We start from the raw sequence: 288,358 nt of genomic DNA on the forward strand, positions 1-288,358 counted from the left end.
CCTATTGGGTTTATTTAATGGTTAAATGATTCCCTTTTCTCTGTAATAATAAAACAGTACCTGTACTTGATCCCAACTAAGATATAATTACCCCTTATTGGGGGCAGAACAGCCCTATTGGGTTTATTTCATGGTTAAATGATTCCCTTTTCTCTGTAATAATAAAACAGTACCTGTACTTGATCCCAACTAAGATATAATTACCCCTTATTGGGGGCAGAACAGTCCTATTGGGTTTATTTAATGGTTAAATGATTCCCTTTTCTCTGTAATAATAAAACAGCACCTGTACTTGATCCCAACTAACATATACTTGGATGCCAAACAATCCTATTGGGTTTATGGAATGTTTAAATGACTTTTTAGTAGACTTAAAGTATGGAGATCCAAATTATGGAAAGACCTCTTATCTGAGCTTCCATGGGGAGGTTATACAATGAGAGGGAACAGGGATAGGAAGGGACCCTTATCTTATTATGAGAAGCTTCTCTTTGATACCGGCGCTTATCTTATGGGATAAATGAACTTTGAAAACAAAACCATCCCCCCAGACTGAATGCCTGAACTCTGCTGACTTACTCCAATCAGCGCTGCTATAGGGAGCCGTGTCTTTATCCTCCCATATTGCTTTTATTACCTTAATTAACTTGTCACAGGAATATATTGAACCAGCCAAGCTTCTCCTTCGTGCTCCCCCTGTCTCCTCGCTCTGAGACACCCAGGGAGAGTCAGGCAGATAGTGTTGGGCCACGGACATGCAACTACGAGATAGTTATCTGTGCATTATTGGATTAGATATTGTATTGTATAGATATATATCCACATTAAAAAAAAAAAAAAAAACTATATATATATATAGGTCTGGGATTGGTTTGGTCAACAATGTCACAATATCCATCACAAAATAGGTACAAAGCTCCATGTAACTGCCACCAATGCACTTACTGAAGTCTTTGCACCCACAAAATAGCACAGAATTGCAACTACAAGTGTTGCATATAGAAGGGAGAGCACATTGGTGGGATATGGGTACCCCCACTATACACCCACTGTTACTAGAGCTTGTTAAGGATGTGCCAGGGGATGAAGTACAGGGCTCCCGGCTCCCTTGACCCATCAGAGTAGTGATTTGCACCCTATGTAGAAGTAGCGGTGCGGCACCGGGCACAGCTGGCTTACTGGCACCCTATGGAACTCCAGCATTTGTGCCGTGCCCATGGTAAATGAGCCCCAAATGCATTATAAAACTTAAGGCGATTTATACATAAGGAAAGCTAATTGGGCCCAGTTGCAGCGACGCTGTTTTTGATTAATTTTTGATTAATGTCAAACAAGGATGTAGTGGGTCCCACTAGTGATGGGCGAAATGTTTCACCAGGCATGGATTTGCGGCGAATTTCTGCGTTTCGCCATTGGTGGATTGTTTTGCGAAACGGATGAAAAAATTTGCTGCGGAAAAATTTGCCATGCGTCCAAAAATTGTCGCCCACATCAAAAGAATAGTCGCGTGCGTCAAAATAATAGCCGCGTGACAAAAGAATAGCCGCGCAACAAAAGAATAGCCGTGGGCAACAAAAGAATAGCCGGGGGCGACAAAAGAATAGCCGTGCGACAAAAGAATAGCTGCGAACGACAATTTTTTTTGACGTGCAACATTTTCGCCGTTTCGCGAATTTTTCGGGGAAGCAAAACGGGACAGATTCGCTCATCACCAGGTCCCACAGCAAAATCATATTAGGGCCCCATAAACCATAGAGACAAATACTGTATATATAGGAATTAGTCAGACCCTCACTGGGCACTGCATACTAACTAGGTCTCTAGCCAGATATTGGCCCTGCTGCCTTTATTCTACGCTATTTATTTCTGTAGCACCATAACTGCACGCAGTGCTTTAGGGGTACAGTATATATAAAGTAGAATAAATGTATACATTTACTTATGCATTATTCTGTCTAATTTATATATGATTGAAATTGGCACTTTAGAAGTTCGTCATTAGATGGATACAGGTGAACGATAAAAGGGGCAGCATGTCATAGAATTAGCAGCTTTTTAGTTGGTCTACATTTTTTATAGGTTTTATTTACATTATTTGTCTCTTTATTTGTCTTTCTGGGTATCCCATGGGGGGATGCTGACCCTGGCAGCTAAAAAATCAAAGCTGGGGGTAGGCTAGTGGGACACCAGGAAAAAAGCTGGTGGACCCTGACCATCGTGTTGAACCAGGGCTACTCCTGTGCAACTGTGCCCCCCTCCCAATCCTGCTACAGGGGAGTTAAAGGTACACAGGGTGGGGGGTTGGTGGTGTCGGGTTTGACGTTAGGAGGAGCTTGTGACTGAGGTGGGGGTCCCTGAGGTGCCAGTCCCAGCGGGCCCCAGACATCCCAGGCCAACACTGACAGAACATGGCTGTGAATGTGTCTGACATTGAGATAAGTTCATTACCAACTGGAATCTTTCTTTATCCAGATATTGATTAGACTTGGCATTTAGTTGCTCCATATCATTGCTTATATATTGCTACTTCCAGACAAGACAATGAAGGCCTTTGCGTGTAGCCAATGGCCAATGAGCAGCCCATCCAGCTGCCAAACAACCAGCTCTGAACCCGTGCACCCATTGTAACCAGGCGGCATTGCCGGTGCAGAGACTAAATCTGTATATGAGCCTATTAACGCAGCACACACAATATTATATATATTACATTCCCTCTTGCCATGTAAACCTTAATATAATCTCGAAATGATAAAACCCATTAGTCCCTAATAAGAGAATTTGCATTTCATCATTAGCGCTCCTTATCATGGCGGGAATAATTATGAAAGCACTGGCAGAATTAAAGTTGGAAAATAAAAAAAAGCGAGTTTATTTCCCTCTATAATGAAATTGGGTAAGTGTTCTTGGCCTGTCAGTTTCTTTCTTTATGGGATTCTGCCAACAGAATATTTTCCTTTATCCGCGGGATTGCTTTTTAATCATCGGCAGGCAGCTATATCTAACATCAGAGATGCAACCTGGCCGCCCACTCCCAATTTGCTGTCGATTGCGTTCGGCCTGGACCAGATCCCCCAGATTCCCTGGATAAAGCTGCAGGGATTTAAACATGAAATATTCCCAGCCATGAAGCCTGAGCGCAGAAAGTCACAGCGGGGAAGCGATAAAAATACGTTAACTGTAAAATCAAACCTCTATGACCAGTTGTTGTTGTGTGACAGTAGGTGCCCAAGGAAAGGGATTGTGGGCTCTGTGCTCCTCCAGCGGCTCATCCTTTCCAATAAATGTAATTCAATTTGCGCTCAGAGCCCATGTCCCCCCCCTCGCCCACCGCACACAAACAGACCCTTTATAGCCATTAAATGGAAGAGATGCACAGCTGAAAATGATGCTGTTTATTGTAAGGCCGGCAGTAAGCCTTCCCCTGACATAAGCGCATTGTGCCCTCCTGGAACTAGAGGGAGGCCTGGGAGATATCTACAGTAGTTCACACAATTTTTAGGTGCAAGTGCCCCTTTGGGGGCCCAACATATGGTCAGGGAACCCCCATAACTCAGGTTATAAATGTGTGAAAATAATGTTATCTACCATTTACTTACAGTTTCAAGAATATGTTGGGTGAGTGCTCAACCAATTTCTCACCCCATTGTCCTTCAAGATAGGCTTCCAGGAATATTTAGGAGGAGATATAAAGATATATAGAGGTATCTGTTATCCAAAATGCTCGAGACCAAGGGTATTCCGGATAAGGCATCTTTCCATAATTTGGATCTCCATACCTTAAGTCTACTAAACAAACAATAAAACATTAATTAAACCCAATAGGATTGTTTTGCATCCAATAAGGATTATTTATATCTTAGTTGGGATCAAGTACAGGTACTGTTTTATTATTACAGAGAAAAGGGAATCATTTAACCATGAAATAAACCCAATAGGATTGTTTTGCCCCCAATAAGGATTAATTATATCTTAGTTGGGATCAAGTACAGGTACTGTTTTATTATTACAGAGAAAAGGGAATCATTTAACCATTAAATAAACCCAATAGGGCTGTTCTGCCCCCAATAAGGGGTAATTATATCTTAGTTGGGATCAAGTACAGGTACTGTTTTATTATTACAGAGAAAAGGGAATCATTTAACCATTAAATAAACCCAATAGGGCTGTTCTGCCCCCAATAAGGGGTAATTATATCTTAGTTGGGATCAAGTACAGGTACTGTTTTATTATTACAGAGAAAAGGGAATCATTTAACCATTAAATAAACCCAATAGGACTGTTCTGCCCCCAATAAGGGGTAATTATATCTTAGTTGGGATCAAGTACAGGTACTGTTTTATTATTACAGAGAAAAGGGAATCATTTAACCATTAAATAAACCCAATAGGGCTGTTCTGCCCCAATAAGGGGTAATTATATCTTAGTTGGGATCAAGTACAGGTACTGTTTTATTATTACAGAGAAAAGGGAATCATTTAACCATTAAATAAACCCAATAGGGCTGTTCTGCCCCAATAAGGGGTAATTATATCTTAGTTGGGATCAAGTACAGGTACTATTTTATTATTACAGAGAAAAGGGAATCATTTAACCATTAAATAAACCCAATAGGGCTGTTCTGCCCCAATAAGGGGTAATTATATCTTAGTTGGGATCAAGTACAAGGTACTGTTTTATTATTAGAGAGAAAAGGGAATCATTTAACCATTAAATAAACCCAATAGGACTGTTCTGCCCCCAATAAGGGGTAATTATATCTTAGTTGGGATCAAGTACAGGTACTGTTTTATTATTACAGAGAAAAGGGAATCATTTAACCATTAAATAAACCCAATAGGGCTGTTCTGCCCCAATAAGGGGTAATTATATCTTAGTTGGGATCAAGTACAAGGTACTGTTTTATTATTAGAGAGAAAAGGGAATCATTTAACCATTAAATAAACCCAATAGGACTGTTCTGCCCCCAATAAGGGGTAATTATATCTTAGTTGGGATCAAGTACAGGTACTGTTTTATTATTACAGAGAAAAGGGAATCATTTAACCATTAAATAAACCCAATAGGCTTGTTTTGCCTCCAATAAGGGGTAATTATATCTTAGTTGGGATCAAGTACAGGTACTGTTTTATTATTTCAGAGAAAAAGGAATCAGTTTTAAAAATCTTAATTATTTGATTAAAATGGAAGCTATGGGAGACGGGCTTTCCGTAATTCGGAGCTTTCTGGATAATGGGTTTCCGGATAAGGGATCCCATACCTGTATAGGATAATAGACACACACTCTGAAGCAAATCACAGATATATTGTTCATTGCTAAATCCATTTTGGTCCACATGGTGACCTTCCTCAGACCATGAAATGCCAAGTTCTCTGGATAAGGTGATGTACAAGATGTCTGCGATTATCTAAAACTACTTTAGCGTGTGTGCATTTGTTATTCCATATATGTTTATTAATTGCTTTTGGCTGCATAAACCTATAAACATTCTGCACTCAGTTTGGGGCAATGGTCTAGGTGGTACCAAGGTATCTAGGAGGACAGACATTCTCCCCAAAGTGGCCTTCAAGCTGGGCTTCATGGGTGCTGCTCTGGTCCCTCAGGGACTATTGGATTAGGGCATGGCCAGGCCTGTTTGTACACAACAAGAAGGTGCTGTGATTGCATTTATCTGGGTACAACCAACCCTGTAATTATCGATAGCAACTAGATTTTTAACCATTTAAAAACTCACAGAGCCAACAACAACTTGAACCGCAACAACCTTGGGCATTTATGGTATAGTACAAACATATAAATGAAGCTCTATTGCCCCTTGTGCTTCCAGTGACCTGTATTTGCACGTGGAGCAAAGCCTCATGGGTCAAAAATGTCTGCCCCCACAACCAGCCTGTTACTTATTCTGCCGGCGGCTACTTTACCTACTGTACCTACTGTTATTGCCCTTGTTTCTAATGCTGTTCTTTCTGCTCCTCTATCGCTCTCTGGTCAGTCGGTGCCCCCTATCCTCTGCCCCCTGGTAAGTCCCCCTGATGCCGACTCCTCTGTACCATGTCACAATCATATCTGTAACTCCTAGGATACCCCACCAGTAGGGGTGCTATAGTCTCATCTACCCAGCCCCAGTTATTCCAATGCAGAATCTACAAGACTGGGTCATAGGTTGAAGTCCAACTGGGAGTGTCCAAGAGCCGATATACATAAATATAATAAATATAATAAATATTATTTTCCCAGTGCAGTAGCAGAACTTGATTATACTGTTGCTTTTCTGTGCATTGATAACGATCATTCTGGGCTCTATAGCAACACGGGGAATTTGCACACTAATAAACAGACTGAATTGTTATAGCAATGATTAGTATCTATACCTTCTTAATTAGCCTGCGCTACTGGGTAATGAATCCCATCCTCCCCATGCACAGAAAATGAATCTTGCCCCCCCTACTCCTGAGTATAAAGGAGCTAAGTTTGCCCAACAGACCCAGTTGCAGAGGCTTAGTGGCTACAAGGCTATGGGGCTATGAGGCTATGTGGCTACGAGGCTACGGGGCTATGAGGCTATGGGGCTATGGGGCTATGTGGCTACGAGGCTACGGGGCTTTGAGTCTATGGGGCTACGGGGCTATGGGGCTACGAGGCTACGGGGCTATGAGGCTATGGGGCTATGAGGCTATGTGGCTACGAGGCTACGGGGCTATGAGGCTATGGGGCTATGGGGCTATGTGGCTACGAGGCTACGGGGCTATGAGGCTATGGGGCTATGGGGCTATGTGGCTACGAGGCTACGGGGCTTTGAGTCTATGGGGCTACGGGGCTATGGGGCTACGAGGCTACGGGGCTATGAGGCTATGGGGCTATGTGGCTACGAGGCTACGGGGCTATGAGGCTATGGGGCTATGTGGCTACGAGGCTACGGGGCTATGAGGCTATGGAGATATGGGGCTACGAGGCTACGGGGCTATGAGGCTATGGGGCGATGGGGCTATGGGGCTACGGGGCTATGGGGCTATGTGGCTACGGGGCTTTGAATCTATGGGGCTACGGGGCATGTCCTATTTCGTTGGAGGAGGATTTAGGGAAAGAATATCAAGAAACATTTTTTTGGGAATCATCAAAAATTAATGTCATAATTATAAAATTGTATTAATTAACTGTGGCTACTAAAGTGCTGTCTTGTATAAAAAGGGGCATTGACTCAAGGGATAAGAACATAATTTTGCCCCTTTATAGGTCCCTGGTAAGGCCTCACCTTGAGTATGCGGTGCAGTTTTGGGCTCCAGTCCTTAAGAAGGATATTAATGAGCTGGAGAGAGTGCAGAGACGTGCAACTAAACTGGTAAAGGGGATGGAAGGGTTAAACTATGAGGTGAGACTGTCAGGGTTGGGGTTGTTTTCTCTGGAAAAGAGGCGCTTGCGAGGGGACATGATTACTCTGTACAAGTACATTAGAGGGGATTATAGGCAGTTGGGGGATGTTCTTTTTTCCCATAAAAACAATCAGCGCACCAGAGGTCACCCCTTTAGATTAGAGGAACGGAGCTTCCATTTGAAGCAGCGTAGGTGGTTTTTCACGGTGAGGGCAGTGAGGTTATGGAATGCCCTTCCTAGTGATGTGGTAATGGCAGATTCTGTTAATGCCTATAAGAGGGGCCTGGATGAGTTCTTGAACAATCAGAATATCCAAGGCTATTGTGATACTAATATCTACAGTTAGTACTAGTGGTTGTATATATAGTTTATGTATGTGAGTGTATAGATTGGTAGGTATGGGTTGTGTGTGCTGGGTTTACTTGGATGGGTTGAACTTGATGGACACTGGTCTTTTTTCAACCCTATGTAACTATGTAACTGGATTTCATTTACACTGCCCTATTCCTTTTCCTACCTTATACCCAGACAGGGCAAGGGGGGAGCAGTAACACACAAAGGGCTGAACTCCTACTCATTCTGTACATTCTCCCCTGTAGGTCTCTGTATATCTGTATGTTTGTAGGACATTTCCCTCACCCTGTTATTGGCTTTTAACTTACCCACCCCCATGTCCTTTCCCTCACAAGGCAGCATCTCTCTATAGACCATACTGAATGTCTAGCTAAGTTTCTGACGCAGAATTCACACCGCTGCGTTCCCTATGGCCAAATGATTGAATTAAAATGGCGGGTATAGGCACTATCGGTTCGGAGACCTCATCAAAGCGATACCCAATCTGGTCCCCTATCCAACAGAAAAATTAAACCTGACCAATCAAGATCTGGCAACTTTCAGGCCAGATATCAGTCAGGCAGGCCCGTCGTAGGTGCCCATACACGGTGAGATAAGCTGCTGAATCGGTCTGAAGGACCAATATCGGCAGCTGAAGTAGTGTATGGCCACCTGTAGCCACCAGAGAGCCTGTCCCTCTATGGCATCATGTCTCATGTCGTCTGACAGCAGCGCAGGTTCAAAAACATCTCTTTAACGTCAGGCTGGGTTAGGCTCTAGGGAACGTGGGGGCCTAGTTCCATCACTGGAGAAGGGGTAGCTTAGAGCCAGGAGTGGGGTGGGAAGGAAATTCCAACACATAGAACCCAATTTAATGGTGCACTCATGTTCCCCAACGTGGCACACACATTACCCCCACCCTGTTTGTACCTCGCACCCCCTGCTCTCCCACCAACCCTCTCCCCTCTGGCTTGCAGTCTGACAGGCAGTGCTGAGACTCTGGGTGCAGGAGATTTTGACAACTGATTGAATCTCCCACGTAGTCACCAAGGCATACATGGCTCAGGGAATCCTGCCGCCCTAGGCCTGGGCCCTTGTTGCCTTCCCATCTGAGCCTGCCCATATTTCCCCCTTCCCAGGCTAACATATCGAGATAAAGGCAACAACTCCACAGTAGTTATAAAATACATAAAACCTCAATAAAACTGGAGATATTGATTGGACCATTAATTACCCAGCACTAATTAAAGTGGATAAAGAAAGGGAAAATCAATTGTTTCAGTGTTGGGATGATAGTATTCCCTTAATAACCCATGTAACACCTTCTATTGTTCTTAAAGAGAATTCCAGGGCACTATCTGCTGGGAGTTTGTATGTTCTCCCCTTTTTTTTAGTGGGTTTCTTGTGCTTATTCTGTGGTTAATTGGCTTCTGTCCATACTGACCATATTGTATGTGAATGTGACAGGGACCTTACTATATAGAATTATATTGAACTTCATGTGCCTGAGGGTTGTGCATCTATTTCTTGTGGTCGTGGGGCCCACAAATGAACTTTTTCCCAGGGCTCGTCGGTACTATAAAGCCCTATCTAGGTGAGTCCATTTGCTAATACTTACCCTATGTGGACAGTTCCATTTCCTTTCTGTAGAAGCAAAGGTCATATCTGACTTCAGCCAGGATCAGAGATAGGATCAATTACCCTTTACCTGAAAACTCAGTAACGTTTCCTTTGTGGCTGCTTACTGCCACTGATTTGGAGCAATGACCGTCTGAGTGATTAATATGGCGGCTACAAAACAACGCAACTGCACATATTGCAATATGGGGCTCATTATATTGTAGGAGATCCCTTTAGCCCTTGGCGCTACCTTCTAACTGTATCTATTCGAGGGCATTACAGGGGCGGCTCGGCAGGGAGGGGCAAGTATAGAGTCGATCAAGCTTAGGCATAAGAAGCCCACTTGATTATCTGACCATAATTAAGTGCTACTATCACTGTATCTACATTTGGGCACAATGTGAAATGTTGTTTGCTTTTTGCCCCAGTGAAATTCCCTGGTTGCACCCTGGGATCCTAGAACTGAGTGCAAAGAGCCGTTCTGCACTCTCTATGTAGCGCTACCTGCATTCAGCAGAACTGTACAGAACTACATTGCACTTTCTGTGCTACAGGGACACGCAGTGGTGGAACTATAACTACAGTTGGGCCCAGGGAGTCCATGGAGACCAAGATCTTCTAGGCCACCGTTCCGCCAATTTATCAGTGAGAGGAGATCTCATTTCTCTTCACCTAGGTCCACGAGTTTTCTTTTAACCAATTTTGTAGGTGGTTTATAATGGTTTTTGCCATTTCAGACTGGATAAAAAATTGTAGGTGCAGTATCTCCAGCCTGCGGCCCCCCAGCTGTTGCTATTCTGAGGCTCCAGGCCTCTACAGAGATAATGTGAATCCTAAGGATTCCAATTTATGTATCAGGTGAGAGTGCGGATTCTCCTAGGTGAGAATTTGTTCTTCCTCCCCAATTAGATTTACATACATCCTGACCTGCAATAAGAATAATTAGTCATTACAAAGGACGGCACAACCCTGTCCCACAGAGCAGGGGATTTGCGCAGCAGGGTTCCGACACAGAACCTCGCAGCCTAGTCTACATAAAATGTGAGCGTACAGTGGGGGACTGGGTTTTTATGAAAGGGTTAATGACCTTGCTGGGTCCCTGCTGTGCCTTTCATGCATGTTACCTTTCCCGCTCTCATTATGCCAGCCTATTTCAGTAGGAGAGGTGGCTGTAAGAGTCAGCCTGAGCCTGAGGGTGGAACCAGCAGTGCTTGTGTAGCTGGCGCCTCTGCTTATCCCAACTGGCAGGTAGCGAGGCAGGCGGCACTCTCTGGGGACCTTTCTGTGTATAGGCAACAACAAAGCAGCCTATTTTCAACAGACCTGTGAGCGTTAACTCATACCTGGCCAGTGGAAATCCATTGTTAGGGGGTTGGACATGTATTTTCATAGGAAAATGAACTGCTTGACGCCTCTAAATTGCTCCCCCCAGTTGCTTCCAGTGAGCCTCTACCAGATGATGTGCCTCAAAGTGGAACATTAATTATACTGGTGCAAATATCAATGTGCTTCCAGCTCTCTAGGCTCCCATCTAATCCAAAGGCCACACACTCCATAACGTCCCTCTGCTCCCCACAGCAGGTTGGTTGGGCTCCACACTGTTCCTCACCTGCCAGCTGCTTTATTGTGAACCCGTGTGTGTGTCGTCCTTGTCGACAGAACCGTTCCCTTTATAACTGTAATTGGGCCAGGAATAGAAACAAGCAGCACAGCTATGTCACAACAACACACACAGCCAATGCCTGGATCATGGCAAGGAGTATGGGATAAATGAACTGTATTGTAAAATGCTATTGTCAAAAGACAAGAAAAAAGGGAAAGGCTTTAAGCACATTCACTAAAGTACTAAGTGTAAAATCTTGGAGCTATTGCCGCGTTTTATCTATAATAAAATGTATTTTACCAATACAAACTTTACACCAGATTCTAGAGAAGTAAACAAATCAGAAGGTTAGTGAACTGAGCACATTTGGGAGCAACTCGTGCCCAATATACAGGGATGCAGATGTTTAATAGAACAATGTACCGAGGGAGGCCTGTTCTTTTAAGCTAGAATAAGCTGGGGTAAGGTATAGGGCCTCCTGGTGCCATAGCCTCTCACACAATCCAATCAGGGACCAGCAAATAGTAAAATGGAAATGAATGAGCACTATAGTCTACGACAGTGGCCCCAAACTGTGAGCTGGCTGTGCTTGGTGGGTCCAGAACTCTGTGTAGGGGGGCTGAGATGTTATGTTGAAATATACGGGCAACTCGTCATGGAACTAGGACTAAAATAGCACTGTTTTGATAGATCTGTCACATTGTTATGAGCTAAAAGAGGCCCTGAACAAATATGGGACCTGAACTGAATAAGTCCAACAACGACTGGTGAAGAGCATTCAAGGAATGTTAAACAAGTTCCCATCCAATAGCTCCTTCTGCTTGTTCCCCCCCCCAGCTATCAATCTCCAGAATGAATATGTAGAACCTTTTAAAAAGTATTAGCACAACTGTGGCCAAGCATTGTCTCCTAACCTTGTGTGAAATACTGACCAATTAAAGCTCTAGAAACCCATATATGTTGTGTGACCATACAAGGATATACAAGGGAATATAATTTCTCAGTATCACCAGCCAAACATTCTACATTTTATGACAACTGGGCCCCTAGAACGTACTGTTTAGTTAGTCGGAATGAGATTTTATGTTCATTGGGGCAACCAGAAAGGCAACTTTGATGTACAGGAACATAATTGAGCAGGTAATAAGGTTTCTTTTGCTTAATAACCAACGCCAATATGTTTTCCCTGTGAATATTGAGTATGAGCCAGCCCCTAGCCATGCTCTTGACCTGTGACAGAAAGAGAGTTGAGTTTCTCAAGCAAATCCATATTCCTTGCATGGAGGGCAGGATTCAATCCTGGTAATTACAATTAGCCCCACAGCATGTGAAGCACCACTGGCTCGGGGATGGAATGTGGAACATTTGTAATCGACCATCTAGCTTGCAGAACCTGGAACAACCCTGTCATCTTAACGTGTTGGCATCTTTGTCCAGACTTCTACCAAAGCCTTTTAAAGAGACAGATTGCTCTGTGTGGTCTCAGCAATTTGATGAGCAGAAGGCCTGGCCATGGCTGTAATGCTGGCCATACATGCACCAATAACATTTTGGTATGTGTCTGCTGCCAAACCAGTATCTATAGTAGGGATCCCTGTTTTTTTCTCAGGTAAAAAGTGTTGGGGAGCCACATAAGCATGAAAAAAGTTCTTTGGGGATGCCAAATAAAAGCTCTGATTGGCTATTTGGTAGTCCCATGGAGACTGCTGGCCTGCAGGAAACTCTGCTTGGTGTAAAACTTGCCTCCAAGTCAGAAATGTAAATATGGCATCTACTTTGAGGCCACTGGGAGCCACCAACACATAGGGGGTGGTAAGCAATATGTTGCCCCGGAGCCACTGGTTGGGGGACCACTGATCTACAGTATGTACCATGAATAGTCAGTCAGTTTATTGATTGTGCTGGTTTGAAAACGTCTTTGGTCGAGGGGTAAATGAAAAGAAGCAAAGATGCACCTTCGCATGTCTTTCTTTGCATTTTAATGATTAAGAACAATAAAAAAGTGTCAAAAAATACACTGCTCTGAATAAAACACAGGCACTGACCTGCTTGAAGTTACTCTGAATGTTGCTACCTCTGAGAAAAGTGATACTACTTCTGAATGTAAAACTGCTAATATCATGAAAAGTGTGTGTGTGGGGTATATGTACAATTATTTGGAATACCTGTGCCAAATATTCTCTTGCTGTTGTCAATTTCTGCCCATATACCAGGTTACTGAAATACCTAAGAACTGAGCGTGAATGGCAGCTAAAGCGCGAGAAAGGCTGCACGGTTGTGCAGGAGCTGCCAAATTAAAGATAATCTCAGTGTCCAGTTCTTAGCCGTAAGGCACTATCTGGCTGCCAAGTGTTCCGACCAGATAAAACATAGGCTAATAGAATTAACGTTGCCACCATGGAGACCAGAGATATTCTACAGCAGCATGGGCTAATGAAATGATCTCTCTATATTCAGCCATCCAATAAGGAGAGAACCAGAAGAGCAAATGGGAAGGAGTAAAAGAAGCCACAGACAAGTTTTATTTAGCAAAAATGTTGTTTAATCTCTTTGTGATGCGAGGAATTTATTTACAAGTACTAAATCTGAGCAACGTTAAAATAGCCAGAGGATATTTACAGACCATGGCTCGGCGGAGCTTCAAGTCAACCACAAATCAGACTTTGCCGTAGGCCAGAACACTCTGGGAATTTGCTCTGGTTGTTCCAATCACATCATGGTGACAGTATAAGGGATAAACATAGAGGAGGCCATCCCAGCTACCACTAGAAATACCTGTATGAGCATGGGGCCAAGCTTGCCAGCTGGCATAGAGGTTCCAAAATAACCACATTTGTGGCAGAATGTACCAAATTGAGAGAAAGGGGTGTGCTTAACCGAGAATGCCCGAGGGGACTGCAATACACAACAATGGAAGAATTCAGCCCCATTTATATTTTGGGGGGAGGGTGTTGTAACACTTCTCTCTGATTTCATTGGGAAGTCAACAGGTATAGTGGATCATTATGAATGAACAGCAGTCAATGAAACATATAACCAAATACACCAGGGCACTACTGGTTAAACTGTCCATATGTCGGCCCACCTTTGCTTGTGTGATATTAATAGCATTTGATAAAAAAAAAAACAGTATGAATTGTGATTTAGGCAACCACAGGATGTTACTTGAGTTTTCTGGGTCCCCATCTTTAAATGGCGGTGCTTAGGCATAACTACATCAGCACAGACTTGGGGGCCCTGTTCAGGAAGGGGACTGGTAAGCTTGGGTACAAACCCATGGGCATCTGGCAGTGTCTCTCACATGCAATGTATTCTATGGAGCTAAAGAGCAAAGCCCCACACAGCCTGATTGGTCCCATTAAGACATGTGACCCTTTGTATCAACAGGAATGAGCAACGGCTGACAGTACACATTAGCCTTTAGCCGGATAACTTCATGGCAGAGACTGGAAATCACTTCTGTGGAAGGTAATGAGCTGCGGTGTCTAAGCAAGAATGTTCTGGATAGGGTTTTGGACCTTTAAGTACTTTTAATCATTAACTAAAATACTACACTGGCAAAAGGGAAAGTATCCCTCCAGCAGTGACACAGAAGATGAAGACCATCGACGAATTATATAGAGAAATAATCTCTCTAAGGCCTTCACATTCGGAAATTAAACTTCATTCATTATAGATTGCACCGATCTGAATTCCACTGCCGGGCACAGTTGCTGTCCCCTCTGGCAGGAAAATGTGATGTTCCCACTGCATGAATGAAGGTGCTAAGTCTGATAATACTTGGATAAAGGTATAGGGGGGAATCCAGGTTCTTTTATTTGCCCTTCTATGAAAGACTCTGCCCTCCAAACACCAGCAATGCACACTGAATCTAGAATGTTCCAGCAGCTAACATTAAGATTTGGGGGTAACAGATGTAATGTTACGGCCAAAGGATCGCTATGGCCAAAGGATCGCTATGGCCAAAGGATCGCTATGGCCAAAGGATCGCTATGGCCAAAGGATCGCTATGGCCAAAGGATCGCTATGGCCAAAGGATCGCTATGGCCAAAGGATGCCTCAACTGCTAATGGGTCACGGTTATGCTATGACCAACATGGGCAGCTAAGAAATGGCTTAAACGTTTGCTATTGCACAATAATAAAAGCATCTAAAATGTCTGGCCATTAAAATGCTAATTTCATTGCTGATGAAAAACTAGGATTTATCAATTAATCAAACTAAAAAAAAAAACCCTTTCTCCTCCTCCATCAACACTTTATCCATTCCCTCAAATCAGCTGTCACTCCACTGTTTAACAGTCTATGCGAATTATCTATTGTTCCATAATAAATTAAAAGAGATCAAGAGGTCATCCCTACACCAGTGGTTTGTTCCATCTTTATCAATACTGCGCCATCATTAAGACTGGAGACAGCAGAGGGGCTCAAACTGCTATTGGCCAAGACTCTGCTATTGGCCAAGACTCTTGGCGAGTGAGCGGCTGATGGTGGGCATTCTAGTCTGACAAATGGAGGAGTGTTTGGGCTTCACTGCCTTTGTGGCTTTTGGAACTCTGCCATGGCAAAGCATTGTGGGATTACTATGCCTTCCCAAAGCAAAATCATACATGTACATTTGTGTAAAGAGGTGAATGTGAATGTGCTTCCGTCATGTAGCGTTATTCTGGAGGAAACAAAACATATCCAATATTCATCTGAAATCAAACACAATTCATTCCAAAATAAAAAACAGAATGGGGGGTGGATGGGTTTCCTAAGAAACTTGAAATGTAACTTTTCTTTCCAGGTTTCCATGGTAGTTCCTGTGACCGCTCCATAGCCGAGGGTGGTCCGCCCCTTTCCGGAACATCTCCCTCCCCCATGTTTCACAATTAGAGTTTCTTCTTTATTCATTATTTTTTTCCCCATTTTTATTCACTAAAACGACATTCAAAGGAAACATGGCACAGAACGAAATCTAGAAAAATATCAAAGCTTCTGGAACAGTTTATCCTTCCTGTAGGAGCATCTGTGGAGTGGTTTTTTCGATTGTGGTTTTCCAGAAACACAAAAACACCTTTTTTTGCCTTTTTCATCTCATTTTATGATTTCTTGTTTTTTTTTTTTTTCTTGTTTTTTTTTTAATTTCTTTAAAAACCCAAGATTTTCAGTAAATTGTGCAAATGTAGCATTAACACTAGTGGCTGAAAGCCAAAGAGAGAGGTCGTTTAGGGTTTGAGAGTAGCCCGGGGGGATTTTTGGGGGGAGACGGGATGAGAGGAAACCAGTCTTCCTTAGTAATCCATGGATGTTACGTGGCCAGGCGTACTGTCTCGTCCCTGGAACGTTCAAGCAGCTCCCATTGTTTTAAATCTATATTTTTAATTTGTATTGAAATTTGAGTCCCTTAAAACTGTTTATTTTATAAAGGTTTCTAAGTCATTCTTTGAAATGTTTTCTAAAGTCTTTATATGTATATATTTATATATATACACACACACGCACACGTTTATTTTGTTCGTTCTCTCATGGAAGTTCCAAACGAGTTTCTGCAGCCGGCGGTTTCCGTCGCCACAAGGGCTCGCGGTCAGTCTGCAGGGTTCCCTCTGTCTTGGTTGCCATCGGGAGGGGGGACCAAGTCACGCAGAGACTTTGGACTTCAACTACTCTGCGCCATTGTGTCGATGACCTGTTCCAGTTTACTTCGTAGCCGCTGCCTCCTTGCTTGTTCGTCTTTTTCCAACGCAGTTAGAATCTGCAAAAAAAGGTGAGAAATGTACTTAATATGTGATTTAATATCTTTCTGTCACTCCATTATGATGGAGAGCTACGAATAAAACTATATCTCCCTTTATAGAAGCATCGCTGATGAGGACACCTAAACCTGTCTCAATTTTATAGACCAAGTGGCCACACATTTTTAAATTCAAGTTCATCAATGAACAGTATGCAACAGACTGCGGGTCTGGTCCCTGTAATGGGGAGCAGAGCAAGGGCTTCAGGGTCCATTCTTAAGGCAGTTAGGGACACATTTGGAGAGTCATGGAAGACCATCTAGAACAGGGGTGTCAAACTCAATCATATAAGGGGGCCAAAATCTAAAACACAGGCTAAGTCTTGGGCCAAATTTTTTATTAATATACTTAGTAAGATACTAAGGGGTATATTTATCACAATGTGTAAAAAGTGGAGTAAGACATTTCCAGTGATGTTGCTCATAGCAGCCAATAGATGCTTTGTTACTGTTGAAATCTGATTACTGATTGGATGCCTTGGGCAACATCACTGGTAATGCTTCACTCCACTTTTTACACAGCATGATAAATATACCCCTTAGTCTTAGTTACTATGTGAGGAAAATGGAAACTGATCAGGCTGGATGGTCAGACACACTCTCCAAGGGCCACATAAAACAGCCAGGTGGGCCGGATTTGGCCCCCGGGCCTTGTGTTTGACATATATGATCTAGAAGGTCAGTTAAGGAAGATTTGGGGTGAACAATTATTTCATGTGAGATAAATCAATAAAAGTCTGAATGGTTGATAAAGCAATGTTTCCTTATATAGTAATCTAAGGATCATGACACACGGGGAGATTAGTCCGGCCATGACAAATCTCTGTTGTCGCAGGCGACTAATCTCCCCACAATGCCATCCCACCGGCTAGAACGTAAATCGCCGGTGGGATGGCATATGTAGCGCCGCTATTTCCTCTCAAGGCAAATTTGGCAAATCGCGGTGCTGCAAATGCCATTCCACCGGCGATTTACATTCTAGCCGGTAGGATGGCATTGTGGGGAGATTAGTCGCCCGCGACAACGGAGATTTGTCATGGCGCGACTAAACTCCCCGTGTGTCATGGCCCTAATGGGACACTGGTCAAATGATGGGTCCCAAATGGGGACCTTGAACCAAAGTGAAGAAGCCCTAGTGATGAAACACATCATTGACTACAAAACAAACAACTTTACATGTAAAATTATCAGTCAGTCCAAGAAAGTATTGTCCCATTTTCACATAAAATACCCAACATGGGCAAACAGTTCTGAGATTTCGGCAGAAAACATGCACAAGCCCAGATTCCCATTTGTGCCATCAGGTTTAATCAGTGTTTTAAAATGAACTGGCATTTTTCCAATAAGGTGACACTTAAAGATAATGCGCCAGTTATAGGGGAAAAGGAAGTGGCAGTCTGTTCTCTCAAACAGTACTGAATAGAAACAACTGATATTATTTTTGGTCATAATTTGCATTGCAATTTTCCATTCGAACTGAACTATTTCAGAGAAGAGTTACCACTTCCTCCCACGGGGGTAACTAGGGAAAGTACCTGCTGTGACTATACACTTAATATGGCCACATCACGCATAGGAATCCTGTATGGAATAAATCACATCTTATTTCTGACACCAACTCAACCCCAATGACAACCTATCTCCTGCGTTAATTTGCATGGATATTCACCCCCCCCCCCCTTGCTTTGACATTTCACTGCTGCTATAGCTTGTGCTCATTAGTATCCAGTTAATTGTTAATACAATTACTATCATCTTAATAAGAGAGAGAGCTCTGTGCTTGTTTATGAGCTAAATATAAAGCCGAGCGTTTCTCAGAGCTCCTGCGCGGGGGATATAGAATGGATGTACAGAACAATAAACAGTAATATATCGTGGCTGACAGTCAGTAGATCTCGCCCGGCACTTACCTCGTCTCTGTATTTTGTGATATAAGAGTAAATCTCATGCAGGGCACTCATGCTGTTGAACTGGCTCAGGTGTAATCGGGATTGTTCGGCAAGGTACGCGCTCATATCCTGGTCGCTAATAACCGACATTTTGGCAATATCTGCGTAATACCTGCAAGTGGGAAATACTATCATGAGATACACACAGTAGTAGGGCAAAAGCCTTAGGCTGACGGAATGTGATGGTGTAACTCAAACCTCCTGAAGAGCTACAGGTTGCACATCCCTGACTAATACAAAACGTGTAACAACTGTTATACAAAATAATGAGTGATTTGGGCTATCCTTCAAGAATATTTTCTGGACACAGGGCCCTATCTGGTGCTGCAAATGCCTTTTTACCCTTCACTACTAATAACATGCCAATGCACTAGTTTTAGTTATGGTTAATGGCCCACCCAAACCCAAATATATAGACCAGATATAGAGCCGGGCCAAGACATAAGGGCACCCAAGGTAAGCCCTTCCCCCCCGTCCTGGCAACTCTTCCATCAAGCTCTCGTAAGCTTTCCAACTCTTTCCCCACCCCCAATAACCGCTCCACAACTTCCTTCCACCCCCTGCTTAGCACCTCAGCTTGTTTCTATCTTCCGCTGCCCCCATGACATTCTGATCATCAGGGTAGGAGTTATAGGCAGGCATGTGTCTAGTGTCTAGTATTCTAGCCCCCCACCCACTGTTACACATTAGGCATGTGAGTATGGCTCAGCAAGGATCCTACCCACGTGCCTCTGCTGCCTACCCCTAGTCCCAGTCCTGACTAGATTAAAATGAGCACCGGACTCCTACATTCTCCTACAATAAATACACTAGCAGCCAAGTGCACTACAGCACATATGTGCTACAATTATTTGTTGGAAACCATTGGGGACCCAGATGCAGCCACTCACCTCTCCACCCAACTCTTGTAATTGGGTATGTCCTTGGCATACAGCAGCTTGTTACTTGGGGAGTCCTTGCCCAGCTTATGTTCTGACGTGGAACAGGAATCCATGAACGTCTGGGCTACCACAGAAAGGCAGGCGTCCGTGATGCTGTTCTTATGAATGTCGAACACGAACTGTGGATTTTTAATGACGTTCACCCAGAATCTCAGTGGCAAACTAGAAACAAAGAGTGAGAGAGTAAAGTCACACATGAACTAGCAGATAATTATCCATAGATTTGCTCTAATTAGCCTAAGGAACAGTGTTGCACTGCATGAAAGAAAAGATAATACGAGTATTAACTATGCTCACAAGTGTTGCATTCATCTCAGCGCTTCTATGGAGAGATGTGCACAAAGCTAACGATTGCCTGTTGATATCTATGGGATCATTTGCCAGTTACAGGGGTACAGATATCAAAATAAGCCATTGCTTTGCCTCAAACCAATGAACCTGCCTCTAATTCTACATATTTACTACTTTACTTCATGCGTGTATCCTGGCACAAATGGATTATCTCCTTCCTTCCTGTCACGTGACTCTAGTGCTATTTTAACCTAAACAGGGTCGGGGGTCATCAATCCCTTTGTTCTTTTCTATCCCAACACTGCAGCTTGATCATACACATGAACATCAACGGTACATAGAATATTAAATGACAATTACTGCATATTATAACATTATCCTTTTACTTTCTCATCACCCCTAGGTGCTTCAGGGTTGTAAATCCATAATTAGCGAGTTAGGTGTTAGAAGCATCGTTGCCTGATTTTCTGTTACATAGCTAGAATTTTATACTTGGGAGGAAGCGTAGTCAAATATATTCCTATATGCAACTATAGGTGTGTTCTACATGGGCTCAACTGATGTCAGGGCGGAGTCAGAAGTGTGGGGTATAATCTAAGAGGGGGATGCTGGGAGTTGTTGTCCCTCTGTTTTATATCTATCCCATGCAATGAGTGCCTCACTCTGTTTATAGGCCCTAAACACAGTTTCCAAGTCAGACAGACAGAATCTGTGTGTTCCGCAAAGCATGAAGGGAAGCGTTAATGGGTCATTGGCATGCTGAGGGAGCTGGAACATGTAGTCTAGAACACAATAGCATGCAAAAAATTACATTGTAGAATGTTTTGGCCAATGGCACATCCAACAGCTAAAGCAGGTATGTTGCACAGGATTTACACACAGGCCTGATCACTGAACCGTCCTATAGCCACAGCACTGGTAGAGATCACAGGCTGTCATACATATTCTGAAAAAGTACCGAAACACCAGCTTTAATCATGATCTTCAGCATTGTTCTTTAAACTGCTTTACTGGATTATCCTTGTGGTTGTGCTTTTATTATTAAGAAGGAATGAAGTTCCCATGGTACTGTATGAAATCCCAGGTAACGTTCTCGTGGTAGTAAATCTTGATGGGACATCACTGCTCAAACTAGACCCCACATTGGTAAAGTCTGGGAACCCCCGCTGGAAAGCTTTCATGTGAGCAAGAGAAGCTGCATTCTGAAAGTGGCCAAACACTGGCAGATTTAAGCTGCTGACTGGGGTCCTCTAAGCTGGCCATACACGCACCGATAATATCGTACGAAACCTCGTTTCGTACGATATTCGGTGCGTGTATGGCAAGTCGGCGAGTTGATCGATATCGCAGGAGGCTGCTGATATTGGTCGACTCGCCAATCGGCCAGGTTAAATGATTTTGATCGGGTGCCATAGAAGGCGCCTGAGCAAAATCTGTCTTCAGAGCTGAGAGAAATCCTATTGATTTCTACCTCCTTATCTGCCGTTTCAGCCCTGAAGGTTAGTGGCGGATCTGACAATCTTTAGTGCGACCGATGGTCGCACAAAAGATTGCAGATCGCCACATGTGTGGCCACCTTTAGACGGATTCAGCAGCTTATTTGCCAGTGTATGGGGCCCTCTGAAGGGCCTCCCTGACCAACATCTGCCCAAAAATCACCCACCTTATCTGTTCCTGGTTTGAATTTTACATGCTGGTTCTGTAGATAAACATAAGCACAGACTCTGTGCATGTTCACGGATTGTTCTATCTCCGTACGGCAGTGGGGATTAAGCTTGTGTGTGTGCATTCCCAAGGTTTCCCTGCTAATTGCCTGCACTTACTCAACCATAAAAAAGCAATTTGTCTATCATATTAGAAATGTCATACATGTGAAAGCTTCCCTGGCTGGACCAGTCACAACACCGTACGTATGCAATCCCTTGGCTGGACAAATGGAGATGAGGGTGCCCACTGGAGAATAAGGGAGATTGACAGAGGAAGAGCACCTGGCACAGTAGCTCAGAATCCCACAATGACTTTCAAGTGACCTTCCCCCATACGCACACGTGCAATTTATACTGGTATGAGAGGATAATTAGAAGGTTTGAGCCAAGAATATTAACGAGGGTAGTGTCACTGGGCAATCAAGAGGGGCAATAAGAGGTGACATTCCAGTACAAAGCCTGCATGTGTCTAATTGTGGGAAGAAGAAAGAGACGTGTGAAATTGTCATTCTGTATTATATCAGTCTTCCCATTTATTTTTATTGTTTTACTTTGTATTTATCTATTATTATCTTATTAACACCCTGTTTGTATTAATGTATTCTACTGTACAGTGCTGTGTACATAAGTAGCACTTTATAAATAAAGATATACATACATACATACATAACCACTGTCAGTCCATAGCAATGAAGAACAGGGCCAGGAGGAAGTAGGTGTGCGTCTGTCTAAGTGCTTATGTCTGTGTAATAATAATAGAAGTGGTGGCAACCTCGGCACTAGGCACAGTATGCTGCAAGGTGGGCTCACCAGTTACTTTTCCATGTGTGGCGCACATCGTAGTCGGTGATCTGATGCTTGTCCGCCTGCTCGTCCAGGAAATCAAACATGTATTTAATAGCGAGCGGGAGCGCGCTTCCACGGTGTGCCGTGCTGAAGATTGTCTCAAACAGATCATCCACAAACTTCTGGAGAGTTCCCTGAAAAAGGGAGAAAGGAATGTGTTAAGCAGGGTACAAAGGGGACTCACAATGGGAAGCCCTTGGCAGAAGACTTCAGACTATTTTTTACTTGATGGCTCAGACTGAGAGCCTCTGGCTTGCAGGGACCATTCCCAGGGACCTCTGCTTTCTAGAGAATCAATGCACTGTCCAGTATGGGAACAGAAGGGCTGTAAGTTCAGAATCCATCACTTTAACACAGAACAAAGCTCGGAGGGGTTGAATGGCTCTACCAACATAAATAGGTGTTGGGTAAGGGGTTACTGTGGGCCAAAGGCAGACTATCATGGCTTCCTCTGCATTTCATGTTGAATGTTTAGAAGAGCCATATACAAACCATAGTGATCCAAAATCAGTGGCCAGCTGCATGTCCATAGGCCTGTGGGCTGATTGGCTGGATACTGTATGAGATCAGTCAGGGTATGGCCACCTTAAGGCTCAGGAAGCGTTTTCATCATAAGGAAAGTGCACTTTAAGGATCTAAATCCCACTTCCTACACTTCAGCTCAACTTGCTGCCATTTTTTTTAGTGATATCAGCATGATTCTTACCGTTGAAAGTAAAGTCAGTATATTGGTTTGAACATTTTGCAGAAATTGGGGCTTTATAGAAAAAAAAGATGTTCATTTGTGTCAGAATCCATCGATCCTCAGTACCCCCCTCAGATTGTCTTTTGCTGATGCCAGGAAGCAGCTAAATTGCTACACCAATCATTGCCGTACAAAAGCCGCCATGGGAAATATACTCTGCGCTACAAGACAGCAGCAAGGGGCATTTCTGCATTGTCATCAGCAAAAAAGTCAACATTTGCCCTCCAGCTGTTCTCCTGCTTTGTTTGGCAAGGCTATAGGGAGCGCTGGACTGTTTCTCTAGGCATAAGGTCAGTTTACATGGACTATATAACCCCTTCCTAAGGGGTAAGTTTGTCTTTTGGTTGAAAAAGTAGCTGGATAAAATCACAGCTATGCTGTAGTCGGAGTTACTTTTTAAAATGACTTGCATTCTTTCCCCTTATATTATATGTTAAATACTGTCTGGTTGCAGAGTTAATGACCCTATGGCTATGTTTTTCATATGATTTGTTTTTATCTTTATATGCAATACCTTTCCTATGCATAATCTATATTTAATCTGTCCATCCTAGCCACTACTAGAGAAAGACAAGAGAGAGAAAAGTATAGAAAAGGAAGAGGTAAGAGAGACAATTGTCCCTTTGTTACCCAATATACTGGCCTTATAGTGGCCTACAAGTCCTTCAAGTTTTGTGACAGGGTTTGGCCAAGCACTTTTTGATGTAGGTTGATTGGGTTTCACCAGAATGCTGGAAACTCAACACTAACTACTCACCTTTGTAGCCAAGAGGCGAGTCAGGTAGATCTCAGACACCATCTTGCTACCTCTATCGCCCTCCCGCTGATCTAGGTGGTCATGGTTTTTCACCAGGTGCCAGAGTTTGGTTCCACTCTCCAGGTCAGGGGTGATCATAGGGGTGCGGGACCTCAGGCTGTCTGGGCTTGATGCGGTCCGTAGCATACTCTCTGATGTGATAATAAAAAAAAAGTCATTATTATAATTGTTTCTTTCAGAACAACCAGTAACACACATCTGAACTTTTCCAACAAGCTATTTAAATACACTCTAACCACAAAAATATTCTGTATAGTTTGTGGTAATTTAATAAATGTTGCAAAGTTTGCAGCTGGTCTAAACCACAGCAACCAATCAGCAGCTTGCATTTATTATTTAAAAACAATAATTGCATGGGGTTGCTGTAGGATACTAGACCTGGTGCAAACATTGCGACTTTTATTATTTTACCATTCACTCTCGGAACAGGCTGTGAGCAATCTCAACAAAGCCAAGTAAACATGGCCATAGATGGCCCAATAAAAGCTGACAAGTTGGCCCCTTCGGACTGAGTTGGCAGCTTATTAGTCCATGTATGGGACCTTCCAGTCTGACTGACCGATACCTGGCCAAAAATCTGCCTGCTGATGTTGTCCTCTCCCGACAGGTCTCCGTAGGCCCACAGTATGATGATCCAACTGGTGGCCTAGGGGCAAACGAATGGATTAGCCTGATTTGACCCAGTGTGTAGGTGTGAAATTAGGCAGCTCTACTCGTTTGGGAAACTTGCAAAACAAATGAATCTTTAGGGTAATGGCACATGGAGCGGTGTGTTGTCCACGTGAACACGAAAATATGTTTTCATCCCACTAAAATATTGTATTCTTTGCAGCATACTTGCTTTACTGTTCAAAAACACGAAAAAGTGATCATTTTCAAGCAATAAAGACTGCATGCCGACAAGGATAAAGACATTCCAATATTTGGGCCTTATGTCAGTGTGCAATTATCCTTAGGTGTGTGGCTAGCTTAATGCCTTAAAAAGTTGGGCAGTCTCCACTATGGCTCAGAAGAGAAAAAAATTCCCTTACAGCAAACAGAAAACTACTGCAAAAACTGGGGAAAAAACAAAGTACATGTGGTTCCAACCCCAAGAGCTTACTATGAAAGCATACTTCAATACATAGTCATAAACTGCCCACAAAGTGACTGTGCCAGGCAAGTGGGCTCCATGCTAGACAGAATGCTTTCAAATGCCATTTTCCTGTTTGCTCGTCACATTTGCTGCCTTCAAAGCCCCTTTTTCTTCCAAAGCGCCAGATGTATTTAATGAACGTTTCCCAAAAGCTTTCAGCGAATAATGTTTCATTTCTAAGCGTTTTATTTTCTCTCTCTAAGCGACACCTACAATGCAAATTGAAAAGCTGTAGGCAGAGGCTTGTTACGTGGCTGACATTTCAAAGCCAATTACGTGTGATAATTAATTTTAGCATCACTATCGGTTTACTTTGATTGGAGAGAGGGCTTGCTGCTTTAATTAGATGGTAAAAGGAGAATATTTGTTTGACCTCCAGATATTGCTGTGTATTAGAATCTAAACAAAGAGCAGCAGCTAAAAGCTGCTCTGCTAACCTTCCCAGAGGTCCCTGCACTCTTCTGCTCACCAATGGGTGCTGTTCGTATTGCACAAGGTAAAAAATGCCCAGAGGCACAATCACAGGGAGAAAAGTCAAGGGCAGAGAAATGCCAAGTGGGGAGAGCAGAGCAAAACACTGACAAACAGATGGACGAGTTAGATAGAATAGAGAGGAAGGGAGAGAAATGAACGGGGAAGAACACATGCAAGGGACTCACCGTATCTGCTCAGGGACTTTGTAAACGTCGATGAGTTTGAGATGTTGTAGGCAGAGTTCTGTTTGGGTACCAGTGCCACTGAAGATCCGTCTGTCACCTACATAACATAGTACCATATATTAAGATATTAGTCCTGAAAAAGTTACAGCCTCGGCCTAACCACTAATGCACCATAGGTACACCCACTACTGCAGTAATCATTCCACCACTCACTGTGACATTTGTGCTAGAACAATGGCACGGCAGACAATCGCCACCTCAGCCTCCGCAATCGTTCATATTCATTCAGACATATTTATCAACACGCTGCATTCTAATGGCCCTGACTGCTTTGATACTTTCTGCTGACTACCATACCTGATAATGCGCCAATGTGTTCAGTCGTTTCCAGTCATTGTCTATCTTGGTCGTCACATCCTCATCTTGCAGTATAATGCGTGCCATCCTACCCTGACGCCATTCTGAGGAAAGAGCACAACAAACAATTGAACTGTATACTCATAGCAGTGGAGGCTGCAGCATGTATAGTTACATATAGTACGCAACTGTAAATGAGGATATAAGAAATGGCTGGCCAGACAGCTAGAACTAAGTACGGAGAAGGCTTTTTTGAGCCTGTGGAAAAGGTGGCCATGATGTTGTGAAGAGATGAAGGCACAATGAAGATAGAGAGTTTAAGAGTGTCGATGAGCAAGGCAAAGCGTGACAATAGTTTACTACAGCATGACCATAAGCTCTTACCCAGGTCCATGTCTCCTGCCTTGGGTCGCTGGGAGTATGGAACGCCTTTATACACAGCATCAAGCAGTTTCTCCTTCACTTGGGTTATGGTGTCACAGTTCAGCACCTTGACAGGGATTTCAGGGGCATTCTCATTCTCAGGGTTCACACAGTTTAGGGTCTGTGAAAAAATAGTGCAAGCGTGATATATTTGTCTAAAAAAATATAGAAATACAAAAAACAAAAAAAAATCTGCACATTCCATTGCACAGCCTTTCCCACCAAGCCAACTTCTAAGCAAGATAGTTACTCGCTGGTCATCATATCACTCTCAGGCTTTTTTGCTTGATATAACAATGTAGTGACACAATGTACCATGGCGGGTCATGCAATGTCACAGCCATTTGTATGAGATAGCAGAAGGAGTGTTTATCCACATCTCTGCCTTACAATAATCCCAACCCAACAAAGGCAAAAGCAACCCAGATAGTCTCAGGTTGGGGGGCATTGATTAAATGGTTTGAAGAATCCAGCCAAAGATGCACTCTCAGAGGGCAAACCCCTGCACAAAAGAGAAGGGTGAGAGCGGAAGGGGTGGCGTCTGAACTTACTTGAGGCGAGCGGCAACATGATTCATCGCTCAGCCCAACGTCATCAGCACAAGGATTCTTCAATCCATTACATGGACAAGGCAGATTAGTACGAGACACAAGAGAGAGAAAGAGAGAGAGAGAGAGGAAGGGATTGGGGGAGAGAGAGAAAAAGACCAATGTAAAACAACCAGCTCTCTACTTAACACCACATGGCTTGGGGTAGGGGGAGGCAACAATATCCAGAAGCAAACACAATTAATGGAATTCCATTCATGGAATTAAGCACGGCAGCTCAGCTTTGTTAAATGCAACATGTTATGTAATGCACATTTGGATGCGCCAACTCTTCAGGTGCGGTTTAAGTGGTTATCCACTTATGTTAATGGATCAATCACAGCCACGCTGAGAAACAGCTCGGATTCACTTCCCAGCCATGATCATGGAAACAAACAAACCAGGCAACATCTTCTGACAGTGAAACATGCCTGTGCCCGTGACAGGGTAATAACAGGAGTTGTGAAACAGTGATACATGGCACGGAAATGTATGGTGCTAGCATGGCGGGATGGATATATTCAGCGTCAATGGGGATTGCTGCGTGTCAGGGCACATACGGCAGCTCCATGGGTTTCAGATACTATTAAATAAGGAAAACGTTACTTTAATGGACGGAAGCCATAGCTTTCTAGCCAAAATAGGAATGATTTCTACCCCGCTTTTGGGAAGTGAGATTTAAAATAGAAGATGATTCAGACAATCTTTTTAATTCATAAATGAGAAAGCCAGGAGAACTGGCACCGGTTAAAGATATGCTACAGCATTTAATTAAGCCAAGTCATTTTGTGTGAAAGGATGCCACGGCCCAGCATTAAGTACAGAAAAGAATAAGTAGGCACAGGGGCTTGATTCCCAGAAAAATCCCTCTTCTGAGGCAACTTCCCAGAATCCTGCAGTGTTCTCAAACCTTGAGGGCAAATTTGGGAATTCTTATGAGGGACACTGTACCCAATTCAGGAATATGTTTGAGAGTTGGATTTTTAAAGGATCTGGACTTTGGTCAAGTCTTGAGTCCGTGGCCAAAACCAAGCCACACCCTAAATGTGCATTTAAGGCACTAGACCGCTGAGGTGGGGACAATTTTAGGGTGGACTTTAAATAAGCGAACCGTAATTTGGTATTGAGTTTATGGAGGATTCATTATTGGGCTGAATTGAGTAATTACAGATTTGCTGCATCCCGTTAATTTAGGACAAATTTTGGGTTAGAAAAGAGCACTTTTATAGCCTAGTTTATGTGGTGGTTCAACTGGCGGGAAATCCAGCTTTCTAAATGTGACCATTTGGTTGGCTTTTCCAATGAAAAATTTGTATCTGAGTGGGACACTAGTGCCACTGACATTGCATGGCCTAAGAAACTGCATCTGCTGCCGTTTACCCAAGTCAAATGTCATCTATGATCACGTGACCCTGTGCATTTCATCAGCGTCAAGCAGCAGCAAAGCACATATATAAAAGCTAATGGATGTATGCTGTAATACAGCAGTGATGCACAGGAAGCTCCCCATCCAAGGACACCATGATTGTCAATAAGTCTTCATTTTAGAAGTCATCATTCTTTACCAAGGCCAGGCTGATCTTTAGCTGCACAGATCAGATCTTTGGATTGACTGGAACTACGGAATCAATGGCAAATACCAATTGAAGGCTGCTTTTCCCAACACATTCAGTATAATTTTGGCCCACACGCTGACCAGTACTTTGCCAGCATTATCAGCCTATGTCAAAGATATATTTATCACCAAGTTGAACAAAATATGGCAGCTAATCTGGCTGAGATACAACATACCCATCTTATAAGTATATTGCTGTATATGAAACCATGCCATGTAGGTTTGCATAGCTTTGAGCCCATTTTTATTGCATGTGTTGCTGAGAAAAAAGGCAATCTTCTTCGCCTACCCACTCTGTTACTTTTCTTTATTGATTACTAAATGCCTCGTTATTGTGACCAATAGAAAATCCTTCCTGAGGAATGCATATTGATTGGGAGCCTTCCACTGCTTGTCTGTGTACTCAGTCATAAAATATGTCTAGAAGCAGCGCCATAAAACAAGGCCAGGCTACTGGGTTTGACAGAGAGAAGTAGATAAAAGCCACATGATAAACAGGACAGGGGTTTATAAATGGAAGTATAAACTGCAACTGTAGCAAACAGCCATTTCCCTGCACTGCTTTTCTCACGATTGTACAGTGGCGATTTTAATACAACGCTGCTCTTCAGCACCCCAGTAATTATGGGTTGGTGGGATGAACTAATCTTCCAGAAATGGGTTAATTCATCTGATATCCTGCATTGTGGCATTAGTAAAATTTGGAGCACAGCTGTATGAGCAAGAGGTGACTTCCATTACCCGTGGGCTGGGATTAGCCCATCTGTACTGAGTTGCTGGCAAGAGTATGCATGATCAGAATATGGCAGCCCCCGCCCCGTGTAACAGCTGGGAAGTAGAACTTCGTGAACTTACCAGTGTCTTGTAGTCGATCTGCTGACGGATCAGCTTGTCCTCACTCAGCGAGTAGCGGGCCTCTCCTGTGATGGCATCAATAGGTCCTTTCTCCATCTGTTGCTTGATGGCACAGTACAGCATGAAGAGCGGCTCACCGGCACATTCCTGCAATAAGGCAAGGGAGACATTGATATAAAGGTGCTGTCACTGGACTTGAATGATTTAAACAGATTTGTATGAATCGGGAGAGCAAAGTAGCATTGATATAAACTGCACCTCCTTGGGCGCAACTAGGGTGATCATATCCTTAAAACTATGAGATGCAATAATGATCTCACATATCTAGAACGTTGGTCTTGAGACTTGGACCACAGAGGGGTCTTGAACCCTACAGTGTACTTTTGCTACAAATACAGAATAAATGCTTTAAATCCATAGGGGGCACCTGTCATGTTAAAACATCCCCGACCCAAGGTAAGTGCCTGCTGCAACACAAGACACATGGGGGTCATTAATCAACAACGGGCAAATTTGCCTGTGGGCATTAAACCATGGCAATGAATCAATTTGTTCCATTCATTCTTCTACCTGCAGCTGGCTGAAAAAAAAACCCAATCACTGATTGGTAGTTATGTCTTACTGCCCACGGGTAAATCTGCCCAGTGTTGATAAATGAGCCCTATTGAGTCTTTCGATTCCCAATGTACATTAAGCAAAAATCTTCAATGGTTTTAAAGTTATTTGCAACTTTTTGAAAGCAAAATGTAAATCTAAGAAACTTTCTAATAAACCAGTTAAAAAATATTCCATGGTTTTAAACAACGTAACTGAATTTATATTGGGAAGTTACTTTTGTAATTATGCCAAAAACAGTTTTTGGGTTAAAGTCCCCCTATAGCTGCTAATAAATTGCAAGGAAACGTTTAAAGTCGGCTAACCGCAATGCTGGCACAGAACGGGTCCTGCTTGCCAGTCTCGTTAAAGAAGAGTTCAGATGACACAATTCATGTACAAAGCTAAAAATACAAGCGGGCACCTCCTGCACCCGGGTGTCCCTGCTCTGCTATTCATTGGTGCAAAAGTGCAAATGCTTTCCTGTCACCATATGCTGTTAGCATCTCGTTAGCATCTGCAGTAATTAAAGAGACAGCTGCTAACGAGCAGGAGCGGGCATGCATCATCCCCAGACCTTCCGACAACGTGGTTGTCTTTGAAATTATGGTTCATTTGCAAACTTAGCTTCATTAATTCGGCTTGGGGAAGGCGAGGAGCACGATCTGAGAGGGAGCGGCCTGCGCTTGGTCAAGCTATGGATTATTAATGGCTTCTGGAGAAGAAGACAGCGGGATTTGGGTAGGAGGCTTGTAAGCGTATGGCAGGGAATGCAAAATAAAGCTTTGCTGTAGGGCTTGAATTTATTAAAAGCAACGCTGGAATTCTGCTGCCCCCAACTTGAAAAGAAGATATTACATGAACCTGTAGCATGCCAGATTACAACTCCCAGCATCCCCCCACCCCTGACTTTGTGTGTCAGCAATACAAAACACTCTGGAAGACTCCTGAACTTTATTGCTCCCTAACTCAAAGAGGAAAGGCACTCCGAGTTTGCACAATAATGGAAACCATGAACAACTTTTTCAACGGTTACAATTTATTTAGCACTGCATTGGCCCCCACTGCAGATTTTTAGTGAAAGGGAAAGCACTACAGGTAAAATAAGAGGAAAATCTAGATCAGGGGTCCCCAACCTTTCTTACTTGTGAGCCACAGTCAAATGTAAAAAGACTTGGGGAGCAACACAAGCACCATAAAAGTTCATGGAGGAGCCAAATAAGGGCTGTGATTGGCTATTAGGCAGCCTCTATGCACACTATCAGCTTACAGGGGCTTTATTTGGTAGGAAATCTTGTTTTTATTCAACCAAAACTTGCCCCCAAGTCAGGAATTAAAAAATAACTCCCTGGTTTGGGGGCACTGAGAGCAACATCCAAGGGGTTGGGGAGCAACATATTTCCCCCGAGCCACTGGTTGGAGATCACTGAACTAGATGGTATACAGTACATCACTGCTGTCCAACTGGTTCTGTAATGTGGGAACATAATACTACAAATTCTACAGCCAGAGTTTAATAATTTGATGTCATATAAAGAGGGGGAGTGCTATGTGGGCACAAAACGCGTAGGGCTGTTTGAGACATACATTTTTACATTTTACATCAATACGTGGCACTGTGGATTTCCTTGAGTGCCTGGAAGCCTTCTATTGTTTAAATTCCTGATGGTGTTTCCATTGCCAAAGCTCAGGGTCTGATGCACCTGGACCACTTATAGGATTTGGTGAGCTGATCTACAATGGTTACTAGTGGCGCCCTCTTCCTTTTGTTGTTAAGAAGGGCAGCCTGGGGGCCATAAAGAGACTTTTGTAGGGCCAATAAACCCCTAGTTGGACAGACCTGCTATTACATAAGCTTGTTTGTTCTTTTAGCTTATTCACCTTGTGCCTTAGCTACACCCTAATCCAGGCATGTTAACCATATGAACTAAACTAAAACCTCTCAGCCATAAAGTTTTATTACATTAAAACACAAACAATATTGTATAAAAAAAAGAGACCACTTTTATGGCTCAGCTCTGCGTTCCACACAAAATACTCTAAATTAAGCTTCATTTTTTTTAAAATATAATACTCCATTGAAAAGAAGAGAGCCGAGTGAGAGGGAAATGCTGAATGTCCTGCTGTGCTGGGTTCCGCACAGATACTATCTTGGCCAACGTTCCCTCAGCAGATGTGCTTGCTCCAGCACCCAGTGCTATACTTAGAGCTGCAAATGGAACTAAACCCGAGAAAATCTGGCTCTGACTTCTCTCCGTACGAGCAGAGTGTAAGAATCAAGCAGAGACACTTTGTGCTTATCAAGCGGAAAGCTGCAAATATGCGCAGAGCATTATTGACTAGATTTAGCTCATCAGGCAACTAATACTCTGCGTTTTTCAACACGTCAGATGACTTTTTCCCTTTGCTCGGGATGTCTCATTAGGCTTCTGATAAATAGGAGCCCAGAATTTGCCTTACGGAGGATGATGCATTCTGCTTCAGCTTTCAAACCTTCAGGTGCCCTGAGGCTCTCTACCCTATTGGGCAGCTCAAAACAGAAGATAAAAGTGCACCAGTGCCATGTTTGGGAACCATGGGCTCCTTCTCAAGGTCTCTTGATTCTTTTTGTATTATCTGATATCTTATTGGATGACAGTGACGGAACATTCAGGAACAGCAAAGCGGGATGCCTTGCAACCTTATGCTGTAATGTGCTGCCTATACAATTTATGTAACTGAATCCCCAAAACTGCAAGGAACATTATGAGGTTTCTTTTAGGCTTGGAAAGTCTAGACATGCCTCAATTTAGTCATTTCATCTACTCCACCCAGTAGTTCCCAAACAGCTGGGCTCTAAAGTAGTGTGAGATGAGAATGGGTGGGTCTGAATAAGTACAAAATTATACTTTCCCACACAAAATTGTTTGTGTGCACTACTCCTCCTACAAATGCCAAATACCCCAGTTTGAACCCCAACTGTTGTAAGATTGTCAAATTAACACATCAGACTCAGTTAGTAATAATGGGCAAATTTGCACCTGGGCAGGAACCCACAGTAACCAATCAGTGATTAGCTTTGTTTAGTCACTTGCAGAAAGACATATGAAAGCAAAATGCAATGGTAGCCATGGGTTACCACACTAGTGTGAATTTGCTCAATGATAGTGAAATGCCTAATGCAGACTGACTTACCCAAAGCCAAGTGGTGGAAAACTGGCACCTTAAGGGTCACAATTAATAGACAGAGAGTCCTTTCTTTGATATATTGCACATCCGCAGGAATACTTTGTTCCAGAAATGGCAAACAACAAGTTTAATCAGCTAGCGGAGCTCTGAAACTTATGTTTTTATAAAATGCACCTCCTTGTTTACATGGAATAGTATAGCAACAGGTGGCCGTACAAAGGTGGAACAGGTGGGCGATACACACACATATGTATATACACATATATGCACTATATATAGATATATATCACAGAATTAACTGTACAGATTTAGATCCATATATTGGATAGACTTACTAATAAGTGAGAACTGGACCTCATGGGCAATTTAGATATCTAGGTGCACTGCTCTTTATACAACCCTAATTAACTTCCCAACTGCTCTTTATACAACCCTAGTCAGCTTATTTATACCATACCATAGATAACCAGATAAAGGTTATTTAATCATACTTCTAAAATATTTGATTATTTCTGCTATGGCATATAATAGCACAGAGGGAAGATTTAAGCCATGCTAAGGCGAACTATGGTACTGCTTTGGCCACATAGCCCACTGCAAGAACCTCTGGTAGGCCAGTCCAACCCAGTACAGTTATAAGCCCACCCATAGAAAGCATTTAACTGGCAGCCTCCTGAAACAAAAATGTCACCCACCTCCCCTGGTAGTAGTGCTGGAGAAGTAAAGAGCTCTCCACTAAGCATTCATCTTTAATAAATAGGCAGTTTTGGTTTCTACTGATAAGATACTGTAAGCAGTTTGAATAGCTCAGGGAGCATTATTAAATCTCTAGCCTGCAATGTTACGGAAGGGGATTTGTACTTTAACATCCTAGAGAGCTGTAGGTTACCCAGGGATGCTATAAAGTGTACAGTAGCTCAAAGGGATTTAGTACCCTCTGAGGCATTGATCCCCAACCAGTGGCTCGGGGGCAACATTTTGCTCACCAACCCCTTGGGGGCAAGTTTTGGTTGAATAAAAACAAGATTTCCTACCAAATAAAGCCCCCTGTAAGCTGATAGTGTGCATGGAGGCTGCCTAATAGCCAATCTTAGCCCTTATTTGGCTCCTCCATGAATCATATCATACTTGTGTAGCTCCCCAAGTCTTTTTACATTTGACTGTGGTTCGCGAGTGAAAAATGGTTGGGAATCCCTGCTCTAAGGTGAGTAATAGAGTGGCTTTCTAAGTAAATAACAAATAGATAAAAGAAAAACATTTCTCAAAGTGAGCAGCCATTTTTTTTACCGCAAACACTCCCGTCACCCACAGCGACAAAGGGTGGAGACAGCTTAGTCTCTCACTACTCACCTTTAAGAACTTGTAGAGGAGAAATGTGAACCAGTTCGTCAGCATCTTCTCAGCCACAGACTCTGTCCTGGAAGAGAGAAGAGATTAAATGGGCTGAAGTAACACTATTGCTGAAACATAAGGACAGTGGTTCTTTATATACACAATCACCGGAACATGGGGACAGCAATTCTTTATGCTGGACTAATCCTACTATTGGATATGGGGCAGTGGTTCCTTATGCTGAAGTAACACTGTCACTAGAACAATTGAACAAGTTTTGGTATCAAACATGTAGGGCCAATGACCTTATAAGTCCAGTGGACTCACATGTTCTTTATCTCTGAGGGAAGAGACTGTGAGCTCTTCAGTCTGCCATTCTGACATTCAGTGATTATCTCACAAGCGGCTCAGTGCAAAAAAAAAAAAGCAATTATAATAATCAACAAGCCACCCTGAGGCATCTCATTGATCTCTATAAAAATTACATTCCATCTTGCAGCATGAAATAGCCCCAGGGAGCCTCAAAAACAGCAGCCCGCAGTTTGGTAATAGAAAGGCAAGATCTAGACATCAAAGCAGAGATCACTTTCACCAGTCAGAAAATGCTCTAATGAGCTGTATTCATGAGCTATTAAATGGAACCGGTTAGGAGAAGTAAGATCGCAAAGCTTAATTGCATCACTCCTTGGGGGCCGCTGGTGCCGAACAGGTTAACCAGCAAACTGAAACTCCACACCCCCACCCGTACTCTCGCTCTGGAGTCTTTGATTTCATCTGTTCAAACTTTTAAATTGAGAGATAACTCCAAGAATAACATGGCTATAGACTTATGATAATAACCCTCAACCTGTAGCGCTGATCTTCCTCTATCAGAATCCCCCAAATCCTCCCAGTCAGAATTCAGCCAATTTGGAACCTAACGCTTTCCAGAAGCTCCATCAACGTGAATAAACACCAATATGGACATGACTGTTTGAAAAGCCATTACTAAACAGTTAATCAAACCAAACATTATCTTGCAATAGCCAAGATTAGCAATGGCAGCCAGTGAGATGTTCCACTGCCTCTTCCTTCTTTCACTAAAGGCATGATAACAGTTTCTACACATTAATATTTTCTCTATCCTTATTTTAGCAATAGAGATGTTACATAAGTCGACTTTGTAAGTCTTTGTCTACTAACTATCAGCCAATCACATACCAGCTAAGTCTCCATTGGGAATATTATGCTCCTATTGTGCCACTGAAGACTTTCCTGCCAACAATTTCATGTTCAGAACATCCTTCGATTTGTATTTTAAGGGCTTTATCCTACAATTTCAGGCTGAATGCTAGTTTCAGATCGTTGCATTTAAACATACGACCGATATTCGAACGTTGGTCGGAAGAAGACTAAAATCTGAACTTGAATGGCTGCCTTTACTGGTGTTGAGCCTTGCAGCTCTGGGATCCTGGGTTTGATTCCTATCAGAGACACTATCTACAAGGCATTGTAGTTTCTTCCAGGTTCCCCCCCACACTACACTAGGTTTCCTATCTCCTGGTGAATTTGAGTATGTAACTGTGGTAGGGACCTTAGCAGAAAAGAGAATTACCCCATGTACCGTTGCCCATTCACATACAATCTAAATGAACTGGTGCTAAAATATTTAATAGACTAAAATATGTCGTATATACACCTTTCCAAGTGATAAATGCTTGATCTCCAAGTAGACTGGCAGGGCATGGGTGATTACCACTGGGAATCATGGAAGGCAATTAGAAATATTTTGGCCCATTGCCCTAAAGTCAATACAAGGTGTCAATGTTTCAGAGAGAAAAGGTAAGAATCAGATAGTTTTAAATTGCAAACAGTCTTCTGGGGTAGAACAAGGAAGGTTTTTGCCCTGGGCCTATAGTATCAGGGGGGTCCCTGTAGAGCAAAACCATTAATAAAGGAACAAAGGACATATACAGAGATACAACTGTTCCATATTCAGCTGTTGTTGGAATGCAACTGCCAGACTGAATTATAAAATGTTTTCTTGTAGGCCTCTGCTGCTCAGGGGCCCCCACATCTCCAGCTCCGTCTGTATATTAGCAAGCACAGAGGCTGTGCGCTAGTGGCGGGCTGCTCCTACACTGGAAGGAGATGACACAGATAGGTAAAAAGAAAGCAATAAATAAGCATTAAGAGCTTCATTTACAGCCAAATCCGACGGTCACACAGCCTTGAAGTGCAATTTATGTCACCAGCCGTGATCAATACAAAGAGGATGGCGAGATATTGAATTAATGAAGATAATGTATTTTTTAGCAGAACCTCTGCTTTTGCATTCGGAAATCGATGTGATTGTGTTTAATTCTTCTTTCAGAGCTGGCTCTGTGTGGGGATTGATTTTTGCCTCTCTCCCCTTTTTAATCATCTTCCCACGAGCGGAGTCTTGTAGGCAAATGCTGGGATGCGGTATCAGACAAGCAACAGACAGTCAGTGGCATCTGGGGTTTCTTCAAAACACGAGGCTGGAATTGCTCTGGTGTGCTCAAGGTATGGTGTGTTGTAAGATGGCATGCATTCAATCCAACTGGCCATAAAGCCTGGACTGATAGGCCCTGGTACACAGAGACCCACACAGGCCAAATAATGTATATGCCATCTTATAGAAGCCCCTCTGTCATTTGCCAGTATCCACAGATTGCCAGTCCAGGAATGTTAAGCACAGATCTCTGATTTAATGAATGTTCTAGGTCAGGGGTAGGGAACCTTGGCTCTCCAGCTGTGATAAAACTACAAATCCCAGCAAGCATTTTCCTTAATTAACCATGACTGTGGCTGTCAGACTCCTGCAATGCATTGTGGGACTGGTAGTTCCATAACAGCTGGAGAGCCAAGGTTCCCTACCCCTGTTCTAGGTGCATGCTGTCAACCCATGTGCTGCATTTAGGGTGCTTGTGCCAACAAACAAAGCCACATGGAGGACAGCACAACCTGATTCAAAGCCAGTAGGGCTTTATGCCATTCATGCTGACCATGATACTTAACTCCAAGGAGCATGTATGTTCACCCATGGACTGTTTAGGTTCCCTCCAAGTACTCCGTTTTCCTTCCACACTCCAAAAACACACAGGTAGGATACATGGGATCCTAATAAAACTAACCAGGGACTGTTTAGGTTCCCTCCAAGTATTCCGCTTTCCTTCAATGTTCAAAAAACACACAAGTAGGATACATGGGATTCTAATAAAACTGACCCAGGGACTGTTTAGGTTCCCTCCAAGTACTACGCTTTCCTTCTACGTTCCGAAAACACACAAGAAGAAGAAGAATACATGGTATCCTAATAAAACTGACCCTAGTGTGTCTCTGTAATAGGGACCTTAGATTGCAAGCTTAACTGGGGCAGAGACTGATGGGAATTGTAAACTATTTTATAACTAAAGGCTTCTCATCTGCCAATGTATTGTGAGCCCACCAATGTGGGTCATGGCCACCTGTTGGCTCTATGGCAGGAATATGTTGACAGAGAAATTCTTGTCACTGGTCATACTATTTGCTATTAACATCAATGGCAAACACCTGTCAATGGTGTCAACAGGTAGATTTCACCCAAACCCAGACTGGCATAATTATGGCATCCCTAGGATTCCTTATTGTAACAACATTAGACACTCTGGTTTATTTTCACAATTAACCCTACGTAACAAATACTAGTGGGTTTAACTAAGAACTAAAGACAGCAGTCCATAACACTTGTTTAGAACGGGAAAAAAAGGACTGAACTACAGACTTGAACCTTTACTGTTTATCCATCCCTATTAACACAACATAGCATGGTTCTGTTGGAAATGTGATAAATTCAATTAGTCTATGAAATTACATAATTTAGGATATCAGAGACCAAACAAAGGCAGATGTAGACCCCTCGGATCCCAGGTCTAATAGCAGGCCTTCAGATGCCGAGAAAAAGTCAGGGCCAAACAGGGAAATGGTAAGAAAGAACTGGGTCATCAGCCTTAAAGTTCCCCTCGGGACTAACTTTTCAGTATGAGGTAGACACGGATATTCTAAGATAATCTGCAATTGGTTTTCATTTTTTATAATTTGTGGTTTCTCAGGTTTTTTGTTCAGCAGCTCTCCAGTATGGAATTTCAGCAGCTACTTATATGCTAGGGTCTTTTTACCTTAGAAACCAGGCAGTGGTTTAAATGGGAGACTTGACTTTGAAAAGGAAGGGGCCTAAACGGAAAGATACAGAATAAATAGTAACAATAAAATTGTGATGGGGTCACTCACCCCCATTCGAAAGATGGAAGAGATGTAGAAGAGAAAGGCAAATAATTCAAAAACAAAATAAATAATAAAAACCAATTGCAAAGATGGTAGGTGTGGGTCATTCAATAACATATTAAAATTAACTTAAAGGTAAATTACTCCTTTATATATCAACTAGTTGACTAATTACACTGCCAATACAATATACCTATTTGCTTAATCCTCTAAATTAAGACAGTCATATGTTCAATATCCTTGTATCCCAGTGGCTAAAGCCACACAGGGCTGTTTGTATAAATGTAGGTGAAGTAGTAGCCTTGTGTGGCAGCAGCCCAATTCCCCACCTTATAAAGTAGCTCCCTTAAATAAAGTCCATGGGTACAAAATGTTAAAGCACCATTACATCCCCTCGGAGGGAAAAACATTATACATATTTAAATGTTATGAAATAAACCCTAAATATAACCTTATATATTTCTAAAACTAACTCAGAAGCCAAAAACCATTTGCATTTTAAACCTTATCTCCATGGCCAGTGGGTTTCATGTGCTACTATGGAAACGGAGCTGTATGAAGGTAAATGGAAGCCCATGCATAATGTAAGTTAAGAGAAATGGTTAGGGGGCCAATGATAAGGACCCCATTTTGCAATGTGCATAGTGAAGGAAAGAGAGGGAGAATCCGCACCTCCTCAGCAGCAGCTTGGGGTGGTTTTTGCTTTCAAGATTCTTCTCAATGAGGTCGGAGAGAAGCTGCTTGAGAACCCCGGTGGCATATTCCATCTCCCCCTGCAACGCCGTCATGATGAGTGAAGCCACGTTCCCCCTGTCTCTCATAGAGAAGCTTCTCTGGGCCTCCAGTGTGCGAATGAAGGTGAGCAGGAAGTGCTTCTTGGTGAGGAGCTGCCCAAACAGCGTCAGGGACTTCTCAACATTGGCTTGTACCTAAGAGTAGGAAAAAACAAAGATATGTAATTCTGCCCCAAACTGAATAAAAGTGCTACCCAAATAAAAAAGATTTAGTCACAAGTCTGTTTTGTGGCTCGTTAACAGTGTGACTATACCGTATCATGGCAAGGTGGTGAAAGAATGCAGCTTCCGCAGCTTAAAAATCAAGTGCCTGGTCATACAATGGATTCAAATATATATTTAATTTGTATGTAATAAATTGATTAAAACCAAATTATTCCACAAAATGCTAATGCCGCTATAGCACCAGCGGTCAGTCTCCTTGGTTAAACATATTTACAGAACGGGTTATCTAAGCAATTAGGTGCGCAGGATTCAATTACGCCACTCTCAAGTGTCTATTACTAATAGAGATGCACAAGCACATCTCCCTCCAGCTCTTGTGCTGTGAGTCTGGATACTGTGTGTGTGGGTGGCTCAACTGGATTGGCTTTATAGCCAGCAAAGTAAGGGTTGTGCGGGGCTTCAAACAGCATGATATTGGTGCCGTGTCACCGGAGATTCTAGTACAGGTATGGGATCTATTATCTCTATTAGCTCCTTAACGAAAATGTACAGGCCCACGGAAGTATTGAAGGGGGTTCTGTGCCGCCATCTTGCTTCGAGTCCCTATGGCCCACACTGCTGCCCTGGTTGTTGCACAGGCTTGTCCTGCAGGGACCCAGTGGTGTAACTAGATACTGGGCCCCACAGCAATTTCATTTTAGGGCCGCAAAACATCAGTACATTGGCTCATTCTATTAGATATATAAGAAATTGCTAATTAATTAGGGTCTAACTGGGACCCCTACAATCCTGAGCCTACAGGGTGTTCTGCCTCTGTAGTTACACAACTGAATAAAACCCCAGACTGGTGCATTTTTTAGTGAAGAGTAGCACAGGATCCAAGAGTATGTTTATATTCAATGGTAGTTGTCTACCAAGTTTCCACGCCCCGCCCCCCTCCAGTGATTAAACCTTTACTTGCCCTTTAAATAGGCAGAGCTGTATGACAGAGTGTAATGGGTTTCTGGATAACAGGTCCCATACCAGCAATTGCAGAGTACAGGGAGTTAGTATGCAAACATAAGAAGGGAAAATAGCCACCCCTGGGAAGAGACATGATGTCCATATGCGGCCAATAAGGGCCAAGGTTTTCAGAGGCCTATGGGAGTTGTATTTCCCAAACAGCTAGATACAAAGGTATATAATCATCACCAGCAATATCATTTTTGCCCCTTGCTCTGCCAGCAGTTACAGCCCTACAACCCAACAATCCTACTACCACCTCTTCAGGCTGTTACTGGTTTCCTAGTATACACAAGATGTAGAAATGAACTGCTATTCCCATAGAGCTCAGTGTGTATGAGGTTGGATCTTATCCCCAGACCATGTGTGATAACCTCACAGGCCGCATATTTGGAATTACTTGTGGGGGGGCATTATGTTTCCACTGCATTACAACACTATTATTTAATCAGCGGCACCTCAGCCCTATAAAACAGACAGTGGTCGCTGCCCCATCTGCCATAGATCAGAGTCAGTACAGAGTTAAGGCCGTGACTTCCCCCCCGCTGTCTCGGACTTTATATTTCACATTCTGTCACGTAGAAAAAGCCATAGGAAAAATATAGGGAGACCACGCTGAGTGCCAGTGGGCTGTATTTTTCAAGAGCGGCGGAAAAATCTGCGGCACAAAGGTTATTGTGCATCTCTATTGAGTGTCGGCATTTAGTATTTGCAGCGCACCTTCTCACCATCCATTCACTCGGGAGTCTGATTAATGCAACTGTTATGCAAAACCATCAGGTTCCTCGTGGCTCAAGGGTTCTCAACCTTCTAAATAAAATGTACAAAGACCCTGGCAGCTGGGAAATTAATCACTGGAGTATTCATAATATATTCATTGGATATTAAAGCCGGGATTCTCAAAGTGGCTTTTGTAGGGCGCAAATTGCACATAAAAGCCACTCCTGCGGGGTTCAGGAGACGGCGGTTTCTAAAAAGGCGCACCTCCAGCGCACCGGCACCGGGGCAAGCATTCAACAGGCTCTGATTGCCTTTGTGAGGTACAGAGTAGCTGAAGTGGGTATCCAGAGTCATAATACCATAGTTTAACTCTTCCTTCTCTGTTGCTGTGCTGCATGATCTCGGCAATGGAGAGGGGTTAAACAGACCGACCTGTTTCAAGGTACGATTCATCTTTTTAAGGTATAATATGCATGGAATAAAGTTCTGCTGGGGGTTTGCTGAAAAAGCAAAGGAATATCTATAAGATATTGCACAAGGTGGGCTAAGGATCTCACCAATGATAACTTAAGGTCCCCATACACCTTCAGATCCGCTCGCATGGCAATGTCGCCAAGCGAGCGGATTTTCTCCCGATATCCCCCACCTATGGGTGGGCGATATCGGGAGAATCCATTCTAATTCGATCCCCAGGGCCAAACGATCAAATTATAACGACGGGTATCGGCAAAGTCGGTTCGGGGACCGCATCAACGAGCCAATGCTGTCCCGGATCCAACTTGATTTTTTAACCTGCCCGATCAATATCTGGACGATTTCAGGCCAGTTATCAGTCGGGCAGGCCAGATGGTAGTGTCCACATACGGCCCGATTAGCTGCCGAATTGGTCTAAGGGACCAATATAGGCAGCTAGAATCAGCCCAGTTAGACAACCTAATTTTGATTGGATGACTGATGCAGCTCACAATTGGCCAGACAGGGCTGAATAAAGGGGCAATCTACTCCCTAGAAGATTAAACCAATGGGCACACAAAAATAAAGAAATATGTTATCCTTATTAATCATACTTTGCAGCTTCCAGCAATAGAGGAAAGAGAAACAGGTAGCTGTTACCAGTTAATCTTCCTGTATAATGAACTCTTCCTTATCTGTAGGCCTGGTACAAATATACAAATTCAGAGCAGGATTGGACCAGGCAGGGGGAAAGGGGGGGGGGGGAAGGTCACAGCCCTGGTGGGCCCCTGCACAGCCCAGTCTGACCCTGGTTCAAGGAAAGGGGGGCTTGTTTACACAGAGCTCAATAACACTGTTTCAAAAAACTCTACTGATTACAAAAAAAGAGGGAGTGGGAGGTAGTAAAGGTACAAACTGATTACTGAGTGCTTCATAGTGCCAAAAAATATAAAATACATAGAAAAAAAAAAACACATTTGCAAGACCTGATTTCTCTCTAGTAGTTAAGTGGTTAAGCCAAAAAGATATAATAATAAAAGAGCCATTTATACAGTTAATCAGTCAGTTTTCACGGCTATCCATGACAGCTAATCTTGCAGTGATCCCGATTAAAAAGACATAAAAATGCGAAAACAATTTAATTAGTCTTGGAACTGCTGTAATGGATTGCTTTTGTGACATTTCCCTGCTTCTTACTTTTAGGATCCGTGGCAATATAGAAAAAAAAATCCTTCTAAAGATAATGATTTTGGGTAATGGTTTAATGGCACGGAGCAGAAATGTGTAACTCGTGGCCCTGTAGCAGGGATGGTCTCCTAGAAACGCTCTACAGACTACAGCTGTTTGGTGCTGGGAGGTGAAAGTTTGCCAAAAGGTAAAACTCAGAAGTTACCACTCCTACAGTTTATTGCATATTTGTATTTTATAGTGTTTTTTGTATGCAGCATCCCTTCCCAGAGGCTATTATCCCCATTGTTACTATAGGCACCATCTCTCCCTACTATACCTACTATCCCACAGCCACAGTCCCTTCCCAGAGGCTATTATCCCCCCACTGCTACTATAGGCACCATCTCTCCCTACTATACCTGCTATCCCACAGCCCCAGTCCCTTCCCAGAGGCTATTATCCCCCCACTGCTACTATAGGCACCATCTCTCCCTACTATACCTTCTATCCCACAGCCACAGTCCCTTCCCAGAGGCTATTATCTCCCCACTGCTACTATAGGCACCATCTCTCCCTACTATACCTGCTATCCCACAGCCCCAGTCCCTTCCCAGAGGCTATTATCCCCCCACTGCTACTATAGGCACCATATCTCCCTACTATACCTGCTATCCCACAGCCCCAGTCCCTTCCCAGAGGCTATTATCCCCCCACTGCTACTATAGGCACCATCTCTCCCTACTATACCTGCTATCCCACAGCCCCAGTCCCTTCCCAGAGGCTATTATCCCCCCACTGCTACTATAGGCACCATCTCTCCCTACTATACCTGCTATCCCACAGCCACAGTCCCTTCCCAGAGGCTATTATCCCCCCACTGCTACTATAGGCACCATATCTCCCTACTATACCTGCTATCCCACAGCCCCAGTCCCTTCCCAGAGGCTATTATCCCCCCACTGCTACTATAGGCACCATCTCTCCCTACTATACCTGCTATCCCACAGCCACAGTCCCTTCCCAGAGGCTATTATCCCCCCCACTGCTACTATAGGCACCATCTCTCCCTACTATACCCGCTATCCCACAGCCACAGTCCCTTCCCAGAGGCTATTATCCCCCCACTGCTACTATAGGCACCATATCTCCCTACTATACCTGCTATCCCACAGCCCCAGTCCCTTCCCAGAGGCTATTATCCCCACTGCTACTATAGGCACCATCTCTCCCTACTATACCTGCTATCCCACAGCCCCAGTCCCTTCCCAGAGGCTATTATCCCCCCACTGCTACTATAGGCACCATCTCTCCCTACTATACCTGCTATCCCACAGCCACAGTCCCTTCCCAGAGGCTATTATCCCCCCACTGCTACTATAGGCACCATCTCTCCCTACTATACCTGCTATCCCACAGCCCCAGTCCCTTCCCAGAGGCTATTATCCCACTGCTACTATAGGCACCATCTCTCCCTACTATACCTGCTATCCCACAGCCCCAGTCCCTTCCCAGAGGCTATTATCCCCCCACTGCTACTATAGGCACCATCTCTCCCTACTATACCTGCTATCCCACAGCCCCAGTCCCTTCCCAGAGGCTATTATCCCCCCACTGCTACTATAGGCACCATCTCTCCCTACTACACCTGCTATCCCACAGCCACAGTCCCTTCCCAGAGGCCATTATCCCCCCACTGCTACTATAGGCACCATCTCTCCCTACTATACCTGCTATCCCACAGTCACAGTCCCTTCCCAGAGGCTATTATCCCCCCACTGCTACTATAGGCACCATCTCTCCCTACTATACCTGATATCCCACAGCCACAGTCCCTTCCCAGAGGCTATTATCCCCCCCACTGCTACTATAGGCACCATCTCTCCCTACTATACCTGCTATCCCACAGCCCCAGTCCCTTCCCAGAGGCTATTATCCCCCCACTGCTACTATAGGCACCATCTCTCCCTACTATACCTGCTATCCCACAGCCACAGTCCCTTCCCAGAGGCTATTATCCCCCCACTGCTACTATAGGCACCATCTCTCCCTACTATACCTGCTATCCCACAGCCCCATTCCCTTCCCAGAGGCTATTATCCCCCCACTGCTACTATAGGCACCATCTCTCCCTACTATACCTGCTATCCCACAGCCCCAGTCCCTTCCCAGAGGCTATTATCCCCCCACTGCTACTATAGGCACCATCTCTCCCTACTATACCTGCTATCCCACAGCCCCAGTCCCTTCCCAGAGGCTATTATCCCCCCACTGCTACTATAGGCACCATCTCTCCCTACTACACCTGCTATCCCACAGCCACAGTCCCTTCCCAGAGGCCATTATCCCCCCACTGCTACTATAGGCACCATCTCTCCCTACTATACCTGCTATCCCACAGCCCCAGTCCCTTCCCAGAGGCTATTATCCCCCCACTGCTACTATAGGCACCATCTCTCCCTACTATACCTGCTATCCCACAGCCCCAGTCCCTTCCCAGAGGCTATTATCCCCCCACTGCTACTATAGGCACCATCTCTCCCTACTATACCTGCTATCCCACAGCCCCAGTCCCTTCCCAGAGGCTATTATCTCCCCCACTGCTACTATAGGCACCATCTCTCCCTACTATACCTGCTATCCCACAGCCACAGTCCCTTCCCAGAGGCTATTATCCCCCCACTGCTACTATAGGCACCATCTCTCCCTACTATACCTGCTATCCCACAGCCACAGTCCCTTCCCAGAGGCCATTATCCCCCCACTGCTACTATAGGCACCATTTCTCCTTTAAACATGTGAGAATGTTACTGTACAGTGTTGCTTGGCAAAGCTATCTTGAGGTGACTTGCTGATGACGGTGAAAAAAAATAGAAACCTCACCATAGTTTAGAAGAGCTTTTTATGAAATAATAAGTTGTGGGAAATGCAAAGGTTACTGAAATGTTGGTGCACAGAAGGATTTATTGCCAATAAAAAGCTTTTAAACTGACATGTGGAATGCTGGATCTCTTGACATGATGGGGTGAAATGAAGGAAGTGACATTTATGGAGAAAGAATAGTAGCAAGCCTATAGCAATAAAACTCAGCACCACTATGTTGCTGCCCTATCTTTGACCGAATAGAAGCCCAATAGAAAAATGCAAAAGAAAGTCACTGTACATGCAGCATTGGCATGCAAACTCTCGCTCTATACATACAGCAGGACACACATACTACACTCATTTTATATATAGAATAAGCAACGATTATATTTTATTCAAAACTAAAATGCTATAAAATGCAAACTCCATCTGGTAAAATTTAAAACTTGTCCATTTATTTTCCACTGAAGTACTACAGTTACAGGGTAAATGCTACTATACAGTTAAAGGGTAATACTAATACAGTTAACGGGTAAATATTACTATATCAGAAGCCTCGGGGGAGCTATGAATTCACTTTAGAAAAGTGCAACAACACTCATTTTACAAAATCAAGTAAATTGGGCGCTATATATATATATATATATATATATATATTCCCCAGCACATGGGGCAGCCAACAGAAAGACACAATACAATAAAGGAAGGGGTAGGACTTACAGCTTATTTTATTGTCCGGCATTAAAACCAATGTTTGGACAGCTAGTAAACATATCGAACAATAAAACAAGTCCAGAAAATGTAAAGCGCTTAATTGCCTCTCTTTATTGGAAACCCTATTAATGTAGCTGAGCTGAAGTGCTGTTTTAAAGAGTATGAATGGCGTTTCATGAAGAAATGATTTTCTGCTTCTGGGTGGGGGCCTGGGGGCATTGCTATTAGAATATGACCTTTAACAGCAATAAGGACAGTAAAAACATTTATTCACCCTTGTCGTTTAACACCCAAGGGCTAAACCATAAAGTGCTCCCATTGCCCTAGTGTAGGTATCAATAGACCAACGGCATTAAAGCTCCACATTTCCAATGGATTTCCAATAGCCTCAGTGACAAAAACACGCACGCATGAAATGTATTGAACATCACTGTGCATCTAACTTTTTGGCCCACATTTGGACCTCTAATTAAGTATTTACACACATTCACAACTAAATACATCAGGTCTGGACTAGTAATCAAAATAGGCCCTGGCATTTGAAGAACTCGAGAGGCCCACCAGCCCAACTAAACAGTTAATGTCTATGGCATCTTACAGCAGTCTCTCTGTCATTTGTATGTATGTATGTATGTATGTATGTATGTATGTATAACTTTATTTATAAAGCGCTACTTATGTACGCAGCGCTGTACAGTAGAATACATTAATATAAAGAGGGGTATTAAAATAGATAAATACAAAGTATATCAATAAGCACAAATAAATACAAGATACAGTTGCAATAAGTTAAGAGTCAAAGACACAAGAGGATGGAGGTCCCTGCCCCGGAGAGCTTACAATCTATATTTGCCAAAACCCACAGACTACCAGTCTGGGCTTGATATACATATATATATATATATATATATATATATAAATTATATAATAAATATATATATATATATATATATATATATATATATATATATATATATATATATATATATATATATATATATATATATATATATATATATATATATATATATATATATATACACATACATACACAAACTAAGGGGCAGATTTATCAAAATGTAAATTTAGAGCTTAATACATGAAAACGCTCCCATGTTCTACTCATTCCTATTTCAGAAGTGTATTTATCAATGGGTGAAAGTTAGAGTTCTGCATTTGATAAATACTCCTCTGAAAATCCCATAGGAATGAATAGAACGTGGGTGGGTTTTCAGGTATTAAGCTCTAAACTCACATTTTAATAAATCTGCCACTAAGTACTTTGAACTCCATTATGTGAGCTTCTTATGGTGCTTCATTCCGTACGTGCTACCAATGTTTGGATCCAGCCCAAGCAGGAGGTGGATGTTTTGGTGGCGTTTATGGAATAAGGCACCTTACAGAAACAGATATTAGAGTGCAGACTGGCTTTACTATAAGTATTGTTTATTCCAGGCACATTCCTTCTCTGGTCTGTTTATCTAAGAGTGGGAGCTGCCATATTACTTGCTTCTGCTTTGACACTTTCCATAAAGCTGGCCATACACATTCAGATTTTAGTCTTCTTCCGATGAACTTATGGATATAGATCGTATGTTAAAATGCAACAATCAAACTAGAGATGCACCAAATCCACTATTTTCCTATTTTGCATAGGCAAATGAATATAAGGAAGGGTTAAAACTAACATTTAGACTGAAATTGTTCGGCCATGTTAAACTGAATCTATTCACGTCCCATTTGTTTCCATTCTATGGAGAATGCCTGCGCAGCAGCAAGCAGTATAGCCTCTCCCTCCTATATAAATGTAAACGTGCATAGGAGGAATGTTCTACACACATTAAGCCTACATATTTAAGGTTAAATAAACCTTACTTCCTAAAAGGGCATGCTTCTCCTTGAAACAACCCGGGGACTTTAGCAAAATAAACGGACAATTACTGTGTTATTGTTAGCTTTGCGTTACAGCAAACTCATTAACAATTAAGACTTAGCGGCGTACGGCGAGCTCGGGCTTTAAGAGGACGTATCACAAAGCCGCGGCTGAGATGAGATATTATCCCTTTTGAGATTTTGAATTTCAGCATTTATTTGTTTTCTCTACAATAGAAGTGTAATGAGAAGAATATTTCAGCCAAATACCCAATTTAGCCTTGTGCGTTCTTTTCATTTCGAGCCGCTTCCCAGCTCCCTGGAATTAACAAGCCACGTGTGCAGGATTCTCAGGGCTGCTTTCAGGGGGGCAATGGCTGTTGCCGCTTCCCCTGGGGGAGGCTGATATTTAGGGACAATTCAGAAAACAGGGGTTTGTAGTAACCCATAGCAACCAATCAAAATCAGGCTTTCATTAGTCTTACTGCAGTTGCTATGGGTTACAACTCCGCAGCAATTACTCCCATTCTGTGAATTCACATTCAAGATAAAGTGCAGGAGCGGCAACCTTACCTCCATTTCCTTCAGAACAGGATGATCCTCGATTCCGGGGAAAAGGACTCGCATGGCGTATGTACGGTAATCCAGGAAAGGGATTCCAGCCCCATCGAGGTCGTTGGTCAGCTCATGGATGTCAGTCTGCAGCTCAGCGAAGGCTGAAAAAATAGATTTAAAAAAAAATTAGAGATTGGCTAAAGCAGGGATGTTCAATGTGTAGCCTTTATGTGATGCACGGTGGCTTTGCAGTTAGTATTGCTGCACTGAGGGTTCTACGTTCAGTTATATATATATATATATATTTTATATATTATTTTCTTTATAGTGCGTGCCATTGGCTGATGCCATATTGAAACACTGCCATTTTAAGTACTCGAGTCAAGCATCTCCCTTTGGCTTGTATAATGTACATATACATGCCGTCTTACACCAGCCAATGAATGGACAGTGCTGTGTCTTTCAATCCAACACTTCTTCCTGTTAGAGTTAGAACCTGCATGATTTCCTGTCAGGTGACAAGTGAGTAAAACACTAACATCCCAAAATGGCGGCTCAAGGTAAAAAAATATCAAAAGCTTATTGACTGATAAGTATGTGCCTGTTTAATCAAAATCTTGAATAAGTGACTTATTAGGATATACATTACCCATTGGTTGAGTTTCTATTCAGAATTTACATTCCTTTCAAAGGGAAAGTATCAGTGTCCCACTTTCTTATATATTGTCAGTTTTACTTTCATAACACTATTCTACTACTACGTAGCAAGCTGCCGCTGCCCTGATAGTGAAGTATCCAAAGCCACCAATGAAACAGTGACCTCTGCTGGCTACATTTTAATAGAAATGGTGGAAAGCTTGAAAATAAAAATTGCTCATTTATATCAGTGGTCTGTTTGCCTCTGTAAGTGACAATATGTATGTGACAATCCACTCAAGAGCCACGTGGATCTAGAGCCTGCATTACTCCAGCCTGGTAAGTGATGGTCATGTCAAGCCCTCCATTTCTACAGAAGGACTCGGGGACTGTATGAAAAGGCCCGGTGCTGTGCTGTCTGGGGGAAGAGTGCCTCTTATACATGCACTTCACACACTATTTGGAATGAACACGTTTGATGGCTCACGTTACTGATGAGACAATATCGTCAGATGCTTTCGGCACCTCCCGGCTCGCCTGTATTACCTGCAGATTTAAATCTCCTGCCTGTTATTGCAGCCAAATAAGCATTTTGCCTGATACCTCGATAATCCGAAGCGCTGATAACAGATAAGAGGGAGCAGGATCCCTCTCGCCTGCTAATAACATAATCCTGAAAAATAAGCTTCCGGCGGTAGGATAGCAGCCGGCTGGTGGGGGCTGGAATCCTGCACACACCGTGGCTTCACAAAACCCAGCAAGGCTATTATAGATCCCAGCTCGGATTGATACATTCTGTTTATTTAGCCAGGCTACCAGATTATATCTCCTACACAAGAACAGTTGCATTTAAAAAGGAGGCTCGTCGGCTTGTGAAAAAGAGGTGAATGCAGTGAATGAACATTTGACCCCCTTTTGCACAAGGTCCCACTTAGGGGAGAAGGCTAGGTTAAATGACTCTTTATATTCTTCCATTGCTCCACTGGTCACCAAAACAATGTAGCAGAAGCAAAGCCAGATTTCTAATGTGGGTGCCTCTAGGCTGTCCACCTCACCTCTACTCCCCATTGTTTGTCCCTACTGATAGCCAGAGCACCCAAATAACTGTCAAAATTCTCCAGTGAGGCCCAGTCCCTGGGTGCTGATGGAAATGAATGAACCAGTGTGAATGCAGCGGCGGCTGGGCAGCATGGCACCCCTAAAACCACACTGACCCTAGGCCCGGGCCTTTGTGGTACTCCCACAAGCCCAGAGCATGGTTAACAGATCTAAAAGAGAACTGTGACTAGGACACCGTATCCTGTACAGTACATCCTTATGCTTAGTGATGCAATTTGTATCATGTGAATCACTGAAACTTATGTATTTTAACAAATAATGTACCTGCTGTTGTAAAATATGAAGTCATCTAAGGCCTTGTGCCTGTGTATGCTCTTGGAACTCCTCTCTGGCTTATAATATCCTTATATTTTACAACAGGGGGTACATTATTCACTATATATTAAAGGAGGGCTGGAAACCTATTTGTATTTTGTTGACCAGGGGCTATATAGGTACAGGATTTGTTATCTCGAAACCCAGTATTCAGAAAGCTCAGAATTACGGGAAGGCCATCTCCAATAGACTCCATTTTAATCAAATAATTCAGAATTTAGAAAATGATATTCTTTTTCACTGCAATAATAAAACAGTACCTTGTACTTGATTCCATCTGAGATATAATTAATCCTTAATGGAATTAAAACAATCCTATTGGGTTTATTTAATGTTTAATGATTTTTAGTAGACTTAAAGCAGTGATCCCCAACCAGTGGCTCACCAACGCCTTCAATGTTGCTCCCAGTGGTGCTCATTTTTGAATTTCTGACATGGACGCAGGAAGGATACAGACCATGTGTACTGCTAAACAGAGCCTCCATTAGTATGCCAGCCCACATTGGGCTACTAATTAAACAATCTGAGTCCTTATTGGTCACCTACTAGGAAAGTTTTTCTGCTTGTGTTGCTCCCCTTCTTTTTTTCATGACTACAAAGGCTGAGGATCCCTGACTTAAGGTATTGAGTTCAAGTTACAGAAAGACCCCTTCACGGAAAACCTTGGGTCTCGAGCATTCTGGATAACAGATCTGATACCCGTATGACATGGGTTGATCTGGACAAGGTAGAAAAACCAGGACTGCTCAAGTGGAGATCAGTGGGGAGTGTGGGGGTCTGGGATGACCCATGCCGATTCCCATGCTAAGAAGTGAGGGGTTTCACTGACGTCACAATCAGTGGCAATTAAAACATTCTGTTTGACACTGCCCTAAGAGAGCCTGATGCACAGTGAGTGCTGATAGGCTGGCGCTGAGGTCCTTCTATCACCACTTTGCCAGGTAGACACTTTACCTACAGGAAGGTTACTCTAATCCAATTTACAACACGTACTTACTATCCCCTAAATCATAATCATAAACAACTGAAAATACCCTAATACAAAAAAAAAATATGAAACCTAATAAAATTTGTGTCCATTTCTCATATTAATTAATTTCGAGCAACGGCACCGTATAATCTAAAACGCCAAATGTTTTATCATTCTGCCCTTTTCCAACTATTTTTTTTTTTTTTTAATAAAAAAGGGAAACAGCAAGTTAGGATTAATTAACTTTAAACAAATGTTTAGCATCTCCAGTGACAATTCTGTATGATGTGCACGGCTGTTATCTTCTAATTAATCGTCTAGTAAAAGCAGCAAAGCAAGGTACCGCGCGCCATTTCAAAGGCCACCATTTCCCTCTCAGCTGGAATGGAGTTTGTTTGCTGTATAACGATGCTGCCCTAACTAGGCAAACAGCATCAAAGTAACGGCGGGCTTAAAAGAGCCACAGTCGCACAGAAAAAGGAAAAGTTCATTTAATTAGTTGCAGTCGGACTCATGTCTTGTCACTGGTGCTGGAGAGAGAAGCCATATCTGAATTAGCTAGTGCCAATGGCGCACAGACATTTCTCCACCTGTCATTTAGATCAAAGCTGTCCAACTGGCTAGATGTGAGCCCTACCAGGCATTTTTATGGGCCCCAGAGTTCTCAGAGCCCCACTGACCTCTATGAATGACTTCATCCCCTTATTACAATCTGGACCTCTAAACATGTTATATAGAATATAACTGGCCCACTTCTATAGGGAATCAGCTGGGCAACACTGGTTCAGATGGAAGGAATAGCAAAATATGAATGGGAAAAACCACCTGTCATGGCTTGTAATGCACGGCTTTCAGGCCAAACATGTACATTTGCACGTTTTAGGGGTGAAAAATGACTTCTTTGCCAGTGACTGGCAGTTCCTGTTCATCTAACTGACAAGCGGCACAGACGCGCATGGAGCTTTTCTCTGCTCAGGGCTGAAGCATATTAGAAAAGAAGGTTGTGTGTGCCATTGGTCTAAGACTAATGCCACATAAAGAATTCACTGCTGCTGAGGTTATTATTTAATTTTTTTTATGCCGGTGGGCAACTGCTGAATTCAGCCCATGCAGACTGCCAGTGACTTCAATGGCAACCGTCTATCAGTCCACATGGCATACGCGGCACTGCGATTTCCCGAAATCGCAGAACTTTCCTCTCAAGGCAACTTCTGCGATTTTGGGGAAATCGCGGCACCATGTATGCCCGGCGACTAATCTCCCCGTGTGCCACAGGCCTTAAGGAGGAGTCCATTATGCAGAGGATCATCTGTGCGCTGCACCAGTAATTTTATAACCTACCTTGCAAGGACCAAACATGGAGGGAGCTTCAGTTTCCCTGTTTATCTCAAGCAATAACACAAACCAGAACTTTTTTGTGACAAAAACAGTCAGAAAGCAAGTTCAGCACAAGCCCTATCCATTGCACTCATTTTGAACAAGGGGGTATCCTGCCCCTTTAAAATGGCTTTGAATAAGATAAAGCAGTAGATGGGTCAGATGGGATTAGAGTCTATACAATTTATAATTATGTTAACTCTGTTTCTCTTAGACAATAATAGAGGGACAGTGTAAGCACTGAACATTTCTATTTATGCACCCAGTTTTAGATGGGGTTGGAATATTATTTATAGGCTGCTACAGAATAGCACTCCTAGTGGTAAGAGTGGGCTATATTCTAGCCGTGAGATTTGCATTCACCTAGTTCAATCTATACTGTCCTGATATACAACTTTCCTCCCTAATCAGTAATCTCCTTTATCAAGAGTCCTGTTGTGCCTGTGCCGCTGCCGGATAAACGCAGGTAATCGGTGACTAGAAGCACCAGTTGATGCCTGGGACATAGATCCGAGCAAGGAATTCAATTAAAATAATGCAGTGGAGCCGTAGAGGGAAGAGAGGAACTGTCAGATGCTTGGGAAGGGTGGGGGGACAGAGACAGCAGGAGAGGGGGCAGCAGGCAAGCAGAGATATCTTATCTGTACATGGAGCAACTCAAAGGCTTAGAATGGGTACACATACTATGCTGCTTAATTAAAAGCCTATGCTTTTATCTGGCATCAGTAGAATATTGCAGATCATCTCGCCAGCAGCTCCTTGTCATTCTATCTATGGTTCTCACTAAATATATATATATATATATATATATATATATATATATATATATATACATACATACAGCAGATTTATTTTTTTTAATCTGCTTTGTGGTGCCAGCTCCGTTCCCCACCTCTGGGCTGGCTACAGTTGGCAGGGTTATGACCCCACGTTCTGGTAACAGGAATAATGGGCAATTAGGCTCTCTGTACGCAACTTCACAGGCTTTGCCGTCCCAGTTTTCTACGTCCTTTCTCCACATAATGAGATACCCTAGGTTTGTGAAAGTGTGCTGTTCTTCACCAGGCGCGCTGTGGCCCACCGGTGCCTCCAAGGAGGGCAGACAAGCAAAAGACAAATGAAACGGAGCAATCTTTTTAACTCAAACTTTTACTGAATCATATTCTGAGTGAATTCCTGGAGGAACAGCTCCTCTTTCTTGGATGAAGGTACAGCATATGCCAGGTAGGGGCACTGCTGATGTTGACCTCCAGTAAATGCTAGACTGTAATGCAGGTCTTCTGGTTTGTTGTAAAATTGCTCTCAGCAAAAAACATGACAAGCCCAGATTCTATTTGCAGAGTAGGCAATACTATTACTACAAAATGTTTGGGGCAGAAAGATTAAGACATATTTTGAACCCTATTTGCCCTACTAATTTAACAATAGTAGGTGCCAGGGTCCAACCTACCTTCTTTGCACTCCAGTGCCACACGGGACTCCAGATTGTCCATTTGCAGCTGCAACCGTTTCAGGGTACGGTCAGCATCCCGCGATTTCCTCTTGTAGGCAATAAGCACAATGATTATAATGAGCAAGAGCAAACCACCTCCTCCTCCAATTCCAATGATGGCAGGCAAGGTCAGCAGGCTGTCCGAGTAAATCTGCAGTGTGCCCGGTGAGTACTCAAACCCTCCGGCTTTAATCTGAGACATAAGGGATGAGTGCCTGGTTAGGGTATATGCCACAGATACACACAAGATACATGTAAACTGGGTAAGTACTTGGGGTCAGCAACCTAAGACCCTCCCTGGCTAAACTAGGTTTATCCAAATGTTTGACCTTAGGGCCAATATCTGAATCATGACGCTTTCGTGGATGGGCAGAGTCTGCACCAATCAGCCAATCAATACTCTTCTTCTGAGTGCCCCTATCCAATACAATAAGCTCCAGCTAGGAACAAGGTACTATGGGTAGGACTAGGACAAACACTGTTTGCCTGCCTGGGATGGACAAATAGCCTATGTAGTATCATAGCTAGTGTCATGGAAAGGTTTACAGTGATAAGTTGCACCAAACTATATCAACATGGAGTCTTTTCTTCTTTGATATCTGATATTAAGCCCTGGCTTAATTGGTCAACATCTGCGCAAACAGCAACTGTAGAAGACCCTACAGGGCACATATAGAGTCTTTCATACAGAGTTTATGATGCTTTTGTGGTACAGTTGTGTTATAAATACAACTAAATTTACAGGCATGAAGGACAGAAAGGTTGATGTTTCTGCAGACAGGAATGTGTAGACATAGTTCCTTTTTCAGTTATTCCTATTTCTGTATGGCATTTTTAAACAATGTAGAATTTATTGCACATATATCAAAACTGCTCCCCCTATGCCTTTAAGAACATTATTATAATGACAAACAGTGATATATAGGCAGTCTATGCCACACTTACAGTGACTTTGTGCTGTCCAGTAAGGTTCGGAGACTCGCACAGGAGCTGGGTCTCAGAGACAGTAAGGGCACACGGTGTGTCACCAATCAACACTGTATAATTAAGCCTGAAGTTCCCTGGGGCTGCTGGAATGAGATTCCGACCCTACAAAGAAGAGAGAGAAACACTAAGCGGCTTTGATTTATACCTTCAGTACAGATCAAGGTGTAGCTTGGGAGTAGCAAGGCTAGTAGAAATCCATGCCCTGGTTCCTTCATTAATATATAAAAAGCTCCTGCTAACCTTGATTATAAGAGGAGAGCTAGGCTTCAGCTCAAGGTTTCCAGATGCCGTCAGTGGCTCAAACACAGGATCTGGGTAATACAGAAAGCTGGTAGTGTTCACAATAAGGAGGGCCAGAACGTTGTCCATTATGAAACCTATCTCATCAGGACGGTCCCCATTCTCTGGCGGGCTCCTCAAGGGATTCTCAACGGAGGGAGCCAAGCACACCATGGTGGTGTCATTGTACACAGTGCAGTTCTAGAAAGGAAGACATGATGGCATGAGTGTCACTGAAGAATAAGCAAACAAAAACCTCCAAGTTCATTAATTATAATGAATAATCGCCAGTCTTAGGCAGATATCTCTGGTTAAACTAGTTTCTGTGTGGGCAGGGTAGCAAGAAAGGCTTGCCGCAATACAATAAAAAGCCAGTGTGATTGGTACATAGCAGTGCTGGCAGGGTCCCCATTACTTTCCTACTCTTGCACAGAAGCAGCTCCTGACTTGCTATTGTAAGGCTGATGAAATGCACAGCAGACTGGGTGTTTATATGAGATTAAAGGATGCTGCCCACTGCCAGTTAAGAGCAAGACACAGCTTCACGTAGGAATGAAGCCAAAGTTTTGCCATCTCACTGTGCAGAAAGTAGTTTCCTTAAGTTGTGAGCTTGGTTGTAACTAGGAGTGTACACTAATGTTCACTAAGAACCCTTTTACATAACTGCCATATTTACAATAAGGCCAGTTAGGGTCAACATACTATACCCCCTTGAACTGTAAAATAAATGGGTATACATTGAACATACAGATTATATACAAAATGGCCACTGATAAACTGGCACTAGATGGAAAAAGGACCCTGCCAAAAGATCTCACAACCAATGCCATGTTTCAACCAATCACCAAGAGCAGCAGAACCAACTTAACTTGCTCTGATACTCACATTTTCTCTCTCTGCATCTCCATATTTTGCTCTTATTTTGGGTTCTTTAATAGTTGCCAGATTCAGCCCAGTTACTATGAGAGGGGTTCCCCCGCTAAAAAAAGAACAAGAACAGGGATGGTTAGTCAGATTAAACAGATATATCCACTGGCCTTTCGGTATTATCAGCACAATATGGTCCAACAGTATTAACATCTGCCCTGCAGGCCGAAAGGGCCAGTCACACCTCCCATTAATTACTTTCATACCTCCAAATATATGAAAGTGATTAAAACAGTATGCACAACTTAGTTCTGGCCAGCTAGTAATACCTATTAGTACCAGGGGCAGACATGTAGCCTGTATGAATTTAAGGGCAAACGGTTGAACAGTTCATACAAATACATTTTGTTTTGTTTGGTTGATTTAAACTGCCCTAACACTGGCCAATAAAAGCTGCCTATTCAGCCCCTTCAGACCTATCCAATAGCTTATTGGCTTACATATTGGGGCATCCTGAATTATGATTGCATCATTTGCCCAGGGATCAAAGACTGGATCAACATTCTTTCATCCTTTTGGCCAGAGAATATTTATTAAATGGGCACTAATATACTATATTTTGCAATCAGAACACTTTACCATTCCCAGTATACACGTAATTTAGGAGAAAGCTAAGGAAGCAAAGGAAGAAGCAGGAAAGGCAAAACAAAGAAAGGACAAAATGAGGCCTACACATCTGCAGTTGCATCACTTAACAAGAAGCATCAGGATTAGGATGGTTTTTACCTGGCGATGCTCCACTCTGGTTCTATCTTTTGCACGGTTGGATCTTCGGTGTAATTGTAATGCACTTCAGAGTTGTACAGTGTGGCGCGGTTGATGTGGATTTGTATTTCGGCTTTACCCGTGCTTGGTCCCTGCGGAGTCTTACAGCGGATCTCTTTCGCAGTACGCCTGCCAGAAAAGAAAAAAAATATATATGAAATTCAAATCAGACTGCTTAGGATTTCTTACACTTTGTAGAAATAGAAAAAAAAAACATTAACATTTCACTGACCGACCAAGCGTGGAAAAAAACATGCGCTGAATGATTGGAGACAAGCTCTGGAACCAGTAAGCAACCATTACTATGACTGGGCTAACACATTACGCAGGGTTTACAGAGAATGGGCAATCTTATCAGTCCCTGCCTCACTGGAGCTTACACTCTAATTTTCCTATTGCAGAACCACACACTTCACTCTCATCAGAAGACGATTATGTTTTGATCTGCGGGAAGAAAATCCATAGGCAGCACCCTGCTTAGAAACAAAGCCAGAAACCCAATGAGGCTGCAATGCTAACTAGTGCCACTAGAGGCAGACATGAAAAATAATGTTACCTGGTAGCAACCAATTAGATACCTTATATTTTAATAAAAGTATGACTGGGGGGAGGGGGTATATATATGGGGCTGTCTAATTAAAGGGGAAAAATACTAAACAATAAATAAAAGAAAGACAAGAATGGGTTATATGGAAGTTAATGGCTTCTTTTTTGTTTTTGTCCCTCTGTGTTTATGCATGGGTGGCAGCTGCTATATAAACCTACATCACTGCAACTCCCAGCATACAACCTATAGCTGGAGGCTGTCAGGGCAATGCCAAGGTTGCAGGTTGTTCTATACAATGTCCCTTTAAATGGGCAACAGCCTTCCTGCATTGAGCCTGAGCTATTGTGCCACTTCAGGTCGATCAAGCTGAAATCAGAGGATGCCACAAAGATAGACTGACCAACAGATAATGGGAGGCAGTTGATACAGGCCGAGGTCTCTGCATTCGGCTGACAGGAAGGGTGCCACGGAGCCATGCCTGTGTCAGATGGCACTTTCTATTAAGCAGCTGGGGAATGCCGAATAAAATAACAGCGGGGGAAGAAAAAAAAAAAAGCGGCGCTGAAGCAACACTCTGTATCACACACTCACCCTGCAAACAGCAGCTATTAGCGCTGATAACCGGCAATTACCACAGGAAAATATTTAAAGACCCGCTCTATTATCATTCGTAATCTAGAAATTATGCACTTGAAATCCTATGGAAGGAAGGCACAGGGAAGTAGAAAAGCCAAGCCTGCGGATTGGAAAGATGAAGCCTTTGGGGGCTCACAGTGCAAAGATTTAACCACCCATTTGCTGGCCAAAGATAAGGCAATGGAGGGACAGTCATTCGGAATATGAGGGAGAATTACACACTGCTATGTTTGGTAGCACCCCCAATATTCTGATCATTAGTTTGGCTTTATTTGTTATGCCTCAGTCACAGGAGTCAAGGAAGGGATGCTATGTGCACTTCACTATAGCTGGAGGATCACAAGGTTCCCCTTCCTATCTTAAAAGGAAAATACACTCATATTATATAATTACTTTCCTATACTGTAGGGAAAAATATGGGCAGAGGTCATGCTGCTGTGCAAGCCTTGGGAATCATGGGAGTTGCTGCACTAGTTCTCCTGGGAAATAAAACTCAGAGCTCCTCTATAGAATCCAATGAGAAAGTGCCTCAGTATGGCAGCTTTCATGTCAATAAACCAAGGTATATACAGAATGGATCACCTGTGCACATATTTTACTATATATTAAGGCAAATATATAGAAAACAGAACATGAAAAACTATTTTCACCTAGAATTGGAGGTAACTTGTCCTCTTCTTGCTGTGATACACATATTTCCCCTCAAGAAAGCCTTATTTTTCTAACTACTGCATTAGAAGAAGGTTTCAGGACATGGAAGGTGTAAGAAGCCCCCCATCATAGGCATAGCGCAAGCATATTTACCATGAAAACATGCAGGGACGACCCCCAATATCCACGGAAACATCACTGCCGGAATTCAGATAGCTTCCTTCGATGGAAATCCAGGTGCCACCAGACAAAGGACCACGGGAAGGTGTGACCCGATTAAAAGAGGGTACCTGGAAAAAAACCCCATAAAACCGGTTATGATTATGCTCTGACTGTGTAGCTTTGTAGAAATTACATTGTTTTTTCTATTTCTACTCAGTGCTTGATCTCCAAATGGACTATTATCATCACTGACTCCTGAAGGCCCAAATCCATTATCTAATGCCTTGTTTCTTAACCTGGAGACCCCTGATGAGGAACTGCAACTCGCAGAAGGCCTGGATGTTTAATTATATATGGAAGGGTGCTAGGGACTGTAGTCAAGCAAAATCTGAGCACATAAGGTTAAAAACCAGTGATTTGATGGCAGCTTGTATTAGCCCTACAGGCTGACACTTAAGACCTGAAGATCTCAAGAGTCTTTGCTTTAGAACCTTTTGATGGCTTTAACCTTTGTAACCCTCCCCTCACATCTATCTGCAGAAATAACAAACCAAGTTTCATCTTTCTTAAAGCCTACAAACAGCTAATAGGGAAATTCCAATAAACTCCTGTGACTTACCACAAAGGTGAATGACTTTGGAGAAATAGCCCTGTAGTCTTGAGAGCAGTCTTTTACACAGACCTCCACTTGCGCCTCATGGACACGCATCTTTCCTGCATCCTTAATCTCACAGACAATCCTAGGGTAGGGCAGAAATGTTAGCTTATAGAAAGAACAGTAGCCTGAAATAAGCAACATTGGGGCAGTTTAAGGGCAATTACCATCTATGTGGGACACAGCACAACAGAGAAGTAGCAAGGTAAGACACACAGACTTACTGCTCAGCACTGATGTACTCGTTCTCAATAGGGACACACATGACATGCCCAACTCTCACTCCAAAGCGAATGTCTTCGAACCTCAAGCCCAGATTTTCCCCTGTGATAGTAAGTAGGGTTCCCCCCTGCTTGGGGCCCGTTTCTGGAAACAGCTGTAAGACAGAATATTATGTTTAAAGACTTTAAACAGTGTTGGCTTATACTTCTATAGAGCAATGGGTATAGGACCTATTATCCAGAATGCTCGAGATCTGAGATTTTCCTGATTAAAAAATCTTTCCATAATTCGGATCACCATGCTTTAAATCTACTAAAGAAAAATCATTTAAACAGTAAATAAACCCAACTGGATGGTTTTGCCATTAGTGTTAATTAATATCAAGTCCAGGTATGGAACCTGTTATCCAGAATGTTTGGGACCCAGGGTTTTTAAGAGGGGTCTTTCCATAATTTGGATCACAATACTTTAGGAAAAACGATACTTAACAGACAGATCTTTATATCATTAAGTGACCAATTAAAGAAACGTACCAAACTGGAATATATATATATATCAGTAAATATTGCCCTTTTACATCCTTTTCCTTGAGCCGCCATTTAGTGATGGGCTGTGTGCTCCCTCAGAGATCAGCTGACAGGAAATAATGCAGCTCTGACTGTAACAGGAAGTAGTGTGGGAGCAAAAGGCAGAACTCTGACCATTCATTGGCTGATGGGGCCTAGCATGTATGTGTGCCTTGGCTTGTTTGTGTGCACTGTGACTCCTATGATCCCAGGGGGCGGCCCTTAGTAATAAAAATGGCAATTTTTTACTTTTTTACTATATTTTTATGAAAATAGTTTATTTATATGAAGCAGGGCTTTAGGTATGGGCTGTTTTATGCTAAATATTTTTACACAGACCTATATTATAAGTTTACATAAAACCTCTTTTAACATTAATTAAACCCAATAGTACTGTTTTTCCTCCAATAGGGATCAAGTTGGGATCAAGTACAAGGTACTGTTTTATTACTACAGACAAAAGGGAAATCAGTTGTTTTTTTTTAAAAAACTATTTCATTGAAATGGAGTCTATGAGATGGCCTTCCCCTAATTTGGAGCTTTCTGGACAACGGATCACATACCTGTACAAGGTACTGTTTTATTATTACCAAGAAAAAGAAAATTGTTTGAAAAATTCTAATTATTTGCTTAAATGGAGAGATTCTTTTGTGCCCAATATGTTGCCCAGTGCTAAGTACCTCTACCTGTTAACCTTACCTTAAGTAAGTTCTGGTTCTTTTTCTTTTAAAGTAAAAAAGAGCTAAAAGGCAATAAAAGTACACAAAAGTATTGTGCTTGGGATTGAGTGTCCTTTGTGTTGGCGCAGAGGCAGTTACAGAGTGGCAACGCTCCTGCTGAGCGCTCTTTCTTACTGCAGGCTGCTGTGTTTGGTACGTTAATGTACGCAGGCAGGGGGCTCTTTGTAAAACCATGAACATTCCTGTTGCGTTTGAACAGCAAAGTGAAAGTGAGTCGTTAAAACCCGGGAACCCAGGAGAAATGGCGACTACGCTACAAACAGCAACCCAAGTGGATCCATGAATATTTTATTCGCAGGGAATTGTACAAGTGATGTGCGTGTCGGGAGGGGGAGCAGAATTTGGGAATGAGGCTAACTTGTTCATAAATATAAATACAGGTATAGGACCCATTATCCAGAATGCTTGGGACCAAGGGTCTTTCCGTAATTTGGATCTCAATACCTTAAGTCTACTAAAAAATCAATAAAACATTAATTAAACCCAATAGGATTGTTTTGCATCCAATAAGGATTATATATATCTTAGTTGGAATCAATTACAACATTCTGTTTTATTTCTACATAGAAAAAGGAAATCAGTTTTAAAATTCTGAATTATTTGATTAAAATGGAGTCTATGGGAGACGGGCATTCTGTAATTCGGAGCTTTCTGGATAACGGGTTTCCGGATAAGGGGTCCGATACCTGTACAAACAACCGACATTATGGGGTGGGGAGAGAATGAGAAACTGTGAAAGCGGCGGGCTGAAGGAAAAACAAGGCCTATTGTCAGAGTAAATGGAGGCACAACTGGGGGATATTTATGATATTTTTTTCTCATATGGGACTCACTTCAAACCACAGACATTAGTTTGTCTGCTGCAGAGACCCCACTATACCAAGGCAAAGATTTGACCCTCTCACTACACAAACTTGTAGTGCTCATGGGGAAGCATGAATAGAGCTGTAAAGGGGTAGCTCACTTTTAAATTAACTTTTAGTATGATGTAGACAAGGGGTCCCCAACGTTTCTTACTTGTGAGCCACAGTCAAATGTAAAAAGACTTGGGGAGCAACACATGCACCATAAAAGTTCATGGAGGAGCCAAATAAGGGCTGTGATTGGCTATTAGGCAGCCTCTATGCACACTATCAGCTTACAGGGGCTTTATTTGGTAGGAAATCTTATTTTTATTCAACCAAAACTTGCCCCTGGTTTGGGGGCACTGAGAGCAACATCCAAGGGGTTGGTAAACAACAGCTTGCCCCCGAGCCACTGGTTGGGGATCACTGATGTAGAGAGTGATATTCTGAGACAAAACCTATTATTTTTTAATTTTAGCAGCTATCTGGTTGCTAGGGTCCAAATTACCATAACAGCCAAGGAGTGGTGAGAGTAAAACATTGGCAGATGAATAGGAGGGGCTTGAACAAAAGATAAGTAATAACATATAACAATAACACTTGTAGCTTCACAGAGCAACAGCTTTTTTGGCTTCTGGGGTCAGCGACCCCCATTAAAAAGCTGGAAATTGTAGAAATCCAAAAAATAGGAAAAAAGCTTCAGCAGGTTTACTGCAAAACATTTATTGTGGGTAGTGGTAACACAACATGTTTCGGGTCAATACCCTTTATCAAGTGTACACTTGATAAAGGGTTATTGAACCGAAACATGTACAGAGTACAGCACAGAGCAACAACTAGGAGCTAAAGCTTTTTTTCGCAAGTATTTTATACAAAGTTCACCAATCATTTTTTATTTTTAAAAAGCTGGAAATATTTGGAAGAAAGCAGCTTTAAAAACTTGAAAAAAAAAAAATGAAGACCAGTTAAAAAAAGTTGCTAACAATTGCTCATTCTTTAGCATACTAAAAGTTGAAGGTGAACTACCTATTGTAACTATAATGATCAAATCTGATAACTGATGGGCTGCAGTGCAGGATCTGTTTTTTGGAACTGTTCAATGGATAAATGAGCACCTGGGATATTTGCAGAAGCCAGTGCAAGGTCACAAAGGTGCAAAATAAGTGAGAGGTTTAGGTGACTGACCAGATCCCAAAGAGCAGGTAACCAGGAGGGACTTGAATGTTTTGAGTGCAGAGATATAAAGATAAAATGCAACCGGCTGCCCCTAGATACACCTCTCCTTTTCTCTTTGGTTGGAGGACCTGGCTGCTGGAAGGGGAGGCTGAAGCCTGATGAGATACATTTAGCAAGATTATTTCCAATAAGCAGGACAGGTGCCGTGTGACAAAGGCAGCATTATGACTGATGAGCAGAGGTGAGGTGGCCCTGCAACACCAATAACAAGCTAATTACGGGCAATTTCACACCAGATTTTGCTTGCCTCCAGAGCGGCCCATCACTCGTCACACACCTGCAGGCACTAAATGGAATTAATGTGTCCCCGTGCCGGCTGCAGAATCTCATTCTCTGGAATTATGGGTCTCGTTACTGATTTGCCGTTGGGAGCAGGAAGGAGGAAGGGCGATTTATGAGTGGCCTGCTTTAATTATCTCCCACTTTATCCTTTTCACTTTCCAGGGAGCACCGAAGAGCAGAACTCACCCACCGCTGCCGTCACGGAGGAACGGTCAAACAGCACTTTCTCTGCCTCACAAAAGCCTTGTCTCTAAAGATATGTGGCCTAAATAAGCACAGCGCATCTATCCAAATGCCGTCCTCAATACATAAACGATGACTAGTCAGTGCCCACAATACTCCAAATAGGCCCATCAACCTACAAACAGAATGTCCTACCTGCCAAGGTCACATAAACCTACGATTATTCTGTAGAGTTGATTCAGAAAAGACTGAAGAAGTTTAAGGTGGACAGTGCCCCTTTATATAGGGCTCTATCGACTCTGCCAGTGAGAACTCAGCAGTAAGGACAGCCATGGGGAACCTTGCAATACCCCTGAGAAAAGCTCAACATCCAGCAAAAGATATTACTATTGAAAGTACTCTTACATCAAACCACAAGTTACTGAGAGATTGATTGATATTTCTTTGGAACGTGTCTCAGAAAGGTTTTTACTATTAAAATACGAAGCCATTGGTAAAGTCCCTTTCCACTGTGGACTTTAAAAACAACTAACTGAAGAGAATACCATTCCATTAACAGAATTCTATTAATAATAAAGGTTATAAGGGCAACTTGAACTGTGCATTAGTGTCCATTTAAACAAACACTGGTGAAGCAGTGAAATAAGAGATTATAGATTGGTCTGTGGCGAATATGAACTATGCACTCTACGAGAACAAATGAAATGTGAGATGAGAAGGAATATGGGGCTTATAAAGGCCCTGATTCTTACAGTATAACCCAAAACAAGAAGGCTTACAAATGAACTTGTTTCAGTTCAATGCTCTCCATATATAAGTCTGCTTCCTTCCCTCTCTCCACTAATTGGTTTCACAGGGGGATTTTTAAATAAAACAACAAACACTGCAGGGAGGGGGTGGCATCAGCTATGTATAAGCAAGAGGAGAGGAATAAGGATCATAGGCAGTAGGTGGGATTGATTTGAGAAGAATTTGGCAAAGTCAGGGATCTAGGATAGAATGTGTCTCTCTCTCCTTTGCTCTATCCTTTAAATGTGCCTAATACTAAGGCAAGAAACATCTTGCAGATCCACAGCCAAGCATTAAGAACTTCAGTATAATGGTCAGAATAGTTTTCCCCCCCTATTCTCTTACTTTTTTCCTCACGTGAAACAACAGAAGTGCTTATCTTAGTATCTTGACTCACGGAAGTGCCTATTTAACTTTACTTTCTTTACTATCTTGACTTATATGCTAACTATATTGTACTCCCTGTCTATGCTACCCTCTTGCTCTGAATTGTGCTATTCCAGGTATGAGTCTTGCTCACCTTGGTGATCTTTGGGTCAGTGCAGCGACTATTGACGGTACTGGCATGCATCCAAGGGTTTTCATAGGCAGGACAATTCTGGCGCAGAGTGCACTTCTTCTCGCTCACGCACCATCCACACTCAAAGCGCTGGTCAGATTTAAGGCAAAGTCCGCAGCTCTCTCTCAGGGCCGAGCACTTGTACAGATGAGCTGCAGGGGAAAATACAGTAGTCAACAGAATGCTTCCAGCTTAATAATTCAATACTATGATAGAGTGGTAACTCATTAAAGGTGGGTGGGCAAGAAACATTCAGGCTTATTTTATTGTATATCTTTAATCATCTAGCTGATGGAAAATCATGGCAGCTCTGCTATAAATCAAAAACATCTAAAGTCACTTGCTTTGACATCTGGGCAATGCTCAAACATCGCAGTCAGCTGGATATTTGTGGAACTGTGTCGGCCTCTACAATTCAGGAGGGCCACCAAGTCATCAGTTGATCAGTCCAGGATTTGGGGGTCCCATACATACACATATGACCACAAAGTCTGGCAAGATGAAAAATCTCTGCATGTGGTCCACTAAGAAGGTTTTATGGTTGATAGCTTACCCAAGTATTCCACAAATGTCTTAAATAAAATACAGGATGACACAAGTTGACCAGTTAAGATTAATAAAATAATTATACTAATTTTTCCACGAGAGACTTACCTTGAATGTTTTGGGGGTTGTCTATGACAAAGTGTCCATTCCAGACCACAGATAAGTTCACAGGTAGGTCACTGATGTCATTGCCTTCATAGTTATACTGCAAGACAAAACACACAGGGGGCATAAATACAAAAGCTACAGCTGTGCTGAGGCTTGACGGGGCCTGAATGGCACAATAAATTCTATTTATTCTCTATAGGAAAAAAATGATTGTGAAAGGACCAACACACAACTCTTTACACAGTGCTGGGATTGGGGAATATGGGAACACAGGCACAACGAGATCAGGAAAGGAAGCATGACTGGGTGCAGGGGTATTTGGAGATAACAAAGCTGGTGTTGTCCCAAAAGATTCCAAGTTACATCACTTATCCAGCCATTGTGTGCTACTAGACTCAGCAGAGGATGCTGGGAAGTGAAGATCCCAAAATGGAAGTTGCTTGTATGACACTCCTGCCACAGCATCCCTGCATCAGCTCATATAGTTTTACTTTAACCATTTACCTTTAAAATAATGCATAATAGATAACTTTACCCCTACCTACGAGACCTGCCGGCTGCTTGATATACACAGGGAAGCAAGATGAATTCACCTCCAGGCAATGAATGCAGATCAGGACTCTGGAGAAGGTTCTGTTTATTAAACTTTTTCACAAAATAGCTACTGAAGCCCTCTTCATATAACCTATAACAGTGCAAGACTGGCAAAGAGAGACCATTCAGACTCGTGAAGAGGTTAGAAGGGGTAGTGGTGGGATTAGCATCTGAAGAGTGGCGCACAGTCTTAAGTGAAATTGGCATTTTCAATTTGTTCTGTGACAGGTCTCATTTGAGACCCTCGCATCTTCTGAATGCCCTTCGGCCTGCAGCTGTCCATAAAGTTAATGTGCATCCTCATACTTTACCCCTGCCCCCTACCAATAAAATTGTATCCATCATCACAAAGATCAGTGAAAGAGTTAAGCAGAGCTTTCATCCTCTAGGCTCTCCCCCAGGGCTCTTATTCCATGCTATTTCCAAACAGCTTAGGGAGCAGATCTGCTGAGCAGGCAGCATTGGAGAAGAAACCATACCTGATCTATCGGGTATCTGCTCTCCTGGGGCCTAATCACCATCAGTAGACCAGGGGATGTCATGTTCAGATTCCATAATGAAAAAAAAATGCTACTTTCTATGTAAAATGTGAAGGTTGTTGGTGGTTCTGTGTAACCAAACCTCCTTTCCCCTTAGTGGTACCGATTTAAATGGGCATAGACAAGCAGGAAAGGTAAGCCAGAAGCCCACATCGTGTAGGAAGGCACATTATTAATATTCAGCTTTCAGCTATCATTGAGTGTGGTTGTATTTCAAGCAACAGCTAAAGGGCCACACTAATGCTACCATCTTGCTCTGTTATGCACTATTCCTACAGACAATTGCTACTGTACAGGGGCTGCACTCTAAACAAGGCCCAGAGCAGTTGCCTTTATTTACAAACAGTTAATACTTCACGAATAAAGATGCAGATAAAGTATAACAACCAATGCATCAAGCAGCAGAAAAAGAATTGGGTTGTCACTGTGTTAAGCTACGACTGAATTGAATATACCACAAGCACGGGCCTTCTAGGAATGCACAGATGTCTTTAGCAAAATGTAATAAGAGCAAAAGAAAAGGGACCAGGTCAAATGATTGCTTCCACCTTTCAACACCAGTCTGCGGTGTGGGGGAAAAGATGGACTTGGTATTTTTATCAAGACAAGAAAAACAGAGGCACATCATAATTTCGGGATAACAATGTCGTCAGTTACGTTCAGAAACGCTGGGCAGGGCGGAAGGTCACAGACAATCCTGGAGCAGAGTCTTCCCCCCCAACATAGGCTGTGTTAGCAAATGAGATTACATCCCGCCCGACAAGAACCCCCGGGATTGCCCTATCTAACAGATTAACGTGGGTGGATTAACACAGAAGATACAGAGACTGGAGAGCGTTGAAGGCTTGTGAGCAGGCTAGAATGGGAGAAGCTTCACTTGTACAAAGTCTCAATACAGCCAATTACAACTAACTAAAATAATGAAGTCATCCTATCGTTTGAAAGATTGTATTTATGTATAATGTACAACAGCCATGAATATTCTGTAAGGGATATCCTTATAAATGGCGCTTAGTGATGTCATTTCTGTCACGTGACAGAAATAATGCACCCACTACTTTAAAATATGAGGACATTAGAGGCCTTCAGTCTCGTACCTTTATATAGTCAAGAAAAACCCCTAAAATATCCTTATATTTTACAATAGGGGGATACATTATTTACTATATAAACTTTAGAAACTCTTGTTAGCAGGGCCCTCTGATCCTGTTTATATTCTATGTTGTTTGTCAATTTATTGACTGTTATAATAATGCAAAGAGCCGCTGAAGGAAAAAAAGAAAGTTGTAACCGATTCCCTTTGATACACATTTTCCCAGTTCAATACATGCTTTCCCTTCTTTTTTTTGCAGTTACAATTTTTTTTTTCTTCAGTGCATTTGACAAGTTCCCAGTTGCTTATACTGGCACCTAAGGATGATGGGAATTTCAATTTAACACCAGCTACTGCTGATTTACTCCAGCTTTTGTCACATGACAAACTGAGCAAAAAGGAGGGAAACCGTGTAAGGAAAGCTGGGGGCAGAAGGTCATCAATGTGAGGGAATTTCCAGTGATTAGAATGACAGAGCAAGTGTTATGGTGGCTCTCTATATGTCCCTCATTACACACACGCTGCTGCAGGGAAGCCGAGGCCTGTCAGGGCTCACTCCCCTCACTGTAGCGCCGCACATCTGCTTCCCAGGCATGATGACATCATGAGGGACCACAATGCCAAGCGGCCGTCAGTCACCTCTTTATACTGCCTTATATTTCTCCAATTCTCTCCTAATCACATTCTCACTCCCAACCAGGCCTCACAACATGGTTTAAACTGTGGAGGGAGGCCATTGACACATTTTGCAAAGTAAAACTGAAATGTACCATATCACTATGACTGTACAGCCACCAAGTCAGGGGTCAAATTAGGCTCACTGCAATGTCTGACCCTTGGGCCAATGATAAGGTTTCATGGAGGCCTATTCATACCTTCCACAGCTGCCAGTATAGAGATAAGCAGACTTTGCACTCACAAACATGGACGGCTGGCAGTCACATAAACACAATATCTGGAAATATAAAAGCCCACTCATGTAGTCAGCGAGAGCACTGGCAAAAGACCAAGTTGTAATCTACGCTATTACTTTAATTCCTCTTCCACCAGAGAAAGAATGAAATCATTGTGTAATAGAGACAGAACATTCATTCCTTCAATGCAGTAATCTGGATTTTGGTTGCAAATCCCAACAGTCTCTGCTGACAATCTCACATTCAAGTTTTATTCAGCCCGAGAACCATAAATCCGCATTGTAAAACTTAATACACGCGCTCTCGCATGCACACACTTCCGTCAGAGGCATATGGCTAAATATCAATTCAGATTTTATGTAGGGAGAGAAATAAGTCTATGGAGCCGGCCGGGAGGCACAAAGCTCGACGCTGGAAATGAATGTCTCACAGATCCGTGCACATTCTAGTGATTCCCTCACTCTCGACGCTGAGTATTGATTTATATGCAGATGTGCGGTCTCTAATGGAGGAGGATGTGGATAATTTGGTACTTTGCAGGAAGCTTTGAATGTTCCTCTGTTGGTTCCAGAGTCTTGAAGGGGAAATAAGCAAGGACTACCATCCCAGGCTGCCATTCTGCAGATGGGAGCCTAGGATTTACACCTACAAGTATCACCTAAATGCAGGCCAGGGGTTTCAGAAAGTTGCTGTTACAGTGGCAACTTGCTATATTCAGCCATAAATCCTTATTCTACAAGCCACCCCAAGTCCAGGATCTCAAGCTGGGAACTTTCAACTTCAGTGAATCTTTCCAGGGATGTCAGGCTGAGAACTGGGCCTCAAAGAACCAGAAAGAAAACCTAAGGGATTCTTCCAAACAGTGATAAGCCTGGAAAAATATGAAGATATTAACCAATATCTAAATGCAGACCTGCGCCTGGATAACTAGCCCAATGGACATTACAAGCACTAGAAGTGTGTGGGTGACTGCAAACAATCAAGAAAGGGGTATTAAGCTCTTTAATGCCAAAGGGGCCAGCACCAATCCACTGGCAGCAACGCAGCTCAGAGGCTTTGAATACAACATTGAGTACATTATCTATTTGTGGAGAACAACACACTGCTGGAGGCATATAAAGTAGGTTAAAAGCTCCAGGGATAATGCATTAGAAGTGCAAACTTGACATTGCATTGATTGGTCTTTATTACACAATCAAAATGGTTATTGTCCATTAGAGACAGAGGCACTGCCAGAACCCCCCCCACCCCCAGGAACGCCCTTGGATTATTATGCATTTACTGGGTCAGAATCTGGTGTTCTCCATATTATATATATATATATATATATATATATATATATATATATATATATATATATATATATTTATACATACAGGTTATCATGATCCTTCTTTGTTCCACCCTGCAGCCCCCCGCTGATACCGCTGGGCGGCCAGACTGATTAATACTAATTAATACCTGCCCTAACCATTGTTGGGGGCCCATTCTCTGCACCTGTATACTCTAATTAATGAACACTCCTTTAATAACTTGGCAAGCAGTACGCCTAGCGACCAGATGGCAGTTGAAATGCTACGTTTTTAGAAGAGAAAAAGCTGCAAACTGTTTCAACATGACACAGTCCACAATAAGTAGAATTTTTTGTTTCCCAGGGGGCATCATCAAAATGGGGTAAATTCCGGGAAAATGGAAAATCCTGGAAAAAAAACCCAAAAACATTTTGCCTATATGGGACTGTGAAAAAATGGTGTCAATTCCCTGGGAAACTGTAAATAGGGGTTTGACTGTATTGTTCAGTAACAAATAACGAAAGTAATGAAAGAGGTCATTATCCCTAACTTAACACAGGGGCTCCAGGATAGGGTAAAAGTTACAAGTGGACCTACATTTGTGTATAATAAATGTTGGCCAATTGGGTCAGGGATGTCCAGACTACAGCTGTTGTTCTACTGCAGCTCCCTGGAAGGCATAACCATGTCTATGCATTAGGGGCCCCACCAGGTCTGGACTGGGATTCAAAATAGGCCCTGGCATTTCAAGTACACAGAGGCCTACAAAGCCCCCCACCAGCCCAATAAATAGTGACTGTCTGTGGCATCTTACAGCAGCCCCTTTGGCATTTGCCAGAATCCACAAATTGCCAGTCTGGGCCTGCAGAAAGGGACGCTGGGAGATGCAATAGGTAACAACAAGGTTGTATAAAGCAGAAGCACTGCACCAGCAGGCTTTTTGTCAGATTAACAGGCAGTTGCACTTTGCCCCAAAGGAGGGCAGCAAAGCACAGATGAGGTTGAGCTAAGCCTGAAAGCGTTCTAGTCAGGCATCCTAAGGTCTCCCAGCTGCTGTTGTGCACAAAAAGTGCAGGAGTCACGCTGCAGCCATGTTTTCTAAAGAAAGAAAAATGCAAGCACATATTACACAGACCCCTGGAATCAAGGCAAAAGAACAAAGCTCGGTCTCCTAACACCCCCACCCCCTGCAGATACGGCAGTTGTGGCCTATTTTTTCGGCAACTGATGACCTCAGCTCCTTGCCAGCACTTTGGGGCCAGCAGTAACGTAAACAGTGTCTCTGCGGAGCCCGGCTGCAATTCATCATCATTTTATCTGCACAAATTTAATTGGATCCTATCAAATCCTCCTGATTCTCCCTGCACACTTTTAAACGTGTCTGAGAGCAAGATAAATGCGACAGCGAATAGCGAAGGTGAAAGTAAAAGGGGAAGGTGGGGGGTTTGAGGAAGGGAATAACAAACTCGAGATGAAATGTTGCGGGTTGTATTTAAAGGGTAAAATGGAAAATAAAAAGGAAAAACAAAAGCTTTGCGAGACTGCTGCAGAGAAATGGAATGTACTTTATTGGAATCTCCCATATCCTTTGGCAAGTGGATGGTACAGGAAGAGCTATGGCTGTCAAGGGGTCAAAAGAAAATATTGTTCCTTCTCCCCCACCGAGTTTAGAACTTGAGTGGCCATAACACCTTATGGTTCAGCAGCCAAGGTGGGGACAAGCTGAAGGGCAGCTATGGGGCAAGACCAGGATGGTAAAGGATGTACTAAAGCCACACACATACGCTCAACAGGGGCACAAATAAAGGTGGCACTAGCCAAGGTGCCCAAGTGATCAGCCCACAGGCCAGACAGACAGATGCTGTAAGATATAGCCAAATTCTACTGCTCCAGTCCTTCAAGCCATCAGCTCAAAAGACCAAATCAAATAGAAAGTGAAGAGCTGCGACTCCATTCAATTCCCCATCTGCGAACTTACAATGCACCCACCAGCAAGGTGAATGGTAGATAAAATATTCAGTTTGGACAACTTGGGGGACAATTTTGTTGGACATACCTTTCCCTTTGTTTTCTCTTGTGTCCAAGAAGGTGTCACTGGCTGCCAAGTCTGAAAGGAACACCCTTTTCTCTTAGGTACAGGTATCCTTACCACTGTTGCCTGGGGCCTACAGCACTTATGGACCACCCCTTCAGGTATTAGCTAAAGCTTAGAATAATTATGTATATGGGTAGCCATACAGGGGCAGATTTCAGCTGCCATGCATGGGGCACTCCAACTGCCCTACCTGAGCCTGTGGGTTGACCTTGCCAAGCAAGCTTATTTCTTTCTCTCCAAGAGGGATCCATTTTTCTTGAGTTATTTGCTGCTGGCCCCAACATGCTGGGGCTCTGCTCTAATGTTTCTAATGAAATACACCAGCCTCCCCACTGAATGTAGTGACATTTAAAGCCATACGGTTCTGTAATTAAGTCTTTATACACAAGGGATGTGCAACATGAAGCCCACCAGCTGTTGTTAAGTTGCAGATTGGACAACCCCCCCCCCCCTTCCTTACAGTAAACAAGTTCCATTTGTGTCCATTGATATACAAGTATTAGAGGGATGTTGCAATGATGCAGCACTTTTTTGGCAGCTGAAGAGTTTATGGGTGGGTGGCAACTCAGGGGCACTTTATAAAACAGCCCCAGAAGAGTAAAGAAGAAAAGCAGGGAGTGAGTGCAGAGTAGCATCCACAGAGCACTCAGAAGGGAAAAGCAGCAGGCGGCCTGGAACAACATCCGTCCCCAGAGACACCTTGTCCATCAATACATTAGATCTGTATTTTCTTGGCTGGAGAGCTTTGCAAACACAATTAATCTACTGAGGTTTGGCGACGTGAACTCGTTTCATAGATTTCACGCTCCCATTGACTCAGCTTCTGTGCTCTCCTGCACTCAGCATGGAATCTCCCAGGGACACGACTAACCTGCTTCATTTTTAAGGCACAAGGCCGGCAAACGCATACATAAAGCTCTTGCACACTGATCAGCAAGTTCCCCCAGCAGACACACAAGGTTGTATACAGTCTCAACAATGCATAAGCAGCAATAACCAACACCAACAAGCAAGCACAACAATATTTATTTTTTAGGGGCCCTTCCAGGCCGCAATTGGGGTTTAATATAGGCATTTCAGAGAAGCCCAAACAGCCCCCCACCAGCCCAATAAATAGTGATGGTCTATGGCATCTTATAGCAGCCCCCCTGGCATCTGCCAGAACCCACAGATTGGCAGTTCGGGCCTTGCTCCCTCATTGGGACTGATCAGAGAAGGAGCTGAGGATGTAGTGGAATGCCCATAAAGCAAACCCTCCCACATGAAGCATTTAATTTGGCTCAGAGGAATAACTTACCGAAGTGTTCTGGCACTGGATGCTTGTACTGTTGAAGCGCAAGGCAGTGACCCGGGTCACGCTCCCAGGGATGTGGAAAATACACTCGTAGTTGCGCTGGCCAGACTGGGGTTGTGGGAGGTTCTTGGCAGTCAGTGTGATGGGCTTCACTACCCCAACAGGGATGTAGATCTGGGTGGAAGGTAGAATCTGCGGGCAGTCCTGCAACACAATAAAAGATATCAAACCATGAGTCCAACGGCTCTAGATAAACGCAAGGTCTGCCTGTCCAGGATACCCATCACACAAGCATCCCGGAGAAGAAATTTGTCCAGTATCAGCAATACCAAGTCTACATAAGAGAAAACAAATTGCAATTAAAAAAGAAAGTCATTGTCACTACTTCTGTCATTACCCCAGTGATCCCCAACCAGTGGCTATAGGGCAACATGTTGCTCCCCAACCCCTCCCAGTGGCCTCAAAGCAGGTAGTTATTTTTGAATTCCTGACTTGGAGGCAAGTTTTGGCTGCATAAAAAAACATGAGTACTGCCAAAGAGTCTCCTGTAGGTTGCCAGTCCATATAGGGGCTACCAAATAGTCAATCACAGCTCATATTTGGAATTTTTCATGCTGGTGATGCTCCTCAACTCTTTACTTTTATGGAAATGCACATGGAACTACTAGTAGCAGCTACTTGTTGTGGCTACAAAAATAGACAATGCTCATTTACTGATAATTGTGTGTTTTAGTAGAAGCGATTCTCAATAATATCTATGGCAGTGTACTTTCTGGCGTTTAGTAGCTGTCGCAAGTAGCTTCTACTAAGTAGCTCCATATGGCTTCACCCTTAAATGTGGCTCAGGGGTAAAAAGGGTTGGGGACCCCTCCATTAGCCTTTGGGTCAGAATCAGACCTTAAAGAGCCTTGTTGCGTGCAATGGCACATAAGTGACACCTAGCTGCTGTGAGTGCAGACAGCTTGGCTAGATACAAAAATGATCCTTTCCAGAATCGGTGCTGAATTTGTGCACTGATTTCCTGGTATATCTGCCCCTTTGTATAAAACCTGTACAAAAAAAATCCTTTTAAATCTCAATAGTGCAAGAGCCTTATCTTAAAGTGTTTATGAGAGAGGGAGTGAATTGCTCATGTTTGTCTAGCTCATCAATCCAATTGCATGGGAGGTTCTGAATAAGCCCATTTGTTGTCTTAATGACATGGCTTCAAACTAATCTGGCTTCCTAGATTAGCAAATACACATCTCTGTACATTAACATTTAATGCAGCTGTTTATGGTTCATTGCAAGGTATATTATGGCCACAAGAGCACCATTAATCTAAGAAGGGGATGGGATAGGTTGCAGTCTGCACTACACAAATACAGTAAATATATAGTGGAACGGAAACCTCTCAGGGAAGCAGGACATGAGAGGGACACGTGCATTTACAGTGTTTCTAGCAGAGGAATTACTTTTATAATGAAAGCACAATTTCTATTTATTAACCCTGAATAGGCGGGATAACAGGAAAAAACATAGCCTAATTGGATTGCCTTTCTGAATATGACTTGGAGCTGCCATACTGCTATCAGTGTAAACCAGGAGGGATTTGTTTGGTTTAAAATACAGAAATTGTGCACTTAGCTACTAGGCTACTACATCTCGTTAAGCTCATCTGTCAATCACAGGCAAGCATGCAGCAGCAGCGGAATATAGAGCGGCAACATCACTCACTGCCCCGGGGCTTGGGGACAGCATGGCGACCTCCCCAGCCACTGCACTTGTATCCTTAGTCAATTATAATTTCACGCAAAAGCCCCTATTAAATGCAAGCTGGGCATTCCTGCACAAAGCAAATTAGTGGCCTTCATGTCCGACAACTAAGGTTATTCCCTGTAGTGGATCTGCTCACATTGCAGAGCGAGAGCTATGCCTCAGCTGAGAATAGCAATTTGGCAGCACCAATTACATAAATAAGTATAATATTTACATTCCACAAACAAAAAAGGATCAAATAATCTGACTTTTACGGTGAAGGCCTTTTTCTGACTTCTCTAAAGCAACTTTGCTTGCATATTCTGTCTTATAGTAAAACTCCATTGTTCACTTTCTTCCAATAGTTCTTAAGTCCTTACAAAAGTCCCTTATCTATGTAATTGCTCTTCTACATCAAATCCACATGGGGTGCAGTCTGAGCTAGGCAGCTGCACATTAATCACGCAATGAAATTCCAGGACCACATTTATGCAGTATTGCAAGCTTAATCTGGATACATATTTTAGCCAAGACCACACCTCTGATCAATGAAGGAAGTTATAATTAACCAAAGGTAATGAAGTCATTTATTATAAAGCTGACCACAGGATGCTGGCTGTGTCCCCAAACCCAATGTGAGTGTATGTAATTACAGAGATAGGAAATAACCAATGGGAAAATAAAGTTCTCCCAAGTTTGTATGAAGTGGCTTCTTTAGCTGTGGTCTGCTTGGTGTTTGGATAATTAGGGTTTTAAATCTCAATCTCAGCAGCCTGATTCCTAAATGTGCATCTTATTAATAAATGATGCCTATCAAAGCATCTCTATTATGAAGATGCATTAAGATGGGATGGGTTAGTAAGATAAGCACGGGAAAGGGATGAGCCGGAAATCAGGCACAAAGAGGAGCCGCAGGGTCCAACAAAAAGCCTCCGCTGGCATTGGGCTACAACACCAGGCACACAGCAAGGTGAAGATGTGGTGGCGTTAGTGGGAATTCCTTGCTCTGCAGGGCTATTGATTCTAAATCGATAATAGCCAACAACATAAGCAGACAAAGGACAAGACAATCCAGGTCTATATATGTCCATACTTCAAGATATACAATGGGACAATCCATGGCTACTGATTTAGGTCTACAACAGTTAATCCAATAAGATAGGCATAGGTCAGTCTGATCCATGGCTATTCGGTTCCAAGTCTATACCAGCCAATAACATACGATTAGAAGACATATGGCTATTGCTTCCAAGTCTATACCAGCCAATACCTTCCAATAAGGAAGGGCTCTTGAAGAACATTTTTTGTGAGGGACACCATCACTTTAAAAATACAGTAAAGTAGTACTTTATTTTTTTGTGGTATTATTCCACAAAACTGTTATTTGACTTGCTAATGAACACCTAGGAAGCCAAAATGCTGCAGCCTAAAGAAAATCTGGTCCTGACTATGACAACCCAATGGGTTTTAATAACGTTCAAATTAGTCAGGAGCTTTATAGTTTCCAAACAGAGTGCCTAGGTCTCTCTGCATTCCCCTGCCATAGTTCCCTTCAGGTCAGATTCAGACCTTAAGAAGTCTATGTAGGCAGCCTTGCTGAGAGGGTTCGAAGTCAACTTTGCAGCAATGCCATATTGCATTACTATATTTGCTGCTGTTGGATTTCTCCACATCCTCCACCTAGTGGCAAAAAGCAGAATGCATTCATATTGACAACTGATGTGCTTAATGTAAAAAAAATGAATACAAATATAAAGGAAATATAATTTAGTTTGTTTTCCCTTATATCCCTAATTGGCTGGTTAGTTTCACAGACCCTAAAGCCACATTCACCTGTCCCATCCATCAGCACAGACAGGGAGCGTGTCAGTGGGCGCGCATGTCACTCAGCGCTCGCACACGTGCAGATATTATATTTATTCTAAAGGCCTGAGCATGTGGCGGAGCGTCTCCCTTCGCCCATATGTTTATGTTATAATCGTGTGCATACTCGCTGGATACCAGCACGTAGCGGTGTGGATTTCATCAAGCTGTCATTCACGGGAAAAGTATATAAAAAAAAAATGAAGTTTGCACATTTTCTTTTTTTCTAAGCCCAATATGTTCAAAATATGTGAAAATAATTTAGTCCGGCCAAATGCAGGAATTTTTTCTTCAAAACAAACTTTTTGCAGTTTATGCAGTGTTACGTATCAGTTAGAAACAAACCAAAATTCTATAATACGCTGCAAAAATGAACAGCTGTGCATACTGTGGCCCCTCCAGCTGCTTCTTGCACTACAATTCCCAGCATCCCTGGGAGGTACAATTACAGCTGCAGGGCCATATTCCAGACCGAGGTGAAACCCATTCAGGTCGCTGGCCCACAGGCACTGCTTTGGTTGGGAAATACCCAAGCAGTATATTCAACTCTATAAAAGCCTTTCTCGGCCTGGCAAACAGCTAGAGAGCAGGCCTTTGTGGTGAGCACAATCACAAACAGTATAAGAGAGTGAGGGTGGGGTGGGAAAATATAGAAATACACACACAGCTGACAATGAAAAACACATTTTCCCTCAGGGCCCTTCCAAGCAGCAGAGATACAGTCTGATGCAACGCGCAGCCCCGTATTGCTGCCTATGCCCAATGCAAGGGCCCCGAGAGGGGCAGGCCATCGGCCTAAGTATGGGGGAGGACTGCTCAAGGGTAGCTAATTACATGTTTTCATGAACCGGAGACTTGAAAGCAACAAAACTGCAACATGTCAGGGGGGAGTGTGCCTTCCCAGGGGCCAGCTATTTCAGACAGGGCCGTGTGTGTGCAGCGGTTAACTACTTCCCTGCTACAAGACTTGGTGCCATACTGGGAGCCACCCCTTCAAAGCAGAAATTATTATTATTGTTGTTGTTATTATATCTGACCTACTTTTAATTTTATCAGGAAAGAAGAAGGAGGGTGCCTAATACACAGGTTTGTTATTATGGTTAAGTGGGTGCTGTGTTGCTAATATAAATGAGACACCAGCGGTCTCTGGCCTTCACTTGTGCCCCATGGTTGGCTCCATTCCATCTAAATGCCAGCTGTGCTAGATGCAGGTTGGATATGGCAGGTCCCTACCCATTAATATTCTCCCTGATAGACGGGAACATAAATCTAGCTCATTGCAAACACCAAATAAACAATGGAAATGCAGTCTGAACGGCAGCAAAGTGGCACCTGCGGGACCCGCTCTGGGGAGCCGTGGAGGAATGAGCCATCACCAGCAGTTATTAAGTGGGCTACAATTCACATGCCTAATTAACCAACTCCCTGCAAGAGGAAGAAAGAGTGAAAGAGTGTCTGTCTCATGGAGGCTCACTGGTACTTTAATGACTCTTGGGGAATATAAATGGGCCCAACATTCGCTGCCCTTTCACTTGCGCATTTTCTTTTCTACCACAGAAGATGCATATGGGGGGGGGGGGTATCAATTTGCACTAATCAGGATACTGCTGTTCTACCGCCATTCTATTTCACTCTTCTATTACATGAGACATTCAGAACAGGCGTTAACTGGCAGTGTTGAGTTGTTTGGAAGAAGTATAACTCTTTTGTTGGCATGGAAAGACATGATGGCCGTTCTTGCTATGAGCGGCCATAAATGCAGTTCAGATCTGATGAGTGGAGGATCACAACATTATTATACTCATATAACACATGCATGGTAAGCCCAAATTAAGCTTAGAGGGCACAACTAGCAGTTACAGACCCCAAAACCTTCCCGGTAAAGCTTCTAGCCCAAAGGTGGTCAGTGGTACAGCTGACATGGCGCCAAGATTGTGTCCTTGTGTTCAGTTAATGCCCTGTTGTTTGAGAGCACAGAAGAACACCATGTGGTAGCCACACCTTTCTCCAGCCATGTAAACTCTAAACTGGGGTACATATAATAGACTAGGGTTAGGCAGATTACTCTGTAGCAGTTCATTTTATAGCAGGGAAATCGCCAAATGGCAATTAGTCAGGCCACCCTCACAAATCAGTGTCAGTGGTTTTGGCTGTGAACATCTTCCCATTGACTCAAACATGGAAGATGCAAAGGTCATTATATGTCAAGATCATTCATTTTCCATTGCCTCACTAACCAAAAGGGAAGCATGATGAGAAACACGACAAGCACCAGGGAAGAACCTTTGTCCCTACCTATGATCCTACTCTCTCCAGAAATCCATGCAAGAAGATGTAAGCTTGCTACCCACCACAGAAAGCTATAGCCGCTCGAGTATCCACAGGGCAGTAGAAACAGGGTTTAGAGGACCAAGAGGGGTCCCCCTAAACCTATAAGTGGAGGCAATAATCTTGTACAGACAAACCTGTCCATTTTCCCAGATACAGTGTATGTCAGGTTTAGGAGGAGTTCATTATACAGAGGGCTTTTAGTGAACTAGTAAGTTACCATCTTCGACAGTTCAGAAGAACCAAGGGAAACCAGCTGATTTATGGTTTAGTGTAAGAAAAAACAAAAACCACACGTATTTCTTAATTAAATCAAAAGCACCACATATTTCTCAAGTCGTATTCATTGAGCTCAATAATAGTGTATAGTGGCCCTTTTACACTCCCTAAATGTTAAGTTTAATCATATCCTGCCAATACAGGAATACCCTCCCTGGTTAATACAGTATTGGTCACAAGTCCGCATTCTAATACAGAAAGAGAGCCTCATCCTGAAAGTATGTGGGGCTGTCCAAAACAGGAAACACCTGGGTAGAACTTGCCCCCCCCCCCACGCGTACAAGGTCTAGCGAGCGGTGAACCGGAGATTTCCAGTGCTTGGAAGCAGGGTATTTAATACATGAGCAAGCCTGCATGGCGCTCTCTTCTAGGAATCAATCGGATCCAAGGAAAATGTTGAGCTCTTTTTTTCTTACTAGGCCAAGGCGTAGAGAAACCACTAGTTTTATGGCTCGCTGGCAGCCAGGAAAATGTTATGCATCATGCACTCCAAACACTTAGCCCTAACTATAATAATATAAAGATGTTTCCCTTTTGTCTCTTCCAATTTCTCTGGCCCGGCACATCCTTGCCGACCTCCTCTGACCCTGCCATGCTGTCAGCATTATCCCCTCTATGGATGATTCTTGTTGCCCTCAATCATGGCTCTTCTGACCTTCCACTGTTACTATGCGTTATATCAGCTTAACTAGGCTGCGGGATTGTTGCCAACTGGCCTTGGTGTCCCATAGGTTCTGTCCATAGGAAGTAGCATATACTGGGTCCTAAGTAAAACCTTTTTTGGGGCCCCAAACTACGCAAGTTGTATAATGATAACACTAAAAGACTGGGTGCATCTGTCAGGCCACCCACTTTAAACCTATGCCCCCCGCCCTGCTAAGTTTGTGGTTTCTGTTTATATGCCCACACCACAAGGCCACGGGGGCTTCCTGCACAGCCGAGTAATATTTATGGTGTGTTAGTGAGTTTTCCCACACTCTGTTTACTATTTTCCTCTTGGCAGTACCCAATTATAAGCGTTTGGACCCTCCATTAAAGATGGCTTTAGTTGAATAGCTATTACAATGATTAACCTTCTAAAGCAGATTCCTATTTGAACTTAGAACTTAAAAATATTAACATGCAGAGTTGTATAGTTATGGTTTGTGACACTGCTCTATGGCAATGAAATGGTTCATGCACAAACATTCCTTAGCCCAAAATAGCAAAGGGTCAAGCTCCCAACTTCCTGGGCCGGGCCAGCAATACGGACTTGGCAGGAGTGCTTGACCACGTGTTTCCTCCCGTGCAGCTGTTTAGGTTATGGAATTCTGTTTGGGTTTCTACTAAACAGTGACTGACATTGCCCTTACAGTATGACTTACTGAGAGTATCCCTCCCACGGAGACATAACCCTTCCTTAGTCAGCCAACACCAAACCAACTCCCCAGACACCCGCCACATCTTGTTTTATGTTCCTTCTCACATACATCCCTATGTAACGCACAAACAGCTGTGAGGAGCTGTAGGTAATGCCATATATGTAGGCCATTTGGCACTGCAAGTTATTCTGCTAAATGAATATGCAGATCCACTTCCCTTCTGCTGCATCCGTGATAGTCAGATATGGAAAGAGTATAAATAGTTGCCTAGATATTATGAAAAGGTTAAAAAGAAATCAAGTTATAAATGGCTCGGTGAGGGAGCAATGCAACATGGCAGTGTGATTTATTTGCAAGATAATTTATGTAAGCAAGTGAGGAAGCTGTTGGAGAATGTGGAAGCATGAGGAATTAATATAAAATAGGCAAGGGTGTTATAGCAAATCTGCAAAGAAATAAAATAGCAAGTAGTCGAGTAATAGTGGGAAAAGAGGGCATGGCCGAGCACAAGAGCACAAGAGGAGCAAGAGGGCACGGCCAAGCACACAAGGAGCCAGAGGGCACGGTCGAGCACACGAGGAGCCAGAGGGCACGGCCGAGCTCAAGAGGTAGAGCCAGAGGGCACGGTCGAGCTCAAAAGGAAGAGCCAGAGGGCACGGCCGAGCTCAAGAGGAAGAGCCAGAGGGCACGGCCGAGCTCAAGAGGAGGAGCCAGAGGGCACGGCCGAGCTCAAGAGGAAGAGCCAGAGGGCAGGGCCGAGCTCAAGAGGAAGAGCCAGAGGGCACGGCCGAGCTCAAGAGGAGGAGCCAGAGGGCACGGCCGAGCTCAAGAGGAAGAGCTAGAGGGCACGGCCGAGCTCAAGAGGAGGAGCCAGAGGGCACGGCCGAGCTCAAGAGGAAGAGCCAGAGGGCAGGGCCGAGCTCAAGAGGAAGAGCCAGAGGGCACGGCTGAGCTCAAGAGGAGGAGCCAGAGGGCACGGCCGAGCTCAAGAGGAAGAGCTAGAGGGCACGGCTGAGCTCAAGAGGAGGAGCCAGAGGGCACAGCCGAGCTCAAGAGGAAGAGCCAGAGGGCACGGCCGAGTTGAAGAGGAGGAGTCAGAGGGCACGGCCGAGCTCAAGAGGAAGAGCCAGAGGGCAGGGCCGAGCTCAAGAGGAAGAGCCAGAGGGCACGGCTGAGCTCAAGAGGAGGAGCCAGAGGGCATGGCCGAGCTCAAGAGGAAGAGCCAGAGGGCACGGCCGAGCTCAAGAGGAAGAGCCAGAGGGCACGGCCGAGCTGAAGAGGAGGAGTCAGAGGGCACAACCGAGCTCAAGAGGAGGAGCCAGAGGGCACGGCCGAGCTCAGGAGGAGTTTCCAGAGGGCACGGCCAAGCTCAGGAGGAGGAGCCAGAAGGCACAGCCAAGCTCAACAGGAGCCAGAGCAAAGGCCGAGCAGTCAATAGGAAGGAGTGCCCTGTAAGCTGTGTAGATGAGGGTCTAGATATTTTGGGGTATGAAGAAGATGCAGAACACCATGATGGATAAACAAACCACAAAGTATTAAACAATGCACACACTCACTGGCATTGGCTGCCGTATTCACAACAACATCAAAATGAAGGAACAAATTGAGCAACAAAAATAGCAGCTAACTCTACGTAAATCCTTTTCAAGCACTGCTAGGAATCATTTATCCAGCTCTAAAGATGATAAGCAGTAGGGAGAGAAGAGCAAATGCTCATGAAAGGAGAGTCTGTTCATGGTGAAACGTAACATATAGGAACAGTCTTTTTATTTGCCCAATCACTTGCCACGTGGCAGAAAAATGGCTGGCATTTCCTCACACCCCTCACTACGGGGAGAGTAGTCACATTATCTGAAAATTTATCCCCCAGCCTTTCTGAGTACAATAAAAATAGATATGAAAAATGCAGCCTGAAAAATAAGTCTGCAAATGGAAAGGCGGAAACCAATCAGGAGCTTGGAATATTGTACAATTACTCAGAGGCGCCTGGCTACATGCAAATGCCGCAATGGTTTACTGACTGTCAGGCTTCCCCATAAATATCCCTCAAAGTTCTACCCCGACACTGACACGGCATTGCAGTCATTGGCATTCGCATCCAGTTCAAGGACGTATATGTGAAATCAAGACTTTTGCAATTAGATGTCATTTTGGGGACCGAACCCACAATCTTGCTGATTTCATTTCGTGCAGCAGATAACAGATGTGAAAAGATGCAATCAACGGGTCGCAAATGATAGGAATCCATAATGAAACCCAAGCTGCTGAAGTATTTGCTACTTTCATAGATGTGTGACCCACTTTATATTCCCTGGCACACATGGGTCACTTATTAAGCCCTGCCCACTGAATTGGATCCATACTGTACCGGGCCAGTACTTAATACAGTTTTTATTGGCCTCAGCCAATCTCATGTAACTGCCATGTCCAAGATTCTGACATCACCAGGGTTGCTGTAAAGCCTAGACCTTACCATCCATGTGATATCTATAGATGTATCCTTACGACAATTAACTCAACCTTGGCCGGTACTACTTGTGTGGGCCCCAGCTGCTTCTAAACTACAACTCCCAGCTGATACTGTAGGAATGTCAACATAAACCAGACCTATGCCTGTTTCTGTCAATCTGAAGCTGCCAGTGCCGACCAGACAGTCTTTCCTCTAACTCTGTATACATATTAAAACATCTTTGTTTACGCCTTGCATTGTTTTACAGGGGGATGTGACTGCATGAATGCCAAACAAGGCTCCCTGTCATTAGCCGCTTAAGCCCATCAAATAACCTGTGACTTAATGTGGAAAGCAGTTCCCAAGCTCAGTTCCAAGGTCTGTCATTGGGCAGAGAATCCTTTCAGCACTATGCAGTATTACAGAATAATACTGCTCTATTCTTCTTCTCCTAATTGAGTTTAAACAATAATCCAACATAGTATGGATCCTCAGCGAATCAATATCCTAATATAAAGCACAAGAGTCTCTTCATTCAGCAGTTCTCTATGGTTAAATGTAAGGATATTAGAAGCCAGCAAGATGTGCCATATCATATAATGGCAGGGGGGTTGCCGTAGGAGTAACATTATTTCTTATAATACCCATCTATATGAGTCATGTGACGAGCACTTAGAACTATCAATGTCCCATCTCACCACTATATTAAGTTGCAGTCCCTGGCATTGGGGTATTCCAGAAATGCCGTTTTTGGCTTGTGGTGTAATATGGAGGCAGCCATTGTCGATACTGGATAAGGAAGAACAATTGTTGGCTCTTCAGGTGAATGGAAGACTGGAAAGTTCGTATACGTTGAGATTTAATTGAAAATATTAATGGAGCATGTTTTTACCCTGTTACTATGTAATGTTCATGAGCATCTAGAATACTAGTATATACTATTTCTATAACAATATCCCTTCTATCTAATAACTACATTCAACTGAGCCTTGGAGTTCAATTAGTTAATCCCTTGAGGACTAGCAAAATGACTGTGGGAGCCACTGCAGCCCCTTATGGGCCCCAAGGGGACAACACAGAAAGAACTTTAAAGGTAATATTAAAAATACACATTTTGCACCAGGGCCTTTGGGACTATAGCTGCACCACCGCCCGCGCTTCTCCGCCCAAACGTATCATGGTTTAAACAATTATTGGCAGCAGCAAAGTCAGCTTCCTGACCCCAAACTGGATCAACTGAAGTCGAGTGACCTCATCCTGCATCCTCCAAATCCCACAATTCCCTGCACATGTGATGTCAATAAGGAAAGGAACATCACAGTGGAATGCATTGTGGGTTATATAGTCCCTGCATGCTGTCTGTAAGCTGAGGATACGTTGTTACAATTTGTAACATCAATGTTTTAGTCCCTCTTCCCCTGCCAGGATTTCAAATGATGCAGAAAGAGAAGAACTGCTTTCCAGCTGGATTTCAGCATATAAAATGGTATTTATGCATACTTTTTAAAGGAACAGATTACAGTGATAGGTATATTAGGGGTTTCTGAGTTATGTGGGGCTATTCAGTAAAATCCAGGGAAGGAGGTTTAAAAAAACAAGCCTGGGGGAGGCACATGATGATTTATCTTGCTGGAGCTGAGAAGAACCGGAAGCCTGTATACTATTGATTTTATTTTTAGAGTGTACCTATTAACAAAAAGCCCTTCTCTCTTTTACCTTGTGTGAGCAGGAGGCTGACATGCACCAAGAAAAGAAGAGGGAAAAACTGAAATAAGGTTGGATATCACAGGTTTTTGAACTGGTGATTCAGGTGTAATTGCAGTTTTGTTCTGGACAAAGTAGTCAGTCAGCGGGTTTAGTTAATGTGCAACTCTCTGCATAAATAAATTGCCTATGCCCTGGAAAACCTTACTGATCTATACATGATATCTGTATTTATCATCTTTAGTGGTACCTGTCGTGCTGTACAATGAAAAGTGAGTTCTATCTGCAAAGCAGACGTGCACGGGTCAAGGGGGGGTTTAAAACCATGGCCTTGATAAGTTATACAATATCGATAACGATGTCTGGTCAGATGAGAACCACAGTGGGTTGAGGATGTGGTCCTAAAAGGTCTGCTGGGCCCCTATCCAATTAATGATCAGATCAGCCCTAGTTGTAATACCCATACATTTGGAAAGTCTGCCAAACAACAGGATGTTTTATGGTATAGAGATCTTAAAATCCAATATAAAAGATTGGATAGAAACCCAACGAGCACAAGCTCCGTAGCTTGGGTTCTAATGATTTAGAAGAGAAAAAGCCAAGTTACGGTCGGTTAGATGCTGAAATATAACTCCAGCATGTTATGGTGAGTAGGAAAACGTAAGTGCAAAGAAAAAATGACTATTGAGCGATGGGGGAATAGTAATACATAGGAGGACTTCCTGAAACAAGAGTAAGGAGCAGTAGAGATAACAAGAGTAAGGAGCAGTAGAGATAACAAGAGTAAGGAGCAGTAGAGATAGGAGAGGCATAAAAAGGTCAAACAAGGAGGAGATACAAACACAAGGGATGGAACCAGAGCTCAACACAAGCCGCAGAGGGAGACATAATGTAACAAAGAACAAGAAACTTGATTCTGACACCACTCCCCTCCAGAAATCTATTTTTCCTTTCATATAAGTCACCTCCCAATGAACTCAACCTTAATATTCAAGTAACCTTCACATAAGGGGCCAGCCATGTAATCCGCTTAGATCAGGCTTTTTATTAAACTATGATTCATATGTAACTACAAGCGGTACAGACGCCTGCAAGGGAAACGGAGGAACTATCCAAGCATTGGTGCCAGAGACTTTACTGCACCCCACTGGAATCTTGCACTGTATCAATTCTTCTATTGGTCTAACAGCTAGCGGGGGGAGTAGTTAATGGAAGTGTTGCAAATAGGAACAGCAGGTATTGGAAGACTGCAGGCAGGGCATTAGCAGGAACAACACTCTAAAGTTGCCCATACACGTTAAGATTCGCTCGCTTGGCAAGAGACCTACGGGTGGGCAATATCGAGGAGCGTGTAGGCTAATTTGTTCGTTTGGCCCTGGAGCCAAACGATCTAAAGTTGCCCATGCATGTTAAGATTCGCTTGCTTGGCCCTGGGGTCAAACGATCGAATTATATTTGCAGCAATGGGGCAGTCGGTTCGGGGACCGCATCAATTTTCTAATCTGCCCAATCGAGATTGGCAGGCCCGTCGGTAGTGCCCATACACGGGCCGATTAGCTGCCGAATCGGTCTAAGGGACCCATATCAGCAGCTAGAATCAGTCCGTTTATGGGGACCTTAAAGCAACTGTGCAGATAGATGGCATAAACCCATACAATCCTAGGTATTCCCTCTTAATAAATACAATTCTGCAGAACAAAAATTATAAACGCATAGTGACCCTTATAGTAAGGAATATATTGTCTTTATATTTTCTATGAGGAATTCATGAGTGTACACCATAAAAATCATGACAGTAACCCAAGTAAGCTTTATTTCTCCTTTAAAACAAAAAAAAAATGCACCACCTAAATCGAGGCATCTGTTAGGCTACTGGATAAGGGGCACTGTTCTGCTGAAGACTATACTTTAATCCTTTTATTTACAGATGTGTGTCTCAAGGCGGACCAGTGAGCTCCTTCCATTCTAACTCCCACCTAATCTCCAGCTTGCTGAATCCTTTATTGCCAACACATTTGGCCATCTGCGGGCGCTGGAAGAGCTTGTCAGGGAGACGAGCAGAATAATGGCAGCGAAAACTACCAGGAAATATTTTTTGCGGATTGGTTCTGGACACATCATTAATCACTGCAGAATTGCAGCCTCTTTCCCCGGCGGTTCAGAAGGTCCTTTCCATGCAATGCATAGATAACAGCAAGACGTCTGAGGCTAGCGGCTGGGGTCTGCAGGTATTTCAAATGCAGAGATGCTTTCTAGCGTAGCCCTGTTAACCCGATCGACCCCAGAAAATCCTGCCATCAAAAATGATTATGTGCTTTCCAGTGGTTTTATTTGTTTCAAGCTACAAAATGCTCTTCTCGCCTCCAAGATCCAAGTGTTCCATTTATATCATACGTGGAAACGGAAGGGTGAGCCAACAGAGGAGCCCGCTACCCCTTGAGCTCCACGGGCAAGAGGGTTAAGAATGTCTAGTAGCCATGGACAGCTGTGCATCTCATCCAACCCTTCTATCCTGTAGATGTCAGTCAGAAACCACCCCAGGACACAGCTGACCTATCTATCAGCATGGGAGAAACAAGCGAAATGGGGAATGAAGTCGGAAAACAGCCTAGTGGTTTTTATCATTTGGATGTCATGTGCTCGTCTAATTTCCTCAAATAAAACCAACTCGCACTGCCCTTAAAATGAAATCAAAGCTAAGCCTTTTAATGCAATGCAGGCACTTCAACCGCAGATGGAGAATGACTAAATCACGCTGTCTCTTATATAACAGCACTGAAATAACCTTTCATTACTTGGGGGTTTTTTATTTAACCGTACTTGAGAAAACAGGCAAAACTCAGATATAACTTTGTGGAGTCTGGCCCTCAAGAAAGAGCTTGGGACTAACTATGGGATAAAATATAGGAAATATATCATTTATATTCCCCCATATAATGTATATTGCCCACTGACCACAAAAAAGTAGTTCCACAAAGCACCTTCAGCTCAGGTGCTTCTCTGGCCTCTCACACCAAGCATGGCCGCCTTTGTATCATTCGCCTACACAGAACCCTGCGGCGAGACAGACTTGTGATTCCTCAACAGCTCCCGCCCCATGTGGAACAATTCATCCAAGAGGCTTTTCAGTTGTCTCGTTTCTGACACAGATCACTAAGCAGGCGTGGGGCTTGCTGGTATATTAGTATTTTAGAAACAAAAACCAATAGTAGTACAGGTATCTGACCCCTTATCCGGAAACCCGTTATCCAGAAAGCTCCGAATTACGGAATGCCCGTCTCCCATAGACTCCATTTTAATCAAATAATTCAGAATTTTAAAACTGATTTCCTTTTTCTATGTAGAAATAAAACAGAACCTTTTAATTGATCCCAACTAAGATATAATTAATCCTTATTGGATGCAAAACAATCCTATTGGGTTTATTTAATGTTTTATTGATTTTTTAGTAGACTTAAGGTATGGAGATCCAAATTACGGAAAGACCCCTTATCAGGAATACCCTTGGTCCCGAGCATTCTGGATAATGGGTCCCATACCTGTACTTCCCCAAATTTGTGGGTTTGTTTCTATTTTTTCCTCAGTGCCATTTATAGCATAGGCCTTTACCTTTTCTTAGCTCAGTGGGATGGGCAGCACCTTCCTGCACCTGCATAGCAGGTAAGTTAAAGGGGAACTCCACCCAAACACAACTTAAGCTTTTTGAAAAGTAATCATTTTTAAGCAACTTTGCAATATACATCAATGAAAGAATATGCAGCCTTTTCATGATTTTTAATGTAATAATATGGTTTGGAACAGTTCCCTAAGCCCCGCCCCCTGTTCCCCTGCTGATCTGGCTGACTACTTTGGGACTCAAATAAAATGTAACAGTAGTCGACTGTCCTCAGCCTTCAGCCTGCATCCTCCCAATCCCACAATTCCCTGCACACGTGATGCCAATAAGGAAAGGAACATCACAGTGCAGTGCTGGTTGTAGGTAGTTCAAGTGCTCAGCCTGTCAGACCAGATTCATCGATCCTCCAAAAGCACAAAATACATAGATGAGGAGAGCACCAATTGCAGGATTCCTGCTTATAAAAAGGCTTTGTTTTCGACTACAAAAACAACATGTTTTGGGCTCCTTCAAACCCTTTTTCAAGTGTTTATCACAGTGCAATGCATTGTGGGTTATGTAGTTCCTGCATGCTGTCTGTAAGCTGTGGAGAAGTTGTTAAAATTTGTAACGTCGATGTTTAAGTCCCTCCTCCCCTGCCAGGATTTTAAATGATGCAGAAAGAGAAGAACTGTTCCACAGCTGGATTTTAGCATTTAAAAACCGCATTTATCCTTTTTGAAGGAACGGAAAATAGTAATATGTATCTTAAGGGGTTCTGAGTTCTGTGGGGCTCTTTAACAAATTTTGATTTGGAAGTAAGAGTTCCCCTTTAATACTCGGTGTTGCGAGAACCAATCCCTACTGAGTCTTGCTGAGGGGGCTCATTGGGGTAGCTTAGCACTGATAAATTTCGTGTTGTAAAACAAAATGATCTGGTCTGTCAAAGAAAAAAAAAATCACACTACATCATATTTATGCTTGTATACGCTTCTCTTTACTTTATATAACGCACAAGAGTGATGAATATCCTATACAGTGATGTCATTTCTGTCACATGACTCACTGAAACTTGTGTATAATAACAAATAACCCTGTTATAAAATATGTGGATGTCAGACGTTACCTCAGAGTTCTATGACTTGTATGAATGTTCTTGTATATGGCCATGGTATTCCTTGGTGACTTAGTATTCATATATATTTAATATAGGAGCTACATTATTTCCTATATAAACAACGCCGACAGTGTCAGTTATGGGCCACTGGGACAACTGCAGCACTTAAAGGGGTGGAACGATTTAAAATGAACTTATAATATGATGCAGACCAGGAAAACCAGTGGCTTGTGAAATGATATTGACAATGTATAGAAAAGAACATTTGGAAACAATCTGAGAGCTGAAGCATTTCAAGTGGAAAGCAAGGATCTTTGTGATGCTCAATGGCAGGCCGCTTACCTCCGACATGTTAACTCGGCCCTCTTGAAAGGAGCAGTCGGCTGCATTGTGGGTACACACGTGTCTGTATTTGCACCAGTGGCAGGGGAAGGATCCGTTTACACAGGAGAGGCATCTGTGAGAACAAAACACAAAGGTTCTGCATGAAATCATGGATTAAGCTAATGTGGCTTTTAGCAAACAAACACATAAAAGAGATAAGACAAAGAAATTCCACCACAGCAATGTATTAACAAAGATCGGGGCCAAAACGCGTTAAACAAGTCTCTTTTAAAAAGTGTCCCCTGAACTAGAAAAAGATAGACTTTGTTTATTACAGTACAAGTATGGAACTTGTTATCCTGGGGGTTTTCTGGATCAAATTGGATCTCCATAGCTTTAATCTATTAAATTAAAATTTAAACATTAAATAAACCCAATAGAATTGTTTTGCCTCCAATAAGGATTAATAATATCTTAGTTGGGATCAAGTACAAGGTACTGTTTTATTATTACAGAGAAAAGGGAATCATTTAACCATTAAATAAACCCAATAGGGCTGTTCTGCCCCAATAAGGGGTAATTATATCTTAGTTGGGATCAAGTACAAGGTACTGTTTTATTATTACAGAGAAAAGGAAATCATTTAACCATTAAATAAACCCAATAGGGCTGTTCTGCCCCCAATAAGGGGTAATTATATCTTAGTTGGGATCAAGTACAGGCACTGTTTTATTATTACAGAGAAAAGGGAATCATTTAACCATTAAATAAACCCAATAGGGCTGTTCTGCCCCCAATAAGGGGTAATTATATCTTAGTTGGAATCAAGTACAAGCTACTGTTTTATTATTACAAGTGTCGGACTGGGACCCCAGTGGCTCACAAAAAACCTTAGACCATAGGCCCACTCTCTAAACTATTTTTCCTCTTTGCTCCCATTCAGAAATAGGGAATGACCATGAAGCAGACCAAATGGTCGGGAGCAAAAGGGCCCACTGACCCCTGGGCCTACTGGGAGTTTTCTTGGTATCCTGATGGGCCAGTCCTACACTGATTATTACAGTGAAAGAGGAAAAACAATACAATTATTCGATTAAAATGGAGTCTGTGGGTGATGGCCTTTCCATATTCTGAGCTTTTTGGATAACGGTTCCTTTATTATGGATTGCATTAAACCCTTTTCTGCAAAGAGGCTCCCATATAAAGCTTTATTTTGAAATAAGAGTAATTATTAGACTGGACATACAAGGCTAGTGCCTGCGGATAAATGCCTGCCTACGCTGGCATCAGCATTCTTCCTTGCCTACATCTGTAACCACTGCATGGACCTGGGTGCTGGCAAAAGATGGTGGATTTTGGCTCAAAAATGGATACTCACACATTTCTGCAACAAAATCCGCCAGCTGTGCCGACACAATGGTTACGGGTGCAGGCAAGGAAGGAGGTGAATGCCTAATTCACAGCCTGTGTTTCTTCCACAGGCCCAGAATCTGCCACGTGTGGCACTAGCCTTAATGTCAGTAACCATCACGGCACACGTTAGCAAGACAACGCTGTTCAGCATCTCACTGAAATCTTATTTATTAACTTGATAAACAGTTTTTAATGCAGAAAAAAAAAACTTGTCCTGCTTAATGAACAAGAGGCCCCACTGCCAGAAACTCCGCATTAATTCAAAGCCATTGAAATGAAAATTATAAACACATAAAGGTTGAGACATTTACATTTTGCTGAGCACGCGGCCCGCTCGTTGGCTCACAATAAAGAGAGTGTTAATCTCTTTGCTTTACTCCCATTATCTGCCACAAACGGGTTTCTAATAATTCTGCTCAATGAGTTTTACTCTTCCTGGAGATTTCATCATGTAAAGGAATCAAAGAAATAAAAATACAGTGCTCCGCCACCACAAAAAAGGGGGAGAAAGTATTGTGCTCTTGAAGGAGAATTATAGGAAATGCAGGAAAACAAAGTCCTCTAAGGGGGAAAATGCTGTTTAAATTCCAGCCATTTGTCATCTAAACAAGGCTTACTGTTTCAAATGAAATCAGCGAAGGAGCAAAATAAAGAATAACGGGCACTTCTCTGGGATGGTATATGGTTCCCAGATATCTACAATGTGGTCTCTCAATTAGCTTCCATTATTTCTACTCTAATAGGAAAAAAATAGTTTCCCTGGCTGTCACTTGTCTCCAAAGCAGCTGAATGGGTACTTACACTTAAAGGGCCCCTGCACCTGTGCTACATTTATCCCTCCTTACAGGTTATGACAAAACCCAGGGAGTTGGCCCTGCCATTTATGGCCCATTCGGCACGGCAGCCTTAACCCCCATCCCCCCCCCAATGAAGCCACATCACACCTCTTTGCAGTTTAGTGATTCCACATTCTGGCTTTGTGTTATGGGATATAATAACAATAGATGACTAAAGCAGGCCATATATTGCATGATCTGGGTTTGGCAAGGTTTTAACAGATCTCTCAGTGGAGGACCAAACTAGCCAGATGCCCTAGGCAACTGGTCCCCTCTCCCCCTACAAGCGTGCATGCATCATGGGCAACTGGTCCCTCGGCTGAGGTGTTCAGCCGAAACGTCAGTTCGTCTACTCTCTCTCTCTCTATATATATATATATACTGTTAAGCAATATACCAGCACACCTATGATGCTGTACTACACTACAAGTAACGTCAGAGGTTTATATAAGGACACCCCAACCCCTCAGATATTTTGCCTTTTAACTTCACTAAACTCCCCGCCGCCTCTCCTTTAGCATTTGAAAACGTAGATGTCATTAGTCATTTTAATAGAAGCGGATATAATTTTATTTACACTAGAGACTCCTTAAATGAACGGCGCTGACATTTGGTAAATGCGTGCATTTAACGAATACGTTGTAGCTATTAGGCAAAGTAAATGGAGAGTTAATAAGGAGATGCATTTACAGCCAAGGATATTTCAGCGCCAGGCGGAAACCTACGGATGCTCAGTGGAGCTGACAAAGCGAAGGCGACAAGATAACCTTTAAATAAAGGAGCACGGAACCGTGGGATGCAAAAAACTTTAAAAGGCAGAAATTTCAAAGGATTCTGGGTCTAAAAAAAAAAAACACAGTTCAGTCTTTATTATTGGACTAAACTGCAGTCTAAACTGATGTTTAATAAATCTGTTCCATATACAGGTTAAGCCCATTTCCTTAAGGATTTTGGGATAAAATGGCTTACTAGTGAGCCCCTCAGTTTCAAAAATGTTCTTCCTGCGGCAGACAAATCTCCCCTGGGGTATAGCAGCTGTGCCAGAAAAACTTCTCGGTTCTACAGGACTAGGAAAGTGCCTATATGACAAATTTGCCATCAGACTTACATTTCAACTGTGGCTCCATGTATGAGCCTGGCACTCACAGCAGGAGTGAATTGTTTGCTGCAGGAAAACATGAAGCTGAGGCAGATTGCTAGCCAAACAATAATTATCTAAAATAAAAAAAATAAAAAAAAAACACTACAAAATACAGAATATTTTTTAAATATACCATAAACGCTAATTACAGTAAGGGTTACCCAGTCTACGTACACAGTAGTTGCCAAACTTATGGTTGGGATGACACTTTTCTGAATAACTTTTGCCAGCCAGTGGGGGGGCGGGAACAATAAGGCACAGGCTGCTGGGCTGTTATGTAAAATGGGCAGGGCCATGAAGGGTTACGGAGCAATTCAGGATGAAAAAAAAAAGCTTAGGTTTGGGGCGCTTTCGGTGCTTTTCCTAATGGTATTACAAATTTACGAGCAACTACATTGCCAGTAATTTTGCAATATCAGCCCTTGCCTTGGCAGGCGTTTTATCGGCTAGGCTGGTAAAATACCATCCAGGCGGCAACCCCAGGCCCTAGGATCTGGTGGTGTATGGCCAGTTTAAAGATGCCCATACACGTAAAAATTTGCTCGCCTGGCGAGGTCGCCAAGCGAGCGGATCTTCACCCGATATCCCCACCTACAGGTGGGTTATACTGGGGAAAATGTAGGCTGATTCGATCAAATTATAACGACGGCAATGGGGTAGTCGGTTCAGGGACCGCATCAACAAGCCGATGTGGTCCCCGATCCAACTGAATCTTTAAACCTGCCCGATCGATATCTGGACAATTTCAGGCCGTTTCTGCCCCTACACGAATCTGTCCAAGGGACCGATATCAGCAGCTACAATCGGCCTGTGTATGGGGACCTTAAGAGTGTTGGGAATGCTACTGATTGACTGCTATCTCTCACAGAGCGAGAAACCCACAAGCAGCCCTTTCTTAACTAATGTTTGAAACACTGAAAAAGGGTAATTACCAGAACGTTTTAAAAGCTGCAAAAGGGTAATTAAGTATGCTTGGGCTGTGCAAATGATCTGAAGAATAAACAGTCAGCAATGAAAAGGGTGACATTTCATCGGATCTGTAGTCCTGGTGAGCAGTGGCACCTTCACAAATAATGGTGAAACCAAGGGCAGGCAGGACACAAGTTCACCGGCACAGGGGATCGCTCGGAACTTTCAGGTTTCTACATAATGAGCTGTTAAGTTTAATTTGTAAATAGTGCTCCTTAATAAAGCAACAGACTCTTGGTGTCAATTAGCATGCATGGCTAGTAACAATAATAGGCAATTAGCTCGCTATCTCAAGGTCATATTCATTTATCTGCTAGGTAATGGAGCACCTCACCCATGCACGAGACCCAAAATTTTCATCAGCGGATGAGACGGAGAAATTTTTGCCTGCTTCAGATGTTGTCAAATAAGAACACCCAGCGTCGAACCGACACCATCTTAGGACAAAGGCCACCCATCCTTTCTGTATTAATGATCCCTAGATGATGGTTGGCAAAGAGCTCCAACATGATTGTTTATAACTACAATTCCCAGAATCTCCTCATACTCAACAATATTGCTCAGATAAAGAGATGTTTGAACTGTCCTTGAGTTAAACAAACGAACCATAAAAGGGCAAAAAGATAATTACTACATGACTGTTCCTGTTCAGGCTTATCAAGCATGTGTAATGCAGACCCTGCTGCCTCAGCACATTTCGGCTGAATATTTCAGACTGCTTGATAGATTATATCATTTGATACAACCAGTCTCATAATAGAAATCAATGCAAGATCAGTTTCTGGGCTGGAAGGCCTTGGATATCTGGAATACCAATGTGGCCACAGAGAAATCATCTGTGGGATAGCAGGTATAGTAGGGAGAGATGGTGCCTATAGTAGCAGTAGGCGGATAATAGCCTCTGGGAAGGGATTGGGGCTGTGGGATAGCAGGTATTGTAGGGAGAGATGGTGCCTATAGTAGCAGTAGGCGGATAATAGCCTCTGGGAAGGGACTGGGGCTGTGGGATAGCAGGTATTGTAGGGAGAGATGGTGCCTATAGTAGCAGTAGGCGGATAATAGCCTCTGGGAAGGGACTGGGGCTGTGGGATAGCAGGTATAGTAGGGAAAGATGGTGCCTATAGTAGCAGGGGGGGATAATAGCCTCTGGGAAGGGACTGTGGCTGTGGGATAGCAGGTATAGTAGGGAGAGATGGTGCCTATAGTAGCAGTGGGGGGATAATAGCCTCTGGGAAGGGACTGGGGCTGTGGGATAGCAGGTATAGTAGGGAGAGATGGCGCCTATAGTAGCAGTGGGAGGATATTAGCCTCTGGGAAGGGACTGTGTAGGTGAAATGCTGGGCATACCAAGCAGAGATAGCTACTTTACATCAGTTTCTACATCAGTCAGTAGTCATTGTTTCCAAGAGATGAAGGCTGAAAACCTAGGCACCAAGGGTCTACCAAAATCCCAAACTAGGAAGTATAATTACATTTTACAATAAGTACAAGGCAGCTTTCTCATTTCAAGTGATTAAAGTATATTTGAATTGGGGCAACCTCAGCTTCCAACCATCTAATGGAACACATATCATTACTATCTGATATAGCTGATGTAAATGAGGACCAAAACATGTTGATCTTACCATCTATGTAGCTTAGTACAGCAAAAGCAGCTTGAATAGATCATGTTGCATCTGTAACAACCCACAGAGACGTTTGGGCTTATGCTAATTATTAGTCATAGCATGATTTTCCTTGCGTTTGTGACCCCTAAACTTTGACCCCATTCACTCAGCAGGATTTAACCATTTTCCTCAAACAAAAACCCCTCTATATTCTGCCCAGAGCCTGTACTGTATTCCTTCCAAGGGACTAAGCCGCTGGGTAATTAGTCTTCTGGAGCTATTTAAATACAGAGACACGCACATCAGAGCAAAGTGTCTGAAGTCACTCTTGGAAATGTTCTTAGTGAGAACTAAACACAACAACAAGACTGAAAGTAGCAAAGCCCCCAGAATAACTGGCGTAATACACATCCGCCTTAAGTTTTAATAAAGCACTGAAATCATGAAGAATTCTTTAAAAATGTGCACATAAAAGAAAAATTATGATCTATGAAATTCTTTAGATATGATATTATTACTAAGTTTTACATTTATTTTACTTTTAATTTGCTGTCAATAAGCCTAAGTAACAATGTTTTTGTTGACTGTACCGTACTGGATATCACATGGTTCCAGCTCTTTGAAACAAAAAGACCAGATAATGTCCACTTGACTAGACATGACTAGGCTATCCCCACTTGACTAGACATGACTAGGCTATCTCCACTTGACTAGACATGACTAGGCTATCCCCACTTGACTAGACATGACTAGGCTATCCCCACTTGACTAGACATGACTAGGCTATCCCCACTTGACTAGACATGACTAGGCTATCCCCACTTGACTAGACATGACTAGGCTATCCCCACTTGACTAGACATGACTAGGCTATCCCCACTTGACTAGACATGACTAGGCTATCTCCACTTGACTAGACATGACTAGGCTATCCCCACTTGACTAGACATGACTAGGCTATCCCCACTTGACTAGACATGACTAGGCTATCTCCACTTGACTAGACATGACTAGGCTATCCCCACTTGACTAGACATGACTAGGCTATCCCCACTTGACTAGACATGACTAGGCTATCTCCACTTGACTAGACATGACTAGGCTATCCCCACTTGACTAGGCATGACTAGGCTATCCCCACTTGACTAGGCATGACTAGGCTATCTCCACTTGACTAGACATGACTAGGCTATCCTCACTTGACCAAACAAACTATTGCTCTGTGAGGCTACAATTTTATTGTTACTTTTTATTACTTATCTTTCCAATTAGGCCCTCCTTTATTCAGATTCCTCTTACTCTGTCTGGTCTGATGTTAAACTGGACCCCAGCAACCTGATGTCTGCCAAAATTACAAACTAGAGAGCTGGTAAACAAAAATCTAAATCATTCAAAAAATGTAGATAATTAAAAATGAAGACCAACTGTCTCAGAATAGCACTCTACATTAGTGATCCTCAACCAGTGCCTCGGGGGCAACATCTTGGATGTTGCTCCCAGTGCCCCAAAACCAGGTAGTTAATTTTGAATTCCTGACTTGGGGGCAAGTTTTGGTTGAATAAAAACAAGATTTCCTACCAAATAAAGCCCCTGTAAGCTGATAGGGTGCATAGAGGCTGCCTAATAGCCAATCACAGCCCTTATTTGGCTCCTCCATGAACTTTTATGGTGCTTGTGTTGCTCCCCAAGTCTTTTCACATTTGAGTGTGGCTCACGAGTAAGAAAGGTTGGGGATCCCTGGGCTACATCATACTAAACGTTTATTTATGATGAACAACCCCTGAAACTGATGCCGCAGTGATCTAAAGGTATCTCACTACAAATCTAACTATGGAATAGAACCAGCACACTTCTGCTTTCACCAAGAAATTCATCCTACTATTTAGCAGGATTAACAATATAAAAACAAAACAAAAAATAACAGTTATCACTTAAATAAAAGCTATTCTGAAAGCTTGGGCAGCAATTCAACATGAAATAGAAAACTACATTACACTTTGAGAGTAAACTCAATACAGTAAAGAACACCTTTAAAGAAACTTCCCCTTCCACTTCCCACTAATGGCTTGTGATGGTTAGCGCCGAGACCACAGCTTCTAAAAAATCAGAAATGAAAACAAGACTAAAACAAGCAAATAAAATAATGAGTTCCTGACAGGTAGTTCAGCTGCTGCTGGTTAGAGATTTCTGAAAAATAAAGCCAAAATTCCCACAATACGAGTCTGTAGCTTGCCCACCATGTATTTACTACTACAACCCCAATATAACCACAGTTTGCATCTGTGATGCATTGATCGGATATATTACTATGACCCAGGGCAATAGTGCATGAACTTATAGGACAGGTGGTAAGTACAGGGCTCCACTGCGGCCTGCATCGGCTGCCAACCTGTCAGAATGATATGGGGATATAAAAGGATGGGAGTGAAGGAGGTGCCTATATGTCCCGCCTCTCATGAATACAGTGGTGCTATGGCGACTGTGCTCTGAGAACTGCAACAATTCACTTAAGGTCCCATAAGTGACCTTCTCGCCAAGCGAGCAGATCTTCACCCGATATCCCCACCTATGGGTGGGCGATATCGGGGAACGTGTAGGCTAATTCCCTGGCCCTGGGGCCAAACGATCGAATAATAACGACGGGTATAGGCCGATGCGTCCCTGATCCGACTAGATTTTTTAGCCTGCCCAATCGATATCTGGCCGATTTTAGGCCAGATATCGGTTGGACAGGCCCGTCGGTAGTGCCCATACACGGCCGATTAGCTGCCGAATCGGTCTAAGGGGCCGATATCGGCAGTTAGAATCGGCCCGTGTATGGGGACCTTTAGGCTTATAGGCATGGTATAAAGTGCAAAAAGAAAATTATCCACTGTGTTTTTTTTATCCACTTGGTTTTTCAGTTTGTAAATGACCCTTACTGTTCCTTCTTCACATTAAAAATTTAACCAGTATAAGGGTTAATGGCACAATGGATGTTGGTGGCAATAAATCTTCACTACCGAGGGTGAAAAAAGACGTGCCGTTCCCGTTCCACAGCTACAACTGGAATCACTGGGGGTAAAACACAGCATGAAGTTGCCCAAAGCTTCCTGGCAAACGTCAGGCTACTTCGGCGATTTCAATGTTCGCTGGTGGGAAAGGATTTGCAGGAGATCAGTCGCCCATGGTAGAGAAGATTTATCGCGTGCCACTAATCTCCTAGTGTGTCATTGCCCTTTAAGGAAGCATTAGTTAGTAAGTTGCTTTCATAATATACCTTACAGGTCCATGCTGTTAAAGGGGAACTCTGGCTTCTGAATCAAAATTAGTTAAAGAGCCCCACACAACACTGAAACCCTAATCACTGTAATCTGTCCTTTCAAAATTTAAAAAGTATGAATAAATACCATTTTTATATGCTGAAATCCAGCTGCTAAACAGTTCTTCTCTTGCTGCATCATTTGAAACCTCGGCAGGGGAGGAGGGACTAAAACACATGTTACAAATTGTAACTTCTCCACTTTGCACTGTGATGTTCCTTTCCTCATTGGCATAACGTGTGCAGGGAATTGTGGGATTGGGAGGATGCAGACTGAAGGCAGGCTGGGGACAGGCGACTACTGTTTTTACATTTATTTTGAAACATTTTATTTGAGTCACAAAGTAGTCAGCCAGATCAGCAGGGGAACAGGGGGCGGGGCTTAGGGAACTGTTCCAAATCATATTATTAGATTAAAAAATCATGAAAAGACTGCATATTTTTTAATTGATGAATGTTGCAAAGTAACGTGAAATTATGCTTACTTTTCAAAAACCTTTAAGTTGTGTTTGGGTGGAGTTCCCCTTTAATATAAGGCAAACAAGTTCTGCTGCCTGTCCTCAACAGGAGTTTACTTGTTTGGTTTGAGTGAGCACATTACTAAATAATATCTGAACATAAATAAAAATAATAACGACAGACGGCAGAACAGATTTCTTAAAGCACCACTACGCTATAAGGCGCGTCTATTGAAGGGCTGCTGTCTATTTCATTAAAACATCAGAGAAAAAGAAACCCACCAAAGCAATGGCACAGTATGAAACTTCGTAAACAGCCGGAGAATATTTAAGAACAGAATATGCATTACAGACTGCATTTTAAATTCAAGGAATCTTTTCCCATTCCCCATCAGAGTTAAGGTCCCCGTACACTATAAGAACTGCTCGCTTGGCGATGTTGCCAAGCGAGCGGATCTTTACCCGATATCCCCACCTACAGGTGGGCGATATCGGGTAGGAAGTTGCTTTAAAAAAAAATAATCCGATCGTTTGGCCCTGAGGCCAAACGATCGGATTACATTTGCGGCCATGGGCAGTCGGTTCGGGAACCGCATCAACGAGCCGATCCGACCGGATTTTCTAACCTGGCCGATCGATATCTAGCCAATTTCAGGCCAGATATCGGTCGGCCAGGCCGCTCGTTTCTGCCCATACACGGGCCGATTAGCTGCCGAATCGGTCCAAGGGACCCATATCGGCAGCTTCTATTGGCCCGTGTATGGGGGCCTTTAGACTTTTAATATGTCAAGGTAGGACACTCTCCATGGAGTGGCGTTCGGAAGCTCGCGGTTCCCCTTCGAGGTACACATCCAGCCGCCGCCGTCATTCCAAAGCCATTAAATATAAATCTGTACTATGCAGAAAGATACAAAAAAAAGGGGGATATATATACACACACAACAACACTGAGGAAATATTTAATTAAGCGGCTCTTGCAAAGCAGCAAAGGAAAAAAAAATTCATTTCCATGTCGTCTTTGTAGGCTCTTTTCCCTCTCGCTTCAAAATGAGAAGCCGTTAGCTTTACCTACAAACATGTTAATTGGCCTGCTCCTTATGCAGATTTATGCAGTTTGATTTCAGCAACGGATATTAATTTAAAGATTGCACAGAGCCGTCATTCTCTGGTGGGTTTGGGAGTTGAGGGGGAAAGAGATAATCCTCTGTGCAGCCCCTTAAAGATTTGATGTTTGGGTGAACCTTCAACCGCTAAATACTCATTAGAGGAGAGCAACTGTGTCATTTGGAATCCCATGAATCCCCAGTTTCCAAAGCCGGCAATGGCTGCAAAGTAATCTCCCGGTGGCCCAAATGTGTCTTTTACTGCTTTAATGAGGCCACTTTGCAACTTCTGGAAACAGGCGGCCAGATCTTACTTAAAAAAACAAAAACTGAGAAGTTCAATGAATTCTGAACTATTTGAAAAACACAAACACACTACATTGAGAAGAATATAAATCGCTTATTGCTCCGAATCATTATAAGACCCTTTCTCGAGCGATTTTACAAAGAAAGCATCGTCATTCAAAACTATTGGAATGGCTGAAAGTAAAACCCACTGAGCGGGAAGTGGCTGCCATTTCCCCATTGCACTGAATGTCATTTCTAATTGTGGGAGGGGAATATGACACCTGGATTTGTGGGAAATGGAAACGCTCCGTTGTTGAAATCTCTAGTAATCGCTTGTTAGGAAAAGACGAGACGCTGGAACTCACTTTTTAAAAATCTTCACGTGGGACATTAGCCTAAAGGCCTTCAATTCAACTGTATCTGATAAATAGCATGAAGGCCAAGTCAAGGTTCATGGGATGAATGGATGAAGAACGTACAATCAGCAACATACAATTGACTGAAAGTGTAGTTGCAGCTCCACCTCACTCCTCCATTTGCCAATGTGCCACCAATGGAACGGATTTCCAAACCTGCCCAATTCCCAAACTGACCAACAGCATTAGGGTGGCCACACATGTGGTGATCTGACGATGTTTCGTGCGACCATCGGTCATACGAAACATCGTCAGATCCGCCACACACCGTCAGGGCTGAAACAGCAGATAAAGAGGTAGAAACAATAGGATTTCTACCTCCTTCTGCCGATTCAGCCCTGACGGCAGATTTTGGTCAGGCGCCTTCTATGGCGCCCGATCAAAATTTTCTAACCTGGCCGATCGGCGAGTCGATCGATATCAGCAGCTTCCTGCGATATCGGTCGACTCGCCGACATGCCATACACGCACTGAATATCGTACAAAACGAGGTTTCGTGCGATAGTATTGGTGCGTGTATGACCAGCTTAAGACACAAGTAATTGTAGAAAACATCATTATATACAGTTTCATTTATGTGTGGGTGTACGGCCACCTCTATTTTCTTACATTTAAACCTATTATTCATTCAACGGTGCATATTGGCCTGGTTTTAAATACATAAGATGCCCTTATATATGAAACACCTCTATCAATCATACAAGGTTGGCTAATCTGAGGAGACCAGAACAGGATCAATGCTGTCCAATCAAAACAAATCTACAAGAACATTATCCTTGTTTTAGGTCTGACACAAAGGCTTATTTATCTCTAGCTCACAATGCAGATAAAATGACAAGATGGTTTCAGGCATGAAGGATGAAAACCAGACTGCAAGTTGAGCAGTGGCCAAGCAGCCGAAGAGAGAACCGAGTTCAGCACACTTTATAAAGTCCCTTGGGGCCCACACATATAGGGACAGATCTCCTACAGGCCTGATTAAAGGAAGATGGAACGCTGTTTCTATTTTACATAAGCAATATAGGTTCCATCAAACACAAACACTACCCAACAAAAACACCCTGCTGGATGCCACAGAACAGATATGCCTGCAGCTAGCATTTCCTTTAACAAGAATCATCTAAAGCAAGGAAAGTTTCCATTAGCAAAGCCCTTAATAAAGGGGCCACTCACTGGAAAGGAAAATGACACACAGAATGTAAGCGTTTGTGGAGCAACAGATGACGGTGCACGCATACAGAGGATTCTGCCCTGGAGCTGGCTTAGTGGTACATTCCATTACTCCATAAATGAGCTTTGTGGTTAAAGGGGAAATTAAGCCCCCCAGTTACAGGGTTCAATGAAAAAAAATTAATTGAAAAGTCTATGGCAGGACATCTGTTGTGAACTACAATTCCCACTATCCACCAATGCTGGTAGTTATAGTTTATAGCAGCTGGCAAGCTATGAAATATAGAAAATGGTTCTCTAGTGAACCCAACATTTTTTCTACTGAAGTTTGTGGCCAAGAATAAATTATAAACACATGACCCAAAAAAACATGCACGAACACCTCACTTTCCAAATATCTGAGATATTCAATCTTTCCCATCTCTGGTTTAGATTTAAACAAAAACATTTTGCCGTTACTCATTCTAGAATCCTAAGGGGCGATATGAACATACGTGCCCTGGGCGCTCATCAGGAAGCAGCATGAATACATCTGTTGCTTTGCTGCTTCACTTGAAAATCTGTTACTTGAGTGGAGATATTAGTTCCACCTTAAATTGGCATTACTTTTGCATTAATATTAGCTTTCAGCCATACACCTCTTTTATTCCACCACCTTAGCCCAAAGCAACTTCATTTCAATCAATCTGATCAGCACACTTCTAAATCCATCCTTACATTACACAGTAACACAACTCAGAACACACACGTCGCTAGAAATTCCAACAGGATTGGTACGAGCTTGAAGAGTTTCTCTAAAGGCAAAACATACCCAAGGTAAAGACTACTACACAGTCACAACATCTGAGCATTTTATTAAGTAGTGATATACATTACGCTCACTATCCTTGCTCTAAGGTAGGGGTCTCCATTACTTTTATTTGCCATGCTTCACCCAATTGAAACATGCACGAAGTATACTTCTCCTTAACCTCAGAGGAGACATATGGTTCATTGCCTATATCAGGGATCTCCAAACTTTCTTACTCGTGAGCCACAGTCAAATGTAAAAGACTTGGGGAGCAACACAAGCACCATAAAAGTTCATGGAGGAGCCAAATAAGGGCTAAGATTGGCTATTAGGCAGCCTCTATGCACACCATCAGCTTACAGGGGCTTTATTTGGTAGGAAATCTTGTTTTTATTCAACCAAAACTTGCCCCCAAGTCAGGAATTCAAAAATAACTCCCTGTTTTGGATGTTTGAGAGCAACATCCAAGGGGTTGGGTGAGCAACATGTTGCCCCTGAGCCACTGGTTGGGGATCATTGGTCTATGTTATGCTGTAGATAAGTTGATATGGGTTCTCCTCTCTTTAACAGTTTTAAATAAGGTCAACCTTACATACAGTTAAGGTGGCCATACACAGGCAGATTTAAGCTGCCGATTCAGAACCTTTAGACCAATTCAGCAGCTTATCTGTCCATGTATGAGGACCCCTGACTGGAAAACCCAAACAATATCTGCCCAAATATCATCCATATATCAATCGGCCAGGTTCGATTTTCCCATTGGACTGGGAACCGCATCAGCTCATTGATGCAGTCCTTGATCTGACAGCTCCTATTCTCATTGTTGTAATCCGAAAGTTTGGCCCGGTGGGCATATTGGGGACAGAGCCTTATGTTTGGCAAAATTGCCAAACAAGTGGATCTTATAGTTTATGGCTGACAAGTGTGTTGCAATAAGGGCCATTAGCTTAAAAACAGACAAAGAAAAGAGATAAAAAAAATTAAGAAGATTAGGAAAGAAGACTTACGACTGATGGACACTGCAGTTGTAGAAGACAAAATCCACGCTAGCAAACTTCTTTCCAGTTTCTTTGGATTTAAGGTAGAGTTTCAAAACCCTCTTGTCACCTGAAACCAATGCAAATAAGAAAAGGCATGATATTAGAATGGCTTCTGCTAAATCAATAAGCCCATTTTATATATATATATATATATATATATATATATATATACATACATACATACATACATACATACATACATACAATGTTAGCCGTCATGTTTTACCTTCAAAAGCACTGTGACTGCCACACACACCCTAACAAGCTACTAAAAACTGCCCAATGTACCATTGTCTTACATCTGGAAGGGGGTATGTCAACTGGACTTAAATCAGCCTGATATTCTTGCAGCTTCTCTTGGCTTTTTTTCTAGTGTGAAGAAATAGAAGCTACACTGGTATCTTCCCCAACTTCAGTTTGTCATTTTTATAAACATTCCCAATGCCAATGAGGATATCGAGAGGCATGTGAAGTTGACAAACCACAGACACGAGTTTGGAGCACTGTTTTTGGATAACTGCAAGCAAAAACACAATCTTTCCAGATGTGAGGTACTATAGCCTTTTGTTTTGTTTAACAGCCTTATTATTAAACTGCAGAAGACGTTTACAATACTCGGAATACTAAAAGTTTTAGGCACAGTGTGTGTTTGTCATAAAACACTCAATGTGCATTTGATACAAGACTACCTGCAAGTCTGGAGAAGTTTCGTGGGAACAGAGCCAGACTTTTCTCTATTAGAGATCCATGGGGCTCCATTATCAATCCTAGAGAAGCACCCAAAGGCTTAACTTTAGACTGCACTACACCAATCCCTACCATAGGGGTTTCCAAACATTTAATTGACAAGCAGAAACAAGTGCACTGTGGAAGATGCAACACAATGACCACAGGCCTACAGGTCCCTCTCCTGAAGCATTAGCCCTACACTGTCCCCACTTTGCAATCAATAATTGCCAATACAAATTTAATTTGGGGTCAATGTGTTTTTTCACTCTATACTACCATACGCAAAGTATTGGAGCGAAATGGTTAGAGTGAACTTAACAGAAAGACTTCGTTTGATACATGTTGGAAAAACAGTGAAGGCTTCTATTCGCAAACAAAAGGCAGTTCTTAAAAAATCGGATTTAAAAGGAAAGCACATAAGAGCTGAGTAGGCGTTTTCTGCCAGACTGGGGTCCTTTGTTGTGCAAGTGAAGCAGCTATTTATGAAGTTGGAATTAAGGCAGCAAATAGATCTGTCCCTTCTGTCCCTTGGCTTAGAGGCGCTGACGCCTGTGGTTACTCACACACTGTATCATGTGCAAGATCTGACCCTGTCCCGATGGTGTGGCTTCCCACTGAAACTTCTCTGCCTTCCAGCCCTTAGGAGAGCTGACTATTTGCAATGAGCAGCAAACTCTTTCCAAATAAAGGACAGCCATGTATTGTGCCACAGCACCCCGCTGTCCTTTCATATGGGGAAAGGTTAATCAAGACATTTATATGTGATATTTTAATCACTCGAGGAATAGAGACTGCTCAGTGAAATTCCTGGGAAAACAAACAAAAACAGCACTTGTTCATACATAGCAAAGTGGAGACATAATGAAAAAGTATTTTCTTGCATGTGGAAATTGTCTGTTAAGAGATTTCTATTAATGACAAGGTATAAGGTTAACATAAATATTGAGGAGAGGTATTTTGGAGGTTGTATTTTAGAAAATACCACTACAATACCTGCTATCCCACAGCCCCAGTCCCTTCCCAGAGGCTATTATCCCCCCACTGCTACTATAGGCACCATCTCTCCCTACTATACCTGCTATCCCACAGCCACAGTCCCTTCCCAGAGGCTATTATCCCACTGCTACTATAGGCACCATCTCTCCCTACTATACCTGCTATCCCACAGCCCCAGTCCCTTCCCAGAGGCTATTATCCCCCACTGCTACTATAGGCACCATCTCTCCCTACTATACCTGTTATCCCACAGCCCCAGTCCCTTCCCAGAGGCTATTATCCCACTGCTACTATAGGCACCATCTCTCCCTACTATACCTGCTATCCCACAGCCCCAGTCCCTTCCCAGAGGCTATTATCCCCCCCACTGCTACTATAGGCACCATCTCTCCCTACTATACCTGTTATCCCACAGCCCCAGTCCCTTCCCAGAGGCTATTATCCCCCCCACTGCTACTATAGGCACCATCTCTCCCTACTATACCTGCTATCCCACAGCCACAGTCCCTTCCCAGAGGCTATTATCCCACTGCTACTATAGGCACCATCTCTCCCTACTATACCTGCTATCCCACAGCCCCAGTCCCTTCCCAGAGGCTATTATCCCCCCACTGCTACTATAGGCACCATCTCTCCCTACTATACCTGCTATCCCACAGCCCCAGTCCCTTCCCAGAGGCTATTATCCCACTGCTACTATAGGCACCATCTCTCCCTACTATACCTGCTATCCCACAGCCCCAGTCCCTTCCCAGAGGCTATTATCCCACTGCTACTATAGGCACCATCTCTCCCTACAATACCTGCTATCCCACAGCCCCAGTCCCTTCCCAGAGGCTATTATCCCACTGCTACTTTAGGCACCATCTCTCCCTACTATACCTGTTATCCCACAGCCACAGTCCCTTCCCAGAGGCTATTATCCCCCCACTGCTACTATAGGCACCATCTCTCCCTACTATACCTGCTATCCCACAGCCCCAGTCCCTTCCCAGAGGCTATTATCCCCCACTGCTACTATAGGCACCATCTCTCCCTACTATACCTGTTATCCCACAGCCCCAGTCCCTTCGCAGAGGTTATTATCCCCCCACTGCTACTATAGGCACCATCTCTCCCTACTATACCTGTTATCCCACAGCCCCAGTCCCTTCCCAGAGGCTATTATCCCCCCCACTGCTACTATAGGCACCATCTCTCCCTACTATACCTGCTATCCCACAGCCCCTTCCCAGAGGCTATTATCCCACTGCTACTATAGGCACCATCTCTCCCTACTATACCTGTTATCCCACAGCCCCAGTCCCTTCCCAGAGGCTATTATCCCCCCACTGCTACTATAGGCACCATCTCTCCCTACTATACCTGCTATCCCACAGCCCCAGTCCCTTCCCAGAGGCCATTATCCCCCCACTGCTACTATAGGCACCATCTCTCCCTACTATACCTGCTATCCCACAGCCCCAGCCCCTTCCCAGAGGCTATTATCCCCCCACTGCTACTATAGGCACCATCTCTCCCTACTATACCTGCTATCCCACAGCCCCAGTCCCTTCCCAGAGGCTATTATCCCCCCACTGCTACTACAGGCACCATCTCTCCCTACTATACCTGCTATCCCACAGCCACAGTCCCTTCCCAGAGGCTATTATCCCCCCACTGCTACTATAGGCACCATCTCTCCCTACTATACCTGCTATCCCACAGCCCCAGTCCCTTCCCAGAGGCTATTATCCCCCCACTGCTACTATAGGCACCATCTCTCCCTACTATACCTGCTATCGCACAGCCACAGTCCATTCCCAGAGGCTATTTTCTATTATATGTATTGTGATATATATTATATCTATTATACTTGCTAACCACCAGCCAGGGGCACTGGCAAGAACTTACCATGGCCTCTTGTGATAGGAATAACATCTTTGGTGGAGGGGGATGTACAGTAGATTTTTCCATCCAGTATACGTCCTTCCATCTCTGTAAAATCCTCAAAGGAGCAGTTCACCCCAGCAGACAGGTCAGGGACATTCCAGGCTTGTAAAACCATCTGTACAGATTTGAGGCATGTTAACAAAATAAATCAGGAGAGGGCGCTACCAACAGACAGGGACATCAGGCAAACAAGTTGAGCTGCATACACAGAAAATTCCAAGGGTATTTAGGACTTTCATGGGAACAGGGTGAGGTACTGTTTGGATAATAAAGAAATCAGATAGCATGATGGAGAGAGAAAAGGAAAAAAGCAACATAGCGTGAGGTCAACTGGGTCACCCTCTTACCATGTTGTCTTTTACATCAAGGGGATATCATTCCATTTATATGTATATTGCCTCTAGGATAGTTGGAGCTAGAATATATATATTTTTTTTTCTTGCAAAAGTATAACACAGACTTTGCTGGGATTATACAGGATTTAAAGAACACTGGAGGCACCCTATTTATTAGTTATTATAAGCCCCACGCATAGATGCTTTTTACATTTTGTATATAGAAATATTTATATGACCTGAAGTTATAATAAAATGTTAAATACTGTAATATACCTGCAGAAAAAAAACAAAGTGCTTTGAAATGTCAGCAAAAAAAAAATGTCATATCTAGAGCAGCGATCCCCAACCAGTGGCTCAGGGGCAACATGTTCCTTCGCACCCCTTGGATGTTGCTCCCAGTGGCCTCAAAGTAGGTGCTCATTTTTGAATTTCTGGTTTGGAGGCATAAAGACCATGTGTCCTGCCAAAAAGAGCCTTCTGTAGTCTTCCAGTTCACATTGGGCTTCTAAATAACCAATCACTGCCACTACTGGTCATCCCCTAGAAACTGTTTTCATGCTGGCACTGGTCCCCAATTTTTTTTTTATTTAAATGTTGGTCACAGATAAAAACATCTGGGGTCCCCTGAGCTCGAGTCAACTTTCCAAAGCATGCATTGAGCAGGCAACAAGGACTACACTTTCACCACCCATCCCTTTTAGACTACAGCTTGGAGTTGCAGGTATTACATGTTGTGCCCTAAAAATTGGAAGTTCTTCAGCTTATGGTGCAGTTCTTCAGTTTCATGTTCTCTTGCTGTTACTGAACATTAACTCCTAGAACCCAACCACAACCAGCAACAGCTGGAGAACCACAGAACACACAGACAGTGAACAGAAACCACCTGGCACCCACTAAGAAGCCATACAAGAATGAAAGAAGTTCTTTGGGGATGTCAAATAAGGCATGTGATTCGCTATTTGGTAGACCCATGGGGACTGATGGCCTGCAGGGGGCTAAACAGGAGTAAACTTATGTCTCTGTGCTTCCAAAACTTGCATCCAAGGCAGAAATGTAAAAATGGGCACCGGCTTTGAGACAACTGGGAGCAACATCAAAGGGGGTGGTGAGCAACATGTATGTTGCTCACGAATCTCTGATTGGGGATCATTGAATAAGGTGCCTACAAGAACACCAGCTCAGTAACACCAGATAGGTTCATGACAACAGAAATAACTATGACTACTCATTCACTATGGCAAAAACGTGTAGCCCAACATCAAGGGGAAAACAGTTATGGTTTTGTAGTTTAGCCTCTCTCACTTACCGGAACTTCAGACACTGTGACAGAGATATTCCTGGGGTGCACTGTGAGCTGGACACACTGCCGCTGGTCAGAAGTGAACCTGTGAAGTTCATCTGCTCGCTCGCATTTATCTTTTCTCGAACACCTACAAAAAGAGAGTGAGACTTAATATATCTAACAGAATAATGGATGAGCAGGGAGCTTTATGCACCCAAAACAACTTCTCTCCCATTCCAACACCAATCATTAAGAACAAACGCTGATGTGACTGGCACAGTCTACTTTTTAACATTACAGGCAGCCAATCCCTATCCTAGGCAGCAGTAGACGAGTATGGCCAACTGTGGATAAGCTGCAGACACATTTCAAAGCTTTTCAAAAGCAGTAACTATTTGAATTCCTAAATCTGTCAGAAATAGAAGTTCTCTGCAGCGTCTCTGTTCTCAAACAAAAAGTCAATACTTTCCCTTTGAAAGATTCTGTGTACTGCTCAGAGAGGAATTATTGGTGGTGTGGGGTAGGAAAAAAGGACATTTTTGGGAAATTGGGACAATTTTAGGGTATGTTAAATGTGAAAATGCAAAAGAAAAAGTAATGATAGATTTTAAATCTTTTGTCATGACGTGCAGGGTTTTTTAGTGCTAAGAACTTGGCTCCGCTGTGCAGCTTCACATGGTTAAAGGATGAACTGACAAGTTCAGAGAAAACAAGGGCAAGTAAAGCTTCCATGGGCGAGCGCTTTCACTTAATTTTGCCTTTCGGGACAGGGATTTAAGAAGGTGAGTGGTCCGTGTAAGAGAAGCAGTGCTCTCAGCGGGAGCTTTGACAGCTCAGAGAACCGACTGGAAAGAGAATGGCAAAATCTGTTCAGCAGACTGACAGACCTCCTGTCTCAAAGCATCCGGCATCATGCATTCATGGAGGATGGAACATCCATTCTCTGCCAGACTGGCCGCTTGCTGGTAAGCTTGGCAGCTTGATACCACAGGGGATCGAAAGCAGAATGGATGGCAAACCTATGCAGACCTCATTCATAGCCTGGCATTAACACTTGCACAAAAAGCTTTCAAGAAAATACACTCCACTAACAACCAGTCTGTGCATTGAGACTGGGCAATAGGACATGTACCGGAAATGTTTATAGGCTCCATACCTTCTCTGAGATAGGTTCATTATCTCCAAGGCCAGTTTAACAATAACAGAGAAGGGCCCTTCAGCCAAAAGACATAAGCCAAGGAGGCAAAGGACCTAATCAATCTTATTAATAAGTAAAATTTGCTTTTGCACTGATATCAATGTAAATGCAGGCCAAACGTGCTTTTGTACACATCTCCTTTAATAAACATACAAAAAAAATGCCGGGTCCTTTATAACGGAGGACTGTGAAACCATTAAACCAGCCAGGATTTTACCACCAGTGGTTAGTACACTATGCACTAGGGGACGAGTATCCCTATTCTCTGACAGAAGTTTGGAACTTGATACAACGAAGATCAGATGAAATATGGAAAATGAAAATGGATCATGTATCCAACTGACACACTTCCTTTAAAGCTATTCTATTACCTCATGAGACATATTGATCAGAGGGTGGAGAGAGAATACACCACATACCCATAGAAATAAACTGAAGTTAGGAAAATTTTGTTGGTTCATAAATATATCCATTTTCTAAAAAAAATTCTTATGTTCCCTTATAAAGCCTTGGATTAGCTTTCTTATGCTGTTAAGCAAGGTTCTCAAGGGCATTTAGAGACAGAAGCACGCAGAGAACTGAAACTCTAGGGACCTCATTAATTGCAAATGGAAGCCCCAAGAGTGGGTCTGCAACTGTTCCCAGAATTCTAGGTTGGGGTTTTCCTGGAGCTCATCCCATTGCTGTCAATAAGAAGTGTCCTATTAAAGGTAAATGTTGTATGTTAATGGGGTGCCATCATGAATTATCCAGACACAGGTACATTCTGGTATCATCAGTAAAAGTCAGAGACAAAGCCACCTCAGATCTGCAAAGACCAATGAGAAGTAGACTAAGGAGTAACACTCTGGAAATATGCTATAGAACAGTGGTTCTCAACCTTCCTAATGCCATGACTCTTTAATTCAGTTCCTCATGTTGTGGTGACCCCCAACCATAAAATTATTCCAAAGACCATCGGAAATAAGTGTTTTCCGATGGTCTTAGGCGACCCCTGTGAAAGGCTTGTTCGACCCCCAAAGGGGTCCCGACCCACAGGTTGAGAACCGCTGCTATAGAATTAATTCAATTGTGTTACTTATGGCGGGGTTTGCACTTTTCTCAGTCCCACTCAGTTTATACTCAAGAGATTGGAAGAACATCCCCAGTTACACAGGGAACTGGTATTCTGCTAGCACACAAGGTATCTCTGCCGCACCTGGGCCTGCATTAATGCTTACAGTTCACCTCTCCTGGGGCACGTGCCTTGAGCACAGAAGCTCAGGAGAGCTCGGAGTACTGAATTATGTGCTATTTTAGTATTACAGTAAGAGGGGCTGACACCGGTGGCAGGGCAAAGAGCAACATCTCTATCCTGAGGGAGAAATGAGAATACTCACATGTTGTGAAGCACACACCATCCACAGTGAGGGTCCCTAGAGCCAAGGCAGGCATCGCAAGTTTCATATTGCTCACAACTCTCCACCGGCACACGGGTAACCTGAGGAGGATAAAAAGAAGAGGTGCTTAGTTAAAAAGTATCAGATATCAACTGTATAGGGTGATTCTACCAAACTGGGAGACTCACACAAACAATTAGCTGTTGCCAAACCATGGCTGCTTCCAACTATTTATGGCTGCAACATAGAATAACCTAGGCCACTGGTTCCCAAAATACCAGACTGGTCCTCTAGAAGGGCCTGGAGTAATAACAGTATGGTGGGTTTAGCCTAAAGGATAATTGGGTATAAATAGACTATTTGCTCTGCCAGATATTTCATATGAAAAGTAATTTGCTGTACTAGACATTGCTGTAACAATGACAGAATGGCAGATACACCAATGGTGAACTATATCTTTAACCTTGATATGAATCAAGGTGGGCCTGATCATAGGTTAGATCTCCAAGGTGGAAACCAAAAACAGACAGACAGCCACTAAGTTAGGCCTATATGTTTAACCTTACATTTATACAAAAACAATTGGAATGTCAACCCTACTAGCAAGAGGTGGTTTCTACCCCTTATGTTCTGCACTACATACAAGAAGATCTGTGGCTAAACCTAATAACTTGGGGATTATTTACTTATTTCCACAATACCCTTAAACTGCTGCACTGGCTATACAGACGGAAGTATTGATACAGCCATATCAGCATGACAGTGTCACTGAGCTGGAGAGTGTGGCTTAGCATAAAGATCAACCTCAGATAGAGTATAATCTAACAATGACAGGAAATCAGACCACAAACCAGACAGAAAGAGGTTATGGCTACTGTGTTTCAAGCCGCAATTTAATAAGGACACGGTCATGACACAATGATGTCAGCCTAAGCCTGCTTCCATCGATTTGCCTGCAGCTGAGCTGGCCAGCCAATATGTGGGTCAGAAACACACTGATCCATCACAGAGCATGCTCCCGAAATATTATGTCACCCTCTAACAGACTTCAATGATGGAAACAGACCCAGGCAGTGCAACACAATGCAGAATGCTGTGAAGATCAAGACTACTTGCTTCTAGAATTGATCTACTTAGTTCTAGGATTACATGGGGGATTGATTTCTCGTAACTATGGTTTTCTTTAGGGCATGTGTGGAAATTCTCGTCGTTAGCAATGAAATTTACCCATTGTCCAACTGTTTACAGGACCAAGTGTTAGGGCCAGTTACTAGGCCGCGAGAGCCGTTTTAGATGCCCTATTATTAAGGTCCCCATACAAGGGACGATAGTAGCTGCCGGTATCAGTCACTTGGACCGATTCGGCAGCTTATTGGCCCGTGTAGGGGCAGAAACGAGGGGCCTGCCCAACCGATATCTGGCCTGAAACTGGCGAGATATCGATCAGCCAGGTTAGAAAATTCAGTCAGATCAGGGACTGCATCGGCTCGTTGATGTGATCCCCGAACAGACTGCCCCATTGCCGCCAATATAATTTTGATTGTTTGGCCCCAGGGACAAACGATCAAATTGTAGCCTACACACTGCCTGATATCGCCCACCCGTAGGTGGGGATATCGGGTGAAGATTCGCTCAGTTGGTGATCTCGCCAAGCGAGCGAATGTCAACGTGTATGGGGACCTTTAATGTAACAGCATAGCAATCATGATAAGTTTGCCATAGGATGATAGATAATAAAAAGACACTGTAATGGTCAGCCAAGAGAGATCTCTCCAAGCTACCAAATGCTTCTGTATTCTGTGCTTGCCTAATAAAGCTTGCTTTTCTGATTAAATAATTGCTGAGGCTCTGCTGGAATTATCTGGGGAACCCACCACGAGGTACAGGACCGAACACAAGCAGGCAGTTTTCCTAGTGTCCTAGATGATATAGCATGAAACAGGCGTTTTTATTGATGGGCAAATCGTTTCAGGAGAAGCTTAACATGTATAGCCAGCATTAGTATCGGGTATAGAAAGAGTTACTTGTTTAATTGTTTTCGCTTTGCGGACGTTCTACAGAAAGTTATTGACCCAGCAGAGGTGGAAAAGTCCATGTCCTGTTATAAAACAAAGGACAGCATGTAACATGGCTCATCGCCAGCCCTTCTATATATGTGTGCATTATCCTCTCTTGTAGCCCGTGTCACTGCCCCTGTTAACTAATGACCAGCCGTGTAAGCACATATTCACCCTGCAATCTTTCTGCTAGAGTGTGAGAATTCCACAGTCTCAGCCCTAAATATTCACATCTAATGTAGCAAAAATGAATGTATTAGTCCCTTAACTACAGAACAACATGCAGAACCGTGTCACAATAAACCACAGCCTGACGATCAAATGGAAAGGATCCGCTAGGAGGAACCTCAGAGAGTAATGAACTGCTACTGAACTTAAACCCCGCATATCTAAACAAACAGCAACGCATAGTTCTCACTCAACTGAGGGGCACTATCCAATAAAACCATAAAAAAAACATAAAAAATCCCAGTGTTAATTCCAAAGCAAAACCTAACAATCACATAACCCAAGTCACGGCAAAGAGTCTAAATATAAATAATAACTGTATTGGTTGTGTTGATGCTAACCAAAAAAAAATGCCAGAACTCTAAACTAAATTGTGAGCATTTCACTAATTAAAATCAGTTTGTCCCCTTAAGGTCCCCATACACGGGCCAATTATAGCTGCGGTTATTGGTCCCTTGGACTGATTCAGCAGCTTATCGGCCCGTGTAGGGGAAGAACCAAGGGGCCTGGCCGACCGATATCTGGCCTGAAATTGGCCAGATATCGATCGGCCAGGTTAGAAAATCCAGTCGGATCGGGGACCGCATTGGCTCGTTGATGCGGTCCCTGAACCAACTGCCCCATTGCCGCGTGCCTACATGCCTCCCCGATATCGCCCACCCGTAGGTGGGGATATCGGGTGTATGGCCAGCTTTAGATTCACCTAAATGCCTAGGGTGAGAATTGGGGCGAAGACTTTACTTTCTTTCCTAGGTATCCTTGGAACTGTGGCTGAATAACCAATATTTAACTATAGCTGAAACTAACGATCACCCAACAATCCCCATTAGGGTTAATGAGGCCTAAAATTAAATACAGTCTTTAGCTGGGATATGGACAAATCTAAAATCAGAGGGAGATTGTTTTCTTTCTAACAAGATATGAAATAGTTTTTGTTGAAAAACTCCCAGGATTCTCAGCCAGCTGTTCCAATTTCCAGAGTACAAAGGCTGGAGGACTGCCAATGGCATTCTTACTTGCCTCAATAGTTTGCACATGCTTTGTATTGACAAACTGCCCTTTTTTCTGGCTTAAAATCAGTAAATAACTCTCCTGGACTGGTTTATACAGCTAGAATTAGGTCTCATCCAGCAACCGACTGAAACTGAGATACTTAGGCAACGCGTTTCGAACATCAGAGTTCTGCTCCGCACTCACAGCCTGATCAGCAACACACGCTGATTACATTTGCATGGAGACTAGCAAATTTCGGAAAAGATGCTCCATGTTACGTACTGAATATCCCATCATGCTCTGATCAGAAGGGTGGGTGCTTACCATTCCAGCTGCAGGCATATCTATATCAAAAAAAGAATAAAAAGGGGGCCCACGCAGCATGTAATTCAGACTTAACAACATTTCATAAACCCCCCTCGGCTTGACTGGGAAGCTGATATTTAACTTTTAGTATGTCGTGCTAAATGATCCAGCATTGTGCTGGCTGGACCTTAAAGACTGCATGTGGTATTTGCAGTCTTGGCTGGAGTGGAGCTGACTATTGCAACATCATTTCAATGGTAACTGTAATAGGAACCAACAGGGCAAGGAATGGCGAAGGACAGAGATATTGCTCTCAATTAGATCATTTTCAAATGACTGAATATGTATTATTAATGTATATTGGAAAACGTCCGATATAGTAGCTGAATGAATAGTGAATAGTAGCTCAACATACATTAAGAGGAACAGGAATACATTATTCTACATCGTATCGGCCAGACTGCTTGCAGCACCTCCATCATGTGATGCCTTCACTTGAATTGTAGAAAGGTGGAAATCCCAATTAGGAAGTTAGACATGTGATTGAGACGTAATAATGAAAGTAATTATTAAAAACAGTAGCGTCACAGGAACAGGAAACAAAAAAATAATTCGCCCATTAGGAAAGAGCTGGTAACCAACAAAATCAGTCCTTTAAAATTGTCTTGCCCAAAATATTTCAAGTTGCCCCATAGTCATAGAAAAAGATTCACCAGCCTTGTATAATAAAGATGTATTTGAAACTTGCCCTACAGCATAAGAAACTACCCGAAAGACTAGTGATTTACAACATTGCTTCTGAAAAAAAATATGGTGAAAGAAGCAGAAATTGTGGTAAACATGCACTTTCATTGTGTCCAACTATGCTTTGTCTGTGATATCTTTATAGAGGGCTGAGATGGTACAGGTATAGTAGGGAAAGATGGTGCCTATAGTAGCAGTGGGGATAATAGCCTCTGGGAAGGGACTGTGGCTGTGGGATAGCAGGTATAGTAGGGAGAGATGGTGCCTATAGTAGCAGTGGGATAATAGCCCCTGGGAAGGGACTGGGGCTGTGGGATAGCAGGTATAGTAGGGAGAGATGGTGCCTATAGTAGCAGTGGGGGGATAATAGCCTCTGGGAAGGGACTGTGGCTGTGGGATAGCAGGTATAGTAGGGAGAGATGGTGCCTATAGTAGCAGTGGGGGGATAATAGCCTCTGGGAAGGGACTGTGGCTGTGGGATAGCAGGTATAGTAGGGAGAGATGGTGCCTATAGTAGCAGTGGGGGGATAATAGCCTCTGGGAAGGGACTGGGGCTGTGGGATAGCAGGTATAGTAGGGAGAGATGGTGCCTATAGTAGCAGTGGGATAATAGCCTCTGGGAAGGGACTGGGGCTGTGGGATAGCGGATATAGTAGGGAGAGATGGTGCCTATAGTAGCAGTGGGGGGATAATAGCCTCTGGAAAGGGACTGTGGCTGTGGGATAGCAGGTATAGTAGGGAGAGATGGTGCCTATAGTAGCAGTGGGGGGATAATAGCCTCTGGGAAGGGACTGTGGCTGTGGGATAGCAGGTATAGTAGGGAGAGATGGTGCCTATAGTAGCAGTGGGGATAATAGCCTCTGGGAAGGGACTGTGGCTGTGGGATAGCAGGTATAGTAGGGAGAGATGGTGCCTATAGTAGCAGTGGGGGGATAATAGCCTCTGGGAAGGGACTGTGCCTGTGGGATAGCAGGTATAGTAGGGAGAGATGGTGCCTATAGTAGCAGTAGGGGGATAATAGACTCTGGGAAGGAACTGGGGCTGTGGTATAGCAGGTATAGTAGGGAGAGATGGTGCCTATAGTAGCAGTGGGATAATAGCCTCTGGGAAGGGACTGTGGCTGTGGGATAGCAGGTATAGTAGGGAGAGATGGTGCCTATAGTAGCAGTGGGATAATAGCCTCTGGGAAGGAACTGTGGCACTTTAGGATAGTAGGGTAAAATGATGCCTATTGTGGAAGTGTGGAAAACATTTGGGAAGGAACTGCCCAGCTTGAAGGTCTTCGAAACTGGCCATATGATTAAATAAATGCGTTCTTAAGGCTGCAATGCTTGTAATCGTGACCCTAAAGACATACAGTTACCCCTTTCTGATAGAAACCATGCAGAGAAAACATTGTTTCCTTGAATCTGTGGTTTATTTTCACTTTCCTAAATCCCAGGGAGTAAAAGGTTGAGCACCAGATGCTTTCATGTGAGATCCGAAAGTTAATGGTATTTATGAAATGTATTAATATTCGCCTGCAGGCTAGAAGGTAATTAAATTCCACATGGCATTAGTTGAGAACTTGTTAGCTGGCTCTTTGAAAGTTATTGGCTGAAATCACCAGTACTCCAGGCATCTATTAGAATTAAGGCCAGGCGCGCTCCACACACATTCACACAAAGATCTGCGGCACTGCTATGAGTTAAGAATTTTGCCTGGTGACCAAACAATACACTGAGGAAAGCTCCTTAATTAGAAACGTACAGCTCAACTAATTCTTTGGGGAGAAAGAAAGAAACCTGGAAAGTTATTCTTGAATTCGGCCACGGGCAGCGATGAATTATACGGGAATTGTTAACTTGTTATGGAAGGTTAGGCCAGAATATCCTTGTGTCTTCTTTGTGAAAAATTAAAGATGTTCTATAAAAGGCCCAACAGATTACCAGGGCATTAGAAGGACTATTTAACGAAGCATGAGATACACGGAAATAGAACACGCAGCTGGACTCCAAACATTACTAGATACAGCAACTTCAATGCATCAGTGGTCCACAAACTAGGCTAGATAATCTATCATCTGAAGGACACCTTCCCGAGCCACCTGTCTCCGGTCCCTGGGACATCACCTGTAAACTCCATGCTTTCCCCGATTATTGATACAGAAAGAACTGGATGGAGACAGTGAATGCTTCTCTTTGAACAATAAAGCTCCTGCTGTGTCATGACCTAGTCATTAAATGGAAAAGAAGCTCCAAAAACAAACGAGGTTATCGTGCCCAAAGTTATGTGTTCAAGAGGTGAATTAGCCCTTTGGGCAATGGAGAAGACATTCATGCATTAATGGCTTCTAAGGGAATAGAAGGACTAGGTTAATTTAAAAGGGCAGCCTTACCTTCACAGAGAAATACAAAACATTATCGTTTTTATCTTTAGTTAAAAAAAAAAAAAAAAAAAAAAGACTTTCAAAGTGAAGCCTTGCTTTTTATCTAAAAGGTCTTTTAATGACCTTAAACATCCATAATTATTCCAAACAATCCCTAGCTAAGCAAATTAAAAGCTGCACATCCCACATAATAAAAAATGAAACATACCTTACATGTTTATTAGGGGCAATGGAATTAATATTATAAATAAAATGGTTTTCTAAATACGTGGAGTTTTTTTTTTTTGTTTGTTTTTTAACAGTTTACCCAACAATATTTGAGTCCATAGACAGCCATCCAATTACAACCATATATTATGAGAAGAAAGAATAATAATGGAATGGCTTTTTTTGCTGCATGAATCAGGCCAGAGTGCCCCTACCATATAAATAATGGGCATTGTTACTTTAATTGTGTTTATTCCAACTTCAATAGCCAAAGCTTTCATTCTTGCACTGTCAGATCAGCCTTCATTTTGGGGAAGGCTTGCAAATCCGTTGAGACTTGGGTAGCCTCCATGCATGTCTAGGTTTTGCCCCTCTCTGTGGAAGAGCTGTAAGAATGTATCAGTCACTTTTATTGAAAAGCACAACCCTAACAGGCATTTTGGCAAAAATTAATTGGTGAGATAATATCAGGGCTGTGGAGTCGGAGTCGAGGAGTCTGAGTCGGAGGCAATTTTGGGTACCTGGAGTCGGAAAAAAATGAACCGACTCCGACTCCTACTAAATTTAAATGGGAATAAAAAAAAAAAAATAAAGCAAGTTTAAATGTCCCAATTAACAGTCAAAATTACTTCTCTGCTATAAGAATAAAGCCCAATGCACGCAGTGCATAAACGAATATGTTGAGCGACCATGAAGCATGCTTTTCATTGACTGTATGAATGTATAAAATACATTAGTCGAAGTCGTGGAGTCGGAAGTATCAGAAACTGAGGAGTCGGAGAATTTATCTACCAACTCCACAGTCATGGATACTATTGAAAACTACTCAGAGTGGGAGGAAACACACATTAAGGCAGTTTATCCAGCTTGAGGCCGGCAGGCTGTTTATGGCTCTCCAATTTTTATTGCCCCCAGCAGGCCCAAGATTTCTATAGACCTCCTTCATTATTCTTTTATAATTATCTAGTCCCCAAATGTGAAATAGTGAAAAATGCACCAAAGCATGGAAAGTCTTGATATAGGCTCCAAAAGCAAGCAGCCGGAAACCCAAAGCAGTCAGTAAGGGCCAAAGCCTGAAGAACATAAGGTGAGATCTGGGGTGGATGCTTATGTACTGCCTTGGATATAGTTGGAAATAGCTAAGTGACAGCTACAACAATTGGGGCCTGGGCAAAAGTTGGACCATAAATGGTCATGTTCTCAAAAGGCTAAAAAGTGCAAATGAACATGGAATTAAGGGTCAGTTGGCCAGTGGTGTAGCACAATCTATAGCTGCATGTTTATTCCTTTCACTCACCTGAAACTAGATTTCCATCTCTCCCCTGGCTACAGCTAGGCATAACAGCCTCTTTACAACTAGAAGAAGGATAGACACTGATATTCCCAGCGCAACATTTTACTTTAGCTGACAAACCAATGCTCATTGGAGGGATGCATGATCTGACTGTACCCACACAGAAATATGACAGACAAGAGGAAGGAATGAGAAGAATGTCAGCAATGCCTGCACTACCAATAAAAGCTGGTTCACTGCTGGTCTTCCTCCAAGAACTCTCCATCACAATCCAACACTCTTGGTCACCTTCCAAGCAGCTCTCCAAGGAAGATAAGGAATTTCAGAAGAGTTTATTTGCAAGATTAAGATCGATTCACTAGCTGGAGGATTTCTTTTTTTTTTTTTTTTTTCTCTAGTTCACATAAACAAGGATAAGATGGGAAACGCTGAAAGGTATTCATGTCAAGAAACATTTGTGAGAGAGACATCATACGCTTACACTACTCATTATACTGATTGTGCCATAAGACTTTACGCAACATCATGTCTGAAGGGAAGGACATAAAGGTTATTCCCAATCAACGCTCTGAGTGCCAAAGGGGTATTACAAGACACTGCAGATGGTTAAGATATGGACAACTCCCCATGATGATTTCAACTGTATATTAAAAGTGTACAGTGTCTATGGTTTGTATGTTCACACTAAGGTCGTATTTTAGGGTTCTGTGAGAACATTTCTCTTTGTAACTCAGCCATATTCAGATAATCAAGCTATGGTTGTAACAGGAACATTTACACAACATTGCCATTATCTATCCATACATCCCAACATTCCATTCTTCCACATTCAATTTGATTTCTTTGTCGGATATTACTGTTCTGTTTGGACTGTTTGTAAGCCAGATTGCTCAAAAACAACCAGATCAGCTAACTTAGGGTTAGCTAAGTGGTCCCAAACTAGTGGCTCTTGAGCAACGTTTTGCCCACCAACCCTTTTGCCTCATTAGCCTAAATGTTCTTGGAGGCAAAAAAAAAAATACATGTCTACCAAATGCTAATCACAGTGCTTATTTGGCAACCTACAGGAGGTTTTCTCATGCTTCTGTGGATCCCCAACACTTTTTAGATTTGAATGTGGCTCTCAGGTTAAAAAAAAAGGTTAAAGACCATATGGTCCCTGGTTGACCACATTGAAGAGACCATCACAGAAGTGTATTTTTTTCACAGATGTGTGTATTATTTTTTTTCTATATTTATTTGAGCTCCAATGTGACAATCAGTGGATAAGCTAGTCACATGTATGCTGGGCTACACAGTACAGTAGTGATTGTTTGAAGGTGGACTCTACAGCAAACATATATATGTTGACTTATAGCTTGATCACATTGTTTAACCAGTCAGAAAGCAAAACCAGTTTTTTTTTTATTTGGGTCAATTCTCAGATGAGAGAAAGGCAACCACAGCGTATGTACCATAAAGCCATTCAGAGTAGAATTAGAGAACTCAATTGACTGCACTCAGCTAGCTAGAAATTGTGCATTCGTTGAAAAGATGTATTACATTCTGTACACTAAAACCAAATAGTGCACAGTCTAGTCTATGAGCGAAGAAATTATTGCATCACGTGCCGATGGCCCCGGTGGGTATTTAGCTTAAGACCGGTGTTTGTTCGAGTAAGCTCTATAATGGATGCAAGGGCTTTTCTAAAATGCCAGCGATAAAGTATCAGCCCAATAAGAAGAGCTTCCACTGTACATGCATGCAAATGCCTGTATATTTTATAATCGTGTTTATATCCCCATTGGCTCCTTAGATTATTGAATTTGTTTATTACAGACAGCATTTCATTTTATGGCGATCAAACCCCAAGCCGCATCCATGAGATGCTCTACTCAGCGCTTACAATGCACTAAGTAGTAAAAGGAGAGAGTTTAAGAAATCTGTACACTTGGATCAATACCACTTCCAGCAGGCAATCCTATTTTCTGATTCCACAGGGAACCCTGCGAGATGAAAGTATATCCAATACCCCCCACCACCCTCTGTATGCGATGCTACAAGACACCTAACAACACCATGGCAAAAGCAGGAGGGTTACAAGCACTTTATTAATTGCTCCTCTATATTTGATTAAAATCCTTCATCCTGGCACAGGCCTTCCAGCTCACTTACAACTGTGCATTTAATTACTTTCTCCTCTGCAGTGATAACTGTAACCCGGCAAAATATTTCACTTTATTAACACAGGGTCTTTGTCACCAAGATATGGGAGGGTTATCTATGGCAGAAACTAGACAAAATGGGGAAAGAATTATAGAATAAAATCTGTTGGCCATTCGTACCATTAATATATTATTATACCTAGGCTGAAAACATAGGCGAGCTCAACAAGGTCAGCTTTACAAAGACCATGATGGAGATGGCTGTTCAAGAGGCATTACAGGATCCTCTGATCAGAACCTGCAGGAGGGGTTTTACATCAGGTATGAAATGCTTTCCCTGCCATCACGCTTCACCCTTTGCTCCCTCCAGGCCTGAGAAGGAGATGATGGATAGAAATCTTTGTGCAGGGGCGGAACAGATCGGAAAAGCTGTCACACTCCAGTGCAGAACAAGGCCCTAGAAATCTATACTGCTCTGTGACCCCCTCCAATGTATCATGTCCCATCAAGGCAAAGTATTGAAGTCAAGAAACACCAGCCACCCTCCCACCATCAGTAACACATGGCCCCATCTCTAGGAGACAGCCTTGCATGAAGCTCTGATCAAACACCAATAAATACTCCCCCCTGAAAAGAGACTCCTATTTGATGCAATGTCAGTTATGGCACATTCAGTTTCTTCTAAATTAACCCCTGACATACATCTATATTGCAAAAGGGAGCTCCACGGTAGGCTCATAGTGAATAGCATTTCTCATGAGGGAAACCGCAAGAGAAATATTAATACGCCTTCTAGAAAAACTCAAAAGGATGAAGGACTTAGCAGGGCATAAAAACAGAGGATATTTCTTGCCCCTATTTCCAAATTCCCATATAAAAGCACTTTGCTGCAAATGCACTAGCACTAGGTAATATATAAATATATTTAAAGCTACTGAAAATCATTGGGCAGTTCCGATGCATGCTATATTTTTAAAGCCATAGCTGCCAACAATCCCAAATAAAACCTGTATACATCTGTGGACATCATCATGAGGTTAGACTGTCGAGGTTGGGGTTGTTTTCTCTGGAAAAGAGGCGCTTGCGAGGGGACATGATTACTCTGTACAAGTACATTAGAGGGGATTATAGGCAGGTGGGGGATGTTCTTTTTTCCCATAAAAACAATCAGCGCACCAGAGGTCACCCCTATAGATTAGAGGAACGGAGCTTCCATTTGAAGCAGCGTAGGGGGTTTTTCACGGTGAGGGCAGTGAGGTTGGGGAATGTCCTTCCTAGTGATGTAGTAATGGCAGATTCTGTTAATGCCTTTAAGAGGGGCCTGGATGAGTTTTTGAACAAGCAGAATATCCAAGGCTATTGTGATACTCATATCTACAGTTAGTATTACTGGTTGTATATATATATATATAGTTTATATATGTGAGTGTATAGATTGGTTAGTATAGGTTGTGTGCTGGGTTTACTCGGATGGGTTGAACTTGATGGACAATGGTCTTTTTTCAACCCTATGTAACTATGTAACTATGTAACTATGTATGTAACTATCAAACCCCACAGGCTCCACCATGACCCACATATCAATATCACCTCTGCTTTCCACTAAGAGTGATATAGCCAAGATAAGTGGTCTTAAGCAGATCTCCACCCATAAAAAATGTCTGTAGAAAATGTAAAAAAGGACAAATTCTTGCAAATATTGACCCATTTCATTACAAAAGAAACAAAATTATAGAATCAGTGTTCATCTTCAGTGTATTTTAAGGGCTCTGGCACACGGGGAGATTAGTCGCCCGCGGCAAAACTCCCTGCTCGCGGGCGACTAATCTCCCCGAGTTGCCTTCCCCCTGCCATCCCACCGGCGAACATGTAAGTCGCCGGCGGGATGTCGATTTTGCGCAAATCGGCGAAAAAGACTCGCGAGAAACACACGTAGAGACAATTATCAGCAAATGATTAGCATTGTCTATTTTAGTAGCCACCACAAGTAGCTGCTAATAGTAGCTCCGTGTGTCTTCACCCCAAGGGCAGCGCCACACATGGAGATTAGTCGCCCACAATAAATCTTCACCATCCCACTGGAAAGAATATAAATCGTCGGTGGGATGGCATCATTTTTCCGAAGTTGCCTCTCAAGGTAACTTCGGGCAACTTCGGGAAACCGAAGCAACACATATGCCATCCCACCAGCGATTTATATTCTTGCTGTTGGGATGGCATTACAGGGTAGTTGCCCAGAGTAACGAAGATTTATCTCGGCGACTAATCTCTACGTGTGCCACTGCCCTACCAGTTTCCCATGAAAGGCAATTGTAATGGAAATGCTTAGAGCCTCAGTGATGACAGTGGGATATGCAGCAAATAGTCTGAAAGAACACAATTATCAATTAAAATCAATCACTTTCTACTAATGGTTCTCACAGGCCACAGATATCTTGCAGCACTACATATTATAGGTGGTGGGAAATGGGCGCGCCAGGAGAAACCGTGCTCAATCTCAGCTGTTTACCAAAAAAAATATATATATTTTTAATAAATGTACTTTGAAATGACAGCCTAAAAACAAAGACAAGATATTCACATAACCAGGCCAAAAGCAGCAAATGAGTAAAGAGATATTCTAGAAAGAGATGGGTCAACATACAGTATCAATGGGCTGTTATTCGTAAAGCGCCTGCATTAGAGCAGAAAGCCAGAGAACATTCCCTTCCCGAGCACAGATTATACCGTCTGCTTAACTCCCAAGTGGATTTTTATCCTTTAGTCAAGACATCTTGAAGTGAAAACTACTTCTTATTCACCTGGCGAACAACACAGAACCCACTTCATTAGCATGACAATTGCGAGACGCAACAGCAAAGCAATAGGATGACCATTGTAAGCGCGTTTCACATAGAAACCTCTCTGACAGGCTCCCTTAGCAACAGGCAGAACCCTAGCGCAGCACACTGGGAAGTCAAAGGTCGGCCTGTCTGATTAGCAATCCTGTGTCAGGAAAACATCAGACATTCTGGGCAACACACCGAAGGTCTTCATACATTCAATTTGGTAGGAGCCTTGGTGCGTCTGGTCTTGGGCAGTAGAGATAAAGGCGAGTGTATAGGAAAGCAGCCGCAGGAACATGGGCACCGCTAGGTGTTTGTAGTATAATTCTTCCTATATTTTTCCCTATAATATATATGTAATTTCCTTATAAACCTACTGTAAAATACATAGCAATATTTTGCTAAAAGGGAAATATACCATGTATCATATAAGGCACTGCTTATTATGTGCATGGATTATTTACTAACTGCACGTTTGCCTAATGATGGGAGATACCAGGGAGACTGCCTGAGTGAAAGAGGGCCACTATAATATGTTGATGTTGTTTATTGATGCCTATGGGAAATGTGGCAGCTCATACTAAGAGTTATAAATGCAAACATGCCCTATTCAGGCAATAAGATACATCCTCTAATTTAGGAGGAATGGACAACCAGTACCTCTTAACATACTGTAAACTACAATTCCCATCAACCCGCCAGTAAAGATGCCCATATACCTTAAGATCTGCTCGCTTGGCGATGTCGCCAAGCGAGCGGATCTTCTCCCGATATCCCCCACCTACGGGTGCACCTATGGGTGGCCCTGGGGCCAAAAAATCGAATTATAATGATAGGTATAGGCAAACTCGGTCCAGGCACCGCATCAACGAGCCGATGTGGCCCCCGATCCGACTAGATTTTCTAACCTGCCCAGATGTCAGGCAGGCCCGTCGGTAGTCCCCATACACGGGCCGATTAGCTGCCGAATCGGTCTAACAGACCGATATCGGCAGCTAGAATCAGCCCATGTATGAGAACCTTAACCCAATGCTAGCTCAGATTTTACCCATGTCACAGAATAGCACTTGTTTATACATATACATGCCATTTTCACCTTACCTGCTTTTCTGTCATTGCGTAGATATACTGCCGGTCTGGGCTCAATACCAAGTCCCTCAGGATAGCATTTCCTTCGTGGACCACCACATTCTCGTACTGTTGCGCCATATGAGAGGAGGCAGAAAGGTCCACCAGGATCTGCGGGGAAGATTCAGAATAAGAAGAGGTGAGCCATAGAGGCAACACACAATATAAGCATTATATTATTATTATTATCAACATTTTATTTTCCATGAAGTCCCTGAAAAATGTATTGTCTTCCAAAATATCTATAATAGTTGTTGCAAGTGAAACAGATTAGGGCAATAAGATTGACAGGTCCAGTTAAATGGCCAAAAAAGGCCTAATAATTTAAAACCGGGGTCCCAAGTTGCACTTCAACAACAGGACAGTAAGACAGGTTGGATATTATCCTTTATTTATATAGAGCCAACATATTCTGCAGCAATTTACAGAGATTATATTTCTTACACATCAATCCCTGCCCCAGTGGGGCTTACAATCTAATTTCCCTATTATGTTCACACATGATAACCTGCCTGAGTACCCGGAGGAAACCCACAAGGATAAATTATTGTGGCCATTAAATTAACCTTTTGAGAAAAAAACTACACAGAACAGATATTTGGAAAATGATAGAGGTCCAATAGTAGCCGGTGTGGCCCCCATTTAGCAATAACACTCTGAGTTGAAAAGGCAAATATAACACATTCCTTATTAATACTCTGCAGGCCAGTTCTGTACTCAGTGGGCTCAACAGAATAAAGGGAATAAGGGACCTGAGCAGGTCGACATTAATGATGTGTGCACCGGAGACATTGTATGAGCCAATGTGAATAGTGCATGGTGATTAAACATCCTAAAGAGCAAACAAATATTAACACTGCACAGTGAAGTCCCCAGTTGGTACCCAGAAGCCAGCGTGATCAGCCCCCATACTGCGTGTCAGACTGACATCCCGCTCCTGAATCTGCCAGAGGATGGGCAAGGTTGCTAGGGCAACAACGGAGACAGGGAAGAGTAGCCACGTGGTCTGCACCAAGAGCTGACTACATGTGCGGGAAGATACTGCAATCCAAAGTACATGAGACAACAGAGCATGGATAAGGGGAAACTAACACACAAAACCAAGAAATGAAAATGCATGAAATGTGTAGAAAGAGCAAGAACGAGGGAGAGAAAGAAAGAAAGAGTACCCGATGGGGGTATAAAGATGAAGGACAGGAGATGAGATGAAATCAGTAGAGTATGGAGGGGTGATTCTGCACCCAATGCTGCCACCCTCCAGCCCTCGCCTGCCATTCGGAGATTTGGTGCAGGTAGAGGGGGGGGGGTAAAATCTCTAGTGCAGAGAGTTCAATGGTTCTCTCAGCACTAGAATAGCAGAAATGTTGAGGTTTTGTTTTGTTTTTTTTAAGTTACCAAGAGCAGCTTTTAACCACTCCTAGTAACTTGCAGGGCACTGCCACCTGAGGAGAGCTTCTCAACTGGACTCTTGGCAGCAGCACCCCTCAGGGTATGACTACCTGGCTAGCAAGTAAGAGATCAGGTGACACACTTGCAATACAGAGTTGGGGCTAGGCAACGTATAGCCAAGGATCAGTTGGGCCTGAATGGCAAGCTTGGGGCCACAACCAGCAAGAAGTCATCATCCACACAGACACAGAACAACTGAAATAAGGGACGATGAATAACATTTACAGTAGAAAGGCTTATACCAGGCTACCCAACCACCTTACACAATCACTGCCTTTCCAAGGAACCTACTTCCTACATGAATGCAGCAATCCCAAGAGTGCCAAGCTGAGTGCATAATAAAAGAAGCATGAGTACCATGGAGCCTGGCGTTATTACAGGCATTACAGAGTATAATACACCCGATCATAAGGGAAAGAGTTTGTTTACAGTGTATATGTCTTTGCTGGATCCCCCCCCCATTTGTAATGTTAGTGACTCATAGTCTGGCAGCTTCATTGTATAAACTCACTTCAAATTACCCAGATTTGAAAATGCTTTAATGAAGAAAATAAATGAGAAAAAGCACTTTGAATTAAGTGCTCCTCATATCCGGGTTTATGGGACACATTGAGATAGGCAAGTGGGTGAAACATCCCTGATGGATATACTTGTTAAACATGGTCGTTCTTTATCTCTCCAAGGGGCCCCTGTAGGGCTGTCCTATGCTAAAACCAACTAAATTTATAATCCCCTCTTCAGATGAATTCTACTTTAATTAAGTCTTTCTCTGGCCAGCACCATCAGGACTGGGCACAATACAGGAGGGGTTGCCCCATGAGGCTACTTCACAGGGAGCCCTTTACCAACTTGCACAAAGGAGGTTAATTCGGCCCTTGATGTGCAGGAAGCTTTGATGAACTGTCACTTTAGGTGGAACACAGGGGGAACCTCAGGGGCCAATAGGCTCCCTACTCGTAGCTCCTCTTACATTGTTGCCCAGGGTATGCTGGAAAGCATTCTAGAACAGGGAGCAGAGACTCCCCTGAGCGAGCTCATTAGGATGGAAATATATGCCAACACACAACAAATCACAGGCCTCGTTTAATTAGAGCCATGGCTTTGATTCACCGCCAGCACTCTGATAACATCATCTGACGATTATTTTTAGGCAGTTTTACTAAACAAATGTGCTTAATGAAGGAAAAGTCCCCGAGCAGAGTTAAAGGAACATAGATGCTGTTACGTGCCCAACAGCCATATACAATAATGGTCATATTACATCTACGAAAGGCGATTTAGACTTACAAAAATAGACGAATGAGCCTCACAGAACTCAAAGTAGAGTACTTATATAGTTCAACATACTCATTGTCTCCAACGTTGTCTGTTATGTTAATTCACAACCCAGGTGAGACAACGCATACCTCTAGGTCTGGACTGGGGTTCAAAATAGACCCTGGCATTTCAAGTACACAGAGGCCTAAACAGCCCCCCCCCCCCCAGCCCAATAAATAGCGAGTGTCTATGGCATCTTTGGCATCTTACAGCAGCCCCCCTGGCATTTGCCAGAACCCACAGATTGCAAGTCCAGGCCTGCACACCTCCCACTGAGGTAGAGTAAAACATGGCCTCCATCTATAACATCAGACCATCTTCTGCCATGCCTGTGACTATGAATTCTGCAGTAGGGGAAGGGTAGAGGAGAAATACAAAAAACTAGGTTCAATGTTCAGGGGAAGATTTATTATCATTTCCTCATATAAACATCTCAGGAGCTCAAAAGCGAGGACAACCGTTCTGTACAGCATTTTAATAATGAAAGAATTCCTGGGAACCCTGGGCAACTTGACTAATCTTCTCTGGCATCTTCATGCCCAACAAAACCGACATGAAAAACAGTAAAAGTGAAAAAGCTTAGAAATGGGACAAACAGTCCCATGCATATAATGTCACAATGTCCTGAAAATATTAATAACGGAGTTGCTGTCTGTATGAATTTTGTGGTCACAGCCTCAATGTACCCCCATCTAATGGTTTAAAATTTAGCGGTGAGCACAACTTGCCCTTAGCACTGTGTGTCATAGGTTTCAAAAATATATGTGCTTTGTAGTGACTTCTGCATCTCAGCTCTCTATGACCTTGAGTGAGTAAAGAAAATCTACCTGAGCCTCAGACCTGAAACCTAGACTGCAATCATTACAGATCAGGGATTGTGCTTAACTGTATCGTTTACATCAACACTGCATATAATTAGTAGTGTTATATAGAAATAAACATGATAAAATCTATGGCTCCATGCTATCCTGTTAGCAACACACTTGGCTCAGGTCTCTAACAATTAACCTGAAAGCAGCAAATCAATGACTAATCATATTATAGTATATCTTCCTGGCACTCCGGCTGCCCAGATAAAGTAGAGTCGAGGGAATGCGATACGGTTGGCCCAGTGATACAATGGGGTGCAGGCTAGTCTGCAAATAAACACTCATTAAGGGGTGCGAGGAACCATACCTAATGCATCTGATCTTCTTATAACTTCAGTGTGATTACACAATCAAACCAATTGGCACTAATTAAGCAAAATATTTCTTCATTCATAATACTCTTTAAATAAGCAGGGCAGAGCACGTGTGTGAGTAGAACCTGGCATTAAAGGGGGTAATCACTGCAAAGGAACAGCACCTCCTCGTGGTTGTATAGTCAAAGCCTATGGGTAAGTGCCAGGACTGAGACAAGCAAAATGGCTTCATTAAATGTTTAAGGCTCGTAAGAAAATCAGCATTTTATAGGAAAAAATAACCATTAACCCTTCTCAGAAATACAGCCTGCATGGCACAGTCATGAAATGTCAGATAACTGAACACTTGATTGTTTTTAATCTACTCTTTCCTGTATAAATGGTTTTGTATGCAAATGTATACACCCTGACAAAATACTAGCGTTGGTGGGGGACTGTTTCTCAGAAACATGAAAGCAATAGCACCTGCCCCATTCCTTGGGTGAAAACATAAGACAAAAGTAGGTCATTTCCTTTGTTACATGTGGAAATTATCTTTATCTCTCACACTTTGCATTTTTGAATTCCCCTTGACATATCACATGTCAAGCCTCTCTGCCACACTTGGGCACAATGCCATCTTCACCTATGACAGATCATTGTCGTCCCCCCATTGTTCTGTAACATAGTAGTACATTTTGTCTCTGCACCCTGCTCACCTATTGGAAGTAACTCTGGGATATAAAGTAAATAATAAAGTATGGTGGCATTATGCCAAAGGGCTACATTACAACAGTAGATAACCCCAATGGCAGGAAAGGGAGTGTTTTTCTTTTTAGGGGTCTCCAGTTCAGAAGACATGGAAGTGGAATTCAAGAAAAACGAGGAGTTGAGGATAAATCTTCACCTTGCCCAATGAAAGAAAGCAGCCAATCAGAATGTAGCTTTTACTAGTCTAGAGAGGATAAAGTGATAAAAGTAAATTGGAATTGGTTACTATGACCGATGCCTAATCTAGCCTGATGACTTTTGCCTAAGATAGCCTGGCAAGGCAAGAACTGTGCAGGTCAAGACATACTCTTTAGGACACCCTAGATCCCTTCTCTTGGAAGAACCACAGGTCTTCTGATATCTCTAACACTATTGGGTGCACAGCAGTCTGAAGTACTGCCCAATAGGGTTATTCAAGGGCAGAGGCTCCTTTTCTCTTGCAATACCCTAAAACAGGGATCCCCAACCTTTTATAACTGTCAGCCACATTCAAATGGAAAAGGTGTTGGGGAGCAACACAAGCATGGAAATGGTTCCTGGTGGTGATAATAAGAGCAATACTTGGCTATTTTAAACCCTCTATGTGGACTGGCAGCCTACAGAAGGCTCTCTTTGGCATTATAGTGGGTTTTTATGAAACTGAAACTTGCCCCCAAGCCAGAAATTCAAAAATAAGCACCTGTTTTGAGGCCACTGGGAGCAACATCCAAGGGGTTGGGGAGCAACATATTGCTCACGAGCCACTGGTTGGGTATCACCTAGAGAAATTGTTGCCCGGCTCCAAAAGCCCAGAATTCCCAATATTACATAAAGCTCTCCAGTGGATCTCCCGGCTCCTCTCCCCCCTCTTCCTCCCTCCAAGAGAGACATATTTGTTTGTGCTCCTAATTACAGTCACCATCAGCACAGCTGATAGCAGAATAAAATGTGTCTATTAAAATATTCCTTTTCGGTTGTTACTTGTAAGCTCAAATTTCTAGGGTAATTGTATAATTGAGCTATAACTGCAAATGAGAAGAAATGCTCGGAAAAAAATAGGACAAAAGACAGAAAAACAGAAAAGAAAAAAAAAAAAAACTTCGGCAAAAGCCTTTGGCTAGAACTGACAAATTACATATTTTAATGATGGGAAATAAAGGCTTTTCTAATGTAAGTGAGCTAAAGACTGAAGCGCCAGTCCCAGCAGAAGGTATCAAAGGAGTAGCGGGGTATTGTGGTGTAAATGGGGGTCAGGACGGTGATAATCTCCAGACAAAGCAACACCACTGGGCTGTTTATGGCACTTGGCACAAACCTACAGCATGGAACTGAGGGCTTTAATGCAGAGCTGTCCAACTGGAAACAAGAGAGGCACTTGGGAGATTCTGGGGGTCCTTGGGCAGAGTCTTCAGTCCTCTCTTATTAAACCGATTTCACACGAGAAACTGTCCATGGCTTGTCAGGAGGAGCCTTTTCAGAGCTGTCTGTCGCGGTGGCAGCCCCTTGTGCAGAACCCACACGGCATATAGGGCAGCTTAACCCATGGCCTCACAGTGACTGTAGCTGTCAGCAGGTTCTGGGAGTTTTACAAAAAACAAGGGGCCACAGGTTGGGAAAAACAGATGGATAAATGTATAAAAAGTCTAATGGTTTCCACCAGGTCTATTAACTCTAAGCAGCCAGCTACTATATAGCATTCATTGGCCACCTGTATGAAACTTGCTATGGGTTACTAAACCACTGCCAAGGTCTGCTCCTACTACAGGAACCATCTCACCCCAACCTGCTATGCCACAGTCCCTTCCCAGAGGCTATTATTCCCCCACTGCTACTATAGGCACCATCTCTCCCTACTATACCTGCTATCCCACAGCCACAGTCCCTTCCCAGAGGCTATTATCCCCCCACTGCTACTATAGGCACCATCTCTCCCTACTATACCTGCTATCCCACAGCCACAGTCCCTTCCCAGAGGCTATTATCCCCCCACTGCTACTATAGGCACCACCTCTCCCTACTATACCTGCTATCCCACAGCCCCAGTCCCTTCCCAGAGGCTATTATCCCCCCACTGCTACTATAGGCACCATCTCTCCCTACTATACCTGCTATCCCACAGCCCCAGTCCCTTCCCAGTGGCTATTATTCCCCCACTGCTACTATAGGCACCATCTCTCCCTACTATACCTGCTATCCCACAGCCACAGCCATCTCCCCTTGCCAGCCCCATCACAGTTGGCATGTTCAGTAATAATTCATTGTTTATTAGTTTTTGGATGCTTTGCAAACTCTTAGAGCCTATTTAATTATGATTAGTAAAATGAAGGAGATTAATTGCAGTCATTATGAATGATTCAGAACAAAATGGGCAGAAATACGGCTGAAGGATGATTCCACGGGAACCATGCAGATGGGCAGGACCAACAGCGACTGGGCCCAGAGTAAATTGTACTACATGTTGCCCTATTAGTTATAAAGTCAATTCCAGCTATTACTGATCTACATCTCCTGAACCCTTTATGCACACAACCAGCAACTTTCCCCCTGACACATCATGTCTTTCTATACACAATAATTCCCAGCTATTGAAAAGCATTTGAACTACTACGTGATTGATTGGGGTCACTGACCCCGGCAGCCAAAAGACTATTGCTCTGTGAGGCTACAATTTTATTGTTACGGTTACATTTTATTACTGCGTTTCCTATTCAGCCCCCTCACCTATTCAGTTTCCAGTCTCTCATTCAAACCTGAAACCTGCCTGGTTGCTAGGATAAACAGGACCCCGGCAACAAGACAGCTGCTGAAATTTCTAAACTGCATGTAAATAACTACATTTTTACTTTAAACTGCACACAAAGCTTAAAACGAAGACCAACTGCAAAGTCATAACAAAGCTTAATGTAAAGGCAAACACATATGCACCAAATGAAAACCAATTTCAGTGCTCCACACACACGCCAATAACAATACTACCAGCCGGGGCGGAAATGTATGCATTTTTATATCGGAGGAGGCTATGCGTGCGCGTTGGGTGCCTCGAATGCCGCTCCTTCTCTTCTCCCCTCCCTTAGCGTTTAACGAAACTCTGCGCTCTTATCTCTCCGCGGACGTGATTAATTCCCCGTGACTGGCAGCAGCAGCAACAGGAGCAGGCGTTCGGCGCGGCCACACTTCAAAGCCAGGGGCTTATCAGCCTCAAACACATGCGGCAACCTTTTCAGAGAAACCCTTCACCGTTCCACGGGCCGAGTGCGGCAAGAGAAAAGCGCAGGAGAAAGGGGCTTGTGTGTCTGCGGAACGGCTCTGTTCCACCTACTTGGGCCAGGATTTCTGTCCCCCCCCCCAACCCCGTGTAATTCTCTCTCCCTTCACTGGACCCCTGCCCTCCCAAATCTCCTGCTGTAAAATCCTCTATTATTGACAATTATGGAGCGTAAAACTTATCAAGAGAGACTTAGGGAATCTTCAAATGTAGCTCGGAGGGAAGAAAGGAGAAGAAGGTGACTGACAGGGGCCTTGGGCTGCTGGGTAAAAAACTCTTACAGCTGTTTGGCACCCAAGGGGTAAGAGATAATCCGACGTACAAAGGGGCAAAGGGAGAGAAAACAGAGCAAGGAAAGAAAGTGTCAGGTTTAAAGGGGGGGCTACAAGCAAAAAATATCTTTTGATATTGGGAAACCCATTACCTAGAAAGCAATGCCATCCCAAAGGGCCACCATCAGAAATCGTATTCATTTGTTGGCAGGGCCTTCTTTAAAGGGACCACGGTTATTAACCTTTTCCTATTTTATATACACAGAGCAGCTCTAAATTATTCACACAGAGAACAAATTAGCCCTGTGGGCCGGATTAAATTTACCGAACTGTGCTGTAAAATTACGTAAAATTACCATCAACGATATATTCACGTGCCACATTTACTGCAATTTACAAAATAAACCTAAAACAATGCACAAAACAATGATTAACTAGGCGCTGAGCCCCAATATCTTGTACTTGGTGGTGCAAAGGCTTCGAAAAACTAAACCAAGGTCCCCAGCATTCCAGATAATAGACCCAATACCCTACTGGATCTAATCAGACTGACCTGGGCCCAAACCCACAATGCCAGCTCACTACCATCTGGTGCCATAGCAGCGGAAGTGACTACATCATAAGCTAAATGTGACTTCATCATAACCCTGGAAGTGACATCATCATTATGTCAATATTGCAGACTATATCAAATATACTGAGCATCGTCCTCCACTGGCCAAAGAATGAATAACAGCAAAGAACTTGTTTGCCCCCCCCCCCCACTCACTCTCAGACACTGTAGTACAATTGATTTAATCAAGAACCAGAGCTATTCATAATGTTTATTGTTTATAAAATCCATAACTAATCAGTTAAATGAGCTTTGGTGATGCATACAGGTAAATCTGGGGCTGGCTGAGAGGAACACTGGTTGTGCCAGGCAGCAGGGGCACAGCCATTAGTAGCAGATGCCCGGGTAACCCAGCCAGTTGTTGGGCAGCTGTTTGAGCAAATGTTTATCACAAGCCAAGGGACAGATGGAATGCCTCTGTGCAGCTGCTTTCATGAGGTTCAGCCAGGGGGCCATGGATTAAAGAGGGGGTGACACCAAGAGGAGGGAGCACCTTTTCCACTGGGCTGATCTGACCCCCAGACAGCAGTGAGCTGGGATTCCTTTGCCTGCATTCCTAGGGCATCACATGCCCGACCCATGATCCTGCCATAAACCCTGCACTGCAGCTACACAAACAGCACAAACACAAGGGGGCTTGTTTTCCCTTCTTTAATGTTTGTCTCCCTCCCCACCCAGAGGCCATGAAAGAGACAGCAAGATCTTATGGTCATTACTCACTGCCAGCATAGGAATTAAACAAAAACATTGGGCCTTTCTACCCTTAAAGGAAAACTATACCCCCCCCCCCCCCCCCCAATAATGTAGGCCTCTATACAAATACAGTATATTGCTTAAACAAGCTCATATGTAAAACCCTGCTTTAGCCAAATAAACCTTTTTATATAAAAATATACTTTTTTAGTAGTATGTGCAGTTGGGTAATCCTAAATAGAAAATTGCCATTTCAAGAATGAATCGCCGCCCCCTGGGACCATAGGATTCACAGTTCAAACAAACAAGCCAAGGCACACATACATGCTAGGCCCCATCAGCCAATGAATGGGCAGAGTTCTGCCTTTTGCTCCCACACTACTTCCTGTTACAGTCAGAGCTGCATTATTTCCTGTCAGCTGATCTCTGAGGGAGCACACAGCCCATCACTAAATGGCGGCTCAAGGGAAAGGATGTAAAAGGGCAATATTTACTGATATATATATATATTTCAGCTTGACGAGATTCTTTAATAGGTCACTTAACAAACTGTTGGTTAAATATTCATTCTGGGGGTATAGTTTCCCTTTAAGAAGAGTATTTTTTTAGGAGTACATGTAATGCATTTCAGCATACTATTAACCAAGATGCAGTTCATTTTATTGCCAATCCTGGTCTCTTGGATGAGGGAAATGATTTATTAAATCTAGAGATACACTAACGATGTCTCACAATACACGGGTTTAGTTACCCTTTATAAGAAAGATAGCAAGTAAGGATGGCAGTACCTTACTCCATATGCAGAAGTGACTGGATTAAGATACAGAACTAGACAAATTAAGACCAAAAGGTGCGCAATGCTGGCATCCCAATGAACTACAGGCAGTTCCCCTGCCACTATATAAATCTAGAGGGATCAGCCAGTCAGTGAGGCTTAGAGGACTGACATATTGATTGGCCCCGAGTATGAGCAGCGCAAGAGCCCAGACATTTCCTCTGTGTGTTCGGCCTCAGGTTTAACCAGTTTTCCATAGGGAGGCACTGTATCCGGTATCTGTATTGGGGGATTCAGCTCACTCCCAAGATTCATTGCTAGATATGGAATGACATGAGTTCTTAGGATTCAGCCAATCAGATTGCTTGGGCTACATCCCATCTAGGAGCTGAAATAGAGCATTACATGGGAATGGAGCTAGAGATAGGTGGAGGCACGCTGGGGCCCTGATCTATGGGGAAAATGTAAGCAACTGCCCCCAAGCTGCCATTCAACATCCATGCCATACATACTTATACTGACTCCATCCTTTTATCAGTGTATTTCCCCATACAGGGATGCTGTAGGAGCCGAATGGCATTTCATATTCAAAAATATGAAGTCCTAAAGTCCTCCATTTCATGCATTTCACAGAAGATAATCACTGATACAAATGTTTAAGATCAACACATTGATGCCCTGTTAGCCGCAATCCCATAATCCTCTGTAGTCCCGCGGCCCCCCTACCAGCAAATACATTAAGCAAATTAAGATGCTCCTCACACTGATTTTTACAACAGAAAAAGAACACACACACAGGACATTCTGAAGGCAGACTTAATTAGCAAACAAGAGCCTAACATAAAGCTGCCCCCAGGCCACACAGGGCTGGCAACTTGCATCAGAAACACAGAAGCACTTGGGAGATCCCAGAAGTATTAGAGATCTGACTCTCCCATGTCGGCTGTGGATTAAGAATAAAGTTTAGGAGATCCTAGAACTAAACAGCTGTTGGGGAGGATGAAACCTCAGAAGGAGCACCTAATCCTTCAGTGACCCCCACATGTAATTATACAGCAAAGGCAACACTTTCCCGAGGAGCTCTGACTCCAACTTCCCGGGCTGCAAATCAGTGCCAGAATGGTGGCCACTCAGGCCATTAACATGAGCCCTATGACTCCCGTTGTGTGGACCGGCAACACAGTTTTCCCATTGCTGTTTCATGTTGGTTTGGGAGGCCCAACAGGACAGAGATGGGGGTTAAAAATTAATTTAATTAAAAGGGAACTTTGGCCTCTGAACCAAAATTTGCTCCATACAACACAGAAACCCCTAAAATACCCATCACTGTAATCTGTTCCTTCAAATAGTATGAATAAATAGCATTTTATATGCTGAAATTCAGCTGCAAAACAGTTCTTCTCTTTCTGCATCATTTGAAATCCTGGCAGGGGAGGAGGGACTAAAACACTGATGTTACAAATTGTAGCAACTTCTCCACAGCTTACAGACAGCATGCAGGAACTACATAACCCACAATGCATTGTGCTGTGATGTTCCTTTTCTTATTGACATCATGTGTGCAGGGGATTGTGGGATCTGGCAGGCTAAAGGCCAGATGACTACTGTTACATTTTATTTGAGTCCCAAAGTAGTCAGCCAGATCAGCAGGGGAACAGGGGGCGGGGCTTAGGGAACTGTTACAAACAATATTATTACATTAAAAATCAAGAAAAAGCTGCATTTTTTTAACTGATGTATATTGCAAAGTTGCTTGAAATGATATCTACTTTTCAAAAGCTTATGTTGTGTTTGGGTGAAGTTCCCCTTTAAAGATGGTACTGTCTTTTTACACTTTCCTCCAACCAAGGAGGCCCTATAGATTCCAGCGCCAGGATGGGGCTCGGGAGTGCGCCCTGTTTACTCGTGTAAGCGGCCTGTTTGCTGTGAGATTTGATCTCGTTTCACGCGACTGAGTTGATTACATTGAAGAGACGCCAGTAAATGATCAGATCCTTCAACAGCGGCACTCAGAGCTCGGCTAGGCCAAGCGAGGGCTATTTATCCAAACTCTAATATCTTCGAGCCACTCGTAATGAGCCACTTTAGGCAATTGGGCCTGATGGACTGAACCTTTCTGTTAGCCAATAGCTCCTGTTACACAGCAGCGGTTCCCCAAGCTCTCCCTCTGAGAAAGGCCTAGGAAATGAGTACCTTCCATTCTCCCTGCTAGTACTTTCCAGATACCCTGAGCAGTGTGCTTTTACCTGTAGCCTTCCTGCTGTTACTGAACTACCACTTCCAGCATTTCATACAATAGCAAGGGAGAGCGGCAGAACTACAAGGAAAACATGTGGATGTGTAGGCTAAAGGACAGCCAGTTACATCTCTTGCCTTACAAAGCAGCAGTCCTGTCCTGCTTTATGGCTGACATTTCAGCTATCTTTATAGGAGAGGATTCTGTCACACTAGTCTACATGAAAGCCATTGTTAGCATTGCATATGGCACATGGGGTGGTTAATAAGCACCCCTATCTGCCGGTCACTGCTTCCTCTATGCTTCTAAGTGGTTTAGTCTATTTATATAGGGCCATTGTCTCCTCTAGTGTTTTACAGAGCAGGGGGATGTTATTAGTCTTTATTTATATAGCACTGACATATTCTGCGGCGCTTTACAGAGATTGTACATCAGCCCCTGACCCAGTTGAGCTTACAATCTAAGGTGCCTATCGCGTTCACATACAGTATGGCCAGTTTTATCAGAGACCATAGGGCAATTTAATACAATTAATAATCATGCAATCATTTCTGATGCCAAACAAGGCCAATTTATTCTGAGGATGACTAAAACCAACAATGCCGCCATATATTAAGACTCAGTAGAAAGGCCCAAGTGAATGATGGGCTGCTTGCGGTATGATTGAGTGCTGCCTGAACACGCTACACATGAAGCACGCCTGTACTGTAATGGGCGCCACGTCTCGCATACATCATTCCAATCACACAGAGGGAAGAAAGCAACAAAAGATCAAGTAGTGCTGCATACGGAAACACTGCGCAGTTAATAAGTCTGGATGGACGCAAAGCGATCAAGCCGAGCCAATAAAAGCCCCTCGCCTGCCATGGTACCTGCAGGTCACAGCATGATAATCATCTCTCATAGCCTCTCCAGGGGGAGCAGCGAGCTGCAAAACCTGCACTGGATCCAGAGACCCTTGTTGATGTGTAGAGGCGTAGAGAACCTTACCTGTACTTAACTTTTAGTATATTATAGACTGACCTATTTTGATTTATTAACTATGCTGCCAATTAGATTGTAAGCTCTATGGGAAAGGATCTACTTCCTCTTGTCTCAGCACACATTTTTGTATTCCTGTCTTGATCTCAGGTCCTTTCTATTATTATATTATAGCACATAGCTGCCATATCCATATATACATACTTTCCAAACTGCAAGTAAAAAGGTTATTTGGTTGTCGTGGGTCACAGACTCTGGCAACTAGTAAACAGACTGACTATATTTTAGGTACTTTTTTTCAGGCACTCTTCAATTCCTCTTTTATTTTTATTTGACTGCTTACTGGTTGCTGGGGTAATTAATGCTGGAATGGAAAGAATAAAAAATGAAGACCAACTGCAAAATGTCTTAAATTGCTGCTGTATCCAACCATAAGGTTTTAATATATACCAAGCCTGTTGGCATTGGTTTATTCTGATGTATACATGGGTGTCTGCCAAAACCTAACATGCCTCAAAGCACATATTCCAGAGCCCCCCTCCCAAAAACACATGCTAAATGTATTGCGCTGTGCAGCCGCTCTGTAATGGGCGCGTATGTGCCAGAACCGCCGGCAGCCATGTCTTTATACATTTAGTAACTGCACTGGGAGAGGCTCCAACTGCATACACAACATATCTCATTGTGCTTTTCTCTAGGGTGGGGTAGGCTCCAAATGTTGTTGAACTACACCTTCCACCACCCCTGCCAGATTTGATAGTTCAACAATGTTTGTAGGGTTGCCCGAGGAGACAGATGGAAAGGAAAGTGAAGCCCAAACGCAATGCACAGGTGCTGCTTTAGCTTTAGTCTATATGGAGTAATCCTGCAGAAAGGTTCCAGCCTGATGTTACACAGCAGCGGCAAGGAAAGAGTGCTAGCTCCAGGGCACTCCGGGCTGGGGAGTCGTCTGCTGCCTGCACCATTAATACCTCTCTCACTTCCCACCCGCTCATATCCCAGTGTCAGAGCTGTCAGTGGCTGGGAGATGCTGCACGTTTACTGCTCTCACGAACATTGATTTAGATTAAGTATCTCAGTGTTTCCGCTTTATTATGCGGATATAATTAAAATCCCAATATTCTCTTCGCTGGCGGCCACACCAAGTCCAACATGGTAATCCTATTTATATTCATCTTTATTAAATAGAAATGAGTGCGCTAAACACTGGGACAATATGCCGCACACACTTAACTCTTTCCTGCCGCAGCTAACACACGCGTGTGCATGCAATGAAAGGGCACAGGGTGCAGGGATGCCAAACGTGCCAAGTCCAGCCGCTCTGGAGTGCAAATCCTAGGGCTGGGCGATATACCGTTTAATACCGAATACAGGTGTTTTTTTTTTTAAACTATATTCATTTTTCAGATACCGCAATACCGGGGTGTCAGGGTACTCACCCGTGCGGCCCAGTCTCGCACGTGTCCCGTTGTCCGCAGGACGTTGCGCACGCGTGTCCAGTTGCGCACGTACATGTCAAAGCGTGCACGTCCACGACACGCTGACGGCGCCGGTTCTGCGCATGCGTGGGGGGTATTTAAAGCTATCAAACGCCTCCTCCTGTGCTATGTTGTCTGCGGCCTTGCCTGGGAAACTAAGCCTGCCTGATTTACCTTACGGCTGATTTTCAATACTGCAGTAATTATTCTCTAATTTATTAGGAAATGGGGTTAACACCTAATCATGCATGGAAAAAAAAACCATGATATAAATTTTTGGTCATACCGCCCAGCAAATCCCCAAACCCACTAAGAGCCAACTGCTGGAACACCCCTGCCAACTAATGAATACATCAATTTGGAATGCACCAAATCCAGGATTTGGTTCTGGATTCATATAGGCCCGGTACATTTTGCAGGATTAGGTATTGTGAGTACATTGGCTGAGCCCAATCTGAAGTTGTGTGGCCATTTTTTGTTCACAATATCATTTTTGTTTCAAATTTGAACAGGCAAATATTAGGGTTCAGTATTCAGCCAAATCCTTGTAGCGAATATAAAATTTATGAACCCCTAATAAAAACAATTTGAAGCCAACTTTGAAGTCAACTGGTACTTGATTTTCTATTGGGGCGTACACTATCTATTACAATTCAATTCCATGTTAAGCAGGCCATACACTTTCAGATCTGCTCGTCGGGAAATCTTACCCATGCAGTGGGCCAGAATAGAATGATCCAAGTCAAAATTCAGACCTTAATGGGGGCCTACGGAGAAGAAGTAGACTTTTTAATACACAATGATGTGATCCTAGCTCAATGGTATTTTTATTTACCACCATACTAGCTATATATATACAATATGCCATGCCAGGTCCATTTTCTGCAGATCCGGACATACTGCTACAGTATATGCCAATGTATTTAACAAGCAAGGGGCAAGCCACAATTGCATACTATAGTCCTGTACATTGTCAGGAGCTACAGATCCAACAAGGTTAAAGCATAAACATTATTTAACAGCATTTATAATAATGCGTCTGTACTAAAAAAGCAGTGGTGGCAAAGACTCATTTCCCCCTTCTGCATCCCTACCCACCTCTCTAGGTGCTACTACTGTTTTCCAACCCTTCACAGCCCTCTTACATATTCTTTAGGAATGGCACTTATATGGCAATGCCAATCACTGTAAATATCAACAAGCCAAATTAACTGGCTCCTGATAAAACTGCCCCTACTGTGTGTGAATGTGCTAGGGACCTCAGATTGTAAGCTCCACTGAGGCGGGGACCAATGGGAATGATGTATTATCTCTGTAACATGCTACAGAATATGTCGGCACAATATGAATAAAGAACAGCAATAATACTGCAGTGTGAGAATTCTGGAATGAAAAGAGTGTAATGTGAGTACAAGGCAACATGAAGAGCTAACGGCTCAGTTATACCCGCTGGGGACAGGTACTGAATATTGGAAGGGATTGACACTTTCCAAAGTATTCTCTGCATAAAAGCGTATCCGCCCAAAGCGGAGTTATCCAGAATCAGAAAGGCGAAGGCTAAATACACCCCGATACAACTGCTCGCCAGTGGGACACCATCCCAAACCGCAAGCAGTTAATGAATTACATAAGGAGGATCTCTAAGGACATCGTGATAATATTTTGGTGGTGTTTTCTTCCCAACCGTGGGCTCCCCTCCCCTGCCTTGACCTGGGAAAATGTTCAAGGTCCCGGGGCTGCTTGATGAGAACAGCTATTGTTTACTTGCCTTATGAAAGTGCAAGAGACACATTCCTGTACGCAGCGAATATTAAATAATAAAAACTCACTGGTATGTACTTATCTGCCAAGAACAGCCAGATAATGCAATACATCTCCCCGACTCATAGGCCGGCCGGGCAAATTGCTGTTTTGCTAACAGGGCAGGCTGCATTTTATCATTAGGCTAAGGGACAGAACAGAATTTACTGGGCTTTGGAACAGAGGGTCAAAGGCAGACGCTGCACATTAAGTTTCTGGCCGAACGCGCCCTGTCACTGGAGATTTCAGCATTTTATCCTACAGGGATCCTTACAGTGGAAGGGATATGAACCCAAAACTAAATGGTTATTCTAGGAAACTTTCCTATATTCATACATTACACAATGTAATGTTATTTGCAAATATAACTGCTGGGCTCCAGGTCTAATTTCTGAAACCAGGACCCAACCCTGGAAAAAAATCAAAAAGCAAAACAAACAAAAAACCAGTAAGAACTTTTTTGCAGGTTATTGATCCGATACAGGGTTGCTATTGCATATCTGTCTGTACCTATCTGTTCAAAACAATTTAGCAGAAGCCAGCTGCTGCATTAAAGAGACCAAAAAAGGGTTAAACAAATACTGTTTTTCCTCACAATTACATTTACACATTATTGCATAACAATTTAACATTTTTTAAACTGTATACAGGTATCGGACCCCTTATCTGGAAACCCATTATCCAGAAACTTCCGAATTACGGTTAGGCCATCTGCCATTGACGCCATTTTAATCAAATAATTCACATTTTTGAAAAATGATTTTCTTTTTCTCTGTAATAATAAAACAGTATCTTGTACTTGATCCCAACTAAGATATAATTACCCCTTATTGGGGGCAGAACTGCCCTATTGGGTTTATTTAATGGTTAAATGATTCCCTTTTCTCTGTAATAATAAAACAGTACCTGTACTTGATCCCAACTAAGATATAATTACCCCTTATTGGGGGCAGAACAGCCCTATTGGGTTTATTTAATGGTTAAATGATTCCCTTTTCTCTGTAATAATAAAACAGTATCTTGTACTTGATCCCAACTAAGATATAATTAACCCTTACTGAAGGCAAAACAATCCTATTGGGTTTAATTACTGTTTAAATTATGTTTTTAGCAGACTTTAGGTAGGAGAGCCAAATTACGGAAAGACCCCTTATCCGGAAAACCCCAGATCCCGAGCATCCTGGATAATGGATACCTGTACTGGAAAATTGCTTAGAGTAACATTTTCTTTCCTTAGGCAACATTTTAAATGTTGGGTTTACTTCCCCTTTAAAAAAATATCTGCTTATCATTGTAAATTGGCATTACAGCATATACACTCACTCGGCTCTAAAGATTCTAACAGCCACTATAAACAACTACTGAATAAAAACCAACTGCAGAATAAAAAAAGTGTTTTCTTTGGCCGCTTAGATGTGATCTCCAACCCATGTTCCCCAGGCAGACATCATAAGGCATTGGGGGGGAAGAACACAGAATTCTTCAGGCCCCGGCTTCAACCTTCAGGAGGTGCAAGGATAGATCCCTTGTTTCCTTTGGACCATAAATAAAATAGCTTTATAGAGGTCAATTCACATGTGGAGGCAGCTTTTGATGCAAGGGACTAAGCCCAGATGGAAGGGATGAGGTTCTCCAACCTTTCTGAAGACAGTTTAAGAGTATTTTCTTACAATAATTCATGCTCTGTATTGCTTTTCTTGGCAGTGAAACACACACACTCCCATGTCCGTGGAATGAACCCATCAAAGGTTATTGATAGGTAAAAGTCAAGCAAGAACGCTTGCAATTGTCAGAGAAATGTCACCTCCAGAGGGCACTGTTGCACTGCAGGCTGTGGAATTGGGTTCCTCATCAGAGCACAAACATAACTTATTTTATAAATAATACCTGAATTTATTGTGGAGTATTTGTGGTAAGATTTAATTGGAGGTTCCTTGGACAAACTGAATAGCAATTTAACTTCAACTATAAACCAAATAAGCTGTCAGCAAAGTCTGGGAACCACAGTAACAAAGATTTCTTATTTGCCGAACATTAAAGACATTTCCTTAGGAACATGCAATCTAACCTGGGCTTGTGCCTAAATTAGATCATCTCAGCACCTTCTACAGAAAATAAAGAGCCATCTCTATGTTCTGTAGAAATTATTGACTGATCTACCCTTTTAGAATTCCTCCTGGCTCCTTGCCTGGTCCATACATCTCAAACATGAGGAGCCCACAGCATGGAAAGCCTTCATGTTATTAAACCAACTGGTAGACCATCCTTCAATTAAACAACATAACTTTATTTATACCTTGCATGCTTAATTAGCAATTAAATCAGCCTTTTGCCAAGTATCCAAACTAATTCATACAAGATGTTTCACATGCATTTTAACAAGAAAACTCACTAGAGCATCTTCAGACAGACACAACTCCATTGTTCCACAGGGGCCATACAAACAGATGTTTCTAGTTCTCATGAAAACAGGAAGTTGAGGCTTTTTTTTTTATATATATATGTTTTTTTGTTTTTTTTAATTTTCTGTTTAAAGACAAAAGATCCTGGAAGAGGTCCCTGAAGGAAAATGTGCACGTGTAATTTTAAGAAGGAGGTTCCTCCAGCTGATACAGATGAGAAACCCACTAACTATCCCATCTCTGGGGGATCCTTGTGGGAAAGAAACCCCTTCATCTGTGGATTTAGTAATGTCTTTATTCTTCTTCTTTAAATCCCACAAGCACATCATCCTCCAATCGTGAATCCTCTCTTGTACATGAATGTAGAACCCAGTTCAGTAAGATGGGCAAAATTAAAAAGGACCATAGAAGATACAAAGGGCAAAAGGTTGGTTAGCAAGAAGTTGACATTTTGACTTCCAAGGGATGGTCCATATTAAGGACCTAGTTCCACTCTGCCCTGTGCCAACAGTAAAGGCCCCAGTTGCATCCTGCTGGACCACTGACTCATTGCTGGGCCAACAATCTATATCACTCTGCGTTTGCCCAGTCTAGGATTAAGAAAAAAAAAAAATATCCCAAACTGCAATTGCTTTTGATGGACCAATATTAAAATGAAACAAGATGTTCTTGCTGCCTGTTCTTCATCCCAACTCTAAAAGTTTCTGCAGCAGAACATCATGCTTCATTTTTATGTGCCTATCAAAGAGTATCAGAGACTCTTCTCTGGTTATGTGCCAGGGAGTGCCGCAAAGCTCTTTGGAAACACTTCCATCTAGTTCCTTGGGGAGAGGCGGCAGTCGGAACCTGCTCTGCTGTCTTTATGTGTGGAAAGTGAGGGATTCGGCATAGGCCTTTCATTTAACTCCCCATGGTTCATTAAAGGTAGTAACAGACTCTATAGCAGCGATACCCAAACAGTAGCACTGGGGGGGGGGGGGCATGAAGCAGTGACAGAGGGTACCGGGATGGGGGGGCAAGCTAGTCCATTCAGTACACCAGCACTAAAGAAGCAATCACCTACCTCCGTTATATCCATATAATCTATAATCTATATATCTAACAGCAGTCATATTTACCGCCAGATGGGAGCGCATTCTAGCAAACCCTGAGATCATCATCATCATCCCATTCAATCCCGCTTCTCCTCATCCCATGAATCAGTCAGTGTCAGAGACCAGCAACTGGCTTACAGTCTCAAGGAAATTTTAGTAATTAGGCTATTCATCTGGCCAGAGTAATTAAAACTTTAATTATCATTTGCCACCCGTTGGTGCCGGAGAATTTCATGAAAAGAACTGTAAAAATGCCTTGTGGAAAGAAACGGTGGGAAAAAAAAAAGCTTCAAGGCCAATCTGAACAACCCCAATTACACAAACCTATATGAACCAATATGGTGCCACTGATGCAAGTCCATAAATATGGACAAACCATAAAGCAGGGATCCCCAACCTTCTTTACTCGTGAGACTTTAAAAAGTGTTAGTGAGTAACACATGCATGAAAACTTTTCTTTGGGGATGCCAAAAAGGACTGTGATTGGTTATTTTGTAGCTCCATAAGGACTGCTGGCCTGCAGGATACTGCTTATTATTCAGGGCCACGCACTGGGCCCCAGCAGCTAAAGGAGCTATTATATGTATGTGTGTATATATATTTATATTTATATACACACATACGCATAGTTACACACTGTGTTTTCATGATTTTTCCATAGCATATCATAACAATAAGACATTTCTAAAATTGCATTTCATTTCCCCCATACAAAAACATAAAAACCATTAAATAAATGCATGAGTCATAAATGAGCCCTAATTACCAGTGTAAGGTGAGAGCAAGCGCAGCATTGCTGTACATCATCGCTGCTGCGCTGTCATTATTTATAATTACCAGATCCAGTTTAAAAAATACATAAAGACTCCCCTGTAAAGCTGTAATTCTTATATTATGGCTCCGCTAGGGCTCATTGCAAGTCTTTAATGGAAGAGAATGCATTGAATGGAAAAAAATAAAATACAAGGTAAAGACACCACCATTAGTGACAATGGAAACAAAAAAAAAAAATAAGACTTCAGATTATAAATATATTTTAAGCAAATCAAATGAAAGCTATGTGCAACTCAATTGAGTTTTTTTGATTAGAGGCTTCCTTAGGACAAGGGCACATGGGGCAGATATACCTCCACTGCCCTGGATCCTGCCGGCACACTCTGGGGGGTCAGGCTCTGCTGCCACACTTGGGGGGGGGGGGGGGGGGGTCAGGCTCTGCTGCCACACTCGGGGGTCAGGCTTCCGCATGGATTTTGCAGCATTTGTCAGTGACAATGGCCTAACCAAGTGTGCCAACAGGATCCAGGCAAACACCATAAAGGCAAATAAAAGGTGTCAACAGCGACACCAACCTAAACCCAAAAGGATCCTGGTGTATCTCAGCCAACATGCCTGCCCACCCGCAGTGCCCCCGTTCCACCCCATCCATGCCCCTGGTCAACCCCCACAATGTACTCCCTGCCCCTGATCCTGTGCATTTTAAAGGAGCAGGTAGGCTTGGTTTCAGACCTGTCACCTTTGCCTCTCTATAACCTCTTAATAGTCCTAATTAAGGAAGCACGGCCCTGATAGGCCTAGTTTACCAAAAACACGGATCAACCACATGAACTAAACTGTCCTGCTTCAAGGTATGCCAGTTCATCGCCTATGTCACGAATAAGCAATTAAATTATAATTTAGATATACCAAGGGGGTCAACCTTAATCTGAAAGGCCTCAATAGCATGTTGAATAATGGGGAAATAGACTGCTAGGGGTGCACTGCCCTGTAAGCAAATGTTGTTGAAAATCCAGTGTACTGCCTGGCACATCTATGGCACAAAAAGTAGGGCACGTGCCCAGCCTCCCCTTTGTGGGGTTCAGTAATCTGTGGCGAGCACCTGATGCAGATTTTGCTGGCGCAGGCGATATGGAGGCATTACGCAGCTCAGTGGTTTGAGGAGCAGCTGCTGCACATAAAATCCGCATCAGCTGCTTCTAACATATGGATTTGCCCAGGATTCACTGGTCTCGTCACACACTCGCACAGTATTCTCTGCACTACTAAACGTGCGTGTCAGCCTGGCGTGCACATAAACTGTATGGCTATAAGCACAGAAGGGCAAGGAAATCCTTCCATTTACCCCAAATCAACCCCATGACTAAGAATTACTGTAATATAGGTATGGGACCTGTTATCCGGAAAGCTGTTGTCAAAACAGTATCTTGTACTTGACCCTCCTTATTGTTGGCAAATCAATCCTCTTGGGTCTAATTAATGTTGAAATTAGACTTAAGGTAAGTAGATCCAAAGTACGGAAAGATCCCTTATCCAGAAAACCCAGGGCCCGAGCATTCTGGATAACAGGAGTTGGGCATGATCTAAGCAACTGCTTTTTGGGGCAGCAATTCCAGTCCTCGGGCCTCCAGCTGGACAGCCATGATCTATTTCATATTTTAAAGTGGATCTCTGCTCAGCACTGCTGGTTTAGACTCCTGAAACAATGTCACAGAAACTAGCTGTTTAACAAACCAGGATGAGAAATGTCTTCTGAGTCAGAACCAGAGAAGAGAAAGGGATAAACAAATACTGATTTCAACTGGAATTATATTTATAAATAACTTAGAAACCACTGACTTTTTTTTTTTTTTTTTAATTAATGTCGTCTCCAAACAATAAGTCGCTGGGAAGAACAGTTATATAAATATGGTGTCCCCTAAGAGCGCAGACATTCAGCAGAGAGGGTTGGGGGCAGTCTGTAGGGGAGCAGGAATGTGTTTCACTCGTTCTAGAGCAGAATATTTCCCGTAGAATGAAGGCACTCTCTGCAGGAACACTTGCCATAGTTTTACAGCCCTTCTAATGTACCAGTTAGCCGGCTAAATAGGTTCCACAATACCCATTTAAGAATGAAAACCTGAGGTACAGATGGTGAATGCATTTTATCACAGACGAGGAGATTGCTGGGGAGCCCAAACCCCCATTACGGAGGGCGTGGAGAGAGCGTGGAACTGGCAGCGGGACCTATTGGACTTGCCAAGAGCAGACAGACGGGGAATGGATTGTTTTTTGGGTATTTGTGATGATTACTCACAGGCACACTCGCTGTTCTTGGCACTTACTTGTTAAATAATAAAACAAAGCTGAAAGGGGGAAAAATACTTCTATTGTTAATAAAGTGGCACCAGCGTGAATTACATAGGCACAATGTCTGCCCGGCCCACTAAACCCCAATACATAACTGGATGTACCAGTGTGGGGCTAGTTTGCTTCATCTCCTCTAGCATTACCCAAACAAAAGCCAATGGCAAGTACTGCTGCTAATATGATTACCTGAAAGGCAAAGCCATAACTAGCGTTTCTGCCCTGGACGCTTGGCCACTAAGGGTGGGTTTGATGGGACAGGGCATCAATGACTGCCATATTCTGTACTGTTCTGCCATAATACTAGGGCAGGGAATGACGTGAATGATATATAATCTCTGTACTGCGTTGTGGAACATGCCAGTGCTATATTAATAAAGGATAATATAGTAAAGGGTGACGAATTTACCCCGTGTTGTAAAATAAGGATATTATAAGTCACTAAGGAGGTATTATAAAATCATACGGATATGAGAAGCCATAGAGAAGTTCAGTTACTAAATGAAACACTGCTACAGACCAAGTGCTTACAGGCCACGGAAGTCCTAATATATTATATTTTACAAGAGGGGGTGAATTATTTTTATAAACTTTAATGAATCATGTGACACAAGATAAACCCTGCTTATAACCAATGACCTCACTAAGCACTGTTGATAAGGATTTTTCAGGATATTACAGACTCTTGAGTTTACAGATAAGAGAGAGAAAATAAGTAATCTGTAGGCAGGGAGGGATATCATCCAGCCATTATATACACTAGTACAGAGCAAATTTAACTTGGTCCAAACAGGAGAGCAAGATGGCAGCACAGGAAAGAAAGCGGCCTGACCATAGCTGCTGACTTGGTTCACTGAGGACTATGTCTGGGCCACTGATGGCCTGCCATACATATGCCTGACCGATATCCAGCCAAAAATCACCTAAACATCAGACAGGGTAGAAAATACCATTTCCCTGAGCACTGGTGACCAGATTGAGCACAGATTCGCTTGATTAGTGACAATGCCAAAGGAGCTATTACCGAATAAGCACAGCTTAACTCTTATCAGTCATTGCTGTCTCTCCATTGCTATCGTTGAACCTCAACATCCGTTCAATGACCCCAAAGGACCAAAATAAATAACGGGGGAAAATTATATAATTTTTTTTCTGGATTCCAGTAATAAAGACATCAATGTGCCAGTACCAAAATCGCAGGTTAAAGCGTTTCTCTGTTTTTCTAGAACATCTTTCCATAAAGAAGTAATTTCTATCTACCCAGCCATATAAAGAGCTGCTGTGTTCTACGCTCCGAAGGCCGCAGAGCCCAGGAGGAAGTGGGACAGAACGTTCTACACTCGCTAACAATGTCCAATTAAAGAAAGCGAAGGTCACTCTCCCCATTCTCGCTATGAAGATGTACATAGGATGTGCGTTTCATCCCCATGTTGTACATATTACCCTGTTATTTGGCAGGGACCCCTATGGGGCACACAGCTGCGCTCTCACAAAGAGCACAATCACACACGGGGAGCGCTTGTTATAATCAGCCACGCTGGAGACTGCAGGCAAATTATCCCGAGACAAAAGGGGAGCGCGCCGTTAGCCAAACAGTTGCAAAAAGAGAAAGAGAAAAGGGCCTGAAATTGTGTAATCTGGAGAGGTTTGTTAAAATGCAGCGCCGCATAAACAATTTGCCTCCCCAAATGCGACTCTTACAAGATAATGGCCTGCCGCCCCTGCTTTTGTCGTGTGTGTCTGACTCCATTTTGTTCAGAATTTTAGCCATTTCACAACGTGCAAACCCACAAAAGGTCCGGGCTGCATTGTGCAGTCAAAGAACGGCAAAGAGATAGGGGCAGAGAAATTGTGCGGTGAAACCATGCGGAACGCAATCTGCATGCTGGGAAGGAACCTGCAAGGAGCAATTATTCCCAGCGCTGACTTGTCCGGGGGAAAGAGATAATTGCAGTGTGTGTGACCCAACATCACAGTCGGACTGACCTCCTCCTTCCTCCTGTAGAATAGAGGACCTGGGCCACACTTCCTCCTCACACTGAGAAAAGTACAGAGCTGAGACTGGCACCGGGACCAGCCATGTGTGCAACTGCAAAGCCCTGCACCTTCTTATTAACAGCAGCTGCAAAAGCAGCCGACTCTGGGAAAGTGCTATCAGCAATGATTAGGGACATACAATCCTCTTAACTCGTTGAACACACAGTGGGCATGTAGTTTATTGGCACAGAGTTAAAGCGCATGTATAAGGTACAGACAATAACTGCCCACCACTTGGAACTATGGTTTCAGCCTGTAACTACCAGATACGTGCAGGCCCCCGATCATGATCACATTAGCTTGGTTTGTCCCAAGACCAAATAGCTGCCTGTCTAAAAGAGCTCAGGTTGCTTTATGTCCATCCTAGACTATGTACCTGCAAACTGCATATAAACATTTAAAACTACTACATATGTTTCCTGAATAAATCCCAACTTGGATAAATGCTGCAAGCTACACTTATCCTAATGCAGCCCTGCTGATAAGAGATATTTCAAGAAATCTATGGCTGTGTCTTCACCTATGCTGTCCTAGGGGAGCACTCCCCAGATGAAGAGAAAATCACATGCATTGCTTTCTTTCAGCTCTGACCATCCCTTTAATGTGCAATAAGCCATTCCAAAGTCATTTCCAGTCTTAAAGGGCCGAGGAGCATAACAATCTGAAAGGACCGTGGCCACAGCATGAGCATGGTACCTGTTTCTAATGGATTAAGACACAGTTTGCAGCATCTATGCCAGCCTGAAGCAGGAGAAGCTATCATTCCGTGGCCATACTTAAGCCCTGTACCCTTTCAATATAACTCATCTGGTCCATACGCTTGCTATTCTGGCCTGAGAGAGCAGCTGGGAAGGAAACATTATGATATCCATGATCGCTCCAATATGAGCAATCCCTGTGCAGCAGCAACAGGTGAAAACATTAGGCCCCCATCACGTGTGTCCCACATTTAATGAATATCCCCTGTAAGCCTTTTGCTGGATCTCTCCCAGCTGCTCCTTATGCGGAGGCACTGTCATATCCGGAAAAGTGGAAAGTGCTGACACAGCCAGTAACAGCCACAGAATAGATGGCTTTAGCAGTGAAATACAAGCCGGGGTGTAAGCACAGCTGATAAGCCATTACTGCGGAGGCAAATCCAATACGCTGCGTCTAGCAGACAGGTGCTCAGCTCCGAGGCACAGCCACCACAATACAGCCATGCAATGAGGATGGATTTCACCGGGAAGCCTGGGAAACCTGTGGTATGTGCCAGATATCAGTCTGCCACAGATTAACATATTATATGTGTATATATATATATATACACACACATATACACACACATAAATACAACAGCCTACACACAAGTAATAGGCCTTCTTTGTATTCCAAATCTGTAAATTGTCCATTTAATGTAACTTGAAATGCCAACAAGCTTGCAGGCAGTGGTAACATCATAGGAACCATTTACCATTTAGGTTGTTCTGCAGGCCAGTTAGTTAAATGGTGGTTTATTCTGACAAGCAGGACATTAATACTATGCCAAGTAGCTGTGCAAGAATGATCAGTGAAGGAAGGCTATACAACATGATGCCTCTACCTCTCTCTAATCCTAGCACTGCCATCCAACCCAAATGTAAACAGTTTCTCTTGTGTTGACAGAAAATGCAGTATTTCCATGGAGCGCCAAGCGATCGGATGCCAGGGCTCCATACTGGCTCTGCCTGGCATATCCTGCATCTCCTAATTAAAGCCTCAAGTGCACTGGCAGATGAGGCCACAAGACGGCAAGGGAAGAAACACTTCTGGCTTCCAGGAACCCGTTTCCATTTGTGCCTCCCTGCGGCCTGTTCACTAAAAGGCAATGAGCGGATACATCTAAAGCAGCTTCCATACACAATGTTCAGAATGGCTGTAACCTAATGAGTCTCCCATACACTATTTGTTCATCTAGATACATCTTGGAAAGGTGGACTGCAACAAAGGGCCACATTCTATAATATCAGGGGTACTCCGATTGGTCTTCTATGATTGGATGAGAGAAACAAGCCTATATACAAAGTAGGGATGCTATTTTGCTGGCCTAGATGGCAAATTACCAGGCGGTATTAAAAATTTACCATTAAATGTAGCTTCCAGTAAATTTGTCCAACCTTTCCTCCTCAAAGGCTTTGCTGCCAGATCCTACTATTTAAACCCTCCATCCCTTCGCCAACTGTTTATATACCATGACCCTGCCCGAATCTGTTCATTTCCTGCCCCCCTTCATCACAGAAATGCACATTCTGCCCTCCCTAACTGATCAGTGATCCCCAACCAGTGGCTCGGGGGCAACATGTTGCTCTCAAACCCCTTGGATGTTGCTCCCAGTGGCCTCAAAGCAGGTGCTTATTTTTAAATTCCTGGCTTGAGGGCAAGTTTTGGTTGAATAAAAACCCAGTATAATGCCAGAGCCTTCTGCAGGCTGCCAGTCCACATAGTGGCTTTTAAATAGCCAATTATTGGCACCACCAGGAAACTTTTTCATGTTTGTGTTGCTCTCCAGGACTTTTCCCATTTGAATGTGGCTCACGGGTGTAAAAGGTTGGGGATCCCTGGTATAAGGGCTGATTAGAAGGATAAGTAATAAAAAGTAACAATATAATAAGTATATTGTAGCCTCACAGGGCAATAGTTTTTCACTGCCGGGGTCAGTGAGCCCCATTTAAAAGCTGGAAAGAGGTAGGCAAATAAAGTTGGCAGCAATAGGTACCATTAAACGTCAGCTAAAAGTTAAACTGCCCCTTTACGCTACACGAGAAAAATGGTAGGTAACAGGATTTTCATCATGTGTCAATTCCGGACCAATATCTTTGTAACGTGAATATCGGTCAGATCAACTATCAACACGTCCAAAAAATCCCATCTGGGAGATGCTGGAAGTTGTAGATTAGTGCTGTGGCCCAGTACTAACAGTGATTCAGGTTATAAATGACACGGCAAAGGGGGAAGAAAGCGAACGTCTATCCATGTAAATGTATAATTAGCGAGTGCTACTACAGACGACGCAACTGAAAGGTAACCTTTGCTAATCAATGGAAAACTAGCCGAGTGTTTGAAAAAGATAACTGCAAGGACTGATTCATCACCAAAACCAAAAGAATTTGGTGGAACGCTCGGAATATGTCCCATAATTAATTAGCTGCGCAACGCAAACACGTGTTTCTTTCAGACCATTCCATGTCGCAGGATAATACGGCTCGGAATTAATTCCCACACATTGTGAAAGTGTCACATGGATTTTAATCACACTCGCACATCCGTCAGCCCCGTGGATTTCGGTACGGCTGCCCTTTAGGAAATGTGAAATATCGCTCATAAGTGAATCAATAAGCTGACAGATGGAAGGCTACAGTTTGGTTAAATGCAGCAATGTTACGCTGGGCATTAAAAGAAAAATGTTTTTTAAAGTGAACTTGTCACATTGTACAGTCAATTGTGAAAGGAAAGGAATCAGCTGCCTGTGGCTCTGTTGGTGGGAGTTGCAGTTCAGCAAACATCTCCCCAGCTTTACATGCCACTGTGGTGTAAAGAAAAAAATTAGGATTTGGTTCAGTATTCGGATGAATCTTATACAAAAGATTCAGGGTTCGGCTGCACCCAAAAATAGTGGACTCTGGTATATATTGTAGTGCAGGGCTGAGGGGACACCAGGAGAAAATCTGGAGGACCCAGGCCTTCATGGGACCCCCAAACCCAGGCCCACTATCTGTAGCTAACTCAAATTTTCATTGGCTAGAAAAAGTAAGTTCCTGTTGTGGGGAAGGGGTGTCCAAGGCTGGGGTGGTGGGCCTTGGAATATGGCAGCCACCAGTGAGCCCCGGCACCCCATACATTGTATAGCTGACCAACAACTGATACAAGAGATAAAGAGAGTCCTGCTCAATAGAGCTTACAATCTAAAAGCAGGAAGGGGTATGAGACACAAGGTTATAGAATTAGTTTAGAATTACCCTGTAAATTAATAGGCAAAGCATTAAAGGCCCAGGCAAGGGGGAGAAAACAGTTGGGATAATGAAAAGAATGACCTAAGCACAATTATGTCAATCTCTATAATAGGGAAAGAGTCAGGTTTCTAGATTTCTGGAATCGGATCTGTTGCCAGCAATGGGTGGAAGGTAGTGGAGACAGAACGACAGATTGGGGGCATGTCCCTGGCATGGAGGTGGAAGAGGGGGAGACTGAACATAGAATATACAGTATCTAAAGTACACAGCCACTTCTAAAGCTCCATTGTTCAGTCTGTAGCATCACGCGTTTCATGCACACAGACACCTGTTGCTGACACGTAACAGTGAGGGGGTAATTTAAGAGCTATCGAGGATGCTGGTACTTGTAGTTTGGAAAGCATCTGACGTGACATTCCTGATTCGCACCCACGATAAAAAGAAACGCATAGAGAAGCGGATGGTGCGTCTGATGTAAAACCCTGAAGGAATATCTGCAGGCCTAGCAGGCGTATTAAACTGGTAAATGGCGATAATAGGCCCCAAAGGAAGTTGGCAGGCAGCACGGTTACCATGTAGCGCAAGCTGTTACAGTGTGCCCGGGCTTGATTTAACATTCACAGCGATGATATATACAGGGTTATTCTGCTGCCAGGGCCCAAGGCGGCTGGGGGGGCGCCTGCAATGTCATTTTTAGTCCTCTGGTGCAGTAGGGACCCAATCTTATCTCAAAGAGATTTCTGTATCTACTGCAGAATTGGAAGAGTAAACGATTGATAGATAGATGATAGGTAGATGATGATAGATGATAGGTAGATGATGATAGATGATAGATAGATGATAGATAGATGATAGATAGATAGATGATAGGTAGATGATAGGTAGATGATAGGTAGATGATCATAGATGATGATAGATAGATAGATAGATAGATAGATAGATTTCAAGTAGGGGCCCCAAATTTCCTGCTTTGCTTGGGGCCCCATCTGTGCATATGGAATATTCTCTGCAGCTGAGAATTCTAGAACATTAGTTTTACTGGGCGCAACAAGAAAAACAAAAAAGCGAATGAGATGATGAGGAAATTCCCCTCTCTAAAGCCAAGGCGCCTGACTCGGTACATCTCATAGCAGGCATTCCCCGGAGCATTATCGCCTGTAATATTCTTCTCATGCAACAAGCGCCGGGATCACGGGGATATTAGCAGTGGGACTGTGGGAAGTATTAATAATGGGGGCGGGGGCAGCATATCCGTTTAGCGCCACTAACCCTGAGCTTCATGCAATAACAGCGGCGCTATAAAATGCGATTATCCAGGCTCTGGTTAATTAGCCAAGGTGTCTCTGCTTGATATTCCTCGTGCTGCTAGATAGTAATGCAATCAACACCAGCTTAATCTGTCTATAAGTGCAACAGTAGGGCAAAGCACTCCTGCTACTGCAGAACTACAACTCCCAACAAGCAGCCCCAAGCCAACAGCAGCTGCCTTCTGTTATAGGCCTTCAGGGGAAATCTCCTAGAAGTAAATGGGATTGTTCTCTTTTATGTTCCAATTCATTTAATTGACTTAACAACGGTAAGCTGATTTAACCCTCGCTGGGCTCTTCATCCTGATGCATGTGACTCTGTAGCAGAAAGTAGCAGTTTTACGCTTTTTCCTCATACCACAGTAATTATCAGCATCACCAAGATTCTAACCCGTTTCCCTGACAACTGGGCCCTACAGAGTCAAGCTGTCCATCACTATCCTTCAGGAGTGCACATCGTTTTCCAGGGGGTCTGGCGGTGCAAGGCTGCAGGTTACGGGCACGAGGCTACCTTCTGCACTATAGCGTGCCACACACAAATCATCTCATTACATTTCAGCAGTTTCATGAATTATTATTATTTGTATAGCGCCATCAATTTACGCAGCGCTTTACAGAATAGAGGGCTACAAAAGACAGAACAGTTAACATGTACATATAAACAATTCACAAAAATGGTTTGCAGTTACATTGGATGAGGATCGGAGACACTAGGGGGAGGGCCCTGCTCGCAAGAGCTTACATTCTAAAAGGGAGGGCTGAGACATAAGGTCAGATGAACTTAACTGTCTCTGGACTACAGTTTGTTGACTACTGTTTTCTTTGCATATGCTGACTAGTGGCAAATATACGAGATTAAAGCAACTTTTCAATTGGTCTTCATTATTTATTTTGTACAGTTTTTGTACAGCTTTCAAATGGGGTCACTGACCCTGGTAGCCAAAAAAAACTATTGCTCTGTAAGGCTACAATTTTATTGTTGTTGCTACTTTTTATTACTTTTCTTTCTGTTTACGTCCTCCCCTATAAATATATCAGTCTCTCATTCAAACCACTCACTGGTCTATAAGGTAAATTGGTCCCTAGCAACCAGATAGCTGCTGAAATTGACAACTGGAAAGCTGCTGAACAAAAAGCAAAATAAGTAAAAAACATAATTTGTAAAAAATGAAGACCAGTTGCAAGTTGTCTCAAAATATCACTCCCTACATCATACTAAAGTTAACGTAAAGGTGAACCCCTATTCAGCCAGCACTAGTGTATGGGATAGGATCTTAGAGTGTAAGCTCCACTGGGGCAGGGACTGATGTGAACAAAGTATCATCTCTGTAAAGCTCGGCACAACATGTCGGCGCTATATAAATAAAGCATAATACATAATAAGTTGCTTGTGATCCTAGTTCTTTATTGCTCCCACACTGTGCCGTGTGTTCTTGCAGCATCTCAATCAGGGCCTAAAGCTGAAAGTGCAGTTACAGTCACAGAACGATACAGTAACAGTTACAGGAGAAACCGCAGAGGTCACAGCACCGGAGGATTGCCAATGGCAAACTTTCCCCAAATGGCTCATATTTAATTCTGTTTCCTGCAGAATGCAATTGCTGGGACAATATAACCCAAACACACACCTTGGGAGTATGAAGCTTCTGCTACAGAAGCAGCCGGGCAAGAAAATGACATAAAGACTCTAACAATTATGGCTACTGTCAATACCACTCATTTAACACCAGAGAAGCCAATAAAAAAAAAAAGCATGAGAGGAACAAAAGGTAAAAAGTGAGCACATTTATGAAGCAGGAAAAAAGAAGATTCACAAACAGATTCAGTGCACAGGTATGGAATCCGTTATACGGAAGCCTTTTATCCAGAAAGTTCTGAATCTCCCGTAGGTCAGCTCCTGTAGACTCTATTATAAGATCCAAATTACGCAAATATTCCTTATCTGGTAAAGCCATGGTCCCGAGCACTCTGTATAACATGTCCCATACCTGTATCAGTATATACACCCAAACACACTGGTCCCCTCCCCAGCTCTGCAGAACAGGGCCCTATAAGTCCTATTGCCCAGGAATTCATTGCTAGCCTTTCCTTACACTGGCCAACATGTTCCACTGGCAGATGAGCAATATCTAATGTCAACATAAAACAGATTAATATAAAAATATTACACCAGGTCTAGTAACCCATGGTAACAAACCAGCAGGTGGCATTTAGTGGTCACCTATTTAAAAGCCAATATTAGGTTGGCTGCTAAGGGTTACTAGATTTGATTTGGGGTGTTATCATTAATAAATAACTATAAAATCTGAAAAGGTGACAGATCAGATCATTAAGGAAACCAGAGAATATATACAAAGTTCCCCAGGATTCCATTATGAGGATGATATTGCAATGCTTCCTGGATTGATCCATGTGGAGTGGAAGGTGCTGTAAGGTAATATATATTTATTTTGAGACATATGGCACAGGACATGGCTGAAAGACATTTTTAAACCCAGACTATCCTTAATCAGTTGGACATTATGGCTGTTGATGGTTTAGATTGGCCCCAGGGTTGGGGAGGTACATTCTGATGGGTATACATTCTTAAATGGTCACCTGTGCTACAATTACAACAGAAGGAAATCATTTTAAATGCCTGTTCTAAAGGCCCAAATGGCTGACCTCCATGTGTAGCCAACAAACACATGCCAGAGCTAGGAGGAGACCAAGTGGAAAAAGCCATCTACAAAGACAGCTCTCTATTTTCCTCCCATGTTCCCAAATGAAGATCGTTATGAGATGGCATAAGCCATAGCGGAACAAAGGGCAGTGAGTCAGTCAGCCAGTCACCGCACAGCACAGAAGCTCATTATCTCCAACCGGCACCAACTGCTCGGGCAACTGTTCCCCTCTCCGCTCAGACAGGTGCACCTTGCACATCACATTTGTTAGGGTCCAGCTGATAGGAGTTTCACAATCATCCTTTCTTCTTCCTCCTTGTGCCCACTCACCCCAGCCCGTCTAATTTGTCTTCCCCCACTCTGACACAACTAGGCTAATGTTACCCAGGAATTCCTTTTCATTTGCACCTGTTATACGAGTTCTTAACTGGCATCTAGCAACCCCAAAGTTCCCTCAAAAAAAAAAATAAAAAAGGCACATCTGCATTTTTGTATTTATACATTATGGAGAAAAATGCCATGTTTCTTCCACTGGTTTAGACCAATATGAAGACATGCCCCACAAAAAAACACAGGGCAATCCCCTAGAAAAAATTGTGAAAAACCAGCTTATATTGCCAGTGTTCCTATTTCACTGCAGGAATGAAGGAAGGTAATGGTAGCAGTAATTAAAAGCACTAGAACATTTGGTGTCCGCAGTGATGCCGCTACCTTCATCTCTCCGAAGGCAAACACTTCACAAATAAGCCTTAATGGCTATGGAATGACAGCTACTGTCATCAGCAATTTCAAAAAAGATCTTCATTAGACAACAACGCGCATAAGTCAAGGCCAGTACAGGGCACAATAGCCCATTACCTGTGTATGTGTCACCGTCAGACCAGCTTCTGCCGGTGACAGCCCAGAAACATCATTGCCACTTGATTTATTTTAGCCTTCAATTCCAGGAACACAAAGCAGATTCATACTTGCTTTAATAAAGGGGATTCTTATTATGATCATCGTTATCGTTCATTTATAAAGAGCAAGTAAACTCCTAAATGGAATGGGCAGGGACAAATAGTGCCTAATACTGACAGAGAATAATTTCAGGCTAAGTGTACAACCCAGATGTGGGGGGTTATTACGCAGTTAGACAATACAAAAGTAAAATAATCTATAAACTATAAAACTGAAGTTGACTTAATTTCTGTGTATAGATATGCTCAAGTGATCCAATATTCGGGTCCCCCAGGATAAAGATACCTCCAGCCTTCACCAACTACCTAGGCAATGCTTAACCAGAAAACACCGAAAGCCTATAATGTGGAGATCTATACATGAATTCTATGACTGAATTTCAAGGAGAGCTGCCCCTTTGGTGAACATTAGAGCAGGGGTCCCCAACCGTCCGGGGACCGGTGCCGGGCCGTGGGCTGTGCTGAACCGGGCCACCTCTGGTCCCAGTTACCTGTGATCCCAACTCCCTGAAGTGTTACACAGCCATGACAACAGCTATGGGAAGCCCAGGAAGATTTCTACTGATCACAACAAGGACCAAAGTACTTTATTAAGCTGTATGTAATAATAACACTAATAATAAAGTGCATAATAATTACATTTACAATATATTAATAATAAATAAATGATATACTATGCACTAGTTGCGCCACCCCCCCCCCCCCCATCCCCGGTCCTTGGAAAAATTGTCTTGCTTGAAACCGGACCCAAGGGCAAGTTTAGTTCCAACAGAAAGCTCAGAAAGATGGGAGGGTGGAAAGAAGTCACACAGGTGGTCATATAGAGGTTATGGGGATGTTGGCAAGAAGAAGAAAAGCTGTTCCATATGGCCCTGAAAAACACTGGAGAACTTTGACCAAAGATCCTACTAAAGCCTTTTGTAAGAATATGTGAAACATGGAAATCTGGGGAAAGGCCTGCTATAGATTAGGAGTAGGAAGCAGAGTGCAGCTGGGGGAAGATTTAGAAAAAGATTTAGAGAAAAGGAAAGTAGTTTACATTGGTAATGAACCATCTCAATTCTGACATAATAAAGAGTCAGTAAGCTAGTATCTACTGATGGAATATTTCATAGAGTCAACACCTAGGCTTGGAGGTTTCCGAACAACAACTGTATGGTACAGCTGGAAGTGTTAAACTGACCACAGATGGGGAAGATCCACTAATATGGTGGCTTAACTAAGCCACTCACGTGTTACGTTGACCAGATACAATAATTTTCCCCATGACCTAAAGACCTGGTCACAAGGAGGATCCAAGCAGAGCCACAGGCAAATAACTAGAGACATCATTTACTCTGGCCAAAGGGATTTTCCACTAAGACTGAGGGCATATTATTTTGGCATCGTATACTGGCAAAGAACTTTCTAACCTGCAGTATACAAGAAGGCCAAAAAATTGCCCTATATAGACAAAAGCCATTTGGTTAGGCACAATGTGTTAATGTTTACGGAGGCTTTTCAGAAGATTTCCCGGTAGAACACTGGCTGGGAAATGGGTTAATGCAGTGTACCTATTCCTGGGCTAATTATCTCGTAGCTACTCACTTGCAGCATGCCCGGTGCATCAGCGATGAGCTGATGGAGGAGGTTTGTGTAGCAGGATGATGTATGGGGCCTGAGAAAAGAGCCGCCACTTGTGCTGATCACCTGAAGCTTCCCGGGAAGGAACAGCACAGCACATTTCTTCCACTTTGTCAATGCTGCTTCTTTTTCATTCCACCTTCATTTTTCCTCACCAGCCAGGCTGGAAGCCCTGTTTTTCCTAACGTACCCACAATGTGCTGAGCGCAGAGCAGATGTGGAGACAGGAAGCAGACAATGCATCAAACTGCCTCACAGTAAAATGGCTCCCTCCCGTATGGTCAATGAGCATCACTCGCTTGTGCCAAGTCAGCAATGAGAAGGGCCCTATATGTATTCTTCTCCTATATGGCCTGCATCAACATTCTATACACAACATTGCATGTATGTGTCTCCTTGGTTTATGTGCGAGCATAGTGCCACATACAAGCTAGAGGGATAGACTTAGAACAGCAGTGTGTCAACATGGGATTATCCAATAATAACATGAAGACAACTACAATGGTCAGAGGTATGAGATTCCCTTAAAGGCCATCAGCATTTTGGTTCAAGCCGGCTCGGCCACTGGCCTATATCCTTCCAATCAGTCTCCTAATTCCCCAGCAATTTAACCAAATATATATATGAAATAGAGAGTCTTCCAGGATTATTAACAGGGCTGAGCACTAAAAGAATTTGAGTTTGAGCCCCTGGGGAGATTACAAGATGGGAGGGGGGTTTCCCCAGTTAAGCAGAAACAAAAGCTGCTTGTGCAAGTCATCCAGCTGTGAGAGCAATATCCAAGTTGGCTGCCTCTCCCTCTCTCTTGCTCCTAAGAACAAGCCCCCTGGGATTTGCCACACGTGATGCATTCCATACAACTTTGTCAGGGTCCCAAACCAAAGATTAGGTTGCTCACTGTACCCCCCCACCCCCCTTCTTTCCACTGGTACAACTGAAAGGCTGCCAAACCCAGAATTATGGGAACACCAGGTGCCCTGGGAGGGACAACTAAAATATTATTTGATGGAGATGGCAAAGCAGTGCCTCTCGCACCTGTTGCAGAGTGCCCAGTGCCCCTGACAGCCGAAGCTTGGGCATGAATAAGGTGAAAAAACACTAAGAATGCTTAGAAAACTTTGTAACAGACAGGGAACACATTTCAAAAACTGCCCCAAGGCTGCCTTAGATCTATTTTTTGTGTGGCTGCAAAATTACTAGTCCCATCATCCTCAGCTGACCCAAACACCAATATCAGGACTGCTGTAGTTTGCCTGCCCTTGGTTTAAATGTTTAGGCCCCCGGCTGAATCAGTATATTGTGTGCTTTGCAGCTAGAAACAGGGAGCCTGTGCTGTAGCAATTACCTGCAGGTTGAAAGGCTCATTATAGTAAGAAAAAGCCTCAGTCTCTGCTTCTTTGTTGCAAAGTAACATGTTCAGATAGAGAATAATACTGATTGAGAGTAAGCGCCAGGTACTCTGCTTTTGCACCAAAGAATAGTAGTGTATGCCGAGCACAGCGTGCTGCCTTTCTTGCTTGAAACCCTGTGCTATTAAACTGTTAAGTGCCCGTCTCAAAGCCTAACCCCCAATTTTATTCTTGCAACACAGTTAATCAAGGCTGCAGCTCCCATTCAAATGAGGAAATAGCAGAAGATTAATGGTGTGGATTGGCATGGTTTTCTGTCTGTAGCGAGACGGGGAGCATAAAGGTGAGACTGCACTGAAGTTTAACACATCAAAACAACTTTACCAACAACCCACAATTACACAAGATAAGAGCTGAAAAGCCGCTGCCAATCACTCCGTAACTGCCAAGGAATATGTAACCACCATCATAATCAGATTAGGCTCTAACAGAACAAATCACTGGCAGCAAATGCAAGAGATTGCCAAACGAGTGTCAGCTTCATGTGCAAGACGGTAGTCACTGTAATTCTTGACCACTCAGTTAAACTGAACAAGCCGCTCGGACTAGTGGTGAAATATTTTCTAAGAAAACACAAAGTCCAGTTGCTTTAGACTTATTTCTATTAGATACTGTATATCATGACATGGATGAATGAGAATCTTCAAACATATAGTGCAAGAGGATCCTTTCTGTTTGCTTGTTATTTTGATTAATTAGCAAGCTTATGCTATAATCAGAGCAAAAAGAGCATTAGACCATGGCCCCACATCATAAGGGCCCACTGGGCCAAAATTTGTTCTTAGTGAAAGCACAAATGCCTTATTACATTACAAATAACATTAGTAGTTAAAGTGAAGCTGGGGCCATATACATGGAGGAGAGGAGATATATGCATCAGTAAAGGAACTGGATTCTTTACAATCAAGTTATGAAATTCATTTCCTATGGAGGTGACACATAAAGCTGCCCATACAGCAGTCTTCTAAAATTGGTGATAGGAGGACCTCCCCAAACACCACTGCTCAAACCATATGTGCCATTAGTGTGATACTGAAGCGACATTGTTAACACAGCCATGTCATTTGCAGAGTGACTGGGACATTTGTGAGAAGGAAATATTCCATATTTATGTACTAATTGGAGGAGAGAGGAAACTGTGGCCGCTGATCTTGTTTTTACAATGCAGCAATACAATTCCTGCCCGCACCTCGCTGCCCCCAGCCCCTCGCATGGCTCTCAGGAAGTGTGACCGGCGGGTATTATGTCGCTGCGCATGGCCCAACACCAATACTGTAAATTTTACTATTTAAAAAGGATAATGAGAAACCCAAGGAGACTATTTACACTAAACAGACTTCCCTTGGGCCGTTAGACTGATGTGACTATTGTGCACTATTGTGAAAAATCTTAATTCTTAAATTGATGTTTCTCTCAATTTTCCTGAACTTTTGAATGTAAATTATGAAGAAGCACAAGCCCTTATTATAGTCACAACTTCTCTGTTTCTGTGGTTTCTGTGGTTCCTGCCAGACATGTGTTCAGTAAGAAAACCCCTGACTGCGAGGAGAAATAACCCCCTGTATGATTCACATTTTGTGCAATCATACCAATATGATGTGATGTCGGCACAAAACACTTCGCCAAGTGTAGCTTTACAGAATGTAACCATGACTTTACACCGGGGCTCTCCAACTTGCTACCATAAGCTGTCAGTCTACTATAACACCATGCAGTCCCTCAAAACGGCATTATATGTAAAATATATTCTTCCCATCCTGCTGTGGATTTTACCAATTTCACGTGTTTGGCCAAGTCTCATTGACACTGCTCTGAATTCATGATGCTCTGCTTGCAAAGGGCCATGGGGAACTTTTTCTTCCCATTGGTAAAGATGGAGATTTTTCTTGCTTTTGTTCTACTGTTTATTTTTTATGTGGAATGTGACGTATCTTAGACAAACAGAGAAACCTGCATACTTGCAAAAACATGGCAACTTTTCTGAATGGGGAAAAAAAGGAAAAGCTGACATCTGCAGCAGCTTATACTTATGTTGCACCTTATACATTCTACATTGTTAGGGCCTCATCCAGCCATGTCCTCAGAGCTTGGCTGTATGTTCTTGAACTTGTCTGTATATATGGTATCCTCCTGGGATGCCAAGGGTTAAAAGGTGCCATTACAGAGCAAGGAGGACATATAGAAAACAGTGTTCTCACAGCTGGGAAGAGAAATTCAGAAGGGAAACCAGCGAGGACTCTGGGTAGAAAGACAGCAGAAAGACAAATGGAATCTTCTCACAAATGTTCGTGACTGAAAGACATTGGGGGCGGCTGTGAGGCTGCCCTAGCCCAGACCCGGCTTCCTATTTACACAGTATAAAGTGAGCAAAGAGGATAAGGGGGAAGTCATTACTTGCCCCCTGGCCCAACTATATTTACTCAGTGCAGTCAAAGCATATTAGGGCACAGTAAGGATGAAATTCCACCCAAGAAATAGTAAGTACTCACATATTTAGCACTTACTGACATGCCTGGAATGGAGTTGGAAGAATAAAATGAAACCCTATGAGGAGCTTATTTGTTATGTGGATAACTGGAACTACTAGACAACTACTGCTTTGCAGTTTATACTGGCTTTAGGTCCAACGTATTAATGGGGCTAGGACCCCTAACAGAATGCCCAAGTATGCATTAGTTGTAAAGCTATAGGAGATGCCATTGATTGGTTAATGCCAGATTGCAGTCACATAGGCTGTTTAAGGTTCTTTACAAATTACGTCTACAGTGCACATTGCCTCGGCTTCATCCATCTTTAATAAGGAAGAGAAATCAGAAGGAAAGAACAAAAACACGTATCTACTTATTTTAATGAATTGATCAAAAGTTGCATGGCTTTCTCTCTGAATACAGACGCACTAAGTGGCGCGCCAGAGAAATCACACTACACTATACCCTGCCCCTCAGTGTAGCCAGAGGCAGGCAGCTAGTGTAATAAAGGGAGAACAAGTTAAACATAGAAGAATTCACACTCTGGATATTTTCTTTAAACCTTTCCTGGAAAACCCGATGTGATGTTCCCATATGTCGAAATCCAGTGCTACGGCTAGTGCCAAACATGGCGTTATACGCAAGCGGAGAAAACACCCTGTGTGGCTCTAGCCTAAGTGTGGAAAGTGAGAATGAAAACCTTAATTAAACAGGGTACAATGCAGGTAAGATATGGGTACCTTGGGATACATTGTCCCATTGTTTCCCTTTTCTTCTGATTTCAGTGCTTCCAAAACCCATGTACTCGGATGAGGGAAAGGCACCCTCCCCCTTAATGTTTGCTTTAATAGGAATGTACTGTACAACCTCGGCTGCTGTGTTTGCTCTGTCTCACGCATGGTTCCCCTTCATGGTTTCCTTTCTTTCTAGAGAGAGGCATATATATGCCCTGCTCCCTCTAAATAAATAAGCCCCCCCCATATGGATGATATAACGCTCTTGGATCTCTGCCTAGGACGATAAACAGACCACACATTCTTTAAAGAGGAACACATGCCCCCACACTTCTAAATGTAGAATTTATTTTATTCCCTTATATAATTTCCCCTACAATATATATATATTATTATCCCTTATTTATATAGCAGAAAGACAAAGAGGAAAAATGAAAAGTTGAAATTACAGAAGAAAAATATAGCCACAAAAAAAGCTGGCCATGTACTGCCACTTATTTGGTACAGTCGCCAAATGAGAGGATCACAAAAGGGCAGATACGATTATTGGCCTCTGTGCCATGTATGGCCAACTATGGTCTATTGATGACCATATCGGGCCAACATAAGCTGCCCAAGTTGGTAGATTACTGATCCATGTAGGGAACCCTTAAATTGGGCTTCCCAACCAATATCTGTTCAGAAACCTACCAAGAAAAAAAATTCCACCTGGCCCTGTGTACCCAAGCCTTGCACTTCGGCTGTTAAGAAGGGTCAATCTTTAAATAAAGACAACAAACATCCTTCTGAGCTACCACTCCCTGCACCTCTGTTCTAAAATATCTGGCCCATAATTTGGTTGTTTTAGCCATTCACCTGCAGAATAGGAGTCGCCGTGCATTGCTAACAAGCTACTGTTATATTATAAGCGAGGACAATACCAAATTGTGCAATAGTAAATATAATGACATACACACAATGTAGTGCTTTGTTTCATATGGATTCTTCCAGCCCAGGATATTTCAGGTAACTGTTTGCTCTCTATGCTCCACTGGCATCTGCTTGGCCAAAAGTATCTGGAGTAACTGGTTAGGTGTGTTGCACTGTAGTCTTTCGAGACTCCACTCCTTTCTACAGAATTCACGACTCTCAAAGGGTGGCGCACTGCCACCTGGCACTGACCTTTTGCCAAGAGCAACCAGTTAATGGCCATGACAACCAGGGAGAAGAAGAAGCCCAGAAAAATGGCCTACTTTACAACCCATGCTGATGCTGGATTATATTATTATTATACCCCACTGATTATATGCGCTTCAGCAGTCAGGGTATTAAGGAGTTGTAGTTTACCAACATGAACTCCCTAAGGCTGATGTCAAAACAAGTGTTTCTGTAGAATAACACAGAGCATCACTGGTCCTAAAATTATGTCTTTGAATCCGGTAGAGAAAACACTTGATCTGACATTAGCCCAAGGTTGGCCGTGCCCTAACATATACCAGTCTAGGAATACAGATCGAAGGCATTACAGTCATTGTGAGTGGGAAAGCTTCTGCCAAGTATATACTATCACTCATACCCTGGAATTCTGTTATTATTCCAAACATGTTTCTTCCTGTTAAGGGGAACGGAAAAGGGGGAACAAATCTTGTGGTCTGGGTGCCTGAAATAAGGAAATAGACCTGACTGGGCTCACTGTTCTCTCTGCAGCAATTGGTAGGGTCCAAGGCAACGACCACTTTCACTAGGAATTGCCAATGAAATGTACAGGTCACCCTTAAACATGCATTTAACACAATTAAACATGAAGGAAGGCCTCTGCAGCTGCTGGGAGTGCTCAAAATTATTTTTTAAGGTCAACTGGGGCCCACAGGCAGCCTTGTCCCAATTTGTACCAATGTGTACCATGAACCATGTACTTGTACTTGGTGCCTATTGAAAGGTATGGAAATAAAACAAGTTTTAAGCTAGCAAAATGAGATTCTTCTTTAGCCCTTACCAATAAAGTCTGCCCTTTAAAGGGTAAGACAAGAGCAAGAAGTGGAGAGCTCGGGTTAAATGGATTACTCAGGGCTGCCGAAAGAGATCAAAACTTCATTTCCAACATTAATGCTTTTTTTTCTTTAACATTCCCCTTCTTAGAAGCATGAAGGCACCCAGCTAGTTATGCTAAAATATTCTGCTTTAGAATAGAACAGAAAATGTGTGCAGGGTTTGTTCTTATAGGAACGGTGACCAATTGGTCTTCAGCCTTTGGACACAGACACACAACACATATGTGTATATGTATCTGCTAAAAAAAGGCACATGAAGGGGAGCACAGCTTATTTCTACTGATGCCAACCACTTTAGAGAACACAATCCCTTTAAGGAGAGCTGCCTGAGAGACTGTGTAATTTATGAGAACATAACCTGAGCTGCATCATTAAAATGTGCACGGCATCCTTCCCTTCCACGCTCACTGCATTAAATCTCCCTAATCTATACACATAAAACTATTAGTCATCCGATGGGAAACAAATTGAAAATAACTGTAATGACAGGATGTTTGGGGAGGAAAATATATTGTATTCATTTCAACTCCGATATCCCTAGGTGAGTGGGATCAGTTCTCAAACTCCTTTTCTAATGCAGGAGATGTGTCACTGTCCCCGAGACTGTAACTAAACACTATAGCAGCCTTTATACACATATATGGGGGATAAAGCATTAATGCCATCTTGCTTTGCTACCACCATAGCCCACAAATGTGAGACCTTGCCCTGATGCCATCTATTCTTACCAATACACATTCCTATACAGTTATGGTCCCTTTACAGAAAGGGATTACTATGGGGGGTCACAGCTCCAGAGGACATTGGAGTTAGTGGATTCTATTAAAGACAAATACTCAAACACAACCTGGACCTCACTACGTCACTAGATTGACAGCCAAGTGCTTTTAAAAGAAATGTAGCAACCAATCAGAACTAGGTTATTACTGGGCAAGGGCAGTTAGAATAATGCAAATAAAAATGCAATTGGGTGTTACTGTTTCATTGACTAAGGCAAGTTTTGTGGGTGTTCCAAACCCAAGCACTTTACACTTAATATCAGAATCCCATGAATATTAATTTTGTCTTGAGATATGACTTTATATGACAAAAATGTTCTAGAGCAGAAACCACTGACTCAGCTCTGGGCAGAACAGAGTGCAAAAAGGGTTGGCCAGTTTGTCCTAGTCCTGGTTCTGGTTCTGTACGTGGCACCATTATGACATATTGTAACAATGAAACTATCACTATTGCTTAGGAATAAGGAGTCTACAGTCCACGGGAGAAGCCACGTGCCAACAAGGAAACAAAGGTGCTGCTCTGCTCCACAGTTGGCAGCTGATCCAATTTTTCTTTCTGAGGGACAAATAAATGGATTAGCAGAGATTGCCAAACGCTAATAGCAACGTATATCAGTGTCAGCGTGAACTGAAATATCTAAGCCCTCCATTCTGAATAAACAGAAGCTGCACCAAAACAAGAGGCCTACCAAGCTGGGCAATTGCATATTTTCCAGCAAAGGCATTTATTTGCCCATCCCTACAATGGCTGCCCAGACACTCAGACTCTCTCTTCCCTGTACAAGCAGGTTAGTGAAGCGCAGATTAATGCACAGAGCCATTTGAATTACTGCCAAATAATTTCATTCTGGAGTTCAGTGACATTATAAACGGCATGAGAGAAACTCAAGTGGATTCTGTGCTGTCGACAGGACCTGAAATGGAATTAATTCCCTGACATCCACTTACAGAACATTTATCATTTCATATATTGTGTTTTATTTTGTCCCCAAGCCCTGAGAGCGCTGGAAAAACAGGCAATTGCTTGGCCTGGATGCAGGGGAGCCGGTAAAAGCTACAATATAAAGATTCCTGCCACTCGGGAAATATAACACATGCAGCTATATAAAATAAGGGGGCAACAGGGGAGCCAGAGGGATTCTAGCCTAGTGTGTCTGTTCCTAATCCCAGACTTTCTAGTTTTATCTTAGAACATTATAGAAAGTGCACAAAGATATAAATACATGTTATTATATTGGAGAAAATGTGCCACCCATGGCAACCCTAGGCGAAAGCCTCACACAGCCAGGTAGCAGCAGCTTGCTGAACTCTGTTAACACATTCTCCATTATAAACAATGAGCTTGTTTAATGTCTGATCTGTTCGTTTCCCTAAAGAGGAATCAGAGTAGGCTCGCCAGCGTGCAAGAGATTTCCAAAAATAAGCCTTCCTCATGACATTATCCCGTGACCCTTCTGACAACTCTAGCAGTTCCATTTCCATAATAACACTATTATCTCCACAGACCATTCCTCAGTTGTGGTCATTTTTTGAGAGGAGAATTTATGAGTGTGACTATCAATACAAAGCTTGTGATAAAACCACTGCAGTGCCAATGTCCTTCCTCCTTACCTAGAGCTGTAAACAGAGGAACCATTCTCTGCACTCCAACTTCTGCTTTAACTTTAAACTTCTAAACTTCTTCAGTTCTTAGAACCGGTCACAGTTCTGGGATTAGGGACCCAGCCTGCAAGCTTCAAACCTCATTTTTTTCTATACAAATTTAGCAGAAATATTGAGGGAAAAGACCACCAACACATTTATATGGAAGTATATTTATATGGAAGTAGAGATGAACCAAATTCATTTGGATTCAATCAAATTTTATAAAAATCCTCCACATAAATAAGGGCAGATACCAAATGGAATCCATATTATAGTTGGCATAGTTCAGCTGAACACTAAAGAACTGGTCAAACATGAAAAAAATTTTGGATGCTTCCTAAACCAGAATCACATCCTGGATTCCTACACTATAGGTATAAAGCAAAATAGACATATAGGAGTCAGTGATGCCCATATGTTCTAAGCCATAGCTATTACTGGTGTTATTATTTCCAGGACATGGCACACAAGGAAAAGAGACAAACTATCCTGAGCCACTGCCCACAACCCTACACACTGAAACCTTACCCAATTTGTAGGTAGCAAAAGTGGACAAAAAAGTTTCCAGATAACAAGTACCTGTACAAGCCCCAATTTAGATATTATTCATTAAGATGACAATTTCTGGTACATATGCCAGTCAACACGGACAACATCTCATTACATATATACACATTAAATCAATATATCTCTACTGCCAAACATAAGAGTTACCCCAAATGCAGGCCATACACAGGCTAACAAGGCATCTTCCGTCAGCCTAGCTTTCCACTTGGCTAATCAATAACTCATTTTGATTGGCCAAGTTGCTTAGTAGGGCAAAGACACACAGGGCGATTAAAAAAAGTCATGGGAGCTAATTGGCATGCCATGACTCTTATATTAACCTATGGCAGCTAAATCACTGCGCCCAAGTTTTTTAAAAGTCGCACTGACTAGTTGACCCAGTGTGTCTTCACCCTTGGGGAGGGCCCAGATAAAGAGAGAGCTGTAGAGGCATTTGCAAGAAGGGTGGGTGTGGACATTTTTACAAGTCGAAATTGGACTGGATTTTAAAATAATTAAGGCCGATTGGGGTCACGCGTATTTCTGAGTTTTTATGCCCAGCTATGGGGGCATGTATGTTCCATTGAAATTAAACAGCTACATCTGATTTGTTGAAAATAACTCCCCCCCATGCCTCAACATGAGGGAGTCACTGATGAAAAGGTGCTAGAATCCTTGAATTACATGAATTGCTGGAATTATTAGAAGCACTAGAAAGATCATTTGTATAACCGCTCAGCAGAAGGAAGCAATAACCTGCTCATTGGCCCTTCCCGAGATGTGTATGTCAAGGTCACCTTTAATATATGACAACAATGAATTATTGCCTTGCCACGCAGGGAGCAGCGGGGGGGTAATTGAAGATGCTTCACAAAGCCTTAAGAACGGTGTCCCTACTTCAACCTGCAGAAAGGAGCTCCTCCACCTAACTGACTGCCCTCAGGGTTACCCTGCACCTGAGGTTCAGGCTGCTAAATATGGAAAGTAACATCAGATTTTGGCAGGACACACTACAGAGGTTCATGTTGGCATTGGTGGCATGATGTAATCATTTTAATCAGAGTAAAAATGCACTCTGCATTGAAGCCATAAAGCCAGTGTGCTACACAGGCAGCCTGTATGCATTAAATACTGCATATAAGAGATCAGCCATAAACTGTAGGGTGGGAACAGAAGCCAGCAGACTGGATGAGGATACTAGGGGGTACGGTTAGAGATCAGCCACAACAGCATCAACAAAATGGCCATATTGCTCAAAGCACTTATTAACAATTACAATAAAATGATGGCAGAGACATCAACTTATCGAAACCCTTTTCCGAGAAAGCTTTGGCCATGACCCTATCGCACCCTTGGCTACATCTAGTATTGCAGTTCCAATGTTGTCTGTATCTGTGATCATTTTTGAGCATTTTAGGCCTTTTCAGCTGCAGGGTTAAAACTATTCTGGATACAAATAATGGGCAGCGGGGACAGGGCTGTTCCTGAGGATGACCAGGTAAGGAAGGCTGAAGTTAGCGGACATATCCGGGACAACATTTGTTGCACCTTAACACCAGCCATATATAAATACAGCTTTACTTATGGGGACAAGGGGAAGGAAAGTAAGCAGCTACCACATTCCCTTTTAGATTTGTACCTTAATTTGTTTTCACAACAATTCATTATAGCAGCTGTCATAATAATGTTTCAGGTGCACCAACACAAGACTTGTCCTTCTGTGAGGATGCACATTGCACTTTACCAACCTTGCAGCGAAGGCCAATGAGAGACTGACATTTTCCCAGTTGCCCAAACACAAGCAGACATCCAGCCTATAGTCACTGACTTGGCTACACTAACCTCAGGCATTAGAGGTGAAACAGATATGTTCTTGTACTGCTTACTACAGGAAACTAGAACTACCTATACTCCATGTTTATTATGTTTCCTATGTCGGCCCCTGTGAAATCATGTGCTGCTAGCCAAGACATATTCTTTCCCACTTAGCGCTACTGTTATCCCTACGAGCATCATGCTTAGTTACCCTTGGGTCCATCATCTCATGTTTCTTTCCCCTTTAGAATACACAGGCTTTCGGGTCAGCCACCTCTCCTGCTGTTTCTCATTTAATTTTACTGTTTCAACTCTAAGTTTCCCACACTCCACGGTGCACAGCAAAACGATAGCTCTTTAGAAACAAGAAATAGAAGGCCATTGTATCAAGTGCCACAGATTTATATACATTTATACGCCAGCTCCCAACAGCAACAAAACTTGTTATTTTTGAGGCACTGAGGGCCGTTAAAAGTGTGTGTTTGCTTGGAAAACTGAGAGAAGGCTTAATTCTTCCGATATCCCGTTCTGAGAGGAGTCGGTGGCTGCGTGACACTACAGGACTTGCTCATGTTACACAGGATTCTACAAAGGCCTCTCACAGAAGTCACAGTGGGTTTTGCGGGTTCTGGGACTGAATCTGCCAAGAGTTATTAAGAACTGAGCGTCTGGCCGGCAGCTAAGCTCTGATGAGATAAAGAAGGTTTTGGTTCTGTTTAAAGGTGGAAGGAAGAAAATGGGAAGTAATTACTAGCACACACTACAGGCAGAGAAATGCAGTAAGGGCATTTCATAAACTGACAAATCTGAGCTTCACATTATTGTTATGTTTTCTGTTAATATGTAACAACAACTCCTTTGTAAGCTCCGCCTCCTCTGACAGTTTCCTGCCTGTGCCACAGATTTCTCTCACGGTCACAAAGATGGCACCCTTAACACGAAGAGCTGTTCTGTTACTTTGTAAGCACTCACCAATACTGGTTTACAATAAAACATGACTGGCAAAAACAGGAGTTGTTTTGATAGTTGGTAGAATTAGGCCAAAAACAACACTAGGCAAAACTGGCCAATTTACCGGTCGCATTAGCCACCTGCATAGGGTTTTGCCAAACCCCACCATGTACTGTAATATCATATGAAGAAACCTCTGAGAAGCAGTTATGTCAGGACACCTCAGGCCACCTCAGAACACCTCAGGACACCTCAGGCCACCTCAGAACACCTCAGAACACCAAACACCTCAGGGCACCTCAGAACACCCCAGAACACCAAACACCTCAGGGCACCTCAGAACACCCCAGAACACCTCAGAACACCTCAGAACACCAAACACCTCAGAACACCTCAGAACACCCCAGAACACCAAACACCTCAGGGCACCTCAGAACACCAAACACCTCAGAACACCTCAGAACACCCCAGAACACCAAACACCTCAGAACACCAAACACCTCAGGGCACCTCAGAACACCCCAGAACACCAAACACCTCAGAACACACCACAACACCTCAGGATTTTCCCACAGGAAGCTCCAGGCTGCTGTTTCACAAAAATGCAATTAGGGTTCCATTCTAAATGTGTATTTATTATAGTACAAAGCAGAGGACATGCCTTTAAATAAATGCTCCATATTATTAGAAAAGACATGAAGACATGACAAAGGTGGGCAGTACCGAATGAGAAGCTCTGTATTTAAACACAGTTGCTTGTCCCTATAAATAAGTCATTGTACAAAACACAACTGTAACAGCACCTCCGCGGTTCTGAAAAGTGTTTTGTGACAACTGCTGCATGAAGGAAGCAATATGGCACCCCCCGCCTATATGTATAAGCACGGTGGCAAAATCATTTGGGCATAAAACAAGCCATATCTTCGAGCAAACTGAAATCCCCACTATCACAAGAGTCCAATTTCCCGTAAATTGTTAGAGGCTTGCAAAGTGATCCCATAAATTTACAGAAACTAAAATGCACAATATGCCTGCAGCTTTCCAGTATAATGCGTTTCCTCAAATTTAGATAAATGACTAAGGCAACGTGAATGGTACAACATCCTGATTCAAATAAGAGCAAGTCATCTTTGTAGCAAATTCAAAACATAACACTGGTTTTTAAAACAACAACTTTTAAAAATGAATTATAACCTTTACCCTTCTTTGTATTTCAACCTCTATTCATCTAAAACTGGAATTGCAGAAAGTGGTAAAGAAAAATATGGTTTCCCTAACAAGAATGAGAAGCATACAAACAATGAGGTAGCATATGATGAATACATCAATACTTGTCGGTAGAAAGAAAAGCCTCTTTCAAGGGACTGTGGCTGTGGGATAGCAGGTATAGTAGGGAGAGATGGTGCCTATAGTAGCAGTGGGATAATAGCCTCTGGGAAGGGACTGGGGCTGTGGGATAGCAGGTATAGTAGGGAGAGATGGTGCCTATAGTAGCAGTGGGGGGATAATGGCCTCTGGGAAGGGACTGGGGCTGTGGGATAGCAGGTATAGTAGGGAGAGATGGTGCCTATAGTAGCAGTGGGGGGATAATAGCCTCTGGGAAGGGACTGTGGCTGTGGGATAGCAGGTATAGTAGGGAGAGATGGTGCCTATAGTAGCAGTGGGATAATAGCCAGGAAAGGGACTGTGGACTAGGACCAGGCAAATTTTTATATTGAGGTGGTTTATAAAACCCCTCAGGGAAGGACCATATCTGTAACCTCGGCAAATGCATAGCTCTTGTGTATGGTTAGCTTTATAAACCCCATCCTAGGACCTTGTCCAAGCCAACCCAAAGCCCCTATAGCGCTCCGCTACACGGTGGCAGTAAAATCCACAATCACCCTCTATTATGCCTGCGCTTGGGAGATTTTTAACTGGTAATTTTTATAAATCAGGAGCAGTTTTGACTTCATTAGCCGCCTAATCATAAACATCTAAGCAGGAACAAAGACAAAATATATGGGCCTCATCAAATGTGAAAATGACCTACTTATGAAGTGCATGCCATATTTATCAATGCTTACAGAGTGTGCCGGAGGCTCATTTGCGCACGTTCACGTGTTCCGCAGCTCATATATTACACACACACCATTAAGGCACCCAGGGATAAAAGCCATTCTGTTACATTAGGTATTAAACTGTATGGAACAATTTACATTCTATCTTTTTTATGTGTTTCTGCTCATTATTAAAGAGCAGAAAAAAAACAGATTAAGAAAGATTTCCAAGGAGGGCAACAGATAGAACTGATCTTGATCCACCGACCATTTCCGGCTGTCATTCACTCTATGGCCGGAACCTCATCCACCCTAGTTCCTGAGAGGCCTTCTGGGTATTTCCTTTTGATATTTATGGATGCGCTTCCTGTTGTTGATTATTTATGTATTTTTGGATCCAAGAGGAGCTGCTCTCACTGGTATTAAGAAAGCGTCACACACGAAAACCACAGTTCAGAGCAAACACAAAAATCATTGATTTAAGCAACAAAAAAATTAATTACTAAGTATTGTTATTGTAGTCTTGTTATTTCAGAGGTATTTTAATTGTACATTGTGATTAACTTGGTAACTATAAGAGCCAAGACTCACGGAGAGATTAGTCGCGCCACGACAAATCTCCATTGCCCCCACAATGCCATCCCACCGGCTAGCGACTAGAATGTAAATGACTGGTGAGATGGCATACGCTGCGCCGTGATTTGCCGAAGTCGCCAAAGTTTCCTCTCAAAGCAACTTCGGCAAATTGTGGCGCCGTGTATGCCATCCGACCAGTGATTTACATTCTAGCCGGTGGGATGGCATTGCGGGGAGATTAGCCGCCCGTGACAGCGGAGATTTGTCACGGCGCAACTAATCTCCCCGTGTGTCACTGCCCTAAAGGGTACCTGGATTCCTTAAATAAGTGGGGCAATAGAATGACTATAAGATGGTATACCCTAAAAAGGATTATCAAACGGTCAAGGTATTAATTTTAATTATGTTTTTATGCTTTTGCTTTGTCTTTCCGTCTATTGTTTCTGTAACATTAGAAAGGCAAAATCATAGTGGTTGTTGATTTAGGCCTGTTGGTAGGATACCCTAAGGCTTATGGCACCACAGGGAGTTATAACCGCTGCTGCCCTAGGGTGGAATACAATGTCAGTCAGAATATCCCTGTCCCCCTGTCACCCCTCCTAGTAAATTGCACACTGCACAGATTTTTTCCACCACTAGCATTCATGACATTCCCCTTTCCACCATGTTTGCTTTAGCTATTGACCTAAGCCTAGGCAAGAAGTGAATACACATACTCGAACAGCCAGTGTTGTTTGGGTATCATATGCACACACTCATGCCATGTTAGCTTTCTGTCTGAGTGCAATACATGCTGCAGCCATAACCATATAACCAGCAATCTGCTGCCCTCCAAATGTTGCTGAAATCATAGACTGTAAGTGGGATGCAGGGAGTTGCAGCTCAGCAAGGACTAGAGAGCAGCATGTTTGACATCCTTCTCCAAAATGTGGAGGCAATTTTATTTTACTTCCATAAAACAGAATTTAAAGGGACATGTTACCCTAAAACATAAATATAGCAGAAGGCTTATGCAGGCATATATTTAAAGCATCTCTCTTTACAGCCAAATATTCCATTAAGGCTAATGTCACATGAGGCTGATTCTTGGCCTGCAGAAAAATGCAGGCGGAGAATCAGCCCCTCTGCTGGCATCAGCCTCCTACTTTTCCTGCACCCAGAACCAGGTCTGGATTGGGATTCAAAATAGGCCCCGGCATTAAACAGAGGTCCAAAGAACCCCCCACCAGCCCAATAAATAGTGATTGCCCATGGCATCTTACAGCAGCCCCTCTGGCATTTCCCAGAATACACAGATTGGCCATTTTTAAGAGAGCTGACCCACTAATACCTTACACCTTCATAGACACATCAAAAATATGAACATCTTAATATTTTAAGACTAAGAGAGGGATAATAAAGATAAAAAACAAATGTACAACAGCCGTTTAAATGTGTCAAAAAATGAATATCCTCATTGTAACCTGTCCCTTTTCTTTTATCCATCTCACCAGGCAACCTAAACCTAGAGCCCCCATTAGTATTCTGGCAAACTCACACACACCACTTACACTGCAGAGCACGGGCAGCTAGTGGGAAAGCAGTGCTCTCTGGGCTCGGGCAAATCAATAGTACAAGACTGCAGGGGGCGAGGGGAGCAGGCTACTCATGCCCGAGTCAGAAGGGCAGCGTGCTGAGACTGACCACGCTCCAACACACACGTCACGCAGTTCGCTCTGCATGATGCTGCAGCCCAAACAAAAGCAATAGGACAGACAAAGCTAAAAGGAAAATGCACTGCCTATAACCAAGGCTTTATCTATTTATTTTCCTTTAACTAGACTGTAAAACCAGGGAGATCACTCACAACATGCACAAGATTATTCTCTGCAGATCTGCATTGATATTTCTTAAAACTGAAGTGGCCAATTTGTTTGTATCATCTCAGCAACTCTCCATATATCTCAACAGTAGTTTATGTATCTACAAACAATATAGATTGTAAGCTCTACGGGGCAGGGACCTCCTTCATCTTGTGTTTCTGACTCTTATTGCAACTGTACCTTGTATTTATTTCTATTTATTGTTGTACTTTGTATTTATCCATTATCTTTAACCCCCTGTTTATATTAATGTATTCTACTGTACAGCGCTGCGTACATAAGTAGCGCTTTATAAATAAAGATATACATACATACATGGCCTTTACTATGGAAGATGGGGGAAGATTGGGAGAATTCAGATTGCATAGAGCTGCTGTACATGGGGTTTAATAAAGCAGCAAATGCAAAACAATGCTACTAGCACCTAAAATCTGACAGAGAGCTGCAGATCAAAAACATAGTTAAAAAAATAAAGAAAAATGAATATGGTTTGAAACTAGGTATAAATTGTTCATTTTAAGGTGAATATTAGATTCGGGGGCCCACTGAGGCTATAGGCTGACACGCTGCATGAGCATCTCTCTCATCACATGCGCTGTAATATGATGGAGGCCTATAGAGAATATTCTAAGAAGCCTTGATTAGATTTTCCTGAAAGGGGTTGTTTGGCATTTAATAGAAGCTGCTAATGGACAGGGGCTTGGGACAGAACTTTAGATAATTAAATCGAGGTCACGGCCTCCATTGGATTTGCGTGTTTGGAGACAGAAGGGAAATGCCACCGTATGAGAGCCTGCACATATTCACCTTCAACTGCGCCGGCCAACTTGCTCCGTGCACTAGGCAGATTGTGTGACATTTCCAAGGGCCATATTGTCTAAAAATATACCATACAAAGTAGCCCTTGAGTCAGTAAAATATATACATGGCCCACGGGCTGCCAGCTGAATAGCCCTGACCTAGAACATCTGTAGTTAATAATCCAGAGCAGATGCAGTTTCTCCAGAAGCATGGTGCTTTCCTTCACTGCAGCACTGAAGAATCATAAAGAATGCCTTATGCTTAGCAATTTTTTTTAAACTGGTCTGTATTTTTTATAATTTATAGTTATTGACTTATTTTAACACAATATGGGATCCATTATGGGATCCATCCAAAATTCTGCTTCAAAATCATGTTCTTTTTATTGCCAATAATAAAACGGTACCTCGTATTTGATTTTAATTACAATATAATTAATCATTTTTGGGGATAAAATAATCCTATTTGGTTTATTTAATGTTTTAGTTATGGAGATCCAAATTGAAAAACCCCAGGTTCCAAGTGTTCTGGAAAGCAGGTCCCATACCTGTACAGGTATGGGACCCATTATCTAGAATGCTTGGGATCTGGGGTTTTCTGTATAAGGGATCTTTCCGTAATTTGGATCTCTATAACTTAAGTCTGCTAAAAATCATTTAAATATTGAATAAACCCAACGGAATTGTTTTGCCTCCAATAAGAATTAATTATATCTTAGTTGGGATCAAGTACAGGTACTGTTTTATTATTACAGAGAAAAGGGAATCATTTAACCATTAAATAAACCCAATAGGGCTGTTCTGCCCCCAATAAGGGGTAATTATATCTTAGTTGGGATCAAGTACAGGTACTGTTTTATTATTACAGAGAAAAGGGAATCATTTAACCATTAAATAAACCCAATAGGGCTGTTCTGCCCCCAATAAGGGGTAATTATATCTTAGTTGGGATCAAGTACAGGTACTGTTTTATTATTACAGAGAAAAGGGAATCATTTAACCATTAAATAAACCCAATAGGGCTGTTCTGCCCCCAATAAGGGGTAATTATATCTTAGTTGGGATCAAGTACAGGTACTGTTTTATTATTACAGAGAAAAGGGAATCATTTAACTATTAAATAAACCCTATAGGATTGTTTTGCCCCCAATAAGGATTAATTATACCTTAGTTGGGATCAAGTACAAGGTGCTGTTTTATTATTACAGAGAAAAAGGAAATCATTTTTGAAAATTTGAATGATTTGCTTATAATGGAGTCTATGGCAGATGGCCTTTCCGGAATTCTGATCTTTCTGGATAATGGATCCCATACCTGTACTATATTGTTACTTTTTATACTATGTATTCTATTTATGACCTCTCCTATTCATCTTCCAGACCCACATTCAAAGCACTGGCTGCTTGCTAGGGTAAATTGGACAGATAGCTACTGAAATACAAAAAAAAAACCCACAAAAATATTAAAAAAAATAAATTGTAAATGATTTTAGAATATCTCCATTTACATCCTATTAAAAAGTGAACTCAAAGGTAAACTGCGTCTTTAACAGCCAGACAGCTGCAGCGTATAGAAAGCACTTTCCTGTCACTTTACAAGTCACTTAGTCTGGTCATTAAACGGAGCACTTCATAAAGAGGATAATACACTGGGGCTCCTTGTACAGACTAGTAAACAAGTTAAGCCCTAAGCATGGCAAGAAGCTGGCAGAAGCGTTAAACAGCCGGAACAGCAAAGGTCATAGTGGCTGCAAAGTATTTTACATAAATAAATACTCCAAGTCCCTGGGATTACACAGAGAGGTTTGTGAGAGAGGGGGCTACAGATCATACTAGAGGGCACCGAGTGGTCCTGTTGACACTGTTTGCACTGAGATTGTGGCCCCATCTCTAAACAGCTAATACAAGAGCACATTGTTTAGAAAGGTCACTCGTCGACTCTCCAAACCTTAATAAACCCACACTAAAGCACAAGGGCTGGAATTCTCTATTAACTGGCAATATCTAACAGTGATCCTGCAGTGACCCCAAAATCCGATACTAGCCCCTGGAATAAAACAGTCAGGTGGTGCCTAAATTGACCTCCGGTGAGAATCCTAGGGGGCACTGTAGGTAGGTACTTTATAAGCAGTACAGTACCTGTGCTTCCTCTGCCTTGCTAAGTTTCCTTATCTCATTTTAAGCGCTCATTAATGCCACACCAAGGGGTTCGTTTTGGGCAAATGTGCCCAAAAAACTTGTCTGTCAAGTGCAGAAAGAACCCTTGACCTTGATTACAGATACTCTGTTATAGAATCTTAGCCATAAGATATCAGTATTTCATTATACTTTCCTAATGGAAGCACAAAAGTAACATTAAAGGGGTTGTTCACCTGTGTAATTAAGCTTTTAGTATGGTATATACCTTGATATTCTGAGACAACACACAGTTATTTAGCTTTTTGATCCGCAACTTACTAGTTTGAAACTTCAGCAGCTATCCGGTTGCTAGGGTTGAGTACCTTAGCAACGGTTAAATAAAAATAGCAGTAGGAGAGGGTCTGAATGTAAAGATAAGTAATAAGAAAAAATAATAAAATTGTAAGCTCACAGAGCAATAGCTTTTTGCCTGGTGAGATCAGTGGAAAGATGTAGAAGAGGTAATTCAAAAACTATATTAAAAAATAAATAAATAATGAAGGCCAGTTGGAAAGTTGCTAACGGGACATTCTACAACATACTAAAAGTTAACACAAAGGTGAACAACCACTTTAACGTTAGTACTATAAATACATCTGTTTTGCACAAACCCCACCCCAAACTGGCTGCACTTTATCCGCCATACTTTATTTTTCAGGAAACCAATACAAACGTTTGACATTTGATGTGCGTGTCCCTTTAACCAGAGTCATTCCAGGCTGCACTCGGCTTAAGGAAAATAAACAGAAGGAGAAAAGGGGGGAGAGAAATAAAGGGAGGCGCAGACAGACAAAGCATGAGGAACGAGGAGGCAGCCCCACAGGGAGAGAGAGAGGAGCAAGCTGCCCAGTTTCCCATATAAATGTCCTGTTGGCCTCTCTCCAGTCGTTTTCCCAGTCTCTAGTTAGAGACATGACAGCCCCTGGTGATTGATTAATGTCCCAAGCAGCTTAAACGTGTGAAGAGACATTTGTTTAGAACATAATGCCCGCATTATACCCAGGCTGGCTCCGTCCTGGCACCCCACATAATCTTTCAGCAGCCCCGCTGCATGGCCAAGCAGGCAGACGTGTTTACCTGCCTCGGGGAACTGTGTGTTATTCAATCCATACCAAGGAAAGATGCCTACCAGCCCAATAAAACCACCGCAGCCTCATAAACACACAAGTGTAGGGTGTGCCAAGTGTTGGGTGCTGGATTTCTGCTTGTGCAACTGGCTTTCAAAAACTATTTGTTAAGCTGCAATAAAAGGCCAGTGCCTTTGGGCACACAAAGTGGCTCTGGGCATTTTAGGAGAGTTTCATGCCATGATTTAAAAGATGCCCAAACTAACTGCTTCTGTGCATTGAATATATCTTTGGATTTTCCCCATGGCCCTATCAGCACACAGACAGACACATATGTGGAAACATTTTACGGGCACGTCCCCAAAAACATTGCATTTCAAGTAATAAACTTTGCAGGATTTAAATGAAATGGGCCTACAGAGCCACCCACATTAACCCACTGGGGGTCATTTATCAACACTGGGCAAATTTGCCCATGGCAACCGATCGAATTGTTGCATTATTTGCTGGCTGAAAAAAGAAAAAAAGCCAATCGCCCTTCCAAATAAGGGCTGTAATTGGCTGTTGGCACCTGCTTTGAGGCCACTGGGAGCAACATCCAATGGGGGTGGGGAGAAACATGTTGCCCCCGAGTCACTGGTTGGGGATAACTGCCTCAAAGCTTGGAGAACTAAGCAGGGGAGATGAGTGGCATAAAGCTCAGTGGCCCTTTAAGTGCTAGCATTATTAACCCATTTTGTACCCTCGGAGAAATAAAAAACAAGCAATTGATCGGCTCGGTGTCACTTCCCTGCCAATGGAGATTCTCATCTTTCTGCCGACACTGAGTGCCTCTGGAGGTGGCCACAGCCACAGGAGGAGGATGTTACAGCAGCCTCTAAAGGACTATCACATATCTGATGAGGCAGCAACTACCTCTTCCGCCAGAGCCATGGCAGATGCTGGCAGCCGCCCAACACGAGCCGCTGCATCATCAGGGGGGGTCAGAAGAGCAAGCCATCATCCAGCACAAAGTAATTACATGGGGAGAATAGAGACGACTACCTTGCACACAGTGGCTATGGAGTCAACGGCTTCCAGTTATCCCTTCTAAGTATGAAGGTCCAACTTATTGTGTGCACAGAACGTAGGATTCTTTTCATTAATGCATCACAGTAAAGGGCTGCCATATTGTCAAAAAAAAAAAAAAAAAGAAAATCTATCCCTGACCAGTAGATTACAATTGTGCGGAAGCTTACAGAAAATTCCTCAGTAGGAGGAATCAGTTTAGCAGATCGGACTTGCACTTTAAACAAAAAATGGAAAAAAGGGAAATAATATGCAAGCATTCTATAATGTTTATTTATGTGTAATTACATCATGGACCAGACACCCACAGTGACTCAGAGCTGAGCACAAGGACCCTTAAGTCAGCAAGTTTTTTTAAGTTTCTTATATTTGCAGGACACAAGGGTTTACGAGGACATTCTTGGCCATGGCGATGGAAGCAATAGCAGGGGTGGGGGGCAATAAGACACAGGAGAGCTCAGTGTTCCAGAAAAGAAAGACAAGACAAAAGCAATTATCAGATTTCTATACCTCATAATTGAATGTATCAGTCTCTCCCACTCTTTTTCAATTGATCTCACCTTGTCCCCCTCCTTTCCCCCCCACTGCTTAGGTGCACTAAAGGGCTATTAGAAATCTGCTATTTGGAGTTCAATAGCAGCACAAACAGGGGGGAATTGGAGAAATGTAAGAGCCTTCACTGTCACGTTAGATCACTTATTGATCCTGCAGCCACCCTCCCTCCATTCTAAAGACAATACATATACATTATGCTGCCTATGGTACCCACAGAGGATGGACATACATACAGATCAGATGAAGCTCCTCAAGACTGGAGGCTTACAAATTGTGTTCATTGGCACTAACATTTGGAAGCCATTAGCCACAAGCAATTTCTAGAGAGTTATCTGGGGACTGGGACCAAAACAAACCTTCAGACGGCTAAATTCAGGCTTTTTTTGTAATGGCACTACCATACATTGGTTGGTTAACCCAATTCAGGGGAAGAGTTGGCCAGCATTGGCTTAATGCAATGGTACATGGCCAACAGTTGTTCCATAAAGGCAACAATGGCTCAAAAGCTTTTATGCCCATTTACATCATTAGAAATCAAATAATGGGACATGTGATTTGTTGAGACAGGGGTAGTTAAAACACTCATGGACAACACTACTGCCCGGTGTTCTTTAGCCTTAGCAATATAATAGCTGCTGCATTTCCCAAAGTGATAAGTGGGTTCAACTGAACAATTGGGTGGAGCCCTCTCCAACCAGCGAGGAAAAGGGTATTAGAGTCTGTTTTTTTTTTAGTTTTCAGTGCCTGGGAGTAGAGATGATAGACCCTATGCCACTGCAGCATAATAACTGCAGCAAAATCAAGTCATGGCACTGTGGAAGACATTGCTCTAATAATATCCTGCAAGCAATGCAAGAAGGGTGCTGTCTGGATGAGACCACACAAGGCCTTCCAAGGTGCTACTCTCCTAAATTCCTATGCTGAACCCCCAAATGAGCTTTGTCTTCCCTCTCCCCTGCTGAGCCATCCCCAGCATGAAGAGGAGAGGAAGGGGTCGGACAATTATTTCCATCCTCAGTGTGCATTCCTAAAGCCTCTCTCAGCTGGGTTAAATGCCAGATCTATATTGAGACTCTGCCTTCCTGCTATGCGCAGGCTTCCTGGCGATAAGCTGCACACATGTGCCGGAGACGCCTCAGCCCCACGCCTGATTCGCTGCTGGACGCCTTAACCCCGTCACCACTCTTTCCAAACATCCAAGACATCAATTTGGGATATAAAGTTGCTTTTTTTTTTTTTCTCTCTAACCAAGGGTGACAATGTAAAGGTATGGGATCCGTTACCTGGAAACCTCCAGAAAGTTCTGAATTATGGAAAGGCCATCTCCCATAGACTCCATTATAATCAAATAATTAGAACTTATAAAAATGATTTTATTTATATCTGTAATAATAAAATAGTACCTTGTACTTGATCCCAAAAAAGATATAACTAATCCTTACTGGGGGGCAAAACAATCCTATTGGGTTTAATGAATGTTTATATGATTTTTAGTAGGTATGGAGGTTCAAATAACAGAAAGATTCCTTATCTGAAAAGGCCCAGGTCCCAAGCATTCTGGATAATGGGTACCATATACCTGTATTTTGTTCATATTCAGCAGCACCTAGGATAGCATCATATTCTGAATAGCAGTTATCCAGGGAGAGCCTTATGTACTCAAACAAAGCCAATTTGGGATGCCTACCTCTACTCTCTATTCAGATATATTTAGAACTAGTAGATGATAAGATGTAGAATATAAAATGCAGTGGAACAGAAGAAACAGTTTTGTTACATTGCAACAGTGTCAGTGTAATGGGATCAAAGGAAACACACAACATAGACAAATCATTTCAGGAAATCCATCCACACCCTGAAATGCCTTTGCAACATCAGAAACATAGCAACAGGGGTCTCAGCAGGTCATGATGGCAACGGAACTGCCTAAATCTAGACTACTACCATTGTAACGTCACACCCTGCCCTGCTGGTGAGTCAGAGTAGACACTGGAATTTTATAACTAATGCATCTAATGCATCTAATGCACACAAGCATATCTTCCCCTGGGTAACAAAGAGCAGGGGGGCATGAACCACAAGCAAGCTATTGGCTTGAGGGCTGCAGGTAGAGCAGATTGTTTCATTATGTCACTATAGTTGGGATGGATAATGTACAAAATTTATAGTTATCCAATGAGAATATGGAGCTGGGGAAGCTGTATGCAAGAGTATCCTCATCCTGCACTCTCACTAATAGCATTCCCTTGAAATACAAACATTTTTGAAGAATTACCTTTTTTACTTTTTTATTTGTATACCAGGACTGTCTAATGAGCAAGCAATATGGCAGCTCCTACTAATACATATAAAAACACAGAGAATGCATGTTTTGCTCAGATAAGCTGTACCATCCATCTGGGTGTATCAAAGGAATAAACTCCTACATAGAGCAGAATTTTTACTGGGACATCTTCCACTTTACCTAGAACTAATCACTCTATTCAGAGCGTTCGTGGGTTCACTAATATTCTCTGTGGGAAAGGGGTGTATTTGCAAAACCAGAGACAGAATAATCCACAGACAAGTGAACAAAAAGGGTTGTCAGCTTTTTTTCTTTTTTTTAACTTTTTTCCCCTTTTTTTTTTTTTTAGCAGGAGTGATAAATGTATTGTTCTGCCGAGCCCACACCTGTCAGGGGAAGAATGAGAAGTGACAGGCGGTGTCTTCAGCGATGGCTTTGCCGTTACATCCCACATCTGATTAGCGGAAACGCCATGTGTCATTCACCTCAAATCTTGACATTTTTGTATGGATATTTTTGGGGGATATGTCAGAATACTAAAAAGCATATTTAGAAATAACTAGACAGGGTAACTACTGACGGTGATACAGTAAGACAGATTAACCAACAGAATGGCTGCACAAGGGCACAATAAATGCACGCACAACTTTACTTTCAGTGCTGCCATATTGGCTAACACACAAAGCCAAAGAACATTTTTGGTATTTGCCAGCCTCCACCGAGGGGTAAACACATTTTTTCAAGGAGAAATAATAGTCCATAAACGCCAGTCACAAACAACAACTTCAAGCATCCACAGCTAGAGATTAATTGTAAATGCTCAATATTCTCCTTAATATCATATAATGAATGAAACTGGGGCAACTGTGACACCACTGAAAGGTAAGCATTGGCAGGACATGGATCTAGAACCATCAGCAGAGCAGCCACCATATAAACAAAGCAACCCCTAATAGTAATCCCCAACACAGATATCATGGAGGGTTCCCCAATGGGAATGTGCAACACTGCCCCTTACCTTTTTCATTCGGCCACTGCGGGTTCCAGCAAACACAACCGTGTGTCCCCGATAATCATAGGCAGCTACTGAGGTCATTCCATCTTCTTTGTCCAGGAACAGCGGTGTCCCTTCTATGGTGACTGTCCCTCCAAGTGGCTGGTTAAAATCCTGTCCACAGAAATTGTCGTCAATCTGCAGAGGCTGTGAGGGAACAGAGAAGACAGAAGTTTAGAAAATTTTTATAAAGTATTACTGATAGGTAATATTAGGTAATATTCCGCAGCAGTCAGCATTCAGTATGTCAGTGCTGCCCCTATGGGCAGTTGAGGTCGCCAAATAAGCAAACCTTTTCCCGATATGCACACCTAAGGTGCCAAACGACTGCATCACAACAGGGATAAAGGGCCATTGAGGAGAGGACCACATCAACGAGCCCTTGTGGTCCTTGATCCAACAGGAAAAATAAACCTGAGCGATTGACTGCCCATTTTTCAGCCAGACATTGGTCAGGTAGGCCTGTCAGAGGACCCCATACATGGGCAAAAAAGTTGTCATGTCGACAGCTTAAATCTGCCTGTGTATGGACACCTTAAGTACCTTGCAAACAACTGTCCTGAGAAAAAGGATAATCAAAACACACGATAAAAATCAAGTTACACATTTATTGATATATGTGGGTGCATTCCTTTACCAGTTTCAAAATTCATAACTGATCTGGTTGTCTCATTGTGCTGGATAACCATGGATCAGCACATAAGCCTCTCTGACAATGAACATGGCGTATCATCTCTTCCACAGAGCACATTTTGGTTTTTTTGTTTTTTTTTTTTTTTTTTTTTTACTTACAAAGCATCAACATGCAGCTGTACAATTAGGAGCAATGCATAGAACAGATAAGCGTCATTAAAAAGGCAATTTAATTGATCTATAAAAGGAGATAAAGGCAATAAGTGAATGTTTTCCGTCTCAATGGGAAACCGCTACCAAATAGGAAAGCAGATTTCAAATTTGTTAGGTTCTGTTTCATTACATTGCCATCCTGCACATTTTTTTTTTAAGAAACAATTTTATCTGGATCAGCATCAGCTCAATTTTAACAAAAACTACTCTGCTCTTTGTTTGCTTTTATTGGCCTGGGCATGACTGGGGCTGGGTAATGCTGGCCTCATGGAGGCAGATCTGTCTCAGGGGTGACTGTTCGGGGCAGTTGCAGGTATAGAGGGATGTAAGTCAACAGTAGCAATTTATATTAGTTTCCACTTTCAGTCCTTCAATACAACTCCCAGCACCTCAAAAGCCTAGGTTGCACATTTCCAATTCTCCAAAAAGGATACAGCTGCTACTAGAGCTGGGCGGTATGACCAAAAATTTATATCACGGTATTTTTCAAAATTATATCGGTGTCACGGTATTTGACGGTATTTTTTTTTTCCATGCATGATTAGGTGTTAACCCCATTTCCTAATAAATTAGAGAATAATTACTGCAGTATTGAAAATCAGTCGTAAGGTAAATCCGGCAGGCTTAGTTTCCCAGGCAAGGCCGCAGACAACATAGCACAGGAGGAGGCGTTTGATAGCTTTAAATACCCCCCACGCATGCGCAGAACCGGCGCCGTCAGCGCGTCGCGGACGTGCACGCTTTGACATGTACGTGCGCAACTGGACATGCGTGCGCAACGTCCTGCGGACAACGGGACGCGCGCGCACACGCACGAGACTGGGCCGCACGGGTGAGTACCCCGACACCCCGGTATTGCGGTATCTGAAAAATGAATATAGTTTTAAAAAAAAAACACCGGTATTCGGTATTAAACGGTATATCGCCCAGCCCTAGCTGCTACATGTGTTTATGTGAGTGTATATAGTGAATAATGTACCCCCCTATTGTAAAATATAAGGATATTAAAAGTCACCACGGGATTCCATGAGCATATAAATGTACAAGGGTTTTATACAGGTCAAGGAACTGTGGAAGACTTCTAATATCCTTGTGTTTTACAAAAGGGGGTATATTATTATTATACCATAATACACAAATTTTAGTGAGCAATTTGACACAACATACATTACTGAGCACCAACTATAACTCATGTCATCATGGGTCATATATATTAATATACATTTTTACTTTATTAAATTATACCAAATATATATATAATATAGTGCTTAAATTAATTACTTAAGTCTTAAGGCTGGAGACGTACCCTAAATCAAATATAATTTATGATGAGTTAAGATACATAGTTGTAGAAAATATACAAAATATACTTAGGAGAAATATTTATTCAGCGAATATCATACTGTGTTGCCAAGGACAACTACATAAAATTATAATAAAAATACGGCAATGGTTATTGCGGCCGTCAGCTCCCGCCGTTTTAGTAGAAGCAAGGTAATTTATATAATCGTTTAAAGGCAGGCCCCATAAAGGACATCCTGCGCAGGACTATCCTGCCTAAAGAAGGATGTTTGGCCACCCTTATGGATGCCACCTTTCTTTTAAGGCCAGTGGGGGGGTGGGAACAAAAGGGGGGACGGGCTGTGATAGTGTAGTGACATCATAGCAGGGCTATGACACATGACAGCCAGAGGACTGGAGCAATCCGGGAAGAAAAAGGTAAGTTTGGGGTGATTTGGGGTTTTCTTAAGAGTTTTACAAATTTACCAGCAACTACATTGCTGGTAAATTTGTAATACCAGCCCCGGTCTGGCCAGGGGGCAAACCTAGGTACCCTACAAAAGCCAAATGCTGGTAGTCCAACAACTGAAAGACTATAGGTTGTGAAGTCCTATTTTTATTATCCTAATGGCAGCCTAGCCCGTGCAACACTGTTGGAAAGTTTCCACAAACGAGTGCTTGCAATAAATTTACCCATTGCCAACATGACAGTAATCTGCCTGGTTAGGTCTTTGCAGTACCACGTACTGCTCCATATAAATAAAAAAGCACACGTTGGTGCCGGAGGGAGCTAAGGCGCATTTAGTGGTTGGGGAAAGTGGGAATGCCTTTCATATTATGAGCCCTGAAACTGGTACATAGAGTGTGCATTGTAACGTCCCTTCCCAGTGCTGATACTAAGGGATTCTTACTAAAGGGTTGAAATTGGAACGGCTTCCTCATTCCCTTCCCTTCCACCACAGGAACTCTTCCAATACTCTCCAGCTGCTCTGCCACAGGCCTTGGCTACTATTTATCATGGCTGCCACAGAGATGCCAGGCTCCGCCCCGAGGCCTGTGTATTCAGTCAGGCTCTCACACAGGCTCTTGGTGGGTGCAGCTGGAAATAGGGAGTCGGCGAAAACGCTTTAGGCAGAAATATCAGCTTCTGAGGCCAGAACCACAAACACAAGTCTGATATTATCCTGGCATCTGTGAGGTTAAAAGCTCAGCTCCAGTCAAAAAGATTGAAGATTTTACACAAAATCCTTAAACTTGAAGGCTAAATACTCAAACAAGGACAGAGGGGTCCAAACTAAAGCATTACACATACCAGTGGCAAGGATGGGTTAAATTAAGTCAGTTTAAGTTCTGTGTATGGCTATAGTCGCTGCTCTAAGACGCACCTCAATTTGCAATGCAGATAAGCGGCACGCTGCAGGCAGGCTGGTAATAATCTAGGCATCCATCTTGCCATTAAGTGCTCTGCTGACTGTATTAATACTAGGCCACCGGTGGGAAGGCCTTTGGGAGACTGGTACTATAAATCACCCCTCTCTCACCCTGCATGCACTAAGGAAACCCGGGTTATGGGGATAATACATTGGACATGTGACAGTCCACACACAATGCCAGTAAACACACATTACCATTAGGAACACCTAGAAGTGAAAGCTCACAAGTTAATTGGTTGTTATGGGATAATGCAATGGTACAAAATTAGAGGTTTATTGCCTTTTCCCCTTAATACTGGGCAGTGATGTGCAGCTCTAGGCCCCAATAATGGCACCCAGCACCCAAAACAGCCCCCTGCCACCTCCCACTGACGTGAATGGGGAATGCCTGAAAACACCTTGTGCACCATTAGCCTCAGAGTATCCTTTCTTGATTATTTGCAAGCTCATTGCAGATTAATTTTCCCTAGATCACCCTAATATACAGTTTAGGAATAATAGAAGCCCTATGCAGGCGGGGGCACTGTACAACTGAACAGACAAAGCCATACACACACGCACAGGCATGTCATTAAGAGGACCCTCAATTTCACCGTTATCATACAGTTTATAAATAAGGTGGCAGGCACAGATATCTATATAATTCTGTGTATAATGAGATAAATGAGCAGTATGCAAGCTCTGGCGCTACGAGAGACTGGGCACAATCCTGCACGAGGATTCCGAGCGAGGAGTTAATATTCTGCGCCGTTCCAGCTACAGCAGAGCCTCCGAGCGACACAAGCTCATCCAGTCGCTGTTAAAAGGGGATGGCAGAAATGGAGTTGGGAGCTGGGAGATGCTGTGAACCGTGAAATCACTTTATATCACCGCCACCAAGGGATGATAGATGTTGCCACAACAACCACAGTCTCCCGTCTACCCCCCTCTGGCTGGCAGATCAAAGGGTCTGGGCAATGGAACAGCATGACAGGGCAACTGAGAGACTGGGCAACTTGGGGGGGGGGGGGGGGGGCTAATGCTAAATGCTCACAAGAAGCAAACTTGATGCTTGTTCTGCCTTGCTGCACTATGAAAAGCAGGTGGCCCAGGGGATTCATGTAATAAAAAGTGCTCTGAGTATATAAGAGGGGGGTCAGATAAGTCAGTAGATGGGTCAGTAGATAAAGGCATCCTAGACATTTTACAAATTTGGGATTGTGAAATTCATATTTAGGAAAAAATCCTACTACTAGGCATCTTCACAATATAAAGCACTGCAAATTTTCAGTATTTTCTTTGACCAAATCTGCCATGGAAAGCAATATATAACTTGTCCCTTTCTATTCTCTGCCCTGGCGGTTGTGACTTTAAAAAATGCAGCAGAAGCCAGCTGCTCACCATCCTTTGGCAGAAGCATACACGGCTACTACCTTGTTTCAAAAGACAGAACCAGCGGTGCCGAAAGGGATAAACAAGTACTGCTTTCATTTTTAATTCATTTACAAATAACACAGAAATAAATTAATACATACTGGAAAGCCGCTTAGGATTACAATTTTTATTCATTAAAAAAAAATTTAATTCATTACAAAAATGGACATTTTTTGGCAATGCACTCTGCGATTCTGCATATCGACGCCCGAGCAGTAAGCTGGAGGCGGCCTATTTTATGCGAGGGAATATTTTATAGGGGAGTGTGCGGCAAATTACATTCCTGTGCTGGCCTGTTTGGCTGCCAAGATATTTAGGTCCCCAGCAAGGAGAAAATGAAAAGTGCAATGGGATCACTGGAATGTAACCAGTAGAGTTATTTAACTCTGGCAGAGCTTCCCACCTTGCAGCCTGTGAGCCAGAGTGAAATCCCATCACCTGCTCGGCGCAGGCAGTCGGCAGGCCAATTTGCGTCGCTACTGACTGCTGAATATGCAATAGGATAAAAACCGCCACAGCGGCTGCTGTTATTTACTACTCTCTGCTTTGTCTCAACAAACTCTCTGGGAAATGACAAATACAGCTGCACACCCGCGAAAAAGCCTCCACAGCAGTGAGCGCTTCCTCGCCGTCAATAAATAATTACACTGACAATTAGCTCATTAACATCAAACCGCCTCGTTAGGGATTTTCTAGCTAAACATTCCTACTGATGCCTTACTGTCTAGGTTAGAGAATACGGTGGGTTAGGAGATGCCGGTGAGTGAGGAAATAATACACAACAAATGTTACAGGGGATAAAAAAAAGTTGCCTGCCTGATTAGCCTCCTAATGATGGGGGGCAGGGATTGTGTTAGTTCAGAAAGGCTACTGGTAGAAATGGTTAAATCCCAGGACAAGTATTAATTCATATGAATAATGACCTAAAAATGATGAAATTTAATAATCTCTGTTTAGAGAAAGGCAGAGCTGTAATATAGACAGGGATTGTTCACATAAATCCCTTTCCCCACAAAGCTTACATGTGTATGGGTCCAAAATGGCTGCTTAGCCAAGAAACATCTAGCCGGAGATCAGCCAGTTATGGCTGAAAACCCTATTGGGCAAGGACTCCTCTCCCAACTGGTTGGCGAAGGGCAATGTTATGATCCAGTAACAGCGCCATGGTCTAAAGAGGACAAACCAGGTAAAGATCTTATCAGTTGGACTATCTTTAAATTTAAAGAAAACTAATCTCAACCTAATCAGAATGTATTTGGACTCCAGAGTACCCAAAGGAAACACACAGAAGATGATCAGAACCCCTCCCAAACAGTGTCCTGGTCAGTATCAATCCCAAGACCCAACCACTGCTTGGTATCTTTTGAAATGTGCTTTGATAAACGCATACACTACCTATTACAGGTATGGGACCCGTTATCCAGCATGCTCGGGACCTGGCATTTTCCGAATAAGGGCTCTTTCCGTAATTTGGATCTCCATATAGTAAGGCTACTAAAAACAATCACTTAAATATTAAATGAACACCATAGGATTGTTTTGCCTCCAGTAACGATTAATTATAAATAATCTAAGTTGGGATGAAGTACAAAGTGCTGATTTATTATTTCAGAGAAAAGGGTGATTTTTATTATTACAGAGAACAATTCAAATAGTTTGATTAAAATGGAGTCTATAGAAGATGGTCTTCCTGTAACTTGGAGCTTTCCGTATAACAGGTTTACGGATAACTGATCCTATGCCCATACAAGGATCCCTATGTAGGCACACATGTATAAATATTTATAATACACAAGAGTAATAAATATCCTGTGATTTTTATACCCATTTTTGTAAAATAAAAAGCTTTTAAATAGACAAGGTAACTTATAGTATTCTTATATTTTACAGTTGGGGGTACATTATTCCCCATATAAATGATACCTAATGATGTCATAATTTATAATTGGTGCTTAGTGATCTAATTTGTGTCACATGATAACGTGACCTCAGAGTTCCATGACCTGTATAATAAAAGCACTCTGCCTTCGGCCTCATCCCTTTATATGGCCATGGAACTCCTTATATTTTACAATAGGGGGTACAGAATTCACTGTATTATTTTGACAGCACAACTCAAGGCAGAATTGAATCTTTGAAGGCAAAACCCACTTAGCTATGAGAAATGTTTATAAAGTACAAATCGCATGCTCTTATATCAGAACTAGCGAAGAAAAGAACTAGTGGGCCCCAGGGCGGCCAGTAACACAATGGAATGTTGCTATATTTGCAAAGCTGATTTTAACAATCTGTTTTCAACACTCAGTGTGATATTTAGAAAAAAAAGATAGAGAAAGAGAGAAAAGAATGGTGGCTAACTGGCATTTATAGTATGAAGACAAGTGTGGCATAGACAGAAGGACTGCCTAAATATAGATGTGAGACAAGAGTGTGAGCAGAAACCTGGGGTAAAGGTGTGAAAAATGCAAGTTGTTCCTCTTCGATTGTTACATACTAAAGTAGATAGCAGCACAGTGCCCACATACTACATACATGCATTTTTATAGGAGTAGCACGGGTCAGTAGCACCCAGATTCCTCATTTAGAAAACGTGACAATAAACACTGTACAAATCCATGTTATTGGCTACAAATAAACACTAGCTCCATTCACACATCCTTGGTGTGGTCCTGACTGATCATTGTGCTACATAGTGTGGCCTGGCTCACTTACTGCTCTCTCAGGGGTCTTCCTAAGCATTGCTACATAGTGTGGCCTGGCTCACTTACTGCTCTCACAGGGGTCTTCCTAAGCATTGCTACATAGTGTGGCCTGGCTCACTTACTGCTCTCACAGGGGTCTTCCTAAGCATTGCTACATAGTGTGGCCTGGCTCACTTACTGTTCTGCTCTCTCAGAGGTCTTACAAATGTATGTAAGTACCATCAAGGACCTTCTTGTGATATGCTACAAAGTCTGGACTGGCTCACTTACTTCTGTTTAAGGCTATTAGGGCCCTCCCTATACATACACCTTCTGTAGCCTAGCTCACTTGCTGTTCTATCAGAGATGTTCCGGTGGAATGTCCCTACAGCCCACAGCATCCCTGCCAAACCCGCTGCCACTTCTGGTTAAACAACAGCTGGAGAGTCACAGAGCAGACATTTGTGCACTATATAGGATTATAGAGTGAAGCCCGCCACATGGAAATTGCACATCTAATCGCATGAGAATAGAAGGCAGCCGCTGTGAGCGTGTGCAAATCAGCGGCATAATCACGCGTGGCTAGCTGTTCTGTTTCCATGAGCAAATACTTGTGAGCAGACAGGGCTGCAATTTGCCTGCATTAATGCCGGGGGAATGGAGCTCAGAGCCAAAAATACATAATGGTAACTGCTGTCCAAAGCACAATGCAATTTACATAACATTATATGGCCTTCTTATTCATAAAGGATACTGTACTAGGGAAACAAACATGAAGCACTAAGGCTGAAGCCACATGTGCCATTTTCTAAATACACTGGCAGGAAGCACCTACCGGCCACCAAAGGCTTCATAGGGAGCAACTAGACACCAATAACACAACCCAAACCCAAACATCATTAGAGCTCAAGCTCCCCTTGAAGGTCCAACCATTAGTCAAACACCATATTTAGAAGACTAAATACATATTTACCATTAATCTTACCATAACCGCTCTATGACCTTTGCTTTGTAAGGGGTATCTAGGAGAGCAAATAGCCAGTCTTTCAGTCGTATCTAGGCAAGCATATCTGCCCCTAACTGGCTTTCAAGCTGACTGCCCCGTCAATGCTCAAAGCCCCCTAGATTGCCATGCACATAGTTTGGGACTGACCGTTTTGTTCAGGCTGTTCATAATGTGTTTGTATGTATTTGGGCAACTGCACATGGTAGTCTAGATGCCACTTTAAATCAGAGGCTCCCTGATGGCTCCTCACTTGCGTACAATTCCTGCTTAGCTAATTTCCCCGAGGGTGAGCCCGCTGAGTGACAACATAAAGTTAATAAATGATAATTAGCACCAGGAGACAGAACACCACACGGCTTTCAGTAAATCCCTCAAACCTCACTAATGATGGCCTAGCAGGGGAGGCTTAATCCCATCTCTGTGCCCGCATGTACCTTCCCCACTGACTGGTCATGGGGTCCTCACTAACCTAAACAATCCATACTCATTCCAACTGGAGAAAATAAAATACTGGCAATGGCACAATCTAGATACGGCATTCTCCCTGTTGTCTCCTGATTATTGGGCACCGGGACACATTCATTGGCACCTAAGGATGCAATTTCAGAAACATCTAAGTCACTGAGCAGCCGTGCAGATGTACAGAAAAGCAGCTCTAAAGGTCTGGACCCCATTATCTGTATATGCTCAGCGTTCTTTCTGGCTCCTGTGTCCAACGTCAGTCATACGCCCAGAGTATAAACCAATCAGAACTCTAAAATGGGCCCACACTGAGCTGCCAATTCATAACTTATCTACAAATGTAAATATCTTTTTTCCTATCTAAATGAGGATTCCAAATTACCTACATGCCAAAGAGTAACCAGTGTAAAGCCTTTTTATACCATGTTCAACATTGTCAGCCCTGGCATACTTCCACCCATGCCATCTCATCCTTTCAGGGCTTCTTCCCATTCAAAACATATAAAGTACCTCCTGTGTCCTCCATAGTTCTAAAATAAAACCTTCAGTGCAAAGACAGTTCAGAACGCACAGCCAGAGAATAACCCCCCTTCCATCAAAATCTTTAAAATTATTCTTTAAAATGCTCCTCTCAGCTTCCATATACGTTTAATTAATTACAGTTTTTTGTAAACCTAATCGCAGCTGAAACCTGTGTTTTTCTGTCCCTTGGCCTTTGAAACCGACTTCTGCTACATTGTGTTAAAAGTCTGAACCAACAGGGCAGAGAAAGAAAAATACTGCAGTCAATACTTTATTTAGAAAATAATAGAACATTTGCAATGAATGTACAGTATTTATGTTGAAAAGAAGGCAAGAATTATGATTAGGCAAGATATTATTTGGGAGTTTACTTTCCCCTTAGGTGTTTTAAATGCTTGCTGAGTAGGCAGTTCACAAGTTCAGTTGTTATCTCACAATACCTGAAGACGGGGGGTTTATTTTCTGTGTGCGGTTCACTTACCCTTTACTCTATTCATGCCTATGTATCTTATGCCAAATGCACCTGATGAGCAGCCAGCAATTAAAGATGTGGTTTAATGAGCCGACAGCTGCAGATCTCCTGCCGCCCCTATCTGTGTTGCACCATTATCCATGCAGCACTTCTATCCCCTGCCCTGGCTGTGACGTGCACATCTCATACACATGTATTGGCGCTGGGTGCCGGCCCCTGCATACTCACTGTGATACTCTTACCATATAATTGGAGCCGTACCAATAAGGCAAGAAGGAACAGGCAAGCGGCACCAGCAGCCTCATTGGAGGAATGCACACAGGCCATTAGGCCTTCGTTAGCGCAATGATACATACTTAGGTTTGCTTAATTAAAGATGCTGTCAAACATGGCATTATTAGCTTTGCTGGTAATAAGCAAAAGCTATCTCCCTTCCAAACAGCAAATTGTAAAGGTTACAAACAATGAGCAACATTCACCCTGATATGCGTTAACTATACTTGTGTTATCTCCATAGTGACCGGAGGGGGCTTTCTCGGACAGTTAGAAATGGGTAAATCAAGGCTAAAAATCAAAGCAAAAAAAAAACAAACAATTAAGAAAAATAATCTTCAGATATTTGAAATAATTTCTGCTCCCACCCAGCAGAAAAGGAAGCTGTGCCTGGCGTCCTGCTGTAAGGTCGATATAAAGCACAGCATGGCGGAGCATCAGTTAAAGCATCACAGGTCCAAAGGGAGACTTTTGCAACAAAGACATTAAAATCTCATTAATAAATACGTAAAACTCTAACCTTCCCCAATGCGGAGATGGATATGCCCACCTGTGTGCAACTGGGCACACCTTCCACTAACCCAGAGCAATTACACCTCATAATGAAGTACCACTTATCGCAAGGTATTATCCATGGTATTGGCTCTGCTGGGCGGGCACTTAGCAAAATGCAGTTACCCACAGATCTAAATAGTAACTGGCTGGGCCATGCCAGCGCACTCATAGGAATGAAGATATTATTCAGGTCATTCTTAGTTCTAACAAGTGATGTGCAGATCAGGAAAAATTCAACCCACGCCAGACCCTAACACCCAAATCTTAATCTGCACCCGACCCAAACCTGCAACATGTTGCTATTGTAGGACCCGCAGTACACGGATAAAGCAAAAGTGACCAACCTCAGTCTTGAAACAAAACATTTACACTTATTTACGTTCATTTAAAAGAAAAAGTGCAGAAAAAAAATACCAAAACTCTTAACACGTTTCATCCAGTCCCTGGGGACTTCATCAGAGGTGGCCTATTGATAGGAGCCCTGCCCAACCCTTAACCATGCCTTTACACTCTGCACTACTTCTGTGCGCCCCTCCCACTTCCAACACAGGAAACCTTAAGAAGCACACATAAAGCACACTTCCCGAGTGTGACCTGCACCAAACCCACAATGATCACCCAATTTTCAACCCCAGCCCATCTGAGGCTTTCGGGTCAACCTACACAACACCTTCTATTATATAAACATCAATGACTGCGTTATTAGAAAGGGCTCAAGTACTAAAGAGTCTTTTTTTCAATTCTGGTTCATTTCCTTCCCACCAGGTCTTGCACAAGCTAAGTGCCCGCTCTGTGAAACTATGCCTTTAAACAACCCAGTTATAATCATGGCATCCCTTTTTGTCTCAAATAGTACCATTAAATTCTTCACGCTTTAAGACCCTGCCTCCCCTATCAAAGCCATTGCTTAAACCTCATATGTTAGGGCTGCTAGGGCAATGACACACACAGTGCTTTGTCACAGGGTCAGAATCAGAACTGCCCCAAAATGTGGCCTTTTGTTTAATCCTATACAATAAAAAAGCAAACAAAAACACATATGCCACTGAGTGTGCCCATAATGTGCATAGAGAGGGCATGAAACCATCCAAGCACAGCTCCTGCCCCGTACACGGTATAATCACGCCAACTGTCACATGTTCAATACCTGACAGGTTAAAACCCACAGGCCTGGAATTTTACCCCCACCCCTGCTGTAACCACAGGTGCACAATCCCAGGGCCCAAGGGCCGGAACAGACAAGCGGCAAGGTTTAACCTCTGTAAAAACAAGTGAGTCAGTTAGAATGAATGTATCACTAATTATCTCCCGGATCATCAAACCAGGGGATTTTGAAATCCTGTGAAAGGACTTGAGGCCTGGGATCGGACATTCCTGTGGTGCAACGGGCAGAGCAGAATAAATGTACCCAGCTGTGCCAGTTTAGAGGTACAATGAATAGGCAATAGAGTCTGCTCTGCTTGCCCAAGCATTACAGAAATATAGACATTAAAGGATAAGTTAGCCTTTTATTTTAAAATCCCCTAAAATGACTTTGTACATCCCCCAGATTTATTTTGTTTATCTGTTACTAGCAGCTGAACTGCAGTTCTTTTAGTTACTACTTTGCCTAGCCTGTAGCTCCACCCCCTTTTGCTTTCTGATCCCTCCTCTCTTAAGACCATGAAAAGCCCAATGAGCGGCCAACTGGGCTTGCTCACTGCCTCTGCTTCAATTAAAATAAACTATGCAAGAGCAGTAGACATCTCTTTGAGGTCATCATCGTTGGAGAGAGGAGGATTCAGAAAGCAAAAGGGGAGGAGCTTCACACTAGACAAGGAAGTAACTAAAAGAATTGGAGTTCAGCTGTTTATAATCCCACAACTGGCCATACCTAATAATAAGGTGCACTAAAGGCCACTAAAGCTTTTACTTTCTCTGCAATAATAAAGTGCCTTCTACTTGATTCCAACTAAGCTATAATAAACAAAACAATCCTATTGGGTTTATTTAATGTTGAAATAATTCTTTAGTAGACTTACGATATAGAGATTCAACAACAACAAAATGTGCCCATAACCTGCACAGGCAGAAACCATAAATGCACTGCTCTATACTGTGATGCAAGCAATCAAATCTTTCCATCGGTGCAGTAAAGCAGAGCAATTAAGAGATCACAATGATTAAAAAGCTGCTTAGACAAACCATACATACAGGCGTTACCTTCTAGAGATTATAAAAGCAGAAAGGGGGGGCCAAAAAAAAAAAAAGCATTTGTATATTTGCCACAAAGTGTGGTTTATTTGTTGCTGAAATATGTATTTTTTTTTTTTTTTTTTTTTTTTACTTACGCGGCATAAATGCTACAAAATATGCAAAAATTATACTTAGAAACCATGTCAAGCATGTAAAGATCACACCTTGAAACCACATGCAAATGCACTTTTTCTTCCACAAGTGCTAAAGCTTGGGCCCAGACACACATTACTGTCTGCTGCTCAGTGCTGTTTAGATTGCAAGGTTTTGGAACAAGAATCTTATATTTTTTTTATATTATTTGCCTGAATGATGACTGTTGCATGCGTGAACTTACCCCAGGCTTGGGCAAATGGCTCTCTAAGGGTGCTAGGAGTTGTAGTACAGCTATGGGATTCCCTTATCCAGAAACCCGTTATCCAGAATCCAAATTACAGAAAGGCCTTCTCCCATAGACTCCATTATAAGCAAGTTATTCTAATTTTTAAAAATGATTTCCTTTTTCTCTAATTAACCAGTACCTCGTACTTGATCCCAACTAAGATATAATTACCCCTTATTGGGGGCAGAACAGTCCTATTGGGTTTATTTAATGGTTAAATGATTCCCTTTTCTCTGTAATAATAAAACAGTACCTGTACTTGATCCCAACTAAGATATAATTACCCCTTATTGGGGCAGAACAGTCCTATTGGGTTTATTTAATGGTTAAATGATTCCCTTTTCTCTGTAATAATAAAACAGTACCTGTACTTGATCCCAACTAAGATATAATTACCCCTTATTGGGGGCAGAACAGTCCTATTGGGTTTATTTAATGGTTAAATGATTCCCTTTTCTCTGTAATAATAAAACAGTACCTGTACTTGATCCCAACTAAGATATAATTACCCCTTATTGGGGGCAGAACAGCCCTATTGGGTTTATTTAATGGTTAAATGATTCCCTTTTCTCTGTAATAATAAAACAGTACCTGTACTTGATCCCAACTAAGATATAATTACCCCTTATTGGGGGCAGAACAGCCCTATTGGGTTTATTTAATGGTTAAATGATTCCTTTTTCTCTGTAATAATAAAACAGTACCTGTACTTGATCCCAACTAAGATATAATTACCCCTTATTGGAGGCAAAACAGTCCTACTGGGTTTATTCAATGTTTAAATGATTTTTAGCAGGCTTAAGTTATGGAGATCCAAACTACGTAAAGATCCCTTATCTGGAAAACCCCAGGTCCTGAGCATTCTGGATAACCGGTCCCATACCTGTACAAGATACAGGGCCTCCACTTGTCTGTCCCTGACTTATACACGAGTCGATAATGGATGGGGGGTGCAAGATGCAGAACTGTGATCTACACTTGGGCTAATGAGCTAAACTAAAGGAGTGCGGAGCAGCGGCAGATAAAGGTGAGCGTGCCATTAGTCAGAGCATGGCGTCCCGAGCTGCGCTTGCTCTTTGTCAGGGCTAAATAATAAATGACAATGACAGGCAGGTTTAAATAGCAAAAAAGACAAAGAATTAAGGCACATCCATATTCCCCAAAGCACGAGGATTGCTTCCTTGATATGGATTGTAAATGACATGGTGTGGGATCTGAGAGTGCCCCTGCCTGGCACAGCCTAGACAGGAACCAAGCACAGACGTCAGCATTCTACAGTATTAAAGGTAAAATACACCTCTATCATGTATTGGACATATATATTATACATGTATTGTTTTACCCCACTCTAAAAACGTAACCACTGCTAAAGAATCCATTGCTCCCAATGCTATTACAGGTACAGGACCCATTATCCAGAATGCTCAAGGGTATTCCGAATAAGGGGTCTTCCCATAATTTGGATCTCCATACCTTAAGTCTACTAAAAAAAAAAATCAATAAAACATTAAACCCAATAGACTTGTCATCTAATAAGGATTACTTATACCTTAGCTGGAGTCAAGTACACGGTACAGTTTTATTACTACAGGGTAAAAGGAAATAATTTTTAAAATTCTTTGATTAAATGGAGTCTATGGGAGACGAACGTTCCAGTAATTCTGAGTTTCCTGGATAACGGGTTTCCGGGTAACGGATCCCATACCTGTACCAGAATGAGAGTTTTATATGCAATTTCTATAGGGAGCAAAATGGAGGGCAATTTTTTGGCAATTCTCTTCTTGTAGCACTGGAAAAAAAAAACTCAAACAAAATCGCGGAAATCCCCCCTGTACTAACCGGATAGGCTAATGCACCCATTTGTAATCACCGACTCTGCATTATAACTGCTGCCTCCCAGCAATGGGCGATGGCAGTGCCAGCTTATGAATCCTGGAAAGCTGCAGGTCTCCCTGGTGTCCCCGAGACAATAAGCTCATGTAGAACAGAAGGCAGAAAAGCATCAGGCGCGGGAATCCATTACCATATACAGCCTGATAAATATTTTATCTTTATTATCAGCAACTTGCCATAATGGCTTTTTATACAAGAATCACTGCACTTGATCCTAGATGCCCTTTCAACTGCCAACAAATAACCAACATTTGACTCATCAAAAATGGGACAACTTAGATCCTCACCACTGCCCTGCCCCAACCATGCCCGGTTATGCTTGGACAGATGTATTCAAAATTCAAGCTATTTAGCAATCTCATTAAAAATTAAACCAGTAGAATTTGATTTCCCTGCACTGTCACTTTTTTAAGAGGGGGGGGGGGGTTATATATAAAAATGAGCAAGTATTCTAGATTTTAGAGCTCTTAATATTTTTGAATTTGAAAAAATGTTAATAACTCTGCCCCTTAGTCTTTACCGTCACAATCTTTAAGCATGATACAGTATTTTTACAGTGTAGGGATTTCCGACCCAACCAATTAATATATAGTATCTAATAAATCAGTTTGGTTGAACATGAACTGGATTTGAATACTGCAAAAAAGTATTATTATTTATTTATTTACACCCTGTTTGTATTAATGAATTCTACTGTACAGTGCTGCGTACATAAGTAGCGCTTTATAAATAAAGATATACATACATACATACTGTACATACATACTATCATACTATGATCCAAAATTCCAGCTTCCCTGCCCCTGTTATCCATTATGTAATTTGGATCTTAATACTTTAGTCTACTAAAAAAATGTAAACATTAATTAAACCCAATAGGATTGTTTTGCCTAAAGTAAGGATTAATTATACCTTTTGGAATTTCACATGGGGCTAGCGATATTCTTCATTTCCTAGGGTGCAACAGCCATGTGACCTGTGCTCTGATAAACTCCAGTCACACTTTACTGCTGTGCTGCAAGTTGGAGTGATATCCCTCCCTCCCAGCAGCCGATCAGCAGAACAATGGGAAGGGAGCAAGATAGATTCTCCCAGTAGGTATCAGAATAGCACTCAATAGTAAGAAATCCAAGTCCGGCTTGGGACTCCTCCAGTTACATGGGAGTAGGAGAAACAATAGGTTAGCTGAAAGCAGTTCTAATGTGTAGCGCTGGCTGAAAGCTTAGACTCAGGCACAATGCACTGAGATGGCACCTACACACCAATATTACAGCTAAAAATATACATTTGTTGGTTGAAGAATAAAATGTTAAATGTTAGAGTGAATTATTTGCTATGTAAACAGTGTAATTTGTAAATAAAATCCATGACAGAAACCCTATAATCAAATTTACAACCAGGTGCAGTAACCCCGCTACATGGTACTGTACTAGCGTTACATGCTACATGCCAGTGTTGGGAGATGTAGTTTCACTAGAGATTAAGGAGATTGCTAGGGGCACGTGGTATAAAAACTTCTGCCACCCTGAGATGGGAAACCATTTTCAGAGAATCTTTCAGAACAGATTGCACTTGTTTTTTTTATGCTATTACCTGGATTATGTATTATGTTAATTCCCAATCTGTAGAGATCGTCTGCGTCTTTCACTCCAATGTGCTCCCCCCATTCATTACGGCACCATTTCAGCTCAGATCGCGCACAGCTTTATCATCATTTTTAAATTAGAATGACTTCAGTGACAATTATTCCAAGAAAACAGAAGTTGCGCGTATTTGTAATTAGAAGACAGCTTTCCTCGCCAGCATTGCGAGATTTCAATTTGGAGGGAACAGGCAGCTAAATTCTGTGTGATCTGATCATTAGCTAGAGGTCCAAACAAATGGCCCAATTTGCTCCCCAACTGTTTAGCAAAATATCTTTTGTTTAGTTTTTTTTTTTTTGACAACCTGTGTTATATGCATCTTACAGATTCCATACAATTTTCCAAATATGACAGTTCCACATGGGCCAAATCTGGCTTATGTAGCAACTGCATTCCATAATACAAACCACAGGCAACTAAAATACTAGTCTACAACATAAATGCCACGGTGAAACCAGGCAATAAATGGTATAGTGACCCGCAACATTAATTGGACATTTTATTTGACAGTGTACAGAAATTAAATGCAGGTATGGGATCCCTTATCCATAAACCCATTATTCAAATAACTCCGAATAACGGAAAGCCCGTCTCCCATAGACTCCATTTTAATCAAATAATTAGAAATTTTAAAGCTGATTTCCTTTTTCTCTGTAGAAATTAAACCATTCATTTAATTGATCCCAACTAAGATATAAATAATCCTTAATGGATGCAAAACAATCCGATTGGGGTTAATTAATGTTTTATTGATTTTTTAGTACACTTAAGGTATAGAGATCCAAGTTACGGAAAGACCCCTGATCCAGAATACCCTTGGTCCCGAGCATTCTGAATAACGGGTCCTATACCTGTATACGTAAACAGACTTTCTGGTAGCTCTCTATCTACCAGTCCAGAGCTAACCAAGTTATTATCTTGGGGGTGATTGTTGGAGTCTGGGGTTAATGGAAGCTGGCACCCTATGAAAATGCCTCCAATTCGGCATTATCTGCCCGTGTAAGGGGCCTCCGACAGATCCAATCGTTTGGCCCTAGGTCCGAACAATCATATCAGTTCCATATTGCACACCTTAGGTGGGCATATTGAGGAAAGATCTGCTAGTTTGGCAAGCTCTGTATGGCCAGCTTAACTCTACATTTAACTTAAGGAGTTCTCCCTCATTACTCATACAGTGCTGCAGTGCCCAGGGTTGTGCTTTATGTGGGATACAGTACAGCAGCACTACAAGACCAGCAGAAACTATAACATGCTTATATGTATAGGGGGGATAGATTGGTTCATTAACAGAAGACCTAAATGTTAAATAAAAGCATTAAATAACAAGCTGAAAAGTTGCTTTAAGTTCTTATATCTGCAATGTAGTGTTGTACTTGCTCTGGATTTTATGAAAAAGAAAAGACGACCTAAATGGTGCATTTGAGTAGGAAAGGAAGTTTTACAGCCAGTGTCCTCTCACCAACAACATTAACACATTTAGCTGGTTCCTTTGGCTACTGGGATGTCAATGGGCCTTTGTATTAGTAAGGGGCGGCGTGTGAGCCAACTCCCTGCTCAGTACAGGGTCACAGGATAATGTACAGCCAGACACCAGGGGCAACGAGTCCAGTTCCTAAGGAGATACCGCTGGAATGTCCAACTCACAGGCAGATGGTACAGCAAAGGGGCCATTTACCACGGGCCCCTATAAAGGGAAAAATGATGCAAAGAATCACAGGGCACGAAGTAGGTGAAAAATGAAACACTAACTTTACCTTTTACTCTAATTAGATATCTAATGGAAATATTGTTACCGATTCAGCTTGCAGTAAATGCTTTGCAAAAAGCAACCACTATGGCAGGCCGGCCATGAAATCCCTTATAACCTCCAACTACTGCATTTTGGTTATATTATAGAAAGCCAGAAAGGTAAGGGGCAAGGTATGATACCAAAGGAGGCTCAGCCAGCCAAACATGGCTGATAGATAACAGACCGAGCTGCAGGTTTTCTGATAACCTGTGAAGACAAATAGCAAAAATCTATGCCAGCACATTAATTCCCCCTGTAGTGAAAGCAATGCCACCTAAGGGTAAAATGACCCATTGAAGTGGAGGAGACAATTGTGCCATACTGGTGGTGATTCCCAGTATCCCCCACATCAAGGGGATTCATTCACAACAGTTGTTTTAGTCTGAAATGTTTTGGTGGCCAAAGGAGAGAGCGTCAGTCTCCGGCCGCACTCAAGAACAACGCAAGGCTTGCATGTGGCACTGTGGGTAACAAGGATAAATATTGTGCTCTTATTGAAGGAATAATCTAGGCTCCCTCTAATCTCGACCTATAAATGCAGGCTCTCTCAAGTATGTTATTACTGTTATCTGCAAAAAGATTATCGTTCCTGATAACTTACAGGAGTGAATTAACCTGAGCTACAAATCACAAAAACAATGAAAGCCAAATAAGGCTGAAATGAAACCACCAGTTGCACAGAGAAAGGCAAAAAGCCTCACTGAAATGACTGAAAAAAGAAAAGCAATTTAGAATTTTTCTAGGCAAGCTGTTATTCAGCATTCTCTTCTTAAGTGGCCTGAAAATGATCAGACGGGATCATCATCTTGAATTTTTGCTGTCAAAAGGTCCAAAATATTCATTAGATGCTGGCAACAAACTGTGTTTTCTAAGGGCTCTGGCACACGGAGATATTAGTCGCCCGCGACAAATCTCCCTGTTCGTGAGCGACTAATCTCCCCGAGTTGCCATCAGTTGCCATCCCACCGGCGAAAATGTAAGTCGCCGGTGGGATGGCACACGCGGCGGCACGATTTGCCTCGCGAGGCAACTTCGGCAATTTGCCGAAATCGCCTGCGCGTGTGCCATCCCACCGGCGATTTACATTTTCGCCGGTGGGATGGCAATTCGGGGAGATTAGTCAAACATTGATCTATTTGCTAGCCCTAGCAACAACATTGGCGCCCTTTTTGGGCTTATAACTGTTTGTTTCTCACTGTGGTGTGGTATGCCTGACGAAAGTTCCTGTGTGGAACTGAAACGTTGGTAAAAATAAACCTCTGACTATTATTTTGCAAAACTCCACGACTGTGTGTGAAAATCTTGTGTGTGCAGTCACTCTAAGCCTGTTTAAATTATTTGTTTGCACAGGCACCCAGGTATCATAACTTTTTATGGTGTGCAGCTTCCATGCATTTTGTATATACTGTACATATACACACACATATATATATATATATATATATATATACCTATGTATAAAATCAGTTCATTTATGCATGTCAGAGACCCAAGGCTGCTCTTAACCAGTCAAAAATCTGCAGTTTATATAACTTATAGGCACCAAGCTCTGGCTCAGTATCCCATACGTCTCATAGATTAGCTCTGCCTTCTGTCCCAATGGGATGTTGCTGTCAGACAGGATACCAATAAATCTTACAACAGCAAATCAAAGTGGTTAATACTGAGTAATCAATTACATAGCATAAATGCAGATAACTTACTGAATTGATGCATCCAAGCTCCTTGTTTAAGAGCCAAGGCAGAGAGAGTTTCCCATCACCTCTGTAGCAAGACTGAATGCGCTCTTTAATTTTATCCTTGATCTTCTTTAAGGTGAAGAGGCACATGACAGATTCTTTGGGGGGTTTGATCCGGTTCTTCTGTCCTTGTGAGAAGACTGTGAAAAGAATGTCTTCCCTTTCTGAGATGCCCAGCTCCTTAGCCAAGCGTTTCCCAGGCTTGCTCAGATATGCATCCTGTATCAGCCGATATTCCACCCCATCCTTGATGCAACCAATGGGAAACTCTACGTAAGAGTAGAACTTGGGATCGTCTACACAAAGCCGGACAATCTTGGATGTAAAAAACTGCTCTCCAGTTGAGTCAGGTGAAGTTAACTGGGTGTCCAGCTGCAGAGTTAAGTAGTACACAAACTGCTCGCTGCTGAAACTGTACACGTAGTAGATATCAAAGGTAGGGAATTTGGACAAGGTATCTGAGGGGATCTTGAGTTGCGAAGACACAAATTCATCCTGATAGACAAAGCCAAACATTTCAGCATTTTCTTCATTGCCCATTAATTTGCGGCTAGAGAGGGTGGGGAAATATTCTGACTTTCCGTCAATAGGGGTCCCAACAAAGAGTTTATTTTGGCCATTTGGAACCTCAATGATAACACCAGACATGGTCCCGGACTCATTGACACTGGAGAGGTAATGTTCCTTCCGGTGGTGTGGCTCACCCAACTTGAAAAGATCATCAAGGCGTAGAAACTGGCAGATCCCCTGTGAGGCACTCCCACATGCTATTAATCGGTTCTCAGAGTAATCAATGAGTAGCAGCTTGTTCACATTATTTGTGGAGACAAGTCCATGGGGGCAGGACTGGACACTGGGCGGAGGGTAACACTTTTCATTGTCCTCTACTGGTCCTGTTACATGGGTGCGCATGAGAGTCAAATTGTTAGAGAGTTTGTAAATCCTGTTGATGGCTCCCAAATACACCTCCCCGGTTTTATTGTGTACTACTAGGTGAGTCAAGCTCCAGTCAGTTCCTGTAAAAGTCCTGAAGCTTTTAGGAGTCCCATCCCCGGCTGCAATCCAGGAACCAAGCAAAACTAAAAAAGTCCATAAATGGAACGGCAGAGGCTTCTCGGCGTGGAGCAGCATCTTCCCGAATAATAATTATAACAATAATTAAAAAACACCCAAAAATAAATTAAAAAGGGGGGGGGGGAGGGAGGTTATATTTCCAAGTTGGCTCCCGTTGACGTCCTCATTTAGAGCTCGGTCCAGATAGACAGCCAGCACAGGTCTGCAAAACACAACAAGCATATAATGAGAACATTTTCCTTCACGTACATACAATATATTTAGATTAACTGATAATCACAAAGAACATCTCATAAAAGCCTATTGGGCACCCTAAACAAGAGAGTCCAACAGCTAACTGCCGACTGGTTTGCATAGATTACTTCAGAAATGTCCATTAAACTACAGATACCCCACTGAGTCATAAAAGATGACCCTGGTTTTCAAATACTAATCAGCTCAGGTTGGGTGATCTGACTCTGCTCATTGTTTCAGAAAACTAAAGTCACAAATGAGAACCAACCAAAGGCTCCCACACAATCTATCAACATCTACCTTCACAGCTCGAGTTACGTCTCATCTGCTGCTCTCATTGTCCGGTGTGTGCACTTAACATTAATGGAGCTAAGTCCACCACTGGCACCATGTAAATAAAACCCCTATGTAAGGATAGGATTAAGGGGTTTGAAAAGAAACATTATTCTGTAAGTCAGTGCATTACGCTTTTAGAATAGCGCTTAGAGTGGGTGACAAAAGGCCAGAGAGAAGACAAAGGAACTCTAGAAATAATATTTCCTTTTCTGTAGAAACATAAAACTTGGGAGATAAAGACCAAAAGGTCCATCTAATCTGGCCATTTTCTTTTCAACTGGAAAGGTTATTTCAGGTCTTCCATTTATCTCGAATAGTCATTGTTTTCACCCAACCATTATTCAATGATCTCTTCCTATTGGTTTCTATACCCTCCACTGACACTTAATTTCAAGTCCCTACCACGCATTTTTTCATGTCCTTCCAATTTATGTTACTCCTAAATGTCTCTCTCCCAGCAGAACATTAACTGTTTATTCGAGTAACCCTAACAAAACACACATTAAGGATCTATGTCTTACTGACTTACTGCTTTACAATTATATTCATTGAATAAAACTACTAAAGACATTGTGCCCAATGCGATTCAGATTCAAGGTTAGCTAGGGTGAAACTTTACAAGCCAAGTGTCTCAATGCCACAATGATGTGACAGCCCACAGTGACCTATAATATATATATATAACCACAGCTCTGCCTTCCTGTGACAAAAAACACATGGTTGGTGGAGGTGGCTAGAAGCAGAGAGAGGGTCTTTATTATTCCATTTAAAATCAGGACGCCTAACGCGTTTTGTGCGCGTGTGCACTTAATCATAGCCTATGATTAAGTGCGCACGCGCACAAAACGCGAATGAAGCGTTAATGGAATAATAAAGACCAGCTTTTAAGCATATACCCCTGTGTCCGGAGCGTTTGGAGTTCAATTTCGTTTTGCGTTTGAGGCTTCTGCCTTTAGCTGCGGGTTCGGGGCTCTGGGCACCCGGACCACTTGTGGACTTCGGTGAGCAATTTGATTCTCATTTGATTACCTCTGTGTTTGTGATTTTCAGCGAGAGGCTCGGGGTCTGTACCTGGACCTTACCACTTTACTGGGTACGATTTGCCAATGTTATCTTACACAGGAGTTGCATTAATTTATTGATATTTATATTTATAATTACTTGTCATATATTTTCCCTAGAATGGATTTAGGATTCTACTAGAAGCAGAGAGAGCCAAGAAATACCTGAGGGAGAATGACAATATAGACAGTATTGATCCCTACTTGGCACAGGTACCACTAGTTACACCTTACCATAGTTACTAGAGTATCTCAGCTGAACCTGCAATTTCTCTTGTGTGGAGATGCTCTGCAGCTCATTAGGGTTTCCTACAGCCTATGGTGCACAGCAATTTGGGTGCAGTATAAGAAAAAGATGGAAAGCAAAACCCCATGAGCACCCGTCACCCAACACGCATGGTGCGGGACTAAAGTTACAGGGCCACAATACCATCCCGTAGGAGCTTTTCTCTATACCTTTCACACTGTCAATCTCTATACGCGTTGGTTCCCAGCTCCCTTCTCAGGTTATACCCCCTCTTGTATTTTTAATCTGGTGTGAAGGAACGTTACATGCTGACAGCCCCATTAATGTGCGAGTGAACAAGCAGTCTCTTTTTATAACCTCTTCTGAATATATTAGGAGGCGGAACTGCAGCAAGCAATAAAAAACGCCGGTGGATTATGAAGTATTGCGACTCCTGCAGACTAACAGAAAACCAAATGCTCCTCACTATACAGGGATAGACAACGTGGACTGTTACATCCAAGCCAGTTGGCATTTCTATCGGTTTATGTATTTCTAACTCCAACCTTGAGAACTAGATTCAGTGATATTTCATTCAATTTCAGGATTTCTGAAAGCAACACAATTACCCATTTCCGCATTCATGCTCATGGTCCCCAATTGGAACCTCAGGCTTTTAGGTCTGATTGAAATTTAGCAACTCAGTCTACGTTGGGTGTACAGCAATGAATACTGTAACATATAGCAATGAATACTGTAACGTACAGCAAACCATGAAATGCTGAAAGGGGCTGGGAGCAGCATATATAGTTCTATGTATATCTTATCCATCCCTTATATGTTCGTTTAATGGGGAACTCTGGCTTCCAAACCAAAATTTGCAAAAGAGCCCCCCACACAGAAACCCCCAATACATCTATCACTAAGTATGAATAAATACAATTTTATATGCTGAAATCCAACTGCACAACAGTTTCTCCTTATCTGCATCAATTTGCCCATTTGTGTCTGTTAGTTACCCCTCCCATATAGATTGTAAGCTCTACGGGGCAGGGACCTCCATCATCTTGTATTTCTGACTCTTATTGCAACTGTACCTTGTATTTATTTGTATTTATTGTTGTACTTTGTATTTATCCATTATCTTAATAACCCCTTGTTTTGTATAAATGTATTCTACTGTACAGCGCTGCATACATAAGTAGCACTGTATAAATAAAGATATACATACATACATACATACATAATTGAAATCCTGGCAGGGGAGGAGGGACTAAACTACTGATAAATGTAACAACTTCTCCACAGCTTACAGACAGCATGCAGGAACTACATAACCCACAATGCATTGCACTGTAATGTTCCTTTCCTTATTGACATCATGTGTGCAGGGAATTGTGGGATTGGGAGGATGCAGGCTGAGGACAGTCGACTACTGTTACATTTTATTTACATTTATTTTCTTTATGTCTCAAAGTAGTCAGCCAGATCAGCAGGGGAACAGGGGGCGGGGCTTAGGGAACTGTTCCAAACAATATCATTAAATAAAAAAATCGTGAAAAGGCTAAACAAAGCCTTTGCAAAGTTACTTGAAATTATGTTTACTTTTCAAAAAGCTTAAGTTGTGTTTGGGTGAAATCCCCCATTGAGAGGCAAAAGCCTTCCCTTTTCCCTTCCAACCTTTGCCATATAATATAATATTAATAACATCCAAACAAAATCTGTAATTAGGTTCTTCCAAATGACCCTTTTCATCCAGTTATAAAATCTTTCCAGCTTAAGGGTGAATCTGGTTTAATAGATACCAAGTTAACAAGTTAATAGGCCCCTCTTGCCTTTGGCTTCTGACTGGCGATACACCAATAAAGCCCATACAGAAAAGGGACCACTGTTTTATCTGTCAGTGTATTCAGGACATACATAGTTAATGTTGATATACTTTGCTATATTATGGGGCATGCTATGCACTCAGTAATAATTACCAGCCTGTGCCCTGCTGATTTATTTATAAGAGACACTACGGCACGGCAGCACTCTCGCTCCCTTTACCCCTCCAAATTTTCTCACCCCGTCTCCTCTCCCTTTCATGGTGACAGCTCAGTTCTGGGGGGACAAAGCAGGAATAAAAACGTGTCACTTGTCAAGGAGCAAGATGTGCCACTTAAAGACAGCAGCCTGCGGGCATGTATAGACAGACTCAGTACCCAGGGCTTAACACTGGCAATTACAGGAGGATCTGCAGAGCGCCAGAGCCAGCTCCAAGCTAATCAGCTGCACAGACCTCTGCGGGGCAAAAGTGGCGCGTGAATGCCCATGGTAGTGGCAAAACAGCACCCCCATTCCATATTTAAAGGGCCCTGCTGTGACTAAAATACACCAGCATTCCTACCAACCCCTCTTTTGCTTTCTATGTCCCTACTAGAAGATTCAGCCATCTCTAAACCCCTGGGCAGCTGGGCATACCCATGCAACTACTGTGTTATAAACTCTTTTTCTACTTTTACTAACTTCTCTCTTGTAACAGCCGGAGTCATTAGAACCATTTGCAGAAATACAGAGCAAGGATCTTTATGATCCTAGAAAGTAGAATGGGGAGTAGTTGGCACATTAGGCTGCCATTTTTAGTATTTACAAAGCCAATAAGGCATCATTAATGTTAACCTACCATCCTGGGGATGATAAAAGAGCAGCGAAGCTTCACATCATAAAGAACCCAGAATTGTACCATAGGGAGAAAAATAAAAGAATAAGGATATTATAAGGTGTGCCAGCTCCTTCCCACCCACAGACAGTGGGGCTCATTTGAATCCAGCAACTGAATCCATTCTCAAGCTGGCCTTGGTTACTACCACCATGGCCTTAAAAGCAGAGGCACCTGTTTGGCTGTAGAGCAGTCGTACGCTCTTGAGTCTATACAAACCCTGTGCTATCTTTGTTCTGTAGTCCTGACCCTTGACTTTGCTCAGAACCCACACACGTGTCAAATAAATAAACTTTTTCTTCCCCAATTGACCTCTGGTATTGGATTTTCCATAACACAACCAATCAGTGATTAGCTTTTTTTTTTTTTCCAGACAGTTGGAGTTGGAACAATAAATGCAGCAATTTGATTTGGTTGTCATTAGTTACTCCTTACGGACAAGTTTGCCCAGTGTTGATAAATGACGTCCACTAACAGGGTCACAGAGCAGAAGTCCTATGCAGAACATAAAACAGAGCATACACTGTCTCTGCTCATAGATGGGGTGGTTAGGAGGAGGACCCCAACATCCCTCATTATCTACCATGGCAAACACATGAAAATGCAGGCAGCCAAGAATACAAATGGCAAGTACAGGGCAGGCGTTTGCAGGAGTGAAGACAAGGATTTGGCCAATTTGGCAGCAGCCCCATCAACAAGGATCTGGCAACAGCCCCTGAGCTACTAAAAGTTTCAATGCCCAAAATGCCTGTACCATTTACCTAAAAACACAGTCCTTACTACACAACTAAACAGGTGAGCAATTGGCTTTCAGAAATGCAGGGAGTTGTAGGGTTGATACCTGGCTTAGTCTCCCACCAAACTGCCAGACAAACTTTTCCCATCTAGAACAGCCTTTGTCCCAGTCCCATAAGGAGTTCCGCCAAGAGCAGTAGGTACAGTTATTTGCACTTGGGCTTAATTATTTTATTTGCAGTCTTCCAAGCAGGATCTGTGATTAGAAACCAATCAGTACGGCATTACCAGTCCCTTGTAATAAAGGATTACAATAGCCGCTCCAGCCAAACGCCATTATTTCCTGCGTATGGGTTGGTTCTGAGTCAGCTGAGGTTACACATGGAATCCCGGCCCGTGCCTCAGCGTTGTGTTTGCAGGGGGGGTTTTTTTGTTGTTTGTTTTTTTAAATACCCTGCCCTCTTGCTGCTGGGACAAAGCAAAGTCCTCAGAGAAGCAGGCAGCCTCCCCTGCACTAAAGCTCAGGAAATTCATCTGTTTAAGGGGGGGGACAAAGTTACACATTGTGTAGAATTTGTTTAACCCTGTATTGGCCGAGGCCTGCAAAACAATATCTGGAACATTAAAGCACATCCCAACGCTGCCAAATCATTCCAGGGCACGGAGAGACAATACAAAGGAAATTGTTGAAAAAAAAAAAAAAGATTACTAACGTCACAATTACTGCTTGTTATTTATTTATTTATATGTCTGCATTATTTTTAGCACTATCATAGGAATTTTTTCTGAAATGAATGTATTTTAAAAGTTTCAACCTGTTCTTTTCTAAATTAAGTTGGCCATACACACTGTAATTGGGTCCAAACACAGCCCATGCTCATACCATGGATAGTGCTCATTCTGTGGATTGGACAAGTCTGAAAATTTCCATTGATTTGGCTCAGGCAAAATATAATTCATATCTTTTCGGGAAAAGTCGATCTGATGATGAGGAGGCAAAGAACGATGCTACAGAATAGTTCCACAACTGGCGTGTCTACACGAACGGGCAGTTGGCAGATCTTGAAACATCCCATCTCCAAGATATTGCTCTTTATATTAACGCTTTTTATCATTCCTTTACTGAAGCTCAATCTCAAGATCATTCCTCTGCATGTATGGGCAGGTATAGTCTCAGATGTTATCTTTCTCATGCTCATAGATAAATATCACAAAGGCCTCCCCCCAAGCAGTGCTATAATAAATGTGCGCTGATCCTGATGCACAGATCCTGACAACCTATGAAGAAACCCTGCCACAAAGCAAGACAGAAATGCTGTTTAATGCTGGACAGGAAGCAGAGGCAGCCCCATGAATACCAGCAGGTACATTCCTCCTCAGCAAATGCACAGATTCTACAGTCAATAGTACAGTAAAATATGTAAACAGCATTTAAGCCTCCAGGAAAGTGTCACACTGTACTCTGGGATCAATGGAATACCAATCCAGATTTATGGGCCTTTCAATGAACTGTGCCCCATGCTACTGCCTGAGAATCCTGATTTATGAACGGAAGGGATTCCTCTTTGATTCCTAGCTATTAACAGTCAGTCGGGTTTTTAAAACTTCATTGGGACACACAGCTGACCTTGCATTCTGACATCTTCAAAACATAAGCAAAGCAAAAAAAGACAAAAAAACAGTTTTCGGCTCCACCCAAAAGGTCAGACTAGACCTCCTAGGGTCTACCAGAGAACCAGGGCCTGCTCCCACAACAATAAGATGGAGACACTGCCAAATGCTATAGGTGCTATACATGCCTATGGTGGAAATAAGAAACAGTTGGCCATTGACCTAGACTTGTGTTGTCTGACAGGCCAGTCCAACAATCTTTTACCCAAGGAAAGGTACCTAAATTGCAAAACTTCTACCTAAACCCACCCGAGGGTACTTAGCTACAGATCATGGTGGCCTACGAGACTGGCAATCCCAAAGCAGTTCTTTCTTGCCTTGTTCTTTAAAGCAGCAAAGATCAATTAAAATTCACAGCTCAGGCAGGCTTTCAGATCTCAATTTCCCACAAGACCACTAGAAATAACGGACTCTACCCTAGGGGTATATCTCAGGTGAACGGACCTCAGTATACCAGTAACCTGGCTGTATACCATCCTATAGCAAGCTTGCCCAAACCCTTTAGGTACAGCACAAGACAAATGGATTAGGGATATACCAGGAAATCTAGGATGATGTATTAAAGCAGGTCCCTACCATTACAATGACAATATGAAATAGATACATTCAAGTAAAGTTTCTCAACTTTCAGTATTCCAAGTATCAAACCCCCACTAGTATGCATTTTGGGAGCAGTAGAGAATCTGGGGTTGTGTCCCTGTACTAAACTCTGTTACCTCCAACTTTTGTATTATGCTAGAAATGCTATTTTACTTCAATGGCCATCGCACCCCCAACCATTGCCTTCTGGCCATCACTGGTGAACGACACCCTTCCTCATCACAAATTGGCCAGAGACTGCGCAAGTATTCTACCTTCTTTTCTTTCCTTATATCGTTCAAATAATACACAAACGTAAAAAGCCCTGTTGACTTGTATGACTACATTACTATGGTTTAATGATATCTTTCAGTAGTTAAGGAATGGTAAAGGCCCAGTTTAGATCTTCCTGCCTTAAACCGACCCCAGTCCAAGTCACCATCTGCTGATTTGTGAATTATAACAGCTTTGGTGCCATGGGAACGCTAAGGGAAGGTCCATTCTGCCCATTTGCCAATCCGTAAGATACCCGAGTAGGACGACAAGAAAGTCAAATAATTCTATTACTTTTAGACACAAAGGGGAAACGCAAATAAAGCAATGCCTGCCTCTGTACCATCTGCCATTCACATACCCTGCGTCACTGCTAGGATGACCACAACTATAAGCCTGAAGGCATCATTACGTAGTCGCATTCTCCACCAAACGCCACACATTCAAAAACTGCACTGGGAAATATTTTTAGCCCTTCAAAATCCCAAACAATGGAAATGATGAACAATAACAAGGAAGAGGAAATAGTTCTATCAATGGAACGTCTAAATACATTACGCTGGGCCTCCTGCAGCCTCCAGCGCTCACAATGAGCCCATGATGAGATGGGAAGGAGGAGGAGGGTGGTGTCACTGGAAGTCATAACTAAGCCCCCAGTAATCTTTAGCAACAGCAACAAAAGATCAAGTGTAATCTTACAGCAAACCTGCCAAGTCATAATAAAGCCAGAATGATGGTAAGACAATGCACTAAAGCAGCAGCAATACACACACACCTGTAGCCTTCTATCCAGAACTATAACACGCCGGGGATTCCATGTCAATCTGCGACCAAAGGAATGTGCCGTGGTACAAACCCCAGTGTAGCCAAATAGCTCAGCAGAGACGGTGCAGCTAGACACGCCGTATAGAGAAGCCGGCACGCTCTGTGGCTAGCTCGTTATGCTGGTTCTGCCTGTGCGTACATTGCCTGTGGCACCGATCTGCATGTGCACCATGATTAAAATTCAGCAGCCTGGTGATCCCTATTTAAGTGCAAGTCAAGACTGCGCCTTAGGCAGCATCAAAAGGCTGAAACTATAACGCCCAGCATGTGCCCTCAGCCAAAGGCTTCCTGAAAACTAGCCCACCTTTGGTCCTGCTGTGCTATGGTAGCCTCCACAACTGCGCCTGTGACACAGAACTACCCCAATGATTAGATGGCACAATCAGCACAGAACCATTTGTTTGCCCGCTGGCCTGAGCAGGTGGAGCTTTCCATGTTTGGCCAACATTAGTTTCTTGCCTCTTTAACCCAAACAACCATAATTAAAGGGGAACTCTACCAAAACACACCTTCAGCTTTTTGAAAAGTAAACATAATTTCAAGCAACTTTGCAATATACATCAATTGAATAATATGCAGCCTTTTCATGATTTTTAATGTAATTATAAGGTTCGGAACAGTTCTCTAAGCCCCGCCCCCTGTTCCCCTGCTGATCTGGATGACTACTTTGGGACTCAAATAAAATGTAAAGGTGGCCACACAGGTGGCGATTTTCGATCTTTTGTGCGACCGTCGGTCGCATGAAAGATCGTTCAATCCGCCACTAACATTCCAGGCTGAAACGGCAGATAAGGAGGTAGAAACAATAGGATTTCTGCTGATTCAGCCCTGAAGGCAGATTTCGCTCAGGCGCCTTCTATGGCGCCCGATCAAAATCTTTTAACCCACCCGATCGGCGAGTCGACCGATATCAGCAGCTTCCTGCGATATTGGTAGACTCGCCATACACGCACCGAATATCGTACGAAACCTTGTTTATATTATATTATCAGTGCGTGTATGGCCAGCTTAACAATAATCGACGGTCCTCAGCCTGCCTTCAGCCTACATCCTCCCAATCCCACAATCCCCTGCGCACATGATGTCAATAAGGAAAGGAACATCAGTGCAATGCCTTGTGGGTTATGTAGTTCCTGCATGCTGTCTGTAAGCTGTGGAGAAGTTGTTACAATTTGTAACCGCAATGTTTTAGTCCCTCCTCCCCTGCCAGGATTTCAAATGGTGCAGAAAGAGAAGAACTGTTTTGCAGCTGGATTTCAGCATATAAAATGGTATTTATTCATACTTTTCGAAGGAACAGATTACAGTGATAAAGATATTAGAGGTTTCTGTGTTGTGTGGGGCTCTAAAAATGTTGTTTTAAGAGCAGAGTTCCCCTTTAAGTTCACTTATTTTGCACCCAAAGATCCGATTAAGAAAAGGTGCTTATGGCAAAGATGTGCCTCAACAGCTGTCTGCTCCATAAGGCTAAATATTACAAGCCACAACAGTTGCAGCCATACCGGCAGATAATTGCCAGCTTCGGAGAAATGCTTGGGCAGTGCGAGGCTTGTGTAGCCAAGTGCCACCACACCCTGTCAGAAGCTCCACAGGCCATGGATTCAGCTGAGAGGCTTCTTATGTAATTAAGACACTTGCTAGTATTTACATGACAAATTGGAACAGAGTAAGCAGCCACTGGGGCTGGAAAGTAACCCTCCAAATGCCTGTGGGTAGGCGAGGTGCAAGCACCACTATATGCATGTTTGCTCCAACGCTGAAACAAATGGCAGTTCCCGTTCACCAATTGATGAGAAATAAAGCTAAATAACCTACCCCTTTATCTTTCATAAACTGAATGCAGGTATACCCAGAATGCTCTCCAGATAAAGGGGTCTTTATGGAATTTGGGTTTCCAAGGAAAGGAGGGGGAATTTTCATAAAAGCATAGCACTACAGGAGGGCTAAGGGATGATGCATGTTAAAGAGAAACTACTGTCAGAAATTAAACTTTTTTTTTTACATCTCTCATTACATTAAATGCTGTTTATAATTTTGCCTTAAAAGGATTTGCCCAATGCTTTTACCTTACCTATCTGATCCCCCATGTTTCTCTATGAGGGGGCGGCCATATTTGTGCAGCAGTAGTCCATTAGCATTAGAAACTTTGACTGGTTTAAAAGGGACAGTCAGGTAGCCAAAGCAGTCAGGTTTAGAAACATCAAGTAACAATTACTTACAAAAGCAGCCCTGTCGGCAAACAAATTAATATTTTGATGAATCGTTTTTTAGTGTCAGTATCACTTTAAGCCATGGCCAGACACCCTAGGAACAATGGAAGCTTAGCCAAGAAGGAAACTGCATATGGAGCCTTATTGGAAACAAAGCAAGATGAAAATTAACCCCTAGGACTGGACCCATTATAGAGCAGGACCCTGTGCATCACTTTTTTGGTGAGCTGAATTATATGTTTATAATCCTTGCATGTATGTACTTGCCCTGTCAGCACTATTTACATTTAGGGCTATGTATACAAGTAGTTCTATACACAGACACACGTGACAAAGGGTGAATGTGTGCATATACATTTCCATTACATAAAGCCAAACAGAACAGTAAAAACGTGATGGCGACGACCTAAAACCGAAGTGAAATTTTCCGTCAGCAAGTACAGAGCAAAAAATATATAAATAAATATGTTTAAAGTCCGGAAATGTATGAAACCCTAACTCATCAGAATGAGCAACCGCAGCAATATTTAAACCCATGTTGAAAGCAGCTAGGAGGCTACCTCTGGCGCAGGACATCCCCCAGGGCATCCAGACCCCCAGGGCATCCAGACCCCCAGGGCATCCAGACCCCCAGGGCATCCAGACCCCCAGGGTATCCAGACCCCCAGGGCATCCAGACCCCAGCGCCCTGACTGCAGGGACAAGCAGGGGGTTAAAAGGGGGAGTTGCCAGAGGATGGGATAGCGGGAGCCCCCCCCCCCATCACCAATAAAAACCCAGCCATTTGTTGTCCTCCCTTTCTGCAGAAAGCGTTTGTCTGCGCAACTGCTCCCTGTAATTTCAGCCACTCGCCTGGCTCGGGAAAGCGGCTAAAAATGCAAAACTCCAGCTGTTAAATCATCTCCAGACGAGCACAGCTGGGGCGGCAGCAGCACGGCAGCGGCGGCGGCGCATTTCGCACAATGGGAACAAGCCTCTGTTATTAGTGCCGCGCCACGTTTCTCTGCAGATCTACCCCCTTCATCTGTCTATTCAGCCCTATCAAGGGACTATTGATCCGCCTCTGTCCCTGCTCATTAGTGGCGAGGAACACACACCCTGATTGGAAATCTAATTAAGGCTTCCACGGGAAAGAGACACTGTGTTAATTACCGATTCTTCATTAATAAAGTAACAAAAAATAGTGGCAAGGTAACAGAATCGCAAACACTGATACAAGAAAAACATGGATGTTTAAAGGGGAAGTTTAACTCTAAGTTACCTTTAGTACATTATAGAGTGTTCTGTTCTTAGCAACTTTTTAATTGGTCTTGGAATTATTTGCTTTCTTCCACTTCGGACTCCTTTGAAATAGGGGTCACTGACCCCGGCAGCCATATAAACCTATTCCTCTGTGAGGCTACAATTTATTGTTACTTTTTATGCCTTATGTGTCTATTCAGAGCCTCTCATTCATGTACAGGTCTATTATTCAAACTGTTGTCTGGTTGCTATGGTAAATTAGAGCCTTAGCAACCATGAAGCTCCATGGACAAATTAAAAAAACTACAAAAAAAAAAAAAATATCAGAATATCAGTGTGTAATGTGAAAAGTTACTTTAGAGGTCAAATACCCCTTTATGGTTTTAGGTCTCTTTACCCTCGACTAGTCGGAAATCTCCGGCACCATTTTAGCAAGCAACAGGACCTTAAAAAGTTGCATAGGATGCAAAAACTTGATGAACATTCTATCTATTTCAGGTTTAGCCTATGTGTACCCTACGGTATGAAAAGCATCGGGCAATTTTGTTTTTAACCTGTGGACTAAATAAACCTTTACCCCCCCTATGTAATAAAAGGTATTAAGTTTGCCCAGGAGCATAGCAACCAATATAACTCAACTCATAGCAACCAATATAATGATTTTTTCTTTTTAAAAGGTGACCAGTAAATTCTACCTGCTGATTGGTTGCTATTGGTTAGTGCCCCGGGGCAAACTTAGTGCCTTTTATTACATAACCCTATTAAAGTTTTATACTTTCGGGTTCCACCCTGGTTCTTGGTATCCCAGTACAGGAGAAAGTGAAGCCAATGTGGAATTTAGGTCATAACACTAAAATAGTTGGACAGCAATAAAACTTAATCCTCCTCATATAATATACAGTTACACTAGTAAAAAACAGAGGGTAAGGTCGAAGTTTGGACCTCAGATTTCCTTATTAAATAAATACGAGAGATACCGGGAGTGAAAGGAAGTGAAACGGTATTTTAGGCCTTAGTATGGCCTTTAATGACCTGCATTGCAGTGGTGGTTTCCCAATGTCATTTATTTTAAAGCAAATGTTCTATATTCTGTGTTTAATGTGCATTAAATATACAAAAGAATGGGGAAATGGAGCATATCTGCTTGAGTTTAAAGGCCATATAGACACAACAAACGCTTTTTGATGTGTTCATCCTGCAAATGAACTGACACACATTCAAACGTCCGTGTGAAAGACTTCAGTATGCCAAATATTCTCTCTTGTAAGTGTAAAATATGTCTAAACATTAGCAGGTAACTTATTTGATCTCCAGTTACACCACATCATCTCAGGTTACAGCAACCCCCGGGCAGACTCAACTCTATACCTCCTCCAAATAAACACAGCAGGGGGGGGGGGGAAGATTAATCAGGGTGCAACGGAGGACACGCAGCAGCCGACTATGTTCATGCGTTAAAGTGGCCAATGAATGGAGCCCAGTTAGATTAAGCTGTTAGCTCTTGGACCCCTCGAGGGTACATTAAGCCCATTACCCAGTGATCCCCAACCAGTGGCTCAGGGGCAACATGCTGCTCCCCAACCCCTTGGATGTTGCTCCCAGTGCCCCCAAACCAGGGAGTTATTTTTGAATTCCTGACTTGGGGGCAAGTTTTGGTTGAATAAAAACAAGATTTCCTACCAAATAAAGCCCCTGTAAGCTGATAGGGTGCATAGAGGCTGCCTAATAGCCAATCACAGCCCTTATTTGGCTCCTCCATGAACTGTTATGATGCTTGTGTTGCTCCCCAAGTCTTTTTACATTTGACTGTGGCTCACAAGTAAGAAAGGTTGGGGATCCCTGCCATTACCAATAAGTGCACATTTTTCTTAACATCACCTCCATAAAAATTCCTCTGTTGTGATCCAAGGGTAACACTAAACTGGGTGCCATCGGAGCCAAGGTCCCTACTAGTCGTATCCTCTAGAAGCCATTATGCAGTTATAAACTATAATTCAAAGCACTGTGGGGGTGCTGGGAGTGGCAGTTCAGTTACAGCTTGAGGGCTGCAGGTGTCATAAACAGATCTTATCATTTGGCTGTGAACTAGTCTGTTTCTGCATGGGAATTTCATTTGCCCCCAGTGAGTAAACGGGCTGAGCGGCATAATGAGTCGTTAACGGGTCTGTGCATGGGCGGCCGGGGTGCATCAGTGCAAGGGAAATACCTGGGGTATGTTGTCACTGGGAGACTTGTGTCGGCTGGTTTGTGGCTGGAGTACGCGTGTCCTCCCACACTTTAAATACATACAGGCAGGTTAATTACTAAACTAAACCTAATGTGTGTACATGGGACAGGGACCTTAGATTGTAAGCCCAATGGGGCAGGGACTGATGGGAATAATATATATTATCTATGCAGTATGCTGCACTATTAAAATAAGAAGAAAAATATGTGTGTTTGTTTCCAAAACACTTAATAGTAAAATGAATTCCACCTGTTCTTACTACAGCAGTTCCGCCATGCTTTATGGCTCGAGACACTGGCTATATTTATAAACCAGCGTGTAGACCACAGTCATCATTCTATTCAAAACCCACTGCAGGCTGCCAAGATCGTGCTTGTTTGTAACTGTAATGACTACTGAAAGAAGTATATGGTTGTTTATAGCCACTGCGCCACTGGTTCTAACTCCTGAAACAATGTTGCTGGCCAGCTGATTGACAGACATGGAAGAGAATCGACTCCTGTTACATTCTTTAAAGGATCAGAACTAAAGAACAGAGAAGGTTAAACAAACACAAGAGCAATGAGTTACATATAACCTTTAAAACCACTGGAAGTCATATTTCATGATATACTTCATTCGGCACAGGCAAAGGGTTAAAGCCCACTGTTTGCTGATATAGAGGAAAAATGGCATTTCCCTAGAATAAGCCACACTCACAGCGAGTTGGCTCAGTACAATCTAGTTACCACCCTGTGTAGCACGGCGCTTTAATAATACATGGGGATGCCTTCTGCAGGGATCTGTGCACACCTCACATAAGCGGGGACGTCATTAGAACACCAGAGTGATGCTAAATATTTCATATAACGAGGAAAGCGCAGCCACCACTTGACAAACCCACCCCCTAGAGAAGCATGCATGGCTAGGAGTTTATGTCAATAGGCCCCATATTGTGACATCTCCGATTTGCAGCAGGAATTCATCCACCGCAGCAAAACTGCCCCACTCCCTACTGTGTAATGGCAAAGCACTCACTCTTTACTCCTGGCACAGAGCTTGCAATCTAATGGCAAAGCACTCACTCTTTACTCCTGGCACAGAGCTTGCAATCTAATGGCAAAGCACTCACTCTTTACTCCTGGCACAGAGCTTGCAATCTAATGGCAAAGCACTCACTCTTTACTCCTGGCACAGAGCTTGCAATCTAATGGCAAAGCACTCACTCTTTACTCCTGGCACAGAGCTTGCAATCTAATGGCAAAGCACTCACTCCTTACTCCTGGCACAGAGCTTGCAATCTAATGGCAAAGCACTCACTCTTTACTCCTGGTACAGAGCTTGCAATCTAATGACAAAGCACTCACTCTTTACTCCTGGTACAGAGCTTGCAATCTAATGGCAAAGCACTCACTCTTTACTCCTGGCACAGAGCTTGCAATCTAGGTGCTGCCCTGGTCGGTGTGTAAGGGACCCCAATAACCAGAAAGCAGGCTGGCTGGAAGGATATTTATTGGCAAGTTGGACGGCACCGCCCCAGGGCCAGACTCTCATTGGGTAGAGGCGAGTTGGTCTGTAACAGAGGGAGCGACTAATTTGCTTCATCAAAGAGAAACAATTTGACAGCAGATAGTGAGATGTTATTCCACAATCTGCCTAATTTCCTATCCGCTCTCAAACCTCACACACTGGCTTCATCTTTGGCTTATCCCATTCTCAGCGCAGCCTTCTGTCTCTCCGACACTGAACTACAGAGGAGTCTGCAATATCCATTTGTATGGGAAAAGCTTCCCCAGTTTGCCAGAAGGAATATTACCATTTACTTTTGCTAAAGCTATAAGAAAACCATTTATATGCTCGTGTACTACAACCCCCAGCATCCCCTGGCAGCCAAAGGAACAAGCAGGCCTCCAGACTACAAGCTGCTGCTGCCAGCAATACAAAGGAACGAGAACTGTAATAAAACAATGGCTCCAAATATTCTGTGTATAAAGGATAAAAAGTGTTGCTCCTGGTGCCATGAACATCCTATAAAATATATCCTTATAAATGGAACTGAGGGCTGTAACTTGCATCACATGACTCACTGAAATGTGTGTATAATAAAAATAATGTGCCCTCTGTAAAATATGACAATATTAGAAGCCTCCTTGTAGATCCATTACCTTCAGCCTCCTACTTTTATATGGTCACAAAACTATTCAGTGACTTCAACTATCCTTATCATTTACAGTAGGGGGTACATTATCCCTTATAATACATGAGTGATACTCAGAGTTCCCTGTATAACTCAGCCTGCAGCCTTGTGCCTTTATATGGGCACAGAACCCCTCAGTGACTGCTAATATCCTTATCATTTACAGTAGGGGGTACATTATCCCTTATAATACATGAGTGATACTCAGAGTTCCCTGTATAACTCAGCCTGCAGCCTTGTGCCTTTATATGGGCACAGAACCTGCTCAGTGACTTCTAATATCCTTATCATTTACAGTAGGGGGTACATGATTCTGTATCTATATGTGCACTTTCTCTTTCCTAAATGCCACACAGATCTCCCCAGGCAGCTGTAATGACTTATTTAAATAAAGGTTTATCAACAAATCATGCCTTGAGAGATGCATGCTCGAAGTAAATAGTATACAGAATACCAACCACAAAGCAAGCTGGCACTGCTGTTTATACAGCCCACATGAAAGTACAAAATAACCTTTTCAGATGCAAATAAATTCAATTAGTCCCAAATTTACCCTGTTAGACATACAATTACTAATACTTTTTGGGCACAAACAACAATTTGACTGTTAAAATGTTTATTAAGCTGAAATAGCAAATGAACCAAAATGCCTTTACACAAAGCACTTCCCACCCAAAAAGTGGCGAGCACACAGGTTATTGCTATGGATGCTGGGAGTTGGAATAGCTAAGGGCCCGGGAGATGTTGATGTGTTATATCCCTGTGATATCAAGGCAGCAAAGAAGCTATTTATTTGTCTAGAGTATTTGAGGCTCATTCTTTGAATTTTTCCACCCCAACACCTGTGAGAGTGCGCCCAGCATGGGCCCCAAGGCTCTGCCGCTGCCCCCGGACAAGGTTAGACAGGTGGGGAGACAGAAAGCGGCGCATATTTTCACATGCCGGGTATAGGAATGAACAAATAATGCAGGGATTTCTACAGGCAAGTATCTCTACATTTGTCTCCAGGATATTGTTAAACTACAACTCCCAGTTTAAGAAGGTTTTCCGACTCTTCAAACAATATAGCAGGGTCAGCACTCAGGCAGGTCTGTGAATCAGATCCCTTTGCAACACTGTTTCAGGTGTCAAACACAGCAGTGCAGAGAATATAAACAGCCAGTGCAGGTATCGGATCCCTTATCCAGAAACCCATTATCCAGAAAGTTCCAAATTACAGAAAGGCCATCTCCCATAGACTCCATTTTAATCAAATAATTCACATTTTTAAAAATGGTTTCCTTTTTCTCTGCAATAATAAAACAGTACCTTGTACTTGATCCCAACTAAGATATAATTACCCCTTATTGGGGGCAGAACAGCCCTATTGGGTTTATTTAATGGTTAAATGATTCCCTTTTCTCTGTAATAATAAAACAGTACCTGTACTTGATCCCAACTAAGATATAATTACCCCTTATTGGGGCAGAACAGCCCTATTGGGTTTATTTAATGGTTAAATGATTCCCTTTTCTCTGTAATAATAAAACAGTACCTGTACTTGATCCCAACTAAGATATAATTAATCTTTATTGGATGCAAAACAATCCTATTTGGTTTAATTACTATTTAAATAGTTTTTTTTTTATAGACTTAAGGTAGGAGATCTGAATTCCGGAAAGACCCCTTATCCGGAAAACCGCCAAGTCGCGAGCATTCTGGATAACAGGTCCCATACCTGTCCTGCTTCCAACTGCAATTACAAACAACTTTAAAACCATAGAAAATCTCGAATTTATCTATACAGGTATGGGATTCCCTTATCTGGAAACCCATTATCCAGAAAGTTCCGAATTACGGAAAGGCCATCTCCCATAGACTCCATTGTAATCAAATAATTCCCATTTTTAAAAATGGTTTCCCTTTTCTCTGTAATAATAAAACAGTACCTGTACTTGATCCCAACTAAGATATAATTACCCCTTATTGGGGGCAGAACAGCCCTATTGGGTTTATTTAATGGTTAAATGATTCCCTTTTCTCTGTAATAATAAAACAGTACCTGTACTTGATCCCAACTAAGATATAATTACCCCTTATTGGGGCAGAACAGCCCTATTGGGTTTATTTAATGGTTAAATGATTCCCTTTTCTCTGTAATAATAAAACAGTATCTGTACTTGATCCCAACTAAGATATAATTACCCCTTATTGGGGGCAGAACAGTCCTATTGGGTTTATTTAATGGTTAAATGATTCCCTTTTCTCTGTAATAATAAAACAGTACCTGTACTTGATCCCAACTAAGATATAATTAATCCTTATTGGATGCAAAACAATCCATTTGGGTTTAATTACTGTTTAAATTGTTTTTTTTTATAGACTTAAGGTAGGAGATCTGAATTACAGAAAGACCCCTTATCCAGAAAACCCGAGGTCCCAAGCATTGTTGATAACGGGTCCCATACCTGTACTGCTTCCAACTGCAATTACAAATAACTTTAAAACCTCTTTTATCTATATTCCTAAAGAAGTTTTTGGGTGAAGTTCCCCTTTAAAGCTTAGCAATCTATACATATATATAAGTGTGTGTTTTTTCTTTCAACACTTATGATTCTGGCACTGAACGTGTTGGCTGATACGAAGCCTTTGCACCTGTGCCGGAGCGAATATCTTTCTATTTTGGGAAACCAGGTGAGAAGAGACGCCATGAACACGGCTGTAGACACAACAAGCTGGCACGGAGCGCAGGGGCATGTCATAACACTGGGACGGAGGAGCAATTTTCCATAACAGCAGCGATTAGGGTGCGGGGAACGTTACAGGCACATTCTCCAAGTCGCAGCAAAGTTGTATTTTCTCGACAGGTGGAAAAAACGCAGACCCCCGTGTTAAAGGGAAACTGTAACTTTATTCCCCCCCCCCTCTGCTTCAGCTTCTTGGACAGTGATTTTCAGACCCTGACTAGATCTGTCTGGCTGTTTATATTCCCTGCACTGTTGGCCCCGACTCCTGATACAAATGTAGCAGCAGCCCAATGACTAACAGACTGGGAGGAGAACCAACATCTGCAACATAGTTTTAAAGGGGAACTGTCACCCACACATAAAAAGCTGCATAATAAAAGTGCTAACAATTAAACCCAAATTCTTTTTTTAATTAAATCATCCATACCTGTTATAAATGTATTTAAAAATCTAAGCTGTCAATCATATAGTGCCTGCCCTGCCTCTATGCCTTCTGAGCTGTCAATCATATAGTGCCTGCCCCACCTCTATGCCTTCTGAGCTGTCAATCATATATTGCCTGCCCCGCCTCTATGCCTTAACTTTCTATTCAGCTAGATATCACCTAGATGGCAAATTTCTGGAATAAAACAAAGTTTCCCTTAATAACAGGGTACACAAAATGGCGACTGCCTGCTGGCTGTGACTGATTCCAAGACTGAAGGAAAAAAAAAAGACATTAAATAAGTTATACAATGTAAGTAAAGTTTATTTGGCTTTAGTAACCTAATACCAAAGGATTTGGAATTATTTCTTAGGGTGACAGTTCCCCTTTAAGAGTGGAAAACTTTAAAAAGCACTAAATACTGTATATGCGATAAATACTGGAAAGCTGCTTAGAATGACATTTTTATCATGATGCCCCCTTTGCATTACTGACCTCCTCAAAGTTTCCTATAAAGAAAATACACAGGCAGTAATGCTGCCGTCACTACATTTAGGCTTAAGAAATCGCTACCCCATTATTACTGTGCTGACACTGCCCCGTTATGTTCCACATGCATTAAATTGGCCCCGGGGCCACAATTCCTGTCAAATCCAAATGCCACTCAAACGATGTGAATTTGTGTCCAATTGTTACAAACCTATGGGATCTAAAGGCATTTAAATGCAACTGCCAGGTCTATACAAAGTCCTGCCCAAACTGCCAGAGCTGGGGGGACCACTCTCCATTCTTGGCCCACCCCTTCTACGAATACTAAAGTAGATTTCTAAACAGAGTGCAGGTTGAAGCCTCTGGGGTCAATCCCCCCCTGACCTGTACTAAACGGTGTCCATTCAGCCCCTGCCCGGCTGTGTTTCCCAAGAGAGACCACATGTCCTTACTAGGTGACCTTTAGCTCCTCTCCCCCAGCCAGGAAACAAGTTAATAGCTCTGGTTCCCACCACCATGTGACAGAGGGGTCACGTAACCCGAGAGCGGGGCATTCACCAATAACTAGCATGCCACCGGGGCAGGCACAGGGTTCCCATTACAGCACAAAGATCCTACAACTCCACCACCAACATAAAAAGAGCAGGGTGAATGTCTACTCGCCCCACTGCCCGCTGTCTATTTCAGGAAAGGAACATTGGAATCAATGTATAACAATGTATCAAGTCAACATTTCACTTCCCAATGCAGTTATAAGCAATTATAAATATATTTCTATGAATAAAAGCCGCCATACTATCCCTCATCTGAGCAAGCAGTTAAAGCTCAGCTATAGACAATACTGGAACGCTGACCTCTAGTGGTTACACAAGGAAAAAAGCATGCTTAGCTTAAAGAAATACAGTTTTAGGCAATTATCATTGCAGACTATATACATTTCTATATAAATAAATGATGATGATTATTCATACCTCAAATGTCAAAACTGTCCACATATATTTATATCCAACACTATGAGCCACTAGATTTAATCACAGCCTATGGAATGCTTTTGAATGTAGGGATCCGAACTGAAATCATATACACAAGTCAACAGCATGATATCCTTAAGACTGTAAGCTCTCTGACCCAGTGATCCAGTACTAATCAGAGTAAGTGCAAATCAGGAAGAAATGGAGCCAGGGGGTCTTTTGTCCTTAATAACTGCAGTTATAGATACTTGAGCACTATGTGCATTTATCGCAAGGCTATGCCTGGGATGGGGAGGCAGAAGGAGATGGAGCCAGGGGGTCTTTTTTCCTAACTGCAGTTATAGATACCTGTCCCGTGCTGGACACCAGTATATAATGCAAGGCACTGTCTTCCTATGTATTGTGGTCAGGGCATATACCTATAAACACAAGTGGCACTGAGTACAGACATCACTTATCTGCTCACGCTTAAACACTCAATGGGAGAACTGCAATTGGCCCCTATCGGGGCGTTTAAGCATGAGTAGATTTACGTTTCCAGGAGGCCTGTATAATGACTCAGAACCAATATAGTCTATAAATGTCTGGGATGCAGAGCAGAGTTTCCATCCAGCAATGATGTGTGTAAGATATTAACTATTCATAGCCGTATTCAATAAGCTTTCCCCCGCAGGCCCAGACATAGGAGATGCAGCTGTAATGTGATTGGACGCGTGCCCTCCATCCTCAAACTGAGGCCTGAACATGTTAAATAATAGGATGATCCGGCGAGCATTTCATCAGTGGCACTTCCCAGATACACCGGAGACTCGCCGGGGAGAGAAGCCGCTATATCCCACCAACCCACAGCTAAAAGAATCCCCGGCTCCCCCTGCTACTCCCTGCATCCTACCAAGGGTTGTTCCATGTCTTCCATATGATTAATGCTTTAACCAATACAGAATCTACGATACCCGCGCAAAATGGACTACAGTCCCGGGATTTCAGATATAGAAATTTACCCTTTATCTGACAAGCATATTTCAATGCACTGCTGCCTGTAGCGCTCTATATCAGATAAAGTGAAGAGTGAGGTAAGAAAGCTTAGCTCAGGAAGAGTAAGCAAAGCCACTAATGTGACTGCCAATGGCAGCTCTATGAAAGCTTGCTAAATGAGAATATAAAAAGAGATTATTATAGGATGACAAAGAGTGAATAGTTGGGAAGCCTGCAGCTTTAAAGGGCTTTGTCACTGATGGAAGTGCTAACAGCTGCCCCCGTGCAGGTCCTACCCAAGTCCTACCCCAGGTCCTACCCGCTCCCCCGGCACAGTGCACCCAGTGCAGGAATGTCTCATCTGACTCGGCAGGGAGCAGCACTATTCAAAGGCTCCCCCCATGCACATCCCCCAGGCCCTTATACACAGGCAGCCATAAAACAAATACCCAGGCTGAACAAAGCCTGCACGGGCCATGCTATCACACAACTGCGCTCTGTTACAGAAGAGAAAATTGCAGGTTACAGACATTCATATAAGAGTTGCTTAAAGGTTATAACTCCCACCCACATTCAGCAGGGTGCAATCTTCTTGGCACTTATCCTTACTTATAGTACCCACAACGGCATTACCCCAAAGCAAGACCACTCCCAACGACATGCATCTGATACATCATGAATACCATCCTGGCACAGAGACAATGGCATTATTGTCAGCAGAATGGGGGGTTGTATGGGGCAACCTGTGGCACTGCTGAGCTTGGCCCACAAGCAAGGGCCACAGATTGAGCACATAAACACATAATACACTGACACCAGCACTGACCCATGTAACCAGCCAAGCAAGTCAAGGGGCAGTGGGAAGCGTAGCAGCGGAACTACAGTTCCCACCAACCCTCTGGCTTTTTTGGGGAGGGGGAAGTATGAAGCTAAATGTCAGACCATGAAGATGGGGGATACTGAAGATTACAAGAACCCCTGTGCTCTGTGTTAGGGGATAAAGGCTAAGGTTGTATGGCTGGTTATTAAGGCACAGCAGCTGGGGGCTGTTACCAGTTGGAGCAGTGGCCGCCTTGCCTTTTAAATCTTTGTTTTAATTTGTGTTGCAGAGTTTGTCCCCTTGGGAAATATTCCATGTTTGTCAGCTGCAACCTGATAGCAGAGGCGTAGAAGCAATACAGTCTAGCCCGTTATTAGGAAGGGATAGGACCCATAGAAACATGCAGAACTGATAGTGCTTATTTCTTATAAAGCAATATTAATTATACACAGCCCTATAGGCTTTACCCAGGCACAGTGATTTCCTGTATCAGGCACTATGATATAAACTGGTGAGATGAAGCATGGGAAGATAAAATGATGTACCCAAGGGCCCCAAGAAATGACACAGGCGCCATGCCAGCAACATGAAACACTAAATAAGAGAGGTATATATAACATTTGCCATTGATACCTTCACATAAAGCCACACTAAGGGCTGGATTTCAGTTCTGGCTCTGAGTGCTGCTGTATGTCTGTATGCCTAGTGATATATTATCTAATATTATCCTAGCCATCGCACAGACCCAGACAGCGCACTGGTTGCTGAGAAGTGAATTATGCTGAGTGGCTATTGCCCTAAGTCTCTTGCCCAAAAACACCATCTTACATAGGCATTTCGCTTAGTTTGCGGCTTCTTTCATGGAATCCCTCCCCAAATTGTTCTGCTGAGCAGTGCAAGGGGAGACTGCCAAATGGACATCTGCAGCAATACACTTTAGTGCGGCCTTTCTGTCCAAAAATTTATTCCCTATATCTATACATATTGCTCCCTGCAATGAGCCTTTATGCGCACCATCCCAAGATGCACTGACAACTAAATGCAAAGGGAAAATGCCTCCCCTAACAGCTGCACAGGCCGCCATGACTGCCTTCACCATTTACCTGCATTGATTGCAAGCTCTATGGCATCCCCTGCGAAGCACCTGATTGCCAGTGTCAAGGACTTTTTTTTACTTTCCCAGTATCTATGCATTGTCTGTCGACACAGCAAGATTAAAGAGATTGGCAGGTGAAGGGTTAAATGCTCTTGCAGAATGGGCATGTATGCATTTATATTGAATAGAACTGCTTCTTTCATTTTTTTCTAAAATGTAATTTTTAGCTTTGTTTTCGCAGCAGCAGCAAAGTAAGACTGGCCAATGACTATATACACTGTTACAATCGGATACACTAGTTGCTGGCATGCCTCCTACAAACACTGCTCTGTAACAGACTTTAGGGGCGTTGCCCACCCCCATTCAATATGATTTCAATTAACAGTTTGCATCTTGTTTTAATTAACAAAAAAAATCTATGTTCTTTGAGCTAATCATGGAAGCGGAAGGTACTGCATGGTTCCAATTTCCAGGTTCTTGCGAGGTAGTTAATTAGATTTCCAAGGCAAAGTGAATGGACTCCTGATAATCTGTAAGCCAAAACTGTCTCAACAAACAGGTAAATGGAGGGGGTTGTTTATACAGAGCTCATTATCTCTAAAGTAAATACTGCTTTATTATTAGTGCATCTCTAAAAAGAAGATTGTAAGTGTGACCTGTGTGTATAGTAAGGCAAGACAGTATGAGGGATAGGATGGTGTAACTCTGGGACAGTATAAGGTGCAAGGGCTGTAAATGTGGGATGCAGGAGTTATAACTGTGACTTATGGAACATTCTAGTGACTGGCAATAGCAGAAAGTATGGCACATGTACAACTGTCACCTAAAACACCCCACTGGCTCCTGTCTGGGCACCATCATGGCGTCAGTGTGGCAGTCTCTATAGACAGTAGCAGGAACCATTCTGACATTTCGCTGTGGCTTCTCCCTAAAGAAAGCTAAAAAGTTGCAGCAACAATAACAGCAGACGTGCCTCTGAGTATCTGGATATGACACAACTGATGGTTCCCCACAATAAGTCACATCCACAGAGACCCCCAGGGAGCAGTTTATACAACAAGGCTGTGACAATGGAGAGAGAGAAAAGAGGGACAGAGCTCCGACTCCTCGTCTGCATCCCTTGCGCTTCCTGTACGGGAAAAGCAACTTCAAACAGAAGCTGAAATTAACCCCTTCAAGCACAGACAACTGAACTCAACATGCATGTTTTCAGCAGCCTACAAATCCCAGCATTCCCCAAAGGCTGTTGAGATTTGCAGCACATAGGAAAACAGTTTAACCCTTTACTGGCAGAAAGTAAGCGCACTATTAGCAACCCAACACCCCAAGCAGGGGCTCCTGGCCAGCCCACCCCTCTGTTCAGCCCCATCATGCAGCACCCAGGCCTTCCAAACAGCTCTGGTTTAAAGGGAGCAAAGGTCAAGCCGTTTGGTCCAACATCTGTGATTATTTTAAGGCTTTTGCCCCAACCTGGAGCCCATTTGCTATGTACATTTGGAGAAAGGCCAAGCAGATAGAGCTCTGTGCTCAATTATTACTGCGGCTCCCTACATACACTGCTGGGTTAATGAAAACATTCTCTCCAATCATATTCCCTCTTTAATAATGTGCCAGAGGGGCCACTGGGGCCCTTTGCTTCCTCTGAAAAAGGTGCGACTCCCAAAAATTTAACACTCACCCCCCCCCCCATTCAGCTCATGTTATAACTGCACCCCAACTGACTATGACAGCCACAAAGGGGTTAAAAGTGTGCCCAACAGCTGTATTGGGGGGAAAGCAAGAGGGGGGGTTGTCTCAGCATTCCCCTTCCGTTCCAATGAAGCGACTGCCTAATCCCGAGGAATATTTGTGCTGCGTATAATAGTTTGCGGATTAATGTTCTCGCCGCTGAGAATTGTTGCCTTCTGCCGGTTACAGGCATCGCAACGCATTCCGCAGCATCATAAAACCCTGAGATGGGAGACAGAGACAAAATGGAATATAATGGTTATTGCCCACAGCTGGTCAGGGATGCAAATTTGGAAATATCACCCCCCCCCCCCATAAGCAGGACCCGGGCATTAGGAGCTATATAAACATCAAGATAAAAGCTGCCAGTGGGTGAATCTATGGGAAGCTGCTTTCATGCATGGTTACACATGTTATTGCCTTGCACAACTCCCTCTATTTACTTTCCAGTAACAGGAGGGGGCCGCTACGCTGGGGGGCTCTATTAATGTTTGTTTTTGTATCTCACTGACCATCCTCCATTCCTCTTAATCTTTTAAAAAAAACAATGGTGGGCACCAAACCCAGTGGCACAACGGCCAGAAAATAGCCAAATGCTAACAGGGTACGGATGGGGCAGAACACACACACCCATAATGGGGCTCGGCAGTGGTGGGACTGGGGCATCCAGGGGGTTAATGCTACCAATTCCAGCTTATCCCACAGACTGTAAAAGAGAGCGCTCGCATGTGGATCCAGGCAGTGAGATTTCCTCATATACACGTTGCGGCCAAGTATAGCCCTGAATGAGAATCCTTGGCCAGGGTACCAGCATCTATAGGATGTGCAGTCACCGGGCAGCAGAAGGAATCGTGCAATGCAGGTACCTTATTGCTCTAATAAGCCGTTGTGCCCAGATCCAAAGCCCACTGGGGTATAATACACACATCCCCCCCAGCACCCCAGCATTTCCAAGTGCAGCTCTAAACACCCCCCCAGATCTCCATTACTGGACTTCAGTGCAGACCTGATCCCCTCGGGCAGGTTGTGGCTAAAGCCCAGCTCATTCCGCCAATACAAAGCATCGCTGTCTCGGAAAGGGATTCAGATTTCCCATCTCTGCCGCTGGTCGTGCAGTTAAATAAAATATTCCTGCTGAATTCAACACCCGCCAATGAATGATTTAGCAGGGCATCTCCGGCTGTGGGCACCAAAGTATAAAATAATGGCAGATTTAGCTAATGGGGGGGTTATAGTGAGTATAATGTGAGAGCTGCAGCGGTTACAGGCACGGTGTTACTCTGCAGAGGCTACTCTATCCCCCTGCTGTACAACAGCTGCCCATACAGCAGCCACACACACAGCCCCCGATTCAGAAAAGCAAGTGATAAGCAGTAAGAGAATGAGCTCAAACCATTTCCTAAATGCACGATTGGAGCGAGCGGATGTATTAATAATAAAGGATATGTATTTATATCACTCACCCCCTGCCAAACAGGTCTTCCATTCAGTGCATTATTGCCTGGGCACTAAGTACTGAGGCATAATGGGAATACCCACCAAAAACACAGATATCCACAGCCTGCAATCCACCAGGTAGGGGTGTCCAGCTGAACTACAGCTCCCGGCGCTACTGATGGCTGAAGGGGTAGTGAGGAGCAGGTGGGCTGCAGGTTGCACACACAGACGCTCACAGCAATGAGGCAAAATCCCATGAAAGTTGAATGACTTGGCAGCGGAATGAGATCAATTCAGTGCAGACACTTTGCTGAAGTGAAGGGGTTTCTCCCCTGTGCCTCCCTGCAGTCTCCCTGGCTCTGTGGAGGGACATGAGCCAAATAAGCACCGAGTCCTGCAAGGAGCCAGGCACCAATGCAAGCAATGCAACCCAGTGAGCGCAGTGCAGCCTCTCCCTGCCACCCAGCTGCAGCATGGCAGCCAGCACCCCCAGCCCTGGCCATAGGCAGGGGAATAGGGGCAGAATGGGGGGTCCCACTGCATGTGAGGGTACCAGGATGGGGGGCACACAATCAGCAGGGATAGGGGATATAATGGGGCTGCTGTAGTTAGGGGCAGGCAGTGAGTGCTTTCTGCTCTCCATGCCCGGGGTGCGTATCTATACAGCGCTAGCAGCAGTGATTGCTCCTTAACACCCCGCTTGCCCCCCTCAGCTATCCGGGCAGTGCCAGTTCCGTGCCCCCCGGCTGTGTGCCCCCCGGCTGTGTGCCCGTACTGCATTGCCCTCAGTGCCAGGGATTGCGCCTCCCTCCCACACCCTTGCGGCTGCCCCCATCCCGGGTACGGTCCCTCCACACACACAGCGATCCAGCCGAGCGATCCCCCCCCTCCTGCCTGGGAGTTCCCGATCCCCCGACAATGGGAAGCGGCAGCAGCATGCCGAAACCCTCCGCGGGAGAAGCTACACCGCAGCCGGACACCCAGCCATTCCCTCCCTTCCACTCGCCGGAGAGACGGGAGCAGCAGAGGGAAAGTTCCCCCGGGCAGTGCATGGAGAAAGAGCGGGGTTACTTACAGCGGGAGTCGGTGCGCGATTCCATGGTGCGAGTTCCCGGCGCTACAGTGTAGCCGCTCAGCATGAATGGGATGGAATGGAATGCAGCGCAGGGTTCCACTGGAACTCCAGCCTCGATCTGACTTCCCAGGGCGCTGCGCTTCCCCCGCTCGCCGGCAGAGGGCACCCACCGCTGGGATGGGATGGGCCGGAAAAGGGGGGAGGCGCTAATCCAAGCTTTAACGCTTTCCGTGCCAAGAAAGACTGAGCCAGCGAAGAGAAATTCTTAGCGAGTGGGTTTTTCCGTGAGGATCCTGGTTTGTACTGATTAGCTGACTCTGTGCGTCTGGGTATATAACAGACCCTGCGGGAAGAAGAATCGCCCCATTCGGGCGCGGAGTCCGCCTAAATCAGTATTCTCAGTGCAGCTTAGATGCAGCGACTTTGCCTGCTTCAGTGCAGCGCCAAATCATTGCTGTGATTCTCGGTAATCCTGCTCCTGTAGCAGCCTGGCAGCACTGAGGCGCATACAGCCAGAGGGCCCCCACTGAGGCACATACAGCCAGAGGGCCCCCACTGAGGCACGTACAGCCAGAGGGCCCCCACTGAGGCACATACAGCCAGAGGGCCCCCACTGAGGCACATACAGCCAGAGGGCCCCCACTGAGGCACATACAGCCAGAGGGCCCCCACTGAGGCACGTACAGCCAGAGGGCCCCCACTGAGGCACGTACAGCCAGAGGGCCCCCACTGAGGCACGTACAGCCAGAGGGCCCCCACTGAGGCACGTACAGCCAGAGGGCCCCCACTGAGGCACGTACAGCCAGAGGGCCCCCACTGAGGCACGTACAGCCAGAGGGCCCCCACTGAGGCACGTACAGCCAGAGGGCCCCCACTAAGGCACGTACAGCCAGAGGGCCCCCACTGAGGCACGTACAGCCAGAGGGCCCCCACTGAGGCGCGTACAGCCAGAGGGCCCCCACTGAGGCGCGTACAGCCAGAGGGCCCCCACTGAGGCGCATACAGCCAGAGGGCCCCCACTGAGGCGCATACAGCCAGAGGGCCCCCACTGAGGCGCATACAGCCAGAGGGCCCCCACTGAGGCGCATACAGCCAGAGGGCCCCCACTGAGGCGCATACAGCCAGAGGGCCCCCACTGAGGCGCATACAGCCAGAGGGCCCCCACTGAGGCGCATACAGCCAGAGGGCCCCCACTGAGGCGCATACAGCCAGAGGGCCCCCACTGAGGGGCATACAGCCAGAGGGCCCCCACTGAGGCACGTACAGCCAGAGGGCCCCCACTGAGGCACGTACAGCCAGAGGGCCCCCACTAAGGCACGTACAGCCAGAGGGCCCCCACTGAGGCACGTACAGCCAGAGGGCCCCCACTGAGGCACGTACAGCCAGAGGGCCCCCACTGAGGCGCATACAGCCAGAGGGCCCCCACTGAGGCGCATACAGCCAGAGGGCCCCCACTGAGGCGCATACAGCCAGAGGGCCCCCACTGAGGCGCATACAGCCAGAGGGCCCCCACTGAGGCGCATACAGCCAGAGGGCCCCCACTGAGGCGCATACAGCCAGAGGGCCCCCACTGAGGCGCATACAGCCAGAGGGCCCCCACTGAGGCGCATACAGCCAGAGGGCCCCCACTGAGGCGCATACAGCCAGAGGGCCCCCACTGAGGCGCATACAGCCAGAGGGCCCCCACTGAGGCGCATACAGCCAGAGGGCCCCCACTGAGGCGCATACAGCCAGAGGGCCCCCACTGAGGCGCATACAGCCAGAGGGCCCCCACTGAGGGGCATACAGCCAGAGGGCCCCCACTGAGGCGCGTACAGCCAGAGGGCCCCCACTGAGGCACGTACAGCCAGAGGGCCCCCACTGAGGCACGTACAGCCAGAGGGCCCCCACTGAGGCACGTACAGCCAGAGGGCCCCCACTGAGGCACGTACAGCCAGAGGGCCCCCACTGAGGCACGTACAGCCAGAGGGCCCCCACTGAGGCGCGTACAGCCAGAGGGCCCCCACTGAGGCACGTACAGCCAGAGGGCCCCCACTGAGGCACATACAGCCAGAGGGCCCCCACTGAGGCACGTACAGCCAGAGGGCCCCCACTGAGGCGCGTACAGCCAGAGGGCCCCCACTGAGGCACTTACAGCCAGAGGGCCCCCACTGAGGCACGTACAGCCAGAGGGCCCCCACTGAGGCGCATACAGCCAGAGGGCCCCCACTGAGGCGCGTACAGCCAGAGGGCCCCCACTGAGGCGCGTACAGCCAGAGGGCCCCCACTGAGGCGCATACAGCCAGAGGACCCCCACTGAGGCATGTACAGCCAGAGGGCCCCCACTGAGGCGCATACAGCCAGAGGGCCCCCACTGAGGCGCATACAGCCAGAGGGCCCCCACTGAGGCGCGTACAGCCAGAGGGCCCCCACTGAGGCGCATACAGCCAGAGGGCCCCCACTGAGGCGCATACAGCCAGAGGGCCCCCACTGAGGCACGTACAGCCAGAGGGCCCCCACTGAGGCGCGTACAGCCAGAGGGCCCCCACTGAGGCACGTACGACCAGAGGGCCCCCACTGAGGCGCGTACAGCCAGAGGGCCCCCACTGAGGCGCGTACAGCCAGAGGGCCCCCACTGAGGCGCGTACAGCCAGAGGGCCCCCACTGAGGCGCGTACAGCCAGAGGGCCCCCACTGAGGCGCGTACAGCCAGAGGGCCCCCACTGAGGCGCGTACAGCCAGAGGGCCCCCCACTGAGGCGCGTACAGCCAGAGGGCCCCCACTGAGGCGCGTACAGCCAGAGGGCCCCCACTGAGGCGCGTACAGCCAGAGGGCCCCCACTGAGGCGCGTACAGCCAGAGGGCCCCCACTGAGGCGCGTACAGCCAGAGTGCCCCCACTGAGGCGCGTACAGCCAGAGGGCCCCCACTGAGGCGCGTACAGCCAGAGGGCCCCCACTGAGGCGCGTACAGCCAGAGGGCCCCCACTGAGGCGCGTACAACCAGAGGGCCCCCACTGAGGCGCGTACAGCCAGAGGGCCCCTACTGAGGCGCATTCCGCCAGAGGGCCCCCACTGAGGCGCGTACAGCCAGAGGGCCCCCACTGAGGCGCATACAGCCAGAGGGCCCCCACCCTACGCTGGGCTCCTATGATCCCCCCCAAACAGCTGCTACAAACCTTCCAATGGGGTCTCTGGGAGTTACAGATACAGAGGGAGTGGGATCCCCCCAGTGTTGGGAATCCTGCAGGCTCTATGAACGTGGTACGGAGTGTAAGCTCTGAGGGTCAGTCTCCTAGATGTACTGTACATATGTATATAAGGCATCATTCCCTGCCCCCCATCACCATGAAGAGCAGTAGTTACAGTAGGAGCTGCCCCCTATGAGACATCACTATGGAAGTGCAAGGGGGTCTCACATTGAGACTTCACTGTAAATCTGCTGAGAAATCCCCAACACCATTGAAGTGGCAGTGATTTTATTATTATCATTTATTTATATAGCGCCAGCATATTAGACAGCGCTTTGCAGTGATTGCTCATCATTCACATCAGTCCCCGTAGCTTTTTGTTTATTAAGTGAAGAATTTGTCATGTTTTCTCAGTGCCGACACAATTTGCCAAGCAATGATTACTTCCTTCTGCTACAGAATCCATCACTGTATATTCCCAGGGCTAGGCAAAAGCTGGCTACTAACAATCTGGCACATTATACACTAAGGGCAATGGGCATCAACACCTTTAGCATATTATCCAGTGAGATCAATGGGTATTGGCACCTCTAATGCATCATAAAATAGGAGCAATAGGCATCGGCAACTGTAGCATACTATCCAGTGAGAGCAATGGGCATGCACACCTCTAGCATATTAGCCAGTGAAAGCAATTGGCATTAGCACCTCTAGCTCATTATCCAGTAAGAGCAATGGCCTTGGGCTCCTGTAGCACTGTAGCATATTATCTAGTGAGAGCAATCGGTGAAAGTAATAGTGTTGGCACCTCTAATGCATCATAAAGTGCATCATCAACTTATTCAGTGAGAACAATGGGCATTGGCACCTGTAGCATATTAGCCAGTGAAAGCAATTGGCATTGGCACCTCTAGCTCATTATCCAGTAAGAGCAATGGCCTTGGGCTGCTGTAGCACTGTAGCATATTATCCAGTGAGAGCAATGGGTAAAAGTAATATTGTTGGCACCTGTATTGCATCATAAAGTGCATCATCAACTTATTATCCAGTGAGAGCAATGACCTTGGGCTCCTGTAGCACTGTAGCATATTATCTAGTGAGAGCAATGGGTGAAAGTAATATTGTTGGCACCTGTATTGCATCATAAAGTGCATCATCAACTTATTATCCAGTGAGAGCAATGGCCTTGGGCTCCTGTAGCATTGTAGCATATTATCTAGTGAGAGCAATGGGTGAAAGTAATAGTGTTGGCACCTCTAATGCATCATAAAGTGCATTATCAACTTATTATTCAGTGAGAACAATAGGCATTGGCACCTGTAGCATATTACCCAATGAAAGCAATAGGCATTGACACCTAGCGCATGATACAGTGAGAGCAATGGGCCTTGGCTCCTCTAGACCATTATCCAGTGAGAGTGAGAGTAAAATCCCTATAGGTTTGAGTTGGTACTGGAATCCTTATCATAATATGCAAAGAGAGCATCATTCCAGAGCACTAATTAGCAATGGGCAAAGGCAATCCATGCCACCTTACTGTATAGTAAAAGCAATATATAATAATATCCCAATGGAGCGCCAGATATTGGGCTGCTGCCCGTTCTTCTTTATGAGAGCACGTAGCAATCTGGATGGTTAATGTGCCGCTTAGTACCTTGAATATACTGAGATTTGAAATAAAAAGTGCCAACCTCAGGATATGGACATGATGGTTTAAAAACCTGCAGGGATGTAAATGGTGGATTTAGTTAAAAAGGAGGAAATTTATGAAAGCCGTGGGCATAGCTTTGCTCTGCAGCTTGCTCCATTGGGTGCACAGAGCAGAACAAACACAGTGGGTACAAGGGAGCCTTGGGAAGGGAGCAAGATAGCAGCTCCCAGTAGGTATCAGAATAGCACTCAATAGAAAGTAATCCAAGTCTGGCTTGGGACTCCTCCAGTTACATGGGAGTAGGAGAAACAATAGGTTAGCTGAAAGCAGTTCTAATGAGTAGCGCTGGCTCCTTCTGAAAGCTCAGACTCAGGCACAATGCACTGTGATGGCGCCTACACACCAATATTACTGCTAAAAAAATACATTTGTTGGTTCAAGAATAACATTTGCTATGTAAACAGTAATTTAGAAATAAAAAGTACACCATAAAAATCACGACTGTATTTCTTTAATGTCTGCCATCGGTTTTGCACCTATTTCTTGCACTTTGCTGTAAATGAGGTCCATGATCTCCAGCACTGTGGTCTGAAAGTTCTTTTATTAAGATAGCAGTAATCTTAACCATAAAGCATGGGAGAAGTGCTGCTAAGTGAGCAAAAGAAGGAGGATGGACTCTTCCCTAGGCAATCGTATAAGTTAAGTTCTTACGTTTCCAGACCCGCTCGGCTACACTAAGCAGTGAGCGTTATTTTCAGGCACAAATACAAATTCTAGTGGCGGATGGAGTGCATGTGAGGAATCCAGGCCAGCACCACCTAATTGCAGGGAGGGAGCTACAGTCGGGCTGACTCAATCTATTGTGTCTGGGCAATAAGCTGATAATAAATGATCTGTGACGCCAACGGTGAATATCAATCAATCACCTTGGCATTCCAGATATTCCTATCAAATGCTTCAAATCAAATATTTCTTTCAATCCGTGTCCTCAATGCAGCTCTGTAATTGCAGGCATATTTATTCTCTGTATAAACCCTGCCCCTGCATTGTCATTTATAGCATGTGAGGCATTTCCCCACTGGCGCATTTCAGATACCCCCCCCCCAAATTGCATCATACCATTCATGTGGATGGAAACTATCTGTCAGCAACAAAATGGACCCTGGCATTCCAAGTACACAGAGGCCCAAACAGCCCCCCACCCAGGGCCAGAACTAGGGGTAGGCAGAAGAGGCAGCTGCCTAGGGCGCAACGATTGGGGGGGCGCCAGGCAGGAGCCTCTCCTGCCTACCCCTAGTACTCGATAATTTTTGCATCACGCCGCTCTGCATCATTCACCGCTCCGCGCCCCCCTCCCATGCTCTAACTGTGCATGCGCGTCAAAACGGGGAGGTAGCCGACCGGGTTGCCTAGGGCGCCCGGTCGGCTAGGCCCGCCCCTGCCCCCACCAGCCCAATAAATAGTGAGTGTCTATGGCATCTTACAGCAGCCCCTCTGGCATTTGCCTGAACCCACAGATTGCCAGTCTGGGCCAGGTCCTAGGCAGTCTCAACGTTTCTGCCCTACTTGTTTAGTTAGGCTTTAGTTTAAGGAGGTGTAGGCCCATTCTGCAGTGCAAAGACCTGTTCCTGTGGGCACGCCGGGCAAGGTGGCAAGTGTGAAAAACTTGTGCCAGTTTTTTGCACGTAGCACATTGTAAATGACCCCTTACATATTTATGACTTGGGCCCAAAAGCACTACAAAGTGAAAGTAGGAACATTTGAATTGGAGATAGGATTTCTAGGAAAGATGCAAAGTTACTGCCACTTTGATGCAGCTGACAGTTGCTGGGGGAGTCTTGTCATATGCAATCTGGAAGGGTTAATGTATAAATGTGCAGTGGTTCCTTTAATCACCCTAATGTGCAAGGCCAGCAGATATGCCGTTTGTGTTTGTTTAGCAATATGAGGCCAGAGGCAACTGTTTTCGAGTTAAAATTCCACTAATTGCAGCCGGTAAATATACGGCTTTCAACATAACCTTGAAACGTTCTCATTATCCGCTGTGGCTTGGATATTTGTTTGGAATAAAATTAGAATATAAAGTTTGGGGAGATTTCCCCCACCTTCATTTTGTGCCATTTGTCTTTTTTATTTTCTGATTGACCCATTGTATAAATAATTGTATCATTTCATTATGTGCTAAGCCAATACCATTTCGCTCGGTTACGGATGACAGATAAAGTGTTATTGTAAGAATAAAGCCGTAATACCACTTTTTGGTTGCTAGTGACATCATCAAAAGGTGACAGGTGACGACAGGTAACTTTCAGGGTGCCAGAAATGCTTTTGGTGCTTACATTACTTCCCCTTAACTATTCATGGATTATGAAAGAAATGCTGCCTTGTAGAATAGTCGCTTAGGACTTAGGCTTAGACTTAGGACTGCTCAGACTGCTCAGATGCACGTGCAAGAGCACTACTATGGGGTGTAAAAGTGCCTGGGGCCTGGCTACACTTTGCACGTATCACTAATCAGGAAAGCCAGCGCTAGGTGAGAGTGCAATGCTGCAAGGCCTGTGACTACCATAGGGCCGGCAGGAGAGAGAGGAATCCATAGCAGCCCGTGCCCACTGACCCTCCCTTACTTGTGCGTTTGAATGGCATGCAAGTTAGGGGGCGGGTAAGGAGGGGTGTCTTTGTGCCTCATGAATACAGTATTGCCGATCACAGACAGAAGTCTGTTTATAGGAGGCAGGGCCATCGTCACTGGGGTACAGGAGGTACTGCAGTTAGGGGCCCACCACCCATGGGACCTTGTTGTTTGTTGTGCTAATTATTGGCCCCCATGTTAGACTGAGTTGTCCAGGGCTCAACAGGGGCTGCCACCTTATAGACTCACCACCCGAGCTACAGAGGAACCCCACCCCATGTTGCAAACCCACCACCGCAGCCCCCTCCTCAAGGCTTATCTACCAGCTGCTCCCCCCTCCCCAACATACATCTCCCCCCATCATTGTGTAAGTCCACTTTCTTGCCAGTGCCTACCAGCATGCACTGCAGTATATGATCCCAGCAGGGCAGGCAGCGGGTCTGGGGTTGCAGGGCCTTTGAGAGCCAGGACCCACCAGGTTCTCTCCGTGTCCCATTGGCCCAATCTGCCACTGATTGGCCCCCTGAAGGCCTTGCTAACTGAGTAGTAAGGGGCCCCAGGATTACTGATGGCACCTATGATGAGAGGGAATCAGGTCTCTGCACTTTGTTTTGGCCATCAAAATTGGCCAGATATCGATCAGGCAGGTTTGAAAATCCCTTCGGCAATAACGTTATTGGGGTTGGGTTTGGTACTTACCCAGTAGGTCTCTGTAGACCCCCATGTTGGGGAGTTTGTCTCCCTAACACATCTCATGCACTTCTTTGCAGGGAGTGGAAGGAGAGAGCAAGATGTGCCCTTTCGTTTCCCGTTGTGCGCGGGTAGTGACAATCTGACACAATTATTTGTTGGTGTCACCAAGAATCTCAGGCCATGCAGCTTAAGATTCTTGGCCCCCTGTGGCAAAAGTTCAGCTGTGTGGCCCCCTAGTAGCACCGCCTTTTAATCACTAAAGCTACTAAATGCACTAGCTATGAAGGGAATGTATCGGATCAGGTGGGGAGTCAGTCTCACTGAGTGTCATATTCCTCTAGGCCAGTCTTTGTTGGGCCCCATTAAAACTATGTTACAGTTTTTGCTGGAATGGCAAAGCTCCAGAGGCTTTCAGGGCATAGTTGCAATTGGTGCTGCTGCTGCAGGGTTCCTATATCCTTGTGCTGGAGATGTACTTTATGTGTGTATGTATCATTTTATTGTCCAGCGCCACCAGGATATGCAGAGCGGAACAGCTTTACAGCACATTTATAATACAGCCAAGGGAATACGGGCAGTTAGCAAGCACAAGTGAGTAGAGCTGACCTTTAATGGGCTTCTTAGTGTAATATTTTTGGTGCCGTAACCATCACTTCACATGCCCATTTTTATTGACTTGTCCCAGATGCCCGGCCATGCCGCTTGCATTTCCCGACTGTCACCGGGCTCATTCTAGCTGCATGGAACAGTCATATTCTTTTAGCAGTGGCTGCAACTGACAGTTCTGTGTTTCAGGCTACGTTTTTATTGTTATTATTATTTAGTATTGCTTAGCTATGTGTCCCTCTGCTCTCCTATTCATCCTTCATTCTGACACTGAAACAGCTACATCAATGGGATCTATTATGCAGAACCCATTATCCAGGAAGCTCCAAAATCCTGGGATGCCATGTTCCATAAATCTAATTTAGGCACATAATTCTTACTTTTTGATGGAATTTCATTTTCTCCCTAATGATAAAACAGTAACTTGTACTTGATGGCAACTGGGCTGCATGAATCCATATTGGTGCCAAACAATCCTGTTCTTTAGTAGGCTTAAGATATGGAGATCCAAATATGGAAACCCCAGGCACCAAGTTTTTTACCAGATACCTGATTTATGGGATCTGCAAGCCTGGCAACCAAATAGCAGTGTAAATGCCAGCATGGAGAGTGGCAGGTTTATTGCTACAGCCTTAGAATGCCATTGTTCCCTATAAAATAAAGATTTTTTTTTTTTAAACTGTCATCCCCTGGATCTCACTTTAGGGCTCAGCTTTCACCAAAGCCACAGCTGCCCTCACACAAAAAGTGTCCTCATTGAAGTCACTGCTCAAATTCATGGCATTTATTTGTAGTACTTGGGTGCCAAGACGCTCCTTGCACTTCCTTGGAGTTGTACTCAATGCTTTTTTGAATTGTGTGCAAAGGTGTATATAGAGACGCTGTGGGGACCCTGGAGCTTCCAGAACGGTAGCTTAATTGTCCCCCCTTATCAATTGGTGCACTTGAGAACAGTTCATTTGAACAGACTGGCAGGGTGCTTGGGCACTTGGCGCCAATATTCCTTGTTCAGTCTGCTCTGATAAACTGCATGCAGAAATGCTTGGAGAGCCTGGAACTACTGCCGATTGGACCTGGTGGTAATTCCAGGATTCATGGACAAAACTGTCTGGCACCAAGTGAACTAGACACTAATAGCTTAATAGATGTCATTGGTGCACCAGGAATTTCATCATCTTGTTTGTGCCTAAGGTTGCCATCTGGCCAGTACTTTACCAGCCCAGCCAGTAAAATATAAGCCAGGGCCAGTATTAGAAATATACCAATGTACTTGCCATAAATTTCTAATGGTCCTTCAATGGACTGGCAATCTGTGGATTCTGACAACTGGCAAATGCCAGAGGGGCTGCTGTAAGATGCCATAGACACTCACTATTTATTGGGCTGGGGGGGGCTGTTTGGGCCTCTGGGTACTTAACATGTCGGGGCATATTTTTAATCCCAGTCCAGACCTGTGCCAGCACCATTCTCCCCTCCTACTTCCCATGGACTTACCAAATCCCTTTTTCAATTCATTCCTTGAGGGCATAATTCCACCTCTTGAAATCATAACTTAAGGTTGGTTGACCTGAAATTGTGGCCCAAGCCCACCTATATCCCACTGGAGCCCCCCACTTCTTTGACTCCCAGCTCCTGTTTATGCCCAGCTAGCCAATGAAATGGGAACTGGGGGTTTGCGAGAAAGTGTATCACAGCTGGGAGAGTGAAAGGCAGAAAACCAGACAAGCATTTAAGTTATTACACCCATTTGTTCAGATTTGATTAGAGTGATGGTATAACCCGGAGGAGATGTAAGTATGGAAAGACAAGGCCCATGCATAATGTGCGCCTATAGATTTTCTTCTCTTGCTATCGGATTGCATAGTTTATACCTTTGTTGTGCATGCCATAATTAAATTACCATCAGATCAAAGACACTGGCTGGTGTAATAATAAATTCAGCTATTGATTGAACCATCTTTTATGCTCTTGACCCCTTGTAGCCTGGACTGCTAAGGTATATGTGTATGTTTATATTGTAATGTACATGTGCAGGGGGAAGCTAACTATTGGGGTACACAGATCTTTGCAGGGGGCTTACATACAGCACCAGTACTGCAAGGTGTTCTTATCAAGCCCTAAGTGCTTAGTTTCTATTTGTTCCTGCTCATTCCTTATTACACGCTGCCTGATTCTTGCCTGACCCCATGCTTGTCTGCTTGCCCTGACCTCTTGCCCAGCTCCTTACTATACTGACCTCTGCATTCCTGACCCCAGCTAAATCAGACTTGTGCCGGACTCCATTCTGATCCAGTTCCCAGTCAGGTGTCTGCTCATTACACTCCAGGAATTTGCCTGACCTTTTTCATCACTTGTGCAACTTGTTCTGCTTTATATATGAAGGGCATTAGTAAGAAATTAGCCCCTACACATGGCCCAGAGTTCTCCATGCTCAGATCTGTCTCACATTGGACAAGTCTACTGTATATTGAGTGGGGCCAGAACTGGGTGTAGGCAAAATGGTGGCGAGGGATGCTAGGTACCAGGTCCAGACTGGGATTCAAAACAGGCACTGGCATTTCTAGTACACAGAGGCGCAAACAGCCCCCATGGGCCCAAATATCAGTGACTGTTTATGGCACCTTACAGCAGCATTTGCCACTATCCACAGATTCCATAGGCTAGGGCCTCGTAGGCAGGTGGATTTAGTGCGCTAGCTGTGCAGGCTGGAGAGGTGGTTCTTCAGGTAGATTCTGAGCCAAGGTGACAAGCAGGGTTGGGGGTTTTCCTTAGGTGCCCTCACCTTCAGACCTGGCACTGATATTTGTTTACCCAGATCTAATTTACTATAGGCAGGAGTATAGTGCCTCTAAGGAACAATTTTACTTCCCTATGCTCCTGCCTATAGTAAATAATAGTATATATATGGGTCAATAAAAACTGAAGGCTCAGACCCCCCTAGACAGAGTTGGCAGCTTATTGGCCCCATTATGAGGCCCGCGGGAGGGCCTGGCTAACCAACATTTAGCCACAAAATGGACGGATATCTATCAAGCAGGTGCGAAAATCCCATTGGGGGACGGACTACATAGGCATGTTGATGCAGACTTTGCCCAGGTCTCCTTAGGCCCACTGTATGATCTGATCTTTGGTCTTCAGGGTGTGTGCGGCCAAACTGGACCCATGAAAGTTTATAACCAGATGCTACTGCCTATTGTAAGCGGGTCTCTGTGCCTTGTGCCTCACTCAAAATCTGGTGCAAAGCGCCGAGCACCACCAGCATTTATGAGTATATAAATAGAGGAATGCAAAGAGCAATTCCAGGTTTGCCGCAATGTTTTAGCTAAAAGTCCCTCCTTTCTTCTGTGCTGTGCCCGCCGTTGTGCAGCCAAATTCAGCATCAGGCAAGATAGAGGGGGTCACGCCACCCCTGTGATGGCTCGAAGCCATTCCCAATGTAAAGTGAATGATAGCGCCAATGGAATATACACTTAGAGGTAATCATAATCATTTAACAGACTCCTTTGTAACGATTTGTATGAATAACTTTACCTTTACCAAAATGATATGCTTTTGCCTCAAACTGATTACGGACTGCAGCTCCGGGAATGGTAGGTAAATCAGTCTCAGAATGGAGGGAGTCGCCCAATAAATGTGAAGATGAACAATGGCAAAAAGCAGATTCTTTACACAGGGACAGGCACCCTGCACTCCTCTGCGGGTACGGCCATTGCTTGCGCTATATTCACACTATTAATGTGGGCTTCAGTTCACTTCCCAGCAGGCTTTGCACGCTCAGTTATATAGAAACCAGGGGGGTCATTAATGAACACAAGTGCAGTGTGCAAAGTGCGATTTTGGACACAAATCAACATTTTTTTATGCAGTGTTTTTCCTCATAACTGCATCGGAATTGCAGCCACCCTCTCAGTTGCATCTACTGCATTTTTGCCTGATTGGACAAAAAGGATACAGTGCAGTTGTTTTTGGAGTCAAATTGTGCACAAGTCTGAATTGTGTCACTGCCGAGCACCCACTTAAAATGGTGTTTGCATCCTATTCAATTTTGGTCTGACTTCTGACACAATCTGCTGTGGGAATCCTGAAGCTAGTGCCAGGTGGAACCCTCGAGCTACCATCAGTTCTAGGGTGGCTATGGGGCTCCTAGAGCTACCTAAAATGCCTGGGTGGCTGGGGTGACCCTTGAGCTACCTCCAGTTCCAGGGTGGCTGGGGTGACCCTGGAGCTACCATCAGTTCTAGGGTGGCTATGGGGCTCCTAGAGCTACCTAAAATGCCTGGGTGGCTGGGGTGACCCTTGAGCTACCTCCAGTTCCAGGGTGGCTGGGGTGACCCTTGAGCTACCTCCAATTCCAGGGTTGCTGGGGTGACCCTGGAGCTACCATCAGTTCTAGGGTGGCTATGGGGCTCCTAGAGCTACCTAAAATGCCTGGGTGGCTGGGGTGACCCTTGAGCTACCTCCAGTTCCTGGGTGGCTGGGATGACCCTGGAGCTACTGGCAGTTCCTGGGTGGCTGGGGTGACCCTGGAGCTACTGACAGTTCCAGTGTAGCCCTGGAGCTACTGCCAGTTCCTGGGGTGACCCTGGAGCTACTGACAGTTTCTTGGTGGCTGTGGGAACCCCAGTTCAGGTGAAGCTGTGGGGATCCTAGAGCTACCTTCAGCTCCAGGGTGGCTGTGGGGATCCAAGAGCTACCTCCAGTTCCAGGGTGGCTGGGGTGACCCTGGAGCTACTGTTAGTTACTGGGTGGCTGTGGGAACCCTGGAGCTACCGCCAGTTGCAGAAACCCTTTAAATACTGCCAGGTCCAGGTTGGTGTTAGTTCCAGGGTTCACCAGCGTCAATAGGCACAGTTGTGCATTTATCAGAAGAGGCAGATTGGACACATTGGACACCATGGTTAAGTGCAGAAGTGTGTTCAGTGTGCGGCACAATGCGCTCGCTATTTCCTCCATTTGCTTTTGCAAATGACTCTTGGGTGTATCTCTCAGTTCATCTTTCTATTAATGCAGAATTTTCAGTTTGTTTAGATAGTTGATAGAACTTTGGGGCCTATTTTTGTAAGGGGGGGCGCAGGATAACATTTTCGACAAAGATCTGTCTGTGCCAGTGACGCAAGGGGATACCTCCTTTCACCGCTTTAAGATTAACATTGTAAAACCCATTTCCCCTCCATATCAGGCTACAGTACTGTGCTACGTTGCTGCCGAAAAAAGCTTAAGCAGGTAAATTAAGGGATTTGACTAATGATGGCCTTTCCTGATCTGGCTTGCTAACCACTTGTGAAACATTACTGCCCACCCAGGAATTTGCCTGTTAAACACTTTGAAACTCTGATATTTCTATGCTGATTCATCACAGCTGCTGGTTTGTTCTTGTGCCTGATATCTGGTTCTGCAGGCAAACCTCTGCCTGTTATCTGCCTCTGCATCACTGCTGCTGCCTGCCCACACCTCTGCCTGTTATCTGCCTCTGCATCACTGCTGCTGCCTGCCCACACCTCTACCTGTTATCTGCCTCTGCATCACTGCTGCCTGCCCACACCTCTGCCTGTTATCTGCCTCTGCATCACTGCTGCCTGCCCACACCTCTGCCTTTTATCTGCCTCTGCATCACTGCTGCTGCCTGCCCACACCTCTGCCTGTTATCTGCCTCTGCATCACTGCTGCTGCCTGCCCACACCTCTGCCTGTTATCTGCCTCTGCATCACTGCTGTTTGCCCACACTTCTGCCTGTTATCTGCCTCTGCATCACTGCTGCCTGCCCACACCTCTGCCTGTTATCTGCCTCTGCATCACTGCTGCCTGCCCACACCTCTGCCTGTTATCTGCCTCTGCATCACTGCTGCCTGCCCACACCTCTGCCTGTTATCTGCCTCTGCATCACTGCTGCCTGCCCACACCTCTGCCTGTTATCTGCCTCTGCATCACTGCTGCCTGCCCACACCTCTGCCTGTTATCTGCCTCTGCATCACTGCTGCCTGCCCACACCTCTGCCTGTTATCTGCCTCTGCATCACTGCTGCCTGCCCACACCTCTGCCTGTTATCTGCCTCTGCATCACTGCTGCTGCCTGCCCACACCTCTGCCTGTTATCTGCCTCTGCATCACTGCTGCTGCCTGCCCACACCTCTGCCTGTTATCTGCCTCTGCATCACTGCTGTTTGCCCACACTTCTGCCTGTTATCTGCCTCTGCATCACTACTGCCTACCTACACATCTGCCTGTTATTTGTCTCTGCATCACTGCTGCCTGCCTACACATCTGCCTGTTATTTGCCCCTGCATCACTACTGCCTGCCTACACATCTGCCTGTTATTTGCATCTGCATCACTGCTGCCTGCCCACACCTCTGCCTGTTACTTGTCTCTGCATTACTGCTGCCTGCCCACACCTCTGCCTGTTATTTGCCTCTACATTACTGCTGCCTGCCCACACCTCTGCCTGTTACTTGTCTCTGCATCACTGCTGCCTGCCCACACCTCTGCCTGTTATTTGCCTCTACATTACTGCTGCCTGCCCACACCTCTGCCTGTTATTTGCCTCTACATTACTGCTGCCTGCTCAGTGAAGAAAAACAAATTAATGGTTTACAGTTTTATGCGCTACCCCCATGTTTAAAAATTAGCTCTGATTGGTCTAGTACACTTGTGGGTTATTTGGCTAATGCCAGGTTCTAAAAGTGTTTCTCAAATTCCTTTGATTGCAGTCCAGTTACTGACAGCAGCCAATCAGATAGTTGATTTCTTTATTCTAACTGCATTAGACCAATAAAGGCTAAAAACTGATTGGTTGCCATGGATTCCCATACCAGGCACCTTTTCCATATTACTTTATGCCCCCAGTGGTTGTTTGTCCCTAAGTCCTGTGTGTCTTGGCCAAACTGGGCAACTCCTATTCCTCCCCAGCCGCATTGCAGAGACATCGGCATTGCCTTGAGGCTTGTAATGAGAGTCGTGCAATGTCTGAGGAGGCAAGAGGTGATACTTTCACAAACATAGAAGGATATTGCACAACCTGGCAGGAGCCTGGGCATAGAGGATAATCTGTGTTGTAAAAAAGAAATTACCCTGAAGTTCCTATGGCACCTCTGCCTCTCAGGGGACTAATTCAGTGCCAAGATATAAGGGGACACCAACGAACCTCTTAATGCTGATTCACAATGCATTCTTGGTGGGGGACAGGGGCACGGTCTGGGTGAATTAGGGCACATAAGTCAGCTGGGCTAAAATATGGAGGGATGGTGCTTCTGAGAGCTTCTACATTGCTTTCTATCAGCGCTGCTATAGGCACTAAGGATGTGCTGCCAGACCAGACCATACACACCAACACCTCTTGGCAGATACGCCGCGCACCTAGATGGAGTCCTCTCAAATGTCTTCTGTTGCAGAGAAGAAAGAAAGAATCTGAGCTGCATGATTCACACAGATATCAATCACTGAGAAACCACAATGAATGTGAATAATAAAGATACACCTAAATGGTGATGATACAGACAGCTTTACAGAAATGGTTAAAGGAGAACTGAAGCTCAATAAACAAGAAGGCTAGAAATGCTGCACATTATATTGTGGGGTTATGTACCAGCCCACATAAGCAAAGCCCTTTAGCAGATCAGAATCTTTTCCCCAATATACCCACCTAATGTGGGCAATATCAGATTCCAATGACAGGAATGTAGGCCAATGGAGAGAGGACTGCATCAATCAGGAAACAGGAAAATCAAACCTGCCTGTTGACATCTTTGAAGCAAGATATTGGTCGGGCAGGCCAATTGGAAGGCCTCGGACACCAGCAGATAAGCTGTTGAATCAGTTGAAGGGGCCCTAATTGGCAGCTTAAATCTGTGTATGGCCACCTTTAGGGTGAAGACACACAGAGCAACTAGTAGAAGCTACAAAATGCCAGAAAATCCCCTGCCATAGACAATACTGAGAATTGCCTCTGCTAAAACACACATAGAGACAATTGATCAGCATTGTCTGTTTCTGTAGCCGTGACAAGTAGGTGCTACTAGTAGCTTCATGTGTCTTCACACAAGCACCTCCAGTTAGTGGAATGTTAGTGATCAATGAGTCTGTGTGACTTAAGGCCCCCATACACGGGCCGATAGAAGCTGCCGATATGGGTCCCTTGGACCGATCCGGCAGCTAATCGACCCATGTATGGGCAGAAATGAGGGGCCTGGCCGACCGATATTTGGCCTGAAATTGGCCAGATATCGATCGGCCAGGTTAGAAAATCCCGTCGGATCGGGGACCGCATCGACTTATTAATGTGGTCCCCGAACCGACTGCCCCATGGCCGCAAATGTAATCCGATCGTTTGGCCCCAGGGGCTACCCGATATCGCCCACCCATAGGTGGGGATGTCGGGTGAAGATCCGCTCGCTTGGCGACATCGCTAAGCGAGCGGAACTTATAGTGTATGGGCACCTTTAGTGTTTGGGAATAACTCCTTTATATGTATAAAATGCCTTTTGTTGTAGGTAGAGATTCTACATGGCTCAACTTTGTTGCAGAGGAGGGGGTGAGTACATATCACAGTGTGATCATTATCAGTTACTTACATGCACTCAGAAAGGGCTCATTAGATCACTTGCCCCCTGTAACTAAAAAACTTTTAAATAAAAACTTTCAAAGTGAAATATACTCATTCATTACGTATAATCAGGCTGTAGCAAGTGTGCGCTGCTCGGTGCTGAGTGTGCACAGTGGGGCCGGCGTGATACATTTCCGACATTCTAGCGAGTCTATAACAATGTTTAGCGGGGTCATATCTAGGTGCTATGATGCATCTGGGCTTCTGTACCGTTACTATGGCAACGTCATTGTTGCTACTTTTTCAAACGGGCTTCTGATGTCTGATGTTCTCACCTGCAAACAGAAAGATGCACGGGCAATTTGGAATTGATAAGGAAAACTATTTAGTGAGCATTTTCGTATGGCTCTTTGCTTCAAAAAAGGTCAACTAAAGCCTCATCGAGAGATATAATTATATATGAATATATTACATCAACTATGTATGACTTGGATTTAGCCTCCACATGGAGTATAGGTTACATTTGGGTCTTGGTACCAAGGTAGCACTTTATAATAAAACATGGTAGTAATGCTTATTTATCCGTAGCTTCAGAGATGTTCTTTACAGTAAAGAATGCATTAATCCCAAATTCTTTCCTGGGGCCCTGACTCCCCACATTGAACCCATTTGGTTGATCTGATTGTTTGGCCACTTGTGTCAACTATTACATCATAGAGGGAACCTGTGCAAGTACAAAGGGATTTTCAGACCTGCCTAATTGATATCTGGCCAGTTTTGGTCTACAATGAATTGCAGAAACTTGCCCCATGGACCAATTACTAGCCTACTGGTCAACAAGGTCCCCTGGATAGTGGGTCTTATCAACAATTAAAATAGGGCCCCAATGCCCCTGAGCCTTCCCAATTATTCCATAACCCCACCCATGAGGATCATAATACACCATCTCCCAGCGTTGTGTAAATAATCAACAATTACCAGTGAAACAAACAACCATTTATTGGCTCAAATTGTTAACAAAATTTCAAAAAACAAATCATACTATACCAAACGGCAAACAGGTGCTTCCCAGTGCCTCATGGTCCCCATACTCTGCCCTCCTTACGCATTTCACATCATTGGGTCCTTCATCAAAGAAGGTAACACAGGGCACCCTTAGCACATTTAGTCTTTAAGTGCTCACAAAACCTCCCCCAAGTGCTTTTCTGCCTCTTTAGGGATTCAATTCAATTCAATTGTTTTATTTTCATGACATAAGCTTTACATGTTTCATGAGCACTTAGTCCTAGGCTATGCAATGTCCACTCAGATTGTAAGCTCTACGGGGCAGGGACCTCCTTCCTACTGTGTCTCATACCACATGGCACTTATATATATATATATATATATATATATACATATATGTATTTATTGTATTTATTTATTATATCACTTGTCCTCCCTGTGTGTAATTTTGTATTCTGTACCCTTGCGGCGCTTTATAAATAAAGTTATACATACATACATACATACATTCCCCCTGCATTTAGAAAGTATAGTAGACACATAGAACAGGATCTCTGTCATATAGTGGGGCTACCTTCTTTCACTCCCCAGCGCAAACACATCTCCTGCCAGGTTCCTGGCTCCATTCTCACAAGGAACACTAAATACAAAGATACATGTATCATAGGGATGCATTCTACACCTCATCAGAATATCTAGATATCCATGTATACTCTCCAGTATTTTTGTTGTCATACAGAATGCATAATTATCCATAACTATGTAGAGATGCACAACAGATATCCAGGCAGCAAGGCGTTTAACATGTGAATATACTATAAAAGCTACACATCAGCACCCACCCTTTAAAAATCCCCCCAATGGAATACTCTTCAGTCCTGACAACGTGCTTCAGCAACCCCTGCAGGAGAGCGCCATCGGACTGTTACCTCATCCTCTTTAATAAACTGATCTTGCTCCTTCACATTATCACTTCGCTCCCAATATGAAAAATGATCTTTGAGTTCACTGCGAGGCAGATGATGAGGTCATAACAAACGAGGTTCGGCGGATTGATCAGAGAATATCATCTTTATTCCCCACTGAGACAAATGGAGAATTGACCAAGTGCATAGCCCAGTGGGGGGGGGGGGGGGGGGGGGCAGATAGATAACCCCATGATTGACTGCAGCCATGCCAATGCATTTTATTGGATAAATATATACTAACAGGGAAATGTAGTGATTAAATTAACATAAATAGGACCAAAAATAAAATTGCATTGAACAATGAATTATTAAATAGTAGCAAAAGGAATAATTGTTGACCTTTATTAAATTCACCATAGGTTGTCCCCTAAACTAATGCTAGATAGACAGTCATGGGGTGCTAAAGGGGCAAAAGGGTGCCAACAGCAGAACCCCCGGGTGGTGCAGGTTTCTGTGGACAGCAACACCTGCATAAGGTCTCAGGAGGGGGCCTAACATTTTGCCCCCCCACCAGTGATTGTGCCTTTTGTTCTCCATTAAGTAATGGAAGGTATGGAAATAAAAGGAGACCTAGAGCAATTTGTTCCAGTGAGTGCTCATACTATAGACAAGTTAAGTGCTCTTACTTGTACTGTGCCAGTTCTTTGCCATAGTTCATGTTCAAGGGTTGTATAATATCAAAAGGAAAGTCTATGGAGCCCTTGAGCAGACTGTGCACACATCCAGCCCATGGGCCTCCATTTGGACAACCAGGCTGTCCCCCATTGAAATCACAGGCAACCCATACATAAGATGTCTATTCAGGAATAGGTCCTGCTTTAATCCACTTTATTCAATCCCCTGCGCATATAAGGAACCGTTTCCGGATGTTTTTCCCTGTGTGATGGACAATGTATTGCACTGATGCTATGATCGGATTGGTGCACCCTACTGGGTATGGTGAGCAGTGTTATACTGGCAAAGGTGCTGGTCCTTGTTATCTTTATAATAGACCAATGGCCAATTATAATAATAGGCATTATGACTTATGGAACACATTGGATTTTGATGGCTGCTGGGCCCCTAAAGGAGAAGGAAAGGTAAAAACTAAGTAAGCTTTATCAGAAAGGTCTATGTAATACAGCCATAAGCACTCACAGAAACGCTGCACTTTTTCTCCATCAAAAGAAACACAGGATTTCTTGTTTCCTTTTGTGTATACATGTACTTTGGTGTCAGACTTCCTCTCTCATAAAAACCCTTCATTCCTGGGGCCAGAGTCTGCACAGCTCTCTCCTCTTTCCGTCCTCCTGCTCCACCTCCCATAAGAATTCATAAGAACTTACTCTCCCTCCCATCAGAATGTGTGATTTAACCCTAACCCTTATAACCCAAACCCTAATACACTAACCCTAATACACTAACCCTAACCCTAATACACTAACCCTAACCCTAATACACTAACCCTAACCCTAATACACTAACCCTAACCCTAATACACTAACCCTAATACACTAACCCTAACCATAATACACTAACCCTAATACACTAACCCAAACCCTAATACACTAACCCTAATACACTAACCCTAATACACTAACCCTAACCCTAATACACTAACCCTAACCCCTAACCCTTATAACCCAAACCCTAATACACTAACCCTAACCCTAATACACTAACCCTAACCCCTAACCCTTATAACCCAAACCCTAATACACTAACCCTAACCCTAATACACTAACCCTAATACACTAACCCTAACCCCTAACCCTTATAACCCTAACCCTAATACACTAACCCTAACCCTAATACACTATCCCTAACCCTAATACACTAACCCTAATACACTAACCCTAACCCTAATACACTAACCCTAATACACTAACCCTAATACACTAACCATAATACACTAACCCTAACCCTTATAACCCAAACCCTAACCCTAATACACTAACCCTAACCCTAATACACTAACCCTAATACACTACCCCTAACCCTAATACACTAACCCTAATACACTAACCCTAATACACTAACCCTAACCCTAATACACTAACCCTAATACACTAACCCTAACCCTTATAACCCAAACCCTAATACACTAACCCTAACCCTAATACACTAACCCTAACCCTAATACACTAACCCTAATACACTAACCCTAATACACTAACCCTAATACACTAACCCTTACCCTTATAACCCAAACCCTAATACACTAACCCTAATACACTAACCCTAATACACTAACCCTAACCCTAATACACTAACCCTAATATACTAACCCTAACCCCTAACCCTTATAACCCAAACCCTAATACACTAACCCTAACCCCTAACCCTTATAACCCAAACCCTAATACACTAACCCAAACCCTAATACACTAACCCTAACCCAATACACTAACCCTAATACACTAACCCTAACCCTAATACACTATCCCTAACCCTAATACACTAACCCTAATACACTATCCCTAACCCTAATGCACTAACCCTAATACACTAACCCTAATACACTAACCCTAACCCTAATACACTAACCCTAATACACTAACCCTAACCCTTATAACCCAAACCCTAATACACTAACCCCAATACGCAAACCCTAACCCTAATACACTAACCCTAATACACTAACCCTAACCCTAATACACTAACCCTAATACACTAACCCTTACCCTTATAACCCAAACCCTAATACACTAACCCTAATACACTAACCCTAACCCTAATACACTAACCCTAATATACTAACCCTAACCCCTAACCCTTATAACCCAAACCCTAATACACTAACCCTAACCCTAATACACTAACCCTAACCCTAATACACTAACCCTAATACACTAACCCTAACCCTTATAACCCAAACCCTAATACACTAACCCTAACCCTTATAACCCAAACCCTAATACACTAACCCTAATACACTAACCCTAATACACTAACCCTAACCCTAATACACTAACCCTAATACACTAACCCTTACCCTTATAACCCAAACCCTAATACACTAACCCTAACCCTAATACACTAACCCTAATACACTATCCCTAACCCTAATACACTAACCCTAATATACTAACCCTAACCCCTAACCCTTATAACCCAAACCCTAATACACTAACCCTAACCCTAATACACTAACCCTAATACACTAACCCTAACCCTAATACACTAACCCTAATATACTAACCCTAACCCCTAACCCTTATAACCCAAACCCTAATACACTAACCCTAACCCTAATACACTAACCCTAATACACTAACCCTAACCCTAATACACTAACCCTAATATACTAACCCTAACCCCTAACCCTTATAACCCAAACCCTAATACACTAACCCTAACCCCTAACCCTTATAACCCAAACCCTAATACACTAACCCTAACCCTAATACACTAACCCAAACCCTAATACACTAACCCTAACCCAATACACTAACCCTAATACACTAACCCTAACCCTAATACACTAACCCTAATATACTAACCCAAATACACTAAACCTAACCCTATGTACGAGAGCAATACGGAAACAGCTCGACCGGCTCCCCATGACAAGTGTAGGAATGTCAATCGTTCTCAAGTTTGTGTGGATAAAGTTGACTCCCCACACCCAGTGTATAAATGAGCAATAATGTGCTTTCAATGCAAAGCCAGGCTTGCCTCAGTCTCCCAGCAACCCCCTATAGTTCAAGGCTGTAACACTGAGCAGGGGATGCTGGGAGATGTAGTGCCAGCAGACCATTCAGAGGTATCCATGAAAAGCAAAACCCTAAAAGCGAACTGTAACGATTGCAAAGGAGTAAGTTGTTTGTACGATACAGCCGAAATCCGTCACTGTGATCCACCCAGAAACCTGATCCTGGCTGATGGAACGGAGAGAAAACATTATCCGCCTGAGTAAAAATCAAGTATCTGAAAGCAACAGAAAAATGAGACAATTAGAGTTTCATTTCATAGATTGCATCTTATCTATAATTTAAACGATCCTCTGGCGGTCTCCCTCGATTGGTTTGCAAATAGGTTTATTATATATTTATTTATCTATCTTTATTACCTTATTTTGGGCAGTGCGTTGTGCGGAACATTTACAGCAATTACAGGAAATGGGAGCTACGTGTTCCGTACTTCTGGGATACCCGGTGGGACAGCAAAGATGGAGGGAGGAGCGGGAGGGAGACATAATGGGGCGCAGCACTGCTGCCTGTAGCAACCGCGGGGATCACTTGGGATTGGATGGGTGAGTGCATTGCATGGGGGGGGGTGTAACAGTTTAGAGCCTTAAATACAAACACCAGTTTTGTGCTTATAATTCTATTCCCTTGTTAGAATAGCTCTCATTTAACCAGCACCTTAGCCATAACCATATGGGGTGCAACTCATTCGAGTCAACTATCATGGCAGCTTCCATTTATTGATATAAACTCCAACAAGCAGGCAAGGAATATTCTGTAAGCACGGTCATTTCAGATATTGGGAAAATGAATGGAATGTCAACTTCAAATAGTTTCCTTACCTAAACAATAAATAAAGTGTAATTTCCCTTTACGTTCTGACATGAGGACTCCTGCGCTATAATGTTACAAACATCAATAATGCCTACAATCTCTCTGATATTCCTAAATAATAGCTATTTATTGATGAAAAGAGATGAACTGAAAGTTGAAATAGGATATAGACTCCAACTCACGTGAGTGCACTTTGGCATGTACTGGAGATCATTCTTATGACAAATGTCAAAGGAGAAGGTTGTACGTCAGCAACATTTGGTACAAAATGTGCCAACATTGAATTTATTACTGAGTTCATTCAAATAAGTCTATTCTATAGATCAGTGATCCCCAACCAGTTGCTCCCCAACCCCTTGGATGTTGCTCTCAGTGCCCCCAAACCAGGGAGTTATTTTTGAATTCCTGACTTGGGGGCAAGTTTTGGTTGAATAAAAACAAGATTTCCTACCAAATAAAGCCCCCTGTAAGCTGATAGGGTGCATAGAGGCCCCTAATAGCCAATCACAGCCCTTATTTGGCTCCTCCATGAACTTTTATGGTGCTTGTGTTGCTCCCCAAGTCTTTTTACATTTGACTGTGGCTCACAAGTAAGAAAGATTGGGGATCCCCTGCTATAGACTAAGGGGCAGATTTACTAATCCACAAATCCGAATCCCGAAAGGGAAAAAATCGTATTCGAAACGAAAATTTAGTGAATTTTTCAGCTCTGCCGCGATTTTTTCGTATTGAGCGATAGTAAACGGCGGAAAAACCAATCCGATTTTTTCGCGACGGCGCCGAAAAAGTCGCGGAAAATATACGAAAAAGTCGCAACGGCGATGGAAAAATCGCGGGACATACGAAAAAGTCGCAACGGTGACGAAAAAGTCGCAAAAATACCGATCATTAAGAAAAAAAACGTTCGGACGCTTTCGGTCCGTTCGTGGATTAGTAAATCTGCCCCTAAGACTATGAAGAACTTTACTAACTCACATGCCCAACTGAGAGGTCATGTATGTTTCTGCCTCTCACGTGGTTCAAGACCCCCTATGAAACCCCCATTAGCAGCCAAGTGTAGTCCTAATGCTGTGCCCCTGGGAATGCTGAACAGGTAACTAAACAAAAGGAATAAAAGAAGAAATAGACAATCTACAAGCAACACGCCATTGTGGTGCTGATGGGCTTGCTTTGCTCACCCCATTAACTGCATGAAACCCAATACCTAATGTATGTTTTTGGGCCTCTATAAGTATCATCATTATGGGGTATCGGTGTCCAGGGGCGGGCCAAGCTGACCCTAGGCAACCCGGTCGGCCAACTCCGCCCACCTCCCCGCCCCCCCGAACGGCGCATGCGCGCCAAAGCGCGGGGGGGAGGGCGATTAGATCGGTCATTGCCTCCGCCGCTAATGACAAGCGGCGGAGGCAATGACAAAGTAGCACTAGCGGTAGGCAGGAGAGGCTCCTGCCTGGCGCCCCCCAATCGTTGCGCCCTAGGCAGCTGCCTCTTCTGCCTACCCCTAGTTCCGGCCCTGTCGGTGTCACATTTCATTATTTGTGTTACTGTTGTATGTTTAACTTTATTTATAAAGCATACACAGCTGTGCAATATTACTATATACACAATTACACACTGGGAGGATAAGTGTTATAATGAATAAATAAGTATAAATACACAGAGATTAGGTGCCATGTGGTGTAAGACACAGTAGGAAGGAGGTCCCTGCTCTGTAGAGCTTACAATCTAACTGTTGTTTATAAAGCATTGTGAAGAATGCTTTAAAATGGTGCCTGTGCAACCGGGTATCAATATTCCATTGCTGGTTGTTCTGCACAGTAGAGACCTTTGAAATATTGATGTACAACTCCCAGCACCCCTGAGACACTTTTGGTGTTAGAGGAATGCAGAGAGTTGTAGTTCTACTATATAAAAAGCTCCATGTTGGATATCCCTGATCCTCGGGGTAGAACTCAGAGCGACAAATAGGCATTTAGCTGCAAGGATAATAATGGAATCCAAGGGAAACAGAGGGAAATCAGTATTCCAGAATGTGAGCCCAGGTAATAAAATAGAGATTGTTCTACATAAAATAAGATTTCCTCCAGCCCCTGAATATTAATTTGTTCTCCTTTATGCCCCAGATCTCATTGTCTTCTTTCCTTTTAACAATAGATGGAGTTGTCACTCACTTCACAGTGTAAAGATAGAATCTCTGTGTCAGCAAGTTATGTAGCGCAGTGTGTATTGCATACGGAATGGCTTAGAGGTCTCACAAGGTAGAGGAGATGCCATGATACAGAGGAATAGAATTTCACACACATATATATTTATTAAATAATGTTCCCCCTATTGTAAAATATAAGGATATTGTAAGTCACTAAGGAGTTCCATGACCATATAAACGCACAGTGCCAAAGGCTTTTATGGAGGCCATGGAACTGCTAATACTCTAACTCCTAATACTAATATTCCTTATGTTTCACAACAGGGGGTACATTATTTATTTTAATACACAAGTTTCAGTAAGTCATGTGACAGAATGACATCACTAAGCACCAATTATAACTGATGATATCACTAAGCACTGTTTATAAGGATATCATTTATAGGATATGCCAGTGGCGTAACTTTGTCGTTACCAGCCCCTCCCAGCTCCTCTTCCTATATTGCAGGCATGAGTAGGAGCCAGGGGGGAGTCCTGACAGGAGTGCAGACACAGTGGGGGGTGAGATGGGGGGGCTACCAAAGGAGCAGCACTAATCAGAAATAGGCACGGGCACCAGATTATTTTTAGATTGTGCCCTAGTTGGGGCATGTCATGGAAAGGTGTATTTAGATATTGTATTTATTTATTTGTTTTAAACTGGGGCTACATTCTACTTAGTTGACAGGGCACACCACTCAGGGGTCCTGGGGCAGAAAGCAGAATAACAACCTGGGCATTCTGGGTATAAGGTAAGCTGCCATACAAAGCTGAATAAAAGGCCTTTTTTTAATTAAACATGAAACCCAAATTCTATTGTTTTATTAAAACATCCATACCTTCTATAAACTCATTTAAATATTTCAGCTGTCAATCATATATTGCCTGCCCCGCCTCTATGGCTAAAGCACAGCAATCGCTTTCCAGTCTGCACCTCCTCGCATTCACCCTCACTACGCACTATAATTGTGCAGCCTGCCCATGGGCATCATTTACCCCTTTCTGGTGCATTCATGAGATATTTGGGCAGTTTTACTCTCTGCTCTACTCCATATAAACCTGTTCCTAGTTTTGCTTTTTGCCTATTTAAGCAATGATGTGGATGTATATTTTCCTTTCATTCTTTTTCCCCTAGCATTAAAAGGTAATATACTGGCCACAAATGGGCTGAGGTGCTAGATTTTGGGAAAATATAGCCACATATTTACTGGCCAACTTGCATGTAGGGTTGCCACCTTTTTGTCAATATTATACTGGCTTGGATAGGGGCAGATCCAAAAGGGCGGGTCTGTGAAGTGAGGGGAGTGGCAATAATGCAAACGGGGTGAGGCCATGCCATCAGGATCACTGTCAGAGCAGAATATGTGAATTGAGTGGGTAGAGGGGGAGTTTGGATAGGGGTTTGGGGCAGATCAAAAGGGGATTTTGGGCAGAGCAGGGCGGGATTTGAACAACAGCATAACAAAGATGCTCCTGGCCCCCCCACAGAAAATACTGTCCCTACCTCCACCCACCTGTGTCCCCCGTTCCCCGTGAGTAGATAAGAAAGCGCTTAGGACCCTCCTGTCTCCCAGACTCCCCTGTGACCATGGGGTCTCCTTCATCTATAGTTATGCCACTGCATTGGCGCTTTACCAGCAAGTACATTTCTGGTAAATTTGTAATACCAGTGCAGCCTTCGCCAGATGGCAACCCTACTTACATGTATCCTGTGACTCCCTGGCACTGCCCTCTGTACTGAGTGCTGAATATTTTATATATGTTTTTATATTCCACAGGATGCAAATGCGTTAATTGAGCACTAGGGGCACCCTCTTGGGCCTCTTAGTGCCCAAGCACTTGAACTCCGGCATTTGTAAATGCAGTGTCGGACTGGCCCAGTCCCGCTCTACGCTAGCTCTGACCCAAGTGCTCTTACCCCATCCCCTATTGCAGCCGCAAGTGCAACACAGCGTGCAGGGGGAGAGGTTTGCACCTAGGCGGGGGAAAGGGGCAGGGGGAAGGTCTGCAACTGGGGTCGGGGGCAGTAAATGAGTAAATGACTCCCTTAATATTAAGTAAGGCCCCAGAATTGTAAGGCCTACAGGCCCATGTGCCCTATTCTTTTAATCCAGGCACAACCCTACAGTATATATATATATATGTGTGTGTGTGTGTGGTTATTGTATATGTTCATGGTACATGATCCCCTACGTCTCTGCAGTCAAACAGCAAGTGTAGGAATATAATAGAGAGGGGGAAAGAGACATTATCACAACCTGTCTGAAAGGAGAAATAAACATTAAAAATAATGTCTCTCCGCCTCAGATGCGCAGACATTTTGTACTCACATTTGCTGACTTTCATGTGTCATGTTTGCTCCGTTTAGCAAACAAAACGAGTTATTTGGTGCCACTTCACTCCGCCGATAACTCCTTCACACATTATCTGTGAGAATAATCAGGCTGGGGGAAACAGGTTTAGCTTTTTGCTTTCTGTCAGGCGCTGATGGTGATGTATGGAGCTTCCCAATCCGTACAGAGCCGACACACATTATCTGCACATGGGCGGGCAGGAGCGCGAATCGGCTAAAAGCTTCATTTTGCGCAAGGCAAGTGTTGGCAGGGCAGGACTGAGTGGCACAGAGGTGACCTTGTGGCTAGAGGTGCACTCACTTATACACACATAAGTACCGATGCCTTTATGCACTGCTCCTACCTTGTAATTACTCTTTCTTTTCCTTAGCTGATGAATTCCATTAACTGTTAGCAGTGTGTGTGAGCAAAATGGGCCCCAGGACTGTCTTTATTGTTAGCAGCCACAGTCCCTTCCCAGAGGCTATTATCCCCCCACTGCTACTATAGGCACCATCTCTCCCTACTATACCTGCTATCCCACAGCCCCAGTCCCTTCCCAGAGGCTATTATCCCCCCCACTGCTACTATAGGCACCATCTCTCCCTACTATACCTGCTATCCCACAGCCACAGTCCCTTCCCAGAGGCTATTATCCCCCCACTGCTACTATAGGCACCATCTCTCCCTACTATACCTGCTATCCCACAGCCCCAGTCCCTTCCCAGAGGCAATTATCCCCCCACTGCTACTATAGGCACCATCTCTCCCTACTATACCTGCTATCCCACAGCCCCAGTCCCTTCCCAGAGGCTATTATCCCCCCACTGCTACTATAGGCACCATCTCTCCCTACTATACCTGCTATCCCACAGCCACAGTCCCTTCCCAGAGGATATTATCCCACCACTGCTACTATAGGCACCATCTCTCCCTACTATAACTTCTATCCCACAGCCACAGTCCCTTCCCAGAGGCTATTATCCCCCCACTGCTACTATAGGCACCATCTCTCCCTACTATACCTGCTATCCCACAGCCCCAGTCCCTTCCCAGAGGCTATTATCCCCCCACTGCTACTATAGGCACCATCTCTCCCTACTATACCTGATATCCCACAGCCCCAGTCCCTTCCCAGAGGCTATTATCCCACTGCTACTATAGGCACCATCTCTCCCTACTATACCTGCTATCCCACAGCCCCAGTCCCTTCCCAGAGGCTATTATCCCACCACTGCTACTATAGGCACCATCTCTCCCTACTATAACTTCTATCCCACAGCCACAGTCCCTTCCCAGAGGCTATTATCCCCCACTGCTACTATAGGCACCATCTCTCCCTACTATACCTGCTATCCCACAGCCCCAGTCCCTTCCCAGAGGCTATTATCCCCCCACTGCTACTATAGGCACCATCTCTCCCTACTATACCTGATATCCCACAGCCCCAGTCCCTTCCCAGAGGCTTTTATCCCACTGCTACTATAGGCACCATCTCTCCCTACTATACCTGATATCCCACAGCCCCAGTCCCTTCCCAGAGGCGATTATCCCCAATGCTACTATAGGCACCATCTCTCCCTACTATACCTGCTATCCCACAGCCCCAGTCCCTTCCCAGAGGCTATTATCCCCCCTCTGCTACTATAGGCACCATCTCCCCCTACTATACCTGCTATCCCACAGCCCCAGTCCCTTCCCAGAGGCTATTATCCCCCCACTGCTACTATAGGCACCATCTCTCCCTACTATACCTGCTATCCCACAGCCCCAGTCCCTTCCCAGAGGCTATTATCCCCCTACTGCTACTATAGGCACCATCTCTCCCTACTATACCTGCTATCCCACAGCCCCAGTCCCTTCCCAGAGGCTATTATCCCACTGCTACTATAGGCACCATCTCTCCCTACTATACCTGCTATCCCACAGCCCCAGTCCCTTCCCAGAGGCTATTATCCCACTGCTACTATAGGCACCATCTCTCCCTACTATACCTGCTATCCCACAGCCACAGTCCCTTCCCAGAGGCTATTATCCCACTGCTACTATAGGCACCATCTCTCCCTACTATACCTGCTATCCCACAGCCCCATTCCCTTCCCAGAGGCTATTATCCCCCCCCCCCCCACTGCTACTATAGGCACCATCTCTCCCTACTATACCTGCTATCCCACAGCCCCATTCCCTTCCCAGAGGCTATTATCCCCCCCCCACTGCTACTATAGGCACCATCTCTCCCTACTATACCTGCTATCCCACAGCCCCAGTCCCTTCCCAGAGGCTATTATCCCACTGCTACTATAGGCACCATCTCTCCCTACTATACCTGCTATCCCACAGCCACAGTCCCTTCCCAGAGGCTATTATCCCACTGCTACTATAGGCACCATCTCTCCCTACTATACCTGCTATCCCACAGCCACAGTCCCTTCCCAGAGGCTATTATCCCCCCACTGCTACTATAGGCACCATCTCTCCCTACTATACCTGCTATCCCACAGCCCCAGTCCCTTCCCAGAGGCTATTATCCCCCCACTGCTACTATAGGCACCATCTCTCCCTACTATACCTGCTATCCCACAGCCCCAGTCCCTTCCCAGAGGCTATTATCCCACTGCTACTATAGGCACCATCTCTCCCTACTATACCTGCTATCCCACAGCCCCAGTCCCTTCCCAGAGGCTATTATCCCCCCACTGCTACTATAGGCACCATCTCTCCCTACTATACCTGCTATCCCACAGCCCCATTCCCTTCCCAGAGGCTATTATCCCCCCCCCCACTGCTACTATAGGCACCATCTCTCCCTACTATACCTGCTATCCCACAGCCACAGTCCCTTCCCAGAGGCTATTATCCCACTGCTACTATAGGCACCATCTCTCCCTACTATACCTGCTATCCCACAGTCACAGTCCCTTCCCAGAGGCTATTATCCCACTGCTACTATAGGCACCATCTCTTCCTACTATACCTGCTATCCCACAGCCCCATTCCCTTCCCAGAGGCTATTATCCCCCCCCACTGCTACTATAGGCACCATCTCTCCCTACTATACCTGCTATCCCACAGCCACAGTCCCTTCCCAGAGGCTATTATCCCACTGCTACTATAGGCACCATCTCTCCCTACTATACCTGCTATCCCACAGCCCCAGTCCCTTCCCAGAGGCTATTATCCCACTGCTACTATAGGCACCATCTCTCCCTACTATACCTGCTATCCCACAGCCACAGTCCCTTCCCAGAGGATATTATCCCACTGCTACTATAGGCACCATCTCTCCCTACTATACCTGCTATCCCACAGCCCCAGTCCCTTCCCAGAGGTTATTATCCCCCCACTGCTACTATAGGCACCATCTCTCCCTACTATACCTGCTATCCCACAGCCCCAGTCCCTTCCCAGAGGCTATTATCCCCACTGCTACTATAGGCACCATCTCTCCCTACTATACCTGCTATCCCACAGCCACAGTCCCTTTTACAGACACAGTGACTTTACTTAAGTATATGAGTATGTGATCTGGGCAGATTTAATACGTTTATCTCACTCACTGAGTTTCCCCATACTCTGGAATTCATACCCTCTAGGACACGATAAATACAGCTTAACTCTCAAACAGACAATGAATCTAAGGCCCCTGCAGCAGCAGGAATACTGTAGAGGAAATTGGAACTACAGTGAGTAGCATTTCAATGGGTACATTTAGACAGCTAATACCTAATTTCTTTTTCCAGACTTTGGCTCTTGGAAGCAAATTTTCTGATCCATTTTATGTCATTTCAGAAATATACTGAACTTATCAAGGGTTTAATCTGCTGACTGCTGTATATCGCTTTTTGTTGAGCAAAATTGTAGCTCAGATTAAGGCTGAACTGGAAAATGTATTAGAAAGCTGTACATGGTTCAGCCAGATAATGAGCCAGCCTTGGAATCTGGAATCTATTATTTGATTTTGGCCACATGGTAAATAGCAACAAATTGCTTGGTGTTACCATACCTGGGTCTGTTTCTGATTCTTAGAAGCCTGCAAAACCTTGGAATCCATTATGAGGTTTGATAGCTTTTCGATATTGAGGCTAAATTTGATAAACATTGGGATTTGTTTTTAGTGGGCCTCATCCAAATGCACCAAGGAGACACAAAGATTCCTTGGTTCTATGTTCCAATGAGGAATCACAATCCAATATACTCCTGGCCCTTAATTGTTGGTGGACAGGTTACCCTGAGAACCTTCTAAAGTCCTTCTAGTTGGAGAGACTAGAAATCCTGGTACAAGTGGTGCCTAATGTTTTTAGTGCATTCACCTCAGGGGGTCTCACAATGAATACGAAGATCTTGCTCTAACAATAAACTTTATATAGGGAAAAAAGCAAATGGGCATATAACACAGAACAATATCTGCCAATGAGGGCACACAGAAGTTCTATGTATAACTAGATTAACATAATTCATTTAAAGTAACAGTTTCCCTAAAAACATTAGACAGGAAGAGGAAAGTTAAGTCTTTTTGCCCCAGGTCCTTTCCTTATAGCTACTCCAACATAGCAATTATGCACTCAAGAGCTAACCTTGGTCAGGGTCAGACTGGGGGGTGCAGGGCCCACCGGGGCTACCGCCGCAGGGACCCTGCACCCCCCACAAGGGCCCCCACCCAACGTCCTCCCCTGAGTGAGAAACTTACTTTCAAGGCAACACGAGAGGGACACCGGTGGCTGGGGAAGCGGTGTCAGGGATCGGGGCCCAATAGGGACTGGGCCCAACGGGTTTTTTCTCGGTGCCACGGCGGCTCAGTCCGCCCCTGATCTTGGTGACTTCTCATATAGGAGCCACACGCTAGTAATTATGTCTGTATCTGCCCAGTGGAGGCTTCCTCGCTTGGATACTCTTAGAGGTCATGTTACTGCTGAATACTGTAAGTTCCATGGTGCTGGTACTAAACAGTGGAGTCAGTCACCTCCAGTTCTGCAGCTTCTACTGGAGGTGACTGACTCCACTGTTTACAGACTCACAACCTTATCTTTCATTAATATTTTGGTTACTAAACCACCAGTATCGCATTGGTCCTATGTGAAATTGGATATTGTTGACCAGGGAACTAATTACCCCTAGGGCCTATTGCCTACATCCCTAAACTCATGATATATACATGACAGGTATAAGGAACCTTCAGTGAGACTATGAGGGGTGCAAATGGTGGAGTTATGCCTACAGGTTGCCTTATAAAGTGTAAGGGAATAGGCGCTACCACAATGGGTCCTGGTGTTACAGTAGAATATCGATTTTGTCACTTCTGTTCATTACCCCCTATCTGATCTGTGACTGCAAAGTGCAACATCCAGACTTTCTTGGAGTGCTTATTTTTTTTTATAGTTCTCATAAATTCCTATGATTTACGGTTCCTCACCCAAAATTTAATACTCACAAGTCCTCTGCTTTCTTTCATTTGCAGTGTTAAAGGAAAAGCAGCACAACACAAATATGTCAACAGATATCTGCCCGGTATTTGACGGGCCCAGCCGGCAAATCAGCAGTTATGGCCGGGGTCAGAATACCCTACGAATCCCTCCCTTCCATGACCCTCTCCGCTGATGGATTAACCCTTATAAGGCCAGACCTGCCTATATTCCACCCATTTCCCTGCCTACTCCAATCATTTCCCTACCCCATGTGACACCCCCGCCTGCTTCTCCAACCCAAAGGCCATTATAATAGTAAAAAAAAAGGTTGCAACCCTCTATATCGCTACTAGTTGTTGGTCAAGGTTGGACTGAGCACTGGCATTTTATCATTGCCCCTAGCAGTTGGCCAACGCTAGGACATTTAAGACCAAGTGCTGGTGGTTTCTTTCTCTGTGTTTCATCCACTGTATGCAGATGTTTTTATATCTGTACGGAGCAGGATATTTATGTTGTTTTTCCTACAGCTATCTGAAGCAAATTTTCATTTCACTCGGCATTTCAATGTCAAGAGTCTGTATTTGTGTCTACTCAAGTATGTAATAAGTGTCAGTGATTGTTTCCCATAACTACCCTTGCTTTTTATATCTGGGGCCGAGGTAGTGTTTTGTCTTTAGCCGCTGTTAGAGCAATGTCACCCAAGGTGTTTGATCTCCGCAGTCTACTCAGGGGGAAACGCTTGTGATCTAGCTTGGAGCTGCTAGCCCATACCTACCATTATACTATGTGAGTCTTGTTGCTTGATGGATACTGGGAGTTCTCTCCCATATAGTGTCATTATTTTCATTAAATAGACCCAACATATAATGGCATGCTTTGCTAAGACTTCCATCATTTGTATCACTCTGCTACTGACACTAGGGTCATTTTGCTAAGAAACCAATTACTAAATACATTTTTGCACTTTGGGAGGAAACTTACAATTTATCACTTAACTTGCAATGTTACATCATTTGGTTTAATTCCAAATCCTTGGCTGGATATCAAACCAACTCCAAACCTTGCGTATTATAGATATGAGTAAATAGGGAAGAATGTGCCCAATGCTGCAGACTGACTGTTCAGTTTCACACTAATTATTAGTTAAATCTCTTTCTTGCAACAAGTTCTGGGATATGTAAAATTGGCCATACATGCCAGATTATGCTCATAGAAGATCCTACAACTAAAGAGGGTCCCAAAAGGTTCTGCAATCTGGCACCCTCCCTTCTTCCTGCAATCATGTTGTCAGATCCATTTGCTCATGGGGGGTACAGGGGGTAGGGGTTGTGGTAACAACCCTGGATATCAACTATATTGCCCATCTATCTGAGCATGTAGTATGGCTAGTTGCGCAGTCTGGGATATTGGTGGATCGAGGATTATCTTCCAGGTTGAAAATTTCCATTTGTTAGTGCAGCTCCTTTTCTCTCCTATTGCCCCATCCTTTGGGCGGTCAGACCTAATGAATGGAACAATAGAAAAGTGGCCTTTGTGTACTGGCCCTTGTATGGAATTGCCTGTTTAGCTATAGGCCCAATCAATTGGATACCAAAGTTTATTGGTTAATGTAAGGGATGGTTCACATTCAAGTTAATGTTTAGTATTTTATAGAATATCTCATTCCTGGCACCTTTACAAGCATTATTATTATTATTATTATTATTACAGTTTTTGAACTATTTGCCTTTCTTTTCTACATCTCTACCAGCTTTCAAATAGGGGTCACTGACCCCAGCAGCCAAACAACTACTTCTCTGTGAGATGACTATTTTATTATTATTACTATTTTTTTTTATTTCTTATCTTTGTATTCAGTTCATCTTTTATTAATATTCCAGTCTCTGGTTCAAACCACTGTCTGGTTGCTAAGGTAAACAAGGCCCTAGCAACCAGATAGCTGCTGAAATTCCAAACTGAACAAAAAGCTAAATAACTGAAAAACCAGTTTCAAACTGTCTCAGAATATCAATGTTAATAGAAAACTGAAAGTTAATTTAAAAGTGATCAACCCAGGGTCGGACTGGGCCGGGGAAAATCCCGGTGGGCTCTGGCGGCCCAGACTTGGCCCTCGCTGGCGTTCAACCTGCCCGACCATTCCCTACCCTGATGAGTTAAATTTACGCACGGTCGCGTGGGGGACTCTGCAGGGGGGGTTAGGGGGGCCCCTGCGAGGGGGTGGGGTTAGGGGATGCAGCCGATGGGGGCACCTGCAGGGCCCCTGGGGCGGGAGCCCCGGTGGACCTTGCACCCCCCAGTCCGACCCTGTATCAACCCCTTACACAATAAAAGAGACTACAGCACATAGCAATTACATTTATTCTACCCCATTTATTGATTCCTTTTCTTTTAAATACTCAACCACTGGACTGGAAAAAAAATCTTCCTTCTGAATCTCCTTCTTGCACATAACTTGGTTTCATTATGGAGCTCTGTGTGCGTGTAATGAGGAACAAACAAACCCTGGTAAATATGGCCGCTCTCCGGTAGCCATATATCACCCACTGGCATTCCAGTTTTACAGACATACAAAATACTTGGAATAGTTTTCATCCCAGGGCCAAAGATAAGGCCATTTCCTTGACATATGGGATCATGTTTTGCGCTGAAGTTTGGGTTAAACTGTTTCCAGTCTCAATTACATTTGGCATAAACAGCAACTTAACACTTTAGTGCGGTCGATCCAATGCCAAGAAAGGAGAATTTGAAGACAAGCCAAGCCTTGTTACACACAGATGTCTTCCCAAGTATTTCTTTTTAAGAAACAGCACAGCCAAGCCATGCAGATGCACCGAGCAGAACAAAGTTATCCATCACCTTTATTTCCCACTTTGCCTGAAGGGTTACGTTTAACAATAAATTCTTACCTTTTTATTGAAGAGTAGGGAATTTGTATGATTCGTTGGAAATTAAAACAATACATTGTGAGCTGCATACATTTTCCTATTTTGAAAGTTCAAGTCATAATCTACAGCCTTTGCTGTCATCCCGGTGTGACAGTAGAGGGGTCACCCAAAATGCTCACGTACGCGCTGGTTCTCTAACATAAATGCAATGGGGAGTGACCAATGCACCAAGGCTCTTCTGCCCAAACAGGTCCTGCACTTGGGTGCCAATGCATCCATCCTGACTCTTCTGATGAGTGCTGTGCAACTGCCCCTGCTGGCATTGTGGAACCCTTAAGCTACTGCCAACCTGGACCTCGTAGTAGCTCCAGGGTCCCACAGTAAGTTGGGTCTATAGGTGCACCAGGCTTGGGCCCAGGGAATAGGAGCTCAGCTGTATTTTCTGACACATTCTATGCAGATGAAACTGACACTATTTAGAGCATGGTGGCAAACTCGATGGGTACAAAACAGCGATTTGCATCCAAAACGACACTTTACACACTGCAGTTGCACTTCTTAATGGAGCAAGTTAGTTGTCCATGATAGATCTCTGCCATCGCAGCCAAAAGGCTTTCCACTGGCAACAATAGGAGTCGCCAGAGGAAAGCCCTTCGCATTGCTTCCAAAGTCACACAAAGTTTCCTCTTGCAGGCCACTTCTCGGGACTTCAGAAAATGAAGCAATGCAAAGGGCTACTTCTATTGTTGCTGGTGGAAAGCCTTTTCAGAGGGGTTAGTTAGCAGAGAACTCGCTCTGTGGGTTCTTACTCTTAAGGTCCCCATACACGTTAAGATTCGCACGCTTGGAGAGATCGCCAAGCCAGTGGATCTTCACCCAATATCCCCACCTACGGGTGGGCGATATCGAGGAGCGTGTAGTCTAATTCGATGGTTTGGCCCTGGGGCCAAATGATCTAATTGTATTAGCGGCAATTGGTCATTTGGTTCGGGGACCGCATCAACGATCCGATGCAGTCCCCGAGCCGATGCAGTCCCCGATCCGACTAGATTTTCTAACCTGCCCAATCGAGATCTGGCCAATTTCAGGCCAGATATCGGTTGAGCAGGCCCATCGGTTGTCCCCATGAAGGCAAAGGGACATTTTTTCATGTGATAGAAAAATTTTGCTTTTTAGATGTTCCACCAGTGTCCCCAGTTATACCCGAGCTCTCATGGAGTAAGCAACATCTTGGATCTTGATGCTCTTGCAGTAGCAGAAGAGGGCAACTTAGATCGCTCATCTGAGAAGCTGGGGGAAGGGCACAATGGAGAGGGTACAAATATCATTGTAGTATTATGTGATGAGGAATTAAAAAATATGGTTTCAGTAGCAGTAGTTGTAGCAGTGGTGGTCAGTGGCACACAACCTGTAAACCTTTGTGCCAAAAACAACAGCTAAAACCCTTAGCCCACTACATGAGTACTGAGAAACTTTTCTTTGTAGTGGGCACTTATCAAATAGACTCCATGCTTGGGTCAGATTACAATAAAATGATGGTGTTGTGCAAATAAGTAAAAGAAGTCCTTGGACCATGAGAACTACTTAAAGGGCACATTCAGCCCAAAGGCCTTATCTCTGCCTTGCCTTGTTGTACATCAGTGGTTGTCAACCTGTGTTGTTGGTCCCCGTGGAAGAGATTTGGGCAGTGGTAGTTAGACTCAGCCTGAATGGCAGTTAGGTTGGGGAGAGCGCCCATTTGCTTTCCTAAATAGACTTAAAAGTCCAGCGTAAGGATCAATTACTGCCCTAGATATTGTTGGACCTATGGCTAAATGACTGATACACTAACATGCTATTATATCAGGGGGCAACATGTCCAAAGTCTGGACCTCCAAGCAGGGCTTGGACTGCAACAATCCAACCACCATAGCTCTAGATGATCACAACCGAGGCTTGCAGGGTTGGACTGGGTGCTGGGACACCGTAAAAAAATCCAGTGGGCCCAAGTAGCCCAGACCCAATCCCCGTAGGACACTATACCAAGCCGCTGGTCTCCCTGCCCCGGGGTGGGTCAGACGGGTGGGCCACTGCTACACCTACATCCCCCCCAGTCCAACCCTAGAGGCATGACACCTTTACGTGACTATTGTGTGCCAAATACAGTTCTAAATTAAACCAATTACTTCTGTAGCAAATACTGAGCACTTTGCACAAAGCAGGATATTTCAGTTCTGCAGAAGAAATATAGCCACAGGGAGGTCTTTATGTTCCCAATACTTTCCCTGCTCAGATCATTAAATCTTTCTTTGCTCGAACTTCTTAATGATTGGAAGCCATGAACTTGAAAATAGAGTATGAAAATAGAGTGTGTATAGCTGGCGAAAGAGTTAAGAACAGGAACAAAGAAAAAGATCAGGATAAAACATTTCCAGCTCATATTAAACTTAACTTATTCTTTATAAGGTATTTTTGTGAAATGTAATAAAACTGGAAGTTATACCTCCATGTCCCCTGTGCGGAATTGTTTTTATTTTGTTTTAGTAATAAGGGTCGTTGGAGAAGATTCAGTTACACCTTCAAAATGTTGTTATTATGGGTTTCCAGGGCCTGTGCACTCTCTCAAGTAGGTTTAAAGTATTAACTCTTATGAAACATCTCTTAATCTTACTCCTTGGTAGTTGTTGTATAGAACTGCATTGTGTGAGAGCAAAAAATTAAGTGGGGTCAAGAAGGGAGGTTGGTAGATGTTGGAAAAGGGGGAAAGGAAGGCAGAGTTTTATGGGGCTTGGGGAGGTGCTTTGAGGGTTATGGAAGGCGCCGCAGTATTACAAATTTAGGGTTAGTGTCTTGATAGTTGGGGGATATTGTGCAGAGGACCTTATTGGGTGCAATGAATGATTTAGGAGCACTGTGCAAACTTGCAGAAGCATCACAAAGCTTGGGAGCAATTACACAGAACAGAAGTGCAGGACAAAAAATACTATGGGAGTTGGAGAAACATCTTGATGGCTGTATAGTCATTCAGAATAAAGGATCATTAGAGAAGCTGAAAGAAGCATTATGGGGGGGGTTAGAACTAGTATGAAACTTAATAAAAAGTAGGCTACAAAGGCTACATATTATGTTTCAGGCTTTTTTTCTGGTCAAGGGCGATCACAGCGCTTTAGCAGTGAAGACCTTTGCCTCTGATGCCCCCAGTAACCCCCGTGTCCTTTTATCTTCTCAACAACTAGATCATACTGGGCATGTGCAGTGCCACTGACACTCAAAACAAGATGGGGAGCTACCATGGACAGTTTTGAAGGCCTGAATCATTATAGGGCTGCAAAATCTCTCTGCTGGTGCAGGTATGGGATCCTTTATCCAGAAATCTGTCCAGAAAGTTCCAAATGATGGGATGGCCATCTCCCATTGACTCCATTTTAAGCAAATAATTCTAAATATCAAAAATAAGTTCCTTTTTTATTTATTTTTCCTAAATAATAAAATAGTACTTGTACTTGATGGTAACTAAGCTCCATGAATTCATATTGGTAGAAAAAAAATCCTATTGGGTTAATTCCATGTTTAAATGATTATTGATCCAAATTATGGCAAGATCACTTATCCGGAAAGCCCCAGGATAATAGATCCCTGATAACTGTTCAGTATTTCCTTATATATTATATATACATCTAGCCATATTTATTTTATGGCTTTAGTTCTAGTTTAAAGATGTTTGGAGAAGATTATAAAAGTAATATGGGGGTCAGGGCATTTATAGAGGAAGAAAAGTGTTACAGAAACTGTGTAATATGGAGGAGCAGGGACATTGAAATATAATGGAAGTGGGGCAGCATTGTGAAGGTTATTATTTAAAATACACAATTTTGGGGGGATCTGCAAAAGTCTCTAGCATATTTAAAATAATACATAAAAAAATAGGAAAGGTCCTAATGGTAAAGAAAAGAGAAAGAATATTATGCAGTAATCGCTGAATTCAATATAGACCTTAGTGAAATGGAACCCTGGGCTCAGTCCTGTGGGAACAACCAATTCCATCCCAGTAAGAGCAGAATATGTAGCTTTGCCCATTCCCATATATATAAGCACCGGAGCCGAGAGCCCCAGGTTTATCACTGTCACTCTCTGAGAGGTAAAACATTGTAACCTCTTTAGCTCTGATACCAAGATTAATAGGAACGTTACGCTAAAGGAATTATCACCGAGGCCGTGCTTTGAGAGCGGCGCTGAAGAACATGCCCATTTAAAGTACTTTCCTATTCTCTTTTCGAATGTTACTAAATGGAAATTATCACCTAAAAATAGTTAGAGCCTGACACGTTTCTATGTCACGTAGATATTCTGTAAGTTCCTATGTAGAGCTGAGCAGCTCAATTTATTTCATTTTTGTGCTGGAATCTGAGGGGCTTTGGCTTTTGCTGAATAAATATATAAAAATGTGACATGACTTGGCCCTCTGTTTTGAAAGAGGTCTGCATTAGTAAAATAGGGGAAACAAGGGTTGTACTAGTGTAAGTGGGAGAGAGAAGGGTTGCACTGGTGCAAGTGGGAGAGAGAAGGGTTGCACTGGTGCAAGTGGGAGAGAGAGAAGGGTTGCACTGGTGCAAGTGGGAGAGAGAGAAGGGTTGCACTGGTGCAAGTGGGAGAAAGAAGGGTTGCACTGGTGCAAGTGGGAGAGAGAGAAGGGTTGCACTGGTGCAAGTGGGAGAGAGAAGGGTTGCACTGGTGCAAGTGGGAGAGGGAAGGGTCGCACTGGTGCAAGTGGGAGAGAGAGAAGGGTTGCACTGGTGCAAGTGGGAGAGAGAAGGGTTGCACTGGTGCAAGTGGGAGAAAGAAGGGTTGCACTGGTGCAAGTGGGAGAGAGAGAAGGGTTGCACTGGTGCAAGTGGGGGAGAGAGAAGGGTTGCACTGGTGCAAGTGGGAGAGAGAGAAGGGTTGCACTGGTGCAAGTGGGAGAAAGAAGGGTTGCACTGGTGCAAGTGGGAGAGAGAAGGGTTGCACTGGTGCAAGTGGGAGAGAGAAGGGTTGCACTGGTGCAAGTGGGAGAAAGAAGGGTTGCACTGGTGCAAGTGGGAGAGAGAAGGGTTGCACTGGTGCAAGTGGGAGAGAGATAAGGGTTGCACTGGTGCAAGTGGGAGAAAGAAGGGTTGCACTGGTGCAAGTGGGAGAGAGAAGGGTTGCATTGGTGCAAGTGGAAGAGTTGCACTGGTGCAAGTGGAAGAGGGAAGGGTTGGATTAGTGTAAGTGGAAGAGAGAAGAGTTGCACTGGTGCAAGAGGGAGAGAGAAGGGTTGCACTGGTTCAAGCATGAGAGAAAAGGGTTGCAGTGGTAAGAGAAGGAGTGAGAAGGGTTGCACCAGTGCAAGCGGGAGAGAGAAGGGTTGCACTGGTGCAGGTGGGAGAGAGAAGGGTTGCACTGGTGCAAGTGGGAGAAGGAAGGGTTGCACTGGTACAAGTGGAAGAGGGAAGGGTTGCACTGGTGCAAGTGGGAGAGAGAAGGGTTGCTGTCAAGCCAAGCGAGTCCGACGGGATTGCCACCCACAAGCACCTCACACTAGGCTGGAGGCTTAACCTGAGAGTGAGACAGGAAGCGCAGCAGTGGAGAGAGGCTGGAAGGCCAAATAGCGAAGTACCGTAGGAGTAAGCGAAGGCGTAGTCAAAACAGGTCCGGGTCAAGGCAGGCAGCAGGGTTCAGAAGCGGAGAGTCAGGCAGAGGGTCAAAATCACAAAGTTTCAAGTCAGAAGGAATTGCTAGGCATGCAAAAAGCGATAACCGAGCAAAGTGTGTTGTTTTGAATGGGTTTTTAAATCTCCCGCCGACGTAGCGAGCGTCATGACGTCATCGCGCACGCGTGCGTCAAGTACAAGCGTCGCGCATGCGCACGCGCGCGCTGGAACGCAAATGGCGCATGCGTTCCATTCGCCGAACGCTATGCGCTGAAGGGACTCGGCGGCGGCGGAGCCGGTGAGTGCCCTTACATGGCCCCCCCCTTAGGAGCGGCCTCCGGACGCGAACCTTGCTTTTAGAACCATACTTGCGGTGGAACTTCTGTAATATCTCAGGTGCATGAATATTACGAGCTGGTTCCCAAGAATTCTCTTCCGGACCGTACCCCTTCCATTTAACCAAATATTGAGGTTGTCTCCCCCTTAGCCTGTAATCAAGGATGTCCTCGACCTCAAATTCTTCTTGACCGTCGACTCTGATGGGAGGAGGTGGGATAGGGACCCGTCCAACAAAAGAATTAGCAGTCACTGGTTTCAATAAAGCAGTATGGAAAACTGGATGGATACGCCAGGAATTAGGAAGCTTAAGCTGAAATGCCACAGGATTGATTTGTTTGAGAATCTCGAAAGGACCAAGAAAACGGTGATCCAGCTTCCGTGTAGGACAAGATAATTTAAGGTTTACAGAAGAGAGCCAAACCTTATCGCCTACTTTAAAATTGGGATCTTTACCTCTCCTTCTATCCGCGTAAGACTTGAAGCTGTCCTGGGCTTTTTTGATAGCTTCCTGCAGAGTTTTAAAGTTCTCTTTTAAAAATAATAACCGTTCTTTTACAGCAGGAACGGAGATTTCATTAAACGAAGAGGGAAAGATGGCAGGAGGCCAACCGTAATTGGCAAAGAAAGGGGATTGTTGGATGGAGTGATGCAAACTATTGTTGTATGCAAATTCCGCAAGGGGCAACAAGGAAACCCAATCGTCTTGACGATAGGAAGTGAAACACCTTAGATATTGCTCTAGGGTCTGATTGGTTCTCTCCGTCTGCCCATTAGTTTGAGGATGAAAAGCCGAAGAAAGAGACATCCTGATTTGCAAAGCTTGGCATAAGGACCTCCAAAATTGAGACGTAAACTGAGTTCCTCTATCAGAAATTATCTCATCGGGCACCCCATGTAATCTGACAATTTCTTTAATAAAGTATTCTGCGGTGGAGGCAGCAGAGGGAAGCTTGGGAAGGGGAATAAAATGAGCCATCTTGGTTAGACGATCCACTATGACAAAAATAGTTGTGTGTCCTGAAGACGGAGGTAAGTCTGAAATAAAGTCCATAGAAATGGATCCCCAAGGTCTGGAAGGAACTGGAAGGGGAAGCAGTGAACCCAAAGGCTTAGTACGTGAGTCCTTGGATCTAGCACAAATTTCACAGGACTTGGTATACTTAGTGCAATCTGAAGTTAATTTAGGCCACCAAAAGAATCTTTTGGCTAGAACAATAGTCTTTTTAATACCAGGGTGACCTGCCAACTTAGAATCGTGAATGGTACGAAGGGCCTCTAGACGAAGACTTTCAGGTACAAAAATTTTGTCCTTAAAAAAGAATAGTCCATCCTTAGAGGTCAAATCCAAACCAGAGGGAATGGATACTGAGGCTTGCCTAATCTGGTCAATCAAAGAGCATTGAATGAACAAAAAATTTTGAGGTGAGAGGACCGTCTCAGGTGAGGTTGGAGCAGTTTCTTGAGTAGAGTGGATTCTGGATAATGCATCTGCTTTGGAGTTTTTAGAGCCTGGATGGTAGGTAAGATGAAAATTGAACCTCATGAAGAAAAGTGCCCATCGCGCTTGTCGAGGTCTAAGTCTCTTGGCGACACGGAGATACTCCAGATTCTTATGATCAGTATAAATCAAGATGGGGTGAGGACCACCCTCCAGGAGATACCGCCATTCTTCTAAGGCAAGTTTGATGGCTAGGAGTTCTCGATCAGCTACATCATAATTTTGTTCAGACTTATTCATCTTCCGTGAAAAATAGGCGACCGGATGAAGTGCTCCAGAAGCAGGAAATCTTTGAGAGAGAACGGCCCCCACTGCAGATTCTGACGCGTCGACTTCTAAAATGAAAGGTCTTGCCGGATCTGGATGCTGAAGGATAGGTGCAGAGGTAAATAGAGTTTTTAACAATTCAAAAGCGGATTGAGCCTGAGGTGTCCAGTGGAATTTCGTACTTAAGCTGGTTAACCGTGTAATAGGTAACATAATCTGTGAGAAACCTTTAATAAACCTCCTGTAGAAGTTCGCAAATCCAATAAAACGTTGGACGTCTTTTCGGGACAAAGGAACCGGCCAGTCCAGAATGGCTGAGATCTTTTTTTGGTCCATTTGAATTCCTTCAGCCGAGATGATAAACCCAAGGAATTCAATAGAAGTCTTGTCAAATTCACATTTTTCAAATTTAGCAAACAGTTGGTGAGAACGGAGCCGAGAGAATATTTTTTCCATATGGACTCGATGCTCTGCCACCGATTTGGAAAAGACTAGGATGTCATCTAAGTAAATAATAACAAAAACGTCCAAATAATCTCTGAAGACATCATTAACAAAATGCTGGAACGTTGCTGGAGCGTTACAGAGACCGAAGGGCATGACTAGATATTCAAAGTGTCCGTATCTGGTACGAAAAGCGGTCTTCCATTCATCCCCTTCTCTTATTCTGACCAAGTTATAGGCGCCTCTTAAATCAAGTTTAGAAAAGATCTTTGCTTCCCTGAGTCTTTGGAAGAGTTCCGGAATCAGAGGTAAAGGATACCTGTTCTTAATTGTAATGGAATTAAGATTTCGGTAATCAATGCAAGGCCTCAATGTGTGATCTTTTTTTTCCACGAAGAAGATTCCAGCTCCCGCAGGGGAGGTTGATGGGCGGATGAAACCTTTAGCTAGGTTTTCTTCCAGATAGCTACGCAGGGCCTTTAACTCAGGCTCAGCTAGGGGATAAATTCGCCCAAAAGGTATTTGGGATCCCGGAAAAAGTTCAATAGGACAGTCGTACTTTCGGTGAGGAGGTAGAGTGTCTGCTCCCTTTTTGTCAAAGACATCCAGGAAATTATAGTATTCCGGAGGTAGATTGGGAAACTTCTCTGACAGTCTCTCTGAAGAAACACAGCATAATTTTTGTAGATCAGGAAGAGGTAGACAATGAGTGCGGCAGAAGCTAGAAGAAAAGGTAATCCTGCCTTTATCCCAGTCCACTACTGGGTTGTGTTTGCGTAACCATGGCAACCCAACAATAATAGGTGAGAACGGGGAAGTTACCACATCAAAACTTAATTCTTCAGAGTGAATTTTATTTATAATGACACGTAAGGGAATGGACTCTTTCAAGATAGGACCGGAACTGATTGGAGAACCATCTGCTACTCGGATGAGGAGAGGGAGTGGCTTGGGCAATAGGGGGATCTTATGATAGTCTGCAATTTTAGAGTCCAGAAAACAGCCACTAGCTCCGGAATCCAGGATGGCCGGGAGCTCCAGGATCTTGTCTTCCCACTGTAGAGAGAGAGAGAAAGTGAGCAAGGGAGCGAAATAAGGCCGAGGCTCAGATGTATGTAGCAAAGGACCCTTACGAGGAGGAGATGGGCGAGTAGGGCAGCCATTGAGAAGATGACCCGACAGGCCGCAATAAAGGCAGAGGTTCAATCTCCTCCGTCGAATGCGTTCCTCAGGGGATAGAGAAGGCCGAAGGGCACCAATTTGCATAGGTTCGGGCTCTGAGGATGTAGAGGGTCCGGAGTCAACTCGAATTGGCGGCGAGGCCTTTGGTAACACCCAGGATGACTGGAATTGACTGACCTTTTCCGACCTCCTTTCTCTAAGGCGTTGGTCGATTTGAATCGATAATTGTATCAGGCCTTCCAGAGAGTCCGGGATTCCAATCCTAGCCAATTCGTCTTTTAGAAGGGAAGAAAGGCCAAGACGGAACTGATGTTTAAGTGCCGCTTGATTCCAATCTGTGTCAGCTGAAAATTTACGGAAGTCAATGGTGTAATCCTCCACAGGACGGGTTCCTTGACGGAGGTTCCTCAGGGCCGCTTCCGCTGTACCGACTCGATGGGGATCATCATACAGGACGGCCATTGCTTGGAAAAAAGCATCCGCAGTATGCAGGGCGGTGCTCTGTTGCTCCATTAACCGAAAAGCCCAGGATTGCGGCTGCCCCCGTAGTAGAGACATAACCACACCAACTTTCACCTGTTCAGTGGAATAAGTCTGTGGCTGGAGCATAAACAGAAGTTTGCAGGCATTAACAAAAGTTCTGAAAGCACTGCGTTCTCCAGAGAACTTGTCCGGTAACGGTATCTTGGGTTCTGGGGCTGTGGCACCTAGCGGAGGAGGAGGCATTGCCACGGGAGCAGGAGGCGGAGCCGGGAGCTGAACGGCCTGTAGTTGCTCTTGGACTTGATTGTAGTCCGCTTGGAGCTCTCTCACAGCGTGAGCAAGGGCGGCAATCTGCTGGGTCAACGTGGCGAGAGGAGAAGTATCTTCCTCACGATCCATGGCTCGGTTATACTGTCAAGCCAAGCGAGTCCGACGGGATTGCCACCCACAAGCACCTCACACTAGGCTGGAGGCTTAACCTGAGAGTGAGACAGGAAGCGCAGCAGTGGAGAGAGGCTGGAAGGCCAAATAGCGAAGTACCGTAGGAGTAAGCGAAGGCGTAGTCAAAACAGGTCCGGGTCAAGGCAGGCAGCAGGGTTCAGAAGCGGAGAGTCAGGCAGAGGGTCAAAATCACAAAGTTTCAAGTCAGAAGGAATTGCTAGGCATGCAAAAAGCGATAACCGAGCAAAGTGTGTTGTTTTGAATGGGTTTTTAAATCTCCCGCCGACGTAGCGAGCGTCATGACGTCATCGCGCACGCGTGCGTCAAGTACAAGCGTCGCGCATGCGCACGCGCGCGCTGGAACGCAAATGGCGCATGCGTTCCATTCGCCGAACGCTATGCGCTGAAGGGACTCGGCGGCGGCGGAGCCGGTGAGTGCCCTTACAGGTTGCACTGGTGCAGGTGGGAGAGAGAAGGGTTGCACTGGTGCAAGTGGGAGAGAGAAGGGTTGCACTGGTGCAAGTGGGAGAAAGAAGGGTTGCACTGGTGCAAGTGGGAGAGAGAAGGGTTGCACTGGTGCAAGTGGGAGAGGGAAGGGTTGCACTGGTGCAAGTGGGAGAGAGAAGGGTTGCACTGGTGCAAGTGGGAGAGGGAAGGGTTGCACTGGTGCAAGTGGGAGAGGGAAGGGTTGCACTGGTGCAAGTGGGAGAGGGAAGGGTTGCACATATACAGGTGGAATAAAGGGAAACATGTTGTTTGCAGGCATTTAGTTGATTCGCTCGTGCTCCTCTCTCCCCGGCTGACAGCGCTAATAAGAAAGCATTTCCAGTGGCAGCAGAAAATTCATCGTATTTCAAGAGAAATCATTAAGATCTAAATATGATCATGGGAACTAATTTGATAAATGTTCCAATTTATTACAAAAGACACCTTATTTCACAGCAGCAGATGGGCCCTGGAAGCCATTAGCCTCATCGGCTGGAGCAGTGTTTGCAGAATGGGTTAAACCATGTTCCGTAACACAACAACATGACACACTCTGATTTCAGCAGGGAGAAGGAGCTGGCACGTGGGTACAAGGTGATTATGGGGCCAGCCTGGCACAGGGAGGCGGCGCAACTTAGTTTGATTACAGTATTTATAAAAATCATTGTAATATTTTCAGTATTTGAACTAAATAAAGTGGCTCCTTGGACCCAATATGGAGAAGGTCCTGGCAGGGCTGAGGGGGCAGAACTGAACTAATGACAAGAATCCATATCAGACCCTGATAGTTCCATATCATGTGACTGAGAGGGGCTGGCATCAACAGGGTGCTAGTTCAGCATATTTGCACAGTTTGCCATATTGTGCCCACCCTGATGGATTTCCCTATGGCACTGGGTATCAGCGACAAAGATTCCTGCTGAGCCTGGGAAGGTCCCTGCATCCAACTTTGCTTCAGGCAGAACCCCCAGATCCGTTTGTGCCATAACACAATATGTTCAGGCCAAAAACAATTCCCTGATCAAGCAATTTTCACTTAATTGGCACAATGATGCCCCCTTGACTATAGTAAATCAGCCATATTAGGGCCGGATATAGG

The 288,358-nt window shown here is 43.6% G+C and overlaps 1 protein-coding gene across 5 annotated transcripts; it reads right to left on the minus strand.

Moving 5' to 3' along the window:
- Window positions 1–13,444: 13,444 nt before the first annotated feature.
- On the minus strand, window positions 13,445–240,179 carry plxna1 (plexin A1). 5 transcript variants are annotated; one of them, XM_031899705.1, is made up of 35 exons: window positions 239,904–240,093; window positions 238,931–239,187; window positions 210,557–211,868; window positions 189,932–190,114; window positions 128,119–128,256; window positions 113,852–113,952; window positions 111,299–111,422; window positions 109,616–109,769; window positions 105,965–106,064; window positions 91,484–91,598; window positions 74,712–74,912; window positions 66,888–66,984; window positions 66,195–66,385; window positions 61,036–61,187; window positions 60,776–60,896; window positions 60,148–60,284; window positions 58,122–58,289; window positions 57,354–57,447; window positions 56,430–56,669; window positions 56,148–56,291; window positions 55,161–55,395; window positions 49,312–49,454; window positions 39,659–39,915; window positions 34,739–34,805; window positions 29,627–29,773; window positions 27,121–27,177; window positions 26,531–26,690; window positions 26,147–26,250; window positions 25,790–25,886; window positions 24,561–24,641; window positions 23,936–24,126; window positions 22,398–22,567; window positions 19,540–19,752; window positions 18,611–18,761; window positions 13,445–16,661 (listed from the first exon to the last, which is right to left on the minus strand). In XM_031899705.1, the coding sequence occupies exons 3-35, from the start codon at window positions 211,721–211,723 to the stop codon at window positions 16,566–16,568; spliced, it is 5,796 nt and encodes a 1,931-aa protein (XP_031755565.1). In that variant the 5' UTR covers window positions 211,724–211,868; window positions 238,931–239,187; window positions 239,904–240,093; the 3' UTR covers window positions 13,445–16,565.
- Window positions 240,180–288,358: the final 48,179 nt, after the last annotated feature.

The sequence above is a fragment of the Xenopus tropicalis genome, chromosome 4, assembly GCF_000004195.4.
Source record: "Xenopus tropicalis strain Nigerian chromosome 4, UCB_Xtro_10.0, whole genome shotgun sequence".
NCBI classification, from domain to species: domain Eukaryota; kingdom Metazoa; phylum Chordata; class Amphibia; order Anura; family Pipidae; genus Xenopus; species Xenopus tropicalis.

What these genes read in the sequence shown, in the direction of transcription:
- plxna1 (XM_031899704.1), bottom strand. Translation starts at nt 211,723, where the DNA reads ATGCTGCTCCACGCCGAGAAGCCTCTGCCGTTCCATTTATGGACTTTT. An exon ending in ACGCAATGACAGAAAAGCAG is followed by an intron (nt 113,953 to 128,118) that starts GTAAGGTGAAAA and finishes TATCCTCCTCAG; the next exon opens with GTTACCCGTGTGCCGGTGGA. An exon ending in CTGTTCTGAAGGAAATGGAG is followed by an intron (nt 39,916 to 49,311) that starts GTAAGGTTGCCG and finishes TCCTACTCTTAG; the next exon opens with GTACAAGCCAATGTTGAGAA.